The sequence below is a fragment of the Chiroxiphia lanceolata genome, chromosome 4 (assembly GCF_009829145.1).
Source record: "Chiroxiphia lanceolata isolate bChiLan1 chromosome 4, bChiLan1.pri, whole genome shotgun sequence".
Lineage (NCBI taxonomy): Eukaryota > Metazoa > Chordata > Aves > Passeriformes > Pipridae > Chiroxiphia > Chiroxiphia lanceolata.
The window spans coordinates 62,293,815-62,531,161 of record NC_045640.1 but is presented as its reverse complement, the minus strand read 5'-3'; the positions used below and the strand labels follow the sequence as shown (position 1 = coordinate 62,531,161).

The 237,347-nt window shown below is 38.4% G+C and overlaps 1 protein-coding gene, 1 long non-coding RNA gene and 1 pseudogene across 15 annotated transcripts; 1 reads left to right on the top strand and 2 right to left on the bottom strand.

The window, feature by feature from the left end:
• Positions 1–15,373: 15,373 nt before the first annotated feature.
• Positions 15,374–181,036, top strand: LOC116785560 (mitogen-activated protein kinase 10). Of its 14 annotated transcripts, XM_032685275.1 has the most exons (16): positions 28,151–28,282; positions 28,567–28,675; positions 33,057–33,176; positions 82,404–82,560; positions 98,668–98,739; positions 107,334–107,503; positions 123,208–123,337; positions 125,623–125,681; positions 126,649–126,787; positions 128,056–128,221; positions 131,285–131,356; positions 153,171–153,353; positions 155,559–155,683; positions 167,791–167,854; positions 168,397–168,474; positions 173,426–181,036. In XM_032685275.1, exons 3-16 carry the CDS (start codon positions 33,169–33,171, stop codon positions 173,566–173,568), a joined length of 1,566 nt encoding a protein of 521 aa, XP_032541166.1. In that variant the 5' UTR covers positions 28,151–28,282; positions 28,567–28,675; positions 33,057–33,168; the 3' UTR covers positions 173,569–181,036. The 14 variants fall into 14 exon arrangements, with proteins under 14 accessions (XP_032541164.1, XP_032541163.1, XP_032541171.1 ...); XM_032685276.1 differs by lacking the exons at positions 28,151–28,282; positions 28,567–28,675 and adding an exon at positions 28,038–28,083; XM_032685287.1 differs by having other exon boundaries at positions 28,282–28,675; positions 98,668–98,766; positions 173,421–181,036.
• Positions 100,861–109,392, bottom strand: LOC116785569. Its single transcript, XR_004356590.1, has 3 exons — positions 109,326–109,392; positions 101,527–101,592; positions 100,861–101,143 (listed from the first exon to the last, which is right to left on the bottom strand). It is a non-coding gene; the product is annotated as an uncharacterized LOC116785569 (long non-coding RNA).
• Positions 114,517–114,634, bottom strand: LOC116786506 (annotated as a pseudogene).
• Positions 181,037–237,347: the final 56,311 nt, after the last annotated feature.

Sequence of the window (237,347 nt, the reverse complement as noted above, 5' to 3'; positions counted from 1 at the left end):
AGTTGTAAACTAGCTCACATGAGAAAGAATGAGGTTCAGAGGAAAGTGTGGATCTTAACATGGACTATGTGCCTCTTACTCCAAGTCTTGAATCAGTGCTTACACACCTGCTCTTGGAGTGCTTTGTTTTTCCTTCAGATTAGTCCTGTGTAAATATAGAATATTAAGTTTATCTGAAGCTACTGCAGTCTATAAATATTCAAATGTCTGCTGCCAGTTTTGTGAACGTAAGACTCACGTTGCACTAGTAGAAATTATATATTCAATCACAAATGAGGAGGACTTTCAAGAGACACTTACTAATACTTAAGTATTACATATCTAATAAGCAAAAAGTCCTAATAAGTAAAGAAGGAAAATAACTGCCTTTTCAGTGGAACTTCACAGCTCTGCAAATATCCTTCCTCTGCACCAGAATTTAGTACGTCTGAGATTTCTCCAAAAGAGCAAAAATACTTCATTTTATATGTTTAGCGAAATGTGGTTATTTAGTTCTGCCATCATGTATATACCACTGTATGTTTAGAGAATGTATGTTCAGAGAATGTATTTCTCTGTATGTTCAGAGAAATGTGTGTTGCTTGAAGGATTCCTTTAATCTCTTTGAAAAGCAAGGCAGTTCTCCTCTGTGTCCTTCTACTCAGAAAAAAAAATGAGGTGGAACATGGTGTAAGAGAGTTTACTACCTAAGGACTGATCCATGCCTCTGCTGAGAAATCCAGTCTTACCTTCTCAATCTATCTTACTCTGTTTTTAATTGCCTGATTCTTAACTTTCTTAGGTCTCCTTGTGCCTTCCAGCGATTAGGAGAGATGGGTTTCAGCCATCTTCCTGCCTTATCATCTGTGCCAAGAAGTTTTCAGTATCAGTTTATATGCATAAGGGGATTTCATTCTGCTCCCAAGAGTGTTGCAGTAGGTGCTTGTGCTGCCTAATAGTATGATTTGCTCATCCTTCTACGGCTTGCCTGACATCTTCTCAAATTCTTTTCTGTAACATCCTCTCCTTTATTCTAGAAAGGCTTCAATTAAATGCTGTATAATGACCCTTATCAGAAGAGCTTTTACATCCAGGAGTTAGTGACCTGCAAGTGATCACGCCTGTTCTGTGCTGCCTTGTGCTGCACATGCAGCTTAGCCTTCAAGCCTGCACTGTGCTGGGCATATCCCTTGGCTGCTGGATAGACTGAGGTGGCTGACGGTAAGAGAGGAGCCTGCACTCCCATCAAGCTCCCACTTGATGTCAGCAACTGTGCCACCCACACGGCCTTGTCTCCATCTAAACTGCAGCAACAAGTGCTCCTATGAATGTCCTTTTTTAATTTGACACTAGAAGGAAAGCAGAGAGTTAATTAATTTTTAAGAAATGCGTACAGTAGCTTCCTGACCAAAACAACGCAACTCTGCAAAGGGTGGGATCTGCATTTCATGCTTTACCCTGATCAGAGGAACTCATTTGATAGTGCATTTGAAGGCACTTGCAATCAGCCATACAATTCACCTCTTCTTTACAGAGTACCTTCAGTAAATGGCATTTTAAGTGATACTTTACAATGTGAGTGCCTTTCTTACTGGGATCCTAAGGAACTACCATCACCACACCTGGTGCAAAACAACCATTTAACCTTGGCCAAAGTTAAGAAAGCATGTTGTAATACACAATTTTAGTCTGGGTACCAGTGTCAGTGAAGGGAAACTACAGCCTCCACAACTTCCTGAGAATACAACATGGGTTCTATTTAGCACAGCACAGACCACGTGCCAATAAAGTTCACAGTTGTTAGGTACATACTTAAGAGTGCTGCTGAGTCCAACCAACCAACCAACCAAAACTTATTAAAATCAGATTTCATCACAGTGGGATTAGCAGCCAGTTCATTAAACTATATGATTAATTAAAGATAGTTTTCAGTGTATTCATACATGCATAAGATACAAGTCCCACTTACTCTAGCCTCTCTTCTAAATGAAAGGCATTGGCCTATGCTTGCAATTATTGAATTCACCTGAAATACTTTTACTTCAGCTGTGCCATTTCTGAGGCTCCTCTTCCCCAAGTGTTAATGGCCTGGGGCAGCAGCTGTTGATTTACAGGGTGAAGGAAATTAAGGAAGTCAAGAAAGAGGGTGAGAGAAGTAGTATAACAGGTAAGTGTATTTGCTCTGTGACAGGCTTTTTCCCTTCCTTATCTCTTTATGTCCTGAAGTTAATTCAGTTGTGAAAGCAGGAGTATGTTGGCTTCAAAGTCAGGGCAAAAGACCACTCCTTGCAAGTGGTGTTTGTTTCCTGCAAGGTTAGAAGTGCTGTGATTCATGAAGCTCCCAGAGCTGAATCCCACAAGGTAGGACTAAGCAGAAAGATGTTCTAGAGTGTTCCCTGCTATCATGAAAAAAATGTAGTAAATATTTGACTAGAATTCTGAGACCACGGGAATTATAATTTAGGGTGTTGGGGGTTTTTTTAGGAGGGTATTTAGTTTCCCACTCTGAGGGAATGCTTCAGCAACTAGAGAAACTCAAAAGACTACTGAACACTAAATGGTTTGAGACTACTTCCTAAAGTAAATTGTGTTAGCTAGGACTGAGATGAGGAAATGCTGTAGTCTGAGCAGGAATTCATGCCTTCCTGGTTGTGGAAAAGCAAGTGCACACTGAAGACAGATGTAGAATGGAATATGTCCCTGGCTCTTGGTGAGGGAGAGCAGATTAATGGTCCAACAGCACTACATACACAGGTGTGTGTGCAAGTACTTCTGCAGGGCTCCTGCTCTGTGCCTTCTAAAGGTGGTTGGTGTTTCAAGGGACATTGGAGGAGAGAGTTACGGTTACTTCTTAAAACCTTTGACAGCACAGTTTGTAAAAATAGCACGGGAGTGGGGCATAAGGATAGAAAAATAGTCCTGGGAACTACATCTCCAGTGAAGTAGTACTACCTGGCAGCTGATAGTAAATCCAAAAGCCAGCCCAGGTAGAAGAAATTGAGACCAGGGCCACAGATGACCTGCATTATCCTGGCAGATAATGGAGTGTGGACATAAGAAAGTTGAACTAACTGACTGGGATCTGAATAAAGGTTTTTAAGGGTATTATGTATGTACATGGCTAATATAACTTCTTTCTCGCTCAAGTAACTGAGAAGTTGTATTTCAAGGAGCTGAAATTTAAATTTGTGTACATATTTCTTAAGAGCTGTGTGTTACTCCTTTATCACTTCTATACTAATAGTGGAAAAATTTGTCAAATAACCATTTTTCCCCCAGCTTTTTAAAGAAAGTTTCCCTGAAAATTGGAAGTATATTTTTTCTGTGATTATTTGCTATGGAACTATATTTTACAGAAGGTGCAAGCTCATCTTATTTTAGGATTTGTAGGGAAACGAAAATACAAAGGACTAGTTTCTAACTTGCATGCACAGCTTACTGGCAACATTCTAATGATACTGCAAGCAAATTAATTTTCTTTACTTGTTCTCTAAAGATTTTGTCTGTGTGTGTGTTTATTCAGCAGCTGCAATTTATAGCTGAATATGGCAGCAGTACCATAGAATGAAATATATTTTGATTGAGCCCCCTCTTATAAGCTGCACTATAATACAGTTAACTCATAAGAGGTCAGAGCTTTTTCTTGAAACTACCTTAATAAAAAAAAAAAGAAAAGAAAAAAGAGTATTCGTTCTGTTTATGTATGAGGTGTCTAGGACATATATTTTCCAGTCCAGAGTGTAGCAGCCATTAACTCAGGGCAGTGAGTTACCACAGCTTCCCTAAACTGCCACAGGATGGCAGCCTTTCAGAGTAGTGCATAGTTATCCTGTGGAAAATCCTGTACTTCATTTTTCTGCCTGAAAATTGAAGAGCGTTGTGGTGTAATTCTTTGTTAGAGAAACCACTGCCCAGTTACATCGTACTGTATTTTGTCTGGATGCTCACAGAGCTTAAAAGTTGTTTTTTTTTCCTGTGGTGCAGTCTACATTTTAAGCCCAAAACTGGGATTACGAGAGCAATCAAATATGGTTGTGGAGTTGAAGCTGGGATTACAAGAGCAATCAAATATGGTTGTGGAGTTCTAATTTTGGCTTTTCTTCAACCTTCACTATGTTTAATGGAGTCTGCAGGGTTAACCTCTTTTTCCTCTTGCATATGGTCAGTTGGTTTGATTCCTTACTCAAATCCTTCCAGTACTTTCAATGATATTTTGTTTAAATAGGGGTGTAACTTCAGAAAGTACTTCAAATATGGACAGCTGTTATTGTGGGTAGTGTGTGAAAAGCAATTATTACTGTTGGCTGTCCCAAAAGAAATCCATACACATGTGCAGGTCGCTAAGATTACCACAGACAGCCAAGGAGTTCAGATGGAGCTGATAGTCTACATAAACTCTACAGGACTGTGTGACCTCAAAATTAATACAACTGTGAAACCCACAAAAAGAATTAATCAGTTCCACACAATTTTGCAGCTATGTTCACAGGATAAAAATTGCAAACAATTTTTGGATCCTGATCTAATTAAGATCCCTTTATACATGCCTGTGATGTAAAACAACAGCTTTGAGACTACATTGAAGTTGATGATTGCATTAATTGTGAAAACTCCGACCTTATGAAATTAAAACAATAAATACTTCCACATAAATCAGCAGAAGCTATTTGATTGCTTGCTGCATATTCTTTCTTTTTACAACTACCACAGTCTCGCTAAAGGCACATAACTATCAAGTTGCCAAGACAGACTCTGAAGTTAAGCAGACACATGCAGGTGGCTTCCATCCCAGCTGACCAGCAGGTGACAGCTTTCTTTTTCTCTTGAGGAACATCAGAAACACACCTGTAATGCACAGTGTTGGAAATACTGTGTTCAGATGCTGTGTCCATCATTCAAGCTAAAAGAAGTCTTCCTAAAGTGAAAGGCTAACTTAAGGTACAGTACCATGGCACTGGTATTCTTAAAGATCTCCCAGTCTTATTCACTGTAGCCTGGAGAAGAGAAGGCTCCAGGGAAACCTTATAGCAGCCTGCCAATACCTAAAGGGGGTATGGACAGGGACTTTTAACGAGGGCATGTAGTGACAGGATAAGGCCTTAAACTGAAAAAGGGCAGGTTTAGATTTTATATTAGGAAGAAATTGATTGCTGTGAGGGTGATGAGGCACTGGCACAGGTTGCCCAGAGAAGTGTGGGTTGCCCATCCCTGGCAGTGTTCAAGGCCAAGCTGGATGAGGCTTTGAGCAACCTGGTCCAATGGAAGGTGTCCCTGCCCATGGCAGGGGGCTTGGAACTAGGTGACCTTTAAGGTCCCTTCCAACTCCCAAACCATTTTATGATTCTGTGTTGGACCCAAGCCAAGACAATCTCACTTCAGGGCAACAAGACACATCGATCTTGTCTTTCTTTCCCTGAAGTCTTCTCATATATATTTTGACTACCAAATACATGGCAGATGGTCATGTTAAAAACAAACCCTGACTTTTTCCCCCATTACAGGACATGACACAATATTGCCAGCTGCTTACATTTGTTCCAGAAAGGGATCATCCTATTTAGTCTAGCTTTCTTCAGAAGCCCATCTTGAGCACCTCAACATAAGTATGCAGGTCAATGTAATTAATATGTGTATATTCATCAGGAACTTGTTGCCCACAGACAATTCCTCTGTGGTGGAACCTGCTTACCATGGATTCTAAAATAAGGCAATTATTTATGTTAATGGGGATCAAAGGAGAAATGGTGCTAATAGAAAGTTTTCATGGGCTTCATAGGATTATTTTGATTGAGCTAGTCTAACCACAATGTATAAGCCAAAGCCTCATTTTGCTTTGGTGCACCAAAGGGTGCAAATTATACCTATGCTTATAACATGCACAGTCTGCAAGCATAGACTTGCAGTCATAAAATGAATTTGTAGGTTCACAGCAAACAACTAAAATTTCATTAAAATATGAACATAAAAAATTAAATAATCTCAGAATTTTTCCCATTATTAACATTTTCTGTGAAGAAACTCTCTCAAAACAAGATGACTGCTTTTATTCTTTGCCAATTCAGTTATGTGAATTTTAGACATAATTTCTTGTTATGACTACTGTTTGTATTAAGATGTGTTCCTTCTGTGCATTCCTTAGTGATTTATTTTCGAGAGGTCAGCAGTTTTAAGAGAAAATGTAGTGAAACATTCATAGGCTTCATTTGAAGTGGGGCAGCACAGTGAAATGCTATACCAGCATTTCCTTGGTCTTTGGTTTTGTAGTTTTGCTTGAGGAGAGACTATAACCAAAGCTGGGCAGATGGTGCTCCCAGACTAAGACAACTCTAAGAAAGTCTCATCACTTAACCAAAACAGGATGAAGCCTATGCTTCAACACTGTGATCCTGTGGCTTCTACCACACAGAAAAGCAGAATCTTTTAAGTGTGAGGCAGCTGCTCTGCCTTCCCCATCCTGCTGATTTTCAAGCTCCCCAACTCACCTACCACCTGTGTAGGAAGGTGACTGCACCTCAATTACCTACAAACCACAAGCCTTTCTCAGCTCCCAAGGCCCCAGTGCATGTCTTAAGCATGCTCCTAACTGTTTGCATGGTTGTACTGGTTTCTCTTGAGTGCCCTGGTTTCTGCATGTGCAGGAACTAGTGCCAAATGAGCACTGACTGCTTTCTGAATGCACACAGGGGTTAGCTGAGGGTTACCTATAAAGGCAGGATTTTCTACCTTCTAGCTCCCTGCCTTCCTAAGAAAAAAATGTGCCAGTTTCTCTCAGATGAGTAATATTTTGAGAGATGGGTGTTTCTGGCCCCCACATCCCCCAAGTACTGCCCCATAAATCCAGATACTGCACTCCCATTAAGCACTGATTATATGACAGAAATAGCATAATTTTTAACATAACTGAATTGGTTCTTTCCAATTAAATACGTTGTGAAGGACTAGTTCTGCCCTTGGCTTAGGTGATCAAGAGAAGGAAAAAACAAGACTTTCAGCTGTCCTAACAGTAGTGTAGTATATAACAGTAGTATGTATTATGCTCTGTGGACAGGCAAAAAGAAAAAGAGGACTGATAGATTCAGTGATTTGTTTTATAATGTGAGGGATTTTGAAGAGAGCATATGAGACAAGCCAGAAAGATGCTGCCAGAATCACTGTTTTCATATTTCTAAAGAATTTCCATGTAATGATGGGTGACACAGTCTATCCTAGAAAGTAATACCAAGCTACACAGTCTATGCTACAAGGCAATATGAAGTTGGTTTCCCCACCCATGCACTGACTGATTATATAATGTCTTAGTTCATTATTCCCCAGTCTCTTAAGAAACGCAGAGTAAGTGGATATTTGATTACTCTGAGGGATATCCTGGTATCTGTATTGTAAGAAATCTGAATAAACTGGAGACTGAGTGCTCCAAGGGGTCAGATAAACAGATATTGATGTTAATCTAATTTAAGTTTATTTTTAAAAGGTAATAATATATTTATTTACTTTAAGAAAATGGCTTATATAAGTAAGTTGGCAAATAGGTCTGTATTTCTTTATTAGTGGATTTTATGTCTTTGTTTTCGGAGCATTCTGCTCAAATCTGAAACAAATTCCTCACAGTTTGAAAACTTATTTATCCATGCTTAATACACAGTAGCTAAATTTTGGCTTGTTTAAGGGATGCTCTGGAAATTTGGAGTTGCCAAATTTTTACCAGTCACAAAAAAATTTTAAAAGAGTAGTCTCCATAATTGTCACTTCAGCTTTCAACATGAATGTACAAACTCAGTTTAAAAAAAGTTGCAAATTTTTTTTCAAACTTCTGTTGAAATATGAAGCTACAGCACAATCATAAGTCATTTCACATGGCAAAAAACTAACAAAGCTGCAGGTCATCTTGATTTGCATTTTTCTTTCTTGCTTTGAAGTACATAATATTGTAGATGAAGAATTCTATCAAAACTGTGTCCTTACAATGATTTGTACAAGCATGAATACACCAGTAAAGACCAAAAAATTCTTATTTTTAAACTACTACAAACATACTCATCCCAATGTGTAATATTTGCAGGCCTGTATGTGATATTTGTAGTCCAGTATAAACTGTTCTGTAAAAGTGAAGATCAGGATAAACTATGGAACTCTTGGTGGGAATTCTATACTACAGTGCATTTGAACTATACAAATCAGCAGATGATAAAGAAATGCATACTAGAAACCCACAGGTATGACCCAGACTTGCAGTAAATATAGACTATGGAGACCACTTTTAACATCCAGTTAAGTCTGTAAGAATTTATTGTAGAGTTATTATAGACTAACTGCAAGAGAAACAGACTGCTAACAGCACCTTATAACATTACATTTTTAACCTTATGAAGTATTATGCAATTCAAGTAAAACATTTATCTTGCAAGCTCCTTGTTTCTTGCTTTGCAGTTTTTCACAGAGCCGGCGACAGCATTAAAATTTCTGCATCTCAAAGATGGCAGCAAATCAAGGTGCATTTTTCAGTTCTTGCTTTCTTCACTTTCTTCTCAGTTCTTGTAGGTGCTTCTTGCCAGTAGCTCACTTCTCAGCTTGCTGTAGAAGGCAGGAGCTTCTGTGTACAGCCTGTATTGTTCAACCATTGCCTAGTTATGCTGATTTTTGAGTTGAGTTCAAAAATGTTTTACTGCCTTCACGCTTTGTGAGCAGAAAACAGAATTTTAACATTTAATTATTAGTTTGGCATGGTTATTTTTTAGATTTCAGTTCCATGTGAGAGTCAAAGCACCAGACAGGCTGAAAATCGCCACCTCAAGTGTTTTATGTACAGGCACAGCACAGGCAAAGCATAGGTGACATACATAGTTTAAAAAAATAAAAAAGTACTAATGGTAGCAAAGTTGTCATAGCTGTAATGTCATGCAAAGGTATTTCCTTGTGTTATTCCTATGGCGAGAAAACCTCACAAACTTCCCAGGTGATATTCACTGAGACAGCACTTTCCCGGTTTTCCTCCTGAGGGAGAGAGGGATACCTCCCCTCAGGGGGCTCAGACTCTGAACCTCCCTTCACGCCACCGCTGCCAAACACTCCCCCAGGCTTCACGATTTTAGGAAGAAAAAGGGCTGAAAAGAGCCGAGTCCCCACCGTGTTTTCAGAGGTTTGCAGGGTGCAGCATCTCCATCGGAGTCCCGAGCACAGGCGTGAGGGAGGAGGTTCTGCGTTTTAACCTTTATATTGCTTTTCTTTTTGTGCTTGCTAATTGCCCCTTATAGAGACACTCCCCCACCCCCCTCGGTAGAAGTGGCACTCATATTATTTGGGCTTCCAGCGTGTCGGTGCATGCCGCAGACACTGCCTCAGTTATAATAAATACACAGTTTGTGTTATTTTTTTCCTTACCTTTAGGTTCTCTATTATAAGCAGTTTGTGATGCTATAAAAATGTGCATGTGTGTGTCAATGCACAGCTGAGACCAGGGCATCCCACAGCTGAGTTAGATGAGAGTCTGAGAAGGACAACATTATCCCCCCACCTGCCACGAGGTCAGATACTTCTGAGAGTTTTCTTTAGTTTTCCCTCTTCGTATGGGCTGTGGTTGAGAAAATATTTACATTCAGGAGGAGCTCTCAGTACTGGACATACAACAGATTTGCAGTTGTGTTTTTCTATAACTGGTTCTTTAGGAAAAAAACCCACAAGAAACCTGACTTTCTTAAGGCACTGACCACACTGAGAATGATGACTGTGGTTTTATTAAGTGTTATAAATGCATGGGAGAAACAGAATTGGCTGTTAACTTTGTTTCTGCAGTGATGTCATCTGGTGGCACTCTCTGAGATACACTTTTTCTGTACTCTTAGTCTCTATGTCTTCCACAAGTGAGCCACATTCCTCATTACATAAAAGATAAATGATTTATATCATGTTTTTTTAAAGCTTTTTAGGTATGGTTCTGTCTTTGCTTCGCAAATTGTTATGTTTTCTTTTTGTGGATTTTTTTTTTTGTTTTGTTGCTTCCATAATCCTCATGCATTCCAATAAAGATAGGTATCCACTGCTTCCTATTTTATATGGAGAAGGCAGTTTAAACTTTTTTGAGTCTTATTTCAACTGTATGAGTCTTGGGCTTTTGCGGGATTCTCTTGTGAGGGATTTTTATTTGGAATTAGTAAGATTTATGGTTGCTTAATTTTCCTTCAAGAAAAAGTTTTCTATATCTTGCATGTTCATTCTAAATGATCCTAAAAATAATTTATTTTACCAAAATAACACAACATGTTTTCAGGAACTTGACACCAAAACCCACTAAAAGCATAAGTCTGACAGCCCACAGTATTTTTTTTAAATTGTACCATACACACACACACACACACACATATATATATATGTAAAAATTCTTTTCTCTTAAAGGTTTCCAAATTACTGAGGGGACTTCTAATGGTAACATGACTATGATTTTGAAATAAGTCTTTCTGTTCTTATCTGTGGGAGGAAATATAAATGATAGTTTAAGTTAGAACCAGACTAAAGCCTTTTGTTTCCCTCACTCCCTTTAACTTTTCTCCATGTGAAATGACTTAGAGAGTTCTAATTGAAGCCAGAATACTAATATATTTATATTATGTATACAGTTTTTCAAACAGATATTCTTGCTCTTATTTCAAAATAAGTCCCATAAGGATAATAAAAAAAAACTAAGGAAAGCAGCTACCAGCATCATTCTGCTTGGAAAAAAAAAAAAGTGTAATTTTCAAAGGCTTAGTTTGTGTTCTTATTTTCAAACTACTAAAATCAGTAGCTGAATTTCATGGATACGTCTATGAAAGTGAAGTTTTGGCATTGCATAAACCTCCAGATTCAGAGTTATGATTTTGCATTTTAAACCATCTGAACCTGTGGTTTTCCTGTGAAGTTGTCCAGTGTGAACTCTGTTCAGTCTCGGCATTTGTTTCTGCAGCAGTTCATTGTAGATTCACTTTAGCCCATGACTGGGTTTTCCCAGACTGGCTTTAATGCTTCATTTTTGAAACAAATGTATTTTGTTTGTTGGGGTTTGTTTTGTTTTGTTTTCCCAGAGCAACTGTTATACATAAGGAAAGTAACTGTCTGCAGTTGTGGCAGGGCTCTTCTAGGACAAGCTAGTATATTATGGGGTGCTTTTAAGATCTAGTTCATAAACTGAAGGGAGCCTATGCTAAATAGATATTTTTGACAGTTGCTGACCAGTGATGAAATGTAGGTGCATCTCGAAGGCAAATTATTTGTCTTCTACCAAAAAAAAAAAAAAAAAAGAAAAAGAAAAAGAAAAAAAATACTTATTTCAGGAGATTTAGTTAAGCTGTGTTCTTTAGGGAGGAATTCAGGTACCAGAAATGGAGAGGATTTCTTATTCAGAATTTTAAGGAACTACCTGGTTTTACTGAAAGGCAGATGTTCACAAAACAGTATTTTCTGTAAAACATTTCTGTCTGTGTGAAAGGCTTTTTTAATTTAATGGTTGTCTCGTTTTAAAGGCAGGACAGCAGGTAATTTAGGTAGGCCCTAACAACAGTGTTTTGTTATGCCAGTTTAATACTGCAGTGTTGACATGCAATAGCATTACTCTTATCCCGAGATGTGTTTATTTTTAATCCTTGTTGTTATCCTTGAATTTTCAAGTTTCTAGCCTGCTTATCAGTTTTCTCAGAATGGTCTTGAGAGTCTCCAGGTTTTGAAAGAAGCCTGTCTCATAATCTGCCTCTTTATCCTGCTTACTTAGCAATTCAAATGCAGAACAAGGAACTGCTTATACCAAGGCACCACAAATAGAATAAATAATAATAAAAAACCCTCCAGATAATCATGTACAAGTAAAATTCACTGAGGATCTTGCATCCCTGCTATTTGGTTAGTTTTGTAACCACGACTCTCCTTTTGGTTGTTATTATTCTCAAGATAAAGTTGGATCAAAGAGATTTTTCTTTCTGCAGTGTGTATTTGCCTTTTATCCACATTAGAAAATAAGTGTGAATAATTACCATTGTATCAGTAGTTACTTGTTTGCACTTCTGTATGCACACTTCTCGGACGAAATTGCAGCCTTCAGTGGTACCTGTGACACCCAGACACTTTGGGCCTATGGCTGATCTCTCTGAAATAGGATGGTCAGGAACGTGGGGTTGGATACATGAAGGGTAAATCAGTCAAGAGTGTCCCCTGTCTAATTCTACAGATAAGAAGTAGGGCTGAATGCAGTGACTCCTGTTTCATCCATATGTGTTGAGATTTAAAAGTCCTATGCCTATGCCCACCACAGACTGTAGTGTGAGGAATTCTGCTGCTCCTCTGAGAATTATATAGGTACCTGTAAATCCCTTTGGCAAAATGAATTTGAGCAGAATGGAAGATAATTGAGAGCCCCTTGATGATAACGCATTTACTTAAAGTTTATTTTAACAGTTTGTTCAAATAAATACATAGTGTTCAACATGAAGAGTAATCAAAAAGAAAAAAAAAAAACCACATTTGCTGTTCACCCATGAAACAATGAATTTTAGTTCAAAGTTCTAAGTAGATCTGGTTCTGTTGGCTGTACTCCCTGTTCCCTGTACAAGGCTTTTGCACTCAAAAAATGGAAATGGCAATGTGCCATGTACCACATATTAAAATTACACTGTTATAAAAGCAAGGAAAAAAGTACTTTGCAGCACTTTCACTTATCATTTAGTGCCAGCTGGCAGTGTGGGATTGGAAAGGCTACTGGTTAGTCTTTTATATTTGGTCTTGGTTGCTGTGTGATAAATAGTAGGTCTGTCTTCCCTGACACCTTTTAAACTAGGATCTTGAACTGTTTCACCCCTGCCTATGGATGGGAAGGGTTTAAATAAATAAGCCCTTTGCAGGTACTGTGAAACAGGCTTGTGTTATACAGTTTCTTTATATGGCTGTGCTGTTATATACACAGGTGTTAATGCCAGTGAATCTGTGGAATGCTGCTTGCAGTGTGTACCCATTCTGTTGACCATAACCAAAATTAAATTAAAAGACAAAGCCTCATGTGCTCTAGAAATGCAGACTCCAGCCTACTCAAAGGGAGGGATTTTTTAAAAATGGCTAAATTCTTTAAAGCAGATGCCTTGATGTTTTCATCATGTTCAAGAACTGGGTATTGCTGAGGAATACACCTAGTGAAGGTAGCTCTGTGTGCAGCTGCAGTGGGAAATGGCTGGAGCACCAGGAGGTGGCCAAGGGGTGGCCAGTCACCCAGAGGCTCAGCAGGAGCCAGTGAACATTGGGAAGACCCCAGACAAAATATCACCATTGGAATGGGCACACAAACTATGAGGTTATAAAACCGTAGGACTCCTTTGTTGGGTGTCCCTCCCCTGAGGCACCAGCCAGAGCTGTTATGATGTTGCTGCACCACGATTAAATTACTTAAGAAGTGTGGGACTCTGCTGTGGGGAAAAATGGGGTTGAGCCAGCGAGGGAAACCTGTCTGACCGTGTTAGTGCGGGGTGTGTAGGGGCACCCCTCGCATCACTGGAGCCGCCTGCTGCGAATGCATTGCCAGCAGCAAACGTCTCAGGTGCCAGGATGATACTCTGATTCCTCTTTTGAGAAGCTGCGGCAGTGAAGAGCAATTTTGTTTTGGGAGGAACAGATTTGCATAACAATTAGCTAATGGTCTGCCTAAGGGCTTGAAATGTTACTGCTGAATTCAGTGCGTTCCAGAGAAGGCCCTAAGTGCCTGGTACAGAGATGTAGTGGTTTGGATCAGGGGGGTATGAAGGTGTGCATGTTCTCAGAGACCTCACACAGCAAGACGTATGTGGGAGTACAAAGGTGATGACAGCAGGAGTTCAAAGGTCTCCGATTTATTTAGGTGACTTCAGAATGGTGATGCAGGTTAACACCGGCTTGATTCTGTCATTTACAGTTACCACTGAAGGATTTGTGTGTTTCCAGTCTGGAGTCATCCCATGTGTATCAATTTAGGTACCAAACACCGTTGACCCGTAGGTCTAAGGGCTGTAATGGTGGTATTCCTGATCTGTATGAGTGATAGGATTTTCCTGCCATGCCACCAGGCAAGACTGTGCTTGTCGGAAGTCAATATCTAAAAAACCTACCTCATAGGGAGCACGTGCATCTCTCACTTTTTTCTACAATCATAGACAAATGTGGAATAAACCTTTTCTCGTAAGAGGTTACTGGGCTGCCAGGCTGTGTGCTTACAGTTGTGAACCACACAGTAATAGAATTTTTGTGGCTTTTCTCTTTCACTGTGTAACACATGTGTATGTATACACTTATTTGTATAATGTGTGTCTATATGTATGGAAAGACAGTGGAGAAGTTAGACTGTTTGTGGTGAAACTACACTATATTCCATGCTGTGCTGGGATAAAAGGAGAAGGTCAGTGATGTAGGGCAGCTTAAACCCAAGAGAGAACTCCTTTTAAATTGATTGTGGTGGTTTGTATTACGTTACATGCAGGAACAAAACCATCAGGGAATATCTTGGAGGTCTTTCAGTGCAGCCAGGTGACTGTTGGCATCCAGCCCAAAGCTGGTGTGCAGTCACCACCATTCTGGCATACTCGGGGAAAAATGGGAACCAGAAGTAGTGTCTGCCTCTATTCCCACAAAAGGAAGCCAAATTATAGCATATTAAGCCGTAAAGAAACTCCCTTTTTCATTTCTGTAAGGATCAGAAAAGTTCCAAAGCATATATAAAATAAGATCATTGGAATATAAATATGGCTTAATAATGACACTTGACTCTTTGAAATCCTACTTGGTTTCTCTGCCCATCAGTGGTGGGTTGAAAGTAGATGACTTTTAAGGTCCCTTCCAACCTAAACCATTCTATGGTTCTATGATACCAATAATTTGGAACCTGAAATAGAAATTATCATATCTTCAATCTACTCAACTGTAATCTTTACTGACTTGAGGACTTTTTTTTCTGTGTTGGGACATGTGCAATGTGGGGAAATTACTTGCTCATAATGGGCTAATAATAGATTTTGTAAGGTACAGTTACATTGCCTCTGTGTTTACCTGTCTGCAAAATGCATGCCTGCAAAGAATTTGAAAATAGAAAAATTGCACTCTGAATGTGGGTTTCTATAGTTTTGTGGAAATCAATCATAAAACTTGAATGACATGAACACATAAAAGTAGGGGGGTTTTTTTGCTAGCTTTTGTATATTATCAGTGCCTATGTAAAAAGGGCTGCTATATATATGTATGGATCTATATGTGAAAAAATAGATTATATTGGAAAAATTAGCCATGTTTCTCCATCTGGGAAAGGTGGGGAAAAAAAGATAATTATCTCTTATTTTTGTTTAGATCTGCCTTTTCAAGAAGAGATGGAACTACAGAAAGAAGGTGTGGTGGCTGTACATCACTGTGGGGTTGTCTTTTCTGTAAAGATGTGCAAATGGACCAACTAGTCTTGTGGTAAGTTATTACTGGCAAAAAGCAAACATAAAACACTTGAATCATTCTCTTAGCCTGTATAAGGCAAACTGCTTCAATATTGTGGTCAGTGGGCTGGTGGAAACAGTCCTGTAGCTGGTTTTGGTTTATTCTCTATTTACAATAAACATTTCACTTAAATATCTTCCATTCACAATAGTAAAAAAACCCACAATTTGCAGGAATGACAGAAATAATTAGATTTAAAAGTTTTGCTTCTTTCAGAAGTGATGAAGTGCTAAAGGAAGGATGCAAGCAAAAAGCAGAAGAGAAGAAGTGAAAACATTATAGAAGGTGACTGTAGTGTCTCCTTTTTTAAACTTTTAAAACTTTTTTTAATTGCACTCGCACATAGCACGAGACTGTGTCTTATAGGGCAGGAAATAAATTGTTTGGTAATATCTGTTACCTGATATTGTTCATTAAAGCACAATAAAACTAGGAGAAGGGTATCCAGTCTGTAGCAATTGGAAACCATCAGATGACTGGCACCTGGCCTGCATATAGGTTATGCCTGTCTGAACAGGAGGGACTAAGGTGGCACCTAGGAGGTAACACATGTGGGGGTGAGCCAGGATAAGCCAATTTTCAGCAGCTGGTAGCAGCAGTAAGATTTTGGACCAGGCTAGTCTTGACTTGTTGGAAAGCTCTATACAAACAATAGTGATGATCTTGGGGAAGAAATAGCCGATTTTGATTGAAACTTCCTCTTGTTGAAAAGCTCTTTAGCTTTATTTAATCTGCCTTGAAGAGTAAAAATCGTCAAATAATTGAGAGCCACGCTGACAGCCACCCTGACATATTAGACTCATGTATCTAATATTTGACTAATATTTTTGATAAATGATTGATCTTCAACTGTTAGGAATCAAGCAGTAAAAAAAAAAAAAAAAAAAAGCTTGTTTGAAATTTTGAGACTTGTCTGTGGCTTGTCCCTCATTAGGGTGTTCTCCAGTTTGCTGTGAAGAGTTGTTGCAACAGGGTCAAGTGTTCACAATCCATATCTTTTTAAATACATAAAGCTGTAAAGTCTCGTCACTTCCTTATCTTGGCAACTGAAATTCTATGCCCTTCTGTATATATCTGATGAGATAATCACCTACATCTCTGTTAAATGTAGGGGTTGAGAAACAGGGTAGAGCTGTAAGTAACTATTGCAAAGCTGAAAACATTCATATGAGTTAAACTGTGCTCTTTGTGGCTGCAGCTGCAACTACTTTATTTAGAAAAAGAAGTCAGAGAGAGAAAGATGTGAGAGGCAGTGGCTGCCATCTTATTGGCTTTGCAGATTCAGCACAGGTCTGAGTTATTTTTGGTGCTCCAAAAACTGCTTCTGCCTGCTTAAACAGTCGTAGGAACAAACCCGAGAATCTTCTTTTTCCCCTTTTGTGATACTGCACAAGTGAATTTTTCTCCTGTGCTTTCTCTTTCTGACTTTGGGGTTTGCATTCACTTCTGTTCAGGGGATCCAAGCCTGTCACTGCCTGGAAAAGTGGTTCTGCCACTGAACTATTAGCTAGAAGTGCTAATAGTTTTTCCAGCTGTGCTTAAAAAGCAAGCAAGACTCCTCTGGCTCTTCACAGAACACCAGGATTGTGAGAGGAGACCTGAACTTTTTGTGTTCTAGACAGAGAAAGGAATTCATACATAGTGCAGTGGTAAATGTTTCTTCTAAGATAACTAGCTGGTTGTCAGCCTTCATGCCTGTAGCTTTAGATAAACTTGGCTTGAACGCCTGTTTCTCCCCAGACGTGAGGGAAGCACTGAAACACAACTTTGAGATTTGGATTCCATCCAGTGAACCGCAGGCCTGAAAGACAGATGTGTCAATGTGCCATTCCTAGGTGTCTAGGTTTCTTACTGAACCCAGGGATGTTAAAAGAACTGTAGTAAATTTTGGGTTTGGTGAAGTGATCTAGGGCAGCTTTGAAGTGGCTATTTATGGCAGACACTCTGTTGAGTACAGTCCCCAGTGTGAAGGTTTTGTTACATAGCATTTTGTCCATCTGTTCTGTGATTTTGATGATTTTTTTATTTATTTTTTTTTTTGTGATGGGAAAAAAGCTAAAATTACTTTGGAATTTATTCCTATTCCTTGCTGCTTGTCTAAGAAGGAAAGTGAAGTGAAACTTAATGACTTTAACAGGAATTTCCTGGATTGGCAATTCTTTCTTTCTCAGTTAACATTTGAAGAATTGGGGTTTTTTTCTCAAATCTTCTTTCCCAATCCTTTCAATGCCAATTGAAAACAAAAGTATTATTATAAACTTTTGCTGGATAACCACTAAAAATTACTTGTATTTGGCAGCAATTTCCCCATACTACCATTACTTCTGGCAGTAATGGTAACTCGCTTTTGTTTTTCATGTGTTTTTAGCACAAAATCATAGAACTTCTCATCTCATTTCCAAGAATGTTCTGTGTTAATGAAAGCACTTCTTCAGAAAGCAATGGAACTATGCAGATTATGAGATTATCTTGGAGAACCGTTGGTTTAAAAATACAGACAAAATATATTTCTATCTTAAATGAAAAAAAAGGCTGACCAGATACAAAAGTGGATCAGCTTTGAACTTTTTATAAGAAACGTTAAGTTATACATATATAAACATTCTAAAGACAGCACAGCTTTTTCTGTGGTTCAGTTAATAAATATGTTTGCAGTTGGAAATTATTAAAATTTTGTTTAATAAAAGTCAGTTGAAAAAAGGAGATATGTAAGCACTGTTTGTGTAAACTTGATTTATTGAATTTGTGCCGTAATCACTGAATTTCAGGGTAAATAGTTTTGCAGTTATCATTTATGCTTTTGTTTCCTCCAAGAGACTTTCTCACTAATTTCTGATTAATTCTATTATTTGATGGGAATTTCAAGTATTTTGCTTGATTTTAGAAGTAACTTAAAAAAAAAAAAGTTCTTTTCTTCTGAACCTTGCAATTTAAGAAGAAGGTAAATGTGATATTTGTGTGAAGGCGGTACCAGGTTCAGAAGTGATGTTATTAACATTTATTACATTACATTTTTTAAATTAATGTTTTTAATACATATAATTTCTTTCATCCCAAAGGCACTTTACAAAATATGTGTATCAGCTGTCATCTACTAGATGGGTTAATGCTTTGGTGATTCCTCTAAATGACATATTGCATACAAACAAAAGATCTTCAGTGTCTTAGTCAAGATTGATAAAGATTCATTGAGGCACCTGGTGCTTTGTTTCAGGAGAAAAGTGCTGTGCTCGAAAGGAATCCATGTCAAGGTTACACCTAGAATCTGTGATCAAAAGGAGAAACAAAATACATTTCATGGACATCTTCCAAGTCATAGTTTCATGCTGTAACCTTGCTTTATCTGTCTGTGATGGCAACGAAAGATAAGTTGGAGTGTATCATAAATTGCAGCTTGACTTGGAGAGGACAACAGGCATCTGGCTAGTGTAGAGCTGATGTCCAAGGACATTAGGAGCCCAAACAGCATCGATACCAGTGTGATATGAAATGCTGCAGAGAATATTGTCTGCTGTCTAGCTCCTAATTCAAGAGGGATGTAGTTCTCCTTAGTATCCAGTGGCATACTGTCCAAGTCTGCATAGATTGTCTTGGACTTCATCCAGTATCTCAAATAGCATCAAGTGCTTATGATGAGATGACAAGCTTGTGCTTCATAAGGCTCACCCAAGAGCGTTGTTTGGATTAAAAGTGTACCATTTCCATAATGTGTTTCTTTTGCTTGAGTTCAGAGCAAATAAGACAAATCACTGAGGGAAAAATGTAGGGGATAGACCTGCCAGGTAGATGTCAATAAGTTGTGTTCTCTGTTTTTTCTCCTGAATTTCAGCTCCAGTAAAGTAAACATGGGGTGTCATGGAAGTTTGCAATGGCCCTCAGCAAAAATCACTGCAAATAGATCAATCCCCACAGTATGTTAATTCTTAGGACTCAAAGGCAGAGATTCAGTGCTATTTTTCTCTCTAAAGTGGCCAGTCGCTAAAATATGATTTAGAACCTCTCTGTCTCTCTTGAAAGGAGATCATAGAATTTTCTGCCGATTCTGACTTTGATTTTGGATTTTGCTTTCCAACAGTCAGTTATCTATTTCAGTAGATGTTAATCTTTAACTTTTGACCTTTCTTAACTTTCTTTTGACTTAAAAAACAGGAATAACAATTTTTTCCTGAAATATTTCCCCCCGTCCCACCATGAAAGCATACTATGATGCTGCAGTCCCTCTTCAGTGATATAATTAGATCAGTTATAAGAATAGTTCTTGAAATGGGCCTCTGCAAACTATTCTCAGTCAACAGAATTGGTTCTTTAAGCCTTGAAACCTTCAGGCAGGTTATGGTCTTGCCTTTCCTGTCAGTAGAAGTAATGCAATATTAAATTGAGGTGTGCCAGGTGTTTTATTTTATTTTATTTTATTGCTTATTTTCCAGCTTTGCCTAGGTAGTTATTCTCATCACTGGCTGTAGATTTGTCTGAATTTACAAGATTATGTGACTGTCTAGATCAGATACTTTTTTTCCAGTGTAGGTACTCATGGGCACTGATCACACCATCTCTGTTTTTTCAGTGAGGTAAAGAGAACAGGATCCTTTTGTTTCTCTAGCTTAGGCAGAATTTGCATGAATGTGTGAGTTTGCTTCTTCTTTTTTCTTTTTTTTCTACTTGCAGTTTCTATGACATTCTTTGCAATATGGCAGAATGAAATGAAGAAGTATGCCGAGGCAGTGAAGAGGGGGAAGGGCTAGAAGCACATATAGTGTCTAAGTGAAACAAGAATGCCTGGAAAACGTGAATAGCTCAGTTATATCTGAGCTATTACTTCATTTATAAAATTGAAATATCTTGGCTTGAAATTGCACTCTTCGCATCACTGTTCTGCATCTTTGGGGAATTACAGACCTGTCGAGCAGAGCCAGTTTGCACATTGTCCTCACTTAGCTGTTGTTTTTTTGCAGCATCAAAATTAAAATATGGTGCTTAATGTTGCTCTGCATAATGCTGTATGACAGAATCATCTGTGTATGTCATGGAAGTAACAACTCCAAGGGTCGTCTTCTGTTTATCTTCAGCTGTGTCTACTGCTTTGTCTTGACAAAGGCTTATTTGAGTGTGACATTTGATTACATTTGTATCCACTCTACCTTCCAGTGGTCACTAATAGAGACCTTGGATTATGTTAGGAGTGGTGGAAGGAGGAGAAAGCATGGTTTTGCAGGTACTCCTCACATTTCTCTGGCCCTGTGCCAGCGCTTATGGCACAAAGTGAGAGATGAAGTGAGAGAGAGTGAGACCTGCTAAGGTGAAGCAGCTGAGGCTCCCTTTGGTAGGTTGCCTCAGATGGGAAGGTTTCATGCTGATGCTGGTACAGCATCATGTGTAACAGGCACTCTCCTGCCTTTGTCCAGGATTTGAGAGCATTGCAAGCATGCCTGAGGCACCAAATGTGGAAAGCAAGTATGGTGAAGAGAATTTTTGCATACTTTGAGAACATGCATCCCATATACAGTGCTCTGGGTAGTTGACCTACCTATCTCACTGTGTTTTGCTGTGAATGAATTTTTTACAAATCAAATCCAAGTTTAGCTGTTCTATTTTTTCTTAACTCACAGGCAATGCTGGAGTCCTCAGGGCTAGTTTCTGTCTTTATGAACTGTGGTCTTTACAACTCCCTAGTTTAAGTGAAACCTCTTTGAACTATTTCTTGGGTCAGGGCTGAGAAAAAATAAAATGTTCAAACCCACTTTTTCATTATTTGATCATTCTGCTCCCAGAGGGGAACAAGAACACCTTTGAAATTGTGTATTTGGAAGAAATACTTGGGGGAACCAAATGCGTGGAGACAGTCAACCCAGATGCATTAAAATAAATGGATCATGTGCTGCTAATCTGGACATTCTGTGAACCTAGTCTTTGTTGGAACTGTTTGGTTGCCTTCTGAGAGCAGAGACTTGCTCATGTGCAAGCAATGTGTAATCAGGACTCAGTAAGTGCAAAGCATCCCCAGGTGAGCTTGAGAAAAAGTGGATGAGTTGTCCAAGCTCTTATGTGAGAATTAAGTTTAAGAAATGAAACAATTCGTGAGCAAGTAATGTACCAAGAAAGCCTTTATAAGAAAAGGTGATACATGAAAAACTTTTGAAGTAACCCAGGAACCAGAGTTTTCAGTACCAGAAGAGGTTTAGCCATCTCTCAGCAGGGAGCAGAAATCCATGTAGTTCACCAAATCTGGACATGGATTCTTTTCCCATTTAGGTAAGTCTGTGCAACTTTGAATATAGCCATGTTTAGCCAACAGAATTATTTGACCCAGCTCTTCTAAATCCTACCTTAGGGAACATATTATTGTCATGGTAACGTGGTGAAAACTTTTACTGTAAACTCAAGATAGGAATTTATATTGTTTCAAAATGTATATTTGGAGCACAGCCTGTTAATATCATCAATGTTTATACAGCAGATAATATCTTCAGACAGGCTGGACACCATCTGTCACGGTCTGATTTCATTTTATGGCTGTAGCAAAGTGAACTGACAGTGTAGAATTGTTCACAGAAGTCAGCTGGAAGTGTGTCATGGTTTTCACATAAGCCTGTGAAAGGTTGTAAATGATGGTCATGTATTCATGTTATGTAAACAGGGAAAGTACTTGTTTTGGGAGAGGATTGATTTCTGTTTGTTTGCGTCCTGAAACAAGTCTAAATTCTGTTTAGTGCTCTACTGTACTGCAATAATTTATAATTGAATCCTTCATACATGCCTTATGTATCTCTGCAGGGAAAATTGAGCATGAAATCATTTGCTCTGGAAGAATTACTGAATACAGGAAATGGCAATTTTTATAATTAAATAAAACTTGAGCAGTTCATGGCATTATCTTCAGATGACAATTTAAAATTAAGGTTGTTTTCTTTTTCGTAATAAACATTGGGTTTATGACACTTTCAGCATTTCATGTAATGTTTTATATCATTAGGACAACAAAACACCCATGATAAATTTATTCAAAATTATATTAGTGCATTTTAGGTCATATTTATTTGCTAGGGTTTTATAGGACATACAGCTCTTGACAATAGACAAACCAGTTTCAAAAATGGCAGTAGTATTATTGTGTGCTGAAATAGTTTTCTTGATATGCTTGTCATCAAATAAGTACTAAAATGTTTTTCACTAAAGATGCAGTAATTGAAGGTACGGATGAAATAGTTTCACGCCTATTAAGAAGATCCTGTTTCCCCAATACTTGTATGGTTTGTTATTCATTAAGTTCATTCCCTTTACTGAAGTAAGTACTTAGCAGTCCGGTTTTGTACATGTAATTCACTGCCTAGTGAGATATATGTGCATCCTGCTGCTTCGTAGTTAGGGGCTTTTTATCAGGACATCCTTTTCTAATTATGATGAGTGTAAAGACTTGGACCCCTCTAATTTGTGTATTCATATGCCTGCATGCATTTGTGTGCAGATTTCTCCTGTGTTAGTGGCTGTCTTGTTGCTGCTTAATATATTTATCTGCTAAGATTCATTTAATCCTATACAAGGAATTGATTTAGTAATGTACGGGTAACGAAAAGCACTTTGACTTGAAGAACCATTTTTTTCTGAACCTGCTCCTTTCCTCTGCTACATATAAACCAGGATTTCAACTTCTAAAATAATGCATTTCAGTAAAATACCAGATAGTCGCCTGATTTTGTAGTTGTTTGTACAATGTACAAGCAAGTGATCAGTGCAACTCCTTAGTCACTTACTGTTAATCAGTCTGTCTTTTATGAATTCTTCTGAGGTATCTATTATGCTGATTTACTGTCTCTTTCACTTAAAACCTCCCTTGTGAAAAAGCGAATCAAGTGAACTTGTCCAACAGCCGTGCCCTGCCCTGTGATATCCCTGCCTGTTCTCAGTGACCAGACTTTGTCTCCAGTTACACTGTTTAAGTGCAGCAACTCTGTATTGGTCAGGCCATGTGTAGGTACTGTTTGTTTAGATTGCTCTTTTCAACCTCAGAGTTAACCAAAAAGCTGACACGATGCCAGTCATAGTTATTTCTCCATCTCAGTTTAGTTCTGTCACATTTGTCCATTTGTATAGCAAAGTTAAAGAAATCCTGAGATTTAAATGTACACTTCTTCATGGTATGACAGTGAAGAGGTAGTAGAAGGAAAGAGGGTGAAGGGGAATAATAAGAGTATGTGTAGCTTCTTTAACTTTTTCAAAAGCCTCTGTCGACCATTAGTGCAATAATCATATGGATAATGAAATAGCTTCAAAGGCCTCTTGATGGAGATGAGCACAAAATCCAAGATTATTATTTGTTTGGGGATACAGTCCAGGTACACCTTCATCAGTAACTTTTTCTTGAGAATGAGACAGAATAAAAGCAATGAAGGCATTGCAAATTTTTGGATTTTGTTGAAACTAGCAGAGAAGTTTAGTGCAATGGAAGGTCGTATATCGGACAAATGAGAGCTTAGAAAAAAAGTACATTTTATTGCATCCTCAAGCTTGAAAAATAACTTTGGCCCAAAGAGACTCTTGGATTTCATGTGCAGTGGGCATATACCCAGGGAGAGCAGCAGTAGAGTTTTGTGTCTGGTTCCATAGAGAGCCTGTGGCACACCTTCACTGTTCCACTTGAGAGTGCAATGTTGCAACAGACTGGAATCATAGAAAACCATGGCTGAAGGTGATGCTGAGAAATCACTTAGTTCTAGCTTTAGCACTGAATTGGGTGGAAGAATTTGTTTTAGCAATTATTTGTTGCTTTATGCCTTAAAAAAATGGAAATGCTTGCTCGCTAGGATTTTATTTTAGTGTCCTTAATTTAATGTGATTTATTTGGCCATTGAGAAGAGTATGACCTCTGTAAGGCAGGCAGAGCTGAATTGGGTGTGTAGCAGCTCTTAAACCATCACAGTTTGCAACCCAGTGCATTAAGCCATTGCCAATTTCAGATTGCTTTAGTGTGCTGGATTGTAAACTGTGGCAATTCAGGAGTTGCTACATTCAGCCATCCCTGCAGCAGGCTCTGGGAGAAATGGCATAAACTGCTTGAGCAATTCCAGTTTAGTCCTAGACATCACATGGATTGCCTGCGAGTCACGGAGTGCTTCCACAGCAGGCAGAGTTAGTACTTCTGTAGTACTTCTGTCCTGGTAGGACCATTTCAGAAGATTCATATGAACACTGTTGAAGGTGAGCACAGAGTCACAGCTGTTTTCCTCTATTCTTTAAAAGCAGTGCTTAATTCTTATAAAGAGTGCCTCATTTACCTACATCTATTTTTTTTTTTTAACTAAACAGCATCAGCAAACAAGAAATTGGAAACACAGATGGACCAGAATCTCAATATAGCAGCTATTTTTTTAAGAGTGATCTTTTTGTTTGTATAAATACAGGACTGAATGTGAGCAACTCCTGACATAATTGTTCTCCAAACCTCAGTGTTCTCAGTATCTCTTATGAAAATCAGTGACAGAGGTACAGCCTGATTTTCATCTCCTGTGCTACAAATTGTATGAACTTTGTTTTGGAATCCACATTTGAAGTGAATCAAGATGTTTTGTACTAGAAAAGACCACCACTGAGTGCTTTAAAGGCCCAAAGTAGGGATATAAGAGAGCATGTCTACCCGTTAAGGTTGGGGCAGCTATTCTGGGAAACAGGTGCCTAAAATGATTTAAATTATTTGATGCAAATTTTATGCACTGTGTCAGGCCATTTCAGTGTTTAGCTGAGGCCTGATTCCAGTGTGGAATGCATTTTATGGCATGGTATGGTGGTGTATCTTAGCCCAGCCCATAAACCATCTCTGCAGGACACTGTAAAAAGCAAGCTGTAATCACTCACGAATGAGGAGAGAAATGATGGTTTAGCTGTTGAGCTCGAGGAAGCAGCATCATTGGAAAAAAGCAGCATTTGAAAAGCTGCTTTTTTCCATTAGATATATTGTTTCAAGGACAAATACCCTAATTAATCTCCAAAGCCTCTGACACCTCTGCAGGAGCTTAGGCTCTTTGTTTCTTCTCACTTTCCCCAACGCCAGCCCTGTAATTATGTCAAAAACAGCCACCTTTACCCTTTCTGCACCACCTATTTTCAAAGGCATTCTCCTGACTCACACAATAGTGTGGGTTTTTTCTAGAAAAATTATTTTTTACTGTATCCTGAACCTTTTGGGTAATACATGTGTTTGGGTAAAATATGAGTATGGATGTATTTTTAAGGAAAAAAAGTCCTCTTTGCTTCAGATGAGTGACAAACTTGTACATATAGGTGTACATATATTTGTGCACAGTTGCTGTAGGTGGAGTCTTTCACCAAATGAGCAAAAGCCTTTAATAGGTGTTTGCCACAAAGAGACATCCCGAAAAAAGAAGGTAATATGTAGACTTTCTTCAAAGAGGTAATTTCATTCTGGTCTTTTGCCTAACAGTAACATATTTCTAGAGTCTTGTTGAAGAAGATTCACAGCAGGAGTAATTTTTCAGGGTATTCTCTCGTGGTATTCTGTAGAATCTGGAAGGGATAGAACCTTTCTCAGAGTTCAAGGAGGCTCCTTTGCTCAGAGCCCCTCTGCCTTGGAAGCAGAAGTACTGACTTCATGTGCAAATATGATAGTAAAGTCCTAGACACTGAGAGTAGATGTGCTATGGTATGTGAGAAAGAATATTATTAGAGACAAAAAGGGAATGAAGGTTTTTGTGTTTTTAAGGATGATGCGGAATCTGCCTGTTTAAATTTTTGTCAATGTTGTGATGAGAGTTTGTTTGTTTGTTTGTTTATTTGAATATCTTGTAGTTATTACCAGTTAGGTTTTCTGCTACACGACTTGCAGCATCTTTATTGCCCCCCCTCCATAACTCAAAAAAAGTAGTTTAGTAAACTGTAGATTTCTGAAGCTTACCCAGTCAAATATGCTGTGGTTATTGAGGCCAGTAACTTGACACATTAAAATTATCAGGCTTATTGCTGATGTCTAAGGTGCAGGTGTTTGCAAACTGTGGTGGAGATTGTGCCCTGCTGCCCTTGGTGCCTCCTCAGGACGCTGGTGACAATGGCAGGGTGCTCTCTGGGTACATAATGTACCTATGCATACTTCTTCACTATGCATCATCCAATCTTCTCTTAGTATAAAGCACAGTGTGGGGAGGACTTTCTGTGGTGATTGTTGGCTTGTGATAGAGCTGTTAAGTAAATTAAAAAAAAAAGACAGTACGGGAGAGTTATAACTATAGAATTTTTTTCTCACTGCAAATAAACGTGTTCAGACCTTCATGCATGTATATATGTATGCAGGAACGATACAGAGATCAAGATGAAAACCTTCGCTTCCAAAAAATAAGAACACCCAGGAGAAACAGGCTAATGGAGAAAGGAGAGTGGTATGTGTAGACAGAAATGGGCAACCAATAGCTCAGGGCACAGCCACAGCCAATGACTTCACTTTGTCTGTAGTTAGGACTTCCAGGTCATACAGGACTGTGTTTGGCTCTGGGTGTGGTAAAACGTAGGGAATATTTGGAGCACTGGCAGGAAAGCTGCAGTGAGTTCCTTTGTGTTATTTTTGACCAATGAAACTGATGTACTGAAGGACATGGTTTGGGTATTTTGGCAAGATAGAAAGTCACTATAATATAAGGAAAGGCATTGGGATTGTTCAGCCTGGAGAAGAGAAGGCTTTGGGGAGACCTAATTGCAGCCTTCCAGGACCTAAAGGGAGCCTACAAGAAAGAGAGAGAGAGACTTCTTACGAGAACGTGTAGTGACAGGACAAGAGGGAATGGCTTTAAACTGAAAGGGGGCAGGTTTAGCTTAGATATTAGGAAGAAATTCTTTACTGTGAGAGTGGTGAGGCAATGGCATGGGTTGCCCAGAGAAGCTGTGGCTGTCCCATCCCTAGCAGCGTTCAAGGCTGGGTTGGATGGGGCTTTGAGCAACCTGGTCCAGTGGAAGGTGTCCTTGCTCAGGGCAGGGGAGTTGGAACTAGATTGTCTTTAAGGTCCCTTCCAACCCAAACCATCATATGATTCTGTGATAATATTTCTGACTAGCTCTTATCCCAGCCTAAGTCTCATGGAAGTCTAATCTTGTGGAAGTGTAGTAGCCTTCTAGTGTACTTTCGTTGCTGTTTAATGTCAGAAGAGAGGAGACATCCTGTAGTTTGACATATGCAGAACAAATGTCATCTACTTAACTTTTCCACTTGAGGACATCAGAAGTCATCACTAACTCTACTTGATTCTGTGAGCTGAAAATGCAATAGTTCCTCTGTGCAATGAGACTTTTTAGAAGTGAGATTTGGGACCCTCTAGTAGTGGGCACAATATATTGTTAATGGGGAAATCTCTAGCAAGTCTTTGGGCTCCTAAGGGACTCCAGGAGTTGCATTACTTGTTTATGCAAGCAATAGTTGTGTTCCATAGCTGTGAAGGAGATTTGTTGGGATTTTTTTTTTAAATCTTTTTATTCTCCTTCCAAGCATGATACTTAATTGAATTTTATGTATTTGGACGGTTTTTTTAGGGTGATGGGCATTTATGCCTTTATATAGCAGCTAATGTAAACAAAAGAGCAGATCTACACTGCTGTTACTACCTTCTCTCTGCACTGCCTAGCTGCCTGATGCTGCAGATGTCTGAGCTGCTGCTGGTGAGTGCTACAGAAGGCTATTCAGCTTCCCTTTGCAGTCTGCTCTATCCCCTGATTCTCCAGGAGATACCGTAGCTGTGGCTGCAGATTAGATTTTTCTCTCCCTCCCCCTGCGAGACCTCTGTGTGCTTTGACGTCATGTGTGCTCCTTTCAGTTGCCATAGCAGCCCCATTCCCCAAGCTCTGCCTGTCTCCTCTGGTAGGTTCCACAATGGTACAGCCAGCATCACGCTGCACAATGGTTTCCAGGCAGTGAAAGAGCGTGATTCAGCAAGCCACTCTTCCCCCCCCCCCTCCCCTTTTATTTCATTATTATCAGACATTTTGCCTCCCCTTTTTCTGTTCTGTTCTACCCTATCCCCCAGGCTTTTATTCGGTTCTTTAAAGGAAAACCGTGATTTACCTCGAAACCAGCTGCCCGTCTTTTTTTTTTTTTTTTTTTTAAATTATCATCATTATTTTTTTTTCTATTATTATAAATAGCCCATTTTTTCCTCGGCACTCTTTGGAATGTGATTTAAAAATACCACCTAAAGTCGCAGTTTGGGGAAAAGGTTGCTGGACGAGGAGAATAGCTCGCAAGCAAGGAATGGTAGGTGTTGATGCTAATATTCTTTGACTAACTGCTTTCGCAGGGTGGGGTGATGAATATTGATTGCTGCTTAAAAAAAAAGCAAAACAGGGGAGAGGGAGAGAGAGAGACACGCAGGTTAATGAAGTAAATTGCTAACCGAAGCAAGAAGACTGCACCTGTCCTTTTTGTGGCCAGAGAACCATCATTTTCCTGTGTTCGGGTGTGTATGATCTTTAATATTTGGGCGCTGCAGGTGACCGGCGGTGGTAGGAGCAGGGCAGGGGGCACATCATGGATGGGAGAGCGACAGCGCTTTACCAGCTGGCTCATGTAAACAGTAGTGTTTTACTCAGCCTCATCACCTCTAACGCTGCTTGGGGGCTTTGGGGGGAAGGAGATGTCTTGGCTTGCATTTCGGTAGAAATGAGTAGGTTATGTGGGGTTATGTGGTCCATACAGAGCCATATAAAATTTGAATGTGTAAAAATAAAAAGAAAGAGAGGATAAGCAACTATAGGAGATTGAGAGGGCAGAAGTCTTGGCCTTTTGCAGAGTGGTTGAATAGGAAAAAAAAAGTCTGTGTGCGGAGAAGTGAGTGTTTGACAAACCTTGTCGGATGTGGGGGTGGGGGTTGTTTTTAAGAAAGTGGCCTTTAATCATCACTCTTCTGCATTACTTGAGTGCGAGTGAACAACTTGGCCCATTGGGTTTTACAGAACCAACAAGAGCTTTCAGGAGAAGTGTTTACAGCAAGCTACAGGCCAGTTATTTTAAAAAAGAGAATTAATTATCTGTAGATACTGCAGAGAAATCAATGTTGCTTTGCAGGGCAATCCTCTGACAGCAAAGCTACTTCTACAGGAAGAAATGTTGGTTTTGTTTTTTACAGCAGAGTGACATTATTAAAAATGATACAAATTTTGACTTGGATAATTAAGTGTTAGAGCATTGTTTAATAAGCCGGCGGTGCTTCCAGTGAACCATGATGGGCATGTTTCACAGCATTCGTGTACAGAGTGATTGTAAGCTTGTTTACATGGGCTCTTTTTGCTGCATAGCTTCATGATATCCTCAGTGCAACCTTCCCCTCCTCTGATATGTTCACTGTGAGTTTTGCCGGAGACTTTTTTAGAGACAAACTGATGCTATAAAAATACAAATTTTGAAGAAAATGATGGTATAGAATAGAGATTTATTAGCAGGAAAATAAAAATTAGTATATTGTAAATGATCAGAGGAATCTGCAATCAGCTTGCTGGAGGACACAGAGCTTGTCCTGAGAGCCCAGCTTTGGAAAAAGAGAACAGGATGGTGTAGGTACTGCACAGGGCTGTTTGTCTCTGCTCACATGTAACCTGTCTTTGGCCCCCATGCCTTGGGAAAAGTGGAGTGCACCAAACCTCTCGTATTTTAACCCTCTTTCAAAACACTGCTGGGTAGTCACTGGTCAGGAATACTCTGGAGTAATATTTTCCTCTGTGGTCCTCCTGCTGTGTGCTCTCTTCCTGCTAGGAAAGGTGGCATAGAAATACCTTTTCAATAGGCTCATCTAATGACTTTGTCTTACAGGGATGCAGATGTGAATGACAAAGGTGATTTGACCTCAGCCATTAAACAATATTCTTTTTCTCTGATTCTCAATAAACTGCACTCATTGCTCTCTCCTGCTGTTTTAGAACATGCATAATTTGTCAGGGTCCTGTTGTAATTATGGTTTTGTTGAGGAGTATTAGGATTATCCTAAATAGGATAAGGACAGAAATCACGTACCATGAAAAATAAGTTACCTTCAGCTACCTCTCTGCCTGCTTGAAAAATGTCCTTCTCATTGTTAAAAAGCTCCTTCAGTGCATACACACATTTTTATGAGCAGACCTTGGGGATGAGTGTTTTCTTGCAGGTTTGGGCTTTTTTTCCCTCCACAGTCAGTGGTTGGCATGTTTGCAGCCCTTTTTTAGAGGTTTAACAGTACTGGATCAATATACCATCAAGGAGTGTTACAGTACTGGGATCTGGCTTGTGAAAGCAAAGAGAGTTATCAAAATTTCACTGCCATGGTATTGGACAATGTCATAAAGTTCACCTGTAGTTTGCAGTCCATTGAAAAACTCATCCAATTTAAGGAAGAGCTAAAGGATGCCCAAAGGAGGATGGTTTTAGCATTGCTTTTGCAGACGACATTATAGTTTTGTTAAGACTTGGAAGACAGAAAAGCTGCATTTAGGGAAAGGTCTCCAGCTTTAAAATCAGTAACCTCTTAAACTGTTGTTCAGTAGAAACTACCCAGCTCTTTAGACAATTCCAAATTACAGAAAATATCACCAGCTTGTTGATAAATTTTCAAATCAAAGTGGTTTTTTGTTTGTTTGTTTTTATGGCAAGCGTTCTATATCTGTAGCCCCTCCCATTCCACTGATTACATTTTGAGCTTATAATAGCACTACTAGAAATGATGTCCTAAAAGCCTAGTGATTGCAGTATTACCACAGTTGCTGCTCTGTTATGTCATCAGGAGTAAAGGAGAGAGACTTCCCTTTCTCTCCCTTTATTATTGGACAACAATACTGAATATGGATATAACCTGGCTTTCAATGCTCATTGTCTGCTACCCTTATCTGTGATTCTTGCACACTTACGGTTTTGAAGGCTACTTCCAAGAAAAATGAGCCTTCATGAAAGGGCAGCAGTTAAAATTTAAAAAAAGCTGCACTTGCTGTGAAATCCTTTTTTTTTTTTTTTTTTTCCTTCTGGCAGCACCATCTGTGGAGGCAGATATAAGAAAAAGTCTCTCACAGAAACAAAATCTTTTGTACTCGATTAACCGCCTGAAACCGATGGTCTAAAACTGAAAACAGCATACAATTTTAATTAGTGTGAAATGTCAGGTGTTAGGGCTATGTTACCTTTCTATTATTTGTGATAGTGAGATTAAAGTAGAGATAAAAAGCAGTACATGGGATGGGACAGAATTTCACAATCCCCTGTCCACTATTTGCAAAAGTTACACAGCTGTCCTTGAGTTGCTATACTGTGTTTTAGCTTTGTTAGCAAGCTTTAGAATCTCTCTTGGCCAGTTGTTAGAAGGGAAGAACAGGAAATTCAGGTCCCAGTACTTTCCAGTCTTATTTGTTTGTTATCAAATGAGATTTCTTAATGAAGAATTTGGTGTATGAATTCACTAGTGGTGGTGGTATGTTCTCCTCGGCTTCATCTCTACAGAAGGGATGTAAAGTCATGAAAAAAGCTGGAGGTTCAGAAGAGCCTTCCAGTCAAATCAGTAGCTGCTTCACCCGGATTCTACCCTAAGAGGTCAGTAATCCAGGAAATTTAGAACTGCAATTTGAGGTGGGGTTTTAGGAAGCCTGACTTCACTGGACCCAGTTCAGTGAAGTATAGTGGGGCCTCTCTTGTTAAGTAGTGATTTTCTTATGAGGATTTTTAATCTTCTATTTTTAGTACAAGGTTTTAGTTCTCTTCTAAGATATTTGAAAACCTGTTGTGGTACAGGAGTAAGAAACTGTTGCCCAAACCTTCCCCTTAATAGTAATCTCTCAGTTTTGTTCAGTGGTGAGACACCAGAGCACTGTGTGTTTGATTGTTCCATCTTTTATTCACTGTCTTAATACCACAGCATTTGCTTTTTACCACATTTTTTGAGGTTGTCTCTCATGCACTTTGGCAGTAGAACTTCCTTTGTAACATTTTGTTGTTTGAGAGGATGCTAGTTTGATAAATAGCAGTAATTCTCAGGCCTTTTCTTATGCCTATATGTGTCCATATCACACAGTTTTTAAAGCTGTTAATAATGTCACAAGTCAAATTTAATTTCCATTCCCAGGTATCGATGACAGATGACTGTGTACATATTTCAACTTGTTATAGGTAAAGTACATATTTCAACTTGTTATAGGTAAAGTTTCTGCTCTTCCTTATTCCAAAGAAAAATTTGAAGATCTGACCTGAGAAAGATAGTATAGAAACAAAAATAATTATTTTAGAACAGTTTTATGACTTTTTTTTATCACCATCTGTTGCAATTCGAACAGACTTGAATATGTGCTCCTCAGAAGTAGAGCCTTGATTTTTTAATTTTTTTTTTTCCCCTTTTTTTGCTGGTAGGGGAATAACCATGACACACCTCCCCCACTTAAACAGCACTTCATTCTACATTATTTTCTCTCTCTAGCCTTTCTTCTTTGCATGGAAGAAGGGAAATTTATGGTACAGATACTGCCTGAACTGGATGCACTATGGTATAATCAGAGAAAAATCTTAATTCTTTGCTGTATGGTGTGCAGATGCTGATATTCTGGGTTAGTTTAGTTTTCTGAAATTTTCTGTTTCTATCAGATTTGAAAAATAACCCCCAAATACTTCTTTCTCTTTTTTTTGTGCTTAGGGCTAGTATTAGAAACCTGTACCAACAGCAGGCCAGACTCAAATATCAGCTATGGCAACCCATGCATGAAGTTGATGCCTTTGAACTATTTCCTATAGATGAGACATAGCACATGCTGTGGTGAGTCAACAATGTATTATTTTATTAAATGATACTCCTTGGCAAAAAAAAATGCCAAGTGCCAAAATTGCTTAATGCCAAAGTGCATGCTGATTTTTTTTTTTCTCCTTTTTCTTTTTTTTTGGTGGGGGGGTGGAGGGAAGGAACATTATTGTTAAAACTTCTTGTAATTTTTAGTACCCATTAGCATACTACTGTCATCTTATAATGAGTTTTTCAAGTGTATAATTTTAGCATTGTATAATTATCAGATGGAGCACATCAGGAATGTGGTTTCAGTGCAAGTTTTAATACAGCAAAATAACTTTTAAATGATCCTACATACGCAGTGTTCTGAGCACTATTTAAAATAGTAAAAGCTGGTTTACTACTGTAAAATCCACTATTTTACACTGATTTTTCTAACTAATGTTTTGCACCTTTTTGATTTGGCGTGGGGGAAAGGAAAAGTTGCTTTGTGTCTCTGAGATGACTGAAGAAGATTGTGATGAGTCCTCATAGAATTTTTTGACATATATCTCTTTATCCTTGGACAGGAAAATAAATTCTGAGAGTAGTGATGAAAAGCAAATGGTCTTTATAAAAATACTCTATAGTTTTAACTATCTTAAGTCTGCTAATAATTTCAATGTGTGTTTCTTACATAATAAGTCATTTTGATTCTGATAATTTCTTTAAGTGGTTTTGGTATACCTTTGGGAGATGAGGAATTTTTAGATTTCTCGTGTAATCTCAATAGAATTATTGTGAAACCTTGTTACTCTTGACGGTAGCCAATTTTCTGCTCCAAACAGGTTTATATTAATTTTTTTTTTTTACCCCTAATACTATCTAGATGCGTGTCAGTGCAGCCACCACAACCAGCACAAACTGAGAGTCAATGGCTTTAAAAAGAAGCCGGAGATTCAAGTTGGTCTGTAGACTTCAAGCAGGTCTTACGTGATTTGGCCTTTAGCAGTGGCCAAATCTTACTCCTGGTGCTATTGCACCAATAAGGTGTAGATCCAAGTCCCTGAAGTGTTTTTACTGTTCTGTAAAGAAATAGAACTGTTACTTGCAGATGAGGCAGAGAAGGAAATGCGTAGTACATGCTGACTGGTGGGCAGCAGCGGCACTAGGCTGATGTAACAGTGATGAAATGAGTGCTCTGGGGACATGCCATTTTCATCCTTGGTAAAGGTGCTGGAAAGAATTAAACAGGTGTCAGTTAAATCTATTTGACTCTGCTTTGAAGTGAGGTGAGTGGCAGAAAGCAGCGCCTAATAGTTCACTGAGAGAACTTGTGTTCTGTTGCAGTCTAAAAGGTTTCCCAAGGGGAGAAGCCATATGTTGGACATTTGTGGCATGAAGAGTCCCACCCTGGATGCTCACATCCTTTACTTGTGGACATCCAGTGGAAGCAATTTGTTTTAGCATTTATGGAGAACTTTAAAATCTCTCTGTATTACTACTATGATATATTTAATTTGTTATGGCTTTTAAGGCCTGTTGTCCAAAGGTAATTCTTGCTAGCAAGACAGCCTTCATCTTGGTTTAATGAGTGGACTTTGGAAATTGTGACACTAAACCTTTAATATATGAATAGATCTGGGTGACTTTTGAATTCACAATGAAGTGTAAAACCATATGAATTTTTTTATTAATATTCTTTTCTTTTTAATTACTGTGTTTAGGATCATATAGGTAACCTGCTAGTTGTAGATAGTGAAAGTTTTAAATAAGCTAGCAACAGCAAAGTTTATATGATTTATGATAGTTGATAGAGTTGTACAAATAAAGAATTTTGTTAACATGTCTGTAATGAACAGTAGCTAAACAGATGTTGCATGAAATTTTTGTGTTGCTGTGTACATGTTAATACAATTAGCTGTTAGTCATGGCAGTCCAGTTCCTCTCTCCATTAACATGATTAAAATTGTTGTATATGTAGAAAAATCACTTTCAAGAAGCAGAGCTTCTTAATCCCCACTCTTGGCAATTTTACATTTAGTAGTATACGTAGTGCTAATTTTGGAATACAGGGATACTCCTGTCTACAAGCAGTGTGACTTGATCATTTGTCCCTCAAGTCATGAAGATGTCTTTATCTTAATGTTGCAGCTACTGATATTGCTGTGTGGTATTTCAAGTATGCACCAAGGGCCCTGTTCAGTGGACTTTCTGAGTTCAGTGCACATCTAAGTCACCTCCTCCAGCTTTGTTCTTACCAATTTAGGTTTCAGGATGGCTAATCAGTACAAATAGCAGGTTTTCACAGACAGCATATGAAACAAAAAAATTCAGATATGTCATAGGGAGAGAGTTACTTGAGAAATTTTCCTCCCAGCTGACATAATACTACTAGGCAAAAAGAGTTAAACATGTTTAACAGAAATTAAGGACTTCAAGGTCTTGTTCTGAAGCTACAACTCCACAAAAAGTATCTGTAGGTGTCTTCAGGCACATAATACATTCCACTAACACGTATTTAAAGCTTTGTATGTGTAGGAATTAGAGATGCAGTCCTGTAAATAAGGGTGAAGCAAGTGCAGTTTGAAATTTGGGGTCTTGATGTGCAAATGCTTATGCTTTCTGTGCGGGCCCTCTCCAGTTATATATCGGTCATTAAGGCAGATGCTTTGACCATATGACTGTATTTTGAATTCAGCCATGTCTGCTGATGAGAATGCAAACTTCCTAACTGTAGAACTTGTATGAGAAATCAGAAACCACATCTAAAACTTAACATATAACAATCAAAGTTAAATTAACTGTCAAAAACCTTGAAAAAATGGTCAGGAAAAGTAGCATTTGGAAAACAGAAGTCCTTATCAATATTCATCACAGAAAAGAGGAGGTAAGGAAAAAACTTGGGATATTTTGATTATCATAAAAACAAAGTTAATGCTCTGGGCAATTAGAGATTTGTAAAGCTGAGTTAGTAATTTTGGTAGAAGTCATGTGAGAGAAAGGCTTTGATATAGTTATGGAGAGAAGCAAAGTACTGGGATAAAGGAATTTTGGGGTTTTTTAAAGCACTTGAAGAAATATTTCAGGATCTTTCTATTTGTCTTTCTAGTGGCTTGGCTTCATATCTTGCTACTACAGTTGCATGTTTTTTTGAAAGATCGTGTTGGTTGCTCTTATGTTCGTCACTGTGTAAGTGTTAAAGTGCACAAAGAGAAATTCAGAACTCCATCTAACCAAGTAAATGTAAAATATAAAGAGCTCCAGTGAGATTAGTGTAGTTACACCTGTAACTGTACTTTTATCAGACTTGTATCAGAGGAGCTTAGAGCACAATTTCCTCTGAGAAACTTGTGTTCGGCTCCTCTGCCTAATAGACAAGCCCTATTTATATTAAATTTCCAACGTATTACAAATGTAAAAACTTATTATCTGTTACTGATGATGGTGATGGAATGTGCAACATATTTCCCCTTGGAGAACTGTTGCCTTAGTGTATTTCCAAAAGCTATTTGTCACGTGATCAGCTACATACAAACAAAGGTCAGAAATGACCTCTAATAGTCAACACTTGAACTATTCACCTTCTCTGCTTTTCAAGGAGGCTGGATTTTTTCCAGAAAGTGCTGAGATCTTCACTCTGAATTACAGATTTTGCAGTGGAACCCCTTGATCACCTTTTATTTTAATAAATGCCCATAAAGGGAATTTTCCCACCTTTGCATTTTTTTCTTGTTGTTGATTATATTTTTTTCCTTTAGTTGGATTTTTTTTTGTCTCCTAAGGATATCGGTCTGCAGAATGTTTTCACTCCCTTTTTAATTCAGATGACATTATGAGGTTTTATGCTATTAGTTCTTATTCTGATTCATATCCCCTCTCTCTCCATCCTTTACTGATTCCCACAGCCCCTAAGATTAGTATTTTAATTAAGTTATATTGAAATGTAGCATTGTCAACTCATGCAGTATTTGGGGTTTTTTAATGCCTTAAGCTAAGTGTCACATATATATGAGAAACTCTGATCTTTCTTTTAATAAAATGTAGGCTTTTTGTTCATATACCAGGGAAAAATGAAGCTTGGGTGCTTCAAAAATGCACAACCCTTCCACCAAGATTATTCTCTGGCAATATGTTAGAATATTGGGATCACACGACATGGTTCTTAGACATTTGGGACTGATAGTCTTAAAAATAATATATATTTTAAGTTAGTTGGAAAATAAAGATTTGCTATCTTTCTGAATGCTTTTAAAGACATGGACGTACCTTGTGCTGTACCTATGTGTATATTCCTCCAGTAGCCTGAATTGGCCTTGGAGAAGTCAAGCTATTGGCACATTTAAAAAGTGAAGATGAAATCAATCTAAAATATTCAAGTGCAGATGTCTGCCTTTGGGGGATCTCCAGTTGTTTAGTTTCACTTAGAAATACTGATGGATGAAATGCTTTTATTCTGCCACATGTCAGTCTGTGCTTGTTGAAAAGGAGTGGACTTAATTTACAACCTTGTGTCAGGTGTGACCTGTGAACATATCACATGAAATATTTGTGTCTGCTGTATTTTTTGAGTTGCTGATGGAAAAACTATCTCTGTACCACCTGCTAGTCTAGTTCAGTATTTGGTAGGCTCCCCTTCCAATCTTACGGAAAATATCCAGGACTGTTGCTGTAGAATATGGGAGTAGAATGTCAGACAAATATCTTCCGAACCTTTGAGCATTTTTTTCAGTGTGATTCTTATGAGTTGTATTAAAATAATTTGAATAGCCTGCAGAAGAATAAATGGAAATGCCAAATCAATAACAGAAGACACGGAGAATGGTGCCAGCGGAAAGGTGGAAAAGAGACCAAGACAGCAGTAAATTCAACTGCATTAATGGGTATGGCATATGAACCCATATTATATAAAGTGGTGGGAAGTATTTTGTTACCACAGGGTGAAAGATTTTGCCTGCTTCCTCTTCTAGGCTTGTTAGTGGGGTATATCTCTGCGCCTGTTTCTTTGTGAACTCTTCTTATCCGAAGTGTCTTTCCTTCTCACAATCTGTCAACAGGAGTAGAAACCTGAATATACTGTGTAATACTGCCAGCTTTTCCTCTGCTCACCTTTCCTCTGCTGTTGTGTGTGTTGGAAAGAGCAGGGAGCATTGACTGCGAGTGAAGAGTATGACTCTCCTAGACAGAAGCATCCACAGTACTGGCAACATCAGCCACTGCATTCATGCTCCCTGCACTAGGGTGTAGGTCAAGCTGGCTCAAGACAGCAGTATGCGAACTGCTGTACAGGCACTAGGTTAGCTGCAAGCTCCTGAGGCAGTTATTTCCCAGCCATTAAAAAAGGGGTAAAACAAGTAAAACATGCACAACATGCACAGTTATGGATGCAACGCAGCCAGTATGACCTTAATGTCGTGTTCCTTCTCTCTTAACTGCTGTGTGTTGGGATGGAGTGTGGCAGACATGTGAAAGGACAAAGGATAATATACATGGTGAGTTATTCAGAGGTCATTTAAAGTCATTGTACCTCCACAGCCTCATCTACAGCCCCTTAGTATCCTTGCTGTGTTGGATGCAGACTGCTTGTGGTGGCAGGTTGGCAAGGAGAGAGGGAACATCACAGGCATGGTGCAGTATGTGTGCATTCTTAATAAGCTCAAATTCCTGGCAGGATTAATAAGAGCAATTCACCTATGATGAGTTTGAGGAGATGTAATTATTAAATAGGCGTTCTTGAGCTGTTGGCTGTTGAATAGCTCTGGCTTGGTTTTATAAAAAAAAAAGAACGCTATGAATGTAAGAACAGTCAGTAGTCTCACATGAAAAACCCATCTAGCAAAGGCTTCTGTCCTCTGTGGCCATCAGCTAAATATTTGGAGAAGAAAAGTGAGAACAAGATAAGCGGCCAAAATGTTTCTCTTACTGTGTCTTTCTGTATTTTGGAAGCAGTATTTTTGAGTCAGAAATTGTTTATTTGTGTTAAAAATTTTGCTTCCTAATTCAGCACTTTCTGCCCAGTCTGTGTTTTATGAGCTCTTTTCTAGGTGTGCAATATGAAGATCAAGTTCTGGCTGCATTGAAAATGCTGAGCTTTGGTTTTTACAAGTGATGCTGGGCGTAGGTTTAGTCATATTCTGGAAAAAAAATAATTCTTCTTGTGTGAACCCTTTGTGAAACCTGCAGAGGCTTTGAAAGTACTATGAAAGTATAATAGCATCCTCATAAAAAGTTCTGATTCCTAGCAAATATGAAGTCATTGCTAGAGTAATATTTATACAGCAGCTTCTGGAGTAATTTATTGTGTTTATAGCTCTGTCCCAAGCTACTTTGTGTAGACCAATGCAGCATATAGAATCATAGAATTGTTTGGGTTGAAGGGACCCTGGAAGATCATCTAGTCCAACCCCCTGCCACAGACAGGGCCTTCTTTCACTGTTGGTAGGGAGACTTTCCAATGTGCTTCCTTACTGCCTTTGTTTAAAAATCTAACTCCAGTTAGATATCCAGTTAATAAGGTTACTTTCCTTGGAGCAGCATGTAGGGGGCACTGAGCAGGTGCCAGTGCTGTCCATTCTGACCTGTCATTGCTGCATGAAAGGAGAGAAGAATGGGAGGATTTTCTTGATTTATAAGCCATTAGGAATGAAGTAGAGCACACAAGAGAGAGCAGGATGGAATTCATTATCCTATGTTTCATGCACTGGACGTGATGGGTTTTCTTGGTTGCACATCACAACCAGGTGACATAATGACCTAAAATGGTATCCAAATGTTCTTGTTCTTGTATTCTCAAAACAATGTTTTCTCTGAACCTGAGTGGTTACTGTTATTTGCGGGTTTACACCATTTAACTTCACTGCTTCATGCCTAGTTCAAGTACTGTATATGTAATTTACCACTAAGAATTCAGAGATAGTTTTTGAAAATTGCTTCCTATTCTTACACAGGAACATAAAGAGCAAGTAAAAAGGAAATTACATTTTAATGCTGTTTTTCTTGAAACAAAAAATCCTCTCTGAGCTGTTCTGAAAATGATCTGCACGGCTTAATTGAGAATCATAATGCTACTTAAATGCCTGCATTAATTTTATGTTAGATTTCAGTCATCAGCACATAGATAGATGTTTTTGTGGCATTATGAATGCTTGATTTGCTATTGTACTTAAAATTAATTTTTTTTGCCTGTCAAGCTGTGCAAAGACAATCTGGTAGATGTCTTCCATGACAGAACAATGTCAAAAATACCCACATGGCTGTACAAACAGCACTGACCCACAAACCCTTTCAGAAAAACAGCATTTTGAAGGTGGTATATACTCTACAGTCTAACAAACCTGTAGTGCAATTCTCTGCTTTTCTTTTGAGGATTTGAAAAAATGAAGAATATCTGCTTGGTTTTGGCTTTGCAATTGTTAGTTTAGCTGTGCCAATTGTTAGTTGAGGTTACATGTGTGTCCGTCAACATAAAGTGTAGCATAACACATGTGAAGCAGTATTGTCAAAACAGAAGTATTCAAAAGCCTTGAGTGAAATCTTCAGACTTTTGAAGCTCTTTTCATTTTGTGAACTTGCAGGCTACCTTTGGGTCTCATTGTGAATGTTTTCTCTGAAAATCAAAAGGATGTAATAAAAAAGTCATATAGGCTCCAGGAAACAACCCAGTTAATAGGAAAATTACAGCAAAGGTATTGGTGTCAGCAGTGGTGGGATAAATTTTACAGCAAATTTCATTGGAAATAATACTCTTTTACATGGATCAAGTGCCCAGCACCCTTACCAGGCAGAATCTGACCTGGCAAGTAATTCTTACCTTTTTAAAGAAATAATAGTCAAGATCTCCCCCCAGAAGCCTATCAGATATTAAAATTATAAAATGAAATATAGCTCTTTAAGCTTAAATTGCAAAGTCAACAAAGCAGTACTGTTTATCTAGAGCAGGAAGAAATGGAGTGGGTGGTGAAACAGCTTTATGACGCATTGTATTGTATCTTGAAGGTGGGCTGTTGGAATAAAAATTTGCTCACAGTGAGTTTAGATGCACATTGCCCTGAATCTTTTTCCACTTGATAATTGGTAGACTTGGCTAGTTGGCTCAAGAGTTTGTTCATCTGAATGGGCTGGACAACAGGTAGTCCATACCAATCAACCAATGAAGCAGAACTTGGTGGGTTTATGGAAACAGTACGGACAAAGACAACCTAGGTGTGCATCTGTTTTTATAATTCTGAGGACATCAGAGTTACCTCAACTCTCATTAGTTCTTTGTTCTTTTTGTCAATGAATGAAAGAAAAATTAGAACTTGGCTTAAATTTTGAATGGTATCAGGAACATGTTCTTTTTGACACCAGATTCTGGTGGTGTTGATGACATAAAGTCACAGATTCTTCTCTTTTTCTTTCTCAAATTCCTTTTGCAGCTGTGATGAACATTTCATACTGTCCTACGTAACTGCAATACTGTTATCAGAGCTAGTATGCTACAGTTTTTCTTAAGGGTTGAGGTAGTATACAGGACCAGACACTCTTCTTCATGGCTCCAAAGTTTCAGTAACTGGAGAGAACTGCAGAGAAGAGAACTGTGATGAAGTTAAACTTTAGTGGCTTTGAAAATTTTAGTTAAGTCATCATATTCAAGATTTCAGAGTAAATGCATTGTCAAGTGCATGTGACTTCCTAATCCTTGTACAAGTACTATTGTGTTTCCCCCCCCCCCCCCACTGAAAGATTACTTTTGGACTAAGGATGAGTTTTTACACAAGAGATCAGAATAGATCAAAGCAGACTTTTGAGCTGGTTCAAGCTAGAATTGCTTGGGTGTTTTCAAAGAAGCAATGTTGAATTGTGGCAGGAGAGAACACAATCCACTGCTGAAGATCGATGCTCCTTTAACCAAAAGGGTGAAGGCAATATGGGCATTTTTAAAACAACGAAAAATATCATGCATAAAATATCATGTATAAAATGACTTCCTAGAGACCCTAGAGCATAGAAATAGTAGTCCATCATACATTACAATCATTATTATTGCTTTTTAAATATAAAAGAGAGAACAACATTTAGTATATTCTGAATCTTCTGCCAGGATTTGACTGTCAGCAACAAAGTCCACGTTGGAATGTAAGTGGTTATCCCTAAAATAAATCTGACAGCACACCTGGAAATACTGCAGAGAAACTTTCTACTGCTCAGTGAGCTAATTTTAATCATCTGCAAGCACATATCAGTTTAATTACCAAGTCTACTGTTTTCTAATGAGACCTCACCTGGACTCCATCTAGCTCTGAAGTCCTCAGTACATGATAGACATGGACCTGTTGAAGCACGTCCAGGGAAGGGACAAAAAGATGATCAGAGGGATGGAGCACCTCTTCTGTGAGGAAAGGCTGAGAGATTGGGGCTCTTCAGCCTGGAGAAAGCAAGATCTAAGGGAAGACTTCTTTGTAGCCTTCCAGTACTTAAAAGGAACGTTCAAGAAAGATGGGGACACTTTTAGTAGGGCCTGTAGCAACAGGACAAAGGGTAATGGTTTTAAACTGAAGTAGGGGAAACTTAGAGCAGATATAAGAAAGAAGTTTTGGGGTTTTTTTATAGGGAGGGTTGTCAGATACTGAAACAGATTGCCTTGAGGTTCTGGATGCCCAGTCCCTGGCAACATTCAAGGTCAGTCTGGATGGGGTTCTGAGCAACTTAATCTCATTGAAGGTGTCCCCTATTCATTGCAGGGGGCTTGGATTAGATGACCTTTTAAAAGGTCCCTTCCAATCAAAAAGAAAGAAAAGAAAAACTTGGCTAAGTAGATAAACCAACAGTGCTGAAGTAGGCCCAACGCTATTTCAGAGTAGCTGTCTTCATGGAGCAGCCTGACCTTTTCCAGTAACACCTCAGACAGAATTTGGTATCATCAAGCCTCAGGTTTTTGCTACCCATCCTGCTGGGTTACAAAGCCCAGTTGAAGCTTATCCTGATCTTGTGATGCGAGCTACTTCTGTTTCACCACCTACTCCATTTCTTGCTGCTCTAGATAAACGCTGCTTTTTTTTTGACTTTGTCTGCAGTTTAAGCACCAGATTAAAATATATGTCATTTTCACAACGAAGGCATGCAGGATATTTCTGCAGATTTCAGCAGAACTCTGGTTTTGATATCATTCAGAGATTTGGAGGGATGAAGAGGGAGAAGCTTTTTTATTTCAACCATCAGGATTACCACTATTTTGCCTCAGAACATGCTTTGCAATAAAAACAGATTCCAGAATCAAGTTATTCTTGTTGCTGTGCCTTACTGACAAAACTGTTGTATCTCCTCTGAATCCATGACCTCTGTTTCTTTTCAATGTCTGTTCATCTCTAAAGGAGTTGCTTTTTAGTTTCATCTTTTGCTGGTACCGTGTTAGAAACTGTCTTTGAAAAGGCTTGGTGGACGTTTCCAAAAACAGATGCTTGAAGTAATACTGTGTGGAATGCTCAATCAAGCACCAGCATGATTTTGTGTTAGATCTGCAGGCTTGTTTTGTATCTAGGGCAGCTAAAGGTGAAAACTAAATATGATGTCAAAAACTTGAAAGAAGGTCAAATGATGTCTTCAACAGAATACCATAAAAAAATCAGCTCCAAGAGATAGAGCAAATTCAGACTAGCAAGTCTGTACCTTTAAAAGCTTGGTTGTGATAAGACTGTTTAGTAGCCATGCTGAAAATGAAACAGATTTCCTTGCCTAGAATGCTTCTTGATTCAATCAGTAAATCCAGACCAGAAACCAGTTGCTATTTCAGTTAATTCACTGGGTGCTATGTCACTGGTTGGGAAGACAGAGAGAATAGACAGTAGAAAAGCAGTGTACCTCAGTTCTGCAGGATTTATTTTGCTGATTTTTTTTTTCCCCTGGTATGAGGCATTTGCTTTTGACACTTCAAATTTATGTTGTTATTTATTTTCAATCCTTATGTTCTAGTGCAAAGCTTCAACTTGGAGTTGAGAGTTATGTGAGGGAGAGAGTGCTGTGAATGCCTTCTGTTTGTCCATGAAAGGAAAGTCTCTGTCCTCCAGAAATTCTGTGTTGTAGCAATGAGCTGCAGTTTGGAAAGGTTGTGTATCACTGCTCTGAAGGACAAGCATATATAAAGATAACTAGCAGGCTCAACAGCTAGACACAGGCAGAATGGGGATACATGTAGCAAGAGAGAGGCAGAATGAGTTTTAAACAAAACAAGACATATTTAACTGTGTCATTATGTTGGATTTATATGTTACATGAATGCCCTTAATGGTACATGAGGAGCTTTGTGATGTTGAATATACCTAAACCCACGGAGAGCTTTTTCAAGTTGATTTCACCTCCATCTGATATTGTTTGCATTAGCTTTAATGAATATATGACTAACCATAAACCCGAAAATGTTAATTTATATTCATGGTGAGTTGTATTAGAGTATCTCCTGGCACGTTTCATGGTTGTACATTAATAAAACTTTCTGCTTTTTATTACCATGAATGAAAATAAAAAATCGTGTCAAGAGAGATTTAAGCCAGTATTTCATCTTCAATACCGAGTAATACTGCAGATGGATATCGTGAAATTCATGTAGAGAATCGCTTTTTTCTTACAGTAAAAAGAAATATTTGGGCTCAAAGCTTCTGCTAGGCTAGTAAGTCATTAGAATGAAAAAGATTTTCATTGTGGGTTTGGTATTATGAGTTTATGTTAAATATTGCTTTTCAGTAAGTGATGTAAGCATTTTCTTTCACTTAGGGTGAGGCCCAAAATACATCTGCCTCTTTATCAAAAAGAACAGATGCTGCCATTAAATTGCTCAAATTTACCATCAGAAAATGGTGTTGCTCTGATATTGCACTTCTTTTTTGGCACTTAGTTGTTATACTCAGTTACGTTTTTTTCATGCTAAGTAGCAGCCTTTTAGTGATGGCTTCCCCTTAACACACATAATGGGAGGAGGAGGGAAAACCGCACAATGCTGGAGTTTACTGTAATTTTTTTTTTTGTAAGATATAAAATGCAGGAAATTTGTGGAATACAAAGCTATTTCCTCAGGATACAGAGCTTGGCCTCTTTGTGCATGTGGTATTTTGCGCTATTTTCAGTGCTATAGAATTTTATGGCTTAATTCTCTGGCACAGTGCATCATCAGCACTGCATATTTGCATTGATTCATGAGTCTTTTTTTTTAAAATAGAATATGTAGTAAATCATAACTGGCTTTTGAGAATTAAAATTAAGCCACTGAATGAATTGATTTGTCCTTGCATATGATAAATACGTGTGTTTGTTTGCAAAGTACCATGCTTGCTATTGAAACGTAATGTAACTGCAGGAGTAAAAATAAGGAGAAGAGAAAGGGAAGCTGGTGTGGGGCAAAGATAAATGACAGCAACTTTGACACAGTTGTTCTTGGAGTCCAGGTTTTGGTGCTGTACGTGACATACTGCAATTTGTTTTGCAGGAGACTTTCACATAGTCAGTGAGGGTTTGTTAAACATTCGATAAGCTTAGTTGACAAGTGTGCTATGCTTGCAGAACCAGAGGTCTAGAAACATGGAGGACAATGTAAAGGGTGTTTGCATAAGAGGGCAGAAAAAGCCCACTGCTAATATGATATTAAGCCTTTGTCATTGAAGTTGTTTGGTAGGACAAGCCAGTGCCATGGGAAATATCTGCTGAAGGAACTAGTGCAATTAGTTACCAGCTTTTGAAATATTCATCCAAATGATTACTTCAATCTGTTAATAAAGTTAAGAATAGGAGAATCACAGAATATGCTGAATTGGAAGGGATCCACAAGGGTCATTGAGTCCAACCCTGCACAGGACCATCCCCATGAGTCACACCCTGTGCCTGAGGGGATTGTCCAAATGCTTCTTGAACTCTGTCAGCCTTGGAGCTGTGACCACTGCCCTGGGGAGCCTGTTCCAGTGCCCAAACACCCTCTGGAGGAAGAACCTTTTTCTAATATCCAACCTAAACCTCCCCTGACACAACTTCAGCCCATTCCCTCGGGTCCTGTCTCTGGTCACCACAGAGCAGAGATCAGTGCCTGCCCCTCCTCTTCCCCTCACAAGGAAGTTGTAACTGCAGTGAGGTCTCCCCTCAGTCTCCTCTTCTCCAGCCTGAACAGATCAAGTGCCCTCAGCTGCTCCTCATACGGCTTCCCTTCATGCCCTTCACCATCTTCATTTCCCTCCTTTGGATGCTTTCTAATGGCTTAATATTTTTCTTAAATTGTGGTGCCCAAAACTTCACATCAGGTCCAATCACACATGAGTGCCATTGCATCTCATGGCCATGACTGACTGAAATATCTTGATTTTACTGACAGTTTTCTTATTCCTATTTAAATCTAGACAGCTGTGTTTCCTTTAAGCCTGTTTTTTTAACCTTACAAAATTTAATTTAGATTAAATAGTCCTGTTGACATTTAGTGAAAAATGAGTGTCTCCCTTAGTTCTGCTCAAATACTGATTGCTGATACAGACGTTTGGTTTGGGTTAGTACTGGACAACATCTGTTTATGCCTCGCTTCATCTCAAGACTTGGGATTTGCTGGGTATCAATTTTGGTTTTGCTTCTTGCTTTGTTGTCACTTTTTTGTTGCTTCACACACCCACGACCCTCCCTCCCATGAAGTGTGTTTTCTTTTCGTGTCACTACTTCTGAAAACTACCATTGCCTTCTCAAAGAGATACCAGTTCTGGGCAGGGAGTAGCATGGACACACAGCTATAGAGGAGCCTTTTTAAAGGCACATTTTTTTAGTGTTGAATGCTTATCCTCTTTTTGAAAGGTTTATGAGTGGTGCCTTATCTAAACAGATTTTATATTTATTTATCTCTTCTTATGAGCCTCTAAAGTACCAGCAGGTGGTGTGGGGGGAAACGAAGTGAGATTATTTTCTTTCTGTTTATTTTCTTTCTGTTTATTGTCAGAAAATGACCCTGGAGCTCTGTCTTTATTTGCATAAACTGTGTCAGAATGAAAGCTTGTAGAACATGTTTGCACAAGATTTGGGAGTGATGATTTGAAGTGATACTTGTTTTGACAAATATGTTATGTCAGGTAAAAGCAAATTGTTTTGCTCACTTCTTTCTGTACAATAGCTCCATAATTTTCAGTGTCATAAACTTTTGTAAGTTCTGAATTTCTTCTAAGCAAGCCACTTAAAGGATTTTGTATTGTTTTTTGGTTAAAGGAAGAACTGTGTTGTCTAGGATTTGTGACCTTGCAGGAGAATCTTATTAAGTTATCTTGGTAACTTGGCAACTTGGTCTTCATAGAATCATGGAATGGTTTGTGTTGGAAGGGACCTTAAAGATTATCTATTTCCAACCTCCCTGCAATGGGCAGGGACACCAACTGCTAGACCAGGTTGCTTAAAGCCCCATCCAACCTGGCCTTGAACACTGCCAGGGATGGGGCATCCACTTCCTGGGCAACTTCTCTGGGCAGCCTGTTTCCAGTGCCTCACCACCTTCATAGTAAAGAATTTGTTCCTCCTATCTGAACTTACCTTCTTCAGTTTAAGGCCATTACCCCTTGTCCTTTGCAGCCTTGTAAAAAGCCCACCTCCAGCTCTCTTGTAGTCCCTTTAGGTACTGTAAGATGCTGTAAGGTCTCCCTGGACCCTTCTCTTCTCCAGGCTGAACAGCCCCAACTCTCTCAGCCTTTCTTCATAGGAGAGGTAAATTAGCCTGTTTTCCAGGTTAGAGATTGTGCCAGTGACAATCATATGTGTATCTTAAATTAGTATATAGCAAACAGAATGTTTTTGTTTGGAGATTTTTTTTTTTTTGAAATCAGGATTCCAGTGATAACATATAACCAAATAAGGTAGTAGGTATTGTTTCTTGATTGATTAAACACTAAATTTAATCTGCATGTTGCCTCTTCTTAGCTTTAATTTGGAAAACAAATGTAGGAGTTGGAAAAGTGGGGATTAGTGATAGCAAGACGCATATAAAATCATCTCATACTGTTTTAAGAGTGAGCAATTGCTAGCTTGCAATTCAGAGCTCATTTTTCTAATACGCTTATGTTAACAGTTTTATAATTAAGCTTCAGTTAAAATTATAATAATAATTTCCTTTTCCATTCAAGCATAACAAAGCACTTAAACAAGCATTAATAAGCCTCATATCAACTCTGAAAAATAAGTATTATTGCCCCTATTTTACAGTTGGGTAAGCATAATTGAGGGTAACTGATTTACTCTGAAGTGACAAATACTGCAAATGGCAGCTCCTGGATACTCCTCCAGCTATGTGGACCTCAGTATTAAAGTGCATATATCAGGTTAGATCCTTAAATATTAAGGCTTAATAATAAAAAATTAGCTCAACAATGCTTAATGTAGATGGAAAAACTTTGTATAAATAACATGCATTATGGCAGAAAATATGGGTCTGAGACTTTTGGGTAAAAGACAAGGACTTGGTGTTCTGGTGGATCTGCCTTTTTTTTTTTTTTTTTTTTGAAGTCTTTTGCTCAGGTCTTCTGCAGATCTGTGGTGCATCACCTTTGGTGAGGATAGAGATCTCTCTGCTTCTGTGGAGATGAAGAGCCAAGGAGCGTGGCCTGAAGTGGATGAGCACAAATGCAATCCATGAGCACTTGCTGAGCAAAGCATTGTGGTCAATCTGTTATTTCACAGCTCACTTGTTCAGACAGAAAGACCCTAAGTCTTGGCTGGGATATAGGACTTTGATCCATCCTTTGACAAAATGCTCAACTCAAGCTGAATTTGAAGGACCTCATGTGTTCCCTCAGCTCTTTGAAGTTTTTCCAGTTTCTTCTGAGCAAAGACTTTGTATGTAACCTGTTAATAATGGGTGTAAGCAGAAAAAAAGAGCAGTCTAAGGGTAGTTGCATGTTAACACAGGGAAAACTTTCCTTTCTGTGGGGAAGTAGATAGGTGGATATCACCAAAATGTCTTTAATGAATAAAAAAACCCAAACCATAATAGAGTAAAACTGCTGGACTAAATTGCTGACTTTGCAACCACTTCCAGAAATATATCCTAACCTGCACCACAGCAGGAAATGCAGAATAAATAATTACAGATCCCTCAATGGAAGGCATACCACAGGCAAGGAATAGAAAACCAACCTTCCTTTAGAATGAGAAAGTAATGAAAAAAATAGAATCAAACCACCATAAATAGTGACAAAGCCCCCTGGAAATTAAAAGCCCACCTCCTTGGAAGAGGGAGAATTTTAGTGTGACCAAAGACTGCTAATGGCTTCTGACTTAAATTATACTCCAGTGTTGCTTACTGATATTTTTCACAGGTATCATCACTGTATGTATGTAGTATGTGTGAAGTTCACAAATACAGAAGTCAATGCCGTTTACATTGATCAGCAGCTCACAACCCTATGGTTGAAAAGGCACCTCCCCGTAAAATAGCATGTACATTGTTGTATAGTATATATAAATCTGTCTATTGTCAATTCAATCCTACAAATCTATAGGCAAAACATTTCAATATGACTGAAAAATCTTTTTTTCTCTATTTCCTGAGAAGTAATTTAAATATGAGAACAGAAGGTATTTCTGACAAGTATTTAGCCTTGTTGCACATTAGAAGTTCAAGTACTTACCATATCTGAACAGTATTTGACCCTAAATTAATTATTAAATAGAAATTGCATGCATATGCAAACTTATACCTACCCACAGATTAAAGGGGCAATGAGTCAGTTGGTACCTGACGGCAATGGAAGGAGGAAGAAATTGAAATACTACTGTGTCTCAGTTCATTTTTAGGAGTGAACAGCTATGATAAGGAAGATTTTTTTCCAATAGGAAAGAATATAATTCTTTTGCTGCATTGTTGGTGTTAGTAGCAGACTACAAGTAACTCTAATCTGTCTCTGGGAGATCTTGTAACCTCAAAGGGAAGGAAGCAAGATAAGCGATGTAGTCAGGGTACCAGAGTTAGAATGGAAGAAAATAAAATTTGGGATACTCCTCTGCATTATTAGCCTTCAGTTAGCTTTTTTTAACCCTGATTTGAGAAGAACATTCATTGACTATTGAATTTTTATTATTAAAAAATGTATTCAGCTGCATTCTATAATTTCTGTATGATCTATTGTTAGTATCAACCGCATTTCTGGATTTGGTACTACTAACAGGATTGAAAAAGAGAGAACTCTTTACCTTGATAATTGTATGCATAACTTAATTTTAAGCAACTGAATCATCCTGACAAATCAAACTTTAAGCAATTGAACAGTGCCTTAATCAGGCTATTCAGGTACTTAAAATTAAGCACAGCAGTAAGAACACATTACTACATTAGGTTTGAATGCAGAAAACAGAATTGCAACGCAGCAAAAAAAAAGTTTCCACAAACAGAAATTAGTTTTCTCTCCAGTGTACATCTCCCACATACACAGTTGTACGTACATCATAGTTTAATTCAACTCTAGCAATATCAGCATGTTTGTTGGCTAAAGCTGATGAACTTCCTAGCTGCCATTGCAGTTAGACCAAGAGTGAAATAAAAGGCATGAGACTGAAACAGAGCTCTCATTATTAGATACCAGACAGCTATAATCCCATCTGGGTAGATGTACAGCCAGGATCTGGGTCATGTGAAATACTCCCTCCCTCCAACCAGAAGCCTTCTAATGATTATTCATGATTAATTTTAAAGCGAGCACTGCAATATAGGGCTAAGTGAATGTATTATCATTTTTAGAATCCCTCCCACTGAACAGCATTTCAAGCAGCTATTATTGTAACAGTCCTGACAACTCCCTGATTAATCCTCGTCCGTGTGTGTCAGATGTTATTAACACTTAACTGGTCAAAGCTCAATCTTTACTACTCTCCAAGTCTGTTTCTTCATGCAGAGCCTGAGTGAAGCTGTCACACGTGTCATACTGTCAAGTGAGAATGCATAACCCACTTCTACTTGTTAATTTGTTTACTGACATATCTTACATAAAGTGCATCTCTAAAGATGGTGGTGGCAGTTCTAATCACTGGTGCAAATGTCAGCTGTTGTGTGTGCCGTTCTTTAAGTGTAAATAAGTGTGCTGTGTTTATGGCACATGGCACAGTGTTGGATGTTTCTCCATTCACATTGCCCTGATACTCTGCTGATGTCTCAGTTTGTGGTGCTGCAGTGCTGGGCACCAGTGGTCATTATGGGTAGGCACAGTCTTTACCATAGAAGGTGACTTGGCTCAAATACTCTCAGGAGTAATTTGTCCTGCTGTTCACGGTTGCTAAGCTGCTGTCGTGTAGCAGTTGCTGCAGTGGACAAAATAGGTTTCATCTGGCGTATTCTCCAACTGGATCTTCTGCAACAATTTCAGATTTAGAAGTGACTTTGAATTCACTTGGCTGGGTTCTGTCAGTTAGGAGTAGGTACCTCATGCATTTGTCGTCTTTTGTTACAAACTGAATTTTACCTGGACTGACCTTAAAATTTTCTGCTTGGGCGTTTGCCATCTCTAGCTTCAGTCTCTGCCTGAATTGATGCTGTTGTCCTGTCATCAACTACTACACAAGTGCTGGCAACACCATCAGATTTTTTTGTGTTCGTTAGCAAAAATACTTTGTCAGCTTATTTAATTGCCAGAAATAAGTAGATGGAAAAACACTCTTTTTTTCCCCCTGCTCCTTCAAAGTATATGCTTCAGACAGTTGATTATCTGATCTGATTTGTCAGTATCTATGTGGATTACTAAGTATGTTTTTAGCAATTTGGCTGTACTGAATGTCTGGTATGGGGACTGAAGAATGCTGCCTCGGGATAGCCTTGTTAAGATGTCTGAAACAGAGGCAGATCCTGTTCTGACTGTATCTCTTAAATTTTGTCAGGCTGTCATCCTGTAGAGTGGGATTGTTTGCTTCACCAGTTTACCAGTTCTGTCACTGCAAAGAAGGTATTTCTGCACCCATATATGATGCTGATCACTCATCAGTTGATATGTTTATTTGGCTTGTTCAAGAACTCTTGTACTTCATCAAATTTCTGGATATTGTGCAATCAGCTCTTTTTTTTGTGTTGTGATTCTTTGTTTATAGTAAGCTTATAATGCATGCTGGCTTTAACTTTATACACTTATCCAGCTGATATTAAAATAGAAGTGGAGAATTTCATTAGCTGTGATCTCCATAGGTTACAAACACAACCTATTTAAAAACCACCTGGTGGTTTTTAAATACCTTTTTCAGTTGTAGGGTGGTACATGAACTTTAGCTGCAGTAACAGAGTTGAAATGCATGGGTATATTTCTTTCATCTTGAGCAAAGCACAGTTGAATTCCAGTCTTCCCCTCCACTAACAGGTTTCCATCCCTAGGTCTATGGTTCAGAAGCAGGATCTGATAAACACAAGGAGTCTGACTAACACCTTTCATTGCCTTGGTGGAACATGTCTGCGGTTTGTGTATTTTCATGCAAAGAGTTTTCATGTACTAAGAGTGTGCCTCTGTTGCTGTGAGGGTTAAGGCATCTAGAGATTTTGTCTGTTTGCCCTCTTAAATTGTAATTTGGAAACCACTGTATTGTGTAATTGCTCTTAATCTGTGATGCCTTATACAAGAGAAGAGCTGGATCACATCTGAGTTCAGCAAGAAATTTGCAAGTCTTATGTGGCTAAATGCTTGGATATTTTTGTGGGAGAAGAGGCATTTATTTTTCTGCATTTTTGCTGCTACTTCAGATACTGACTGAAACAATAGTTTCAGTGGTCCAGTTCCTCCTTCACTTACCTTGAAACTACTTTTGTGCAGCTGGCTTCTCAGGCTGGTCAATAGAAGTCCTTTGGGTTCCTGTAGCTTAAGGCAGGCTCTGCAATTATACATTGTTTTTTGCATCTTATAGCAGGGTCTTCCAATACCTCTAATTTTTGTCTAGTTAACTATTGCTCCATAAGTGTAATTCTTAATTCTGAAGAGTTTTTATTTTTATCTGTCTTAGCTATTCTTTTCTAACATACAGACATACCCAGGACGAGTTAAAAACAAGCATTAAATACATTTATTTCCTGAAGAAATCATTCTACTGGTGCCTTCCAGCATCAATCTTGGTCTTGATGACTTTACAGATAATAGTTGCAGGAGAAGGGAATATTTCAAGTAAATTTAAATATTTCTATATTGTATATATCTGGTAATAGTGGGCATCTTAGTTCAAGCATTAACATACTGTGGTGTAGCTGTTGCCTGACCAGGGTGGCAGTGTACTGTCTATTCTTCCTCTGCCTTTGTATTCAGCACAAGGGTCAGCCATGAGTATATGGCTAAGTTTATTGATACAAGAGATGGTCATACATACTGCTGCCCATAAATTCATGTCTTCCCATGCACTAGGAACATCTCCCTCCTCCTGCTGCTCAGGAGTTGTGCTGCAAACTGTATGTAGTAATATCAATAGGCTGTATTTAAGTATATAGAGATGGTACTGATTTCCTTGATTCTTACATGCCTATTGGTAGTGCAAGTTACTCTGAGCCAAAGCTACCATTTAGGTCATATCTCAGAGAAGTCCCTTCTTTGGGCTGCTGGGATTTCCTCACAGGATTAGGTGTTTTGTTATGTCAGTCTGCAGTTAAAACCATTTTTTTCCGACGTTTGAAGCTACTCTGGTCACCACCATCCATTTTAATCATGCTTGCTAGGTTCATTCATTGTCTTTTGTTGAAGCTGGTAAAGAAAACCTCACTTCTGGCCTTAACACTTCAAGGGGTTGTCAGAAGTAATGAAGATACTAGATTTTTGGCATCTCTCAGCTTGCTTCACACACACACACACAAATAAGCGTATCATCCCCGTGGTTTCTCTGCTGTAGCTGAAATAGAAAAATGTGTGGAATGAGAGATTATTGGCAGGCAAATATCAGGACAAAGCAGATTAAAAAATGTGTTTCAGCTTGTGGAGAAACGTTGATTCTAAAAATTAGTTTTAGGCAAAAAGGCCAGTATGAAGAAAACTGACAGAATCCTGCAGCAGTAAACTGAATATGTCTTCATGCAGCCTGTGCATTTGTAAATTCATAACAATAGCAGCTGCTGGACCAGATAGTCTCCCTGGTTCTCTCCCTGTCCTTTCCTGTGGGAAGATAAGAGGAAGAAAATGGGAATTGCATTACGTTTCCTGTTCCTGTTAATTTTGGATCTGGAAAGGCCTTCTGCTTTACTCTGGTAATTGGGTTATATACTGCAGGAGGCTAATATATTATCATGATTAATAATCTGTTTTGGCAAATTATGTATTTCTGAAAAGTACATGGAGCACACTGCGTTTCAATGTTGGAATAACCATGGTTTGCTCATTTATAAACATACTTCTCTGCTCTCATGTAGAATGTGCATAAACCACATTTCAAACATGAGACAATCATCAGCAGTCAGTGAAAAAGATATTTCCATGGCAACAGTTGCTAAATTGAACAGTGCATCAGTACCTTCTCCCTATTCTTGTCCAGAAGCCTCCCTGTCTTTAGCTCAGATAACATCTACCTTTCTGATGAGTAACAAAATAATCCTACCTGTTAAAAAATAATAAACTCGCCACTGTCTATGTGAAGAGTTATTAGATCACAATTGAGCAATAATTCGTTACTGCTGACAGTACTGGGCATCACTCTTTTACATCTGCACTTCTGTAACTCTCCATAGGCCCTGTTGAACAATTAGTATGGCCTTTCCCCACACCTGGTGGAGTTGCTGTAACTGTAGTTTGGGAGCTCTGGAAAAATCATCTGGCCTGGATGAAAATCTAACCAGTCTTCATGGCTTCTGCTTGAAAGAAAAGAAAAAAAATGTGGAAGTGATGGTGCTTCCCATGGCTTTATGGTCTTTCTTCCTCATTTTTATATACGCCCAGGAAAATTGCTGTTTTAAGGAATAAGCTGACATTGTTCAGCAGACATTTGGAGATTATTACTCTTACACGTGGCAGGTAACATGAGAGTTAGAAGGAGGATTACAAGATGATGGACACAGGCATTCTGGGTCAATGTGAGGGCTACTCATTTAATACCATACTTGATGGAAATTTATAAGAGGGATGGAGGCAGGTCACGAGGGTTCTTTATAGGAGCAGGCAGGTGGCTCATCTCTGATGGAAGGTTGGATAAGAAACTTGGGGTTTGTTTCCATGCATGGTCAATAAAATCTTTCTGCTGTACTGTTCCCCAGGGTAATTTCCTTGTGCCATAATGAAACCAAATCTCTGAACAGAAAGAGGCAGTTTTCTAACAAAGGGAAATATTTTGCTTTTAAATCTAGCATCACTAGCATGAACTGTTCTAAATTTTGAACCAAAGATTTCTAAACAAGAGATCAAGCAGGTAGAGAACTAATTGATACTTTTTCTTTCCATTTTGTCCCTCAGGTATAAGCTGCAGGGACATATTTTGACTGTGTGTGTCTGAAAGAGGAAAATGCTTACTCTTTGCTAGTAGCTAAAATGTTTCTTTTTTACAATGCCTTTGCAAACTCTCAACTCTCTGTTTCCCTTTTTTTTCAGTTTATAAGGCATAAATTCATATGGCCTTGTTCCATCAGCATTCTGTTCTGTGTCACCTCCTTTATAGCTTTTCATGTGACCCAGTTCATCTCGTGCCTCCTTTTGGTCTGTCCTTCCTTCATCCTAAACTGGAAGCTTTGGGGACTGAAGAGTGAACAGCAGAGGCGGACTGCACTTATTCCTGCAGCATTAGGAGTCTGGTGGGAAACTGAAGTCTGCACTGTTCTGTTCCTTGTCTCTTAGATCTATCTTAGGCAACTGTGAGATAGGCAAAGGTGGAGAATATAGGCACTAAGGCGTTCAGAAACATTTTGCTTTCCCTTGGGGGCAGTTGGATATGTAGAATTGGACTCTCTTATGGAGTCAACTGAGGAATAGATCCGTTGCTATAGAAGTACTTGGAAGAATGAAGACAGTCACATGTTGTGGGTTTTAAAATCCTGTCTGTTCCTGACCAAAATGGCACTGTTACCAGACTGATGTATGACAACTTCTGAAACCAGCAGAATGTTTGCAGGTGTTAATTGATTTTGCAGGTGTTTTTTTTTTTCTTTTATCTGAGCAGTAAAACTAAATTTAGTCACTGTTGCTCTTTATTAAGGAAATGCAATGAAAAATCTCAGCTGCTTTTGACTGCCCCTGCATCTCTAAACCAGCTAATTTTGCAATTCCATCTGACTCTGTATGTGATCGACTGTACTTAATTTGCTGTGTATGAAAGTAGTCTAATGAAGTTTATCCCAGTAGGGTGAAAGGCTGTTAATGTGGCTGTTCTAAGTTCAGGGGACTGTGTGATTGTGTTCTTATGAATTTCTTCACAAATCTGAGAAAGAACTGTGTAAGGCCACAGTTTCCAATGTTTTCCTTCCTGAGAGAACTTGTCCATGTTTTCTGGCAGCTGGCTACACCACTGGATTAAATTTTAAGAGGCTGCTTTTTGTTATTAAACTTAGAGAATCAGGGACATTAATGATAGCCTAATTAGCATCATAATTAAACGAACACAAATAGCCTAGTCTTGAGGTTCCTGAAAATAATTATGTGGAGCTATTTCAGGCTTAGGTGCACTAATTGAGTTTGAGGTGACTTGACCATTTGTTGGTTTTACCAATGTGTGAAAAGTGACTTTTTTGTGTGTAAGCTCTTGGTTTCATTTGCCTGCTGAAGCTGTGCCTTAACTCCTGTGTGGAATCCACTGATGTATTCAGCAGTATTAGGTGTTTCAGGTAGAGTTTGCATGTAATTTAAAGCTCCATTTCCATATTTCCAGGGCAGCTTAACCATGGGGCACATCACTGGGAAATCAGTCACTTGCTTCCTACCATTTCTTTGCTCCCAGACTACTTCAAAACAGATCTTTCACTGCCCAACAGACTTTGTGCTGGTTGCCTGTGGTGCTGTAGGTATCCAAGGGTTGCATGAAGTAGATGGAAAAAATGTCATTCTGTCTGCTCTATTATAAAATAGGGATTCATTCCCTTAGTCTGGTGTGAATCATGTCCCCTCTTCTAAAGTCTTGTTTGAGTAACCTCAGCTGAAATGAGGACTCTTGAGGAAAAGGACCATGCAGGCAGAACAGCAGAAAGCATTTGTGTCTAGCAGTAAGGCTTAGTGGTCTCCAAGCCATGACTAGAGAAGCAGCATCAATACAATCAAAGTACTGCTCTCATCTATACTGCTTTTGTTTCTCACCTATCCATTTCACTTTCTTTGACCAGTAAAGCCAATAATCACCCCTCCTGTTTTGATTGATGATGGACTAATATGCCAGAGTTTACACTGAGCGTTGGGCTTGGCTTTGTTTCTGGAATCTCAGTCTGGAGACTGAAGACAAGAAATGAAATAACTAAAGCTATGGGAAAATTCAAGTGTCCTTGAGGGGGGAAAAAGGAAGAAAGTATAGAAGTGGGAAGGGTGTGCTCAGGAAGGGACATACTGAATGAAAAAATAAGAAGAGGATGTTCTGGACAGAAGAAAGGAAAAAAAAAGTCAAGTGTTGGCCACTGAAAAACGAGTGGACAGACTAGAAAAGGAGTAGGCAGTCTGGGTAGAAGAATCAAAAAGGAAGTTGGAAAATTGCAAAAGGAGCAATAAAAAGAAAACAAAATAAGGAAAAGGAGAAAAAAAATGAGGTGCAGAGGTAAAAAAAGATACTTGAAAGAAGGAATGCATTGAATTGGGAAGGTAGCGAGCAAGTTTAGGAATGGAATTAGGGGGGAGTGAAATTGGTGAAGAAGGATACCATCCCCTGTCTGATTTGTGTGCTTCCCACAAGGCTGTTTTCTTTAAGCATTTCAGATGGATGATCCCCTTTGTCTCTTCTGTCTTCCTGTGGCGTTTTCAGTCAGCCTCAGTTTGTCTTCCATGCACTAATTCCTCACTGTGGTGGTTTACAGTCCCTCTAGAGGAATGGCAGCTGTTGACAGCAATTGAAGAGAGTTAGTTGGTCGTGAGCATTAAGGCTGGTAATTTTATGGCTTTTTTCTTTCTACCTCACAGGAATTAAACCCCTGTTGATTAGGGTAGAATTGAGCTGCTGCTGACTACTTCTATAACTCCCAAGGCAGTCATGACTTGCTGTTGGAGAAGCACAACTTTATGAGAAGCGTCTGCAGGCAGTGATTTTATCTTTAGCTTTTGTAAAGGTAAACATGCTGAAACTGGGCAGTCTTAAATCATGCTTTATGTCCTTTTTCTTTGCACTTTTTCTCCCCCTTTTTGGTATCTGTCAAGAGAGCTGCTGCATTGAGGCAGTAACTGACAGCACAGGTGACAGAAATGTGTTCTGCTTGTCCCTCTGAAAGTGTGTGTTTGTTACAAAGAACTCATTCAAATTCTTGTCATGCGTGTAATGTTCAAATGTTGTGAAACGCTGCTGAGGGAGACCTGACCTCTTGGCCTGATGCTGATTATTATGCTCAGTACAGTGCATCCAAGTATTGTTTGCCTCTGTAAGGTTTAATAATGAGCAGAAGATGAAGTAGTTAGACATACACCTGGTTTTTATGTATTTACACCTGCTATCATGTGTTTTTGTTTATTTCTTGGCTCTATAGACATGAGTCAATGAAACCACACATGCAAATAAGAGAGAAATTGTTATTGTGTGAGGTATATTTGTTTCTGAATTCAATGTCTTGAGACCAAACAAAAAAGAAGTAAGAATAGCCTTAGATTATTATAAAATATAAACAAGACCAAAAGATCTGAAGAATTTTGCATTTAGCTTCTTGGATGTAAATTAGGTCTTTTCTTGCCATGAAGAAGGTAGGACCTTCATTCCAGTGTCCTCTATAAACTTTTTGCATGATTTTGTGTCTTTTTTTGTGACGTGGCTGGTGATGACTCTTACTAAAGGCAGTTGACAGATGGAGTGCTGGTGTAATAAATAATACAGGTTCTCTTAGTTTTTAACAGAGACTGCTATTTATTGCCCATGTTATTGCCATTGTTAATGGTGTTAGTAAGATGGTACCTTCCAGACTGTGCTCTGTTACAAAGTCTGCAGAGAGGTACTGGTCTTGGTCATCAACAAGAGGGAACTGCAGTTTAAACTACTTCTTGCACATTCCTACCAAAGGCACGGTGGCCTTCCGTGTAACTTCCCAAGCGTGACCTGTACTTTGAGGTACAAAATACACCTTGCAAGCAATTCAAACTGTTTGTGTTTGGTATTTAGCTACACGGTAAGGGTTTGATAAATCTAATATTCCTGATTAAATAAATTCTGTTATTTATTTAGTTTGTAACTGATACAGCTTGACATTCTCTGCTAAGGCAGAAGTTATCTCCAGTTCTGGTCATTAGGCAACCTGGGGCATGTTTCTAAACAAGTGTTTGCAAGTGTTAGAACAGGCAACACCTTTCTGTGTTGTACATGTTGTTTTACTCTTCAAGCCATTTCTGCAGCAATTATTTTTTTCAGTGCGAAAACTTTCTTCTCATTTGATGAGAATCAGATGATTCTCATCACTTAGCTAAAAAATATTTCCTACATACTTCTTTCTGTAAACCATAACCGAGTTATGGTTCTGACAAATTAATTGGTAAATGCAGGAAGGATATTAGTTAAGCTTTAATTCAAAACTGGTTCAAGAGAGCCCATTTCCTGAATATAAAGTGCATGAATTGGACAGAATGAATGGCTGGAAGATTCTGAGTTTTACTGAGTGTAGGAAGGGTGCATATGTAACTGGCCTGTTAGAGACTAATTCATTTTGAGTCTGAGAATGGAGCTGAACCAGGTATGTAGGTGACAATAATGTAGTTATGACAGTTGGATTTTTGACCTCTCTCGACTAATTACTTCACTCATTAGCACCATTCCTGCATTTCAGCAGCATGCATACTTGCTTTGGACTGAATTGCACTGTTCTGAGGACAAAATAGACACAGAGCATGCTAATAATGTTTTGCAAAGGGTAATGCATGAAAGGATTGGAGTTCTTAGAGTTCAGAACATGCTGGACTTTCTGTTCTGTTGTAGTTTAGTGGTAGATTAACATCTGAAAAACCCATATTAGCAAGTGTAGGAAAACATTTTGCTCAGCAAAAGGATCTTTTTGTTTGTTTGCTGAGCAGTACAACACTGATACAATAAAAGATACTGAGGCTCTCCACATGTTCTGAAAGAATGCTCAGGTTTTCTGTGCGGAAGAGACTTTGGTGGTGTTTCAACCTGTGATGTCTTTGTGCGTGGAAAACATCTGGTACGTGAAGGAGAACCGACCTTCTACTTCTGCTTGAAATTGTTTTGGCATTTAAAATGGCCTGCTGAGCTGAAACTTAATCACACGCTGCTCAGTCCCTTGTCATAGATGAGAACCTCAAGTTTTATCAGCAGCTTAAAGAGTTCAGGATCTAAACTGAAGAAAATAACCCATGTTGTTTTAAAAATAAAGAGTTATTGACAAGAGAAGATTAGCCAATACTATTAAAATGATCAGCAACTGTTGCACTGTCAGCAGTGGAAAATGTTGAGAGTTAATTTCCAATTGATATCTCGGAGCTTTCATTTGAACACCTGCTGTTTAGGATCGGAATATGAAGCATTAACTGTGATTACTTCCCTCCCAAAAGGCACCCAAAAATGAGGAGCTGTTATGCCTTAAATTAAGATTATGTTTAACATCAGTTCAAAACTGTCATAACATGGACATGACTAGATTGCATATGGAGTTCCTAGGGTTCACTCCTCTGTAACAAAGTGAAATTACAGTCTGCTGATAGATCAATGAGTAAATGTCTTGTGAAACATACTCTGTGAGAAATGGGAACACCGGCCATTTTTCAGTAAAGATGAGTAATGTTAGTGTTCACTGGGAGGGACAGGAGGAGAGTCAAGAAACGTTGCTTTGGCTGCCAAATTAAAAGGCTTCCATGTTCAAAGGACCACATGTGTTCAATATATGATTAGATAAATCTGTATAATGTGTGTGTGTATATATATATATACATATATACGTGTGTGTGTATATATAGATATATAGATATAGATATACATATAGCTGGTATACCTGCTATATAGATATAGATATACATATATCTGGTATACCTGCTAGATATTGCAGTGTAATGTGGGCTTTAGAAAGAAGTGCTCTTGATTTAGGAAATGTAAATAACATTTTAACTATTTGATGGTATTTGGGCATGTGGAGAAGGCTTTGAGTCAGAGAGTGATAAAGTGTGTTTCATTTATTTATTTATTTTGTACAAGAAACTGAGAGAGTATTTGTTTAATCGTATTTCATACTTTAGATCATTTTCCTGTATTTTCAGTTTGTAAAATTCAGGAGATGAGTAAGATGGCAGTTTTATGAACTACTTAGAAATAAATGGGCACAAAATATGATGTAATCTTCTGTATAAGTGTTAGATACTTTTCTGTTTGTTATCTGTAAAACTTGATAACATTGACTACTTCACTGCATAATTGTGATAGTGAAGAGAAAAAAAAGACATATGGTCCGTGTGGTTTCTTTTATACCTTTCTGTGTCCCCTCTCATTTAGTGTGATAAAAGCTAAGACTTTATGGAGTTGTTCTTGGAGGGAAAGAAATAAGAATTAACACTCCATCTTTCTGAGGTTTTTATAGTCCAGTTTTGTTTTCCATCAGGGTTTTGGATGGAGGGAAGAAATGGGAAGAAGAAGAAGAAGAAGGATGATCTTTATTTTCTACTTTTATACACAATGGCTAAAGCACTTTGTTGTTGTGGTTGGTTTTTGTCAAATAATTTTTCCTTTTCCTTTTTTTAAAAGGACATTATTTGCACTCAGGCATTTAGGAAGCATCACAGCAATTTAATGAAAGACATATAAAGCTACCTTTATTTTTTAAATAGAGATGCACAAACTAAAGCAAGATTCTGAAGGCTTCCAATGATTTGGAGTATTTCTCACTTTTGAATTCCTAATGAAAGAAAGAATACTTTGGAGCTGATTGTGCTCAGACACTTATGGAAAGTTAGTGGATTTGTCAGTTTTTTTACCAGTCCTAGATTTCTACTCTTGCAAACAGTTCACACAGTCAGAGCTTGACATAGGATATTTGCTGAAGAAAATTACTGAAATTAACTGTCCCCTAGGAGTTGTAAGTGGCTATCCATTTTTATACTGTCAGAATTGCTATGACAACAACACAAATGGTATTACTGCCTGGAATTTAAGGTGTTATGAAACCTCTCAGCCTAGAAAGAGCTGAGCAGTTAGGCACAGGATGGCATCAGTGTCAGCCAGCTCAGTGAGCAGATAGCTCTCCTGTGCCATTTTCTCTGTGTGTTTGCTGTAATAGGGTATGGCTTATTGGATTTTATTATGACAGGTTTATCTGGCTGTTCCCAATGTCCATGTGGATATTGTGATTCATGTTCGATATTTCCAGCTTCATTTGCTGTGGGTAGAATAGCCTTGTTGAGAAAGACATGAAAACAATAACTTAAACCAATGACCTGAGTAGTCCCAGATAACTAGAATTTTTACACTGCACATGCGATAAAAGCAGCTTCACCTGGATTGTCAGATCATTTAATCTCTGAACATCTTGACTTCTGTTAAGAGAGGTACTGAGGTTGGGGTCAATTATATTTCAAGCTGTTTGTCCTACTGCACTTTATTTCCTCCAATATGTCATCTTTTCAAAATGCATCTGTTTGTAGAAGGTCTTTGTCATAGACTGTATTTCACACATAAGAAGTGGTTGAAGGTGTAATTGCTTTTTGAAATCCCATTTGCATTTTCCTTAACATTTTACATCACTCATATTGTACATGACAGGTCTACCTTATCTGACTTCTGGTTTTTAGTATGGTCCTATGGAGAGAAATAATTTCTAACTCTCCTAATTTTTCCAATTACTAACTCTCAGTTCTGAATGCAGATGTTAGCTAATGTTTTGGAAATAATATTTTGCAGGATAGCTCCCTTTGTCACATAGGAAGATGAAATGGAAAATGTATTAGGGTCTGTATTAATGTTGATTTATTTCACTGTCAGTGCTTCTTGTTTTCTTTAAAACAGTGAAATTTGTGAGGAAGCTTACTAAGATAAAATTTGATAAATTTATTGTAGATTTTAATATGCCCATTCATCTGTAAACTGTGCTTTTATTTAGAGTTTTTCTTATATTTACAATGGCTTCATCTTTCTCTATCCAAATTAAGGCTATGCTCTGCTCATATTATGCTGTCCTGGCAATACAAAGATACCAAAGATTAGCCAAATAAACAAATTTGCATCTACTTTTATAATCAATGGCTTTGATTCAGAATTGGTTTTCTGTAGACTGTAAAAACTTAAAAGAGACTTGTGTGCAGTTTCAAACTGTCATGAATGATAGTTTTATATTTAGAAGTGAGAATAGGAAGGAGAAAGACTACAGGTATTGTAATAAAAAAATTTTGGCAGTTGACTGGTTAAATGTTTTCATATAGATAGGTCGATTATCCTGGATAACATTTGGATATGCAGTGTCTGTTAGATATGAATATTGTTCATATGCTTTTTTTTTTCCCCCCTTGGAATAGCTGATGATATTTTAAAGACAGTCAGGACTGTGGCTGCCTAAGGGCCTTCCCACTGAGCCTTTCTGTGTTGTACCAACAAAGTAATGCTATCTATTATACAGAAAACAAACTGAAGAATATTGCAACAAGACCAGACTGAGATGTTTGTTCCCCATTTGCTTTTGCAAATGCTTGTGTTGATTCTAGGGCAAGATGTATGGCCTAAAGCTAAAGGAGAGAAAAAGTTTTCACTGGATGTTAAGAAATCACTCCCAAAAGAGAGAGCAATTAGTAAAATAAACCAAGTGATCACGGAGGCAGCACTGCTGCAAGTAAACCATAGCTTTCCAAATAATGACTGGCAAGGTGCCACACAAAGAATACAGGCTGAACTCTACTAGATAGGGTGTGCTGTACCTGTAATTTTGCCACACATGATAGTCACAAGACTATCTTGAAAAATGGCAAGATGTCATTTTGAAATCACACTGCAGTCTGGCAGATTCAGCTGGCACTTTGAATTATCCAGTGAATCTCCTCTCCTAGAATGTACATTTTGCTGTGACATTTTAAGTAATTAATTAGAAATTTGAATCTCCATACAAAGTGAGTTATTTCAGGTCAGGAATGCACTGTTGCTCTATTTTTATTGTACTACTGTCCTTGATTAAGGCATGCTAGCAAGTTCCTAAGCATGTAAGGAATGCCATGGAAATGAATGTCATGACTGTTATCTTTGAAGTTAGGCACATTAATTTGGTGGATCAAGACAATGCAGACAAAGAAAAGCATCTTTGGAATAGAGACTATGTTTTCTATTATGGTTGTTATATTATCAGCATTAATAACATACAACAGGTGGTTTGGATAGTTTCTTATTAGAAAACGAGAGAGGAGAATTTTTTGCAGCAGTAGCAGCATGAATTTTGACTATAGAAACAGAAATGGCTGGGATTGGTCTTTTTGTAAGTAAGAGGTAACCATAACTTGTGCTGGAATTGCCAAGTTGTTTGTTGCATGTGTTTCTACTTTAAGTATTCTAGTCTTTTAAAAAGCTTATCAAATACATTTCATGGCCTCATTGTTTTTAATACTTCAAGTGCTCTTGTAGTATCTCATAAGGATTCTATTACTGTCTTTTTTGAAAAACACCAGAAAATTTTGCAGTGTTATGATCAGACGCTGAAACCATTCAGTTTAAAAAATTTCCTTATGTATTCTGCAAGATAGTTGCCTTAAACCATTAACATGCCTTGTTTTAGTGAGTCCAGGATCTGAGCCTTGGAAAAGATACCATAAGAATAGCATTCAAACTTTATTAGAAACCTACAGATACTGGCTTCAGTGGGGAACCATTTCACCCTTCAACAGTCTGCTTTGCCTCTGTAGGACTTGATAGGGGAGGATGTAAGGCATATTCCTCTGGTTGAAATGTTTGGAAGGAGGTCTAAACAATGTCTCAAAGTTGAATCACTTGAAATATTCAGTCAAAGGTAGCTGAAGGTTTGTTGTCAGCCTAAGGTTTGTCGCCAGAATTATGTGTATGGGACAAGATTTCTGGAAAGCGAGGTTCGCAGTTCTTGCTGTTGATGGAGTGCTAAGGAAGGGGAGCATAGAGAGCAGCAACTACAGAAATTACTTCCACAGTACCCCTGACTTTTATTGAGTAACTTTTATTGAGTAGCAATGGGAAATCTGTCTCTCTAGGGCTTGGGCACAAGCAAATTAGGCAGAGTTGTCAATGGGCGTGTACTGTGCCCAAAACCATGCTAATTTAAGTAATTGCTTATTTTGCCTTTGCCAAAGCTCATGCCTGAACTTAACACCGCAAATTTACTTTAGTTAGCTTTTGCTGAAATGTGAGATATATAAAACTCATCTTCTGTGAGCTTCAGTCAGTCCTTAAAATTATTACCACCATTCAGTAAGATTCACATTTTGGAACCATGGAGGTTACCCTAGGACAAAAATGGTAACGAAAAATTGAGAAATAGGAAAGGAAAAGCAGTGGAAAGGTGGCAGAGAAATAGTTTTAATTTTGTTTATGATGGTGAATAAAATGTCCTTGTACGAAGAACTTTGTTTTTTTCAAACTAGAATTTATCATCTTAGAACACCCACTGAAATACTGAAAGGGCCATTTTGAAAGGACATCCTGAAAATAATTAGTATACTTTGCATTCCTTCAATAACTTAAAAACCAGGCAATTTCTGCTTATATTCCTGTTAAAAAAAAGAAGCAATTTGCTTTTTGATACATTGAAAACATGTTTTCATTTTGACCACGTTGAAAAGCCACTTTTATAACATTATTATGACTCCCTGTCATCTGAGTATGAAGGCTCGTTTCTGGAATTCAGTTAAAGAGAAAGAACCAGCAACCCCTGTAAACTCATTACAATAAAGATGGAATTATTAAAGACATGATAGGATATCGTAGTGTGGGTCCAGGAGAAAGGTTGAAAAGCATTCAATTTTTCTGTGCAAGTAGAAGTGTCAGCAAAAAAGTCTATCTGCTTGCATTTGTAATGGACTTAAGAGAATCTAGGAAGAATGCCAGGGGGGAGGAACTACGGCGCAAGGAGGCTCAGCTACAGGAATACAGCTCTGTGGTAAAGTCAGACCAATTAATTCTTTAAAGCTTTCACCAAGGCCCATTAAAGGTGATTGCAAGATGGGCAGTAGTCTGAGAAATGGAAAATATATTGCCACTTAACTTTTATTACTTTAAACCCAAGCTATATATAAACACGTTGAATGACAAGAAGAAAAATCCAACTAAAACAACTTTTTTGAAGGAAGACCCTCTATTTGTGCATTTCTCATTTGTTCTGAGTTTTGGACATTTGATATATTTTTCGATGTATGCACATATTGAGATGTTCAGACATGGTTTCAGTTGTAATATGCTATTAATAATAGCCCTCTCCTTCTGTCCCTACTCCCTTCTTGTTTCAGTCTTTCACAGATGTTTTTTCCCAGTGGATCAGACTGCTTTACTGATATGGAAAGCTCTTTCTGTTGCCTTCTTATGATTTTCTGCAATCTGCTATGTCTATCCAATAAGTGTGCTACAGTAATATATCTGACTTCCTAGTATGGAGTGCTGATAAGGTCACTCTGGGACTTTGTAGAACAGAGTGATGTGCAAAAATAGCAAAATATATTTTTGTATTGCATCTATGGTCTGGTTTCTGGTAGAAGAGTGTCTGTAGTTCACAGTCCATTCCCTAAACCATGGCTTATTAAATGCCTCAACTGATGGGTAATAACCATCTCAAAGGAGGGAGCTGAAAAGTCCAAGTTTAAGAATATGTCCCAAGGCTCAAAGTAGTAATTTGTTCTGTGTCAAATGGAGCTCAGCTTTAAGGGATTACTGGATTATGACCATTTTGGTTGGTTTGATGTGCATTTAGACTGTTTGAGCTGCCCTTTTTGAAGGTTGCATTTGTTACGGGGCCTTCAGGCCACTTCCAAAATTAACTAACAGATTATGACACCCAGTAGAGTTCATTTCATTGAAAACAATATAGCGTGCAAAAAGTTGTCTAACCCTCTTATGAAACTGGTAAATTCGTGTTTTACACAGGCTCTTGGGCATTTTGTTTTGCAAAGGAATTGTCCCCCTTTACTATCCTCGCCTACGTTAAATAGTTAACATAGTATAAGGGGCATTATAGATAATATTTTCTAGAAAAAAAGTATTATAGAAAAATATCCCAATATTTTTCATGCCAAGTGTTCTTTTTTTCACCTTAGGGAACCCAAAAGATTAATCTCATGAATGCAGTCCGAGGTCATACATTGTTTTGGCATGCCAGTAAAAACCATTGGTTTCTAGGAGGTATGAGGTGTGGAGCAAGGCGGTTGACTGGCTCTTTTTATTTTTCTCCTAATTAGACTGCTTTTGAATAGCTACATGTAATATTGTAAAAGAGAGGAGGAACAAATCAGCCAGCCTTGAACTGTCCTAAAATTCCTAAACATTGAGAAGAGGGGCAAGAAAAAGCTTGTTTATGCCAGATGTATTGTTTTCCTAAACAAGAAGAGGTAGAGAAGTACTGTCTTGAGTTTTTATCAGTTTAAGGCACTGAAAAAAGTCCCAAGAAGATCCATGTTCTAGAAACGAAGTTTTAGGTTTATAAAGTCACTTTGACAATCAGCTGCTTTGTGCTGATGTTCTGCTGCAGTGCTGTATTTGCAGAATACTGGTGACATTATCTGTGCTGCACAAGACACAAATATAAAGGGAATTTCTGCTCCAGTGAACTCCTATTCCAGAAAGCAGACACAAAGAAGGGCTCAACTTGCTGTGCATCCCAGAGAAAGGAGGTGATTGTAGATATAATTCCATGTCATTAAATAATTTCTGGAAGGCTTCCCTTTCTGCTTTTAGTTTTTAGTGATTTGGGTTGGCAGCTGCAATTTACAAAACATTTGGCAGTGTCTGGAGACTTTTCAAAGTGGTTTCGATAACCTCTGGCAGAGAACAGAAGAGGGTTCACTTTTTCTGGAACAAGTTATAGCTTCTTACTTTTGATAGTTTCTTACTTTTCATAGTCACATTGAAATCAGTGAGGATTTCCTTGCCTGATGACTTGGACTTTTTTAATGTAGTGTCAGTTTTTTAGATGTTGAGGACATCTTTCAATTCAGTGCCCAGATTGTCTGAAAATTGAAGGACAAACATTTCACTGAAAGAAGTCAAGCTCTTTTTTTCTACTTGTACAGAATCGTGCTTTCGCTGCTTTTGACAAATTATAGGATTATGACAACTGCAGGCTTGTGACTACTCTTTGTTTGCTCTAGGGCTGATGGTAGGAGTGATGGGAGATAAATATAAGCTTGAAGGACAAAGATGTGCGACACCCAGCCTGAAATGGACATTGGTTATCTGTCTAGATTGCTGGTGAAAAATAATGTAGCTTCATAAAGATGAGCTCTTGGGAAAAAAAGCCTGTGGTATGGGTGTACTGAATCTGTCTGAAGAGGGATGAACAGGAAGAGTCATGGTGGACAATTTTTTCTCTCATATTTTTATTGAGTATAAAAATATTGAAACAGACTTAGTAAGTTAAAATCTACACTATAAAGCTGACAATCTTTAAGTGAACCACTAAATAAAACCTCAGTTGTTTTAGATTACATTTATGAAGAACTTGGGATCTTAATGAGGTAATGGGCAGAGAACTGTTAAAACTCAGTGAGCAAATTTCTGCTTGTTGGGTGTGATTGTTTCTTGAAGTGTCTAATCATAGAAGAGAGAAGATAGGATCTAAAAAGAAAGCCCACGTGGGAACAGTAGGGGTTTACTTGTAATTAGAATGGATATTCCTCACTTTTCTGTACTTCCACAAACTAAAATTACCAGAAATTAGGTGCACAGAAAAGAGCTAACAGGCTGGGAAAAGCTGCAACCCACAAGGAAACAGAAAGTGATCTCTAAACAGAATTAAGAAAAACTCTTTTCAGAAGGAAGGCTATAGAATCAACTACATATTTCTAAAACACCAATGCATATAGTAATTACTTAAAAGGATGGTATTTTTTCTATCAAAGATTATAGAGGCATTTTCCTGAAAGTTTCCTGGTGTATATAATTTTTGACACATCAACATGCCCCAAATAGGTAATTTTAACAGCTTCACACTGTGTGGTGCCAAAAGTTCCTTTATAGTTCACATAAGCACGCAAAAGGGTGGAAAATTGCTTAAAATACAAAATGCTGTATCAGTAGTTTTAATAGAAACACACAAAAAAAGTATGTTAGAAGAGGCACGGTAAGAAATATTGCAAGAAAAGAAATGCAGAATTTGGGAATCGGGGATGTAGGTAACACAAAAGTGCTATTTCTGGAAAATGTGCCAGTAGCACGAAGGAGACAAACGTTTTCTCAGGGCTTGGTAAATAGTCATGTTTGAGGGGTGGGAAGGGGGATGCAGGGAACATTGATTTTCTTTACTGGTGGGAGACATTGAAGAGACATTGTCGTGGGGAAAAAAACCAAAACACAAAACTATTTACTCTTTCTGTTGTTTTGTGGAAGAAAGAGTTCTTTTTTAGAATTTTTATTTTAACTTTTTTTTGTCTACCAGTTCACTGAGAACCTGACACTTCTCAGTATGAGAACACTAATAATTTGTTTACCTCATTTTTCATTGTATTTGTAGTTTATGGTTGTGTTTTGGTGTTACAGGCTGTAAGTTTGGCTGACAGGTGCCAAACCAAGTGCCTGCTATGAAAGCAGCAGCTGGGGAAATCTTGCTTCTGGTGACCTTCAGCTTGTTAAACCATTTGGGTTAGTGAGTTGGGAACTGGCAGTGAATTTGTACAGGCTCATGGGGTGAGGAGAAGTGAGACCAAGCCATGCAGCTCCAAACAACAGCTGAAAGGTCCCTCATTGTTTTCTCAGTAAAAACACTTACCTGTCTTCTTAATCATTGCAGCAAAAGTAGGAGTCAGTATCATTAACAGAAATAATAATAGCACAATAATAAAGGATTAGAAAGTAAAATATAATGATCCATTGTTGAATCAACCAAATCATATTTTCAGCTTTCTAGTTGCCATTGCCATTGTCTGTTTCATGTGTTTGTTCTTTATTGTTGTACAGCTTATTGCCATTTTGGATAAACAGGTCTGTGGGGTACAGATCTTGTCTTTTTGGTTGTGACTGGTCTGCAAAGAACTGCTCAAAGAGCATTTGCCACAAAAAGCTGTACCTGCTTTCAGCTGCAATGGAGCAGTATTTGATCTTCCCTGCAGAAGCATTTAAGACTTGATCAGGAAACTGTGAAAGTGTGTGGTGCTGTACCATGGCAATAGCTTATGTCTTGTTCAACTGTTGGGTTGTGTCGTATTCTTAATAATAAATTCAGTGAAAGATGCAGCCGAGTTATCCAGCCAAATAACAGATTTTGTTGCTGAAATCTGTAAAGGTAAACCCACAGGTAGGTTTAAATGGGAAGCTGAATGTATTGTAGATGAAAGAGTGTAACATTATAACCATTTGTAGAAATCGTAACATCAGCAATACGGGTGATGAATGTGTTCTGCAATAGTTCATTTCTGGCTGTCTCTTCTTAAAGTTGTTTAGGACCAGGCAGAGCCTCCAAAATGCTCTGGTGGTGGTGAGTTTAGAGCATCAACAGCTGATGCTCATAGTTTTTTCACTGAAGATTATCTGCTGTATGGATTATAAGTAGGTGACTACCATGGATGTGACTCCTACCTGTTGTCTTTGATTTTTGCAAAAGGATAGATGCATTTGTCCAAACAGCATTCTGCTCTGAGCAAGTCAGTGCTGTAGTTAGTGGTCTTCTCCTTGTAATCCAGACTGGCAACTGTGCCAAACTTCTTGGCAGTACTTCACAAAGATGGCGTTTATGTTTAAGGAAGGTGATGCATTGTGAAAGCTGTCATGTTATGTTGTGCTGATGGAGGAGCCAACTGGAATTACTGAGACAGGACTCTCTTCAATCACTGCAACCTGTGATTTCTGAACTGAAAAGTGTTTTCTTCTAAAAGCTAGTGAAAATGCATTTTTAGGTACTTTGAGGAAAAGATGTTACAAATACTGTAATTTTTACCCATTGAATATTTCATACACAGGGAACTTTGTCTAAATATGTCAGCTGTAAGAACACTCAGGACTTAATTTTTGTCCAGGAAGATAAACGCATGAAAAGAGAAGTAAAAATAACCTACTAAAGTGCATGGTATCTAGGTCAACCAGTCAAATTTCTGACTGACCTGCCTTTTTTTACTGAATGCAACCCAAAATGAAATTCTTGGCTGAAGAAAACAGTCTAATTATAGCCTTATAGTTGGCAGCCTTGTTCTTCAGGCCTTCATTTCTTCTGATTTCAGTTACACTAGTACCTATTGAGAGGCCATATTCAAGTGGCACAGTCGAATGTGGTGGCAATGTTTGGTAGGTAATGAGGTAGGTAGGTAACCAATACTAATTTCATGGTGTCTTGCCTGCCTGCAAGTTTGCCGTTAAATTGTGACCATTAGCTACCTGTTTTTAGCAGCAGCTTACAATCAGTGAAGGAAGACAGAGGCTCACCAGGTGGCTTTGCCATTGCTTTTGCTGCCTAGAGAAGTGTGCTGGCTGCTCCCACAGCAGTAGGACTCAAACTCAATCTATTCACTGTATCACAAGAGGAACAGTGAGTACCAGAGTTGAATAACTTTGTCCTTTCCGCTATGGCGTTGTTTCTTTTCTCTGGTCATTAATTAGGGCAATGGCCCAGTGCTGCAGCTCAGTCAGTAATGTCATACTGATTTATGTTAAGATGTTAATAACTGGAAGTTTCTAATTTATTTCACTTTTGTTTCGTCTTACACAGCTTTGACTAAAATGTGTTCGTTGGTCTCAGATATTACATAATATTTAAGTGGTGATAGGTTTCTCTTAAAATGACAAAATTTTCTCACATTCCGTTGTTTGGAAGGGAGGAGAGAGCTAGAGAAATAACGATGTTTTAGATTAAAATTCAGTTTATCGGTTAAGCAATTTTCAGTTTGATGTTTTAGGTTTGTTATGCAAAGTTCTTAAGCATATTCATCAGGGAATTAGAACACTCTAGACTAATTACTTTGCTGAATCTGAACTGGAAAACATCACTGAAAGCTATTAGGTTGGCACAGTAAATATGATGCCTTTATTGCAAACTAGAACACCATTTAATGAGATAATCCAAAGCCCAGTGAAATCAGTAGAAAGGTATCTGTTGACTACAGTAACTCAGTACCAGACAAAGTGTCAACTGCAGTAACTTTTTCGAGATTGCAGGTATGTTGTATAATCAGAAATTAAGTTACTGGACTGGCACAAAAATTATTCCTAAGGTTGAAACACCTATATCAATCATAGAAGGCTTCTCTGTTATGAGAGTAAGAAATCTTGTATTTTATATAAATAATGTAATCTAAAGACAGGATGCCACTGATATTCAGGGAATGGCTATCAACAAATGCTTGTCAGTATCTGTGCAGAAGTATTTATCTTCCCTTTGTCCCACTGCTAGCTTATTCTTTCTGAGCAGGAATGCCTTTTGGGAATGTCTCTAGGCTAAGCCTGTGGATGTAAGTTTCTTGCCTTTTATCTAGTATTACCTGACTCTTGTTTGTTTGAAAATTTAGTTTCACGGTGACGCATTTTGTATTTTCTTTACTAAGCATGTTAACCTCTAGCATCTATGAAAACCTGAAGTAATTGTACAACCTTCTCCTTTTGCCTGTCTTCAGAAAAGCTGGGACCAGCCTCCTGCTTCTACTGATTCCCTTTGTATAGGTTCAGTTGCAATCAATTGCTCACCCATCCCATGATGTGTTTATCCAGCTGTGTGCTGGACATTTTGTCCAGAAGGATACCATGAGAGACAGTATGAAAAACTTTACTGAAATCCGAAAAGATTACATCAACTGGCTTCCCCTGATCAGCTAGACAGGTTACCTTGTCATAGAAGGAAATCAGGTTTGATAAGCAGGACTTTCCTCTCATGAAGCCATGCTGGCTGTGAAGAATGACTGTGTTGTCCTTTAGGTTTTTTTCAATACTTCTCAGGATAATCTTCTCCATAACTTTACCAGGCACTGAAGTGAGACTGACAGGCCTGTTTTTTCCAGGATTGTGCTTCTTGCCCTTCTTGAAAATCAGGACAACATTTGGCAGCTTCAAGCCGATTGGAACCTTTTGGGATTGCCAAGACCAATCAAAAATCATCGAGAGAGGTTTTGAGATGACATCAGCCAGCTCTTTGAGGATTCTGGGATGAATCCCATCAGGCCCCATAGATTTGTAGGGATCCAGCTGGAGCAACCAGCCTTCTACCTCATCTACTTGACTTCCAACATTTTGGAATTGCCTGCTCCTGTGCCCCTAGGAGGTGATGTTTGAAAAGTGACCAGCACTGATGGGCCCCAGCACCTGCATCACATTAAGTAATGTTTAATGTTGACTAGACAACTTCTTTAGGTATTGATAAGAGTAAAATTGAAACAATTATCTACTTTTTTGCCCCCATTTTCTTCTGTGTCTAGCCATTGCAGATATTGTTTAATTTTCCAGATTTGTAGGTACAATTGCTACTTGTTGATTTTTTCCTTTGCCTCTTTTAATTAATTTTTTCTTTTACTATTTTTGCTAGTTACTATCTTAATATATGTCTTTTCCTATTTTAAAACAATTACCAGTTATGTAATGCACATGAAGTGCAGAGAAAACAGAGTTGTTTTCAAGTGTCTATAAACTTTAGGTGAACTGACTGTGTGATGTACACAAGTTCGCCTTCCTCTGAGACCTGAAGACATTTGGATTTTGTGCCCAGGTCCAGTACGAAACAGAGAAAAGAGCCAAGCTATCAAACCCTCTCCTTTTCAAAGGGAGTTGGCTCTCACGTCCCTATTAATCTGTCCCTAAACTTCACAATGTCCTCCAGTGTGACATATACAATTGTAGTACTGCCAGTGTGCAGACAGAATTTTAATGAAGGGGGTTGTTTTGTTTTGAAATTTTGATGGGCTCAAGTGCATCAAGAATGTGCATTTCTGACAGTACGAAGTGGTACAGGACAAAGACCCAGGCTTGCTCTCTGTCAGAGAGGTTTTAAAATATCTTGCCATTTGATGTGCTTCATTCCACTGTAGAGGAAGAAAAGCTGTAGATTCATTTCTAGCATGAGTGATCTAGCAGTATGCAGAGAGAAGTAGCTGTAAATCCAGAAAAGATATTAAAATAGCTATCCCTTTGAATTTGAGAAAAGTGTTAACTGAATTCTTTCTGTGTACCTTAATGAATTTGCAAATAGTGCCTTTGTAATACATTTATGTGTAGAAAGGTCATGGAGCCAATTACAATAGTTATTTTGGCCTGCCTACGGAACTCCTTATATTTGATTTTGCACAGTAGGTAAAGAAATGAAAATGTCTGACAAATATGGATACATTTTTCAACTTGCCATCTTCATGTTGTCGAGATCAATGGTCCTTTCTGAACTTTGCTTCAGGAAACAGTTGCATATGAGTCCAGCCTCTGAGGGTTGTAATTTTTAACCCTCCTAATCTGCAACTGGTGACAACTGGGTATTGGACTTTCTTAGAAAGAAATCAGTATCTCATAACTCTTCGTTCTGCGAGCTCCTTGAAGCAGTGCTGAACAGCACTTCACAAAAGGTAAGTGAAATCAAACATGAGATTGTGTACATTTATCACAGTTACGTAAATCTGAGTAACTGTACAAAGACACATGTTTGCAAGGAGTGCTGCATGTTAACGAATCTGTAGACACCTAATAATTTGAGCTTTTCTTTACATGAATGATGCTTAGAATTTGTAGTGCATATTGCTTAGAATACACTAGATAAGTTGACATTTGATGAAGAAGCAAATTTGTTGTGGTTTCTTTACATGTAATTACTCTATCAGGTGTGTGTTGGTAAATTCAGTTACTTCCTAGAATATGGCACCATGTACTCTACTGTTTTATTTATAGGATTGCCTTCTATTTCTATTTATGTTGCTTCCGGATAATTGTTTGAGAAATGTAATTGTGCTTATTTTTTACTTAATTTTTTACTCCTTTGAAGAACTGGTAGTGCACACTCATTTTGCAGGCCTAGGGAATCCCAAATGTTACCTTACTGGCAAGTAGTGCTGCTGCTTTGTGCCTGTACGGGTTTGAGGAGCGACAAGTGATCAACACATGGACCCATATGTGCTGAAATCTTTTCAGATGAAGGATGTAAGGGGACTCTGGGTGCTGTGAGTAGAGAGAACATCTCTCTGTTTAGCAGTGAAACCTAATGGCCTGTGGGGTGGTGTTTCTGAAAGCATTCCTCTAAGTTTCATTTATATACATTTTAACTATGTATAGTCTGAGCTTGCTGTTAAGCATTAGGTTGTGTGAATTACATATTTATCTGTGCTTTCCATGGGATAAACAGGAACACATAGTAAAGGGTGCAGATGCCAGAGTATGAAATTTTTTCATAGTACATGGTTAGTAGTTTTATTCTCTTTGTGAGTAGAGGGTGAGCACGTGGGTGAAGTCTGTCACAATGGTAGACACTGAACTAGAGTAGATGTGAAATGAGAAATGCAGGGTATTGGCATGGTATTTCTGTGATCTACAGCCACATTCACATTTATGATTAAATACTGCTCCGCATCAGGTGGCTTTCTTCACTTGAGTCATTGTCTTTCTTGAAGAAGAAAGTATTTTCTAACATGAAGCTGAACAGAGGAATAGTTTACCTATTCATAACTCATTTAGCTGTAAACAGAAATTAAGGAGTCTCAGTACGGTCAAGGATACTTAAACAGATATTTTCCTCCAAGATAAGACCATCACTGATTTGGCCATGCATGTTGGGAGGGAAAAATCCTGAAGGAACTGGAGAGAATTGCAACTTATCCTAGGTTGTATACCTGTGACTTCTGACATTTATAGGATCTGTATAAATACAAGGAGGGATGCTCCTGAAGCGCAAAGACATGGTGGTCCATACTCAATGCGGTGTATCATTGGAACTGTAAATACAGCTGCAGCCACATAAGGAGAGGCTCATTAGTGAAGCAGAGAATTTTGGTATCAGAAAGGAAATGTGTTCCTTCTGTAGCTGATAATTGTGTGCCTTGCAGACATGGGAGTATAGGAAAGCTTGGAAGGTGTCGTCCCCTTCATGATTTATGCTATCACAATGACATATCCTGACCTACAGGACTTCAGGCAGCTTGAATCCTTAAGATATTTTACATTTTTAGATTATGTATATTTTTTTCTGAGACTATTTTTACTTAGACCTTGGTTTCCTTGCTTCCCTCTGAAGCAGATAGGCAGTACCAAAAAGAATTCTTTTTTTCCCTTTTTTTTCCTCACTTTTGATGAGACCCTTCAGTTTGTCAGACCATTCTTGTCATAAGCACATGTAGAAATTCAAGGTTTGATTTAAGTTTATTTAAAAAAAAACCAAACAAACTAATCAAGCAAAAAAAGTAATAAAATACATTCTTCAGAATTCAACCTCTCCACCTCAAGGCCTCTTATTTTATCGCCTGGGTGAAGACCTACAGAGTAATTGAATTATTTTAAAAAGAAGGACTTGCCTGTCCATAACAAGACCACATATTCTCAGCCCAAAGCCAGGGTGTATGATTGCCTCTTGGAAATCAAACCAGATACAATCTCTTCATGAGCTTTTACAACTCCATTTTTTACCACATTTAAATATTTTATTGGTTTATAAACATGACCTATTGATGTTGTCAAGGATGTCTCCTAAATGTTTTGTCCAATCGTTATTCATAATAACTATTGCATAACCTTCACAACCATGTACTTCATAGTTTCTGTAGGTCAGGGCAATTCAACATGTTATCTGACACCCACTTTGTAGTAATTTCACTGGATATAATGTTTGTGACAGCAAGAATTCCAGGTTTTACTGTGAAACTCTGCATAGTGATAATAGTACCTAACTGCTTCATGATAGTGTGCTTCAAAATAGACTGGTTTAATCAGTGTATAAAATGCTAAAACTGTTCCAATCTTCATGTTAAGTAAGTGCCATTCAGTGTTTCCTCAATGAGCAGTGACTGGGATTCATTAGAGGCAACTTTGTGCAGAGTACATTATTGTACAAGCGAGAGATAATAGGTTTGAATATGGCAGCATGGATTCATACCTATAATGTAATGAGGAAAATAAATCATAATTAAACAGTGAAACAATAATGAGCTTATTTCCCTCAGTGGTGTTAAAATTTTGCATATATACGTAGTTAAAATCTACGCAGTCGGTCCCACTGGTTTGTTTTCCACCCACATACTTCAGCTGATGAGAAATATGTTGGCTAGCGAGGGATTCCTTTGTCTGTCTTGGCATTCCAATTTGAAATATAACTTCTGTTCCTGTAGGCACTGGGATTTTGTGCTCACAGAGCAATTGGATAATACCCACAGAGAAAGCTGATAAAGTCTCATTTTGGTGAAAGCTCCTGTCTAATCTCGGTAGAAAAAGGAAGTGTAAAGACAAACTCAACAAACCATTGAAACCATATTTGTGAAAGGCAACCTATTTTCACACTGAACTGTGGCTCAAATGAAGTGGACATAGGCTGCTCTTGGATGGGTATTTGAGCAACATGATCTAATGAGAGATGGTCTTGCCCACAGCAGGGGGAATGGACTAGATGATTTTTAGAGGTTACTTCCAACCCAAACCATTCTAGGATTCCATATTTTATGCTTAAATATTTGACAATCTGGGTTTGCATCATTAGAAACTTGGATACTTGATTTGGACCAGGATTTGGGAGGAGAATTGGCCAGAAAATGTACAAGTTGTATTCTAGTCAGTTGTTGCAATATCAACTGAAAAGTTGTCTAGAGTAACTGGGTTGTCAATTCTTATTACTGAAAATGTTTTACCTTTTTTATGAAGATCTTTTGTTTGCACTTTTTCAGTGTTCTGTGTCATTCTGTCTATTTACATAAAAATAATGGCATTGTTACAGAGTGTCTCTGGTATACTGGAGCAATTTCTGACAAATAAAATGTTCTCCAGTGAGCCAGTGCCCTACAGTTACTCTTTATATGTGCAACTTTTTTCAGATTAAGCCAAGAAAATTTCAGTAGCACATTGGCACACACACATGCTTTGCTTCTATGTATTCATAAGAGCTGTAGTAGGCTTATACACTGACAAGGTTTTTAAAACCATTTGTTGTGCAGTGCTCATGGTCACAGTGGAGATTAGATATTGTCTGTATTTTGGCTTTGCACTACTCCAAGCTAACTCTTAGTTAATGCTGCAGAATTTTATTTCAGTGGTAATTTATCTCAGCAGATTAATTGTCCATCCTGCTGGAATGCCTTTGCTTGAACTCTTAACTCTTGTATAGTAATTTATGCTTCATTAGCAGTGACTGATACCAGTCACCAATGAACCTGTTTTTCCTGCCGCTGAAGTAACTGGTAGAGTTTCCTTTAAATACTGATTTTAGAGGAAGGCATCTTTTCAAGACAAGAAATTATCTTGAATTTATGGCTACAGGTTGGCACATGCCTAAATCTGCTTTTCATTTGCAAAGTGGATTTTTTTCTCTGCCTACTCATAAACCACGAGTTGAAGTCTCAAAAAATTACTGAGTCATTTTGGTTTTAAATGGAGAATATTTGTATGTTCTTTTTTAATCTTCTGAGGCTGTTGAGTATGTTCTCTGTTGCCTTTCTGCAACCATGAGGAAGAGAAACTTCTTTTATTTAAAAGTTAAAATTCTTAATCTGAAGCTTTGAGAAAGACAACAAATACCATTGGACTTTGTGATACCATAGAAAGACTTGTCAGCATTAGCAATAGTAGAGAAAATGAGCAAAGGCTGTTTGTGTTGGGCAGTGGCTCATGTTCTTTGGAGGATAGTACACAGCTGAAGTTGGAGGGGCTACCCTCTGCTATGGACTTATGCGAATAAGTGAGACATTTCTTTTGCTGAGCATTATTTGTAATTGCAACAGAACTCTGCTTTTGTGCTGATGGTGTTTGGCTTTAAAATTGCCTTCCTATTGGAGCTTTGAAATTTGTTCAGGGAAGACTTGTGGCGAATTTTGTGGACTTGCAATGGTCACATTCCTTTTCTCCTTTTTCCCTTCTCCTCTTCTAACTCAAAGTAGACTTCCTGCAAATTCGGTTTCCTTTCTGCCAGTGGCGACAGCTGCCTTGTGTTCAGCTAACTCTGCATATTTTTGAGAACTTCTACTTCAGGAATTGTCTCTTCCATTCCCAGGCATGGAAGTGCTTCCACTGTGGAGCTGGTGTAGTGTACGAGTCATTTTATTTTTATCTTCTTTGAAATGCAGCTGGGACTAGGCATGAATGCACTAGAAGGCCTTGGAAATGGAAACATCTTTCTGTGGCTGGTTTAATGTGCCTTTCTGATTGAGAATTGGAGACATCCATCTTGCTTTTTAAACATCCAATTCATTATTGCTGATTCTGTGTGTTTCATTCATACAACATCTCTTTCAACATATGGACTGATAAACTGCATTGTGCTTAGCAATAGGATAGAGATTTGGCTTTTATATCATGGTTGAATGTTGTTCAGGAGTGATTAACTATTGAACAGCACATACTGGCTAGCCTAGGAAAGGATCTAATGATCTTCTCTAACCATTTAAGTATTGCAGGTAAGTTCTGTCTACCAAAAAAACGTAACACCACAAAATCTCAAACATTGCACAGTGTGCTTAGTGTTTCGCTTCCAAACGTCAGTTTGGCTGCCAATACTGCCTGATTTTTTAAGTATGAAGCAATTCTACTAAATAAGATACGCTTAATTTCTAAATTAGTTGGAATATTAAAATGAGTCCCTAGCTGATGCCCTTTCTGAAATTCAGGAAGATCTTTTGACTGGTAGTATATGGCTGTTAATTTGGGGAAATGTACATTCTACTATAGGACAAAGGGATGCATGTCTCATGGAAGAGTGGGCCGTTTTGCAGCTTACAGACTAGGTTGTTCTGCAGTCATGTGGGAATAGTAACTCACAAATATGAATTTATTCTTCTTTCAGTGTATCTTTGAGTTTGGAACTTCTGCTTAAAATAAACCACCAACATTTTAAATGAGAAGCTTTCAGACATTGTTTGGATTATACAGAGGAAAAGGAGCTAGAATTATAATAATACACACTGTAAAAGAAAGAGAGGCAAATGATGATAAGATACAACTTCATGTTTCAAAAGATAGTGTCTGGTTTAGAGAGGGTGATTTCTCTTAAAGGAAAAGAATCCCCAGAGAAGTTAAGGGGAGAGTAGTTATTCTGAAACATGGCTCTGAATTAGTGAAATAGCTAAGTAACGAAATACAGGGACCCATTTTTAACAAAAGCGTTCTGCCTCTGAAGGAGAAGGGTGCTGTAAGCTGTTCTTCATTGTGACATGCTTCACTGCTACCTGAATGGCTTTCCTAAAGCTTGTGAGATGTTAATGCTTGTTGTGAGGTGGATAAGGAAACTCCTTGACTTAAATGAAACATTGAGCTCCTCTGGTCAGGTTGATTATGGTCTGTTTCATCACATTATGGTGTACAAATGCAGCGGCTGTTTAAAATTATATTTGTCATGTGTAAAGCAACTGACTTGAGTATACTAAACATACAGTCTCTTCATTAACAGCTAAAACTCTCAAAGTTTTCTAGAGGGCATATACTGGTTCATCATGGAAGTGTTCATAATCCTGATTAACCTTTCTACAGGCGATTAAATTGGTATATAAACTTTCTGTGAATTGTTTTATATCTTTGTAAGCCTAACTTTCTGTTGAGTGGTGTTCCTCTGTTACTACGGATTTTATTCTTTGTAAACAGGAATTCTGCACTGAATGTAATGTAAATTGCAAGGGCATGTTCTGTTGTGAAGAACAAGTTATGAAAATATCTGTCAGAAATAATTACAGTTGATCCTGCTCTCGGGCAGGTGTATAGATTGGATAATTTACTGGTGTCTTCTTCAGCAATGTTTTTTATAGCACTGTTACCAGGAATATCAGAATTTAACTCAAAGTAGTGGTAAAATCACTTGTAAGGAAAAAAAGGGAAAGGTTATTGATCTTCTATTCTTGACTTTGCACAGTGGTTTGTGACATGGGCTTCCTTGTCCGTGACTGTATAGGAAGCAGAGTATGATCATAGAAACTGTTTTTTTGAAGATGTAGAGGCTCTTGAATGTACAAATCCTTCTGTGTTTTTCATTGTCATCTAAGGATGTCTTAAAGGCCTCTAACAGCAGCTTGTTCCTTTTAAAGTTTATGTCTTAAATCAGATGTGGTATACAAGCCTTTGTAGAAATCCAAGGACATGTGGGGGTAAATGTGCCATATGGTGGTCTGAAGTGCATATTTTGCCAGGTTGTGTGTGAAAGTGGCATTTAAGCATCCTGTAGAATAAGTTAATGGAAGAAGTTGCAAGGCTGTTGGTCACCACTGTCCTCTGCACCCCTGTTCCCTTGATTATAAGACCTGCTGCATTTGTCCAGGACAGCAAAGCAAAAGAGAATTATGTAAATTTGCAGTTGGCAGGACCAGGAAAAGGTAGGTTGGTAAACAGCTCTTGTAATTGGTAGAAATTGAAGTGTCAGTATTATTCTTAGAGTGAACAACAACACATCTTTCTAATGCACCCTTTCCTCACTGATATGGAGATGCTAAGTTTTACTGATTGCTTCTCTTAAATTTCTACTCTTGATTATTTCAACACTGATATTTTGGGGAGTTTAATTTACCTTTCCTCAGAAAGTTTCTTTATTTCTCCAAATCAGGAATTGTCTTTTTCATGTAAGCCTTCCAGGACTGTGCAGAAAGGAGATCCAGGATGTGGATTCCTTAATCTTGTCTAATGGCACATTTAAGGAACAATGAATTGCTTGTTTGCCTTTTGGACTGTTCTCTATCCTAAAGGTCCAGAAATGTTCTCTATCCCTGACAGGTATTGCAGTCTCTGATTATCACAATGTATTGTAGTGGCCTCCAGGCTTTTTAACCCAACAGATTATACCAGTTCATGAAAGTACTGGCCTTAGAAGGACTGCAGAGGGTTTGAAATAAAACAGCTACTTTAATGAGAGAAAATGGACCATTCAGTATTCCTCGCTTCTGGTATCTGTACAGCTTCAAATTGGAGCATGGTACAACGGAGCAAATGGTCCCCAAATGAGCTAACTGTCCCAACTCAGACCCAGGCTTCCTTAACCCTGCCTGTCTTTAACTCTTTTGACAGCTGTCTTCTCCTGGGACAGAGGCGAAACTTCGACAGACCGCATTTGTTGAGCAGTGCTCCCCAGACTTGCAGCTCTCCCCAGGAAGACCTCAGAACAATTGCAAGTGTGTCACCTGGACAAAATGTAAAACTTCGCTGTCAGACTACCCTATCCCTGGTAAGGCATCTCGGGCTACCTAATAACTGACGAAAACAAGTTTAATAAAAAGGAAAATCCCTGTAAAAGAAGTGGGGCTACTTGGAGATATTACATGTTTCTGAAATGTTCGTATTACACTGTGATGAGTATACTGTAAAAATACATGCAAAGTAATCAGAGGACAATGAGTACAGGAAAGAAAACATTTTCTAAAAGTGTTCTGTATTTGTTGTTTGTAGGTGTTGTTTTTAGTCTGCCTTCTCCAAGGGAGAACTGACTGTGATCATAGGCTTCATTTATGAAAAATGCTTGTGAGTGTTATGACAGAGCAGGTGTTGATTTGGCCACTCAAAGAATCTTTGAAAAAATACTGGATGAAAATCAGGTGTGCATGACAGCCTGGATGGCATGGTGAGGTAGACCTGACCTATTTAGCTGTATATCTTTCTGTGAAGTTTCACCTCTAAATCTAATTTTAGTATTATTTCCCTTCTGTAAGCATGACTGTGCAGCTGTGAATCCTATGCAAAGCCTTATGTACATGTTTACCTCTGTGGTTTAGAGAATATTGCACATGCTGGTATCCCCTTTAGGCCTGTATTTAAATTTTTGCAAAATCAAGATCTCAATACACTTGTAATATTCTTCTCTCTGTAGTATGGATGTGTAGTGTTATAAGCAGAATATAATAATAGTGTAAATCTTAATATAAAACATGAGTTAGCAGTACTCAGTACAGTGTGACTGTTCTTAGTTCATACATTAATAAAAAATGATTAATCGTTATAATGTGCTAAAACGCTAACAAGGACTGAAAACAGTTCTGAATGACATTCTGTGTTAAATTAATTTGCTAAGCAGTGCTGAGAACAGCTGCAGAAAATCACAAAGCATTCTTGTATCTTACGTAGCCTACTTCTATTTTTTTCACTTGGTGAGTCGTTTTCTTAGTTTAACTTGGCTTTTTGCTTCGTGGTCTGTTTGCTTTGATAAACATAGTCAATTAAGTTCACAATAGAATGTGACTGGGTAAACTTGGCTTCCTAGGTACTGATCCTACTGGAGGTATGACTGTTGGCTGCATGTTAAATTAATGCATGGGAAGTTGGAATAAATGAGGCATTTAATGTTTGGACTCAATGATCTTACGCTCTTTTCCAACCTCAATGATTCTATGATTCTATTTCCATTTCTGGGTGCCCAGTTTGTCATTTTAAGATGATCTGCTGTTAAACAATGCTTGGGTGTTGCTGGAGAGGAGGTATTAATGCTGCTGTAGATGTTCTGCCTGGCATCACTTTCAGGTCAGCCTGGGAGCACAGGCGCAAAGCCTGTACCAGGAATTAATTTTGGTGCAAGTAGCACTGTCATGATCATGTTCAGGTCTGTTCATACCTGTCTATGAGAGGTTAGAGAAGAGACAGAACTTCTCATGAACCTGTGTTATGGAGGAATTGATGGCAGCTCAAAATGCAAGACAGACTCAACCTGTGCTTATTAAGACACTCGTGTTCTGACTAGATGAGTACCAGAAAAAGCCTTTGTTCCCTTTTCATTTTGTGTCTAGTGAAGCTTTACTCAGTGTTTGTGTTCTCTAAGATGTCCAGCAACAAATCAACAGCAACAAGAGTCACTGAAATGGTGGAGTTGACAGTTTACAGCTAATGGAGGGAGGATCTAGGCTGAAGCATGCAGGCTCCCTGCCTCCCCAGAAGTAGTTTCTTGTACGTTTTGGTAGGATGTATGTGCTTAACAAAACAAAAATAGTCCTCTGAGACTATAGTCTCTGTTAGCTGGATGTAGGGGGCTTAAATTATCAAGGAAGTAATTATTTACATATTTTAGGTATAAGAAAGAACGCTGAAGTTCTCACCATACGTGACTCAGAATATTTTTAAATGTGCTGAAGCTGTGTGAATTCTGCCTTAGATCTGAGGATAAGTAGTACACTTCAGCTCAGGAATATCTCCAATATGCTATGCTGAATACTGAAATCATGTCATTCACAAACATGTATATATCTCACATATCTAGTCTGCCAAGAACTGTTGTGTTCAGTTTGGAATTTTTTGATGTTTCTTGAGAACATAAATTTGCATGATCAGCACGTAACACTGTTCTTGAATCTTCTTTTTTTCAAAGATAGTACCTTCAGCTGTAAATTACAAAGACATGCTACCTGCAGGTAAGATGTTGCTATAAATTAGAAGACCTGAGAGACTGTGAGAGGAAACTGAAATAAAATGAGGTTTTTATGAGGATAGGACTGAGGCAGAATCAGTCTGGTACATTGCAACTCAGAGTAATCTGCTGAAATGATTCTCTCTTGTTATTTCAAAGAATGTGTTTCATTTAAATTATGTAGCATGGGATACTTAACTCCTTTGTGAGCAAAGTAGAGGTAGTTGGCACAAAGGATTAATTTTGATGCTTTTTTATTGCAGAGATTTAGCCCTGTAATTTAGAGAAACAGGCTAGAGTCATGAGAAGGAGAACAGGACAACGGTTTTTTTCTGCTGTGTTGTGGTGAATAAGTGGCATTTCTGCTGATTGAGTTTCAGTTTTGGAAAGTGTCCGAATAGTTTTATTTATGTTGCATTACTGCACATATCTATGTATACTTGTAGAAAATTGATAACGGTATAAAATGTCTGCCTTCTGTTTAAACCTGTTTTGTATAAATCAGAAAGGTTTTTATAACATTGTGTCTCGCCAGCTGCCTACTGCAGTAAATTTGTTGGACTCATTAAGCGTCCTAGAGGACAAGATGTCCATAAACTCACTTGAATGAATTCATGAACACTTATAGTAATAAAACCTGGGTTTCTCTGTATTTCTCACTCCTGATTAATGACCCTTTCAAAAGTTATTTAAAGTCGAAGGATGAACAGAGAAGCTGTATTCCACTAGGAAAGCAAGCTAAAAGTTTCATTCTGCATGGAAATGATTGGTATCCTGCTTAGAAATGTCTGCAGAAATGCCAGAGTTTACCCTGAGGTGCTGCAGGACAAGAGCTGTCTCAGCCTGTCCAGTTGACAGTGTGTTGGCAGTCACCTACAGGTACCTTTCACTTGAACTGCAGTGGCTGAATGTGGCATCTTTCAGGTGTGCTCTCCTCTAATGCAGGAAGGCTGAAACCTCACTTGTACTGCTCACATAAGTAGTAGTTTGTTAGGTAACAACAAATGGCAGCTGAATATAAAGTTTAGAACAAGAAAATAGCAGTGATAGCCAGATTTCAAGCATCTTATGCTAACCCGTGTGGCTAGTTCTTATTTATTGTTGCAAGTATCCTGAAGTATTATTATATTAAAGATCTTTTCATAATGCAAATGGGTCTAATAAAAGTCAAATTTTTCTTAAGTGGAGGTATTATTGCTATAAAAATTCTGCATTTAAAAATTCATGCCAGAAGACTCTTTTACTATTAGCCCCAAATAAAACCCAAACAAAAACCCCAGATACCAAAAAAAACCCAAACAAACAAACAAACAAAAAAACCAAAACACAGGAAAGATACAAACAAAATGTCTTGTGAAAATAGCAACTGGTTTGGTAAACAATGCATTCTGGAAGATTGTTATTCAAGTTGATGTGCTATCAAGGTTAAAAAATAAAATTCAAAAAAATCCAGTGTTATAGAACACTTCTTGTGAGGTCTGGATCTGATATGTTTTTTTTTTAAGGCTCCAATTTGTATGTTAGTAGTTGTAGGTACTTAAATAACACAAATCTAAGCCTTCCCCTTTGCCTTGCCCCAAAGAAAAGTGTATTGAGGACAAAGAGCTCAGGGGAGGCATAGAGTAACTGGTAAAAAATGTTTGTACTCATGCAGAGAGATGGAGCAGGGGTAAGGTTGCTTTCATAGCCACACTTACAAGTGCTTTAAAGGCTCATCCTGTTTCAGAAATGTGTTCCTTTTCCCATTTCGCACCATCATTTACAAATTTCAGCCCACCGCAGCTCCCTGTCACTCAAAAGAATATGGAATCTCTTATTATTCATGTATCCATTTCATTTCACACCAAAACCTACAAATGTGTCCTAGAAAAGAGAAGTCTTAGGGAAAAAAAAAAAAGATTATAAAAATCCTAGATTTCACAGGGAAATATATCAGTTTATTCAGCTGCTCATTTCTACGCTCCAGTATGTTTGGCTTCAAAAACGAAATGCAAAAAAAGAAAGCACTTGGCTATGCAAGCAAAACTGTATTTTGTTCCTTTGTTTCTGGGAAACAAGGATGAGTTTCTGTTAAGTCTTCCTTAACAGAAACACAGTCTTCCTTAACTTTTGTTTTGTTTAGGAATTCGACCCATACTATTTATAGTAGTTTTCAGTAGGTGGATTAAAGTCAGGCACCCAAACCACTATTCCTAACTGAATGAACATATCATTTATTTTTCTAGTGCTTTGATTTTGTTCTCTGTCAAATGCGTGTGTAGGAGCTCTTGAGGTCTTTACAAAAACTCTGTTTTTGTAGAACATCTAGCTCCTACTTTTGCTTAGCACACTGTACTTGGAGCAGGGGGGAAGGAGGTCTGAAAGGTGTGGGTTTTATCATAAGGTTTACAGTAAACAGTCAGCTACCTTGGAAATACATTAACTGTGTACATTATTGCAAAGGATTTATGTAGCATAGGTTATGAAAACTATTCTGTAGTCTACAGGAGGTTGAAAACTATGTGAAGCAAATTTCTTATCTGAAATCAGTTGGTTTTTCTGGATAGCAAGTCATTTTTGTGTGGAGCAGCTTCATGATGTTCATTGCATGTTGCAGTTGCCCATGTTACCACTTTGAAATGGAGAAGAGGAATCCATCAGCTGTCTCACAGCAGCATAATTCCTTTTAAGTGATGCCAGGTCAGTTGGATATAAATTGATTTGTCCTATTTGCAGTTTCTATGGGAGCTGGAAATGACATCAGAAAACACTAAGGGACGGTCGTATCTGATTCTCGGGGCATCTGCTGCTGTTTGGGAAACAGCCTCAAACTTACTGATGATACAGGAAATCAGTGTCCTTCAGTACAGCATTTTCAGCTTGGCATTGAAAAGCAGGCAGCAGAGATGTCTGGTTATGTTTTCTGGACACATGGCCTTTGCGAGGTTCTAGAGAACAAGAAAATTTATTATTATACTTTATATATGAATATATTTTATATATATCTATTTTTCATAATATTCATCTGTGTTTAGAAGCCTAGAAGATAGGAACGGAGAGTAAAATTATGCAAGGTGCTGCTAGCTTCTGCCTGGATCAGGAGAGGTTTATACTTGTTTACATTTAGGAAATGACTCTAGAAACCTGTTATGTTCACTGGTCTGTTGCTCGTTCAAACAGCAATTGCCTTCTTGTGCTGTATATTCCTTGCCTGCTGCAAGAAAAGAGCTAAGAGTAATTGGAATTTTACTGGCCAACAGGTGTTTCAGAGAAAGAAAATGATTCCCCATTGAGCCCTTGATAAAGGCTGCCACCCAAAAAACATGTTAAAGCCCTGAAACCCTAATCCAGAACTCTAGAGCCCTGGCATATGACCAAGTTCTACATGTTTTCATTCATGTTTACATTTCTGGTTTGGGAGAGTGAAAGCCAGTGCTCCAGTGGAATTGTGCAAGGGCTGTGTTATGCTTTGTGAGCATGGGCCTTCACTGAGGCTAATGTGAAGCTGCACTGTCCATATGGGAGCTCTAGGAAGCATCTGTGCCTTGGGCACACACTGAGTGGCTGAGATTTTCCTAGAACAGAAAGGGCATGTGGGTTTATATCTCCCTTAAGAGCTTTCTCTTCTTTAGATGACCATGCGCGTTATGAACACATGTGAGGGGTGTGATTATTATTGCTACTGATCCGATGGCATGTGTGTGTGAAGCTTTAAAAAATATGTATTTGCCTATACTCTTCCAGACTTGTAGTTAAATGGGATGCATATAAGGCAAATGATTTATAGGGAATAGAACTAATCAAGTGTGAAGAGCTGGACAAAATAAGTAGTATTTACCTTGCTATTTTGTTGTGAGCCTAAAGAAAGCTTGACACTGGACATCAGGAGGTTTCTAGCTCTGGTGATTGAGTCACAGCTGAAAAAGGAAACAAAATCGTTAGAAGAGCAAGATATGGATTGCAGCATTATTGAAAAATTAGATAAGAAGGAGCTAAAAAAAATTCTTTACAGAGAGAGTAATCAGGCATTGGAATGGGCTGCCCAGAGAGGTGGTGGATTCACCATCCCTGGAGATTTTTAAACGCAGATTGGACGTGGCACTGAGTGCCATGATCTAGTAAATGGACTGGATTTGGACCAAGGGTTGGACTCGATGATCTCAGAGGTCTTTTCCAACCCAATCGATTCTATGATTCTATGATTCTAAATGGAAGAGCTTGAGAATTATTTTTGCACTTACCTTTAGGGAGTCAAAAGCAGGATAAGGTTGTGCTCTTGTGGTTCTTAAATTCTTTAGTTAAAGTACCTCATGTAAATACATGTTTACCCTTATCATGGCAATGTATCACATTGTGATACTCATCTCTGATCTTCCAGTCCAAATTCTTTCAAAGTAATACATAGATTGGTCATTTAGGTTATCTGTAAATAACCATAATAGGACTTTTCCTGCACAGTAGGCCTCAGATGGGGGGACCTTAATTGAAGTTCTGAACCAGAACATCTTATTTGCTGTAACCATTAGCTATTACAGGCTGAGAGAGCTGGGTTGTTCAGCCTGGAGACAAGACTTAGGGAAGACCTCATTGCAGCCTTTCAGGACCTTAAGGGGGCTTATAAAAAGGAGAGAGGGACTTTTTATACAGGCAGGTGGTGTCAGAACAAGGGGCAATGGTTTTAAACTAAAAGAGAGTAGGTTTAGTTTAGATGTTAGGATGAATTTTTCTACTGTGAGGGTGATGAGGCACCAGCACAGGTTGCTCAGAGAGGTTGTGGATGTCCCATTCCTGGAAGTGTTCAAGGCCAGGCTGAATGTGGCCCTGAGCAAGCTGATGTAGTAAGTGGCGTCTCTATTCATGGCAGAGAGGGTGGAACTAGAAGATCTTTAGGTCACTTCCAAACCTAACCATTTTATGTCTGTGATTATAGATCCAGACAGCCTTACTTTTATTAAATAGCTGGCCTTGCTGTACTTTCTGCAACAACATATTAATTTTGTGGCCTAAAAAGAATTGTACATGAAGAAGTGTTTCTACTTACTGTATCTGAAATTCCCATCCTCTGACTTTATCAAAGTCACTTTGTTCCAATTCTACAGAACAAAGAGAAACAAAGAAAAAAAGTTACTTTCTTGTGACGCTTAACCTTTGTGTTTTAACACACTGTTTATTGCTTTACTTGCATACAGGAGCCTAAAAGAAACGTGACTTTGTTTTAATCACTCCTTACCTGTCCAGTCAAAGTTCACAAAACCGTAATTTTTTTCCTAATGTGGTAGTTTACAGTTATTTGTATAATAAGAAACTAACAATAGCCTTCATGATTCTGTATTTTTGCATTGATGAGCTACTATATTTCTAGTTTTGCATATGGAAAACTGAATAACGCTATTGCAGCAAAACCACTTGGCAGCAGCAGATATGCTTTCTTTAAATAGTTCACGTCTCACTGTTTTGTCAGACCCTGGAACTTTCATTGTATTCAGTGGATCAGTAATTATCATTATTATTCCTTGTAGTAATGGATAGTTTTATTTCCCTTTGTTTTATTTTTGGTGTAGCTGCTAAATATAGTAAGCTCAAGTTTCTTGCAAATTGTGTGTCAGACATGAAGAAGTTGAGCATCAGTGAAAGTGTCCGTGCTACACTTCAGGTTTTGTGTAGTTGGGGGCTTGATTAATGTAAGAGCTTCGTGGCTGAATCTGATGTAGTTCTTAAGGAGAAATACCTATTTGAAGAACAGAAAACAAACATATATGGGATTATTAGAACATATCAGTGTCCATGTGCCTGCAGGCAGCCAAGGAGGCTAAAGGGGAAAGCATTGTGCAGTTGTATGCACCAGCTTGTAGGCTTGTAGTTTGAAGAACTTTTAGCCAGCATTGACTGTGGTTAGACTAGAGCAAGAAAACATCCACTTTTGATGGGTTTGTGTCTGCCTAACTCTAAAGGAATTTTTCTTTAGCCATTCTGCACCAGCATGACAGGTTCTAAACAACAGCAGCATAGGTGAGTCGTTATGGCCCAGCAAGCAGACAAGCTATTCTCTCTAGTCTTGCATTATGTTAGATTTATTTATTGATCATCAGAAGCACAGGGCCTTTTCTTACTCCAGTAAGATTTTTCTCTCTTATATTTAGAGTTTTAATCAACAGAAGCCAGAAAGTATCAAAATATTTTCTGTGTCTTCTAAAACAATATATAAATGTCATTTGGTATGAATGATCTGCAGTGATTTTGCAATAAATCCTGCTTGCATCCTCAAGATGAGTAGTTCTAGCAGTGTTTTTGTTATGGAAGTAATTAAAATCTACAAATGTTAAAGCTCAGAAGGGAGAACAGCTTTTCAGAAGGGAAGGAATCCAGATTTTGGTTGTTTGAGAAATAAGCTGGTTTGTAGCTGCAGAATTTACAGTGTAATCTGCTCATGGCCACAGACATGCACTCCAGAACTAAGCCTCTTACATTTTTTGGAGTAATAGTATTTTTAGTTGTGTGGCTACTGTATTAATATGCAAATACAAACCAAGGCAGGGGCTGAGCATTGTAACTTTGCAAACTGAAGCAACAGTCCTTGTTTTGATTAGAGAGGTTGGATAATTGATTTCCCAAGGCACCCTCAAATGTGGGTGATTATGTGATTCTGGTCCTGAATAACCATGTGTGGTAAATTAGCTGGCTCAGTTCAATGGTAAATTATGTAGTTTTTTTAAGGTTATCATAAATACAAATGTTTCAGTTGAGCAAGTTATTCCATAGTCCTGAACAGCTTTTCATATCTCCACCATACGTACTTTGATACAGGAAAAATTAGCATGGGTAAAATGTAAGAAAATTTTTTATCAAATAAGTAAAAGCTTGGCTAAATATTATTTTGTTTATGTAATTTGTTCCTCTTACATGCCCAAAACCATAATTTTTTCCCCTAAATTGAATTATACTGTTATAGAAATTGTTGCCATAGTGCCACAAAATGAAGGTATCCTGAAACAGGATCTATATGTTGATCGTTCATACATTTCTCCTGAAGTTAGAATTTTGCTTTCAACCAGGATTTTCATTCTTTTTGCATGCTAATGGAGTGGTTAACATTTGTGGCAGAGCAGCCTATTAAAAATGAGATCCAGTAGCATACAGTTCAGTGTATAAAAAATTAATTCCAAAGTATTAGAACTTAAAATATATAGTTTATTCAGATCTATTAACTTTCTTGATACTACCTGATGCAGATAGTAATTGAGTATTTTTCTCTATGCATTCTTTAAAAGATAGGTAATTTTCACCAGTCATAAAATGCCAGGGCCACCTGTGTCGAAGGCAAATACAAATTTGAGTTAGTTTGGAGATTGTGCTCTGACTTGGGAGTGTATTAAAAATAGTTTTGATGTGATTCACTGTGTACCTTCAGGCAGTTTTGCCACTGACATTTATCCAAGGAACAGCTTTTTACGGATTTTTTTTTTTCTAATAGGGAAAAACAAATTTCCGAGAGGGAAGAATTTTTCATTCAGCTGTGCTGAGATGGTTACCTGAAGTTTTTGTCTTTTTCTTTCCAATTAGCTTTTCTTCATTTTTATCTGACAATAGTAGTCATGGTCTTGCACATTTACCACTGGAGATTCATTCAGTGTAAATTCAGAGCTGTTTCCAACACTGAAGTTTAATTTAATGCCCCTAGGAAGTGGCTAGGTTTATTTTCTCTTTGAATTTGCATCAGGAAGGGAAGATACTCAGCTGCAAATGAAAAGATGGTATGAGAGATTGTAACAAAATCACCATGAACTTTGACTAATTAATCTTCTGCAGCATCTCACAGGAGCAGGTTCTTTTTCAGATGGTACCTGTTCATAAAAATATTATGTGTATATGTGATATCTTGGACTGTTAAAATTTTGGCATTTAGAACAAGTGTTGTCAAATTTGGAGATCTAACTCATAATAAAGGATTGAGGAATACACAAGAACCTAGTAGCAAGGCCAGGCTTAGGGCTTCTGCACATGAGCTGTGATCAATAGGAAAATCTGTTTATTAGTCCCTTGTCTTTTCAGTTTGTTTTTTTTTTTGTTCTTTTTCCTTTCAAACCTATTTCCTCTGAAAGCCTTCTCAGTGCTATTCCTAGATTTTCTTCACCACTGTCTTTTCTCTTCCAGCAGCTCATTTTAGAGCTACTTGCATGATTCCTGTGCATTTTTACATGCTATCCCTTTTCATCCCAGTGGAAAATGATCTGTTTCTGCTGGGATTTAACCATGGTAATTATTGTTCACACTATTTCTTTCCCTGGTTATTCCAAGAATAATTAAAGTGAGAGAATAGGCACAATAGAAAAGCACTCTTTTACAATAGAAACATTCTCCCTGTCTATTATTAATCCACTTGCAAATTTTGGTTCATCTTTATCCTGTCAGGTCTTGGAGTTTCTTGCTAAGCAATGGGTCTCCTGTTGAAGTGCTGTGAGTTAGATGTGAAACAAATTTAAGTTCTATAAAAATTGCTGAAAAGCCTGAAGTTTTTTTCTTTGAAGACCAGTTTGACAGGATTATTTGAACATATATATCCCAATCATAACTGGCAGCAATTACATGAAAAATGTGGGCAAATTGCAGGCCTTCTTTCTTGAGCATATTAAAGGTGATAAAGCCCACATTTGAAATTCTGTAGGAGTTTGGGGATCAGACATTACCATTCTCTGCCAGTATGCTTTGTCATACTATGTGCATTTAGTCAGGTCTTCATTATTTCCTACATTCCTCTTGTTGTTTATACAGAGTAGAAGAGTCAAATTTCAGTAGAGGAAAAATATAGTTACAGGAGTGACAGCATTACTGAAAGTTTCAGAGCACTTTTAAGATACTGTGGTGAGAGTATATATTTTCAGATGAAGGATGGAGGAATTCCAGTACTGAAAATGCATGAAATTATTGAAACACATTTTCAAATCAGGAAGTATTAATAATTCATAAAGGTTAATCTTTGAACATTAGTGTTTTTTAAGAAGGTTTTTAAGTGACAGATAAATTGATCCATTTCCCTCTCTCATTGAAGTGGGACAGGATTTTTTTAAAAGGACTTTAAATGATGGTGCTGTTTCATGATTTTTTTTCATGCTCTGAATATTTATGTTCATGAATGAAATATAATGAGGCAGTAATAAATACTTTATTTTACCTTTTGTAGCCCAAGTACAGAGCTACATGCCTGTGAAGATAGGGAGCACATTCACTGTACCCATAGTGCACATGAGATGTACTTGGGTGGTAATGTCAAATAAGCAGAAATGCTGGATTTGACACTTGATAGGAATATATATATATATAGATTATCACAATTTATGGGACTAGGCATAGATTATAGCATATTATTGGGAGATGTCCCGGGATTCTGTTCAAACCTTCCAGTTTACAGCCACGCTGTGCCATATTTAAATCTAGTGGTGTTTTATGTACAGGTAGTTCTCTCTATTGTATCTTCAGATGCCATTTGATTCCTGTTTAAATTAGAACTTCTGCTTCTAATTATTTTTTTTTTAATTCCAGGTGGGGTTATTTTTTAAATTAGGATTTGAAGCATTTGTTTCCATTTTGTTTTGTTCTAGGATTTGTAAATACCTCTCAGAGTATAGTCTCAGAAGCGTGTGAGATGGTGAGAACAGCACCAGGGCTAGTTTGGAATTTTCATTGTAACTGCAGCAATACTGGTTTAAATAGAGGTCAAACAGCTGCTGTGGTTTTTCTTATGAAGGGAAAAACCCTGTTTCATTCCTGGATCGGTGCATTTGACATAGGTGGTTATCCTGTGGGATGAGGTGAAGAGTCCTGCCTGTCTGGGCTGTGACAAAGAAAGCAGCATTGCAGCAAGGCAGCTGGCTCCCTCATCTCTCTGAATTAAAAACTTATGTGGAGCTTTCCTGAGGATCCACATTTGCTTTCTGAATTTTCACAAAACGTGTTAAATATGCTGTGACAGGCCAAGGGATTTGCCTCGTGTTATTGGGAACAAGGGATTTGCCCAGTGATTAGGAGGCACAGGGGTGAGGAACCATCATGAAGATATTTTCTGAAAAGAAAGTGACTGTGATGCTTCCTGCAGACAAGAGAGCTCGTTAAGGTCAGCTAGTGAAGCAGCTTAGAGGCAACATGATGGGTGCAAGTGCTGAGGCTCTCCTGGGGTGGGTACAGCGACAGTTCCAGGCCCTCAGAAGTTTGCATCTGTTTGGCTTAAGGCAAAAACAGCTTCTCTGTCCGTGATCCAGGAGCCAATCATGTGAATGATAGTGTGGTCTGGGTAGCAAAACAAGGCTCCCTAGGACAAAAGGTTGGTTGTCAAATTGCCCAGACGCTCACTGGATACCAACATCGTATAGCATTGAGGGTGAGGAAAGAATTCAACGATGAGCAGAAAGATTTGAGAACTACAGTTACTGTAAGTTTTCTAATCTGTTTTGGCTACTCTCGTTTCACGGTTTCCTCTCTGCTCTCAGTAATTATACTAATAGTATTGATTCAATCCTTTCAGTCTTCAGAGAGCTGTTTGAATAATAATAAGATAATCCTCCTGACCCCTGGAGAGGCAGATAACCATTTTTAAAAATAAAAAGTCCTTGTCCAGAAAAGGCAGATTTGATAGCACCACTGCAGGCAAAGGGAAGGTCATGCCTAAACTGGGGCATGTCTTTAGTCAATGTTCTATTTTGAAGAATAGCTTTTTGTAAGGGAGGAGTGGAGTGAAGAAGAGGATGACAGAGCAGCAGGCTAGGTAGAGGCCAAGCCTCCGTGGTATGTTCACAGTTCCAGGCAGTGGTTCCCTTGGGGACTGTGCCACTGGACAGCTCAGAGAATTTTCAGGATTTTCTTTATCTTCCCTTCATGTCTACTTTCCTCCTCCTAATTTTAGTGCCTCCTAGTTCTGTTTTGCCTGAAAATAGATCATGTATTTGCTGCTGAGTCTCGTATGTTTTTACAGCTTCTGACATACAGATGCTTTGATCGTGATGAAAATTTGAGATCCAGTTGTGGTGTTGGTGTTTCACAGACACGTTTTCTCCCTGTGATGCTACTGCAATCGCTTCCCAGCTGGATGCCGGCCTGGGTTTTTACGAGGTGTTTTGTTGTATCAGCACTGTTCCTTTCTCCCAGCTCTTCCCACCCTGAGTGATTTCACTCAAGGTTGAAAAGATAAAGTGTCAGAAACAGGGTAAAGAAATATTGGATGCTTATGCTCTCACCTAAGACTTCGATCTCTAGTGGGTGATGCTGTTTGTCTCAGTAGCTTCTTGTTTTATAACTGCTTTATGTTGTAACACGATTATCTCAGCATCAGACCAGTTCTTTATTCACTTTACACTGACATTTCTTAAATGCCTCTAGTGATATGGTGTCAGGTAGCACCAGAGGAGATATGATCAAAGAGATTTATGCAGGTGAGTGTGAATGTATTTTCTGTGTGAAGGAATTAGAAGTTACCTACATGTGTGATTACTTACAGGGCGCTGAAGGGAACCTTGTATGAATTCAATATACGCTGTGTAAAACATAAACTCAAAGCTGTTTTGCCCTGGGTACAGGGTCTTACAGACCACTGTGCTGTGCTGTGTATTCTCATTGCTGTACAGTTGGTGGAACTCAGCTCTGTAGTGATTCATTTGGTATATCTCATGTACAGAAGAATGTGGGTATTGATCTAGGCCATTAAAACATATCATGCGTCTATTATTTTATAAGCATGCACTGCATACAAGGACAACATAATAAATTGCAAAATGTATTCCAGTTCATAAAATTCACCAGTCTATTGCTCTGCCCAGGGTGACTATTAAGTTACAGTCACTCCTGTGGAAAGTGAGGAGCTGTGTATGCCTAGTAATGCATATATAATACAAAATGTGTCTTCTCAGTAGACCCTCACAGCAAATGCAGTGAGAAACCAAATTACCCCAATTTTCTTCCCTTCCTTTCTTCACTTATCACTACTAGTTTCTTTCTTGAATGTGGTATGTTATAACCATATATTGATCATATTGACATTTCAGTCATTGATTATTATAGCAATATAATGCATCATGCCAGTGTATATAAGTGCAGCATGACAGTGTAACTATCTTCTGGCTTTCCAGAAATCACTGGCAATATGACTAATGACAAAAGCTTTTTTTTTTTTTTTTAAAAAAAGTATTCTTTCTTCTTGTTTCAACAGAAACTAATATAAACCCACTGTGGAGTGTGAGGCTCTGGTAATGACTCACTGGGCAATGAGACAGCAATCTCAGACATTGTAACGTGATGCAGAAAAGGTCATGAACTTGCTTTCATAACAGGATTATTCATACGTTCATTCATTAAAAATTAAACTCGTGTGGGAGCATGTGATGCATTGAAGTTGGCAAGTACTGGCGAATACTTTCTTGCAGTTTCTTTAGTCCTGATCAGTTGGTGCGAGTTGAAGTCACTCCAGATTAAGTCTTGTCTTATTTAGTGCCATTTACACCTGAAGTTAATTAATTGTTCCTGTTGGAGACAAGTGCCCTAAGTAGCTACATAGTGTTTCAGAATCGTGGCTTTATCTTCATGCAGTGATGGTTGGATGGTTGCTTTGTTTTGATTTTTAAGTCTCTCTAATGACCTGATGTTGAAAAGAAAAACATGAAGTTATATATTACTTATTTCATCTTACCTAAGAGTTGCTTTCCTTTTTAATTGCACTGTTAAAAGTTTTTTGTTGTTGTTGTTTGGTGTGTTCGGTTTGGGTGGTCTTTTTGGAGTCATGCAGAAAAATTGATGTGCTTCAAAGTCTTGTGACACAGATACCTATTCCAGCTTGATAGCATTGCTGTGTTTTGGTTTGTAGTTTGTGTTATTTTTTTCCATTGATGTCCGTGCTAGAATGCAGCTAGGAAAGGATTGGTTAGTCAGAGCTGGATGTGGTACTTTGGAATTAAGCTAAAACAGCTATAATAGGGCACAAAGGGAGGCCTGTCTAGTCTAGTGTAGGACTCCCTTGGCCAGTATCAGATGCCTGTGAAAGAATCTGAAAATGGGGTGAGCATATAGTGGCAGACTGTGACTCAGAGTTGTCTCGAGTCAGGGATGATATTTTTGAGGTCAATAGCCTTTAGCAGAATACTTCTTATGTGAATTTGCCTAATCATATTAGTACTTATGTTGACTTCTGACTTCCACAGCAACATGAGGCAGAGAGTTTCACAGTGATAAAGGAGCATACAAAGATGTCTCTCCTATTGCTGATTCTAAATCTTTTTTTTTTGATAACATAACGTGATGCCACAAAATTTTTTCATTAAAATAAAGGAATGGGAGCCTGTTTTCATTTTTAAGTATGCCATTCATTTTGTGGATCTCCAGCATATTTCCACTCAGTTCTTTTACAGGCTAAAAAAAATTCCCGGTCTGTGCAGTTGTTTCATGTGTGGAATCTGTATGTGCTTGAACCCTTTATACTGCCTTTTACTGTAGCTTTTTTAGTTGTATAATCTTAAGATGAGAACCAGAACTACATTCATAAAGTGGTTGTGCCATGGATTTATACGACGATGTAATTAGTCTTTCCATTTCTATAACTTTCCTAATATTTCTCAACTTAGGACTTTTTTCTTTCCTCCCCATGACAATAACTGTCTCCCATTCCCACATTGTTTAAAACATTATTGACCTGATTTTAATTTTTTGTTGGTGTAGGAGTATACCAGTGACATGATAAACTTTGAGGTAATGACATCAGTTACTGTAAAATTTTAAAGATGTAACCAAGTAATATTTGAAGCCATAACCTTGGTGAGCATCAGAAAGAATTTAAATCCTATTTACAGTTCAGTGTTCCAACATTTCTTTTGTCCACGAGCTGGACAGCAGCTCAGGTTGGGTTTAGAATCCAAATGTAGCTAGAGCTGCATTGTACTTGCACATCAGCAGACAGACAAGATTTCTATGTCTACTTTTCTTTAATTGCAGGTATTTATGAGCCGCCATTTCTTGTATTATTGTGGTGAACCTACTCTGGATGTGAAGATTGCCTTTTGTCAGGTGTGTGTTCCTTACAGGTAAAACAAGGTACAGTATATACTTGTACTTCATTTTTGCAATTCATACTATAATAAAAGAAAAATAGAAGTGAATTTCAGAAGCTTACTGCGAGTAACTGGTTATAAGAAAGAGAATAAATACAAAAAAAATAGAAAAATGCATCACAAAAATTACTTTTCTATTTACTTTTAAGTTTATTTTGTTGATTCATGTTAATGTAATTTTTTTAGTGAAAAATAATGGCACAGTTTGCAAACAGAAAAACTACAAACTAAAACTATTTTATCTTAGCCTCTAGGGTTTTTTGAGACAGAGCCTTTTACATTCTAGCGTATGACTGTAATTTTCTGTCCCTTAGTTTACCTTTACTGGAAATGTAGGGAAGGTAATTAAAATTGTGGTGTTTGTTTTGTCTCCCATTGAACTCCATGTGCTATGCAGGTTCCATAGTCGTGAGACTGCACAATAGTCAATTCTGTATTTCTACATTACCCTTGAAATTGCTTGGTCACAATACCTGGAAGTCTACAAGGCTGAGACTAAATCAGTGATGCAAAGAAAAAAGCTTTTTGATTTGTCCAGTTTTTGATTCTCTTGGTTAAGTTAGCTAGCATATGTGTATGTATATGCATATTTTTTCACTCGTGATTGAAAGATGACTTTTTTTGCTCACTTCTGTACAGTCTTTTGTGCTTGAATTCTGTCTCTTCATAGTTTAGGGGGATTTTTTTGTTGAGGGGGTTTGTTTTTTTTTATGAGATGAAACACTGATGGAACACCAGTAATCTAACTCACTGGAAGGACATTAGGAACATTCTTCAATTTTGAGGGTGAGAATGATGCTGTATTCTTAGAAATTACTTTATGATAAACACTATTTTTTGCCTTTCATATTACATTTGGGGTTCAAGTATGTTCAAGTGAGTTTAAGAAGAAAGGGCTACTACGTGTATGTAAGCATTTAACACAAAAGAGTGTCAGGTGTTGGAAGGTTTGCTTTACGTTTTTAACTCTGAAGTACTAAATACTTGTTCTCCTGAGAAGGCTGGCTCTGGACTAAGTATCATCAGTTCTGGGATGGATCTTGGCTATTCAGTTTGATAATCTGTCTAACTGTCTTCTCTTTTTTATCTTCTGTTCTTTGTGTGATATGTTCAACTGGCTTAATTCTTCCACGGTTTTTGAGAGAAGGGATTTTGCTAAACATAGTATTTTTGCAATGTTTTGACAGTTTCGTTCAAAAAAAAATTTGCAAAAATTGCACAACAGGGTTTTTTCTCACATTTTATGAAAAAGATGTTATTGATGAAAACGTTACTTTCACTATGCAGAAGAGTTTTTTGCATAGCTCTGATGCTGACTTTCCTCTCCCTTTTACTTAGACCAAAACAAAGCTGCACAGAAACATTTCTGTTTTACACATGCAGAGAGGAAATGTACTCTAAATCACTTCCTTTTACATCCAGTTCTCATTTAGTCTTAGCCTCAGTCAGTGCGTGGCTGCGTGGAGCCAATCCTTTCTGTCACTGCACTCCAGGTTCTTGATTTACTGAAGACATTCCTTTTCTGTTACCATTACTTGATAAAAGGTGTTCAGAGGAACACAGAGAACCAAATGTATTCACAGTGTCTTTGTTAAAGTGTATATGATGAAATCAACAACATTTTGGATGCATTTTTATCACTGAATGAAATAGATTCATTTTTAATGGCTGCAGAAGGTGCCCAGAGAGGAGTCATCCAATAAATGCACACAAAGAGATACTATCCCGATATTGCAGGAAACAGGATTCTATTCTTCAAGCACTTGTCACACAAATACCTTTTTCAGGGTCTTCAGATCTTCACATTGATTCTCTTGCAGATAAAAGCTGGTTGAAGCCTGTTTCTTCTCATCTAACATAGTTAGATGTTGCTGTTGATGTTGCTTTCCTCTGTTTTGGCCACAGATCCACAGTGGGTCATTGCTGGTTTTCTGTTTCTGGAGCTGTACCTGAGTCAGATGTTTGCAAACATATTCACAGTAGCTTTAACACCTAGTCTCAAATCTTTCTTTTCCATATTTTTGGCTACATTTTTTATTTGGATCATGGATATTGTTCCTGTCCATAAAGAAACCTCAGTCTCAAGGAATTTTTTCTCTCTGTTTCTTGATCAGTCCTTTCAACCCTACCTTCTTCGGTACAATGGCCAGGGTTGGATGTCATCTGTCTATCAGCATTGAGTTCTTCAGGCATCAGGGGAACAAGGAATCATTTGAACTAGTTGTTTTGTTGTGCAGACACTCACATATTGGTCATCTGTTTGAAATCTGGCCTGGAATGAAGCATGCACTTTTGGGTCACAGGGGCTTCTGAGCAACATGGGATACCACAGTTATAAATGAGCTCCAAAAATTTTGTGCCTGTAAAAAAGAAGGAATTAAAAGTAGGTAACACTCAGTGAACATGCTGAGGACAAGTGAAGAATAAGTAAGTAGTGCTTGCTTCATGTTTTGAGTAGATAAAATTGAAAAGACGAGAGAAGGCAGACCCAAAGCTTCATGTGTAATCAGAATTAGGTGAGCTGATTGTTTTTTGGTATCTCAGTTAGAAGAGGTTAAACAAGGACAGTGTTTAAACAAAAAAAAAAACCTAGAATAACCCCCCCCCCAAAAAAAACCCCAAAAAACAGCACTTACATATATTGTACTCCATCTAATAAGATGTTTTATATGATGTGTTAAAATAGAGTGAACAAAACAAATGTATAAAGATCAGTGACTAACCAGTCGTTTGCAGGGCTCACCTGGCTACTTGAAAGGCAGACTTCATAAAGGAATGTAGATTGTGTCTAGGATCTAGGGCAGGGCTACTGGAGAGAGATTAAAAGGAGGCAAAGAATTAACATTTAAATCCCACTGAAAACACACAAAAATCAGGAAGACTGGCTGCCTAATACAATCCTTACAGGATGAGAATGAGGTGGAAGAATGGAGAACTGTGGCGTGATATGGCTGGTAAGATCAAAACCTGTAATATTACATCCAAACACACACACACACAAAGGATGAAAAACCTACTTTCTGTAGGAGTTTTGATCTCTATCTGTGGACTTTTGAGTCGAATAAGTGAGAAGTCTGTCTTTCTGGTGAGAAAAATAGACATAATTTCTGCCATAAGTGTGGCATATACAGAATACATGATTAAAAATAGTTTAGTAGGTCTTTCTGTGCAAAGATACTCTATATTTCCCAAGTGGTGTTTTCTGTGGCCATCCAAATTGACACAGCAAAACCTGTGATTGTTAAATCCAAAGCAGAGGGCTCAGTAAATGCATGTTTATCTCAGAATTCTGACACTTGAATCTTGTAAGAAAATTACAGCTGTGCAAGTGGGAGGATAGCCATTAAATTAATAGCGCTGTTGCCTTAGCTGATGCTCAGGAGTGAGCAGGTCTTGCCTCTGTAGAAGTTTTTGAAGCTGGCAAGAAGATTGAGGGTTTTACCATACTTGTGAATTTCAATTTGTATAATCTCAGCGTCTGACTTTTAAGGTCAAATTGTATCTTTAAGATATTATCCTTTTGGATCCTGAGGGAATCAAAGGCAGCATCCACCTCTGAAATGTGCTCTTGTCTATACCAGTCTCTTTGCCTGAGATGGGGTGGAGGTATGGGGGCCACTGGTGAGCCACTGGGATTGCTGGCTCAGAACAATCTCTCTCACATCCTGCTGGTCTTTGGATGCTGTGCCAGCTGCAAATTAGGAGGCAGCCTTCCATCTAGTTCTTTTCCTCACCTGCATTTACACAAGTGGAGTCATTTAGCTGATTTCAGTAGCCTTGCACCCTAGCACCCTGGAAAGGCTGTCCCTGTAGGTATTCCTGTGGGCAGACAGGGAAGGATGCAAGTTTCCCCTCCACTGACGCCTGCTAACAGGTTCTGTGACAGCACTCATTGTCTTGGAGATGCAAAAGAGAACAATTTGTCTTAAACTGCCATTAGTGTGATTTGTATCTATAAAAGACAAAATGGATGAGATACTGAGCTGTGAGAAATTGTGATATTTTAGGCTCATCAATAATAGAAGGAATGGTGTTCCGAAACAAAGGTCTGCCTGTGAAATATAATAAATATGGTTATTTTGTAGGATAGAAATAGACAAATAAAATGGGATATCGGGAAGCAATTCACGTAATATAGAAAATAACATCCTTTCTTTCTGTTGTGCTTTTCAACCTTCTGGCTGTCTGTGCTCTGAAAGAAAAACATGGAAAGAATACAGTTTGTAATTGTGTGAGCCACTAAGTTATTTAAGTTTCACTAAATTTTTAAGTAATTGTTCTTTGAAAGCAAAATATATATGCTCACTAAGCATTTAGTAATGGTGAGAGTATCTTTTTCCCTTCACCTCAGATGTTTCAGTCTTGACAATTTATTTTCTGTCCTTCTCAATTGGTTGAATATGAAGCAAACATCATTGCAGATGTGTGCATTATGTTTTCATGGCTGAAAAACTTTCACTTCTCTTTCCCTTAACTTTCTCAGGATGGAGGAAAGAGAATGGCACTGGAGAGTGGGTGTGGGAGTGTGTGTTTAGAAGTTTTCAATTTTGTCTATAAACCAAAATAATGGTGCTTACATTTTTGTATATGTGAAATGAAAGTTAAGTTCCTATCAGTGTTGAAACAATGTAATTCCATTGTCTAAATAGTTATGAAAAACAAGAACAAATGGCACTCCAATGCTTACTTTGTCTCTGAGGAATAATCTTTCACATTATGCAAAGGTCTGTGAAACTTAGATGTGTTCTGTTCAAAGTGAAAAGAACAGAGAAATTTGCTTTTATTTCACATCTACAATGTTTACTATTACTTTGGGGCCCCAGTATTGTAGCTCGTCCAAGTTCATTTAAAGTTCACCTGAAAATTTGAGTCACTGGAATTCACTTTGCTGTATGAAACCTATACACCTTTTCTATGATATCCTGCGAAGCAAACCTGATTGCCATGTGTTACTAGAAACTTCCTTCCCCCATCTAATTCTGAATGAAGTGCTAGTTCCTAGTTTCTTAAGTTGTCAGTATCAGTCTCATTTGAGAGAAGTTTCTGGTTTAGGTGTTTATACAGAAAGGTGTATACTGGAAATTCCTAGCCTTGGGTTCCTTTCTGATGCCAGATAGTCAAAGCTTTAACTGTAGCTGCCAGTACAGAACTTGTAAACATTATGCAGTAAAACCTGAATCTGAAATAGCTCAGTGGTGTAGATGGAGGGCAAGGAAAGGAGGGAAGGGGATATTTTTTCTATACCAACACCAAGGCTTCTCAAAGGGGTTTGAGTGAGCACTGAAAACGTAACAGAACAAGACAAAAATGTAGTGTGCAGGTTTCTTTAAGAGGAGTTATGTGGATTTGAAGAAGCATTTCATCAGGGTTTTAAACTAAAGCTAATACTGATGTGCTCTATAAAGACTATGAATTTCCTTGCTAATGGGAAAAGGTTTTTTTACCTTAATTTTAGAGTAAAACAAAACTACTGTTTCCTTGTCCTCCTTAGGAAGTGGCTGTTGTATCAGCTTGAAGATGGTTTGTTGATTATGTGTCATCTTGGTTTGGGGATCTGATCAGATTAATCCAATAATGCTTTTAATTTATTGGTTTAGGGGTTTGATTTAAGTTAGGATCATGACAAGAATACTTATATCATTCATCTCCTGGTTCTTATGAAAGTAAGCAGTACATTGGGCTGTAGCAGTAGGCTTATGTTTTCATTTTGCTTATTTAGGCTTTGGAAAAATTGGAAAATATGGTGGGTTTTTGTAGTTTTTTTAGGAGTGTGGGTTTTAAAGTGAGGAGGCAATCTAGTAGATGACCTGGAAACTGTTCAGCCTGTCCACAAAGCTGAAGTGTTTGTCACTCAGTAGAGGCATTCTGCTTGAAGTTAACTTCAAAGTGAATCAGAAGTAATGCTCGGTGTTTATGTTTTTGGTTTTGTTTTTTGTCAAAGACCTTATGGTGCATAGATTCTTAAGTACACAGAAAAACATTAATCCAAAAAGAAAAGAAAGATTCCATGAAAAATAAAACAGTCTTTACCTTTTCTACTCGCACACTGTCAGGAGCAGATTGTTATTGGAATGATCCGTGTAACACAGATGAGAGCTGCTCATCAAGACATTTGTGTGTTCTTACCAGTTGTGGTTTTCTGTGTCCCATGACTTTAGTTGCTGTTGGCTGAAGCAATTACATTTGCTAATTATCCATATAACCGAGGTACTATAAGTGGTGGGTTTGAGCTGTTTTAATTAAGATTTAAAATAAACACCTGCTGGAACTGCTGTAGTTCAGAAATCCCACTGTAGGGAGCATGAGGTTCCTGAGACCAGTAATTCACACAGTTAGACTAACTTAAAAGCAAGAAATTTTGATGTGCACACAATTCTAAATATAGAGTGATAAAATATCTGTTCCCATGTAGCTCCATACCACACAACCAGCTGTCAGGTAGTTTGGGAGTGAGGACACAAACAAGTTGTGGCAGGCCTGGCTCACCCAAGCCTTAGCACAGTTATCAAATATGTTTAAAAAAGTCTCTGTATCTGTGCTTCCAGGGGAGCTGGCTATGAGTCAGGCTCACTAAGGAATGCAATTTTTATGCTGACACTTTATATATAAACATTGGTTTCAGAGTAATGGGTGTTAATGCTGAACATCTCATGCATTGTTCTGATAATGACATCAGAAAAAACCATGCTCCAAATGTTTGTGTCTAGCCAGAGGGAGCTGTGAAATTCTTGTCTGTCAGGACCATATTTTTTTTTAAAAAAAACCTCTCAATCCCAGGTCTGGTATAAATATCTGGGCTAGCCAAATTTATGCATCTCTCTTCACCTAATGGAAGAAATTTGAAGACTAAGACTACACAGTGTGAATCACATGCAGTCTGTCTTGCAATGACAAAAATTCAAACCTCTTGTGGAACCATTTCACTCTCTATAACCTTCAATTTACCACTGTGTCAGTGTCCATAAACCTCTCACTTTCTGTGTTAGGGCAGGGCTTCCCTCCCACCTGCCACATCTGAATAAAAAGTGTATGTAAAATTTCTAATTGGTCTCCTGAAATCAGATTTTGTGTTTGAATGAAGAGCTACATTTATTAAAATGTTTCAAAGTCTCTAAATGAATTAGTTAGGATGAACCAGTGCTGTCCAGTGACAATGGGCCTTCCAGGGAGATAATGGACAGAAAAATAATATTAATTGTCCTAAGGGAAACCTGACAATCCAAGTTTTCAGCAAGGTCAGTTATCTGCTTTTAATGACCAGCTTCATGGAACACTTCTGTGATGTTCTATTCAATCGAAAGAGTAATACAATCCAAATCAACTTTACTTTTTTCCTGGCTCTGTTAAAATTGAACTTAGTAGTCTACAGACACATAACAAGGTTGATTATTCAGATTTTTGGGGGAAAAGGAAGAAATTTATAGTAGAGCAATTAAGAAAATTTAAAAACCATGTTTGAAAATAAATGCAGAAACAGAGGCACATCTTTGCTTTTCCCTATCAAAGGCATTTGGGAAAGTCTTGACTTTCATAACTGAATTGTCAACTATTTGAGGATAGATCTGTTGTAATACATTGAACTTTTGCGTTCTGCGCTCAACATCATAGTATAGAATCCTAAATTCAAAGCATCTAATTCTGATTTTTATCTCAAATTGCTGTGTACTTTGCTCCATATTCCTAAGGGATATTCCTAAGCTCAGTAGTAGTCATGAAATGGTTATAATGTAGCTTTCTGCATGGTGATTTTGCAAATTTTGGGGAGTTTTTCTAATTTTGTAAAAATTAATAATTTTTAATTTTACAATTTTGAGGAGGAGCACTGCTCTGCAGTGCTAGCTACAGTGCAAGAATAAACTTGGTTTTGTGTAATGAAAATTGGCATTTGCTTGGTACTAATGCATTTACTAGGTCATGAGAGCAACTCTCCTACCCTTAGGAACTTAGAACTTTGGAAGAACTCCAAACCTGAATACTCTCCGTGATGCTGAGCCATGTTGGGTCGCAGTTTGACTCATAAACTGCTCCTTTTCTTTTGCAACTCCTGTTGAAATGTTCTCAAGGCCTTTCTTATGCTCAGAGAAAGTTTTAGCACTTGTGAATACACTTATTTACTCTGTCTAACCGATGATGGAGAGTCTGATTCCTGTTTCTTGTCCCACTTCTACATTGATGTAAGTCACCTTATTTTAAAATGAGGTATTTTTTCAATACAAATGAGAATGCAGAATCTGCAGGAACTTATAAGCAGCAGTAATGGCAAACAGAGACCAGCAGTTGACAGTTACTATGTCACAAACATCAGCTGGAGAATTGACTAGTTTTCTTTAGTCAGTGGCTTCTTACAGTGACTTCCTGCATGAAAGGTTTGATATAGTCTTTGATAGCATTTGAGGAGTCATGTAGATCTATGACAACAAGCCTAAAAGGGCAGGAATTTATATTGAGAAATTAGGCTGGCAGTGTTTTATCAGTATTCTTATGTTTTACCAACCTTGGTTCCTCTCTTTTTTCCCACTCCCTCTTCCTTTCCCTTCTTCTGTACAACAGGGATTTGGGAAACAAGTGGATGTGTCATATATTGCCAAACATTACAACATGAGCAAAAGCAAAGTTGACAACCAGTTCTACAGCGTGGAAGTAGGTGACTCGACCTTCACAGTTCTCAAACGCTACCAGAACTTGAAACCCATTGGCTCTGGGGCTCAGGGAATAGTTTGGTAAGTATCAGCAGTTTCTCTTATGCTTTTAAATAGATTTGTGTTTTGCATTTCTTCACAGTTTGCTAGCCACAGACATCGTCTAAAATTGCAAAAATAGCAGTCAGGCAACAGACGTCCTGAGGCAGAAGGAGCCCAGTGGTTTGCTAATAAATTCTCCAGCTGGTGAGAATGATAGCACTAGGTTTGTTTCTCCACATAGCAAAATGTAACTAGCAAGAGAGCAGGAGAAAGATGTTATCATAATTGACAACTGTGGCACTATTTCCAGAGGCGGTGCAGATAATATCCCAAGTAAACCCTGTAATTTTAGTATTTGTACAGTAAAAATCACTGAGAGCAATATAGAAACTTGTCACATCCCATAGCATTCTCAAGTATTCAAAGTGGAAGCTTTTTGAATCGAGGTAGCTGCTAATGTTTCCTTTATTTCTTAAAAGTGATGTCTCAGTGATACGAATAATGAGAACCAAAGACACAAATTCAGTAGCTCTGCTAAATAATGCAAAAGGCTTATGCAATTCAAAATTAGTATGTTACAAAATTGTGATATCCTGGTTGGCTTTTATATCTGTATTTTTAGACAGGGCTTTTAAATTTCTGTGCCTTGTGTTTAAATGTCTCTGTGCAGGCATTTGTTAGCTGTTTAATTATGAGGCATTAGGGTAATTAAAACAATCTTTTATCTATAACTTCATCAGAGATGGAGCCTTAATTCCATCTGTCATCTCTATCACTGCTCTTTTCTGGCTTTCATATGCTGTGGGTTACCTTACAGGTGGAGGCAGTGGTAAAGTAACAGGTTCCTTTAAACTAGTGGCACATGGACTTCTGTGGATCATTGGCATTGGCACTGTAATTGGCAGTGTAACAACACTGACAACACATCCTTAGGTCTTAGTCTATCACTTCCACTGTTTGGTAGACTTTGAGACCATGCAAGTCCAAAGACTGATCTAAATTATTAAGTACCTTATTTTGTATCTTAAACACTAAAGGGCTAAGTGGTAGTTTAAAATCAGTTGAGTTGAGAATTAATAATATTAATTTTCCACTATTTTTCCAAATCCATATATAGCAACAGATTGTTTTTCTTCCTACTTACTATTCCCTATTCGCTTTACAGGCAGATCAGTTCTTGTTGAACCTCTCTGCAACTGAATTGCTGTCATGGTCAATTATGAGCAGCAAAACCCCATAGAAGTTAAGCTAAATAAAATCAATAGCATGCTGTGAATTTTTTCCTCATACTATGAGTTGACAGCAAAAATTAAGAATCTTTCAGGAAATAAAACCTAAACAGAAAACATGTAAGTTCAAGAGAAAGTTAACATTTGAGTCCCCTGAGATGGCTGAGCAGTGTGGAGAGGCCATAAAACACCTTGTACAGTTTGATGATACAGATATAGAAGTATTACACGATAGATGGGAAAGATAATAAGTATTTTTCCTTAGTTTGTGTTACATTGTAATCTCGCTTTCGTGAGGCATAATTTACCAGAGATAAAGTAACCATCTAGAAACAAAGCATGAATAATCAATAATGAACTGATTAATTAATGAAAAAACAGTTGTGAGATAAATACATGTAGCTTAGCTAAGAGAAAACAATACATAATGAAAAATCTCTTGAGTTGTGTAAGTTTCTACTTACCTAATAGTAATAATTAGATAGTAATAATACGTTTATACAGTAAATTTTAGTAGTATAAGTTTCTACCGTAGAAACTTACACTTATTTTAAAAGCTGTAGCTATTTTGATGGGTATAGAGTTACATCTAGAAAAAGCTGATGAAAGGAAAAAAAATACTGAAAACCTACCTATTTGTGGAGTGCTGCTTGCTCTGGCGGGGAACTATTTTGTCCTGCTTGTCTTGTTCTTTTGCAAAGAACCCAGACGTACCAAGAGGTAATTGGAGAGCCAGAGGGAGGTGCAGGAGTGACCTGATGGTTTTCAGGCTGCTCTGGAAGTGGGTGTTGCAGGGTTCCTAGGCAAAGCCACAGAGTACTGAGATCTTTCTCATACAATTCTATAAATAGGTGTCAACATAGACAGGAGACTTTCAGTGGAAACTAATTTATGTTGTGGAACAGAAGCAGGCACAGGAAGCAGAGAATGTGGTTATAGAGAAGTGGGGACTTGATTTCACTTGATTATTCTGAAAATTACATCAAAGACAAAATTATTTTCTTGATATGGAAGCGTTAAAGATATTAAGGTCTCCAGGAGATGATAATTTATTAAATTACGTGAAAAAGAGAAAAAAAACATGGTGTGATTGTTATAATTGTCACTGTGCCCATGTGAAATAATTATAAACTCAGTGTGAAAATGATATTGACTATAGAGACATAGTACATTTGGTGTCTATGGAAATTAGTCTTGGGGAGCTTTCAATGAATTTTGTGTTAACTATGTTCATAAAATTATTTTTGCCAGCTGAAAGAAAGATATAAATAGCTGCTTGGAATCTCTTGAGCAGGGAAGTTCCTCTTTGCCCTACAAAAACTACTCAATACAAGTGTAGGCTGCTTGCTTACTGTACATCACGCTGACATCAGTGAGAAAGACTATATAGGCTGTGTTTGCATATGATTATCATGTTGTTACAGGCATGATGACAATGGGGCATAGCTGAAACAGAGCTTGTAGTTTATTAGACCAAGCTGTAGTTTTAAAAACTGTGCAAGCTTTTAACCACGCTGTGATAGAAATGAAAAACAGTTTTCTGAGTTTAATGAGATACGTGCCAATTAAACCACTGACTGAAGAGGTAGGTGATACACCTCTGCAGTGTTAGAAGGGAGTTGGCAACTATATTTTGCTAGGGGGGACTGAGAGAGACAGATCACTTTCAGCCTGCATTTGTGGATGGTTTAGATGACGATGGATGGAGAGGAGTTCTCATATTCTGTAAAATCAACAGAAATATGCTGATGTTGGAGTGGGTGTTTCTCTGTGTTTTAAATGAATGCTTTTTGCCTGGAAGCAAGGTAATTGATCGGTAGGTTTTCTGCTGTGGTTTGCAAGCTATCGTTTTTTATGTTGCCTGTGATGTTTTTGATATTGTCTGTGATGTCTAGAAAAATGATGTTGTACAGAAATATTTCAAAAGCAGTTTGAAGGGGCTCTGATAATTTTTGAATTTATGATAGAAGCAAGGGTGAAGTCCAAGTTTTTATGGCAGATAGGGAAGACATCACTTACAGGCTTGAGGATACAAGTAATTAAAATCTTAGAAGTAGCTTATGAAGACATTTGGCCTGGTTTATGACCACATTGGTGCCTCTACCTGTGTGCAGTATTAGGAGAAAGTGTTAGCTTTGAAAACAAAGTTGTCTGGGTGAACATCAAATAAATGGGTCTGATGATGCATTTCAGCTGAAATCCTGGATGTTTATCTTGCTCTTTTCTTAAGAGTAGACAGGCTTTTATGCTGCGTAATGTCAAAATGTGGTCTAATGATGTGTCAGCTAGACCCAGGGGAGTGTTAGCTGGGAAGTACTTCATGCTGTCTAGTTTATGCAGGAACTTTTTGTGTGAGTAATGTTTGAGTGGGGTGTATGGGAGCAGGAATTATGGTTTTATGATAGTTTTGAAGAGTACTGGTAGCTTCTCAGTGAATAAATTTAGAAAGACACGTCATCTGCAGATATCGAGGAGACTGTATATATATTCCTGAAGTAGTAAATTGGGCAATGCATTGTGGGGTTTTCCCCTTGAATTAGTGGTTTGATTATATTTTTGAACCTGAACATGAAGAAGATAGCAGAGCCTTTTTGTGTTCCCTGTGATAGGTAGAGCCTGCAAGTCAACAACAAGCGTGCTATGTTGCCTAAGGATACTGTAGGTTGTCCTTTGCTTTTTTAATTGTAATTTGGTGGTTGAATCTTAAGGAGTGCAGTTCCTGTCAGAACTGATCCTATCTGGTGAGTTTGGTTACTTCCATTCCAGTTACACAGTTGCATCTTGCACCCTGTGCTTAAGGTCCTGTTGGCTGGCACTGCAGATTTATCCTATTCTATTAAAGATTCTTCCAATAGTTCACCTAGTATTCTCTTTCTCGTGCTGTTGTGTGCTTTGCTGATGTGCTTTGACATCCTACTCCTGAGGAGGTTTTTGAAGACAACCTTTAGAGAGTTTTAAAAGTATGTTCTGCGAGAGTAATGTAGGAAATAACTGTCAGTTTGTACTATGAACTACTGCTGTACTGTTAATAAAATAAGCATGTCAATTTAAACAAATTCTCTGATGTTTCCCAGTGCTAATATCATCTCATACTGTGGCAACACATGGTGATTTTTAATTTTTTTTCTTCTCAGAACAAGTGGTTTAAACTATTGCCAGATTTTTTTTTTTTTTCATTTTGGGTAGTTCTTAAATGTTGAAATACTATAAGTTGAACTCACAGCAAGCTTCAAACCTCACTCGTTCATTTGTACATTGCAGGATTTTTCCCCAACTCCCAGTTTGCATTTTCATTGTAGTATTCTTTGGATTTTCTAGTGTGTCTACTCTGAAGTGCCAAAAACTTAATTGTATGTATCTGGTTATCCACTGATCACCATCAGATGTACATCTGGAACAGAATGTTCTGCTTTGTGGTTCTAATATGCCTATGCTTTGATTCTTGAGAAAGATAGAAATTCTCCTATTGTATTTGGAATCTTGGATTACCAGCATGTGAATTTTAAGGTGCTGAGAGACTCCCAGTGGGTACAGCAAAGTCTGAGTATCTCTGTGAATTTGAGCTCCAGAATATGGAGTGAAAGTGCTTATTTAAGTTGGAAAAATTTTTGTTTTCTTAAGGTTATATTATTAAAAATTACATGTTAACACATGTTCAGAGACAGTTTATTTGGATATGGAGTGAGAGGAAGAGATAATGTCTTCCAGTGCTCTTGCTAATGACTCAAAAGAGAACTGAACTTGGATGTATAAGAAACCAATTTTAGGGTTATAGAGAACTGTTGCCATATGACAAACTATACATAATGTCTGAAAAAGGTAATAAGTGGACTGTCTTTAAGAATAAGCAGATTGTAATCCTTGTTTGCTTTGATTCCTACAACTTCTGCTATCTACTACTTCTACTATCTTCAACAGAAGTGGGAAAGAAGCAGAAGAAAAGGTATATATCCAGTAGCAGGGAGATGCCTGAGGCAGGATGAAGACCCATTTTTATATGAGAGAGGAACCTGAGATGTAATGTTTGAGCAAAAACTATTATTGTATCTTTTTTTTTTTTAAAGATCTGACATGGAATTGCTTTACAAAAAATATTTCTCAATTTTTTTTTGTAATGTCCTTTTTCTACCTAACTGCAGAGATTCCTGATAGGCAGGAAGTCACCACGTATTTCACATTTGTCTTATCATGTTTCATTTCCCTTTGATAGTACACAGAAATCTAAAATCCAAACTGTAATGGTAATCACAAATTATATGTAATAAAACATGCCACACTATTCTCTCCTAACAAAGATGTCAGGCTCTCTGTCTCTAAAATACTCAGAGTGTCTATATTTCTATGTCTTTTTTTTCCTTCCTTTCTCCTTAAAGAACTGTTTATTTCCGTGACTACAACAGTTAAGCAAGCAAAATCTATTCCATGCTTATATTCTGCAAGTTTATGGGAAAAAAAAGTCATTGAGTTTGTGTAGAAACTATCTCTGCACAATCTGTTTTGTGAACCCTGACAACAGTACTCCCTTTGCTTGGTCACAAATTCAGCACTGTAAAGGCACTGACAGCCAGGATTTTTGGTTGGATTGGTACAGCTTTTGGGCATAGAGCAGGTTTGTTCATAGCCATGACTGGATAAGCATCTCTGATCCTCTTAGAGCCATGAAAAAATGTATCAGCTGTTTGTAAAATCTGTGTCTGCAGAGAAGTTACTGATGTTTTACATCATTCACCTGAAATCCTGTCACCACTGAACTGAACACTGTTGCACACTGGTTACCATGTGTTTAACATGAGAACAACTGCACAAAACACTTCTGTTCCCTCATAGGAACACGGGATTTCTCCTGTGACACAAGAATGGCTGTGACCATATGGAATCAGGGAGGTAGGGCTATAGGAGAGAATATCTAAATAAAAGGGCAGATATCAAAACAAGAAAGCAATGGAACCAGAAATAGAAACAACAGAGCCAACCTGGAAGTATAGCAGCTCAGATAATTTGATTTTCTTTGTCAATATATATTGTTGGTATTTAATCTCTGATATTAGTATAGTCTCTATAGAGTGCTTTACAGAAAGCAAAATATTGTCCCTTGTCTCATAAAAAACAGTGACAGCCAAAAAAATAGTTGTGCAGAATAGACAATATGAAGCAAGAGATTCTGTGTGAAGTCTGGGTGAAGTTTGTGAACAATGTCTGGCATGACATGAGTGGGAAAACTGACCAGAACGGGCAAGAGTGGGTAAAAAAGGAGAGAGACAGTTACAAAGGGAAGCAGAAAGGAGGAAGACTGAAAGACAGGAGTCCCTTTGCAAGTAGCAAACAGGACATGGAGGTGTTTGGTTTTCGGGTTTTTTTTTTAATTTTTTTTTCTTTTATTCTTTTCTGGATTCATGGTGTTACACATTTTTATCCAAAATTGATTGGTGTCCATTTACAATTAGGAAATAAGCTTTGTAGCTCTCTGGGGTCACTAATTCACCATTAGGCGCAGGAGGGGGTAGCATTTCCAATTCAAACAAATATTACATTTTAAGGTTATGTCTACACATCTACATCTTGAAATTTCTGATATAATAAGGCAACGCAAAACCCCAAGGAATTTTTAGTCTTATTTGTGTTGAATAGGGATATTCTGTGTTATTATGTAGCAGGTAAAGCATTTTGTGTCCTTACAAACCACCAGTTTTACCTGCTAGCATCTTAGCTGTGTCAGAGATGTCCCTCGGTATGAGAGATTGTAGGCGCACAGAGTGCCGCTTGCTCCTGCCCCTCCCAAAACACCCCGACGACAAAAGAAGGGATGCCTCCCCACAGGGCAAAAGCCTACAGCTCCCAGTATTCCCAGGCGGTCTCCCATCCAAGTACTAACTGGGCCCAGCCAGCTTAGCTTCCGAGATCAGATGGGATCGAGCGTTCTCAGGGTGGTATGGCCCCATAGGCGCCCCAAAAGTTGACAGTGCTGCTCTTCTCTGACAGCCAACACACCACCACCCACAGCTACACCACTAAACACCCAGGACACAGAGATGGGCACCACGGGGACCTACACCCAATCACGAGTCCCTAATTTGGCACACACCCTTTCCTCCCCCCCCCAGCTGGCATCACGATCCACGCTAAAACACACCCAGTGCCGCTTGCTCCTGCCCCTCCCAAAAGGCCCAGTTGGACAAGAGTGGTCCTTGAGTTAGAGCAACCTCAATCGGGTGAGTTACTGACCGTAGGGGCAGGCTGTGGACTCCCTTTGGCTGGGAGGGTAAACGTGACATATGTGGCAGCATTGACTTTCTTCCCTCCCACAATTGCACCAAGTGATGTTTTGGCATCTCTGATCTTCTGTTTCTGTCTGCTTAGAATGGCCTTGCACAGATAGCCGGGTTAGTTTGGTTAGTTTTGGAAACCAGAATTTGAGTAGCCTTTTAGGGTTAACTTTTTTGCTTTTTTCCCCCTTTCGTGATTATCACATTGTAGGTGAAGGCTCACTAACAGTACGCTTTTATTCCTTGGTTGAATTTTGACTTTTAATCAGTTGAGAAATGAAGCAAAAACGGTTGTGAAATAGTGTTTCTTATTCACCAAAGTGACAGCTTTTGTTCTGTTTGTCAGGCAAGCCAGCAAGTCTTTTAAATTATGGTTTTGAGGTAGTTATGGGAGATAGTAGCTGGTTTCTATTCCAGTTTGTAGATCCAAAATTAGCAGATTTATCATGTGACTGACAGTTTGAATGTGCTAGGTACTCAAATTCTGCCAGGTGCATGGACTCTGATCTGGTGTCACTATTTCCCTGGTCTCGTAAATTGCTGTTAAATGAGGAAACTGGACTTTTTCTGGTTTTGCTGCTTCACAGACTTGAAAATTTGTTCAAAATTTATGTAGCCTGCTGACAGTTGAGAGCACTGAATGTGAGAATATCTTTGCCAGATTCAGTGTTTTATATCTATTCTCCAGATGTTGAGCAAACATCTACTCAATATGGTGCAACTACAAATCAAGCTTAAACTTCTTTTACCCATGTATTTTCTGTCACTGAATATTGAGAGGCACCTCCAGCTCTGATCCATTTTTCAGTTTTTTTACCTTGCTCTGTCTTCAGTAAGTTCTTGAGCACACAAAGAGTGAGTAGTTTAGCATACTTTGGAAACCATGAGATAGTCATCTCTTATGTGTGTCACATGTAAGGGAAGGCATATTGGTCTAGAACCCTTCTAAAGCAGAATGAGTAAAAAATTTGGCTCCTTTCACTGACCAGGCTGAATTTCCTCAGCTGGCAGTTAATAAAAGCTACTGTCAGCTTGCAGGCTGTACAGTGAGTTAGTGACAAGAGACATGCAGAAGCAGGAAGTACTGTTTTACAGTTCTATTCAGAAAAGTACTAAAAGTAAGTGTTCCAGCCTTTCTTATCCATGATACTTCTTTTATGTTGTCTTATGGCTCAAGCAACTTCCTTCAGACCACCAAGTTGGATGGGGTTGTGAACCTGATCTGGTGGAAGATGTTAGACAGCAGGGGGGTTAGAATTGGATGATCTTCGAGATCCCTTCCAACCCAAACCATTCTACATTTCTATGAGTGCACGTGCATATCTGAACAAGTTCTTTAAGAGCATAAATATGTAGGCATATAGTGTCACAGATTTGACTGGTGAAATATTCCTGTTGAAGTAGTTTCTTCTAGCTGTGGCAAGGGCTTGTCTGTTGGACTCCCATTTCAATAACCACAGTTATGACTGGTCATGTGAGCAGTTCTTACTCCTTTTTTAATTTCCATACGTTTTCAGACAGAAATGTATGTAGAGGTCTTTATATCACCTTTTCTTGTTCAATGTACGGGAACCAGAGACCTTTGGTATAATTTCTGATAAAATGTAGCACAACAGAAATGTATTTTTGTTCAATCAGGGCCTTTAAGGAGCTGTATTTTGCAAGGTGGGAAATAAAATAAGGATGTTGTAGTGAAGTGAATAAGCCTGTATTACAAAGCTATAGTAATAATTTCAATGGCACTATAATGAAATGATACATGAGACGTGGACATTTTTAAGTCAAAATGCTTTTCTCTATTTTAAAATATTTAACACCTGAATTTGAAATCCCTAATAAGAATTAGAAAATAAGCTCCATTTTCAGATTGATTTATTTCAGTGTTAGAACCAGAAGTCTTACATACAGCATTTGAGAACAAGCATTTTCTAGTAAAGTACACTAAATAAAGAGTATTGTGCAAGCAGAGAGAGCATGGCATGTCTTCTCTGTTTTTAACTGGATTTTGCCTGCCACAAGTTCATTAAATACATGAAAGTGTGTCCAGAGTGAACAGTGGGCCTGATTCCCAAAGAGTTTTCTTTTAAAAGAAAGCTGTCTTTCCTGATAACATGCTGAAATGTAAAAATAGAGCCACACATTTTGAACTTTTGTCTTAAAATCCTCCAGTTTTAATGGTATGTCTTTGAAGTTTAAGTGCTGCAGAATTCACTATTGACCTTGACAGCAATGCTGAATTTTCATTCAAGGACTAAGATGATAATCCCAAACAATTCAGGCGCTTCTGTCCTCTCTAATGCTACTTCATTCCGACACGGGATAAGAGATCACGTGTTGAATTATAGGCAATGGGTTGCCTTTCTTTGGCAAAAATTTCCCAAAAATCCCAGAGTGGGGACCTGCTTCCGTTTAAAATGCACTGAGGTGATAACTTAGTTTGATCTTTCTTTTTGGATTTGCTGCTTAGATTTCATGTCCTCTTGGCATGAGAAGGGGCTCCAAAGGACACCAGCTGGAGCACTTTTCTGGCAAGGTGTTTGCTGTGTTAGGACACCTGTGTGTGACTCCTCTGTGCCCTTCACCACATGCAGTCTCTGCTTCCCCCTTCAGTGCAGGAAGGAATGTTTTGAGCCCAATCAGTAACCTCTACAGTGATGAGGAAGCTGATGGAGGGTCTTGCTGACTGATCTATTTATTCTGTGAAACATCCATGGTGATAGTAGAAAAAAAAAAGGGATGACTTGTGTTGCAGTTGGGGAGACAGCTTGATTGCATTTTCTAATCCAGCTGTTCCCAGCTGATTGCAAGAAGCTGTGAGCTGATGGAAACACAAAACAAATAGCTGGAACCACATATGGAAACAAGAGATGTGCAGCAGTCACCCATTAGGAAGCTGCATAGGTCTCCTTAAGCCTCAGCTCTGAATATTGTCTCAGAGGCTGCTCCATTTCCCTGCATTTTGAGGAGAAATAGGCCTGATCCAGAGTGTAGAGTTGCCATTCCTGACAATAGGTCTGCAACTCTTCAGTGGGGTTATATTGGTTATTTTTTGGAGTTTCAGCACACAGGCTTGATTCCAAACCTAATAAGGACATTGAAAGGTTCTTGTTTGTTGAGCTGTCCTTTGACTTGTACTGCTTGAGGCAAACTCTCTGCATGCTGGTGCATGTATAGAATTCTTTTGTTTTATACCATTTTCATGGAAAACATTCACTATATTTAAGGATATTTTCTGTAGTGAGGTTTTCACTCTAAAAATAATTTTTTTTCTGTTTAAAAGTAATGGAAGAGAGGAAATGCCCTTTAGAAACTCAGAAGTTACGTGTCAAAGGATTAAAAAAAAGTTAAGAATGAGAAAGTCTAATTTCATTCTAAAATTTGGACTGATAAGGGAGGTCAACATAAAATGCAAACTAACAAAACCCATCAAAAAACACCTACCAGAATACACTAACAAAAGTTGGCTTAAAGCAAAATAACTTTTTCACTCTTTTTTTTGAGTAACTTGCCTGAAAGGGGACCCTAAGCAGAGAGAAGGTAAAGTACTTGGAATATTTTATGGTTAAACTTTCCTAAACCACATTTACAGAAATTTTGCTCAATATAGGAAAAAGATTTGGCTTTTGTTGTTCCTAAAAATGACTTCAGAAAATGCAATAGTGATAGTTACCTGAAACCAATGCCTTTGAAGACAGAGAAATTTCTGTGAAAAGGATTTATATACACATCCCTCTATGCTTTTCTTTTTATCTGTATGTGTATATACACTTAGATGTGTATCTAGGCATATATATATAGAGAGTGTGTCCTGCTTCATGTGTTGGTGGTGATTGTTGAGGATGAGCTATCATTAGCATTCTTGTTAAATGTGATTTTCAAGGTTACCAATTCCCTCCACTGATGGAGATCTCAGCACTAAATAACCAGGATATTTCAAGTGCACAGCTCACTGCTTTTTTTAACAAGATCAGTTTCAGCTCTTTTCCTACTTACTGTGCTGGGCTGAAGGAAATGAGGCAAAATGCAAATGTCAGTGGCAAAACTACCTTACTTAGAAGGATCAAGTAATGCAGATATAAATAGCAGTGACTTGTAATAAACAGAAATACAGCTGGAGTCTTTCTGGAGGAAGGCAAAGATGACTGGACTTTGTCACTTTAAAAAGTAGGTTTAATATTATGTAGCTTTTCAGAAATATTTTAATACTGTATTTGTCACAATATGTATATGTAGGAACAGGTAAGGGGAATGTTTAGTGTCCCTTAGATTTCTACAACATTCAGTGAATAGACTTCCTTAATATAAAAAGCTGTTTGCTGAGGTTGTCCAGAGTCTCCATTTCACAACCTGCCCTGGAAGACTGGAGGTTGGGAGCTTCCCTTCCTGTTTTAGGCTTCTGTTCTGTCATCTGAGAACTAATAATAGTACTTTAATGAAGTAGTGGCTTAAAATAGGGTAAGCACCTTGAAAAGGATGTGTATGCCCCATCCAAAGAATCTTGAAAGTAAAGATTATCAAAAATTGTATAAGATCCCATCTCTAAGAGTCAATTTAAAAAAATACACTTTTTCTGTGGGTTTGACAGTCTATTCCTGGGTAGAATATAATGAAATTGATAAATGTTAAGTTTCACTGTTCATGAAAAGAGTTATTCCTATATGAAAGGAATAATTTTAAGTATTTATTTGGTAAGTGCCTATTGAAATAAAAGCTTGGACCTGAAACTAGAATGTTTTTCTTTACTTTTTGACATAGGTATAAAAATGAATGCCTGGTCCCTCAAGTGTATGACAACAGAACACTGCTTATTAATCATTACAGTCTGAACTCATATAGAATATTGGTGGTAAATGATGACCTAGGTTTGTGTAAATCTGACTAGGAGGTTCATTTTTTTTCCTGCTGGAGTCAGGAAAGAGTCTTGTTAAATAGCTGTAATTGCATATATCTCTTGGTAGTCATGAATGTATATTCACATCTGGCTAAAATTTTTATCTCTGCTAAATAGGTTTGTTTCAAATTATTTACAGTTTTAAAAGGCATTTTTTAACACTAACAGTTACCTTGTCAAACTAACTGTAACCAGAATTTATAGGGAATGAATTATTTACTGCTTTTTCTGTCTGTACAGCTGCCAGAGACATGGAAGTAAACTTTGAGGATTTTTCTGAGCTCACGTTGCAGTAAAGCTATCATTTTATTACAAGAATAGGAGTGATTTAAACTCCTTGTTATAAAAACAGAAAACTACATAAATTAAAAAATGAATTCATAGTCAAGCAAGAGAAACAAGTGCAGGCTTTTAAATGCAAGTCCAGCTTGTTATTTGAGAACTTGAGACTGACTTTCACACTCAGCCTTTTCGTCGCAGTTCGCAGACATTCATTACTCTCTCCCTCTTATTCCTGCTCCCTTGAATCACCTGTTTCTGCCAGTGATTGAAGTTTGTCTTAAGAAGGCTTATCATCAATGCTAACCTTGGTGTTCCAAGGTAAGGATTTTGTGTAGCAAGCATCAGAGAGAGGACCTGGAGGTGGTATTTGTATTTTACCGTAGAAAAATGCATATTTGACTGCCTGTAAACGAAAGTGTCTCTCTGGTGAATAGAAAAACATAACAGGGCTATTAATTTACCCAGTGCAATGAATTTGTGCATCTACTTCACCAAGTAGTTGGACACCTTCCATTTAATAGAAGATAATGATAGAACTGCAGTCAAGATCCTTGTGTCCCAAAGTAAATATCCCTCTACAAAGGATTACTTTAGTTCCTCCATGGTATGTAAATGACTGGGAATCGATCATAAAAGCCAAAGGCTTAAGAAGCCTTTGGTTTTTTGATTTGACAGAGAGAGAAAATTCAGAAAAGCAGTGATCAGAAACTGAAGAAAATGTTTGCCCTGACAAACTTTCAGTGTTTTCTAACATTCCAACTCAGTAATTTTATGATGTAACTAATGAGATTAAAATATGAGAAAAGATTCTTAAAACTATTTAAAATACTCTTACACAGCTCGGATGAGTCTCATGTAGGCTTTTCATCTTAAAAGGAGTTTGGTGATCAAGTAATATGGATTAGCTGAGAGATTTGTCTGCTCAAATGTATTAGCAATATACATCCATGAACAACAGAGACAAAATATTTAACTGTTGAAAGATCATGTTTTTCAAATCCTTTGGCTTTGCATTATATTTGTTCATTACTTCCTTAATGGAATTCAGAGGTGTTTAAGTTGTGGCCTTTATGTGATGCCATGTTACGGCCAAACTAAATCAGAATGAGAAACATGATTCTGACAGGAAATTTGCTTTCTGCTACGTACTGTTAGGGTGTAAAACACACATAAAGTTCCTCCTAACACAAGGGTTGGTTGAGTGAAATTCCATGGAGAGAGGGAAGTCAAGTCAGGCTGGATCTTTGATAGCCTTATTGCTTAGGTTGCTTCTTATGTGGTTTAACTAGTGAGTGCATAACTAGTGAGTACACTAGTTTAACTTTGTTTATGCATGTGCCTAGCATGATATTAACTGGGTCATAAAAGTTGTATGTCTTATTAAGGAATAGGAGAATAAAGAATTGTTACCAAATGACAGAGTGGATGGTGTTGGAGAGCCCCTGGTCTAACTCACCTCTTCTAAGCAGAGTCAACTACAGCAGGTTGCTCAGGACCACTGGAAGAGTCTGGCTCTATCTTCTTTGCCACTGCCAGTAGATACTTAGGAACAGTGATAAGATTCACTTTAAGCCTTTTCCAGGCTAAACAATTCCCACTTGCTCAGTATGACATAGATGTTGTAGTCCCTAATCATCTTCATGGCTCCTCAGTGTAATTCCTCCAATGCATCTGTAATTTTCTCATACTGGGGAGCCTGGAGCTGGACTCAGCATTCCAGATGTGGCCTTAGTAGCAATAAGCAGTGCAGAAGGATCACTTCCCTTGCCCTGCTATCAAGAGTCTTCCTGAATGAATCCTAAAAGTAATCTTTGCAAAACTCTTCATCACTTTTAGCAAACAATTATTCTTGTTTGTGGGATGTATTTGGTGTGTTATTTATGCAAAGTGGTGGAATTGAAATATTTCTGATTCATCTTCTCTTGTGTGGTTCCCAAGACATACATTGCCTACACTTTTTTTTACTTATTTTGAACACTTGTACATTTTGGTTGGCTTTGTGACTAAGCTTCTGATCCTTGCAATGCTTTCTGCTCTGTACTTGGTCAGTAAGACCCAGTCAATGTCTACAATAAGCAAGAGTTAATATGAAAAAGAATTCCAATGTTTTCAATATTTACTTTAGTGCTTTAAAAAGCCATTTTTAGGACAACTAGTGATTTGGTCAATTTATCTCTTGGGAAATACACTGTTACTTTTCATGGATTAGCAGAAAACTTGTGTTATGTCTTGTTTTGTTCTTGGTAAAAGGAAAAAATCAGGAAGAGGGTCTTAGGACACTGTGCATTTGGAATCTAAGATTTAGTGTGCTTTGTGGAATTTAGAAGTCAAAATTTATGTAGTCAGATTCAAACCACCAAAATAAATGGTTCAATGCATAGGTAGTAATGATTATTTTTATAACTGAAGGTTGCACAAAACATTTAGAAATTTAAGGAGAATTTTAGGACCCCAGCTTTAAAAGCCCAGTTTGCAAACCACGGCCTGTATTTTTTCATGTTTTCAAAATTTGTAACTGTGTATATGTAACAATTTTTTTCATTATCAGGAAATGGTAAAAAAAAAATTGTGAAATGGTTCTGTTTCTAGATATGTTATTAGAATTGGATTATATGGTCTCAGAGAATGATTAAATAACTTGACTCTAGATAACTGGGCAATTGTTCATTGAGCCACTTGGTGAAAGTGTCCTTAATCATGACAGAAAAAGCAAAAACCTCTCCACTGCACCCAGTGCGCAGAGGGTTGCTTTATGAAATAACTTTTTGTCAAATCCAGTTTTTATAGTATTCTTATTTTGAAGTTACTTAATTTTTTTCTCCCACCCCTTAAAAGTAAGTGTTTATTTCCTATGGAGCTGGAGTTCAGAAGTAGTGGTGCGTGCTGTCTTCTGCAAATGAGGTGCTACATGTCTCCTTTTGATGTCTTATTTTTTCTTACGACAAAATCTCTCCCTTTATCACAGTATCTTTCTCAGTGGAAAAAAAGGAAATGGTAGACTCGACGCTCAGGAATATACCATGAGAAATGCTGGATACCCTCTAAAATGCATAACCCCTGTGTTTGTAATTACTGCAGTGCTGCATATGATGCCGTCCTTGACAGAAACGTGGCCATTAAGAAGCTCAGCAGACCATTTCAGAACCAAACTCATGCCAAGCGAGCTTACAGGGAGCTGGTCCTCATGAAGTGTGTGAATCATAAAAATGTAAGTTTTCAGTAGGTGGTTGGAGAAGTGATGTGTATATTGGTTTGTTAGGAAGAAAGTTGTTTTGTTAGGTTCCTTTTTAAAACAGAAGAAATGAAAAGTAAATTGTGCTTGAGGGCTACAGTCAGTCTGGTATTATACATCCACATGAGAGAGTGAGGATGTTCCATGTGCTTATTTCAAGGCTATGCCAAATGTGGATGTCCTGGCAGGGTTAGGATAGTAGAAGTGGAGAGAGCAGAATGGGTTCTTGTCGGCTCCTTATCCAGAAATGCATAAGTGGTTGTTGGAATCTTGGTTCCATTCTCTTGTCACTGGTATTTGTGACTCAAAAGCAGTGTCTTTTGCATTGAAATATCTGTGCACACTCCTTATTCTGGACTTAATCTGAAACCAACTCATATAAATGCTTTGTACAGGTTGTACAAAACTGCCAAAGAAAATTAAGAACCAAAAGCATATATTTGTGAGTAGCCTAATGTTGTGGAGCCAGAAAGTCTGAAACCTCAGCACGTTGTGCTGTTCCTTCTAATCCCAGTGATCTTGTTGAAAAAAAAAGCACAAGCAGCTTCTAGACTTCCCTGTTTCTTGCACTCACTACCTATTGTATAACATTTATTATGCATAATGAATGAAAATATTCCTACATTACAGAGTGTTATTCCAGGGCTGTTATTCCATTATTGTTAGAACTATCTACCTGACTGTAGAAACTTGGTTTTTTTGTAGTGAAATAACAGGATTGCCACATTGCATTGTCAAGGGCTCTCCCAGGGATTTCATTTTCCTCCAGTTCCTCAATTTCTCCTATGGCCTGCTGCCATATCTGTGTGCCCATTCCTTTTCATTAGGAGTGAATTTTTCAGGTTGCAATGTTTACCCTTGCCTCAGATCCTGCAATGACTCTTTCTCCCTATGCAAAGGAAAAATGAGCTTGAAAAATGTGATTTTTAAGGTGAGATTTTACACTTTTTCTCTATCCCAAATTCACGTGAAAAGAAAGAGGACTGACTCTAAAACGGCAAACAGCAGGACTTGTCACTCTAGTATCCTCTGCCCCACTTCTGGGCATGAATTTATCCTTACATTCCCACTATGTTGATCAGGAATGTACCTGTCTCTTCCCTGTTGACTTGATGGAAGCTACTCTCAACCAGACCAATGAATGGGGATTTGAAAATGCAGGAATAAGTGAGGAGTTCTCCCTGTAGGCAGTAGAATGATGCATTCTCACTTCAGTTTTTTAATGGACTAGAAAGAGCAGAGGGCAGCAGGAGCGGCAGTAATTTCAAATACATAATTTTAAACGTGCTGCATGAGAGCTGTTAACAGCACCACATTGGTTGGGTCAGAGTTTCCATCTGTCTGTACAGAGAAGTGGAAAGGAAGAAGAGGATTGTAAAGGCACCTGTGCAGAGGTAAGATTCAGTCAGAATATGCGGAGTGAAGAGAAAGAATATTAAACCCCTTTTGTTAGAAAACCTAGATGGGTGATGGAAATGGAGAGGGAGACATTCAGATGTTGTCTTCATGACAACTGTGCTGATATCATCTACCTCTGTTACCTGCACAGAAGGAAAGCATGGGAAGTTCAGATCTGTGAGGTCACATTTTTCCTCTGTGCTGTTCCACACATTCTTCAGTGCCTTACAACAGCCCAGTCCATTTAAAATCAAACAGAAACCCAAAGAGAACCAAAAAAAAAAAAAAAGGTAAAAAAGGAGTTACAGCATGCAAGATGCCTTTGCTCAGGATTTGTCCACTGTTTTAAAGCACTTCTACTAAAAAATGGTGCCTCTCATGGTGGAATTTGTGTCAGTCAGTGTGTGTGTGTGTATGTGACCTGAATAGAGTTAAGGCCATGTCAGAGAGAAGGAAGGACTTCTGTTTAATAAGATGGTCCTTGATTATTGGTCCCCTCAGGTTAGTATTTCTCATAAATAAGAAATTTCTGGCTGTAGCACAAGGACTGCTATGCTAGATTGAGCTGAAGTTTGTCTTTGAACCTGTAACTTCAAAATTCAGAGGACTTTCTCACCCTTAGCATTTTAGCTTGTCGCTGGTTAAGCTTCTTTCAGACCATTTCAAATGCACCTTGAAGAAATCTTAGAGATCTGTGGTGTTTTATTTTGAACGCTGCCAAATTTTTACTGATCCATAAAGTGAGACGTGTTAATATAACTTGAACAGTGAAAAACAATTTATCCTTTAACACATTTCAAAATGAATTCAACTGATTATGTGTATCACTTCTCTTCATTCTTTTGTCTTACTTTGCTTTTCAGATTATCAGTTTATTAAACGTCTTCACACCACAGAAATCTCTGGAGGAGTTCCAGGATGTGTAAGTAACAGAGGCAGTAATTAAACTAAAGCTTTAGGGGCATTATACTGTACCTTAAATGTAATAACTCAGCAAAACACAAATGTTATAAGCACCTCCAGACAAGATCGTGCGAGTCTAGTGGGTAGACACACATTCTGCATTCCCATACTGAGACATCTTTTGACACTTATAAAGTGACAAATAATGGCTTTCATATCTGTTTTGGTATCACTTTCAACTGAGTAAAATTACTTGCCTGGGGAGTTATGCCAGGTGTAGAAGACAACTGGCATCTCTGTTGGAGCCTTACACTATTGCACAACCACTACTGTGCATAGTACAAACCTGCTGTGAATGAAATTTTAAACAGTTTGTGTTTTATATAGTTGTTCTCCTTTTATCTTTCTGTCTTTCCCATATTCTGTATACATTGGATGGAAATGTATGCCATTCTGTAGTCTGATATCAGCAGTAACCTATTAGTTGTAATGAGAATTTCTTGAAGTCATGCAACCTTAGGAGGATTTTTTGAGGCATTTTGCATGGGGATGCTTATTTTAGCCTCTTAGACATCTCTGTTTCTCTCAGATTCCTACATGTACTTTAGTAGCCATTCCTTGAAATGGTCAAAGGCCATGCAGTTATGTCATTTGGTGCTTGTGGCTATTTTGTTTTCTGTGCATTTCCATGCTGTGCTGCCTGATTGCCCATGTAGGTTATAGTCTCTGTCATGGGAAACGCACCAAGGAAGGATCAATAATCCACCAGTTTTGCTGGGATGCAAAAAGAGTAGTGTCTCTGCAGTGAGATACAAACACCACTGTGGTACCCTTGTGAGCGGGCCCAGTCTCCAGCTGTGTTGCTCGCAGTCATCACAAATAAAATGAATTTTGAAGCTAGGAAAGGCATTGTTACTTATTTGAGATAATGCTGTGATTCCTCTTCAACACCGATAATAACCCTGTGACTTTGCTTTTCCATTCAGTTACCTGGTAATGGAATTAATGGATGCCAATCTGTGCCAGGTCATTCAGATGGAGCTAGACCATGAGCGAATGTCTTATCTACTTTACCAAATGCTCTGTGGTATCAAGCATCTTCACTCTGCAGGAATTATTCACAGGGTAAGGGACAGTTTGGTTTAAAACTTAAGACAGCATGTGAAATAATCATGAAGATTTTGAACACCGCTTGACCTTCCTGTGTGTTGTGGATCAAAGCCCTGCCTCCCAGTACAATAACTATAAGCCTAAGAGTCTTAGCCTATGCCCTTTGCAGAGTAGCTTGTGTTAGGTTAATGTGTTTATTAAAAATAAATAATAAGCAAATAATAAGCACTGGAAATCATCAAAGTGGTTATGGTCTCTGAAATGTGTAGATAAATGTTATTTTTCCTGATCATTCAGCTGGCTGTATCTTCCATGCATGACATTCAGACTTTGAGCTGACGTTGTAGTCTGGTCCAAGTATTCCTTGGTCAGCATCCACAGAGGTCTTGGCATATGAAATTCACGTTTGCCATCATTTACGTGTAATAAAGCAAATTAAAAGACTGCTTAGTCTATGTTAAATGCATCCTCTCATTTTGCCTCTCCGCATCAGAGTGCTGCGCCTGGAACTTGGTTGTGAATGCCAGAAGCAGCTCTGTGTGTGATTGTTGACAGCAGAGGGGAACGGTTCCCGTGACTGTGAGCAGGAGGGAATTCTGAATGGATTGAAAATACCCTGAATTAACTTCTTTATTGAAATGTGCTTTTACTAATATGGGATATCCAGATTAAAAAAAAAAAAAAATCCCAAAATGTTTCCCTTCTGCTATGAGAGCTAGAAAAGAAGGGATGATAAAATGGGCTACAGAGTGGATGTTGCTTTACAATACACAAAGGTCTCATTTCTTAGCGTGTTGTGTGTTTAGCAAGGGATGATAGATTTGGCTTTCAGATAGTCATCCAGCAAAGGATGAGTTGAATTATTACAAATGAAACATTAAGGTATCTCCACACGTACAATTGGAAAGTTTCCATTAGGCTCACAGCATTAAAAAAAAAAAAAAAAAATCCAAACAGTACTCTGATATTAATCCTAGTTTCTTGAACTAATTAATCTTGAATTAATTGCTAAATGCAATTAATTTAACACCAGTAGCCTTCTGCTATCCAGGTAAAGCTACCCAGGTAAAGTCCAACAGTATGCCAAGTTAGAACAACTTCCAGAACAGTTTGCTACAGAAAATAGTAGAAAGGTTTCGCTGTGTATTTACAGGAATTTGTGATAGTAACTGTGTCAGAAAATTAGAAGAATTTTTGAAGGGTGACCTAAAGGATCAATCTGTATCACAGCTGTGCCTGGTTTTATGAATGACAGTCATGTGTCTTTTCATTTTCTCTTGCAGGATTTAAAACCAAGTAATATTGTAGTAAAATCTGACTGCACATTGAAGATTTTGGATTTTGGACTGGCCAGGACTGCAGGCACTAGCTTCATGATGACTCCCTATGTGGTGACACGTTACTACAGAGCACCAGAGGTCATCTTGGGAATGGGCTACAAGGAGAACGGTAGGGCTGCAATTTCACAGCACAGTGTGACCTGAAGTGCAAGGTTTGCTTCTACAGTTGAAAGGGGCACCTGAAGGAGAAAGAGAAAATGTAAAGAGAAATGACATCTTGAATTAGAGCAGTTTCTCACTGTTGTGTACTGCAGCTACAGAATGTATTTGGGATGTAATGCGGGTGAATATATCAGTGTGGGATTGCAGAGTAATAAGAAACTCCTTCTTAGTGGTGGTTGAGCTTAACAAATACAGTTAGCTCTTTCTGACAAGAGTATCCTTGGCTCCTGTGGCTGTGAAAGAGTGTGGGAACCACTGGAATTGCTGAATGAGTGATGTGTTCCAAAATTGAGTCTGAGTCTCTGAGCTGTTTAAAGGAAGAAGAAGAGGTACAAGCTGAAATAGCAAATCCTAGCCCTTCCAGAATTTGTCCAAATCCAGAGCTAGATCTGAATTTCAGGAATGATTTCCTTCTTCATGATAGATTTAACCAAAGTCCCAGGTTTTACTGACGGGTTTCATGTGGTCAAGCTCTAGGTATAAATTTTGCAGTTTGAGTCTTTTTTTTTTAATGACAAGTAGAATTGCAGAGAAGAGGAAAAAGCTGTAACTAAAAGAAAATGCATATAATTTGTATGTAATCTCCCTAGAAGTAAATAGAATTTTGCTCTGAATAGTCTGTGAGAGATCTTGGTCCCTGGAAAGATTATGAAAAGCAGGTGGGGGTGCTTGCTATAGAGAAACAGGTAAGGAAGAACTCACATTTTGCAGGGGATGAAGGGAAAGCTTTGTAAGTGATTCTCATTTTATAACATAACTGAGAATTGCATCTGAGTGCCAGGTAGACCAGGAAAGGAGGGAATACACTATGACTCAGATTCTGCCATCAAAATCTAGCAACTTGTGTTTGGCAAGGAGACTTTTGGATGGCAAATACAGGAATTTATTAAAAAGTGCCCTACTTAATTTCCATTGAAGAGGTTAGCTAACCTGGGGGAGAACTTCTGCTAATAGCCAACTGCATCCTGTAAAGGGCAGTGAAACATGACCTCTTCTGAAATTAGCAAGTCTCTCTATGAATTATTTGTATTGTTTATGAATTTAAAGTATACATTTTAATATAAAATCCTAAAAACTAAAGACTTGTTAGGCAGAGTCTAAGCACAGAGAATAGTTTCTGAAAAAGGAAGAATGTTCTGTAAAGTATTTTCTAAATGAAATTTTTGCTGTGCCATTAGAAATTTGAACTACACTCAGCACGCTCTAGATAGTTCCTTAGTCAAAATCCAGAGTTTCTTCTACTGTCAGATTAATTCTTTTGCCTTTTTTTTTCTCCAGACATTTAGTAGATGATTACCATTGTTGATGTTATTGTCCATGAAAGGACAGAGAAAGCATTTGCTTTTCACATGATTAAAACTGCACCAAGAAAAAGTTAGACATGCTTTTGTGACGAAGTACACAGCTGGGAAGGTTCTAAGAACGTTTACCACATTCAAAGGCCCTGATCAGATGCCCATTGAAGTTACCATAAAGACTTCCTTTGACTTCCCTGGTCAATGAATCTGGCTTAAGATGAATGACCTTGTCTCCCTTATACAAAGACAAAATCCAGTAAACAGAGAAAGAGAAGAAAATATTTGAAAATGAAGGTCAGCTGTCAGAGGAGCTGTTCTGCCTGGAGGCTCTGATCCAGCTCCCAAGGAAGTCAACAGAAAGGGTTGTTCTTTGCTTCCCTGCTCTGGCCTATGCTGCCACATTACTGAAGCTCCCCTACTTTTTTTTTTCCTCTAACGATGTACACTGCCTGTATAAGGACTGTTCACTGCTTTCATTTTCTTTCTGCACTTGGTTGGCTAAAGATGCATAATTATAACCAGTTTGCTGCACTTCTGTAGAAGGTCCCAAAACTGTCACTATGAAGAAAACTCTGCCACTGCCTCAGGCATGCTTTTGCTGTCCCATGCCCCTTATACCTGTACCCTCCTTTTCCCAAATGGAACATTTCACCTTTATTTTGTTTTACCAAGAAATGAGTTGTTTGTTTGTTTCTTTGGTTTGTTTTGAATTGCTGTTGAAGGATAAAAAGGGGGAAGAAAAAGAGGAGAAAACTGGTTGCATAGGTCAAACATGACAAAAAAATGAGGATTCAAAGCTGAGAAAAAACATAGTCTTTTAAAGCATTTGAAAGCAGTTTTTTCCTCTTCACACAGAATTCAGGGGACTTTTTTTTCTGTGCATACTGTGTCACAGTATCTGTACAGCCTTTTTTTCTTGTAAGACCTAAGGGACAAAAAACCCCCACCCAAGTTAAGCAGATAACATAGCTATGCATATTGCATCTAAAAGCTGAAGAAGGCAGGATCAGGAATAAGAAATGTTCATAGTATTGTTGGTAGTTGTCCTGAGGAGCATTTGTTTTAGCATTTATTTTGTGTACTTACGCAGTACAAAGCAGAGTCCACTCAGGTCACGCTCTCTGGTTGTTCCTAGCTGGTATGTAGGTACAGACAGATACATCTAGATAGGTAACTAGACTGAAATAGTTTTAAATAACCCCTAAGGGTGGTACTTATCATATGGCCTTTACTTGGGTGAGCAGTTTCCTTTGGAACTGCTGCAGAGAGACTCAGTGCTGCAGGACAAAGTCTAGAAACTGCCTGGCTGACAGTAGGATGTATTCCAGATTATCATTATCTGGGTTTGGATTTTTTCTGAGGAAAAAAAAATAAAAAAGACTTGTTTTTTCACCATAAATTCAGTATATACCATGGGTCTGTGCAGTTATTACTTGATCTTTACTTGCTAGCTCTGGACATTTACCCAAAATGTTGATTTTAAACTTTTTCCGCTGTTGTTACTAACTACTGTTGAGCTGACTGACACAGCTTTTACTTATTTATTTATTTTAGCTTTTGGTGAGACACAAAAAAGAAACCCAACAAAACCACAAAACAAACTGTACTGTTCTGATCAACCTGCTCTTTTTCCCCTCCTTTAGGAGTGAAATGTCGTAGTTAACTTTGCTTTTTTTCCCTCCTTCTTCACTTCCCTGTCTCTGCTGTTCTAGTGGATATATGGTCTGTGGGATGCATTATGGGAGAAATGGTTCGCCACAAAATCCTCTTTCCAGGAAGGGACTGTATCCTTGTGCCATTTGCTGCAGCTTCACCTATTATTTGTTCCTCTCCTCCACCCCATCCCTTTTACCATAAAATGACTATACCAGGACTGTAAAGATAGAAGCAAAAAGTTGAATCCCAGAGGTATGACTGAATGAAAATAGCACACTACTGATATGAACAAAATTGAAAATGAAAAACAGATGCACAGAATTATTTCAGTCAGTTAAGTTACTTTGAAACCTGTAATCATTCTGTTTTATATAGCATTTATGTTATGCCAATCAGAAATATAGAAAACAAGCATTATGATTGCAAATTGGATAGATTTAATTATTATCCTTGAAAGAAAAAATAAGAAAAAAAGAAAAAACTCCTAACTTAACCCATATTGTTCCTGTAAATCTGTTTTTCTGCTTTCATGTTTTGGAAATTGTGACTTCATAACATTTGTGGTGACATCATAATCTTTTGCTTGCTAATGCATCATGGTTTTGGATTCATCTCAATGCTGTATGGGCTCAGAGTTGAGTCAATACAACATTTTTTTTTCTTTAAACCAAAATGAAGAATTTGACTCGCCCAGTTTAAGGCAACCGTTTATCTGCCGTGGTTTCTAAATTGGCCTGAAATCAGATTCTCTTGATTTAAAAATGGACTTCCGTTTACTTGCATGAGATCTGTGTCAATTAAACTGTATATCCCTTCCATCTTGTTCTTCTTGTCTTGAGTGATATTATTTTTGCCACTTCCAAGGTGGTAAAAGCAATATTAGAAAATGAAAACAAAAGAGGAGGTGTCTGGTTAGCCTTCTGTTTATCACAGGCTAAACCAAGCCCATGGTGGCTTAGAAATGTAAGTGGTCTATATTTTGCCCATGAGAATAAAATGCAGCAGCATAGTATATCTTCCACTTTCAGAAACAAAAAGGCATATTATTTCCAGCAAGTTGGCAGAAAGGCACCACGAAAATCTGGCATCAGCAGACACCAGCAGTTGATGTGAAGCAAACCCAGCTTTCATAGACATATAGCCATGGAAGTAATTATTTTTTTGCTGACTCTTGAGTAATTCCTGTCATGTCATGTTTGTCAGAGTTAGTTCCTGCCTGTCCTATTTTCACAGCTCTGTTAACTATCTCTGAAAGCAGAGCCGTGCTCCATAGCCCGGTGAGGATGCAGTTATACGTCACTAACAGGTAGATGGAGAAACAGCAGGTACCTCCTGTTCTGCTGAGGGGGAAACAGCAGCGCTGAACTGGCTTCCAGTCTTATAGGAATGTGGACTGGAAAGTTATTGGATGCAAAACATGACAGTGAAATAAAAATGTTGGGTTTACTATTAGAAGTCTGATTGGGATTTTAGTTGATAAGCAACAAGAATACATAAAAGGAATGGTTTCAGGGTAAAAGCATGGTTGCGTGGTTAATGGGTTGCTCTCCTTTTTCAACAACAAATTATATTTAAAAGTCATGTTCTTCTGCCCATTTATAGAAAAAAATAAATGCCATATAATTTAAGCAATGTTTTAAAAAATCATTCAAACATGAGAATTATTTAGTTTCTGTCTGGCTGTGACATCAGTGTCTCATGACAGCGTCTTGTTCAGGGATAGAAATAGAATATTTTTTAAATACCTTTTACCATTTCAATATCAGTTGAAAAGAACAACTGATTTTTTTAGCAAATGCAGCAAACATTGTGTAAATTGTGGGATAGTCCTAATTTTTAAATCATCAGAAATCCCCATACCCTGAAATGGAGTGTATGTGGGCCAGGCCGCAATTACTACCATATTTTAGTGGTGGATTTATTCAGGTGAATGGGAATTAAAAAAAAAAAACAATTAAAAAAAAAAGGAAAAAAAGGAATCTGTACATTCATTTCCAATTCAGTATTCATTTGTTAACCAGTTTGACCCCATGGATGAGTTGTCAGTGTTGGGAAGACTGATCTGTGTATGGGTCCATATTATTTCCCATCCCTCTGTGGCTGTTGATGAGCAGATCTAGTTTCCCTCTCAGGTACAGGAAGAGCTGGAGAAGCATTTATGCAGCTGCAGGTAAACTTCACAGAAGGACATTACATACTTCTCTTGGGCTACCTAAGACCTTCCAACAGAGGGTTTTCTAGCTGAAAGGCAAGTCTGTATAGAAACAAGAAGCATCGGTTCTTTTTAATTATTCAGATGACTGTCTACTGTGTGCACTTGCTATCAGTATAAGCTTACTTGTTTCTAGTCTGGAGTAGGAATATTTGTGTATGGCACAGCATACATCTAGGAAAAAATTCACAGCTGCTGCCAAGTTTTATGAAAAGAAAAATTTTAAAAAGTTAATCTTATCTAAACCATCACACTGAGTTACCATTGCGCTTAGGTTCTGCGGACTTGAAATGAAATTTCAGTTTTAAAACATAAATAAGAAACATTGTCTTTAGTTGTTATAAGAAAGCTCTGAAATCTAAATGGACTACAGCTGGTTTTCAAACAAACAACAGCCTCCAGTCTCCTGGAGAAGTACCAGGCAAAAATTGCCTAGCAGGTATTTTTATTGCTTGTTATTCAACTAACGCAGATACTGTCAGGGAGACTTGCTTGTCTCAGACCCTCTTGAGAAAAAATCCAGTTTTCAATCCATTTCCAGGTGGATTTGCAGACCAAAATATTCCTGGCAAGTTCTGGTAAGCTTTTGTAGTCCACTTCTGAGTTTTTCACTCAGTGTTTCTTTGATGCTTATTCCACTTTTGCCTCAGTTAAATCAGAAAGAATGAAAGCAACTAAAAACTGCCCAATCTCTTCAATGCCATTGGAAATATGTTAGAATCTCCCAGGGCTTTCCCCAAAGCTGTGTTCAGCTCTAGGTAATAAGGTCTTCAAAATCTCATAAGATTTCAATTTAAGGATTGGAAATGTATTTCTGTTTTTTGTGTGAAGAGAAGGGAAAACTTAAAATGAATGCATTCAGATGAGACAGATTTATTAAGATAATGAGCTGCCAAGGCCATGGCAGACATGACTTAATGGGGAAAATCACAACATTTCTTTTCAGTACTGAAAAGGAGCCATGTAGAGGATGGTATTCTAGAAAGTCCATGTGTGAGTCCTTCAGCAGATGGAAGAGAAAACAATTACTTAGTCACAGAAATATATTGTGATAACAGCCAAGCATCTTAAGTTTGACTAGGCCTGAAATTCTGTGGCAAATATGAAAAACAGAATTCCTACTGCAAATAGCTTAGACTCTACGACAGTCAAAAGAGAAAATACCATTAAGACAGCAAGAGGGAGAAATTTCAACTTTATTCTGTGTAATTATCAACGTGCAAAATGGATTGTGAAGAGAAGTCAGCATTAACAGATGAAGTTAATGATTTCTGTGGCCACATTTTCAGAAATTCCTTTGCCCGCCAGCTGTCTTTGAGAGTAGTGGGATTAAGAGATGCTCTCTGACATCTGACAGAGAGTGTTCTATTGCCTTAGGGAAGAAAAATTTGAATCAAGAAAGTCTTTTAGGAAAAGGTGCTGCCTTTCCACCACTCATTAGCAGAATTTATCTTTGCATTTGAAATAAGGTCTGCATTGGGTGCAATCCTAGTGTTTTCAGTGCATGTTGGGTGTTTTCCTGAAGTTTAGTATAATAAAACTTCTGCAATTTTGTTTAGTGCAGTCTGTTGCTTTTCTTGTTCCCAGTAGTATTTTCCTAAGGCATGTTTTGCCTTAAAAAAACAAAACAAAACAAAACAAACCCACCCAAACCAACAAAACCCAGAACTGGCAATTAGCATCAGGATTATTTAAAAGATACTATGAAGAACAAGTAGCCTGGCTTTCCAGGTTGGATCAGCTGGTACGTGGTAGCCTCGTGCTTAAGTTGTGTTAGTTATGATGACATTGATGGCTAAGTTTGGATTTTGTTGAGCTGGGTGATTCCTCCCTGGGTATTTGGTTTTGGACTCAGGATTTTTCTTAAAATTTGTTCATATGAGACCAGGTCTGTCTCAAAGAGACTTCAGAGTAGGTGTGAGGATGATTTGGTTGTTGCCATTCTTCTCTTTTTTAATTCAGATATGCATACTCTAAGAGTTTATAGAGTTTAATTTACACCTTAGCATGAGACCCACCCACGCTATCTGTCATCTCTGTAGCATTTGAAGTGGATCTCAGGTGCTACAATGATGATGATCCATTGCTTTCCCAGCAGTCACCTGAAATATTTTCAGCATGGGTCTGAACATGCAGGTTCAAATGTGACCAAGTGCTGATGTGTAGATATGTGCTACACCCACTGCTACCTTGTAGGAATTTCAACCAAGGCAAGTTATTTGCCCTTTCAGGAACCTATGAAAACTGGATGGTCTCAAATATTTTGGTTTTTTTTCTGTGCACTTAAGCAGTTTTTACTCGATGGCAACTGTGCTAATTTGAGCTGAGTTTCACTGGTACAGTTAAGGAGAGAATTTAGAACTTGTGGACAAAATAGTACTGAATTGCCTTTTGTCAAGAGCCTGCAGGTATTTAGTCAGGATCAAAATAGAGAACTGGAACATACTCAAAATCACATATCATTTATCAGATATGAAAATATATAAGTATACTTAAATGATATGCTAATCTGTTTGTATTGTAGCAAGAGAGACTACCTGTGGGCTTCCTGCTGAAAGAGGTAACACAAGTGTACTTAAATACTCTTTGAGACCTGAGAAGAGATACTTCAAAGTCAAAATGTAAATTAAGGTAAAAAGAGGACCCAGATCTAGCAACTGCAGGATCTGCAAAACCTGTTTGAAATGTTACAGTCTGTTAGATGCAGCGTAGTGTGTTTCACGTTCCTTGGCAATATTCTCTATAGGTCTCTCTTACTGTAATGTGGGGTTTTTTTATATGGTTATATTCAAAAGAAAATGGGAGAAAGGAAAGGACATGAGTCATTCCATGTGCCTCCACTCATTCTTGAGCTTGCCTCTCAGGATTCTCATGGCCTTTTCTTTATATACACGTGCCTCTTAATATCCTGTAGCATCCCTTCCAGTACCACTGCAAGCTCTGCTGTTCTGAAAGGAACACTTGAGCATAACTTCCCAAGGGAAAATAGTTATTTTTTTAGCCCTTCTTTGGCACTGCAACTTAAGAGCCAACCTCTGAAGGAGAACACAGATGTCGTGTGGTTCCTACCTCCTTCTACATTTCTCCAGGTGGGCAAAGCTCCTGCACTCTGGTGGGTTGACCCTGGCTGGATGCCAGGTGCCCACCAAAGCCACTCTATCACTTCCCTCCATGACTGGACAGGGGGGAGAAAATATAGGCTCATGAGTTGAGACCAGGACAGAGAGAGATCACTCACCGATTACTGTCATGGGCAAAACAGACTTGACTAAGGGAAATTAGTTGAATTTATTACCAAACAAAATTAGAGTTGGATAATGAGAAATAAAACAAATCTTAAAAACACCTTCCCTCTACCTCTCCCTCCTTCGCAGGCTTAACTTTATTCTTCATTCTCTATCTCTTCCACCCCAGTAACACAGGGAGAGGGGGAATGGGGATTATGGTCCCTTCATTACATGTTGTTTCTGCTGCTGCTTCCTCCTCGGGGAGAGGAGTCCTTTCCCTGCTCCAGCATGAGGTCCCTCCTATAGGAGACAGTCCTCCATGAACTTCTCCAGTGTGAGTCCATCCTATGGGCTGCAGTTCTTCATGAACTGCTCCAGTATTGGTCCCTTTCCATGGGGTGCAGTCCTTCAGGCACAGGCTGCTCCAGCATGGGTACCCCATGGGGTCACAAGTCCTGCCAACAAACCTGCCCCAGTGTAGAATGTCACAAAACTGGGAATTTGCTGTGACTTAGCTGGAATTGAGGGAGATAGGGATTTGGTGGCTTTGGGTTTTTTAAAATCTTTTTCAAGAGTTTGAGCCATCTCCACAGCAATCATGACAAATGCCACACATCACGGACCTTCCTTGGCGTTGGCAGTCTGAAGCCTTTGTAGCTGTGGTAGCTGGAGCATATGAAAAAAAAGCAGCTTTGCCCATGTGTTACTAAGAATTACTGAGTATTTTTATAAACTGTATCCTTTTTTATTGCTTAGGAACAACAATCTGTAAAAATGAGATAACTGTGTCCAGTACAGACTACTGTATTTTTCCTCCTGAAAATTCAAGGGCCTAGAAATGGTTCTTCAGAGCAGATATTGGTGCAAGTCCACAACAGAGATGAAGGTAAAGAGAGGTCTTGCCCAGCAAGGTGGCTTTCCATTCTAGGAGAATTTGGAGAGAGAAACTCACTGTTGTGACAGGCATACTCAGTTACCTTGACATTTTACCAGAGTTTGCACCTCAGCCATTGGCAAGCAGCATTGTGTGCTAAATATTTTGGCCTACAGTTACACACATAAAATCAGGTATGATGATTTGCTTCATTAATATGTCTATCATAGTCTTCCCAAGTCAGTTTTGAGGATGCAAACATCTCTTGTCAGCTTGCAGAGGGGCGATTTCTGCATCACTAAAACAGGAGCTATTACAAATGTGTATGTTTGGCATTCTCACTGATGCTCTGGGCAGAAAGTGTGAACTAGCCCATGAGGTTGGGAAAGATAGTAAAGCTCATTCAGCTGTGCCTGCATCTCTGGTCTCTGGAGTTTCCCATGGCATGCATTTAATGAATTTTAATCTGAATGTCACGATTGCCATTGAATGACAGCCGGAGTCTACTGAGTGCAGAACTGAAGAGCCACCTCGGTGTGAGTTTTAGCAGGGGCAGTCACAGATTTTCCTTATGGGATCCCTCTTGTTGTGCTTTGTCAAGCCCCAGAGAACCTGCAGTTTGGCAAGAGGAGAATGTAGAGTTACAAGTGAGGTATCCATGGAAGGTTGACTTGGATCATTTCCACATAGAACATCTTTGGCTAGTTCTACAATTCCTGATCTTTCTGCATCTTTGTTGAGTGGAATCTGGAATCTGGAAGGATGAGCAAGCACTCATTTGGGTCAGGAAATGTGTGAGACTAAAACACAAGAGGAATACGTCTCTTGTTAGTGTTCTTCCATCCCAACTTTCCCCTCACTATCTTTCATCACCTTCCCTGTGAAGGGCCATGTCAGCAGCCAGACCAGACTGCTTCCCCAGGACACAGGAAGCTTTAGGAGACAGGGGTCATGTATATGTGGCAGCAGAACAACTTCTGTTCAACCTCTCCAAGCTCTATTCAAACCCCTGGAGAGATTTTGAAGGTTCCTGTGCAGGACAGATTCATTCCTTAAGTGTTTTGCAAGACAACCCTGATGCAATCACTGTATAAAGTATTTTTTAGCTCTTTGATTGGGAATCTGAACAAGGAGGTATCCCAGAGAGGAAGAGATTTGCTGTGTGGGTAAAATATTTCCTTTATTGAGGAAGACAGTTGCATATGGTTTCTGCTGAGCATTTATTCAAGGTGGCTATGCCAGGGAGGCATTTGGTGTCCTTGGAAAGTTTACTCATATTATGAGGTATATGTACATATTCAAGAATGCGTTTCAGAGCAGTTCTATGCAATAATCTGGTTTGTAGAGAATTTGAACAAATTAAAAATCCCCTCATTTTAGTAATCCAGGATAATCTAATGGAGAGTGGGTTTCTCATCAAGGGCTATGCAAATCTCAGCAGATTCACTTCAGAGAGTCTTAAAAGGTTGTAGGTTTTATTCCTTAACACTGTTTCATGTGATCTTAAAACATCAAGGCAAATAGTTGCTAAACTGAAGTTTTACCCAGAGCCACGCAGAAGTCTCTGTGACTAGAAGTTAGCCTGCACTTGATTAAAGCTTAGGGATGTTCCATGTCTTGGTGGAACATTGCCAGTCTTAGTGAATATCTTGCATTTGAAAAAACATCTTGTACCAGATGTAACTTTTCAGTGCTTTGGAGTTGAGTGCAAATGTTTAGAAATTGTGGTGTGCTTGTTTTTTCTGATGCTTGTACGACTAAAATTACTCAGACTACATCTGGATTGGTGTTGGACTAAATTAGGCAGAGGATTGAGACATAGATATCTGTACTGCAGTCCTTTCTGGAGTTTTGCACAGGTCTCAGTGCCTTAACTGGGGCTTCTGACAGCTGCTGCTGTATATGCTGAAACTCCTAACCTCCAACTGACTACTTCTCTTAAACACACAGCAAACTCTGGGTTCCACTTTGACTTATTTCTAATTGGCTCAGGAGAGAAAAAAGAGGCAGCAGTCAAGAAGGCTCTTTGGACATTGATTATATTCAGATGTTCACCTTTGCTTCTTCTGATTTGGAAATTTTCCTCCCCAAAACCTCAGGAGTAGCGGAGGAGATGATATAATCATCTCTGATTTTACACAGTTTGCAGTTTAGTAAGTCACTGGTTCAACTTCTGTGTGTGTGCTCTGAAGCAGAGCATAGAGCAGTGATGTCAGAAGGCAGTCTCTGAAAATAAAAAGGAATTAATAACAGACGAACAAACAACTGCTTGCTCTATCTTTTCCTGATATTTTGCATGCCATTTAGCTTGTGATTAAAGCAGCAATAATTTGCATCTCTAGGTCTGCTTATTGCTTCCAAACAAGTAGCCTTTTATTTAGTTTTTTTTGGGTTTTTGTTTGTTGATTTATTTTTTTTTGTAGTTTTTGAAGCTTTTCATATGCTAAATAAAGCAACAGGGAACCCTTAGACCAAGGCATGTTAAGATTTCCATAGATAGGACATTTACTTTCAAAGTCAAATGCACTTTAAATTGTTGCTCAATATGAAATTATAAGAGTAAATTTACCCAAACAGCATGATGCTTTCATATTTTTCCCCACGGTTTCTGGTCCTGAGAGACCAGTCTGCCCCTTTTCTTGCTTCCATGCCCTATGACTTATCATAGAGCAAGGACAGCAGAGGTAATGTGGTTTCATGGTATCACTATGGGGGAAAATGCCACCTTAATCCTGTGCTGGATATAAGGAGTCTGATTTTCACCTTGTGTTCCAGTGTAAATTGTGGTTAGCTTTGTCTGACCCAGCTGAACTGCTCTTCTCTGTATGAGGTCAGTAGTCCCCCAGTTTGCTCTGAGCTTCCATGCAGAAGGTACAGCTTAGTGCTTCTGTGTCTCAACTGACCTGTTTAGAAATCGCCATTTCCCATCATGGCAAATGGAAATCTTATGAGATTCTCAAGACCCCTGTTATGGACTGCAGGCTTCACTGAGACTTGGTGGAAGTGAGCCAAGAGGCTCTAAAGCAAGTATTGTTGAAGTTGAATGATCTCAACAAATTCTATTTATACCCCTGAATAAGAGGTGGATATGTCTTCACAAGGACCCAAGATCCTTTTGTGGCTTCTGGCAGTTCAGCTTCTGAAAATATGCATGGATCTCTGGTAACTGGAATGATAAAGGAAAAAACAATTTGCATATCCTTATTGAATACAGAGACCAGCATTCATTTACAAGACAAAGCAGCATAAACCTAGGTAATGAATGCAAACGAAAACTTGAAAAAGACAAAATTAATTGGTACATTTTAATTACAAAGTTGTATTATGACACAGTAGCCAGCTGTGGGTCTCACTTGGTTTTCTGTATTTAATAGCATTGTCTTTCATCCACACTGGGGTAAAGAAAAGTGTTGGAGTTGATTTTTTTCAGACCTGCTATGTTGTCATGAAATTTGTATGCTCCGACAGAAAAGCACCCGCAGAGAGCGAAAGGCAGGTCTGTATCTGCAGTGTGGGCTGCAGGCACAGTGCTATAGCATGATTGGATAAGTCTTCTCATTTATTTGTTGTTCTGTTCCTGTTTTCTTGTTTACCTTCATTTCATTTTTGTTTTCAGTTGACATGTGGTCAGTAGGGTGCATCATGGGAGAAATGATTAAAGGTGCTGTGTTGTTTCCTGGCACTGATCGTATCCTTCCTAGCAGCTATTTTGGCCTCAGTGGGTACTTCCAACCCTTCCCCTTCCAGCCCTTTCCTGCTAGACTAGTGCTGACATATATCTGTACTGTACCTAAAGAGTTGGGTTAAGTCCCACTGCAAAATCCCTGCAAACCAATATGTCAACAAACCATTAGTGCCTCTCAGCAACAGCCTTAGGTGGAAACCACAGTAAGTATAGCATAAGGAGATGGAAAACAACATCCTACATGGCTCATCAGAATCGCTTTCTGCAGCCAGTGACCGCAGTTTTGTTGTTATGAATGTCTCTTTATTAATTTGGGGGGGTGGGTGGGAGGGGTGTGTTTCATAAAAGAGGTTTCTTAAAGGTCGTAGCAGGGGGGTAGGCACAAGCCACTGTTTGCCGCAGGATGACATGTAAGAGGTTCTGCATTTTACATGCATTTCTACATGTCAGATTAACTGAGATGTGGCTAGTAGAAATGCTTATTTCTTTATTTGGTTGCTCTGCAAATGGTATTAAAGTAGAAAAGTAGGAAAAGGTTTCAATTTGGACACAACTTCTTCTTCCCAAGACTAAAATTGTCATTTGTAGCAATTTAATGACTCAGAAGACTGGGAAATTCTTGAGGAACTGTTGTAGCAGACTTCAGTCTGTCATCCTTTATTTAAGTAAATGTAGCTATTATGTGAAAACAGAATATATTCTTGATACATTCTTGAAGTGATTTATAGATAGGTGCATTAAATCAGTGGACAAGAGGACCAAGCAGACTAGGTGTGCATGTTTTCCTTAGAGACCATTCTAGATTCAGGATCGAGGCAGCCATATTCTTATTTTATTTGATGCTTTATTAAAACTTCAGTATGTACTTTATTATTTACCAGTTTGTGAAAATGTTTCTTATGCACAACAGCAACAGAGCATGTTTGGTCTAACTCCAGTCATTCATGGTTCGTAGGATTATGAAAATGAGAAATGGAGATGACCTGTGTACAAGTTTTCCTCCTAATCTAAACTCTGTACTTAGAGGAGTTTCTGGGCATTATTCATTTTCATGTAGCTTTCTCTGAATGTGTGTACATGTACACTTATGTGTGTGTGTATACACATATCAATTCAATTCAGCACTTCACTTTTGGCCTCATTCACACTTTAAAGGTTTCAATATTTTGATCAAAATGTGGGAAAAGTATTATCTGAAGAGCATTAAAGAAATGAAAGGAGGCAATTATATCATTAATATTTTCACAACCCTGTCTAGTAAGATTCTAATTTGTGTTTTGTCCAAAATTCTGGGTGAGCATATGCATATGAAATGAACAGTACACTTCCCTTTTGTTTATGTGTGATCTGGAGCACATATCTTCTGCATATGTGATAGTAAACCTTTCCCTTCTATGTGGTAATGGAAATCATTAGCACCTATTTGTGTTCTGGAAGATTTGGCTCAGGTTGTGCTTGTGTTTCCTGTGAATGTGGAGTGAGACATTTATGTGTAGGGGTTAGCATCCTTCAGTACTTGGAACTGTTTTTACGTTCATAGACTTACCTTTTATAAGGTATCATTTAAAGAAACCCCCAAATAAATACAAAAAGAATTGAATATGTCTTAAATAGCACTTCAGAAACTGATTTATTTGGTACAGCTGCATACTTGTTAAAAAGAAAGAGCACAAACCCTCTATAATTAAACCATTATTGCAATAACTCCACAGAAATCATCACTACCAGCTGCTGATGTGTTTGGGATTGGTCTGTAATTGAGTTCACATTCTTCATTTGTATTTATAACACACTGCTAAACTTGCACTGCATTTTATGAACCACTCTGCTTTTCCTCTGCTGTTCCATGAGTGCCTATTCTGCGAACAGAGTACAATGCTACTGCTTGTTTTCAGGCTGCTGAGCGTCCCTCCTCAAAGCCACCTCTTCTCCAAATCCATCCCCCCACCCCTTCCCTGCTGCTGAGCAGGCACCAGCCGGGGTTCAGCACTTCTGGCTCCCCTGCCCATCTGTGCAGCTGAAAACCAGTCAGAAAGCTGCTGAGACTGATGACCTCATGGCATCTTCCTGACCCCTGCACAGAAAATGCTTAGCGTTGCTGTGGAAAGGATTATTTCTTCAGATGAGTTAGGCAGCTGTATAATTCCATCAGCAGAGATTATAAACCCTGAGAGCTTGAGGGCAGCATTCTTAAGGATATATTTAAGTGCAGGAGCAAGAGTAACTAGATATCTGCTTCTTTAGAAAAGTTTCCTCTTTGACATAAAATTGATGTAAAATGGGTTAAGACTGGCAGTGTACCAGAATCTGCTATCAGCAATTTTTTCTTAATAGGCAGTGCTTCATTTCACAACCACACTCTGATTTGAAGAGTATTCAATACTAATTTGTGTCAATTTTTATGCAATAATAACTATGAAAAGCAGTTTTGAAGCTGAAAGACTGAATATTCATGAGAAAGGCACTGTCAGTCATACATTTGACTGCAAAATTTACTCTTTGCCATTTTCCGGTCGTTAAGGAGTGTAGGTCATTTGATACTGTTACTGTTTACACAACTAAATGGTCCATTCAGCTAACTTAAAAAATTCTGTAGCAAAATTCACAAGCATGAAAGCAGAAAATGCCTCAGCGTAAGTGCAGAATGGAGTGCTTGGCTAGGCTGCAGCTCTGTACCACTCCTGTAATCCATTTGAATTCACTGAAATCACTTGTATGAAGCTGAGAACAGAACCCACCTCTTCTTTTTAAACTCCCAATTTTGAAGGATGGTTTGCAGTGTCCAAAATCCTCGTGATCTTTACCGATCCTTGAAATTTTAGTGTTTCTCTACCATTTTTGGTGCATGCGGTTAATTGTGAGCTAAAGCGTTATTTTGTTTTTCTTAATTTCACGTGAAACTTCTTTCAAGGTTGACAGCAGCAGTTCTGCTTTCAAAAAAAACCCACCTATTATCATGAAGCTTGGATATGCTTGTGCCTCGAGCAAGGGGAAAATGGCAACATGGTGCGTTGTGTTGCCTCAGAAGCAACATGAAAAGCTGACTGTACCTGTGAGTTGACTTTTGTTCTGTGTGTTCTTCTCAAGATCTTATGAGGGAGACTGTTACTCTTTTCTCATCACTGCATAAGTGATCTGAAGGAGTTGAGGAGGTGCCTTAGTCCTCTGGTGAGCTGTTAAAGTGGTAGTTACACATTTTTTTTTTAAACCACTGAATGCATTTTGGGCAGACAATGATGAATGTGCCTTTAGATCCTGTAGCTGTGAAAGCTTAGGGAGATAAGTACAAAAGGTGTGGGGTTAGTGTGATGTCAGCTTCTCTTGGTATAAACCACAGGTGTCTGCAAAAGGCATCACACAGCCTTATTCTGCAACTGCAGTCAGGCTGTGCAGATCAGAGAGACTGGGGCACAGAGGTTTTATGCACAGTTTTAGGATTCATTTAGGAGGTATTTAATAATGCTAATGCATTACCTACCTCTAGGCTGGGTACATTATCATCGTGCATCCAGCTGTAAAACGTTACAAAGACAGAAGTGCACCACCACAGAAGGTTCTAGAAGACTAGAAACAGACAGGAATACTACAAGTAGATACTGGAATAGTGAGGAAATGTTCATGTTTTCTTGTGCTTGAGGATTGCCAGCTCTTGTGCTGCATGGAAAATGTCCTTAAAGATGTGCCAGCTCTGTTATGCCCCCTTGACCCTGAGGGCTGCTTCCTAGGGGTCCAATTGACTATCTCCTTGAAGAACTGGAAGTTAGTTTTCCAAAATTCAGGATCCTGACTTTACTCTTGGCCTGACACATCTCCCTCAGGACTGCAAGTTCCACAAGTGCATGATCACTGCAGCCCAGGCCACCTTCAATGGACTTCGGTGGTGTCTTGGCAGTGCTGGGTTAGTGATTGGATTTGATAATCCTAAATGCCTTTTCCAACCTAAAAAATTCTACGATTCTATGGAATTTCTCTTAGAAGTCACTAGGCATCAGTCTTACCAGAGCTCTTTTGAAATTTTCAGCCAGTGCCAGGTGCAGCAGCCGATGTGTTTGTAGAGGAAGTTCTCCAGCCATCAACAGATTTGATGAGCTGCTGAATAAATACTGGGCACAACTTCAAAACCATATTATGGAATTCAGAAGATAAACAGGGCTCAGGAAGGGCAACTAAATTTCAGAAGACAACCAAGATCATTAAAGATTCTCACAGTCAGAGTCAAAATTCACTCCTTCAGACCTTGTGTTGAGACTAGTTGTCTGAAATTCAGGAATATGACCAGTGTGAGATGAAGAAAATAGACAGAAACACTGTAAGCCATCAGCATCCTTGAAGGACTTTTTTCAATCTATACTGATGGCCATTTCATTTCAACAAAAACAAAACCATTTTTTTCGAGACCCATATTCTGAAACACTAGTTGTTCACTTTTTTACAGACTCTTCAAGCATAGAGGTAGTTTACTTACAAACTTCACATCAAATTAAACTGAATTACTGGTGAAATGCAGAGTGGCAAAATTTAGGTAGTTTTCTGAAAATACTTTTAATTATACATATTTTGCCTAATAACTTTGTCTTGGGTTCCACAAACAAATGCTGCTGTATTGAGTCAGAATGATCTACAAAGAACTCTTAGATGATGCACTGTAGCTGGTCCAGCTACATGTGTACACAAGTCATTATAGCATTGACTACAATCTCTTTTTAGAGGTGGGTTTATACTTTCTAGGATGAGTGGAAAATTATTTTTGTGGACACCAGAGAAGATCTCAATAACTACCATAAGGCTTCTGTGCTTTATGCAGAAGATGCAGGGCCTGTTCTGACTACACAAGAAGAGAACAGGTTATTGGAAACTGTTGTGCCAAACGTTTTAAAAACAAATTTCTTGGCACATTTTCTTTGTCGAGAAATATGAACTGATGAGAAATGACACAGGAACTGCAGAAATTTTGCATGAAAGTCTAATGTAGTCTTACCTGGTCGAACTGGTACAGACTTCTTGGTTACAACAGTAAGTGAAATGGTATTCTGTATTTTTCAGTGTATTATTTGCATTAGAAATCATAATCTTCATAGAAAAGCAGCTTTGTGTATTTGAACAGAAAATTAATTCTGCTTTAAATTTGAGATGAGAATGATACTCTGTTTGAAAAGTAATTTTTTTGGTGTGTTTTTCTTTAATGAGCATCCGTTCTCAATGGCCAGTGATTCTATACTGAAACAGAGATCTCATGGAGAAACCACCAAAAAAAAAAAAAAAAGAGTGTCCAGGCTGAGAAAAACCATTCCCAATACTTGTACAGTACTATTGAATGGACAAGAGATGGTCTATTGTGTACTTAATTATGTTCAATACAGCAGTGGAACTCTGCTAGAAATTGTTGTACTAAACACAAATTGTTTGAACTTTGACAATACACTAGCAGCTTATAATTTTATATTTGAAAAACTACCATCTGTATGCAAATATAAGGAACATGAGAACACACTTACTCATATCCAGTAATGTAAATCAGTTCATGCATTTTCAAGGAAGTATGCTATAGAGGAGATAGCTGTCAAGACCAAATGCTGTGCAGCCACGTTTTCAATCACTTCCCTAGAAGAACAGTTTGAGACCTACAGAAGACACCACATTTTATAAATTCTGAACATGTAGCATTGTTGAAGCAAGTCTTCATGAGATGGGTGTATGTGTATTCTTCACCTGAAATGCTCTTAATAAGCTTTCCTATTACAGGAAGTTATCTTTTTGACAACTGACCTATTGCATATATTTTTGCATGAAACTTTTTTATTTTCCTCCTTATTTAGCCTTTTCTCTTTGCTGACTTTCCATCCTTTGAGTAATGTGTAGTACTTTTGCTTCTTGGAAGTCAGAGGAAAGGTAGAGATAGAACTGATGTAAAAGACTGGGAGAGTCTGAACTGAGCTGCAGGTTGCTAGAGTTGACTCAGCTGATATAGGCTGATAGACAGATGAATATGTAGAAAGATATATGCAGCTGAGTATTCTTACAAACTTCAAGGCCAACATTTGACTTTCGTTAAACACTGTTCAATCATGAACAGTAAGAAAAACTTGTTCGGAAAGGACAAAAAGAGCTTTTGAATAATTACACAGATGAAAACACAGAATAGTTTTATTGTGACTGAGAAAAAGAAGCAACCCTGCAGTTTCCAGGAACTTGTTTACTATGTTTTGTGCTTGAGGAGTCCAGTTTTTGATTTCCTATCCAAATTGTTGCAGGTACATCTGAGACAGAGAAGCAAACTGTGTTCTTGGAAGCACTGATCAAACCCATATCAGCTTCACTGACAAGAATAAGAGAAACACTTATTTTAGGATTCTGCTGTATCACTCAGCTCTTACTTCCTATACAGACTTCTATGAGGCTCTTATAAACACTTGTAACCTTGGAATACTCATAGATTGTAACATTTGTGGATGCCCCTTCCCTGGAAGTGTTCAAGGCCGGGTTGGATGGGGCTCTGAGCAACATGGCCTAGTGGAAGGTGTCCCTGCCCATGGCAGGGGGATTGGAACTAGATTATCTTTAAGGTCCCTTCCAACCCAAGATGTATGATTTTGTGATTTGCTTGCTGCTATGTAAGCACAGTCAGTAACTGAATGAAATGCCAGCTAAAAAGCAATAGTGTTTGAAAATTTTAGTTAAAATGTTGTCATAAATGTGCACCTGAAAAGTTAATGACAACTGCACAAGCAATACCACTATCTATGGTAGTTTTCTGAAGTCGTTTTATTTGTGCTACACATTATTTTTACTATCACCACATATTCTATTATAGAATATAAATAGCAACCACTATTCCAATTGCACAGTGTTTTCTGTTACATTCTAATTTTTTACAAATGCCACATTCTTCTCAAAGTGTTCACACAGAAAATGCTCTGCATTTACTGTCTTGTCAGCTGGTAGCATTTATAAATGTAAAGTTTTTGTGAATTGTATTGAGATTGATATGTAAATTGTGGGACTGTGGAAAAAATATGAATGTGACACTGATGTCTCCCACAGTGAAACTGGTTAGTTCTTTTGGTTTTTAGCTGTCTTATTTTAGAAAGAAAGGTCCAATTAAAAAAAAAAAAATTAGTTGAGCTATCAGCTTTGCAGTTGGTGCCACAATTTGGTTTTTGGGAGGGAAATATACAAAGCTGTTCATAGCAATGATTCTAATTTTATTGAGTTAGTGGCATAAAAAAATTGCCTGAAGCAGTGCAGTTCTTGTTCTTGTTGGTGGAATGTGCAGATTTAAGGGGAAAATTATTAGAAATGTGGTTCCCTCAAGATTTTGAGATTGAAAAGAGATGAACTGTCTGTCTGTTACAAAGGAAACGCCCCGTGTCAGTTTTGGTTTTGTTATGCCTACCTTAAAAAAAGCAAGATTTGACATGCCCTAGTTCTATCTCCAGAAGCAGCACGTTTAGCCAGAAAGAGTAAATGCTGCTCCAGTGGAGTAAAACTTGTGCAGAACTGCTGATTAATAGGTGAAGAAAGTGCAGTCCTGTGTGCTGGGCAGGGAAGCATGTTTCCCCACCATCACCACCACTGTCCGGCACAATTCCAACAGCTCTGTTATAAGCAGGTCTTTTAACAGAATTTCTAGTGTTTTCTACAGCACAGTCCCTAGATACTGCTTGAGGAAGACTTTAGAAACAGGCTCCATTTTCAGGAGAAGCAGCAAATGATTCCATTAAGGTGTTTGTATCACAGTACAACTAAAACATCCTATGGCAAACATCAACCCCTCATGCAAAACCTTGCTGTTGAACGTAACAAAATATAATCCTTCACTCAAAAAAGACCCCCTATGATTTAAAAAGATGTAACATGAGAAGGAAAAAGAAAAATTATTGTTATTCGAAGGCTAGGCAGCTTAGGTACAAAGACAGTAATTTGCTGTTTAAATTCCATTTTTTTACTAATGAGCTATTACTTTGTACACTGTAGAAATGCTCTTAATGTGTTCTGATTGAGACCAAGAAGTATTGTAAATTTTCTCTTGTAGCCAAGCTCCATTACCTTATAGTTTGGAAATTTGCAGAAATATTTATTTGAACTTTGCAGGCCAACTGAGTGAGCAAAACACTGGTCCTTAATTCACGCTTTAGAAATACATTGCCTCAATGCACACAGAAACATAAATACTGATAAACTTTCAACCGGTACCTCTAAATAGATGACTTTATTGTGGAATCTTATTTTTCCAATAGAGACACTTTCTTCTTAAATCAAAATATTATTTTCCCTTTAGAAATTTTATGCCTTTGCTTTAGAAAAATATGTCTCTTAATCTGCACTTCTGGTTATTTTCTGGGTAAATAATCAAGTATTTAGAAAGCAAAGGAAGAAAAATCCTTAGGACAGTATAAGAGTGCAAAGAGAAAAGGTGGTTGGTGAGCTTGAGGCAACCTGAGGCCTCAATGATAAATCTTCATTCAAAAGATACACATTTCAGAAATGTTTTCTTAAATCTTTGCAGTAACTCTGTATGGCCACCTTAGTGTTAGTAGAAATGTTACAGTGCTAGTGCCAGAGGCAGGCTAATAAATCCAGGTTAGATCCCCTCTTCAGTCTTAAATCATCCAGATGCTATTGTGAATAGTTGACACATTTTCCTTGATCCTGCTTGGGGCAAGGGACAGCTGAGGTGATTCAAATAGCTTTAAAGTAGACATTTCATAATTTCCCAGAGCTCTGGGTTGTAATTATTTCCAACTTTCAGTCTGTCCAGCATCTGTTTAATTTCAAGAGGAAAACCAGAATCTTCTGTTTTTCTTCTTCAAAATTTTTTTTCACTCTTTTTTTTTGGCCTGGGAAATTTCTGTCAGAGTTATGAGTTCACTAGCTTGTAGTTACTATTTTTTTAATTGATGTGCAAATAACATCTATAGTTACAATCTCTCACTGGTTAATGTAACCTACAGTAGATTCTTATTCACATTAGGACTGTTCTATGTATTCTGTATATATTTTTTCATTTGTTTCCTGCAGAATATAATTCAGTGATAGTAAGGTTTAGGCAACTGGAGAAACATTACTAGAGAGAAAATCTGTGTGTCCATCTGACTAAAAAATGGTCTGTCTGTACCTGCTTTTGCTGGCCATGGTTTTGTTATTGCTATTAATAGGACCAAAACAAGTCCTGAGTGCTCCATCATGTCAGTCTGTGTGTGTGTGTGTGTGTATAAATATATATAAAGACCAAATGAATGTATTTTATTTAAGGGTTTTGGCAGTATATGAGCAATATAAGATAGAAATAATACAGTAAAGAAGCATGATTATCCATTCAGATCATTCAGTTACTCAAAACTAATCCCTGAAGTTGCTGTGACATACAGCCTGACCTTTTGGCTCCTGGTGCAAGCCAGGGCTGCAAAAGCTCCAGTGCTGCCCTCCTGCAAAACAAGTCTAGTCAAGGAGTGTAGTATTGTGGCTCTGCCAGCTTCCCTTGGCTTTGACTCTTGTTTTTGCACTGATGACTCCCTCTCTTAAAATCTTCCAGTTGTGGGTGGTAGTTCACTTGTCTGTTGTTTCTTAGTGAGAGCCTTTCTGTCAGCTTAGAAGAAATGTGTGCAGTGGGCACTGGGCCATTGTCTAAGGATTTTCCTTCTCCCTTCTCTGTCACTGTTGTCAGTGGTTCCCATCATGTAGGCCCTATTCTGGGAACTTGTACTCTTTTTTCCTTATTACTTATGTCTAGAGCATCTTATTACATCTTCCCTCTCAGCATGTCCAAGTCCCATGAAATTCTGTAATCCCAAAGAGCTTTTTTTTTTTTTGTTTTTTTTTTGGCCTTCATGAAATGCCTGAGCAATGGTTAACCTGCTCTGTACAAGTGTAAGCCTCTGATGACTGCTTTGAGGCAAGTCCTGAAGCAAGCCCTCACTGTTTATCAAATGGCCTTCAATCAATCTGCACAAGTAATGCTTCCAGTGATGATTTTATAGCTCGACTTTCTCACCCATTTAGCTTCTCCTGGCACAACTAACAGCATCTGTTTTTCTGCATTGTCTGTTCTTTTCTGCTAAGCATTTACACACTCTGTGTTCTGAAGTTGCTCAGAAAGGCCTGCTTCTGAAATCCTCCAGCCAGCAGTCACTGAGGTGCTTTAACTTGAATACAAGTTTAAAATGTCAAACCACTTTATTTTTTAATAAAATGTTTAATGAAATATTCAGGCTACTCTTTGAGCAGCTGTAGTCTTGGGTAACTTTAGTGTTGTTGCAATTCTTTGGTTTTCTGTTGAGAAAAACATATTTTTCATGGACAATACGAGTTAAACTACATACAACCTGTAGTGTGTGTGTGGGAGGTTTTTTCCTACATAAATCTTTGCTTTAGTTAAAAAAAATAACAGTTATTCAGAAAAATCTTTACAAACCACTGCTGTTTCTAGCAACATTTTTCGGTTGAAAATAAAACCATTTAAAACACTGTTTTGGAATTCTTAAAGCACATGACTAAATAATTTTCATTCCTTTAAACACTTTTGATTAGTAAACCTGAAAGTATTAAATTAATTATTTGATTTTTGTTCAAATAGGACAGTTAAGGGGAATCCATATTAAGCCTATCTTTACTTTTCAAAGTATGTGAAAATATTGTTTCCATTTCCCTAAAATAAAACACTTTTTTTTCAATCTGAAATTGCTACTGCAACCAAGAGCTGGATTTTGCTTAACTTTATTTTTTTTCTTTTTTCTTCATTCTGTTGATCTGATTTCTCTCCTAGATTGTGAGGAACTGTCTTTAGTATTTGCAAGACTTCACACTTTTGACATTCATAACAATAATAACTTAGAAGAATAATTTTTAAAAAAAAACTCTGTGCTGAAATGCTTTGAATGTTCGTATTTTAAAAGCCTTTTCTTTCCAGTATGTACTTAACCAAACTTCCTTAATCGTATTTCTTAGCATCAATGGCTGCCTGTACTCTTCCTTTTTTCCCATGTTGTCATCAGATTCTTAGCTCTGTGAAATAGGCAGTGTGATGTAGAGATGGTACTGATAATTTGCACGCTAATTTGTACGATAATTTACGCGGTTTTTTGGCACAGTAAATCTTGTTCTGAGCATGGCTGGAAGACCTACATAACACCTATCAGATGCCTAGTTGCTAAGTCAAAAAAACTAGAAAATCAACACCAGAAAAACAAAAAAGCTCAGTACAAAATGCCTGTAATACAATTTCTTTTTAAGCATTAGAGCCTGTTACTTAATAGTCAGTATCAGTCTAACAATGTAGATGTCTCTTTTTCAGTTAAAAGAGAAACATCTACCTACGCCTGTGCATCATTTTTCTACAGAAAATGAGTTCCAGTGCATTCTTATAAAATCAAACAAAATTTTGGGGGGGTTGATGGTTTGCTGGTATCAGAAAAATTAGCACCAATGAAGTTATTGGAGAGAGTAAACACACAAGTGCGAAGCAGATGAGTTGGAGGTGACTTATGTCCTGTGCACAACTTCTTTAACCCAGCTGGGTCTCACTCTCTACAGACCGAAAAGAAAGGACAGGTGCACATGTTGTTCTTCCAGGATGCACTTGTGTGGTCAGGGTGACAGAGTGGCAATTACCTGCATGTAAAAAAAAAAGAGTGCAAGTCAGTGGATTTCAAGGTTTTAAAAAAAAGTAACAAGGGTTGACCCAAAGAGAGGAAGCTGTGTGTTTTTCTGTAGTGGTGGTGGTGGTCTTAGGATTGCACAATGCCCTCGAGTAAGTATTGTTGTGCGAGAGAGTTTTCCCCTTTGCAGGCTGTAGGACCTGGAGGCATAGTGAGAACAAAAGGTAATGACTATAAAAATGTCATGAAGAGAGCTAAACACCTCTGAGGGTTCTCAGAGAACACAAGCAGAAATGTCAGGAGACTACACTGGGGTTTGCGTTTTGTTTCCCTTAACTACTGGTGTTCAGATATTGATCAGTGGAATAAAGTTATTGAGCAGCTGGGAACACCCTGTCCAGAATTCATGAAGAAGCTGCAGCCGACAGTACGGAACTACGTTGAGAACAGACCCAAGTATGCTGGCCTCACTTTCCCCAAACTTTTTCCAGACTCTCTCTTCCCAGCTGACTCGGAACACAACAAACTCAAAGGTATGTCTGAAAAGGGATGTGGTTCACATGAAACAGCTACAGCGCAGTGAAGGATTTTTCCAATATTTCTTCTCTCTAGCTGCACTCCCATTTAATGCAGTTAATTGCAGGGACAAAGGACTGCACGAGTTTTGCTCAGCTGAGAGGCTTTTGGAAGTGATTTTTGGAGATCCTGGTACTTGGGCAGCCAAGGGAACTTAATCACTGAAGCATTGAACATATCCCCATGGTGTTCCATGTGATGATTCTGTAACATGAGGAACTGAGATGTTCCTGTATTCTTATTCTTGAACTTGTGATACAAAGGAGCAGTAAAACTTCCATTGGAAGATCTCAGCATTTGCACTGTTTTGTTTCAGGTGTAAAATACCAGATCAGCCAGATGCCTGCCCCATAGCTCTACCTTTACTAGAAAATAGAAAGATGTTAGTAATGTCAGCCAAAATGATGCAGCTGAAGTTTAATATCCACTATGGGTGGATTTCTTCTTTTGAACAAATGTTGTAGGTCAGTTAGCATATGTGAACGAGAAAACTTAATTACAGTGTGACTACATATGTCCTGTATAAGAAAAGTTACAATGATTTTAATCATACATTGAAGTCCTTTTGAATTGAACAGGGCGTTGACCTTCAATTAGAAAGAGCGATTAATGTGTGTTTAGTGTAGAAAGGATTTCTTGTCACAGCTCTGGACCCCCTGCAAACTTGTGCTGTGTATCAGTTGTGCACCACTCGGGTACTTGGAACCACCTCCTACAGTGGCATGTAACGGTTTTCAATTGCTTGCAATTTGCATGTCATTACACGGCCCAGAATTTTCTTCCAATTAACAACTATTTCATAGCCAAGCTGCTGTCTTGGCTCTGGGAGCAAAGTGAAAGGTCTGAGCAGATGCTTTTGGATACACAGAATTTCATACTCCTGCTACAACACAATTGAATAATGGAATTTTTCTGGGTTTGCAGTTAATGAATAGAAATGACTGTCAAACAGTGCTGTTATCTTTTGGATACAGAAAGTACATACATTTAGGCATAATGAATGCCAGTTTTTAAGGTATAGTCACAGAACAAGAAACAGTACATTAGAAAAAAAACCTGCTTGTGTAGCATTGTATCATCCCATGGTCTGCCCAAATATTTCACCATAATGTAATGTTAGTGGTTTAATTAGATCTCACTTTTACTCATCCATGTGGGATGAGATACCTAATAATATTTTTGCACTTATTTTTCTTTACAATTTTTTTAATTTCACTGTCTTTTTCATTTACACAGCAAATAATTTTGAGCATCAGAGTTTAGAACACATGGATCATAATAAGAGAAATATATGTTGTTATAATTTTTTTACATGAGTTTAAGTGGTATTGTATTTGTTACAAACTCCAGATAGTAAAAAAACATTTGGGTAATAAAATGATGAGTTTGTGGCCTGACAGGCGCAATGGGATATATTATCACATGAAATAAATGATGTTGCAACTTATAGATATATAGATATATACACGCACACACACACACATATATATACATAGATATGTAGTGGAGGAGGATGTGTCCCACTGATTTAAACTTTGTTATGCAGGACAAACAAGACTTAAGCAGTTCCAAGGCACTTCCATACCACTGTATGTTGATCCAAGGCTACAGATTTGAAGTTATTGCTTCTAATAGAGTACCCTAAGATTAGCCTAGTATCTATACTTCTTTAAAATATGTAATTTTAATGGATGAAAAAAGCTAGCTGAAAAATTTTAGAACATGCAGAGAAGTTTAGATGTTTTTCTGAGCCAGTGTAAGAGTACCTGTAAGTATCAGGCTTTGATTTGGTAATGCCATGATTTTAGACTTCATTATGCAAACTTTGGTTCTCTGATCTCGGTAATAATCACAAATGCATCAAGACATTTTTCTTGGGTATGTTATTCAGCCCTCTACATGGAATGTGCCTACATGTAAAATCTCACTGAAGCTTGTTAGGGAACTTACGGTGCGCAGCCCTGATGTTGGCACCTTCCTGAAGAATCCAACTTGAAATGATTACTGAAGAACATTTGTTGTAAGAAGGCAAGGGTGCAGAAGTACATACAAACAGTCTCTAAAAGGGTCATGCCATTGTTATTTTCCCAACCCAATTAACCCTCCTCTGGAGGCAGTGGTTATATTGTACTAACACTGTTTCTCTGATTTCATTGTTCTAGCCAGCCAAGCCAGGGACCTTTTATCAAAGATGCTGGTCATTGATCCGGCCAAGAGAATATCGGTAGATGAAGCCTTACAGCATCCATACATTAATGTTTGGTATGACCCAGCAGAAGTGGAGGCGGTAAGTGAGGCGAGACTCTCTACTTCAGGCTGCTAAATGCAAATGTGATTTATAGATTCCTGCTGCTTTACAGCAGCATGATAAGGAGCATGCTATAAAGAAACAATGTTGTGACTCTGGTGATCTTGGGATTTATGTGAAATGAGATCTGTAGGGACAGGATATCTTTCTTTATTAGGTTAACTGGTAATAGATGGGAGAAGCAAAAACACTCCAAGCATATGAAGCCATTTTCTGCTTTCTTCTGGACAAGATGAAGAAAGGATTTTGAACCCAGTATCTCATCTGTTTTTTATAGTTATAGAACTCAATCTGGCAGAAGATACTGTCTTTCTCTCTAAACCTTTCCTTGTGGAAAATAGCAAACATCACTTCCTATGTTTATGTTCAAGGATATATGTGAAGAGGAGGAGAATGAAACAAAACAACACAAAATCCTGAAGTCAGCATTGAGAAAAATCTTAGCAGACATAAATTCTTTCTTAAAATGAAGTGGGGATTCATTTGTTTTCCTGGGCTACAGTTCAATGTACAGTATCATGTACATTGTATGCAAACAGAAATGGAATTTTTCTTATAATCCTGTCATGCTCTAGACACTTCTCTGTACACCTTGGTGAGGCTGGTGTTGACAGGAATAAGTGCAATCTGTCAGCACATCAATGACATGGTATAATAGGTATAGGTATAAATACAAAGGTGCTCTATAATACTGCGCATGAAATGTAGGAGAACAGAGCTCAGTATTTCAACAGGTTCAGAAATCTTAACCACAATAGGAATTGAAGACCTTGCAAAATGAAATCACTGCTGTTTAGTGATGTGTTCCAGGTCAGTCTGTGTTCTTGAAAGTGCAGTAAACTTCAAAAGTAAATAGAATGCACAAACCCCCACCAAATTTAAAGCACATGGGATTTTTGCAGAGGATGTTACTTATCAGTGCTTTATAGAGGACATCCTATGAGGAAGGATAGCACCTTTAAATGTTCAAGTGCTCAGTGTTGTCCCAGTTATTTGTAGTTTGCATGCTTGTCTAAATTGCTTCTTTTTAGATAACCCTCTGTTCTCCTTGCCCACCTGATTCTTTGCACAGTTATTGTGTAGCTAATATGAGCTCAGCATGAGCATCCCCAGCTGCTTTCTCTGTCTCTCTTAGCTTCAAAGTTTTCTCTTCCAAAATGTACTATGTCTTGTCAATAACACACTACAGACTCATACGAATACTTTGGTCATACTTTGACAGTGAACTGTTATTGAATTGTTTTGTCACCAATCATTCTGTGGTACAGAGACCCTTCTTCTCTTGGGATCATAGCAGGTCAAAACCCAGGAAGGTTTATGTTATGTGCAGTGTCTAAACAGAAGAACATGGAATTAATATTCGATGTATTTTGTCAGAGTGCTGGGAATTCTAGAAAGAGCCTGGCTTCACTTAGCACTCATTATTTTATCAGCCTCATTTTTGGAGGGAAAGTTAAATTGGAAGACTTTCTTTTCTCAATTAACAGTTTATTAAATTATAAATATCCATCTGTTCACGCTGACACACCTTCAGTGGTTAGCTGTGAATCATTTACTAATTATTTTCTGAAGAAAACTTAACTCAGTTGGATTTTCTTTGTCTCTTGATTTAGCTGTTGAAGTACTGTCAGTCAGTGTTTTCCATCAGTGTTGTCTCCATGATAGAATAAGTTTCTCAAACAGGTTCGTGGGAGATTAGTGGCTTTCTGTTCTTCCTCAAAAGAGTGTCCTGAGGTTCTGGGACTGCTGGTAACTGGCAGTGCCTCTACAAGGAGTAGATGTTGTTATAGTGGAAAGAAAGCTTTACTTGTGCATTTGTGTTCCAATTTGGCACTTCTGGCTGAACGCTTGATGTCTGACTGGCTGCTAGTTCTTTACAAGGCAGCAAGGTACCTGTTGTGGTAAATTTGTTTGTTGGTAACAAAGTGATTTAGAGCTTCAAGCATGAGGTAACTTGTTTCCTTTTGGAAAAAGCTGTGTTGATGTGCACAATAGGTTGTGTGCATCTGTCTGTGACCTTGGACCAGGGAACCTAGGAAAACATCCAGAAACCTCTTGGAGTATCTTCTAACACTTACATCCAATGTCTTAAATGATTACAGTTTTCTGGAGTAGTTAATATTATGCTGTAAACCCAGGCTCTGCATTGTGCAACTGTCTTTGTTATACTTCAGTGTTACTTGTTGCAATCTTGTAATTTAAAAGCAAATTGGATAAATAATTGAATTGATATCACAAGAGTCTTTCCATGTCTCTCCAATAAATACTCTGCTGAAACATCTGCCTTGTTACAGTTGCAGAAAAGTCAGGATCAAATTCAGTAAACACTCCCTAATGCCATGCATTAAGTATGCTATGGGCAAGGGGGAAATGACTGTCATCTCCTGTATTTTTGTTAGCTCTTACCAACTTTATAGCAGGGCTAGGAGTAGGTACTCATCTAAAAATATCCAACAAATGAGCTGTTTGAGAGGCAGATGCTTTTGCTGATTCACTTAATAATCTGATTGTGAATTTGTCTTTAATGAACAGAACCACAGAAGTTATAATAGGGTACAGTTGCTCAAAGAGGTAGTATTTGAATGACGTGTCAAAACCTCACAATGGTTATCTGGCTCAGTAACGTTAGATTTGCAGGATGACAAGGCTCTTTGAAGTGACCCTCACAGACTGCCCTGCAAGTGTGCAGCCAGGTAACCTGACAAGAGAGCAACAGGAAAATTAGTGATGGATTTGCTGCTTTTGATCCCTTGCATTGTGCTTAACCGCCTACTATTTTTCCTGGTTACCCCACTGGGATTTAGAAGCCTGCAGTGACTTACCCCTGCCCGTGTTCACTGCACTTTTTTTTATTGTAACACTTAAGAAGTACTTTTACAGAGAGTGAAGTGTTTCATCATGTAGCTAAAGGTTTGGTAGAGGGATGTTTTGGGATCTTTTAAGTTTTCCTCCCGTACTATAACATGGGGCAGGATTCCTTCCGCTGTCAATAGCCCTGTACAGTAGGGATAACACAGAAATAAGGATACGGAGGTATTAAACAAGATGACATTTTCAGTGAGTGTAGTACTGGGGAGGGGGAGGAGTTAGTTAACTCCACCTGTCTAGGTAGATTATTCCATCTCCCCAGTAAATGGCTTCATCAAAAGCAGCCAGGCATCTGTTGTACACTGTCCACTTTATTGAGAAGCCTAGGAGGACAGGTAAGTGAGAGCATTTAATGTGACAGGAATTTTGAAGTGAGCTGTTGCAATGTCATTATATGTCACTGTGTGCTGGAGTAGGCAGTGAAGAGCACTGAAGTCAGCTCGGGGAATAAGCAGAGAATTTGGTGTCAAAGTTTAACCTGGAGGTAACAACCCTCTATGTTTGCCCAGGTTTACAGCATTATAAATGTGAGGAAAACAGATTAAATAGCCCTGTCCAGACTAGTGAGACAGTTACAGTCCCTTTTTATAAGTCTATTAAAAGTTTATGGTCTTTCAGAGACTGAGTGGGGGCAATAAAACTATTATGTCTCCTAATGGGCAAACACTGTGCACAAATGGGAAGTGGTAGGAATGCAATACCCTTTCCCCTGCAATGTGTAACAGCATTAAACTCTTCTGGTTGGCCTTAAATGCCATGTTATGATTCCCTGATACAGAGAGGAAGACAGTATGTTATTAGATGTGGGACTTGCTGTTCACTCATAGCAGGCTACACAAACAGTGCTGTGACTCTCCCACAGACTTCTGTATAAAAACAAACCACATCCAAAGCCCTGGATAGCTCTGAAGCAGTCATTATATTGACATTTAGAACCCTTGCACAGTTTTTAAGCTTACCTGTGGACTGAGTGGGTGAGCTAGATTTTGGGTTTAGAGGAAACTCTTATGTCTAACATACACAGTTAGCCAGCTTCTTTTGAGCATACTCAGCCTGCTGCAGTATCTTTGATAATGAAGTCACAGTGTTAGGTTCTCCAGAGCACACATCATTGATCTGCAGTTCTTTTGAAGCACTCTTTTAACACTGCTGAAGAGCGTTACAGTTAAGATAATTTCTGTATTCAACCAAGTAAAATATCTGTTTTTAAAAAAAATATAAAATACAGATAATGTATGTTTATAATTGTGTGGAATTCCCAAGATTTTAGGAACTTTTGAAATCTGTTGTCAATCTTCATACCTAATTTATATGTAGGAAAACTAGAGTTCAAAGGGTAAAAGTATTATTTACTAATATTACACAGCAAATCTATTGTAAAATCAGAATAAGAACCTATAGACCATACTTCTGTGTATTATATTTCATTTAAAGATTCCTTCTTTCTGCAAGTTACATGCAGAAACCATCTCGGATCCATTTTTAAACAGATATTATATTTATTACTTTCATGTTATAATATTTACTTTACCTATTATAATAGCATTTGTGCTATTCTCATGACTAAATGAGACACACGATACCTTTTCTCCCTCAAATTGCTTTTGTTTTATTTTTAGGAAGGAAGTTTCCAGTGTCTCTTGTGTCTACATAGAGACTATCCTGTTTATTGTAGGTAATCTCAGTATCTCCCTGATGACATATTAACTTCTCTGTTTTCCTGTCTGAAAACACTGTGCTTGAGACAATGTTTTAATTTATGTAGCTACCTTTTTTTTGAAGTTGCTATGCATTCTTGCTCTTCATTGAGATGATCTTTGAATAAATCCCAAATCTGATATTTAATTTTTCATATCTCTCCTAATGTTTTTTTGATGCTTTCTGTATGCAAGTCACTGGCTTTTTATCCCAAAATGTTCAAATTGTGAACAGAATGGTTTCCTAGACACCTGCTTTAGCATAGTAAAGAAGTTCTTCTTTCTTTTGTCATTGATGTATTTGAAGAAACTCTTCTTGTTATCCTTAGCCAGATTTAATTCCAGACATCCTTAGCCAGATTTAATTCCAAATAGGCCTTGGCCTTTCTTGTTGCATTTCTGCATATTCTGACAACATCTCTATATTCATTGCAAGTGGTCTGTCCATGCTTCCACCTCATCTATCTCCTGCTTATCTCTGAGTTTTGACAGGAGTTCCTTGTTGAAAATACTCAAACAGCTGGCTGATGCCGTTGTGAGGCCTCTCTCAATGATTTTTGAATGGTTTAGGGAATCTGGAGAGGTCCCAGTTGGCTGGAAACTGGCTAATGTTCCCACAATTTTCAAGAAGAGCAAGAAGTTGGACCTCAGAAACTACAGGCCTGGCAGTTTCACTTTAGTGACTGGTAAAATTATGGAAAAAGTTATTCTGGGACATACTGAAAAACACCTTAAGGACAATGCAGTTATTGCTCATAGCCAGCATGGCTTCATGAGGGGAAAGTCCTATTTGTCAAACGTACTTTCCTTTTACAACCCTTTAACCTACCTAGTTGATCAAAGGAATCCGGGTGATGTAATGTTTTTGGATTTCAGTAATGCTTTTGAGACTGTCTGTCACCATATCCTTCTGGACAAAATGTCCAGCACACAGCTGGATAAACACATCATGCAATGGGTGAGCAGTCAGCTCATGGGTTGGGCACAAAGGGTAATAGTAAGCAGTAGGGTGTCATCAGACTGGCGACCTGTCACTAGTGAGGTTCCGCGGGGATCCACTGTGGGGCCTCTGAGGAGCGGCTGAGGTCACTTGGCTTGTTCAACCTGGAGAAGTGGAAACTGAGGGGAGACCTCATATGACTGTCTACCACTTCCTCATGAGAGGAAGAGGAGGGGCAGGCGCAGATCTCTTCTTTCTGGTGACCAGTGACAGAACCTGAGGGGATGGCCTGAAGTCGTGTGAGGGGAGGTTTAGGTTGGATATTAGAAAAAGCCTTTTCACCCACCAGGTAGTTGGGCACCTGGAACAGGCTCCCCAGGAAAGTGGTCACAGCAGTAAGCCTGCCAGAGTTCAAGAAGAATTTGGACAATACTCTCAGGCACATGGTGTGACTCCTGGGGATGGCCCTGTGCAGGGCCTGGAGTTGCACATTGATGATCCTTGTGGGTCCCTTCAACTCAGGGTTGGTTTTCTGATTCTATGATTCCATCAGTGCAGGTGTCCTGCCCCTTTTGCTCAATTTCCTGCCCATGAGGATTCACTGTTCTTGAACCCGGAGGAAGTGATCCTTGAATATTAACAGCTCTCTTGAACCCCTCTTCCCTCTAGGTTATGTTCCCACAAGATTCTTCCAAGAAGGTCCCTGAAGAGGCCAAAGTTAGCTCTTCTGAAGTCCAGGGCTGTGATCTTACTAGTTGCTCTGGTTCCTCCTCACAGGATACTGAACTCCACAATCTCATGATCACTGTATCCAAGACTGCCTCCAACCTTCACATCTCCAGCCAGGCCTTCCTTGTTTGTTAGTATGAGGTCCAGCAGAACACTTGTGCTGGTTGTTTTCTAGGATTGCATTAGCTTGAGATGCCTGGTCTCCAGTCTAATTCCTTTCATATTCTTGGCATTAAAAATAATTTTGGATGGGAGAGATGCCCACTTATCTGTAGCAAAGTGATATTCTTACACAAGATAATGGCTGCTTTATATTCCTCCCTTTGGTTTTTCAATTACAGTATTTCATAAAAAGTTAACCAAGTATTGTTTGGCCAAAAATATTTGCTTGCACATTTCTGGTAGATGCTGTCTTAGAAGAATTTTTGCTGTTTAAGTCCTAAACAATTGCCCCTAATCTTGCACATTTTTTCTTTACCTGCAAATTATTTCATTTTGGAACCTTTTGAGTATATGTGTGATCTCATTGATTCCTACTTGGGAAAAATATTGTTCCATTCCATGGAAAAAAATCTAGTAGCAAAATTTGCCATAGATAATTATATGATGTTTTCTGTTAACTGGTTTCAACATTTGTCTTAGATTTTACTGTACTTGCAGTTATTGCTTGTTATTTGATATATGGCATACCATCCATTAGAAGAGAGATTCCAACAGAAAGATCATATTTTAAAAATATTCCTTTTAAAAATTGCTCTATGTTGGCAGAATTTTACAACAGTGATAGATTTTGTGGGGTTTTATTCACTGTAACTCATGCCGCTTCCATTACTGGTTTTGTTGTCATAGGATTTGTATTTCACTGGAGTATTTCTGCATCTAGGACCACCCACAAGGGGCTGAGTTGTGAATTATCATTCCTTTCTCTGTGCATTCCAATCTGTGTGTTACCTTCTGTTAATGTGATGCTCTTCCCTATATTGCTTATGAAGAGAACTTGGGTTATGGTTCTCAGTCTGAGGTCCAGGACAGAAACTGCTGCGGTATTGTGTTAGCACTGTATAAACCATCCATGACCAGCTGTTGAATACAATTGGTTCAAATGAATTTCAAGTTTCATAGTTTGTCAGAAGAAAATACAAAAAATCATCCACCTCTTATTTTACCTGTGTGTACTGAGCATCCATTAGGATGGAGAGGCGCTTCTGGACAGCTCTGTGGCCTTGGCAAACAAACACTTAGAAGGTGTCACCTTCACTACACGACAAAACCAAGGCTGTCAGGCTGTGCATCTTTTCTGGTATTCTTTTCTCTTGCTCAGCTCTGAGTGTATAGATGTTGTATCTAAAGTCTTCAATGATCTGCCACGGGGGGTTTTTTTTAGCAGTCAGTTACAGGGCTTGCTTTTCTACATAGAGGTTGATAGTGCACATCTGTTCTCTCACAAAAGAAGCATGCAGCTCTGCTTGGTACTCAAGTATGGATATTCCCTCAAGTCAGCAACATCTATCCTTTTATAGATGATTAACTGTGGAAGCTGAAAACAGCTTCTACAGCAATCTTTGTTAATGTCAGTGAGGAGTAGTGGTTAGAGAAGAAAGAGGCATTTCTTTTCTTCTTTTTCTTTTTCAAACCAACTAAATCTTTTTCCAGCTTGTTTGTTGTATCTTCAACCTGTTCAGTCATCTGCATGTAGCCAAGTAATCTTGACTCCTGCTGCATGGTATCCTTACAGTCCAGCTGTTAAGAAACAGCTCAGTCCCCAGTTTCAGTGATGCACACCATGTGTGGAGTTTTCTAAAAGTCTCTGCAAAGACTCAAAGGAACAAATGGGCTCAGAGGCATCTCTTCTTCCATATCCATAGCTGAGATCATGCCTAGCCCACTGTGGAGTCCCTTGGCATTACAGGGTGAAATCTAAAGCACTTGACATCTTCCTTTCTAGGTAAAGAAACTATCAGACCTCTGGTGACAAGCGCACTGGTGTACTTTGTCTTGCACCACAGAAATAAATACAAAAATGGTATCAGTAACACAACCTAGGTTGTGGCAAAACACAAGGGAATTTCTATATTCACCTGTTATGAGGATCTAAGCCATTTAACAAAATGTTTAGCCTCACACCATTAATTTTTACAGCCTCCAGTCCCTCTTCTATTTGGATATTGCTAATTCTGTTGCTGCCTTTTATGCTACTCCAACTACTGCTCTGGACCCTGCGATTCCAGGAACAGATGCAGACTCAAGCCTTGCTCTGTCAAGCTTTCTAAAAACAGCTCATCCCAAGGTCTCCACTGTGCTGGCACTAGCTCTGCAGAGGCAGGGACAGAGATGGCAGGATTTATTTGAGTGTGAGCTTCAGCATCCAAGTGTGATCTTCAGCCCATTCCACTTGCTTTCTAGCAGTGACATACAAACCAATCTGTGTTGCTTTGGGAAAGTGAGAATACATCAGCCTCAACGTATGTTTTGCTTTTTTCTCTAGTGAAAAGTTTTTTCTTCCTCGATATTAGAAAAGTATTTAACAAATCCAGTAGTCTCTTGCTGTTTGTGTGACCACATAAACCCCCTGTCTTTTGTATATTTTGTTTTCCGGTTTGTTTTTTTGGATTGGTTTTGGTTATTTGTTTGTTTGTTTCTTTTGCTGCTTTTCTTTTTTTCCAGAAGAAAGTCCATGTAGATATTTTCTTTTGGAGTTTTTGTAATTTTTATTATATTCAGTGAACGTTACATTTGATTCAAAAATATTTTAGAGATCAATTTGTAAAACGGAAAAGCCAGTAACCACTGAAACAACAAGGGGTTTTTTTTTAACATCTACAAGAAAAATAAAATTAATTCCTTTGCTTACCTATCCAAAAATAACTTCTATTCTTTGTTATTGTTGCCAGTGCAGTTCCTTACAAATCAGTCTGGTTTGGGGAGAAAATGGCTGCCTTAAATTGAAGCTAGATGCTGCCACCCATAGGATTGATCCTCACCCGGCCTTTATTTAATGCTTTTTCTGAAACCTGTAAAAACTAAACCATGTAACTCTCAGTTGGCATGTGCTGTATGAATGATGTATAACAGTGTCTATAACACTAGAACTACATCCCCATAGAAAGTTAATGATTAAAAATACAGTCATTTTTTAAGGCATTTGACTTAGGTAGCAAAATCTGTTTAGGCTAGCCTTTGCACCAAGTCTGAAATCAGGTGCCCAGGAGGACCCTGGTATGGCAGCTGCTCTGATTGCTCCTTTGTTGTGACAATAGTTGTGTATTGTCCTCAAAAACCTCCCGTCCTCCCTCTAATTTTAGAAATTCATTTAAAAAACCCCTGCAAAACAAATGAGTTAGCAGAAAATGGGTGGTCAGCCTCGAGGGGATTTTGTATTAAGCTTTGTGGTTCTCATTAGGATTAATGAGAATTGTGGGAAAATAGATTCTTGAAGTTGTTGTGGTATTCTCAGCTCATTTCTGTGCCTTGAATCAATGAAAAGATAAGGGGTCATTTCCTTATATCAGGGAATTTAGATGGGAAAGCTTCACTTCTCCCAGTGTAAGAGCGTTGGCCTGACCTCTCAGCAGAGCTCCATTCCCTTATGCTCTGCAAAGGCTTTAGAGGTTATAGATGCTGCCTCTGTGAAGAGGAGGAATTTATTCATGTCATTATAATGCTAAATATTTGTTACCCTTTGCTCTGGCATTCCTGCCGAGAGCCGTGTTGTATAGCTATGGGTTCTGCTAATTCACAAATGAGGGTCTGCAGTACAAATACAGGTAGAGCAGTCAAATGCTGTGCAGGTGCAGCTTCTGACATCCTGCAGTGTGTGAAGTAGAGTTGGGTTGTTCTCCCTTGTTTGTCTTCAAAATAGGAGCTTGGTAACAAGTGAGATTATCCTGGGTTCTCTCCCTGGAAAATGCCTTTTTTTCCAGAATGTGTTAATCAAGGAAAGATTACTGCTGATTTTCTTGTTGCCTATTAGCCAATTACGCCTGCTTTAGATGTAGTTGAGATAAATTAGAAGAGACATAAGCCAAAGATTTTCTGGTTGTGTGAACTGAGAACAGGTATATACATATGATCACTTATTCCTTTTGGTTCTGTAATTTTGTTTGAGAATTGAAGTACTGAAGGAATCCATACTCTTACTCCTGTCTAGGGGAGAAATACGAGCTTTTTTATGGGAGGTCTAAAAAGGGTGTTTATACTTGGTAGGAGCAATTTTACTCACAGCCTACACTTTTTGTGAGCCCCTTCCTGAAGTGTTTAGAAAGAAAGCTACTTGCAGGATATTCTTGTCCAACTTGGTTTACCTGTTTTCTTTCCACCTGACAGAGAAGCAGTGGTTCTGTCACTGTGATTCAGCTCCAGCTCAGCCAAATGCCTCCCCTCCTGCTCCTGTAAATTCCTAGCCCTCCAATTTCCTTGTCTTTGCTAGCTTTCTCTGCTTTCCTTAGTAGGAAATGCACGCCACAGGGCTGGCTGAGTGGCTGAGCAGGAGCCCAGCAGGCTCAGCTAGAGGAGTGGAGCTTCCTTACCACATCCCACTAGTCAGTGGTGAGGCTCACTTGCTCTCTTGTAGCATTCAACTGCCCGATAACACTGTCAGCAGAAACACAGAATCCCCACAGGGGTTGCACGATCTTGGTTGCATGATCTTGGTTGCATCTGCCTTAAGCTTCAGGACTCACTGGAAAGGACCAAGAAAGGTTGTTTTGTTGAATAAAAGAACAGCTGCATTGGTTTTGGACTCAGACTTCTTAGAGGGTTGTGTCTTACCTTGCTGATGTAGCAAAACTCTTCTGAGACCTGGCACTCACTTTAACTCATGACATGTGTTTCACATTCCTTCTCAGCATGTTCTCAGGTATGAGACTTGGCCATCCAGGACTTCACCAAATTCCCTCATCTTTAGCCCTAATACATCTATCACTCTGCAGAAATTTCTCTTGTTTTCAGTGGACTTGTCCAGTTCAACTGTCATGTAATTTTCCTGGTCTGTATTATGACACTGAGCTATTACTTTTTCAGTTGTATCTGTAGCATGCAAATAGCTTAGTGGACTGATGGAGTTAGACTCCTGAGAGCAAATTTCTAACTTCAGAAAACAACTTGGTAAGTGTGCATTTAGTAGGAGGATGTTTTGAAAGGGACACAATGGCCAAGTGCCCAAGGTGAAAGTTAGAGGAAATACATATGAGTGAGAAAAGTGTTGTAGATCTTGCTTCAGTCTTCATTAGATAATTTTACCTTGGATGCTGAAGCTTCTTGGTAGAAGAAAGGAGGGGAGAGTCCTCTGCTTTTCTAGGCTGCTATGTTTGGCAGTTAACATCAGGAAAGGCAATGAACATGTGGCTCAGAAAGCAAAGTTACTTAAAACACATATGCTGGAAAGCTTGGGAATTTGGAACATGGATCAGAAACGGTGGCAGGGAGATTTAATTAAAAATTAGAGTTATTCTGAGAAGTTCATATAGCAGCGCATCTATAAAGAGCAACTTAAAAATTAATATAGTAATGGTACTACTAATTAATCAAGATTGGTATTTGTTTGGTATTCTGACAGTACTTTTCTGCTGGTGCATACAGTTTCTGGGCTCAGTACAAGCACAATGGCAGTTTTATTTCAACTGCAACTATGCCTCTTTTTTTAAAAGAGGAAAACAGAGACGTATATTGACTTCTTCTACGAAAAGAGTTGGATTCCGGAAGTGTTAATTCCTTTAATATTCAAATGTGTTCGTGTGTTTTTGCATGTACAGGATGGATTATGAAGAGGGAGAAGAGAAATTATCTTTAAGTAATTACTCCTAATTTCCAGTATAACAGACAGTTGACTAAATAACTTTGTTTCTTTTCTGCAGCCTCCTCCACAGATATATGATAAACAGCTGGATGAAAGGGAACATACAATTGAGGAATGGAAAGGTAATTGCAGTAAAGGCAGGGAAGGGGTATTTCAGTGGCAAAATGCCACATCTCACCACCTAGTGTGTCTGTGTTAGAATTCCTCAGACATAAAGAATTGACACTAGCCTTACTGGTGCTTTGATAGCAAAAATAAGGAATGTCCTGAGGACTATCATTATCTACACAGGTTAATGTTAACAGAGGAGGTGTGGATTCCAGTGCTTCACTGAAATCTAAGGATATCATCTGGAGAACAGGCTACTCTTTGGCAGGACAATGCATCAGAATTTTAGCCCCAGTAAAAAGCATTGTGTTATTGTGCTGCTTCATTTCTAGGTAGTACAGCATTAAACAATTTGTGTGCTCTAGTTTAATCCCATTTATCTCAATTCAGCTCCAAAAAGAGATGAGGGGAATGGAAGAGGGAGGTCTTAGACAAGTAGAGCAGTCAGATTTGTGAAGGGTGCTCTTGGGAGGGCTACAACACTGTGTGATAGTTGTTTTTTTCCTGGTCACAGGTGCCAGTCCCTGCTTGTAACTCTTACAATTCTCTCTTCCAGAACTCATCTACAAAGAAGTAATGAATTCTGAAGAAAAGACTAAAAATGGCGTAGTAAAAGGACAGCCTTCTCCTTCAGGTACTCGGCCCCATTGAATAACTGATGTGATTTCTGTACTGACAAAAAGACAATGGAGATAGCTGAAGCACTTGTGCTACACTTGCCATTATGTAGACCAGTTAAAAAGTTCTTATGAAATTCAGTGCTTCTAATGAGTTGACCTTGATTAATTGTGCTCCAGCATCATGTTAATACTTAAAACCTGGCCTTTTTGCTATTTGAGACATAGTTGTTCTGGTATTTTCTGTGGAAAGATCTGTGATTACAGATGATACTCCTGTAAGTGGGGAAGTTTTATCTCACACTGATATTTTTATACTGCTTACGAATGCATAACTGAACTAATAATTTGGTGGTTGATATGATTAAAAAATGAGGATGTTATCATGTATCCATCTGTTGGACACGCAAGACTGCACACATGATCCCCACTCCAGCCCATGTAAGTGTCTAGTACCTGGTCTGGTAGTTTATCCTTTCAGAAGGCTGATAAAATCAGGATAGCTTGCTGACAAGCTTTGTTGACACTTCAATGAGAAGGGAAAGTTGTCTCAACGATTGATTGTTAAAATCTTGTCACAAAAAAAATCACAACTAAGTTTTTTCTGAGGAAAATTCACATCAGCAGTTCTTTTCGCAGAAATGCAAACTCTGACTGCCAGTACACAGAAATACATATTTGTGAAGGCATGCTTTCACTGGCAGACTTGAAATGACCAGATTTTGAGCACAGTGTTCTAGTAGCTCTTAAGAGCCTGTCCTCAAATTAAAATAATTTAGTTTAGTTAATTCTGCGTACGTTCAGACATAAGGCTTTTTTCATTCTCATTTTTCTCTTGCTGCTGAACTTAGTTAATGTTAGAACAAGAAGGTATCACTAGTAATTGACAGGACAGAGGGAAACATGGCAACAATGGAGGGAGTTAATAGAGTGCTGGATAGTGATATTGGAGCACTAGCACTGCACCTGGATTTTGACATCGATGAAGTAATATATTGGAAACAATCCATTGTGTTCTTGCCAAGTAGCAAAGTACAGGACTTGCAGATTTAATTTACTGAACTATGGTACCATCACTGAAAAGTAATCTGGAGCCTAAGCAGTATCTCATTCTTAAATCTTTCTCCCCTGCAGCACTGTGGTTGCAGGCTGATTTATGATCAAGAAACATTGTAGTTGCTTGTTTCAGGAATTAACTATCCAGGGATTTCTTTATGTATTCCATATTCTGTTTTTTCTATGTGGAAGGTTTTTATTGTTTATGTAAAACATTTTCAAACATATAAAGTTGTCATTTCTTACCTATATTTCTTCTGCTGTTTCCCTTTGACTGTTTTTGGATTGTTAGGCACCAGCAAGTTTAGCCCCTATTTAAAAACACATCTCAGATGAGGCTGTTTTGTGAAACAGTAGATTTCCTGGTTTTCTTCACTTCATGTGCCTGACCCAAATATTCAGCTGAATGAAATACAGAAAGAATGAGGCAAAACACCAATTCTGAGCATAAGGAAAATGAGAGACTCTACACACACATTACTCATTGGTTAGTGTTCTTGGCAAGAATTCAGGAAGCTAAGATTTGGCACTCTATCAATAATCATAGCAAGCAAGCTGGAGATTAGTTTCCACGATTACTTGATCAGAGTTTTTGGGGAAACAGCTGAAGCTGACAGCACCAGGGATAATAATTGCCCATTGATGCAGCTACTTAAGGTGCCTGTGTATCAGGGTGTCAATCCCTTGTTCTGCGAAGAATTGGTTAGTATAACATACAAGCTTGAAATGTGGGGCTTGGGGGGGGAAACTCAAGTACCCCTCATGCTCATGTCCAGTGAACAGAATCAACAGTGTCTAAAATTGCTCCCAGATACTATTTCTGCCTGTCTAAAAGACCTCTCAGTGTTTATTTGTAAAAAAGCTTTTTTGCTGCAGTTCTTGTCCTGTCTCCAGAGAACTTGGAGAATAGATTCAGCCATCATTCTTTCTGTCAGCTTTTAGCTCACATAAATTCTGTCATCATCACATCCCTAATCAGTCTTCCTTCCTTAGAACTTCACTACCTGCATCTTTCAGTCTTTCAAAATTACTGCTTTTTTCTACACTTTATCTAGACTTCTATCTTTCAGAGCTCACCATGTCCAAACCTATTTAAGGCATTTGTAGTGCTGAATTGAATGGAAAAATTTGTGTGTAGGTGGGTATATATGTGTTACATAGATATGTGAGCAACATGTGCATGTCGACATGCACACATAAACAAGGAATTCAATCTTAGGTGGTAATTTCTGCATTTCTGTTCTTTCTTTGTCACAGAATTGCTGAATGGTTTTGTTTTAGTTATAAATTTGGATGCTGTACACTTTACTGACGTGCTGACTACTCAAAGGGTCTATGCCATATCATTACTAGGCTGGGAGAATAGAAGTGGTTAGAATAAAAGGTTTTCTCAGTGGAACCTAATTGCAACAATACATGTGAGAAATAGCCACGAATCAACCTCCAGGACTGTTGACTAATTCACACCCATATAACATGAAGACATACACCTTTTATACCCCTATAACCTCTCCAAAATACACACACTATTTGGCTATCACACATGCTTATGTGAATCTTCTGTTGAGGTCTCCTTCGGGGTTCCATAGAAGATGTGTTATTTATTTTGAGCTCTACCAAGAAGTGCAGTAGAACTTTTCACTAGCAGTCTTGGGACTCTTCTGCTCTGTCATTTCTGAAGCAGAGAAGCAAAGGGTATAAGCTGTTTTATGCAAAAAACAGGGGAGGAATGTACAAATACTGTTTTCTGTTTGGTTAATGCATTTTTAAAAAGTGTTTCTGGCTGGTATTATCAAACAGCAGGTATTTTTATTAAATTAAAAATTAATAAAAGGGTGTAGATTATTTAGAATTAAACTTAAATTCTGTCCATACTAACTAACCTCCTCTCACACTCTCCTCTAGCCTTCACTACCCAGCTGTAGTTTCATACCTAACATTTTCAACTGTCTTCTCATTTCTGGATATGGAATATAGTAAATAGCACTGATCTTAGCACAGCTTATTCTTAGCATTCCCTTTCTAGATGAAAATTGACCTTGTATTCTACCTTTCCTGGCTTTCAGTTGCTGTCTGACTTGGTCAGTTTTGCTGCTATCACCCAGAAACTACTGGATACCTTTACTAGCCCTCTTCTGTCATGTGCAGAATCTAAATAAGCAGCTGATGGACTTGCCAAGCATTGCAACATTCGATATCAATAGTTGCTATTTACACGATTTAGGAGAAGCTGAGCAAATCCCCAAGACAGGCATAGGGTGTTATTTTTTTGGAAACAGCAAAATCTGCAGTTGTCTTTTCAGTTATTTCACCCCCAAGTCTGTACTACTTTACAGCTGAAGTCTCAGAGGCACTTCCATTGGTACTTGTTAAATATGCTTCACAGGAGCCCTCTGAGGAAGGAATTCCTGCTTTGCAGCAGGGAAGCTGATGTGTGGCTTATAACAGGAGCTGTCAAGTCAAGGGCAGAGCCAGGAACAGATCCCAGGAGCTGTTTCTCACCTGCTCTAACCTTCAGCTCTTTTCTTTAATCCTGCAGCCAGTGAGAAGCTTCCTCTCAAACAACAAATTCATAAATGGGGCTCTTTTTCCTCTTTTGAATGCACCTCTGTCATTTCTGTGCTGTCTCACCTGGCACCCATCCCTTCAGGAACAAGCTGTTGTAGCACCAGGCAGGTGCTGAGCATAGGAAATGAAGCATTTCTTACTGTCTAGGACAGCTTTTGGTTGGGTTTCTGAGTGTTAGTGCATAAGTGCTACTTTGTGATGCTGAATTCTTTAATTCTGTCATTTACGTTTAGTGTGGTTTCATTTAGTTTTGTGGATATTTTTTGAGTCTGGGAGCTTTGGGCCTGCAACAGCAACTATCATGTCTATGTGTCTGTTGTGTCATGTGGAATTGTGCTGAAAGCTAGGAATAACCATAAAAATGCAATTTCCAGAAACTTACAGGCTGAATTGATGCTTGCTGAAAAAAAACATAGCAGGGTTTATTGAATTTAGTGGTGCTGAATCAGACAGCGTGTAACAAAATCTTCACCTATACAATTTCTGCAGTTATTTCTTCAGTTATTTTGCCTAGCTAAGTGGATTGTACGTTCATCAAAGAAAGTTGCACAGCAACAGTTTGATGAAACATCTATTGAATGTACCAGAATTCTTTCCAATTGATTCCTGCGACAGTATCCATGACTTAATGGTAGTCTTCTGTCCAGCACAGTAAACATTTAGAAAGGTAATATACTGTTTAGTCATTAATATAGATAAATTCAGTCATATTTTGACTACACATAAATGCAGGGTAGTATTTTCATAAAATGGATTAGTATTTTCATAAAATGTCACATGATTAAATAATATGTAAACATGAAGTAATAGTATTGTACTGGATGCTGAGATATATTTAATGAGTACCTGAATTATGTACGTGTAATTAACTCTTAGAAAAACAAGTCTTCTGCCAGAAAATATAGATGATTGCTGTCTGCAGTCACCAGCCAGACATCATTAAGATTGCTCTGTCTTTTTGCAGCACCTACTAAATTAACTATTTTATTTTCCCAACGTACCAGGAGAGTAAACTAACGTAAGGGTAGTTCTAATGCCATAATACTACTTTGTACTACTACAAGAGTAGAAAGCAGTTCCCATCTGGAGCTTCGAATATTAGCGTTACGAGCTGTAACTTTTCAAAATAGACTGTTGAGGGAGAGATTTCCGGGTAAAATATTTAATATTATCCAATGCCTAAATTTTGTATGGCCCATTTCCTGCTAATGTTTGCCACTGTTTAAAATGGTCTGCGTACTTACATGCCTGTTGCCACGGGGTAAGTATCCTTTGCTTTTTCAAAACATAACACATTCCGGGGTTTCAGGTTTAATCACGTTGGTGTTCGTTTTCGTAGCACAGGTGCAGCAGTGAACAGCAGTGAAAGCCTCCCTCCATCCTCATCTGTCAATGACATCTCATCCATGTCCACGGATCAAACCCTGGCGTCTGACACGGACAGCAGCCTGGAAGCTTCTGCAGGACCCCTCGGTTGTTGCAGGTGACTAGCCGCCTGCCTGCGAAACCCAGCGTTCTTCAGAGGATGATGTCATTTAGGAGGAGAAAATTGATGGGAGTTAAGAGATGAAAAGAATGAGAAATAGTAAACACAAAGATTCAAGCGAAACAAACAAACAAAAATCTTTTCAGCCTGCTTCTCCTACAGAGTTATGTAATGCAGCTAAGCTCAAGTGTATATTTAACTTATAGTTGCTCTGCTTTGGTCTTCTTCCAGTGATGCTTACCAGGGGGGTAAAAAAAAAAAAAAAAAAAGGAACTGAAAAATCCTTTTTTTAACCCCCTCCCCACAAGATGTAAAATGAATGGCTGCAAAACCAGCAACCTGCAACTTTCCTTTTCACACTGGCTTGACAAGGTGTGCAGTAGCCACTCTCAAACATACGAGTGTACATCTGCCTTCACTCTCTGTTCTGTCATCTGCCCAGTGAGGCAGACAGAGATATACATGCATTTTTCTCCATATAGGAATAACACATACACACACATGCCAAGAGAATTCTGGCAGTGTATGCAGCTGTGTGCTCATAGGAACACACACATCTGCATATGTACTCAGTGTGCACTCCACAACCATAAATGGCCCATTTCAGGTGAACTGCATAACTACACATATGTGATATTACCAGTGTATATTCTATTTGTTTGTTCATTGATGAGGTTACATATCATGTATGAGGACTTGTGGAAGTGTAAATAACCACACAGAACTGTGTCTCCCTCAGACACTTGAAGATGTAGCACCAGAATTTCTGCTGAGAGTTGTATATATATTTTGAAATAATAAGCAGTTTTACTGAAGGAAGAAGCCACAGAGCTTCATAGAAAAATGTTAGCTTGTGAATGTTAAGACTTGTTGTTCTGATTTTTAGAGCAGATATGCCAAGCTGAGACCAGGTTAGAAGGAAGCACATGTATCTTTGCAAGCTACAGGGAACAAGAATGAAGGTTTTTTATGCATGTCTAAGCCCAGAAAGATTTATCTCAGTAAGCAACTTTTCCTGTCACTGTTAAGTGAATTATCATCTTAGGTCATAGATAGGCTCGCTATTATGAATTACAGGTATGTTTGTAAGTTAGAGGGTTGGGGAATGAGCAGATTGTGATATATGATTATGAAAAGGACCTGCAACAACTTCTTTTTGTTTTGTGTCTAGGTCTTCACTAGGTTAGATAGAGAAAGGATATTTGCGGCCCACTCCCCCTCAGTGTATGTTTGCGGTTTAGAGGTTGTTTTCCCTTTAAATCATTCGCTATCAGGGACCTCTGCTACTAAGAGAACAGGCCTTCTCCAGGTGCTTTTGGCTGTTCATTTGCTCATGACAAATCATCAGACTCCCCAGGAAGTTTTAGCAGCTGTGTTACACGGAAAAGAACCACAGAGCGCATGGGTCTAGTATTCCTATTTTCTAAGTAATAGCAAAGGTTATCATTCAGCTGGTGCTCTGGATGAAAGGGATACAATCAGGGGTCTTAGGCAGTTTTGACAAGTTCCAAAGAACCCAACAGTGACTGAATATCAAATTGAATTTACCAGGTAATAATCCACAGGGTTTCCAATGGTAAGTAACAGCAAGTGTTTTTACCAGAAAATGACAAGAGTCCACACAGAATTTCATAACAATTGAATATTTTTCCAGCCAAAACAGCAATTAGCATTCTCCACTGCAAGGTCATTGTTACCTGAATTGGAAATTAACTAAAATCTGAGTCATCTGTCCTGTTACCAAAGTGTGCCATGTAAACTGAAATGAGCTAAATTGTACTCTAATACTTTTCCAAATATTAGAGAGAGAAACTGTTTAGACTATGTTAGTGGATATTTTAAATTCACTAGTTCTTATGTATTCAAAATTCTACCAAAATAGGATTGTGCTATTGGGTGGCTTACCAACCTGCCATTCTGTGGTAGAAGAAAAAATTGAGTATCAAGTCAGATTTTGTTCAAAGGGAAGAAAGGAAGAAAAAATTTCTCCCCAGGATGGAGAGAGGGGGAGGTAAAAATAAAGTGATTATCAAATAATTTCAGATTTGGTAAGTCTGAGCTGTATCAGAATTGCTATAGGAAGTGGTTTTTTTCCCCTGGTTGTATTTTTGGTAGATTTTTATCAAAATTTTTTTGAGAATAAAATTAGGTTGATCATGTTCTAAAAACTCAGAGCAGTAATTTTTAAAGCAATAATTTACTACTGCTAAATATATTTAGCAATATTCTCTCTTAAGCCATGAAACATCAAGTCATTATTGAGTGCTGTAACTCTCACTTCAAAGCCAATGATCATGAAAACATTGAAAGGTTAACAGCAAAGCTCTGTAGGTATGTAGGCAATAACACCAAGGGTGACTTCTTAGCAATAATGAAATGTATCACCTCCAGATTTAATTAATCATAGATATATATTAATAATATTCAGGTAACTAATATCTGCTTTACATTCCTTAGTGTGCACCATTTGGGTGTGTTATTTAAACAAAACTCAACCAAGTATCTCAAAGAGGCAAAGCTGTATGTAAGGAACTGCAAACACACCACCAATGTAAACCGTAGAAACTTGGAGTAACCACAGTTCATTACCAGCGGTATTATGGAGATGTGACACAGGCAACAGCAGAGAAACCATTTGTGGTAGATGGATACTTGTAGATCTCCCATGTTTCACCTATTGAAGCCAAAAAACAGACTCTTGGTCCCATGGTATAATTCAGTCTTGTTTGGGTTCATGAAGGCTGGGTGGAGAACCACAGATGATGTCCTTTGGTCGGCGCTGAATGAACCCACATCACGGGAGTTACATAGCTTTATTCCCGCAGCCCTGTTTCTGCTAAGCACCAGTGCTTGTTCAAACACTTGATGGAAACTATAGGGATGCATACATAATTTTAACTAGCACGTGCTTTTGTCCTTTGCTCAGCAATGGCTGACATCAGCATGTGCTTAAGTGCCTTGCTGAAATGGGGCCTAAAAGAATTACTGCATCTCTTTTTGTCCTCAAATTAGTCTCCTTTATGGGAAGCTCTGTCTAGGGGAGGAGACTTGGAGCTGTCCACATTGGACACTAGAAAAAAAGCCATCAATGAAGAAAAGCATTAGTTCTTTACAATTCTGGTCCTTGTATGTCCAAACTGAAGTAGTGACCATCAAGCAGGAATAGCATCCTTTGTTTTGTTTTGTGCCAGGGATTTGGTGCTGTCAAGCTGATACAGTATAACAATGCATGTACTCTTGAATTAAAGATTATAGTGATGATGTTCTGAGGCTGTCTTAAGGGAAACAAATTTTATTTTCTGATTCTAGAAGTTTTGATACCCTTCTCTTCAAGTGTGTTCCCCTTTATTCCAACATTTTGTTCAGCTTGAAAATAATAAATACTTTTCTTATTTTTGCCATTGATCTTTAAAATCTACTTCTGTTTAAAAATGTTACTAGATGTGGTACTTGAGCAACAATTTTCACTTAATTCTCTGAGGATTGCAGTTGTAAGCATGATTGCCACCACTCCAGAGATGAAGGAAATTGGGAAGCAAGAGATCTATGACAGATGTTCCAAGGTATTTAGGCACTGAAGAGGCAATCTGAAAGCCTGTGCCAGAAGTGGCATCGTCCTGAAGGGCAGCTGGACACCTTGGTATTTTTGAAAATATGCCTAAGAGCCTATTGATATCTTAAGTGCCTGAAATTTTGTCCCAAGTGGCTTACTTAAGCCTTGTATGTAGCTATGAGCTGAGTGAGGAGAATGGCAGAAGCATTTTAACTATCAATGGCTGCTCAGAGCACTAGCTGCAAGAAATAGCATTGAGAAGGTATAGAGGAAAGTTGCTGCAAAACATTCCTGCTTTATTTTCAGGTGGAGTACTTCTGGATAGAATGAGAAACAAAACAAAAAAAAAGAAAGGAAAAAGTCAGAATGGCTCTTAAAAGACCCTTTGTCCATTTTCTTTTGCATTGCTGAGTTTAAATGAGGATGAGGTAGTGATTTGTTACAAGTTGATGCAAGGTTATATATGTTTTCAATCCAAAATTTTTGGTAATTTTTGAAAACAGTCTTCAGATACTGACTTGGTAGCTGGAATAGTATGTTGTGAGTTTTGACTATATTCCATTAAATTGTAATATATCTTTAGAGAGTTCAGATATTTGAGTTGGTCGCACACTGATTTATGGGAATTGCATTGTGGTTGATGATCCCCTCCTATTATCTAGAATTCCATGGCATGCATAGATTCAGGAATCTTAGCAAGATGCATTACATGAAACGGAGCTTAAATTGGAGTGCAAGTGTGGTAATGTGTTTAAAGAAACCAAACAAATAAAAGCTGCAGAAAGCCTGAACAGGTTTTCCAAGCCCTAATGCACTGATGGTTTTCCTCTGGAAATCCCCAGTTCCTGCACAACATTGGCTGCCAACGGTGACACGAGCTAGATGATCATGTCACTATGTCGCTCTTCCAAGCTTATAACCAATTTGGTTTTATCTTCACATATGTTGCTTTGCCTTCTAAGTTTGGGCTAATGCTAGTGAAGAAATTAGACCTGTTGCAGTGCCTTTAGGGAGTTTTCTAAAGTAGTACTACTTAACTGATTCAGATTGTATTATATATTTAGCAGTGAGCACCAGTGGTTTCTTTTCCAATTCTTTTCCGTATTTTGTCATGAAAAATGTGCTAATAGCAAATTTTAGAACTGCCTGATAAAGTCAATTTCAGCAAATTTCCCAAATATTTTATTAAAGAGAAAAAGATGTTTTGAGTATCCTGAAATTATTGTGAAATGTAATTGGAATATTTTAATTCAAAATAACTTCTAATAATGAGTGTTAGCTTATTTATATTACAAACTTTATAGTATTTCAAAGGATCAAAATTTTCTTTCATTTCGGATATATTTATATTTCTTTCTTCATGCTTATTGAGATTTTAAAATTTTGTGTGAATTCAAACATGCAAAACCAACCAAACAAAAAGACATTTTGCAACAAACTCTGTGCTTCCAGGGAGAGCAATACAAAAGAACACCTGCAGGGAAGAATTAGAGGGGTTTTTTTAACAGTCTGGCAAAAAAAAAGTCTGAGTTAATGGTTCGTTTTCTGTTTAGGCTATTATTTTTCTTTGCTTCTGTATGTGTCTGTAGGAAAGAGAGGGTGTGCATAGGGATGTGATTTTCAGAACCTCTGTTCTACTCATACTTAGTGTGAATAAAGAGAGTAGTTGTGATATAACCACACATCTTCAAGGATCTGATGGCTGTGCTTATTTGAACTTCCACCACTTTGCAAAGGACACAGTTAACTGATTGCAAGCTCAAGGTGATCTTTTTCACACACACACACAGAAAATTGTTGTGCGGTAGGTTTGAATATTATACAAATATGTAATGTCTTAATTAGTAAGATGCTTGGGGGAGGCAGGGGAATGGTGAATGTGTCATCTTCACTGATAAGCTGGAAAACAGACCTGTCCAGTGGAATTTAGTGGAATTCTCTTGATGTATTAGGAACTTGCCAATGTGGCCTGATTTTTTTTTTTCTTTTTTTTTTTTGTTTTTGGTTTGGGTTTTTTTAATTACCTATTGATTGCAAGAGGTGAAATGTTTAACTTAATGCATGTTCAGGCTCATTGACCCATGGCAAGTTTGAGTTTTAAAGAGGGTTTGATTTGACAAAAGAATGTTGAAAAATGTCAACTGAGGCTAATGGTGCCTTTTTACTTGAGAGTGAAAAGCGAAAAGCACATATTGAAGTAAGACAGTCAATTTGGGAAATAAATGTATCCCTACCATGCTTATCATTTCAGACAGGTCTCTTTTGCTAATTTTCACTGAACAGGGCCATTCTTGTCTTCTGGAAAGCAAGATATTTATAATGTAAATAGTTGTATTGATTTTTTTTTTCCCCTTCCTCTGTAACTAATATGTAATAATCCAACATGCTATTTCTGTTAAAATCTTTTACAATAAGGCCGCTGTATGCCTAAATATGGTTGACCTCTGACCTTCTCCTAAGTCAGTCACATGCTGATAAAGGAGGGTGCTGGAAGTTTCAGTGTACATATAGAATCATGTATATTTAGTAAATTGGGTAAGTGGGACTTATGGCCAGTATACATTAAGCCACAACAGTAACAAAGCTCCAGATCTTAACTAGCAAAAACAACTGTTCACCTTGCCATGTCCATCCTGTAATAAGATCTAAGTTGCACCTGCCTGTAGTTCTGCATGATCAGACTTCAAAGTATAACTAACAAGATCTTTAATGTATCAGTGTTGATAAACGTAGTTGTAAAAAAAAAAAAAAAAAAAAAAAAGAAAAGAAAAAAAGGAAAAAAAAAAGGAAAACAAAAAAACTCGACCAACAAAAGAAAATCAACAACAGCTCAGTATCAAGACTGGAAGATGAGACATGTCCGATTTTGTTGCACAGTTATAGCTGAAAAGACCAACCGATGTCAGTCAGCATAAATGGACTACAGTAAGAGATTTGTTAAGGAACCAACATTATTTCCATATTGTTTTGTTCTTACCCTGTTTACTTTGACCATCTGTTGTTCCCTGTTCCACAGGGGACAACAGGGCCTCAGTGATCAGTGTTTTATGGGTCAATGTCACATTAATGATTTCCAATTTCTGTTTGTTTAGCAATTACTGAACTAAGATGGGACTCTCATGTTCTCCCATGTGTCAAAAGGAATCCTGTCAGAGCTTCCTCATGAGGTTACTCTTCTCACTGCTGTCTTGACTCCTGTCTCTTGAATGACTTTGCAGTGTTCCCAGTAAACAGCACAACGCAGCAAATATAATGACTGAGGGCTTAATTGCAGGCGCGTTGTGGATCTTTACTTTCACTGGGGCTCAAAGTCATGCAGGGACAGGACTCAATTGAAACATGGTATGTACTCTATGCATGACGCCTATATTACACCTTTATGACCTTATAGTGGTAAAACTTTACGGATGTGGATTTGGACCATCTTTTTTTTTGGAGGAAAAGTGTAGTGAACCTCCGTCCTTATCCCACAAACCACTTGCTCCTATCCAGAGCAGCTAAATGGAAGTTAAAAGGGTGCAAGGGCCTTCTGGGGGCCGTGCACAGGGGTGAATTTCATGCTGTTTGAATGTGATCTTGCCAAAAAGCCTGTATGTCTAGCAGGGGAGACTGTGACTGTCCTATAAGGAGTGTTTGTGTTGTTTACTTTAAAACAAGCTTTGCTAATTAAAGTAGTGTATTCCGGAGTCCTATTTGAATGGCATGAAGGGTATCAATGAAGAAGATACAAAGTATGCTCCTACAGCTCTCCTGGCTTCTTGTTTCTTTTCGTTCAGCCCTCTCTAGGGGACACAGATAAAGCTGTAAACATGTGGACGTTGCCAGGATTACTAAATTCAGTAATTCAGCTCCTTCTGATGGGCTTCATTTAAGAAGCATTTACAGCACTACATAAATATAAAGGTATCTTAAGACACACTAGATTCAGACTTTTTGTCTTTAAGTAGCTTTAGAGTCTGTTCCTCTGGTTGACTGAGTAAAAAATATTGGGGGTGGGGGGAGAATGACCACGTGACTGGACAGAATGAAGGAAATCTGTCAAGTAAAAGCTAGTCCTTCTACCATCTCTCTCTCCATTAAAAAAACTTTAAGCAAAATCAAGCTGAAAACAACAAATCCATTGAAAAAAAACAAACAAAAAATCATAACCCCCAAACCACCATGCCAACTGCAGAGTTACTATTTGGAGACTTGTTTTTCACAAAGCTGAACACACTTCACTCTAGATGAAAAAAAGAACAAATAGGAGAGAGGTGCTATCTTTTTGGGAAACATTGCTGGTTTTTTGAATTCTTGCACAAGCTATCTATGTCCATAATATTTCCCAGCAAGTCAAAGCATAATACACAAAGGACATTTTTATATTTGGATTTATCATGTGTAGGGATGAAAATTAAAATCACAATCAGCCTTCTGTCAAAACAATTTGAAGGGGGGACCTATAGAAAAGAATGAATTAAAACACTTGTAAGCACTGTAAAAAAAGAAATTCTTAGAGTTGTTTGTACTTAAATGTCATTTTAAGCATACTACACACAGCTGACTTGCTAAAAAAAAGTCTTGCTAAAAAAAAAGCAAGTTTTGTTTGCTCTGACTAGCTAAAAAAAAAGACAATTTTCAAGGTCTTTTTTTCTCCCAGTTTGTATACACAGAGATTGGCCAAGCTACAACATATAATAGAAACCTCTGATTTCCAGTGGCTAGAGAATTTTGACTTTTTGATTCTTATCGTAAAATAACGGGACCCATTTCTTATAGGGACCAGCTTTTTAGTTTTATGGGGTACTTTGTGAGAGAGTTGAAGAGTCCTCTTTTTTGAGAGGTTTGCCTTTTTCAGGAGTCAAAATTTTTATGACCATGTTTCAGTGATTTACGTCACTAAACACGCGGCACACATCATTTAATCCAGATCTGAAGCTGTATCTGGGATTTAGCTTCCACATAACCCAGAGTCCTAAATTCCAGAAAATCTGAAGTCGTATATGAACAGGAATGTTTCCTGCAATGCTCCTTGGTATTCAAGGGAAGTACCTTTCATAGCATCAGAGCAGCCTTGGAATTTTTCTTCAGTCAGCTTGTGTGCTGGCCTGGACATCTCCTGCGTGGTGAGAGGCCGTACGTGTGGGACGCTGATGAGCTGTAGCGGATCAATGGACTCGTCTGTGCGGAAGGAGATCCGGGTGCCTCTGCGAAACTCCCTCTCTGCTGGAGGCAAATGAATGGGATGAAGGTCAGTGAACAACCTTGTGCTCGAGCTGATGAACATTTCCTATGGTGCTGTGAGGCCTGTTTGGATGGTCTGAGTCCAGCCCACAGGCCCCTCACAGTACCTATTGCTGTTGTAATCCCTGTGTGGGACTCGCTTTCTGGTTTGGTAGCCAAGTTCAAGTTTTGCTTCTCCTGTGGAACCTTCTGCTGAAGGCTGTTCAGAGTTTACTGTTTCTATGTTTGTTCTGGTGCTTAGAAAGCAACAATTCTGCAGGCTTCGTTGACTGCCCTGTGGCTGGGGTTCAAGTACATGTAGATAGAGACTGGCATTATGTTGCTTTTCAACACGCTTTCCCAACCTCTCTGTTAATGGTACAGCTTGGAGCCCAAACTGCAAAACTGCTCTGCCTCCAAGAAAACATGATTGTCAGTAAGGAGCCAGGGAGGAAATTTAGCTGGTTCAATTAATACCAATTTCCTAATGTATTTGTCTTGTTTTGAAATTGACTGCTGGGAAGCAGTAAGTGCTGTTTGTCTCTTGATGCTTCCATATGATGTTCTGTCCACATTCCTGGAGTACTTATATATGAAATAGAAATTAGGGTGCTTGATAAAAGAGCTCTCTTTCTGAATATGTCTATTTAATGAATAGACTGGGGCTTTTGTTAAGTAAGTCTCATTATGGGGAATGGCTGGCTGTTGCTGTCTGGAAGATTTTAGCCTTTCTTGCATCATAAGCTTGGCACTAACAATGGGGGCATTTAACATTCCTCCAGGCTAAATTTAAAATGTGTGAAATTATTGCCGTCTCTACTTCATATCTGTCATTGGAGAATAAGGGAAATAATCTTTAATACTTACAAACTTACGAGGCAGAAATTACAAAGTAACTGCTGCACCAAATACCCCTTCCTTTTTCCAGAACAATTGATGGTTTGAAGTGTGGATGAGGTAAAAAACTGTACAATGACCCCTTTCTGCTCTTAACTCTAGCTAGGTAAAGGCATGTCTGATGTTACAAGATTTAGTTGTTAAGATTAAGAAATTGATGGCAGATACTATGAAAACATCTTTAAGTCCTGATTTGCCATCAACAAATGTTCAGAAACATTACCTCTGGAATTTTTTGTCTTGGAAGACACATTTATGCCCATTCTTTGACAGATTTGTCCTCAGTAGTATCTAGATGATATTCAACTTTTCTAGTTCAGTTGCATCATCTTAGAAGGAAAAGGATATGTTTAAAATGTCTCATCAGAATGTTAAATCATAACTAGAATAAATGTTCATTTTGGGTTTTTTTTTTTGTTTGTTTTGTTTTGTTGGGTTTTTTTGTTGTGTGGGTGTTTTTTAATATGAATAATTACCAAAAAAAGTGCCCTAATAGTAAAAGTCCTGGAGGTATGTTATCACAGGGTGCTGTTAAATGTGCCCTCCCCACAACTGTTTTCCAGAGGGAGTAGTCTGTCTTTCAGGGAAAGATTTGCGGATGTAGGTGCTCAGGGAGAATGGAGACGCTTAACATCAGCCTCAATTCAGACTTAACAGAGTTTGAGCACAGAAAAATTCAGAGTATGTCCAAAAGCTCCCTTCAGTAAAATTGGAAGTACTGTAGGGTCCAACATGTCACTGAGTGGACTGAAGGATGAAGCTCTAGTTTTAAAATCAGTGAACATTATGAGAAACACTCCAGGAGTCAAACCTAATACTACTGCGTTTCAGAGCTCCAAGCAGCCAAAACACTGTCCAAATTCTTTTTCAAAGGCCTAATTCCATGTAACAGGCCAGAATGCATACCTGTGTTCTCACAGCAGGAATACCCCGAAATTTTTAGTGTATGTCTTTCTGAAATGTCAGTTAGCTGAAGGATGATAATGATTCTTTGCATAAAGGAAAACACTTATTTTTGGCCATGTGCAGACCTCTCATCTTTTTTTCACCTGAAAGGAGAAAAATAACATCTGGAACAACTCTACAACACAATACCGTGCTGCTGGCTGCAGGTGGGTCAGTGGGAGAATGCTGGTCGGGTTTCAGCACAGTTGTACTCACCAATTTCAGCTTTCTGATATTGTGTCACAAGTGCAAGGCAGGGCTAGTGGACATGGCAATAAAATTACTGCATGTATTGCTAAATTAATTCATTTGCCAACATTGTCATGTGATTTCTGAAATACATGAAGGAAGTTTTAATTTCCCTTTTTTGGCCATAATTACTAGCATGAACAAATTGACAGCATGACCAAGTTGTCCGTCAGTTTTATCATAGGTTTTCTAAGCATTTAGCACAAAGGTAAACACTCATGTGCTGCAAGAATTCACTACCACTGTTATGTAGCACAAAATCCAGCAGGACTGTGATTGTACATCAAATTTGGACAGCGTTGTGATCAATTCATGAGATCATCCAGTAAGTGGGGAGGAAAAAAAAAATTAAAAAATCAGAGTGTGCAATGCAAAGAGGGTTTTTTTTAAACCAGGAAGACAATCCTGGTTATCCCAGCTTCTGCTCCGTGTTAGATCAGATCCCTTACGTCAGGTTAATGCTGCGCTCATCTTGCTCCTCTGAATGTGGTGTTGTAGAGCTGTAACAACACGGCAGCCCTGGAATTTTTCTTCACTCGGCTTCTGTGACACAGACACAGCTCCCTTCAGCAAGGAGCATGCACGGTACAGGTGAAGAGTGACACCTAAAGGCAGAAATGTGCTCAAGGCTCCAGCAAGGGCAACATTCAGCCAACCCTTCAGCCTGTAAATCATCTGCTTGTTGTACTTCTTCTCCAGCCAGACTGACTCGAGACACTTCATTGTGTGGTCTGGAGCATTTCTTGGATGCTCCAGAATTATGGACAAAGCATAATTCTACATTATCAGTAAGTTTTTGTTGGTTTTCTTTGTTTTCCAATAATGAATGTCTGTAAATGGCTCCCTGTAGCACAGGGGATAACAAGAAATATGGTCAAGTGAACAGAACTGAGGGGTAGATGACAGTGGTGCTAAGTCAATTGGGTATGTGGGTACTTTTGGCCACCATCAATCTCTTCAAAACTACTTGGATTTCTGAACATAAAAGACCACAAAGAATTTAGATGATTACCTTTTATGACTTTTCACCTGTCTGGTCTGTGACCAACTTGAAATTTTGTAGTGACAAATTCTTTCAACAGAGCATGCAAAGATACATCCAAATACATGTTAGCATATTTATCTTCCCTTTAGGGAGCTCAGCCTTTAGACAGCAGTACAATTGGGCAACACTATCATATTGGGAAATTGCTTTCAAATCTCTGCTCTATTTGTTGTGTTGGTTTTTTTTCATTTTTATGTCCACTTTAACAGAAAGGCATTCTCTGAGCCATACCTTAAGTATGCCTTCCTTCAATTTCTGTTAATATTATAAACAAGATCACAGATTCAGGGAATGGTTTGGGTTGGAAGGGACCTTAAAGATCACCTAGTGACCAACCCCCCAGCCATGGGCAGGGACATCTTCCACTAAACCAGGTTGCTCAGAGCCCCATCCAGCCTGGCTTTGAACACTCAGAGGGATGAGGCATCCACAACCTCTCTGAGCAGCCTTGTGCCAGTGCCTCACCACCCTCACAGTAAAGAATTTCTTCCTAATATCTAATCTAAACCTGTCCTTTTTCAGTTTAAAGGCATTCCCCCTTGTTCTGTCACTATACTACCTTGTAAAAAGCCCATCTCCAGCTCTTTTGTAGCCCCTTTGAGTACTGGAAGGTGCTATAAGGTCTCCCTGGAGCCTTCTCTTCTCCACACTGAACAGCCCCAATTCTCTCAGCCTGTCCTCACACAGGATGTGCTCCAACCCTCTGATCATCTTCACGGCCTCCTCTGGACCCACTCCAACAGGTCAATGTCTTTTCTGTGCTGAGGATTCCCACGCTGGATGCAGTACTCCAGGTGGGGTCTCACCAGTACGACCAAACTACAGAGATCAACCTTGTAATACATTAATTGTCCTTACCTCTATAACAAATTCTTTAGCAGTGGAGACAGTCAGAAGCGGCAGACTGAAAGAAATCATACATGACCACTGTGAGTAATAATGTTTTAGGCTAAACTTTCATTTAGCTCTATACAACTGAAGCTGATGCTCCCACACAGAGCAAACATTATGGCATTTAAAAAAACATGCATCTGCCAAGTGATACAGCTTTTAATCTTCTGTTTTATGCTCTAATGAGTTTATTTATTAGGGAATACTCCATCAGCTCAGGAAATGAGTTCTCTTAAAGATAATAGCATTCAGTAATTATCACATCTCTCATTTCCCTATGTCAAAGAAGCCATTTAAAATGATGATCACATCCAAATGCCTGCTACATTGCCTGTAAGAGGTGTATGACAAGTAAAGAAAAAAATGTTACTGAATCAACATTGCAATCTTGCTATGAGGAGCTAATGAGTTTGCATTTCATAGTGAAGTGCATGCAAGGAATTCATATTTTCATTGATTTGCTGTTATAGGTGGTACACAGTTAATATGCAGGGAACAACTACATAATATAGTAAATGCACACAAGAGCACTTTGGGTTTTTTCTTCACAGAAGAGCATTAGGAGGAAGAACAATCAGAGCAACAACAACATAGAAACTAAATGAAAAATTGCAATTAATTCAACAAGCTAAATGGAAAATATTTCCTTACCAAATTTTTTGTAAAACAGAATCTGGTAAGGCCTGTCTCAAGTGGTGAGTTTCTGTCAGGTGTTTCTTTAAGTGCTCTGTGTGTGTGTGTGTAAGTCATATCACAATGCTTAAAACGTTTGAAGGCAAGTTAGGAAAGTAAATGACATTGCATATAGGCAGCAGTTCATTTCAATTAGTGTGGTGTTTGGAGAAAATATCCCTGGAAACATTTTGGCACAATAGCTTTTTTTTTTTTCCCTTACAACATAACACTGAAATATGGGTGTAGACTTGCCCCCAGGTCACTGCAATGCAGAGGAAATTTTATGTTCTCTTCCTTCCATTCTTTTTAACTATTGAAGAGTACAATTGCTTCAGTAGTATTAACAAACTAATCTACCAGAGTGGGGTTTTTTTCTGCAATTACTCAAGTGTTTATGTGAGAATGCATTGGATGTTTTTAGGAGTTTTTATGTTGAAAGAAAATACAGCAGGTTGTTAAGACTGAAGGACAATCATTTCAGTCAAGTTGTGCTAATAAACTGATAATAAACACTAATGAACTGATATGCTACTTGACTGCTAAGCAGCTGGTTGAAACAGCTCTGAAACTATAAGCAATTTGGTTGTTGATGCTGTGTTCAGCATTTTTAACTGATGAATAAACATCTGACAGCCATGCTGGTTGCAGTCATCACTCTTCTAGGAAATACCAAGTTAAATGAGCATAATAGAACAAAACAACACCCGATAATTGTAAACAGTCTCCCTGTAGGCAAATGGTTGTTCGTAATATCAAATCAGAACTTCACCTTCAGCTCAGGTCAAAAGTTGGTTAAATACCACATGTCCTTTTGGAGCGTTAGGCTTTTGTAACCATGTGTGAGATTATCCCTAAAACACCTACACATATGAATGCACATCATGGGTAGGGAAAAGTGGAAAGCTGGGGATGGCCAATGCCTTGTCCCACCGTCTGAATACAGGTGTGCTAATTTTGCATTGCAGAGAAGCAGTGGATTCCCCGTCATTCCCCTCCATGCCAGGAGGACTTCTCTAATTCTGTGTGAGGCTCTGAGAACAATTGCTGTTTTGGGGGTTTTGGCCTTTGATGTCAAATAATTCAAGTTGTAGGTTTGCTTCAGTTGGCACAGGATGTTTTCCCTGAGGTTCAGTAATGTGAACTGGAATGTTTATTGTCACATAGATTAAGAACCAGCCTATGGTCTGCCTGTGGGAGCCCTTCTCTAACTAACTCATATAGTTCTGACCTACCCATTGAGAGAGTTTCAAACTTAAAAGACTAAGGTGGGCAGCTCCTAAGGCTGAGAAAGAAAATTACTATTCTTCAACTGAGCAGGACTTAAAATTGCAATTAAAAGAACTAATATGATGGTGATAAAAATATGGGAGGTGTACTTTTATCCTATAAAGTACTCTTTAAAGTTTAACACTTTCTCTCCATGTTCTTGATACACTAAAAACTCATCCTCCCCTTTCAGAACAAAAATGTTGTAGGAGCAGAGTTCATTGGTGTGATGCATTAGTCTCCTACTTATCTCAGTCATAGATGCCAGAGCAGCATAGAGTTAAAACCTCAATGAGAAAGAGAAATTCAGGTACTCGCTGCAGTCATTTCTGCACCTCAGACCTCATGTGTACATTCTCTTATACTAACACCCCTCTCACAGGTCCAAGGTCATATCCCTTCTTCAAGCAAAACTCCTCCTTCATTGTCTAAGAGGAGATTTGGCTGAACAGAGTCAGAATCAAGATCAAGCCTTATATACAGATGGAGGTGGAGAAAGAAACTGCTTAACTGCTGAGATTAAACGTAATTATTTTCCGTAAAATAACTAAAATAGCGGCTGAAGTGGTTTTGGCTCATTTTTCTTTTTTACTGATAGTAACTGATTTTTTCAGGTGTGAAAAAGAGTTAAATGCATGGTTTCTCTACAGCACTGTGGTGTAAGAGTCTGGCAGCTCCATCCCCTTCTCTGCTTCCTGAACCACCAACCACCACCAGACTTTTCAGAAAAGTATAGTAATTTCAGGAAATTACTTACCTGTGTCTTCTATCCTGGACTAATTATATTTTTTCAGAAGGAAGAACCAAAAAGACACAAGATTTAAAAATTTCTTTGTATGAATAACTACTATATGTATGTGATTGAAAATAAAAGCAAGTCTTTAAAATCATAGAATCCTAGTGTGGACTGCTTCATGCACTTTCACCTCTCAAGCCCTGCTTTTCAAGAGTACTCTCAAATGCAGTGCAGTCATGTTGGGCAATTGCTCTCTGGACAACAGTGAAGCAAATAAAAAATACTTTGCCTCACAAATTAAATATACTGGATATAGTTAGTTTCTGTATTGTGGTAATACTCTGGCTTGTGGTGGTAAACATTTGACATGATACAGTATTTTCAGCCACTTCCTTGACAAGATAATTGAAGATTGAATAATATGCTGAAGTAGAAAACAATTTACTGCCAAGGTTGATTCTATTTTGTTTCTTTTCTAATACTTTGGTATTGAGGAATGGTATAAAAATGTTCCCTATGCTTACTTTAGTGCTTTGATTACAACTGTTTTTTAAACTGATGAAATCCATTTACAACCAGAACTCACTTTAGTTTTCCTCCAAATACTGTGCATAAATATTTTTTATACAAAGCTGTAACATTTATTTAATGAAAGATTTAATTGGAATGGAAATAGGAAGGTACTCTCAGTTTAAAAAAAATTAAATGCTTTTCATGTTTTATCTTGGCCATTTGTTATTTTGCAGCTTTGGTTAGTATACCAGACATGAATGAAATATCTAACATTTCCAACAGCATTCTGAAGTTTCAACACTACCAGGACATTAAATCAAATTGTAAGGAGGGAAATATGAAACTCATTCTATATTGACATTAGATTTTTGCAAAATTAGTTACATCACTTTTTTAGTCAAAGATAGATCAATTGGCACAAACAGCACAACCACAATGTGTCCTGTTGCTTTAATAACTAATATTTTATATGTGATATATACATATATATACATATATTTAGGCTGTCAGGATGTTGATTTTGGTATCTATAGTGTGCTCCTACTTCATGTGTTACTGTCTGTGATTCCTCACTTGTCTTAGTAGAAGTGCTACAAATCAGGACTGGCCATCTGTGAGCATACCTTAAACAAGTTGCAAATTCAGTCTCCTACATTTGGAGCTAAACTTCCCAAGATGGCTACAGCACCACTCAAAATCATGTGCAGAAAACCAATCACCCCCCTCTTCCCCACCTGCTTTTCTCAGAAATACAAAATTGTCAAAGGTGTTGCAAATAACAGCACTAAGATGTTCATTAAAATACTTTTGTTATGTTGATGATGCAAATTTTTATTATCCTGCACACAGTCTGAATTAAAATTTGCCTGGACCTCCTGGTATTTAAGAATCTGTGAAGTCAGGTATCAACTCATTATAAATTATAAACAGATAGCTTGCATGCCTACAAAATGAAGAAACAGAGGTAAGAGATTTATTATTAACTCATTTATGGATGCTAAAGCACGCAAGAGCTAGCAAGAGACTGCAGGTAAATTTAACTACAAAGAAAGTAAAAGATGGTACAGAGGAAATACATATATAAAAATATTTTGTGTGAATAATACCAGAATTTCAGCCACACCTCTCTGTTTCTTTACATAGCATTATAGGACCATGGTGTTGTTCCAGAAAACTGTCTGTTCTGGTGTGTGGAAGGAAATAGAGGTTTTGGTCACAGCATTCATCCTAACGGTGTACCAGCTGCCCCAAGGAAGAGCAACTTCACTGCAAGTACTTGAAGCCTATTATATAAAATAAAAAACAGGCTTTGCACACAGGCATGCAGATGGCAAGATATTAAACTGAAAGATTAAATAATATGCTAATTTCACGTGCCTTAGATTATCTGATTTTGTTCATTATTTGCTTTAACAATGAAAAAGATGAACACAGTGAAAAGGGAGCTGCTTTGTTTTCTTCAGAGCAGAACAGATGTGCATCAGATGCTGCAGTCCTTTGTGTAAAGCAATACATTTCATTCTGCAGCATTGCCAAGATAAAATTAACAAAATCATCTGAGTTTCAGATTTCTTTTCTTGAAGATTTAAATACTTGATTTAAAGTGTCTGTGGAACAGTCAGTGGTTTGCAGTAAAGCATATTTCTGAGACAGAATGGAGTGTCTACAGTGTTAAGCCAGTTACAAGTGGGCAAGAACATTAAAATACCTGCTTTCAGATACTGTTTTGCTAGCATTCTGTAATAGAAAGTTCTCCAGCAGTGTCAAAAAAAATATCCTCTGAAACCCTTCTTGGGTAATAATTACACAGCTAATGGTAACATGGACGTCAGCCTGAGCTTTAGGAGGCATAGTTAATCAGTGCAGCTCCATTGCCTTCAGTGTATTTACGGCAGTATCAGTAAATTAACTTGCTCGAAACATCTCCCTTTGGAGAAAATCCACATTGCAGTCCATCTTCTAAAAAAGAATAATTCTTGTTATGTTTCCTATGCTTCATACCATATTTGAACATCAGAAGTATTGGGTAGGAAGACATACTGGCATTGGAGTAGACTAATGCACTTAAAACAAAAAAAAACAAACCTGCTTTAAAATTATATTTTCTATGTATAAAATAAAGTGAATGCTGCACTGTTGATGAAAGGACCTCCCAGCCAGACCAGGACAGAAAAGGGATGGAAAGAGATGAGCCAGTGGATGGAAATATACAGAATATTTCAAGTCAAAAGATGAAACATCTCTGTAGAGAATTACAGACCCTGCAGCAGCAAGTATTCCTTGGGCACAGAAATGGCTAAGGAGGCAACCAAGAATGAAGTAATCTTGTCTACAGTCCTGGAGCAGGAGTGTGGTCATGCCACAGCATTCTAACTTCCCTAAATCCAGAAATGTTTAAGTCAGTTATCCAGTGAAATCTCCCGTACCATGCCAATTTGAACCAGGGAAGAAGACTGCAGGCGCAGTGATGTAAGAGGAAACCCCTGCTGTAGGTTGGAGTGTGCCAAGAGGAAGTTAATGTGCACAGCTCAAATGACTGCTGATTTATTGATGGCTCATGTATTTAGTATTTTTAAAAAATTATTAAGATCTCAGTACAGGTTTGGTTTTTTTGGTTGGTTTTTGGGGTTTTTTTTCTTCCTCAAGAAAGACAAGGACAACTCTTAGCTACAAATGATTTGAGAAGAAAGAAATACCTGCCCACACAGTGGAATTTTGGAAGGAATTCCTCCATTTTTGCCTTTCCCAAATTACATTTAAAGACTGCTCTGGTCCTCCCTTGTTTTTTTTCTGTAAGTATTTTTCTTCTGAGGACCATTTTATGCACAGTGATACTCAAAGGACTCCAATTTAAGGCCCAACAAGCAAGAAAATCTTGGTTTTTCCTAATTGCAATGTACATCTCCCGAATTTGGGTTTTCTACTCATGGAAGAGCAACCACAGCATTTGACCTGGGTGTGCAGTCACTTTGTCTGCTTGAAACATTTCAAGGACCGAATAACCAAACTACACTTGTTTTGAACAAACATGAGCCATCTGCAGGCTCATGTTTATTTATGCACACTAGTGATCAGACCACTTAAACATAAGTTCACAATTTACATGCAGAGAAGTCATAAATCAGAGAGCAGACTTCTCTAGTGAAACACTTCAGAAACTTTTGAGCTAATGTAGCTTCAATTCTCGGCCTTGTTCCACTAACCAGGTAGGTTTCTTGAACCTCTGACACCAGCTAGCCTACTGTCAAAAAGAAGAGAGTTTATTCATATTAAAATCAAGTAATGTCATGTCTGCTTCTCTTTAGGAGAGAGAAAAATGACAACGTAATAATGGAACTTGTCAGACTTTTTTTAGAGAAAATACACTGCTTGTATTGGAATAAGGCAGCCATACCAGCAGGGAATACAAATCTTAGAGACTATTTTTAAAAATACTAATATGTTTCTCCAGGAACTGTGAAAATATAAGTTCTTCAAATTTTCAATGATCTTCAGAGAAATAATTTATGTTTTTACTCCCACTCTTACACAGCTTAAAAAATGTGGTTCTTTTCCTCTGGTTATTTCATATCTAATGTATTCCTACGTTATCTGGCAATGATCAGTTCATTGAGATTAAAATAAGAAATAAAAAATACACTCTTTCACATTTTGTTTCCTGCATGTGCAGAACATATGGTGAAGTTTGCTTGTTTAAATCTCTCCCTGATAAGCCTTGGAGACAATTGGTCTATTTAAAAGTTGTAAAGGAAACAATTGACGCCAAATAGTTTCCTGTAATAGAAAAGAGAATTCTCCCCAGTCCCATCCAGCTAAGGGTTTGGACCAGCATCTGATCCCATAGTATATGTTAATCCCCTTATCTTAAGCTTCATTTTAAACTGTCACAGAAACCAAGTAAGTTAGAGATAGATTTGGTCAGACTGTGTTTGGATTTGAATTTCTTTTCTTTTAAAAAAACAAGAGATTAGTAACGGATGCTAAACACCCTCTATTTGTCTGCTGTTCTTGAAGTTGTCAGGGTACTTCTCTATGGACTTTTGGTACTTGAGGGTCAGAAAATATGTTTTGGAAAAACATATGCCAATATTTTTCTCAGTAAATAATAGCAGTTTTCCAATTCTGAGCTCAGGTAGACTATGATATGTATCACAGGGGACTAAGTGTTATTTGTAGTTGTGCAATAGTATAATCCAAGTAATAAAAGCACTTTGTTTATGACAAGCTCCTTTTTTTTTCTCCATCTTTAATTGGTAATGTGGTTATGATTTGCATGCTGTATGATTTGAACATATCCCTTCAACCTATTTTCATTTGTGATAGGAGTGCCTTTCCTAGGGCACTGTTATTCTCTATTTCTATGCAATGGGATACATTAGATAAATTACACAGAGTGTGGACAATGCAACCAAATACTAGCACAAGGAACAGAAAAAAAATTACGTGTTTTCCACTTAAACAGGAATTATACACTTTTAAAAGCTTCGAGGGCTATCGTTTTAGAGTGAGATTATTCTTTGCACCAGCGGTAATGAAAGACAGACAATATCTCACTGGTGGCTCTGTTTTGTCATGATTCAAATGTCATGGCACAGATTGTCTTGTCCAAACACAGAGCAGACACCTGAATGAGTAGATTCTCCTATTCCCAACTCTGTGTATCATGGATGTGCTTGCCTCCAGAGGTGCTGCAAATGTGGCAGACAAGCCCTGTGCCTTGAGCCTGTCTGTCTGACAGCTCCCTTATGTGCTCCTCAGACTGTGGCATCAACCCACGCTCTGACCCTACTGGGTTCTGCTCTCCTGTCACAGGCTTTTCACCCAGCCCTCCCAGGCACATCTCCCTCCCTGGACACACAGCAGCTCAGCCCCAGAAACTCGGATTTCAGTGAAGTGCTCACGTGCAATACATACCTAGTTTGTTCGCTGTGGATCCAACCCCTTCAGCTCTTGCTTTCAATCTTTATGTCAGGACTAAACCAGGCAGAAGGAGCAGCTAAAGCCTGAATTTGCCTTACCTCTTTAGTGTGTATGTGCTGTCTCAGATGTGTGATACAAGAACACTTGGTGCTTTTGCTGGTGTACGCTTCTGTCTCTGTTCACTGATGATATTGTGCCGTGGCTGACTGGGAGCTGACTGGGAAAAGAGGATGCATCAAAGCACTTGTGACTTTAATGATGCTATGAAAAGGAAGGTACCACCATGTGCTGTTGCTTTGATTGACTCTGTGTTGCTGTTTCTCCTCTTAATGGATTCAGTTGTGTGGGTAATGATGATGACTGATTGTAATTGACATAATAAGACGCATTCCATGAGTGCAAAGTAGTTGGACTGTAATTAGTCATGTGATAAGGAAGTATACATGGTACATTTTATGCTTGGGTTCTTAAAAATACAAGCTGCCAAAACAAAAAGAATGAGATACAGTTTCTTTGATTTTTAGGTGGCTCGTGTACCATTAGTTAGTGTCAAGCTGAAGAGTGGCAACCTCAGAACAACGGAAGTTACTCAAAAGATCAGAACATTCTTATGCTCTGACTGCACTTGTACACACTAAATTTGCTTGCAAATGTGGCCTGAAATGCTCCTTGTGTGCAATGCCCTGTAATTTTTAAACATGCTGAGTAAAGATTTTACTTAAAAGCATGAACTAGTGGTTCCACCATAAGGAAGTATTTTACAAAGAAGCCCTTTGAAATTTAAATAAGAAAGTCTTCTACCTGACAATCTCCACAGTTACAGGGAGAAAAGGGCATGTTTTAAATTAAAAAAAAATACAGGATATACTATGAAAGGTAGTGAAGTGAAAATAGATTAATAACTATTACTACGTGTAGCCAGAGGAAAACCTTCCAGACACTAAGCAAGAGTCTGATTCCTTCTGGAATACCAGCTCTTCTGTAGGAAGAGTATGGGACTGGAAGACAAAACTTCCAGTACTTTGCAAGAAGTTTCCTGCGTAACCCCGAATATATCAAGTCATGCTTCAGCTTTTCCTTCTTTGAAATATGAATAATATACATTTCCATGTGTTGTGAGATTTAGCAAATCCATATAGCAACCTGCTTTGAAAGCTTCAAGAGCCAGGAGTTACAGATGCCAAAATATTACCAGCCATATATAAAAAGATATAATTAGGATTATAAACTCAGAATTTAAAATTAAGCAATTCATTAACACTTCACCCCAATTGTAAAATGTTTCCTTCATGAGGATTAAACAATGACCCACCTCTAAGAAGTGAGAAATTTTTCCAAGGGCGTGTTTCTATTGCAAACCCTTTTCTGTCTCTGCTTGTTCTAAAAGTAATTTATGGCCAGGGGATACTAAAGAAATTTCTCTTTGGGGCTAATGACTGTTAGAAAATCTGTTTATATTTCAAGTTGTGGAAATACATAGTACAAAAGCAACATGAAGACTGTCGATCATACTGCTCCATCTGCTTTACACTTCAAAAATAATTTCCAGTAAACAAAGCAGTGAAACATTATTAAGAGAAGTAGTGTGACACAGCTAAATGGAAGTTGGAAAGAAGTGTCCAACAATGCAAAAGCATGTACAGTTAGATATTCCAATAAAATTAATCCACTTCAGTGGGCACAACTGTGTTCTGGGGTGGAACTCATACCTTTAAGTTTGACAAAATAAGTTTGGTTTGACTAGGTAAAAAACTATCATAAGATATTCCAGGACATAGCATCTAAAAGCCCAGTTTTGTACCACTTTAAAAAGTATACTAAAATAATCCTTATGAAGAGAGAGACAAGTCTTATGAACAAGACAGCTTTTCTGTCAAATAATTCACAAGTTTTTATGGCAAATATGAGTAGAAATGTAAATTACAATGGTTTATAGAGTAAGCAGGGGTCACAATAATTATCAGCTATGAAGCTAGATTATGGTCACTGTAACACTGGAGTAATTCTGCAGATTTCAATGTAATTACTCTGGATCAGCTCTGGTGGAACTCTTGTAGAAAATGATGCCCTTAAGAGATTTACAGGCAGATAGAAAAGATTCTTGTGAGTATGGAAATAAATTCAAGCACTATTAAAGGGAGTACAATATTTTTAAAGCATTTGATATATTTTCTTACTTTTTGTTTTCTTCTGACCCTTAGTTCATTTAGTAGTTTATACAGGGATTCTACTTTAAATCTGTGGTTCTCTCACTCTGTTGCCCTGGAGCCTATCTTCAAATTTTTTTTCCTGGTTTTCCAAAGCTTTTAATGATTCAACAGACATGTTTGCATCAGCATCTCTTATTATTATTGCTTCATCCATAGATATTTTAATCTTTCATGACCTGTAATGTCAGCCATTTGTTTACGTATGCTTTGCTACTACTAGAAAATGCAACAACCCAGCTATTGCCTGTGGAATGACGGCACTGGGAACACAAAAGGCATAAAAAAAGTACTGAGCACAATTTTCAGGACCAGAGAGTTTGTTAAACTGTTGCTACAACCAGTGTGAATGCTATCAATGACATGCTGTCAATGTGAGTGAATGCTATCGTGACAGAAACTGCAAAAAAATTTTACGGATGCCAACAATCAGTGGCAAAAAAGTTCTGAAAAAAAAAGTTGGGTTATGTTAACTTGGTATGCTAACTTTTACTGGTTTTGCTACCTTTTAATGAAAAGTCTGCAATTAATACATTCAGTTCCCATCCCCTCCAGTTAGGTTTAAGATCATGCATCTGAATATGCATGTATTTGCTAGTCAAAAATAGCAAACCTATGCAATCCTTAAAGATGAATATGAAAAACTTAGTTTCCAGTCATTTCTATAACCTTAACAAAGTGAGATTTGATTAAGCAGGAAAATTTACATGTGTAGCCTTAGTAATTTCAACAGCTCAGGAAGTGTAATAAAATAGTGCACAAGCTGTAAACGCTGGAACAACACATTAGATTGTTGCCTGTAGACATCCACCTACTGAAACTGTAGTTGTGCAACTTTTCATTGCATGACATTAAAAACAAAAATAAAGGATGAGCCTCAAATTATAGAATTTACCAATAGATAAACAGAATTTCTTGTTGACATGTGAGTACTGATGATCATGGCAAAATATGTGAACTGTGATTTGTACAATCAGCACCTTCTCTGTTTAAAGTGCTCTGTTTAAGAAGCTCTTCCTGTGTTCAGCAAAATTTGTACTAGCGCTTGGACACAGGATGATGCTAAGTTGTGTTGCAGCAAGAGGAATGAATTCATTGAAGATAACCACAATGGTTTTACATGTTGGAGAGCTAAAACAAAGGAATATTCAAAAGCCTCTCTGCCTGGCATTTAAAATTTGGTCAACCGAGAGTCATCAATTATAGAAGTATAGAAATTACAGAATTACAGAAACACTACAATTTTGGAAAAGAAAAAAATCTCTCTTCTCAGTGCCCTTCTGGCCCCCTGGCAACTTGTCTAGACTTTGGTCTGTCCCTCCACACAGTCTAGCTTCTGTTGATGTGAGAGCCTTTTCTTCAAAACAGGCTGCAGTCTGGGACAGCCTTTGTGTATTTCTCAGCCTCGGTGACCCTTCATCTCATTTCAAATCTCAAATAAAAACAAGTCCTTTTCTCCTACTCTCCCTATACATTTTGATGTCTCTCTTCCGCTGCTCTGATTTAACTCTTGACTGTAATATTCCCAAACAAAACCTTCATTAAGATAGACTCCAAAGTTAAATGTAGAAAGAACCAGTTCGAACAAGTAGTTTCTGTCTGGGCAAGATTGTTCTCTACTGTATATTTACTACTATTTCAACCAGCTGGTTTTAAGTATCTAAAGCTAATTAGCTTCGGTAAATTAGATTTTCTTGAAGATTGTCCTCAAGACCTGTAAGACTTGATGTAAGAAATACTTCCCTAGTAAAGTCCCTATTTTTTTTTCTTTTTTTACCTGGTACTTATGTAACTATACTCCTAAATATATTTCAGGCCTCTTTTTCTGCACCTGTACAAGCTCACTTCAAACTTCACTGGCATTAGCCTACAGATGGATTTCACTGGGGGGCCAAAAGAACTTCCTCCCCCTGGCATTGAGCCTCATCAAATGTTTGTAGGCAGTGTTCTCCCTATCCTTGATTGTCCTTTAGCCAAAGAACATAAAATAACCAATAGTTCTAAAGGGATCTGTGAATCAAGCTGCCAACCTTCAGATATCACTTGTTCTGTACTTTTTGAAAATAAAGTCCCTGTTTGCGCACCAAAACTGGAAAATGCCCAAAATTAATTGTCACTTTTGAAAATCCCAGATAGTCACTGTACTGTCTTGATCTTTCTCAGAGATTTAATCTTTGTGGTAGCTGTTTCTCTTTGCTGTTTCTTTCTGAGCAGCTCACTCTTTGTGCACAATGCGCTATGTCTTTCTTTTAGTCAGTGACGTAAGAAGTTTCTAAAGTTATGACAATATTTTCCATATATTTGCATCCCTGTAAAATGCACAGTAGGTGGAGATGGAAATTATATTTTTCATTGATCCTAAGCTCCAAGTTTCCTTGTTGAAGATGTTTAATTAAAAAAAAAAATCAAATAGTCTAATGAGATAATTGTTAAGGCATTCACATACATTTACAAGGCCAAGGAAAATTCTATCCCAAACAGATGCTCATTAGTAGAATGAAGAACGAGGAACTAAATCTTCTTTAGAGGAAACTAAATTACCATCAAATTTACAGTCTTTTAAGAGAGGTGACTCTCTGAAGAGGAGACTTTTGTATTCAGGGGCATATTCTAGTACAAGTATACATTATTTCCTTGTTATGTGTGTTGGGTTTTAACACATCTGTAAATCCCACTCATTCTGTTTACTTGAATTAATAATGTATCTTTGAAAAAAAATCGTATTCCTACGAAGAGTTTCTTCTGTGCCTCATCTTCACATAAAGTAAAGAAGACAGAACATACAGTAACACAGGTTATAGCCACTATAAATTGAACTGAAGCATGGAAGCAGAGTTTTAGGATAAAATCTATTACAGATCATTAACATCTATATAAACTCCTCTTATTTCAGTAAGACACTAAACTGCAGAAAGAGGAGGTGGGCCCTTGCCATGGAATGTATAAATGTACAGAGACTAAAATGAGCTCTTGTTGGAAACACAGATACCAAGATACCCAGTTCACCTTAAAATAAAAGTAGATAGTTATCAACTTAAGGAACTTGTATTACAAGAAAATTATATTTAAATTACATAACTAACAACATCTCAGGTTACTGTAGCCTCTTACAATGTAAATTAGTTCTACTCATCATCTTTATTTTTGTTATGACTTACACAAAGTCACTTACACTATTAAGTTATGGTAGACTCACTTTCATGCTGAGTCCTTAATACTTTAGTTAGGTATTTAGTTATGAAACAGTTATGCCAAACATTTCTTATTTTTTCTAAAGCAACTGTTTCAACTATTTATTTATTTATGTGAAATAGAAATTAGTCTTTCAGAATATCATTCTGTAAAAGTTCATTTTCGCGTAGCCTGAATTCAGGGACACACATGTGGGGGCAGTATTCTTTGCAACTAAAAGTACTTTTCCTATTGTGTGACTATTTTCTTTCACAGTTTTGTCTCCACACAGCAGGGAGCTACTGCAGAAACCCCAGAGGAACCCACCCGAGAGGCTCCAGCCCCACTGCACGAGTGGACAGTGGGGTTCCCACAGTGGATTTCACATCCCTGAGGGAAAAAGAAGCCTTATTTAAAAAAAAAAAAATAAAAATCAACTTTTCATATCATCAAGTGGACCTTTTCCTCACCACGGTTTGTCTCACAGGCTCCAAACAATGGGCCGTACTTGAAAGCTTTGCCATTACGTTTTTTGTTTAAGTTTGAGGACCAAGACTGCCGAGGATGGGGAGCAGCCAGAAGTAAGCTCATCCCCGAGAAAACAAAACCAAACCAAACAAAACGCCTTTGGGGCCAAGAACAGGCTGCCGTCACCAGGGCTGAAGTTCACCCCCGAGAGAATCAACTCGCAAGTGACTTTCGAGCGAGGGCGGGAAGGGGCCGGGGCCGGTCCGGGCGCTGCGGGAGCGGGCGGGGCCGGGCGTGTGTCAGCATCTGCCCCGCCGCCTCGGGGGCGGGAGGGAGGGAGAATGGGAAAGAAGGAGGGCGCGGCGGTCGGGGGCGGTGGGCGGTGCGTGCCCGCCTCCCCTCGCTGCTGGCGGCCCCGAGGGGCAGCGACCGGCGGGGCGACGTGGAGCGGAGCGGGCAGCGGGAGGGCCGGGCCGGCGGGGCCGGGCGGCCGCGGTGGGTACCGGGGCGCTCGGAGGGGCGGCTGCTGGCGGCGGGCCGGCCGCTGGCGGCGGGCCGGCCGTGCACAGCGGGAAGGAGGGATGGAAGCGGGGAGGAGGGAGGGAGGGAGCCGCGGGGCGGGGAGCGCCGCCGCTCCCGCCCCCTCCGCGACGGGGCTGGCGGCCGGCGGGGCAGGAGATGCTGCTCCGCGCTGCCTCCCTGCCTGCCCGCGCTCCCTGGCAGGCGCCGAGCACAGCCTTGCTACGGGGGAGGGCGAAGCTTCGGGCTCTCTCGGGCTCCTGGGCTCCCCACCGCCGCCCTCCGTGCGCCGTCGGCGGCTCTAGAGTGGCGGTAGGTCCGCGGCTCCCGGAGAGCCCGGCGCGGCCGCCCTGAGGTCGGGGGGGAGCCTGGCGGCGGCCTCCAGCAAGGGGGTCTGTCCCGGAGGGCAGGATGGATGGGTGGATGGATGGATGGATGGCCGCCGGTGGGTGTGTGACCGCCTGGCCCCGCTTCTCGCAGGATGGCGGGGGTGCCGGCGGAGAGGTGCGGGAGAGAGAGAGAGAGAAAGGCCGCAGGGAGCGGCGGGTGGTGTTGGTGCTCCCGCTGGATCACCCGCCCGGGTCCCCGAGGGTCCGCCTGGGCTCTCGGCAGCAGCGGGACACACTTCTGCCGGCGGAGAAGGGCTCGGCTTTGCTTGCGCCAGCCAAACAAAGCAGCCCTCCCACCCCTCGGACATCTTAACAGAGGGGAAAACTTTTTTCCTTATTAACGTTTTTGGAGGAGCAGAAACGAAGTATAAATCTGTTGGCCGGCGATGAGAAATAGCGTAGGTTTCATTGGCTTTTTATCTCCCAGTAATCGACACCTCCGCAGACCGCGGGATAATCTCTCTCATATTCTAGATTGTGTCATTCTCTTTAAATTGCATGTTTAAAACAACAAAGGCAGTGACTTCATAGGGAACCGCCAGGAGCTGTTCTGTACCCCTCCTGTTTACTGGGGAAACATTTGGGAACCGGTTTGGTTTTGTAGGTAGGATCAGAAGTAAATGTAGGACATGGAAACTGTAAGGTTGGTTGCTGGTAATCTGTGTCTAGCCATCTTATTAAGGTGTGAGTTTTGGAGAAGGGAGTATGAAAGCCTTTGCATGTGGAACTAGCTGGGGCAGTAACCGAGATCAGTTCATGAAGCCTTTTCAGAGAAGAGAACGTGTTTTATGAAACTGTACAGCGAAATTGGGTCAGAATACACAGTCGTTTTCCTGGGGGCTTAACCTCATGTGAGAAGGCAATCATTGTATATGTATGTTCCGAGGTGTCATGACTCTCAGGTCATTTGTTTGGGCTCAGGTTAGTGAAATGATGACCTTTAATACCCAAAGTAATGTTTCCAGAGCAGGACTGCTTCCTGTGTTCAAATTAAACATCAGGCCTCTGACTGAACTCTGCCTGTGCAAGTCTGTGTTTGGAAGACCAGAAATCTGTTCTAAAGGTATTTCTTCAAGAGTTAAAATTAACTGGGATAGAGAAACAAATAGGAAAACAACTTAAATAATTTGGTTCTTGTGCAAGAAATCCTGATGAGGAAAGAGTAAATCTAGTTATAGGATCTTTTGGTAGTGCAGTTACAACAGAATTTGCTACCACTCCTAGTGCTATCAAACGTACCTATCTATTCAGCTTTCACATTGAGCATATGTGTTTCACTTGGAGTGTCTTTTTGCCAACAAGCATGTCTTTCCATGAGTTTTAAAATATAAGCAACAATTTAAGGAAAGAAGTGAATGACAGCAAGAGAGAGAAAAGTATGCACTCTAACTTTTAAAGATATTTTATTACTCCTTTTTAACCTAACAGTCCTGTCTGGTGACTGGAAAAACACATGACTTATATTTCTTCTATACTGGGACTTTTCTTTTGCTCGTGCGTGATAAAAAAATTGAACCTTCTTTACATGAGGGTTTTTGTAGTGATTTGTTTCTCTTCAGAGTGTAGTTGGTTGTTGGTTTTTCAAGTTAAAGGTGCAATAAAAGTAAGTACTCCTGAACATACCAGATGTAAAAGGAGACAGGCTGTATCACAGGGCGTTGTTATAACAGCTTAATTAAAAAAAAAAATCTCTCCATTCTGAGACTGTTGTTGAGTGGAATTGAAGGCTGTGGGAACCACAGGCTCAGGGACACTTGAGTGGATGGAAGAACATGCATGGAACAAGGAAGTATCTGTGAGAAGGATGAGCTGAATGTTAAGGGATAAGTGAGTGCTCAGCATGTATTTTCACCAGGATAAGAGAGCCTATGGAGAGGATGCGATCCAGTAGTCTGTTCACAGCTTCACAGGCCCTTGAAAGTAAAAACAGGCTGTGTGGATGAGTGGTAAATAACCTCTGCAACTGGTCATCACGAGACTGTGATAAGTTGTGCGTAGCATTGTCACTTGTGCATAGCATTGTCATTTTCGATGCCTTGAAGGGAAGTAGTGAAGAAGCCTAGGAAAGGGAGGAGATTGCATTCCTGCGAGGGGGAAATTACCAAGGCACAAATGTTGCATTTGCTTGTTCCAGTGGGAAGAAAGTTATTGTGTTCCTTCGTTTTTTCTTTTCCTTTATGGTGTGATCTTTTTCAGCTCTATGGGTCTTATAGAGTGAATATCACAGAGAAGGGCTGGATTTTTCTAAAATGCCATCTTTTATCTGTTTACTTTTTAAAGAGCGCAGCAGAGCAAATATTTTTATTTTTACATGTGGAACAGAAATTATTTGGCACAAAGCTATTTTTCTCCCAACCAAATGGAGGTATCCACAATAATAATTAGTGGTTGTATAGTACAATAAATCTTCAAAGTGCCTTCAAATCTTAATCAGCAAACCTTAATGGCATGCTATTCCTGCAAGAGAGGTAAGTAATTAGACAGATAAAATGAGACTGGGCAGACTCTTAAATGGCGTTTATTGTTGAAGTGCCAGTCAGTTTGACAAAGCTCTTCTTTATCGCTGAAGTCTCTGAATACTGCCGTATGTTAAATGGCTTCAAATATTTATATGTTGAAATACACGACAGTATGGCCCAGAAGGCCTTGTTAATATAACCATTCTCTTGTTCAAAGTTCTTCACATTTAAGGAGACCTTACACTCAAGAGTCTCTCTAGTGGTTGTTCCAAGATTTATTAACTTGAACAAGAGTAAGGTCAACTCTTTAAGGGGAGTGATTTTCTTTTGAAGAGCTTTCCAGCTTACTTGTGTGATGAGCCTAGAACCTGTAGTCTACTGATGGTAAAACTCAAAGTGAGTTCACCAGGAGTCTGTTAAACCTAAGAACATGTAAGTATTGATCCGGCTGCTGCATTTTGGACCCTTCAGAGGGAGTGTTGGTTATCAGCCCAACAGTCTGTCAATCACCCTTTTTTTGTCTCTGCTTACAGAAAAATTGACTGGAGTTTTGCTGTTTTAAAATGAGCTAGTTAGTGGGACAAAGAGATTGAAAAGCAAGTCTTGGGGTACTGTGTCGTGGTGCAGAAAATATTTGTAAGCAGTTGCCCTGGGCTGTTGCTTACCATGGGACAAGCGTGGATGGAAGGCTATGAATACCAGAGTAAGTTAATGTTGTATGTCGCCAGTTAGCTATTAATGAAATCTGTGCATCTGTAAAGAAGGGTGGAACTTAAGAAAGAAGTGTTTCCCAGCCCCACCTCCTCCTGAAGTACAGAGAATGAAGCTGGCATTTACAGATGGGAAGGGCACAAGGCGACTCTTTGGTGCCGTTTTCATTTTGTCCTGGCTTCTCTTTCTCCTGGACCGGTTAAATACCTGTTGAGGAGCTAGGCCTATTCTTTGTGCATCATTATCTATTAAAATGCTTTCATAAAAGGCAATGAATTGAGTAGGCCTCCTTGGGACAATGATATGCCTTGTGAATTTGAAATCCGATTGCCAGGATAGAGATCTACTCCAGTTATGACTCTGTGTAGGAAGAGTAACAGAGGTGAGAAGGCTTTGTTCTCAGGGTTTCATCTGTTGTTCTTTATCTTTTATGTGTGAATTTAATGAGCCACAGAAATGTCTGCATGTAATATGTCAAGAATTAAAGGAGACCCAGTATTAAAACTGATTTTTGATTGGTGTTATTTATTGGGAATAATGTAGTTTTGCAGGACATTGAGTGTTATTAAGGATTTGTAGATGGTAGGGTAACGTCAGATTTAGGACTAGGTGTTGTGTTAGCTCATGGTTCCTGCTTCAGTCAGACACTAAGTGATATGGGGCACTTGGAAAAGAAAGGGAAGGTTTATCTCCTGTTTTGTGACTAAAAAAGTAAAGCGAGGGGAAAGAATTGACTGACCTAAGAATGATGAAAATTTAAGTGCACAAGTTTGAGATTCAACACAAACCTCTTCATGAATTAATCTGATGCTGTCTAAAACCCCCACTTTTTTTAGTAGACTTTGAGACTTTTAATTTGTCTGTGCTTTAACTTTGTCAGAGGTAGGATATGGTTTGCTGGAGTTTCATAGTTTCTTTATCCTTCTCTGGATAAAGATTTTTTGTTTGTTTCTCGAAAATTGTCTTACTAAAGAGTACTTGTATCTGTGGGGGAAATATGGGAGAGAACATCCCGTAGAGCTTGCTGAAATTTTTGAAAGTGAATCTGAAAATGGTTTCCATGTGGTATTGGCATCTTCTCTGACTATTTGTATGTTGTGTAGGTACTTGGTTTCAGGCAGATGTGGAGAGATACCTCAGAAGTGGTGTATATGAAGTCTGTTCTATTTAGAAAAAAAAATCTCGGGCTGAAAGGCTACTTGGGTGACTTCTCTTAAACAACACTGTTGCAACTTGTATTTGTGCTGTAAGCTTGAAATTGATGCTAAATTTATTAGGAAACACTCCTATTTAACTCTGTTTCTCAAGTAAAAGAACTTAAGCAGAGTCTCTCTCCTGGAAATCTGATTTAGTTCCTTGCTACATAATTTGTCGAGGGTAGAATGCTGTTAGATCATAGAAATACCTCATTTTCTGAAGGTAGAATGTGCTTTTCATCATAATGAATGCTAAACTCTAACTGGATAAATCAGTGGAAATACCGGGTTCTCCTGTGTTTCATATCCAGTTTCACAACAGCAATAAAGGCTGTTTTGGCTATATGTGTACATGTATGTAGGTGCAGCTGATGTTCTCCAGCAGCCAGATGACAGTAGTCTTCCTTGCACATTCCAGGATGTCCTTGTGTATTGGAATCTTAGCACCATGCTGTGTGCTGTATAAAACTGACTGTACTAGTTCGTTGTAATAGCATAGTTATGCCAGTGTCTTGGAAATTGTTGCATTTTTTGTCAACTTAAAATGCTATTTTAAAGTAGATATTGAAAGTCATAAAGGTTTGTTAGTGGAAATAATTTTTATAGTAAAGTTACATGCTTGGAGATGTAAGCTTCTCTGAGTCTGGTGTCTATTCTGTAGTCTATCTTTATTTTTATTCATGTAATAGCCAGTGTTGTGCTTGTGCCGTGGGCAGGCCCTCAAAACCTGTCAGAGAAAAAAACCCGAGGAACTGAGTGCAAAGGTTTTCTAAGTTATTACTGAGTATGGACAGAACATGGCTTATCTCATCATCTCAGGGGTTGTAGACATTCTCATTTGCAGCTCCCTGTTTGAGCAGGGGAATTGGTTCCCAGTGATTAACTTTATGTTTCAGATGAGGATTTTTTTTCCTTTTTAGTATTAATTTCTTTAGCATCTCAACAGTGTGCGTATATTGTACCGTGTTTTCAAATTTTCGTATAGGCGTGAATGGCTACACAGGGGACATAAAAAACCACCCCACTAAACCTGTGACGCAGGTGCTTCCAGGGATTTCTTAAGGTCACCAGAGAAAAGTAATGGGACTTGACTCATAAAACTATGTCTGTTGCAAAGCAGTTTTTCGGAGACCCTGTAGAACATTTCTGTTGAAATAAATGCTAACTACAAAACTCAAACTTGCAAGCAACCTTATTTGGTGTTAAATGTGTTCCATCTTCCTTGATGGGACTGTTGACTTTTTCTGCTAACCACCTCTATATCTTGTAATTTTAAAAGATTACATGGACTAAAAAGAGAGCTAAATTAGAGTTTGAAACTTCAGTTGTTAGAAATAGTTGTGCTCCCTAGCAAAGTCATGCCTGGTTTAAATGATGAAAGATTTGGACTTGAATATTGCCTTGAGCAACAGAGGGGCAAAAAAGTGGAGCATTTTGATTTTTAACTATACATAAATAGTCAATTTTTATATAACTTTTTTGCCTAGTTTGCTCGTCAGAGCATCAGTACTGTAAAGCATCTTGCTCATTTTTCTTCTCTCACCATAATTCATCAAGTGCAGCAGTATATTATTACTGATTTTGGCCATTTCTCTCTTCACATAATTTAGTGTTTCAACAAAAATAAAACTTAGAGAAGGGAAATGGAGCGGTAGTTTTGCCTTTTAGTATCCTTACTGTAAAATCAGTAAGTGGAAAATCCCCTCCTAGTGCTTAGGATTATGGTCAGTGAAATAATAGCTCTCTTTTCCCAAGTCAAAGCAAAGTTGTATTTGCCTTCAGTGAATTAATGTGGGAGTTTGAATCCCAGGCAAGCAAATGGTTGATATGGCTGTACAAGTGCTACTTTAATTCTTTGCTTTTTAATGTCAGTGAGTAACAGCACACGTGTTACTTTGAGAGACATCTCTGCAGTGTACGCCGCTGACTGGACAATTGTGTGGTTAGGTTTATGGGGAGTTATCCCTCCAGCAGCCTAATTAAAGACTATGTGTAACTTCCTTAAATGGGGTGTTTTAACAGGTGATAAATACTGCTTTCTCCTTCAGAGGTTTTTCTTATGGTATTTCTTTCAAGTGCCTTAGTGTGTTTTAACTATTTTTCAATGATTGAGGTGTATTTTTCTGTTTGTTCTTCTGAAGCTGGCTTGCTTTCATCTTCTGTAAGTCTCAAAATTGGACTTTTTCACATTACTTTGATATTTAGGAAATAAGAGAGTACTGCCTATATGCATGCATTTTCAGTAAAGGATTTATCTTGGATAGGTTTCTAGGAGGATAGAGATTCTGTCCAACCTTCATAGACTGTCTTTTAGAGCTTTTGTCATCTTTTCTCTGTTCTTAGACCAATGGCCTTTACTTTGAAGGAATTTTTTCTTAGGCATTTGAGAAGAGCTTCAGAAACACTTGAAGAAAAATTCAGCTTATTAATCAGTGCTAGAAAATAGTACAAAAAGTGGCAGCAAAAAAAAACCAGCGCATCTAATGAATCCACCGAAATATTAAAAAAAAAGTTGCAGTCTAGGGAAAATGAAGATTTTGATGATAATTTTCCATAAAAATAACTTTGATGTTTTTCCATGCTGGTGTTTGGCATCTGAGTTGATACACCCCTGAAGAACGATGAGGATCTCCCTGCTAACTTCACTGGAAATCTAAGTAGGATGCAAGTGGAATACAAATACTATTGACATCCTTATTAATATGTAACATTAAAATAGACAATGCAGCATATGTCTGTAAATGAAAAAACTGTTCTGTAGAGGAATAGCAGTTGCGAGCTGTTAAATGGCTTGTATCTGAAAAAAAAAGAAATTATTTTACAAGGTAGCTAGAATACCTACACAGCACCTGGAAAACTTGGACCTATAAGGTCTAGCTTGTGAAAACAGTGTTAGAAAATCAGGGTTTTTTGGCAGAGCAAACAGTTTGGGCAAAAAGGGAGGTGGAGAAGAGAAGGGAGGGAGAAGAAAAAGGTTGGGCTTATTCAAGGTGTGCTGGGACACCTTCAGTTCCCTCTAGTTCATGTTTACAGGCTTTACCAGGATGTCCTTATCTCATGAACTGGTGGTGGAGGCTTCTGTGAGCAGAGGTTTCTTCCTCATAAAGGTAGGGATGAATTTTCAGACCTTCAAAGCTGCAAGTACTTTTGGTGTTCCCAGCTTAGTGGTCATGTTTAAGGCCTTCGAGGGTTAATAATTATCTGATGTGTATTGTGGTATTTTATTTGTTTGTTTTCTTGGGGTTTTGTAGGGTTTTGAGAACTGTTTGCCTTCTTACCCCTTTTTATTTGTAAGGTTGTTCAACTTTGAAAATCAGAAATTTGCCTGGGAAGTCTGCTATAATGATCTATTTAATAAGAACTGCAAGAAATATACACAATAAATTTTTGGGGAAATGCCAAAACTTTAGACTTAGATTTCCTGAAAGAGGTTTCTTCTGATACTGTTTATCTGACAAATATGCATGCTTAGTAAAACAAGCTAATATTCAAGAACCTTAAATTTTGTACAGCTTAATTTTTCGTTGTGCCCTGTCATTGAATCCCTTGAATGACCTTAATAAAGAATTTGAAGATTATCTGATTATAAAGATTTGCTAGCTGGCAGTGCTGAAAATTTGTTTCATCAGCTATATAGACTCATTTATTGAGTGGCTTTGCAGTGAGGTTATCACATGTATGGAACAGCCAAATCAGCCTGGAGCTTTAAGCACGTGGGCTAACACGTAAAACTGAATTACTGAAATAGCTGTGTAGAGCTCCTCTATGTCAAATTAAAATGTGTGTGCTCACCATGATGGGCACAAGACTTGGGTGTTTGAAAAGCGTGATGCATTCTATAAATTAGTGTTTGTTTTTTTCTTTATTCTTGTTTGTTTTCAGAGGATTTTTGATACCATTGTATCACATTAGCACTAGTGTTTGTTTTAATCTATTGTCAAACAGTTTCAGTAAGAACAGTTTTTCCCAGAATTCTGTCCTCTGTGTATTTGAGAATACGCTACGTAAAGGAAGAAAACCTTAAGCCTACTTTTTGTTGTTTTGTCACAAAATACTAAGGAAAATCCTAACAATGTTTTAATAGTATTTTATTTGTGTGCAGTGTCTTCAGCGGAGAAAATATTTAGTATGCTGGAAGATTGTTTGGATTTGTTGGAAGAAAACACTTGCTGTTATTTTTGGTAGCTGCAGACATTTGCTGGTGGTTGATAATAGTCGGGCAACTTTGAGGCATGACTGCATCCTTCAAGACCTTCAACATGTTCTTCTCTAGTGAAATTTGAGAAATAAGTTACTGTTTTCACAGCAAACAAAAGTGAACTGCTTAATTGCATCTACGTTACCGGAGCAAAATGTCATGTGGAGTGAAAGTGTAAATGTGTTCAGAAAGGGATTAGACAAGTGAACAGAGATCATTAGTGACTATTAGATTTGACTGTGCAGCTCTACCCTTTAGCTCAGGAACTCAGTAAACTGCTGATTGCCAGGAAAGAGGATTGGAGAGGAAGCCTGATACAGTACAGTACTTCTTGTGTTGAACATTGCTTAGGTTTCTAAATACCAAAAGAAATGAGAAGCTCTTCCAAATTGAGAACTTCTTTAACCCTTTTTTTTTTTAAAAAAAAAAAAAAGAAACCTAATAAGAAATCTTTTGTGTTCTACATTTGAAGCTTGTGTGTGTCCACATGGGCTGACTTGCTGTTCAGAGAAAAACCTTAGGAGTCTAAGGAATCCAAGCTCTGGGAACTACTGTACTGTCCATGAAAGTCTGTATTAAGCAGTGTGTTGGTTGCACTTTGGTCAGTGCTCTGGATTAGAGACATCTGCAATGGTCATGGCTGTACCTAAAAGAAGGGAGAAGTTTCTACCTAGCTGAAGAAATGTAAATGTTTAGCTATCTGGTTCAAGCTGAAGTGCCTTGCTTGTTTTTTCATCCTTTCTGTCATGGAATCTTTATTCCCCTCTCTTCAGACTGCTTATGGAGGGATTAAATGGTGGATGGTCAAGTAATGAAGGGAATTAATTTTCATTCATATAACTCTAGAGTAAAAGTGGTTGCTCGGGGAGAGAGGAGAAAAAGACAGGAACATCTTGATGATATCACAAAGTTTCAGTTATAGTATTAGTTGTTGAGGAGGAAAGTGAAAATAAACTACTTGATAAAATAGTAAAATAGATTATATAAGTAATTGTCATTCTAAATGCTATCACATGAAAGAGCACAACAAAAATCAACTTGTGGAGACATAAGTAATTGGATTACTTCTGCAGATGAGAAACATGTTGCTTAAGAAATGAAAGACATTCTGCAATGACAAGAGGCATTCTTTTTGTTCCTGCTTGCCTCAACATCAGATTGTACTCTGTTGATACCAGCATGTGTGCTGGTGTGCTGTGTGTGCTTTTTGGCCTTGCATACTGAAATAGGCCTTTTTCAATGCCAAGCCATTAGTTTTGTGGTATTGTCAGATACTGGTAGAATTTTTGTCTTTAACTACACAGTATTAGAGAGCAGAATAGAATCAGCAAATTGAATTTAACGTGGAATGTGAAATTTCCCTGGTGTTTGCACAGTGCAGAATATAGTTTGCAACATTATAGAAAATATTTTCATGCTTGACATAAACTGAACTCTTTGATATACACGTTAATTGTCACTGAGTCTGTCCCACCCATTGCCTTTGCTTTGAGAATATTAAAGAACTGAAGACCACAGAATTTAACTTTTCACCGTAATATGAACTGCTGGTTGGGAAGTCTGCTGCTGATGGAAAAACTGTTTGTTCTGCTTCCCTCTTCAGTGGTTTTAGAAAAATGGAAGAGAAACTACTGCCTGTCTAGACTTTAATAATTTATATATATATATAAATATATATATATATTTACTTTTTATGTACACAACATTCATTTCAAGGCTTATGATGTATTTTCAATGACAGGCTATAAATGCCAGTTAAAAAACCCTAATGACAAACAACACAACACAGTGCTTGTGCTAGGAAGGAATACGCATCTAATAAGAGCAATTGCTTTTTATAATAATTTTGTATCCCCAAGGTATAATGTCTTTAAACTGTTTTCAAAGAATTTGTGGGAGTCAGATTTTTCTGTGTGACAAAAGCTCTAATTAGTGGCCAAGAGGCTCTTGGATATATAGATCAACTGTAAATTGTATATGACTTCTGAGTGGGGAAAGTTTGGGTTTTCTTTTCCTTCCTTTTTCCCACCCCTGCCTCTATCAGTTAGAAAAACTGGGGTTTTTTATTGCCTGTTTGTAGACTGATGGTGTAAAATAAGGGCGAAGTCTTACACCTGCTTTTACAGAAGTAATTACTGTAGATGATCACTAAAAAAAAAAACCTGCCACCTAACTTAGCCTTCAGTTAATTTTTTTGCCAAAGCTCAGAATTTTAATCTTTACCTTTTAGAATGCAGCCTGCGAATGGTCCTATGCATTTATTTCCCCCTAAATGACTGATGTAATATTCAGCCTCTAGATATGAGGATGAAAAAGAGTCAGTAGTGTAAAACCAAATCTTCAAAGCACTCAAAACAATTATTTGAGGAAAAAGTGCTTTTATTCTGTAATTGATTAGTAATGATCCACAGGATGCCTAAGTTTTGCCATCTTAGCCTCCATAATGATTCTTTAATTTATTATTATTGTGTGAAAGTTACCAATGCTCCTAACTGCCACTTTGTCTCTTAAGTTGGGTATTTCTTCCTTGGCTGAAACAGTATATATATGCTTTATTGCAAGCACACTTTCTTCTTTCTCAGCTGTCTGATGAGGTCCTGGTTCCAGCTTCTGTACTTCTGCACAGCGAGGAATCTATGGATAGCTCTTCCCGCTATGGACTGAGAATACATTACATTCTCCTCTCTCTGAGATTTAAATCTCAAGATTGCAGAATTTTGTTCCTTCCCTCCTTTTCTTTTTGTTTCTCCTTGACTCCTTTCTTTAATACCAGACTGGGTATTTCTGTAAGTGGTGAACACTTGATGCTTCTCACTGATTGTTAGTACTGCTTTTTCTCAGGTAAATGTGTATGCAGGATGAGGTAAACCAGTACAACTGGTCCAGTTTGATAAACTATCATTCAAATTCAGTATTTTGTAAGCAAAGTTTATAGGGAGTGCATGGTAGTGAAACAACAGGTATCAAATTTGAAAATGTTTTTACACCATTGCTAAAACATTAGAACATTAGAAAGTTTTGAAATCTGTTTCAGACCACTGCCCAAGTGTTGTTTGAAGCATTACATTTATGAATTTTCCATGTTCTGTGTCAATGAATAATCTCTTTCGCATCTTTTCCAAAGTATTTATTTAGGAATGGAAGATTGGAATAAGAGTTGAAGAGGTTCATCCCATCTCTTTTCTGACACAGATTTGTGAAATTTTTTTTCATAACAGCAAAACTTTCTCTTAGAAGTTTATGCCATTATACACTGAAAATGAAAATAATTTTTTTTTTAAACCATATCCTTTTTTTTTTAAGTTTTCAGGACTAAAATTGAAGTACAATATTCAGGACCGGAAGAAAATTTGGATTGTTGTCAAAGTTCTAGACAGGCATGGAAAGGATGGAAGTTGGTGTATTGTTTACAGACTGTATTGTATAAGATGAGCTCTCTGGTTTTGAAGGGAGGAAATATTTTTTTTGAGGTGTTCGTTTGTTGTTTCAATTTGTTTTAGGTGGTTGTAGTTAGTGTTTTCTTGGGTCTCCATGTAATAACTGTTGCAAAGTCAAGCTGCTGTACGTGAAATTATCAAATTGATTAAGAAGGCAGCAAAATATGATACATTCCTTAAGTGGTCTAACTCTCTGTGGTCCACCTGCATCAATGAAAGATTTAAGTGCTGTTATATTATCCTTCTATTCTTCTTTCACTTAATCCCTCACTAGGGCAGTGGGTTCAGAGATTGGTTCTGTTGCAGTACAACAAGTATAATTTGTACATGGGCATTATCTGTGTATGTCCTCAGTCTGTCTAGCTTTCCATTACTATTCATAGGAATGTTGTTAAGAGGGATGATGCTGTGACTCGCTTTTCTCTCATAGTTTCTAGGCCTGTAGAGGAAAAGTTTCTGCTAGTTTGCCTTTGTTGTGCAGCCCAATGGTGTAATATGGCTCTTTGTCCTGTCATCTACTAGTATGAATGTTTATCATCCAGACAAAGCAAAACTTCCCTGAACTCTTATTTTTTTAGTGATAGCAGGCTTGGTGTTATGTCATGGGAGGAGGTGCTGCTAGCTTGTTTTTCCTGTTTTGTTGGCAATGCCATCTTCCTTAGCTTGTTCTGTCCTGTAATCTCTCCAAGTACCAAAATATTATGGTGTGCTATAATAATGATAATGATCAGATGGAGTTCTTTCTCCATTCTGGTGTGTGAAGTTAAATCAAGTCTGTTATATCATGGCTATCTGTCTGTCTTTACTACAGATCGGGAAGTCTGTTTTGTGTGGAAGGAGTTGTATAAATCACTCTTGCAGATTTTTCATGTTGCTATCAATTGATACTGAAGCTTATGTTCATTGTGATGAGGGTCTTTCTTACACTCCAAATCCCATCCTTGGCTCAGAAACCATAAGTTTGGTAAGCATTTGGTGAGCAGCAGTAACAGGTAGATGAATCTTTTGTGGAAGAGAAATGACATGTTTTCCCATCTAACAGGAAAAGAACTAATAATCACATCACCTTTGAGGGCAGCTAAGACATGGAAAATATCATGGCTGTAGGACTGAATAAATTATGTGTAACCACTGAATTTAAGATGAATCATAAATTGGGTGTGTGTTAGAAATTTGTTCAAGGGGCAGTGTAGTCAATTTAACAATTGTTCAGTTGTAAACATGTACTGAATCATGCAGTATATAATTATATATTTTTCTGAAGTGTGGTGAGCAGAGTGACAGGCTGAGGGACTCAGGTTAACTGGTCAGGTTCTGATTAACTTTTATGATTTTGGTACAAAGCCATATGTGCTGTGTCAACTCATGTTTTGGAGCAAGATCGTGATTTCCTAACCATAGGCATTCCAAGTCTTCAAGTGGCTTTGTCTGCTAATTAATCTGGAGTTAAACCCTCCTAATTGCAGGATTTAAACAAGATGGTATAAGCTGCTTGGGAAGGTTTTGGCCTCCATAAAGAGCTCATTTAAAAAAACAAGCATCCAGGACCAAAAATCTTCATGTCTTGTGTGAAATCTTTGAACTGATAGCTATCTCTATACATGCTGCTAAATTAGTTGGTGATAGTTGTCACACAAGCCATACTGTTCTTAGTACTTGGTCTACACCACATCTAAAGAGTTTAGTGGGCAAACAATAGGTAGATTTTGATGTGTGTTATCAGTTGGAGGAAATGGATCAGCTATGGATAGTTGGATAAAGAAAATCTGCTTTTAAAAAAAAGGCAGTATTTTTTCAAGAGCTGCAAGATGGTGACAAGTAATGTGCTTAGAGTCCTTGATAATGATAGATTTAACAGAGAAGCTAAAGAACTTGAGAAATACTGCAGTATGAAAATACCAGCAGCAGATGACTGAGAATTTGGGAAATCCTATAATTAACCAGTAGGGAATAATATCCTTCCTATAAAACTTGTCTTCCATTTTCTGGGCCATGGGTCTGTTTCACAGCATGGAAGTGTACATGACACGTTTTCTGCGCTCTCTCAGATTTTTGTGTGTCCTGCAAATTGGTTACTGGTTGGGAGTGTGTATGCAGAGAACATGCACAGCTTTAGTCTTAAATTAATATCTGTATGCCTGAGTGTGGAGGGAAGTGCAGAAAGAAGGGATCTGAAATCTGAGAAGATGAATGATCACCTTAGTTGTCACAATTTCTGTGCTTGGGACAAGCAGGTGTTAGGCAGAAGAAGAAATCTCCATGTTTGCACTGTATGACTCAGAGCTCTGTTATCTTCTCTATTATCCCACTGGGTTATTTTCATTAATGATTTCACCAAATACTTTTTCATATAGTTCATGTCTGGACCTTTCTGCTAGATCACCTAAATGACACTCTTAGTTCCTGGGTGAAAAAAATGAGACGTATCCTGTTCGAAGACCATGTTAATGAATTTCCAACAGTCTTATCTTCAGCTCAACATCACTTCAGGAAAGGGAAACATCTTCGATATCACTTGAGCAGCAGTTAAGTACTTTCAAGAAGTAGCAGTTAAATAGGTAACTTTTTCTCTGGAATGTTAGTCGCTTTTGGAGAGAAGAACTTGCTGTGAAGTCTCTTATGAGGACAGGGCTATAAACAGATGATGGATGCCTTTGAAGTGCTTCTCAGGAAATGGTTCTACCCTTTGAAACTTGTTAGTGCTACACTTGCAGTACCACACCTGTAGAGCAAAGAGCTGTTTTCTGGACAGATGGAGGTCTGTTATTAGAGTTGCAGCCCATCTGCTGGTACCCCATCTGTTTTTTACAAATGCTTACAGAATCTTATTTAAATCTGCCTTGGCCAAATCCTTTAATAGGCTCTAGGGACCCTCTAACAAGGCTTTCAGGTAGTTCCTGCTGACTTTCCAAAATAGATCAGTGTTCCGGCCGTTTGTCCTTCAGAGTTTTTTAGAAGTCTGTTTGTCCTTCGGGGTTTTTATCCTGTCCTTAAGCAGAAACTTAAAACAAAAGGGAATTGTTTAGTCTATATGAAATATATATATGCACACAAATGAGCATACACATTTTATATAGATGGATGGTAACATAATACATGCATATGTGTGGGGACACTACACACTCTTTATCAAGCAGTGAGCACTATAAAAAGCACATCCTTCCTGAAAGCTGACAGAAAGTTCAGAGAGCCGCGTATGTAAACTCACTTGCCAGTGCTTCTCATTTCCTTAGAATAAGATTGCCCTAATTTGAAGCAGGAGCTTATTGCTTGTTGTTCCATGGACAAGTCAAATCCAACCAGCTGCCGGTTCACAGCTGTGCCATTTCCTCGAAGTGTCCGTGTTTCCTCATGGGGTATCAGTATGAGAAATAGAGTACAGTCAGGAATCTCAGTTATGAAGAGGTAGTTCTCTAGAAGTTGGTTCTGCATTGGAAATGTATGAAGTTGCTATATAAAGTTAGTCACTGATTTCCCCCTGCTTAAGTTGTTTTAGCATAAATTTTCATGAAGATTTTCACACCTGATAGGAGGATAATGTATCATAGACAATTTAAGTTACATTTGGTGCATGTAAAAATTATAAATCTTACATCTTGTACTACCATGTCTGAGTAGAGAAAAGCTCTCTGAGAACAAAATTACTTTTTTTTTTTTCCCTGCTACAGAAGAGTGAAGAAAATACAGTACTCTTGATAATTTGCTACTGTGCTTGAATTAGCTTGTATTTCAAGCTAATTCAGATAAGCAGAGCAAGGATCTCTCACCTTATGCCTTGGTCCTTAAGACACAGCTTTTCTTGTGTGTACACTTCTTGACAGCTGAAATGTAGGCCTGTGTTCCATCTTGTCTGTTTTTCAGGGTAGAAATTCAGACTTTCACAATAAGAATTAGTCATCACTTGTGTGAATAATAGCTTTACACCCAGACAGGTGAGTTCACAGATAAGATATCCATGGTGTCATCTATCTGCAGAACTTGCAATGTTCTGTTCCTTATGCCATATCTTTTTTATTTTTTTCACCAGAAATGAACCAAAAAAATCCTAACTGAGCAGGCAACACATTTTTTCTGCTGCAAATCCTGTGTTTCTGTGTTGCCTGTGTTGTAGAGCCTATGTGGTTGCTTAAAGAAGTCTACATTTCCATTTTACATTTCCATATTACTTTTTTGAGCACCGAAGACTGCAAAAGTGGTGCACAATAGACCCTCCTGATGGATAGTGCCCTCAGGCATCCTGAAGTTTGAGAATACTTCTTCCCCAGCTGTAGGGCTCCTTCAGAATTATTCCTGACAATTACCAGAAACTAAACCATCCTTTAGGATCATGTCTGAGAAGAGTGTTGTATTTGGGAGATGGTCTATCTCCATCAGTAATTATTTGGACTCTCGTCAACTGTTTCCACCAAGTCACAAGCAGAAAAAATGTGTGTGAGGATGTAGTTCAGTTTAGGGCATTGGGTAAGAAAGCCATTGGAGCATTTGTAGCAACTGATTAGCTGAAGACAATACTGGCTAGGTAGTAACTTTTATTATTGTTTTTTTAATTATAATTTACATGGCGAAAACCAAACAAACACGCAAGTGCAGTATATTAGAAATATTGCTAAATGGGGTGATCCATGTGGGAGTTTGTTAGCTTCCATATTAAACTAAATGATTACTTAAACAAAACTCCTTGTGTTGTAGTAGTGCAGCTTCTCTACCTGTATATGTGTAAGGTAAAGCAGTGCTGGAGGAACCGGATACAGGTAGATGTCATTTTCAAACTTGGTTCTGTTACTCAGCCAGTTTTATTTCTCTTATTGAGTATTGTTTCCTTCCCAGGCAGGACATACGAAGTAGCTGTTAGTCTGAACTGTACTCTGAATACCAGACATGCATTTTGGTTGAGTACACAAGTCATACTCCCTGCTAGCAGCTCGCTTTCCTGTGATCAGTGTGTAAGGGTGCTGCTTTCAAACTAAGAACACAACAGAACTGTTTCTGAAACTAGTGCATTTTCTCAAGTACCATACATGAGGTTGTTCTAACTGTGGAGAAACTGCTTTGGTGCCACAATGAGGTATCTCTTCTGCTAATTTCTTTTTCCAAAATGTCTGATAGTCAAACATATGAGGCTGACAAAGATTGTTTTGCTCAAATCCACCTTTCTCCCCCAGGAGGAAGAAGTCTCAAAACCCAAGTGAGCCATGCAGTTCACTCACCATAATGATAGCAAAAGCCATTTGTTGAAGGATTAGATATGAATATATAAATTTAAAATCTGGCTTTAAAGTAACATATGGTAGGGGCAGTCTTTATACTTGTTAAGAGTATGTTGACTTATAAGTTACTTACAAATATACCACAAACCTAACACTTTTCTGTATTGCTAAGGTTGGTGGGTATTAATGATTTCCCCTCCCTCCCCCAGTATTAACACATTAACCTAGTATTTCTAGACCTTTCTGGAAGACTTTCTAGTGCCACGTTGAAGAAAATAAAGAATTCTTACTGTCTTGGCTTAATTTCTTGCTGATCTAGTTGTGCTGCCTTCATTATACTGGCTATTACGTTACTGCAGGGGCTGTCTTACCAAGAAGAGGCATTTATAAAGCAAAATACCTTTCTCTGTTACTGAGACTGAAGGGATTAACATGTGACGGAATGTGAACCTTTCTGTACTAGAGAATTTATCTAATGTAGTAAAAGTTGTATCACTTCGTTACCACAGAAGAGGCCTTAAACTAAGCTTCTCAAAATCTACTCTGGAGTAAGTTTATCCATTAGTGAAGTTATCTGCTGTGCAGTACTGACTTTATGAGTACCTGTTAAATCAGTGGAACTTACTTGTAGAGTCACTGAATTTCCAGTCTGTGGTAGTTTATATCTTGGTGTTAAATATTTGAGCATTATTCTTCTCAAACATTGTGGATTGATTATAAAGAAAATAATATTGTAGTGAATGAAAAAGCAGTCACTGTACAACTGCCACTGCTTATTTGACTTGCTCACCAGAGCCTCAGTGTCTTATTTGCAGATAGCTTTAGAATGCCACAGATGGTGGGAAGTAGTACTTAATGACTTAGAATAATGCTTCCTAGTGACTCCATGTATTTAAATCATGTGCCTGCTACTATTTCTGTTCCCCTGACAATAGATTTGATTCCCTCTTCAGCAGCACTGAGAGCTGCAAGTAAGGACAGACCTTCAGTCATGACCTTTCTATAGTATGTGAGGAATGTGTAGCTCTTGCATGCAACAATGGAATAACTGCTGGACTAAAGCTGGAGGTGCCATTCTTAGTGCCATTTATCTGATAGACAGTATATCATCACTCCATAATGGAATTATGTTGTCAATAGTAAGATGTGTTTTGCTTCTGATTATTTCAGGTCATTAGAAGAGTTTCATCTGTGAATTTGTGTGAATAAGGATGTTATTGGTTCATCCGCTATTTGAAAATGTTACTATTGCCAAGCTAGTTTGTAGACCTGAAATTTTTGCTTTTCGTTTCTAAAGCTTGCCTTAGTCACAGGTCCTCTGTTCCTACTTAGCAATTAAAATGAAAGTTGCAAGTATGAGAAATGCATCAAGGAGACATGCCTCTCCAAGGTGGAGCAGATCAACAGCAAAATAAGGGAGTTGCCCAAGAATCTTACACCGACAATTAAACAAAGAGAGGGATACAAGAGTCATGCTGCGATTTATGTGGATTAAGCTTACTTTGTAGTGATAATTATATACTCTTCTGAATAAAATTTTAATATCAAATGTGAAACATCAGCTACCCTCATGTATAAAAAAGCATTCTACAGTTGCCTAGAAAACATGACTTTCATGATCATTATATACATTTTGGACTGGATTTACTAGTTTGCCTTACACGAAGCTTCAGATAAACAAGTTTATCTGGTTCTGGTGATAGAGAGACAGAAGAGCAAGGGAGGAAGTCAGCACTAACCCTTGCTTGTCTTCCATTGGGAGTTCAGTCCAGTGCCAAAAGCTGGTTTCTTTCCACCTTCAAGGAAAGAAGGCAAGCACTTTTGAGTAAAATAAACACTGCTTGTCCTGGAGGTGCGAGCCAAGATTCTCAGTATGTCACATTCTTCTGTCTTTCAGATATGGGAATGTAAGACTGATTTAAGGCTTCGAAAGGAGAAATGCTAACATCTCATCTGTTCATCTGTGTATGCTCAAATAAAAGGCCAACATTTATATTTCTGGGAGTGTTCTCACATTCTTTGTGTTTTACCACAGATTTGAGCTGGTTTCTGTTCCTTACTTAGGAGGCCTGAGCTCAACCAGCAGGCTATCAGTTTGAAGAGGAAATGCAGTTTTCAAGAAATTTTCTTGATTATAGTTAGAGAATTTGCCCAGGAGCATGAGGCTGTTTTGCTGACATTTCATCCTGTCTGCTTGCAGGAGAGAAAAAGAGGAGAACATTGAAGGAAAAATGTGAGTGGAAGAAGCTAATCTCTTCCACAGTGGGGGGGAGGGGAAAAGTGCTTGGGTTGTAATACTAATCTCTGCTGACCTCTCCAAAATGAAGGAGAAAGGAATAGTGTTAAATTAATGTTATTATCAGGTAGCAGGTTGAATGAAAAGCACCATGAAAGTGTGTTTTTTCACAAAAACTTTGGTTCACCTGATTTCTGGGCATGTCTTTAGAGACTTAAAAAAGAGGTGGAAGATGAGATTTGGATCTTGTGGGGATTTTTGTCACCTCTTTGTATCTAAAGGACAAATGAAAAAAATAGTTATGACACAAGGGTTTGTTTCCTTATCCTTCAAGAGAGTAATTGAGAATAATGTGCAGTAATTAACTTGAGAGCAGGATTCTAAAAAAAAAATAAATAATTCTTTAAACATAGTTGACTTGATTAGCTTGTGTATGTGCCTTGATTGCATGCTTGACTTGTCTATTTGCAAATAATGCATTATTTTCTGGACTGTCTATGCAAATTAGACCTGCAGGTATAGGAAACCACATTTTATGTGTGTACTTGAAAATAAGGTTTCAAAGACTACTGAAGCACAAGCTTTCTAACTTGGCTCCAGGGTTCCACACTTAAGTGCAGTTTCAGCAACAGTATTATAGGGGATAAAGTAATTGGTAGATGTAGTCCAGGTCTTGTTCGGGGGTGTAAGATGTGGGTCAATGTAAATAAATGGAATAGATGCCAGGATTCTGAAATTAGAGGGCATGATAATGACTTAAGATGCTTAGGTTCTGAAGTGGGAGAGACCAGACTTTCAAAACTGTTCAGGTCTAACTCCAGTTCAGTGTCACTGGGGCTTGTGCATGTTGAGTACTTTCAGAAAGCACTTCAAGCTCAGTGAGTGCTGCATGAAAGTGTCAGTGTTCTATTTTCAGGCTGCTAATCATGGCCTGAGAAAGGTGAATTTTAAGAGGCTCTCTTGGACAGAATTGTCTTGTTAAAGGTTCTTCAGCTTCAGGCATTGCCATCTACAGGGAAGAGGCCTAGAAGGGGCTCTTGGCTTATCTGCTAAGAGAAAAGTGTTCCTTGGAAACTTCCACTTTTTGCCTAAGTATACCTGTGGAGCAAAGGGGCAATATTGCCTGTATTTGGGGCAGATAAAGTCAGGTAACAGTGTTTTCTATGGAAGAAATAAGGTGGGCTTTTTCACACAGAAAGTATTTTGGATGTGTATAGAGCTTTCTTGCTATCTCTTCTCTGTTTTAAATTTTGTTGAAGGATAAAAATGAATACCAGAGCATTTTATGCGATTATCTAGAGATTCTAATAGTGTTTTTGTATTCTAGATTTTTTTTCCACTACCTCTAGCATATCTAAAAACATCTGCAGAGTGTGTGCCTAGAACAGCTGCTCTCCATCTTTCTTGGCAGCATATTCTGATGAGATATCAAGTATGGGGGTCAAGTATGGGGGATTGCAGGCATTTCAGTTAGCTGATGTTGTTAAAACATAGCTTTTGACTGAAAGTTTTCAGTCTGAAATTACAACGTGGGGAAAAATGCTGATGCACATGGTAAGGAAAAAGGCAAGGGATATGTGTTACTGGTACCAGAGCACAAAGTTGTCAAGCATCCGTTAAGTTGAAGCAGTGTGATCTTTTGACTTTTAGTCTGTTTTTGGAAACTTTTTGACAAAAATGGCTGCTATTACAGTCTTTATTAATCACAGTTTTAGCGATAGCTTTTTAATATTTTGGCTGGTAACAGTTCAATAAAATTTGGAAAGAATAGGCCATTAAAATTTTCCTAATTCTTGGTTGCTCTTAGAGACCTTCAATTTCAAATTTTAAATGTGCAAGGAAAAATGGTGGTGATTGTGGGAAATGAGAATTTTGAGCGTTTAACTTCTGTTTTGCATACATAATTAAAAAGTGTTTTGGAGACTTTGCAAGTTGTAGAAAAAAAGTATATCTCTTGCAAATGTGCTTTCCTTTGTACTGTGGACAGAGCAAGTGGGAGGCCGCCTCATGTGCCCTGTTGGCACTGTTTGTGTATTCCATGGGTGTTGAACTCTTAACGTGGGTTACTGGGACTTTAAAGTGCAGGGACGAGGAGTTTACTGAGCTTGATTTACAGGCAAGAGACAGAAGTACCCATCCCACTCATCAGGGAGTGTGTGAGTTGTCTGTCTTAGAGGGAGGAGCTGTCAGCTGTTCCTCATGAGGCACATAGGCTTTTTAAAGGAAGTACCTGAGATACGGGAGAGGCCTCTGGCTTAAGCAGCACTTTTTCCTGTAACTGCGCTGCCTGCATGGCTTAGGGCTGAGTTGTGTGGAGGGTGAGCAATCACGTTCAGAGCTTGTTGATACAAATGATTTACACCTGAATTCACTCTCTTGTCCTGGAGCGTAAAAGCTGCCTCCACATGACGTGATTCCTTTCCTGTAGAAAGAGTGCTGCTGTTGGTCTGGGAGTAAATTCTCTCCCAGAGAAAACAACCTTCCAGGTTCATGTCTGTACATTGTTAAGTATTTTCATTTGTCCACTGTCTTCTAACACTGTGTTGTGCTCTGTGCTGTGTGAGTGTCCCTGTTCGGATGTTCAGTGGCTCTGATCATGCGTGGCTTTTGGGTGTATGGGTAATCCATGCCCTAACAGTTCATGTGGAGTTCATATCACCACCTAACCCTTTGGTGTGCCTCCTGACCATGACTGCATCTGGACTTCTCACCTCGTGAGGCAAGGTGCAGAAACAGGATGGGCTTCACTTTGTAAGCCTCTCGACCCCATTTCCAGCAAAGTGCTGGTGTGGCTTCGTACTAAGATGCCATCATAATGCTGTCCCAAGAAAAAGGGAAGTGAACTCATCCTTGGTGCACCTTTCAGTGTTCTTTAATCTGTCCATTCTCATTACAAGGAGTGAAAAAAGCAGGGCACAGGATTCCATCAAGGAGAGGAACATTGCAAGAAAAATGGCCTGTTGGAATATGACTAAGAGTCCATTGAGAACCCTGCCAGTGCATCTAGATTTCTTTGCCAGTAAACCTGAAACACTGAAAAACACAGGGACTGCCAGGAGCATCTTTGGATATTTGAAACAGACTCGCTTGTACTGTTTGTACAAGAGAAGAGTCTTTGTTTTACTTGCAGTTTTGAATTCTGTGCGCCTTCCTGAAATCTGCTCACCCTCTCTCCTTGGATTGCCTCCTCTTTGCTCAATTCAAATCAGCTGAAAGTTTACCCCCAGCAGAGATAACTCATCTTTATTCCGTCTTTCCTGCATTTCAAGAGGTTTCTGTTCTTAGTCTGTTGTCCCGTTGGTATCACCCAGCTTCTTTTCTCAAAGTTGTTATACATAGGTGTTTAAATACATGTTTTAAATGATAATATATATTTTAGACGGAAAAGGAATGTTCTACAACTGTATAGCTCCTGACATAATGGCAATTAGATGAGAAGATAGGCAGTCTATAGTTTTGATATGGTATTCTACAAAAACTTTATATGTTTTTCTCTCACAAAAATTACTTGATACTGTCCTTCTGTTGCAATTTATGCAAATGCTCGGGTGTTGCACAAACCCAAAAGCTTTTGTATTTATTAAGCACCTAAGCTTCTGTATTCACAAAGGACCAGATACTACTGAAGATTCCCAGAATCTAAGACAGCAAATTTGGTAAAATTGTGTATTGCAAACATTAGCATTCCTAAAAATTTCTTGTGAAATTTCTTGTGAAAATTCCTTGTGAAAAAAAATCTGACACAAACGAACATGTGGGGAAAAATATGTGTTGTGCGAGGCACTTCCACCGTCAGCTCCATCGTGTTAAATTGGTTCCAGGTGGGCTGTACAGGTGGAGAAATCTGACCATGGATTTGCCCCCCAACAGCTTTATCCCAGCTTGCTTCAGTCAGTTCCTTGGTGATAGAGAAGGTTTTTTTGTGAAAGGTTCTTTAATCTTTACAACCAGTGGTGTTGGCCCGCTCAGTGCTGTGACAGACAAGCACTGCAACTTAAAGATACTTTCCAGGCAGAAAAGTTACAGAGTTTCAGAGAAAGTTACTAAAAAGTTACTGAAACAGATTCGCTTCAGTAAGAGTCCCACTCAAATCCCAGTTTGTGCCGTTTTTCATGTGGCTCCTTTTGTAACTACTGGTTTTTGATGGATTCTCCTTGGGCTTTCAAAATCAATTTGAAATGTTTTGGGTTTGGTGTGTTGTGTGTTTGATTATTTCTCAGACTACTGCTGTCTGTAATATGCAAGCAGATGTTGTTGCTTTAACTGCTACAGCTGAGGCCTGGGTGGCTGGGTGGATACTCAAAGGCTTCTTACTGTGATCGAGAAATTTTTTTGTGTAGGATTCTTTTACTGTGGATGTAATGTTTTTGGGAGCCTCAGCAGACATGCTCATCATCTCTCTTGTGTTGTTAAATGGGGAATTGGCTTATATCTGCTACAGAAGAGTCCACACTATTTAATCACAGCTGAAAGGATTTGGGATTTTGCAGGATGGGGAAAAGGGGAGTGACAAAGAAGGATTTTGGAGGAGATTGTTGTTGATGGCATTATGCTCAGCATACTCCTTTAGAATATTTAGAACAAGTTTTCATTTGCAGTTCATGTATTTTTGGTCCCTAGGAGAAGATGAGATCTTTTAATCTGAATAATCCAGATAGTTTGATTCTAGATATACATACTGGAATTTGAGACTGTGCTCTGAAATCACAGAATCTGATCTGATAGATCAGATACTCACTCTGTGCCAGGTGTATGTGAATCCCATGCTGACTAGAAACATATTTATCTCTGGTTTTTCATCCATTTATAAGAAGTCTGTATGGGTTTCCCATACAGACATTTCCATTTTGAATGGCTTATTTATTTTTCTCTTTGGGAATTCAGATTTCATCTTTCTTTTAAATGTATTCTGGATCTGCTTTGCCTTGCATTATCTTTTGGTGATGACTTTTGAACATTAATTGTTGAAAATAGATCTGGCTTAGTAATAGGCAGAATAACTGAATGCTGAAAACTGGCAAGTCATGAAATAAGGGAAAATAAACTGTGCTGAAAAGCAGCCTGCAATATGTAATTTTTCAATACTGTAGTTAGAAATTCTAGCTGAAAAGGCTCTGGGTAGTTACTTCAGCAAGTATCTTCAAAGCTCATGTTTTCAGATAGAAACAGCAGCATATTCAGCCTTTTATGTTGCCATCACATGTGTATAAACCTGGTTATATGTAAGTAAAAACACATGGAAGGCACGAAACTGCCTAGACAGTTGGGAAACTAAATATAGGTAGTCAGCCTGTCCTCCTTGCAAATTGTTAGGTGAATATCCATGAGTGTACCTCTGAGCCAGGATTGTATGCTGATGGGGAGGCTCTGGCTGGGGATTTAAAGGAAGAGGGAGGAGCCTCCAGCAGTACCATTGGGTCATGTAAAGCTGTTGATGCCAGTTACTGATCTCCAGGCAATAAGCATTGCTTATGGGACTGTCTTTTCCATTTCCAGCAGCAACTTTGGAGCCTTTGAGAAATAACAAACTCACCCTGTGAAAATATATTCCTAACAACAGCTTAAACCTGTCAAAATAATGTTAAAAGCTGGTTTATTTTAATGAATCTGTAACTACTAAGCAGTCAGTCAGTTTTATAAACAGAGCAAACTCTTACCCATAGCATATGGACTAATGCCAGCTTGTTGAGTTTATTGATTTAGAGCCTACAGTATTATTATGGATGGTTGTTGTCTTAATCCAAGCTTTATTTCTTCATGGTAGCAGGTAATCAAAGTTCTTCATCGGCATAGAGAATGTTTTGTATTATTTATATTTGATGGGTTCTATTAACGTTAGAGAATTTTTGTGACTGAGAATTGAAAATGGGCTATTACTACTTGAACAGTGCATGCAAGAAGAAAATAACTCTTATGTAGTCTTAAATCAGTCTCTTTCATTTCCCAGGTAACATGCATGTGTCACTGGCAGAGGCTCTGGAGGTTCGGGGGGGACCATTGCAGGAAGAGGAAATATGGGCTATTTTGAATCAAAGTGCAGAGAGCCTTCAAGAACTATTCAGAAAAGGTAAGCATTTTTAAAGACTGATGTATACAGAACTGGAAACATCTTGGTTATGTGTAGGTGTCATATAAGTAAACTGCCTTGTCCTTCCTGGGCTCTAAACCCAGATAACAACTTGCTCCTAGGTTGTCTTTGGGTAAGTACCTAGCTGCACCCCAGCCCAAAGGATGTTTTCACCTCATGTTCTGTCAGAACATGTGGCACATCCAGTTTCATATGGTGATTACTTTGGTAGGAATCTACCACAGGGTTTTTGCATTATTTTAGACTCATTGAAATGAGATGGAAACGTTAAAAAAAAAAAAAAAAGGTGATGAATAAGTCTGAGACCATTGGGGGACTTTGGTGTACTGAAAGGGATGTAGAAATAGGTACAGTACAGTGCAGTTGTGACCAGTCTGCTCTGAAGAAGTGTAGCCTCAAGTGAGACAAAGGTGAGCAACAGAGAACTTGACCAGAGGAGGTATCATTCCCCAGAATTCAAGTAGCAACACTTATATAGCTACTGAGGGAAATGTGGTGTCATCTTGTACTTCAGAAGAGTAGAAGTCAGTATTTCTCCTTCACTCCCCCAATTTAGTAGGCTCTAAGCTGAGCATTGGCCATACTGCTACTAATGTACATTTTAGTACTAGGTCTGAGTATGGAGCTGTTCTTCTTCCTTGTGTTTTCCTTTCTTTTCTTTAACATTTGTAAATCCTTAAGGCCCTTCCTTCCGTTTTTTTGCTTTTTATAGCAATAAAAGCTTAACACAGATACTGAACTTCAGTAGCATCTTTAACCCGGTCTCAGATAACATATGTTCTCATGATGCATCTTAGTATTTCAGCATATTTATGGCAGTCATCTCTTTATATAAAAACATGCATATGTAAGCTTAATCAGTTTTATTTGTGAAAAATCAAATGGCTCACACTTTGAAAATATTCACTGTTTTACCACATTGCTCTGCAGGGGTCACATCTTTGTTATTGAGGGCAAAAAGACCTAGACTTTATACTAGGTCTAAATTCTTTCCAAGGAAGTGTCCACTGAAAATAAGAGCTCACCCTTTCTTGTCCTGAGAGTAGCTCAGAGAAGAGTTATCACAATAACTATGAGGACTGCATGCAAGCATTGGCAACGAGAACACAGCCCTCCTTCAGAAGGACAGGTCCTGAAAGATGTGAACACAAAATGGAAATCTGCCTCAGGACTTCTGATGTGTGCTTTTTAAGGCAGGAGAATGTTTGCCAGCCAAGACTGGCTAAGGTGGCAGAAGCTTCTGATCTCACTTCCTATCAGTGAAGACCAAAACACACATTCAGATAAAATCAGTGCCAGAAGAATCTGTCTCTTCTTGGAGATGAAGCTGTTTTATTGAGTTGTTTTTCTGCTAGTTCAGCAAACTATTTTCAGTGGCATGCTATTAATTAACCTGGGATATAGCCTGTGGTAAAAGTCACGTCAAGAGACACTCAAATGAAAGAGCTTTACTGTGTAACTAAGGTTGATAAAGGCAATCTAATTCCTCCCAGCAAGATTTGGATAACCAGACAGTCTTTAATGAAGATTTGTCTTCACAAAGGAAGCAATCTAGAAACCTTTTTTGGTCATCTTGAATATTGCTTCTGTGCTGGCTTGTAAAGATGCATTGTGGATGTGCAGGAACAGAGAATGCAAAGGTTCCTGTAGGCTTGTCTGACTCAATTTTTTCTCATTATTTGTGGAAGACTGGTAGCAAAGAGATTTCCTAGAGAAATCTTGGTTTCCTTGGTCAAATTTCAGACCCATTTCTTCCATGCATATGGTGTGAAAGAACTACTGTGGAAGTGCAGGTGTATAGCTCTGAAGTCCCTGCTCATGCAATTCTGTAACAAATTTTAAGCTTTGATGACTGTTTTGTACACTAAGTTTCTTTAAAAAAAATAAGGCATATTTTTCAACAGTCTGTGCTCCAGCTGTTTTGTAATGAGGGGGATAAAAAGGCCGTGGAAATCATCAACTCTTAAATTGCCATCTGTTGGCAGCCTCCCCACACCAGCCCAGCAACCACACACACTTAAAGGGATTACCAGCCCAAGTAACCGTTTATTTACGTACGTAATCCTAGTAGAGTTTTGGTAGTTTGTTTGAAGTTGGGAATCTTGCTATTACTCAGTCAACTGAAAACCTGTTCTTCAATTAATTTCTTTTTTAAGCTGGTTTCTGGAAATTAGGGAAAAATTCCCAAAACAAGCTTCTGTTGCAGATTTGATGACTTCTTGATATATAAAAACTTTGTGTGTCTTTTAGTGAGTCTATCTTCTTATCCATCAAACCACTTAGTAAAAGAAGCATAGAATGAAAGTCCATGTCTTACATGGTTAATTCTATATCACACCATGTCTGATTCCTCGACTGATACAGAAGTGTTCATATTTTCATCCCTATTAATATTTACAATTCTAGCAGGTGTTGAACTCCTTAAAAATACTTCACAAATTTATTTCAATCATTATAAGCAATGAAAGCTTAGACTGAAATGCCCAGTTGCTGCTCAGTGATTTAGAAGATCAGCTCTGGTAGCTGTTCTGTCAGCATATTATAAGCTGTTAAATGAGGGAGAAACACAATCTAGGACTCAGTTGCAGATCTGACATCAGTTGTAGTGGTAATGTTGAGATTAATCTGGAGATTTGAAAAGGCCGATACCAGACCTGCCCTTCTCTTACATCTGTTTAATTATCTGCAATAACTATTTTGTTGTTGAAAGGGTGTATCAGCTGTTTCAGACATGCTGTATCTTGCACTCAGTACTCCATGAGGTCAAAGGAAGAAGTCTTTGAAGTAATCTCAAATGTGAGTGTATAAGTGTAAGGGGAGTGCTGTGCTGTGCTCACTGCTGCTGAGAGTTATAAAACAAGCGTCCCTCTAATTTGGTAGGTTTAACTAGAAAAAGATTTATCAAAACTTGAAAGTGGAAAAGACTTCATGTTGCTTAGGCCACTCCTATGCTAAAGTGTGTACTGAGGATTCTGAAAATAGTGGACCTTATGTTTGGAGGACATGTATCTAAAGGAAGAAGAAGAGAAGGAGAAAAATGTGTCTGATATTAGAAAGACGTGTTGAGCAAAGAAAGACACTTGGCAAGATGACTGTCTTGCAAATTTGTATGTGGGAAATGATTTATGTAAAGAGAAGTATATCATCAAAAAGTGGATGTGAAGAAGGAAGACTGCGGTTTTTGGGGACCTGTAAATCTTGTTGACATAGTATGTACCTGCTTAGCTTGAGCAAGCGTAATGAAAAAAAGGAAGGTAAAGTGTGAAATGTGTTTGATGGGGACTAGTGGTGGGTCTCAAATAGTCACAGACCTAGTTGGGATGGAGGAGGAAGTAGATTGCTTTGACTGAACAAGACGGAAAGCGCACTAGGAAGGCGAAAAAACCAAATCATCATTTTCCACCCAGTCCTTGCTGGCAGGCATTAAATGATGGCTTTTTCCCCTTACCAATATCTGTTAAGGAATGGTTTACTTTTTCTCACCTCCTGGTAGTATTTGATCTTTTGGTTACTGAGAAGGAAAGAGACTGGGCTTTGTAATTTTGTTGGTTTTTTTAAAATTCTTTACTTTATATTTTTTTTATCCCTTCCTCCATCCCCTACCCCTCACCCTACACCAAATGAGGCTCAGCTAACTACTTGTGCTCTTTCCAGAACTCGCTGCTGGATGTAGTCAGCATAACAATGAAGCGTAATGTGGTGTTAGCTGACTGAGAAGCAACTCAGGATCTAATTGTTCATCCTATTTCTTGCTCCAGAGTTCTCAGGACAGTGTAAAGTTCAGTTAGTCCCTCAGTGTTTCCCCTTGTGCTGCTGGTTTCCAAGTGGTTCAGTATCACATCAGAGCTCTCTGCGCAGTCCCGTCCCTTTGTGCCCAAGGGAGAGGAGCAGAAGTGCTCAGTGCTGCTTCCCCTGCACACCAGGCATGCAGGGACATGCTGCACCAGCCCAAAGGAATGCAGGATTTACAGCATAAGTGGTCCCTTGTCCTGGCATAATCCTGGCATGGCTAGGGATGCGTCAGTGGTCTGCCTGCCTCCAGCCTGGCCTAAGCATACAAATTTTCAGGTTCCTGTGCTCTAGGACAAATCTTACTTGTCTCAGTGAGGGCTGTAGAACGAAAGCAAGATGTGTGTTGAAAACCTTGTGTATATTTTGAGTTGTTCTGTGCTTTTTTAAGATACTCGTTTTGTGTTCTGAGAGAAGTGAAATGTGCATCCCTGCTGACCATTTTTGCCAATGACTGTGGCCTGAGAGAGAAGCAGGGGAAAGACAGAACTGAAGGAGCTCCAATTGTGAATGCAGTTTGGGAATTCAAAATTACCTGCCATCAATATAGTAAAATAGATCCATATAGTGTAAAACAGATCAATTTCAAATATCCTATATTAATTTAATGTTCTATAATGGGGTGGGTTCTTTTTATCTTTGGCTACTTGATCCTGTTAAAGCACGTAAAGAATTTTTTTTTTCCTTTCATTTGTTTGGCAGATGCTCTGCAGCTGAAGATTATTTCTGTTTTTTATTGCATTTAAAGCCAGTTCACTGTCTCACTTTTAGTAAGACCACACTATTTATCTCTGTCTTGGCACTGCTTGTTTTAAACTGTGCTCTCACAAGTGTTTTGTTACCAAGTTGCATAGTTTCTGAGTTAACTCAGAAGGCTGGCTCTAGCACAGTTGAAGCCTGTTAGATAGAGAATTGCCAGCAGCCATATCCTGAATTCCAGTGCTTTAGAAAAGGGGTTTTAAACTTTGTCTTTTTTTTTTTTTTTTTTTTCTTTTTCCCCTGTATTTTCAGGAGTATGTTTCTCTACTGCTCTGGTAAATATCCTGAAAACATGTTCAAGGGTAGTAGTGTTACTGAAAAATATTTTCTAAGTTAACTCTATCTAGTTGGAACTTTGAGACAGTTATTTTGGTTTACAATGCATGACTTAAGGGAGGAAGTGAAGAATGAGTTACTCTACTCTCCTTTGGAACGTAGAATAGATTCCCAAGTTGATAGTATGATCTGCTGTATTAGTTATAAGCTAATAATCAAGGAATTTAAGAAATGTTGACAAAACAAGTTGGCAAAGTCAGCTCTTTTTCAAGACTTGTAATTAATCACATTCATTTACATACTCAGGTCATGAAGATTGTTGAGTGTGAGTGGATCAATAAATTCAGACTCTGTATCTGTAGGGAACAGATGCACGCTTCAGAGTTTGTTGAAATTAGTATTGGGAAGACTTCAGACTAAATGTGAGGATTTTAAAACTGTTCTTAAAACTAATCAGTTTTTTATCTCATTAACTCTTTTTTCAGAATATGAAGAGTTTTTATATGTTTAAAGTATTTGTCATACAAATGTTGAAATTAAGTTAAGCCTCCACATTACTTAAGGTTCTGAGTTGGGACTTATAAGAAGAAAACTACCATATTTTAAGGTGTCGCTTGTTGGATTATTTTTGTATCAGTGGTGGATACCCACAGGGTTATTTTGAAAGTCAATGGCTAGCTATGGTCATCTTCCTTAAAACTGTTTTGTATCTTGCTTTTCTTAGTTCATATAATAGGATAGGTCTGTTCACCTTTACATTCTTTTGGTTAGCATCACAACTTACTGCCACAACAGTGAACAGCAGTTGTTCTGTTTTGTTTCAGAGGAAATGGGGTTAGAAAACTGAAGGACTTACCTGGTAGATCCTTTTACATCTGATCCTGCAAGCCGTAATTTATACATATCCTAGGAGATTAGAAATATTCTAGATTACAAGATAATTGAGCAGTCTAGGAATCAGCACTGTAGGAACATCCTGAGCTGATTGGAGAGTGGAAAATGTTGTTAATGGTGGAGCTGAAGGAGGATATTATTGTTCTGCTGTTGTTGCTTACTATGTAGAAGGAAAAGAAAGACTTAGCATTCAAATGTGTATTTTTCTCATATCTTTGATATATCATGTAGCAGAAGACAGAGCAATTTGCCTCTTTGCCTATGGACAAATAAAGTTAACTTTTATTTTTATTTGGCTAAAAGCTTGTACCTTCTTCAGTGAAACTGAGCTGATTCACGTTTGAGGTTGTAGAAAAAATATTTGGACTCAAGGAAATGGTCTCTCCTTTCCTGCCTTAATTCAAGGTACATTGAGGGTTTAATACTTCCCTGTGGGTGTAGCTTGGCCCCTAGCCCCTTCCTATTTTTTTTAGGGGAAGTCTGTGGCCAGAAGTTTCACAGCAGTATTATCTGACATCAAAAACATAGCTGGCAAATTGCCTATTCAGGTGTAGGAAGTTTTCTTGGTCACTTTTGGTTCTGCTATTTCGGTGCTGTTTTGCTGTTTTCAACTATGTATTCACAGGTTTTGAAGGGCAATCTTACTACGGTTTCAGGTTTTCTTTGCCCACTTGTACTGCTCCTAGAATATTCTTTCCTTTTTCACATTTGTAATATTTTTTCACTTAGACTAAAAGGGACCCAAACCCATTCTGTTTGTCCAGTTCTGTCTGCCACTGTAATAAGCAGGCATTCATCTCTACTTATTTTGTCTTCTCTCTTCAAAACATGCTGCAGCGTAGTGTGCTATGTTGCTATAAGAGTAAACCCCATTCCTATGATAGGAATTAGCTTTTATGACACGTGCGCTACAAAAATGGGCCAATTTTGTATGTCAAGGCTGTAACACTAACATGAAATCAACTTTGAGGCGGGAGAGGCTGTGAGTATTTTAGCAGGCTCTCCTGCTTGCTGGTATGAACAATAGCAAAGTATAGTCAAAAAGTAGGTGTTCACTCCTCAGTGTGATTAAATTGAGGTGGTTGTTGTGGTTATGAAACACCGCAGGTGGAAAAGGGGTGTGAGTCTCTTCCACTAAATAACTATATAGGCTGATAGTAAATAAATCAAACTACATGGATTTAATTTCAGGCTGTTTGGTTTTTGTTGTGTTTTTTTTTTTACTTTTCAACTACAGCTGATCCTACTGCTCTGGGATTCATCATTTCTCAGTGGTCTCTCCTGCTGCTTCATCTGGCAGTGTATCATTTACTGATGAAATGTCTCCCAACAAGACCTGCGGAGCGTTCACAGCACCAGAGGGTTCTGCAGACCATTCGCGGTCATCTCTGTCAGACGTTGAGAAGGGACAGTACCTCTTCCTTGGCAGACAGCTGTTGTGTGTTGCTGTCAATCCCTTCACAAAGGAGCTTTACATTGTCTTTTTTTTGTGTCCCCTGTGGTTTGTGATTTTGTATGTGTAGTTTATTCTGTGAGGGGGAGGGATCCTCCTGCTTCGTTTTTGTTCATAAAACTGGAGTAGTGATTATGGTTGTATGCAGTTATGAAGAAGAGTTTCTACAGGTCCTGGTCATATATATGGTATTGAGAGCCACACTTGGGCAGTGGCTGCACAGAATAACTGACCTTAAAACTAGTCTTAAACAATGCTTCACCTCTTTTTCTAAAATGTTTCAGTGACATCACCCATTGTAATTTTCAGAATTTTTTTTGCAAAAATGCATCTGAGAGGTAAGCAAAGGAGTTAACTCAAGCAGTCCAGGGCTGTGACAGAAGGGATATTCCTGCACTCATCTCAAAAGAAATGATTTTGTTTTAATAGCATAAGTGTTTCCTCAGTTACATGCAAAATTGCCCCTTTCCACCTTCTTTTTAGCTCTTCCCCAAGGGGAGATGTTCAGACAGGTTAGGTTTGTATATGTGATCTCCTCCAGGTCACTGATAGGCACAGTCAAAATGACAGGCTTCTCAGATGTTTAACAAGATTTGTTGCAAATGGTAACACTTCCTCTGGAAAACCATTCCCTTGGCTTATTCAAAGATATTTAGAGGTGGGAGTGAAAAAGGAAGCGGAGCTCTGTTTGTATCTCCTTGGCTTCTCTGGATCAATAATCCTGGAGAGGGAAGCTAACCACAGCCAGTTTTTGTAATCTGGGAACAATTATGACATTTGGCAGTCTTCCTCCAGGAAGAACAGCAACATATTCTTACTCCAGAGGAAAGTGTATGGCATTGATAGCTGTTGTGTGCATAAGGACTATTAAAACATGTTTTTTCTGTGTTGAATATTTTGTGTGTTTGCAGCTTTTTTCCTTCTAACCTTGTACAGAGTCAGTTTCTTTAGAACTGTATTACTGAATACATACTGAAAATTGGTTTCCTCAGTTATTCTCAAGCCCTTTAGAGATCCCTCTTGCCCTGCATATTGTCAAAATGAATGGTATCATAAAATATGTTTATAATTTTATCTATGAGAAAACTATAAACAATTGGCAACCTAGGTTGAAAGGTTTAATAGAGAAGTAAAAATGACACTGACATAAATGCAAATTTGGGTTCTGTTATGTAGGATGCAGCTGCCAAGTTCTTTGGTCATACTGTTGGAATTGTTTATCTTCTTTCAAGAGGGACAACACTTTTGAAGATAGTAATGTTACCTCTGGTGCCAGCTCTGAAGTTAATGTACAAAACAGGCCTTTAAAAATGCAGGAAAAAGTTTGAAGTGACAAGTTTGTGACCTTCTTCAGAACTGATTGCATTCTTCGTTCTGTGCCAATATTCAGTATGCTACTTCCTTCTTTTCAAAATAAATAGAGGCTGTTACTATTAAAAGCCATGCTTGATGTTTCTTGATATTTAGGAAGAAATTACACAGAGGGACCTCTGTGGCCTGTAAGCTCCAACACAGAGCACATCAATTGGCAGTGACCGGATACTGGCATTCTGTGCATATGCAATGCTAATTAATCCTCTCCAATTATGGTGCTGTGAATTTCTTTCCTGGTATCAGTATAACTCTGCTTGCTGGATGCAAGGTGATTTGCTTACTTGCTTATATAGAAGAAGAAAGCTCCCTAAAACATTACTTTGTACAAAACACTTTGTCCTTTTATGGCTTTATAAGTTGAAGTTATTAGGGCTGATAAATAAGTTATATGTGCATCCCTCTTTTTTTGACTGCTTCCTTTTGCATTCATATTAAACTGAGTAATTGGGTGGTACACACTGGTTTCTTGCAAGAAATGTGTTGACTTCATGTTCTTAGATCTTGTTTTGCTGACTGTGGTAACTTTTAACATATTTAGACTTTTTTTTTCCTCGTTCTGTAACAACTGGCTGTAGTTCACTGAATTAATTTACTGAAAATCTTTGTGTTTTCCTTTTTGATTATTCTTCTAAAGTTGCTGAAGGCAGAAAATGTCTTGTTTTCAGGTCTTTTAACAGACAGTGACAGAGTTGCATTTGTGTTTTGAGTATGACTGTGCTTGCTAAGATAAATTAACAGTGTATTCAACAATAAACATTAGGAAAAAAATTAGAGGAAATTAGTACCCTTTTGATTCTAAAACACAGTCAATTTGAATCTAAATAAATCTGAGGTAACTGCAAGCTTATGGAAACAGAGTAAGCAACCACTCTAAATTATAATGAAAGATAAATGAGTTTGATGTTGATTTATTTTGAAAAATATTAAAGTATCATAGTAAAAAAGTTAACTAGAATTTTTGAATACATGCTTTTATTTCGAAAGCTGTTTTTAGGTAGATTAGTAGTTTAGGTTTAGTTATGTTTTAGTTTAGGGGTCTGACTTCACGTCTTGGTTTTGGAAATATCTTTCGTTATGTGAAGCTCAGAATCATAGAGTGATAGTATATCCTGAGTTGAAAGACACCCATGAGGATTGTCAAGTCCAACTCTAGATTCCAAAGAGGGCAACCTAAAAGTGAAATAATGTATCTGACTGTTGTTCAAATGCTTCTTGAACACTGACAGACTTAGGACCACGATCATGTCTCTAATTAGAATTAACAATTTTTGTTATAGACACTTTAATTGCTGTTCTTGCACGGTTGGGGAACGGATGGAGTTGTGGAGTTTATATCCAGTATATCTAGATATGGTATGGAAGACTTTCTAGTATTCAGTTGAAAGGGTAATGGGTAATAAACCAATTTTCTCAGTATTGAAAGATAATGTTTCTGGTTGAATGGGGCAGTGATATTAACTGAGAACCCTTCGATGCCTGCCTCTGACTACTGACCTAATCTGTTTGCATGTAGAAGAGAGACCTTATACATTGTTGGCCTCTGGGAGAGGAGGCTGGTGGGTGAGCCTGTGTTAGCTACACAATGCTAGCTACCTATTTGTGTCTAGGATAAAGCAGTGTGTCACCTGCACCTGTGTACTTTGCTGTGTACGTTGCATCTACACCTGTGTGTATTGCTGCAATCCTGCCTGAACATGTCACGGGCAACAAAATTTGCCTCCTTATTTTCCCTTCTTGAGGGGAAATTGAGCACAGTCTCGGAGAAATTCTCTGTGGGTTTGCTCCAGCTTTATCACAAAGAAAAGCATTGTTCCTTGTTTTTGCTCTACCTGAATATCCTTCTTGCAAATCTATGTGGCTCATTGCTCCATCTTCAGTGGGACTGAATCACAGCAGTAAGGAACAGTGTGCCAGCAGTATCTGGTGTATCGCTGCCTTTGACTGATGGAAACCTTTTCTGTCCTGTACTGACTCATACTCTGTGCTAGACAGAGGACCATCCCACAGATTTTAGTGGCAGAAGTGTCGTATGGGAGTGCTTCTCTGGTATGTTGAAT

Bases quoted from the DNA above. Each gene is read 5' to 3' on its own strand.
- LOC116785560 (XM_032685273.1), top strand. From the start codon at position 15,389: ATGGACCAACTAGTCTTGTG. The intron at 15,409-82,403 runs GTAAGTTATTAC...CTCTTTTGACAG, and splicing joins ATGGACCAACTAGTCTTGTG to CTGTCTTCTCCTGGGACAGA. The intron at 167,855-168,396 runs GTAATTGCAGTA...TCTCTCTTCCAG, and splicing joins TACAATTGAGGAATGGAAAG to AACTCATCTACAAAGAAGTA.